Here is a 261170-nt window from a genome sequence, read left to right as displayed (position 1 = left end):
TCAGTAGAACCAAAGTTTTAAGTATTTGTTAAATATAATTTATCAATTTTCCTTTTATGAACATACTTTTGGTATCCAATCTAAGTACTTTTAGTAAAGACCTAGATTTTGCAAATTATTTTATGTTTTTCCCTAAAAGTTATACATTGTTTTACATTTTTAAAATCATTGTTATAAAGCTGAGACTTGGAGAAAGGGTTTGTTTTGTTTTTACTTTTGTTGGTTTCTTTTTGCCGATAGATGTCCAGTTGCTCCAGCAGCCATTTGGGGAAAGATTATCTTTCCTGTTGTCACTGCTTTTGGATCCATGTCAAGAAACAATTAGGCATATTTGTGTGGAACTCTTTCTGGGTTCTGTATTTTGCTACACTGATTTATGTGTTTATCACTCCACCAATACACACGATCTTAATTACTACAGCTATTTATTCACTCTTAAAATGCACATATTCTTCCATTTCATTCTCCTTCCAAAAAATTGCTTTAGCTCTTTCAGTTTTATTGCAGTTCCATTTGAATTTTCAAATACTATTGTCTACAAGAAAAAACCTTTTCCGAAAATTAGATAGGAATTATGTTACATCTGCATATCAAGTCGGAAGAAATGACATCTTTACTATGTTGAATCTTCTAATCTATAAATGTGGTGGGCCTAACCATTTAGTTAGGTCTTTAATATTTTTCATTGATGCTTTGCAAATTTTAGTGTACGAGTCTTGCACATTTAAAAAAATGATTTATACATCTGAGGTTTTTTTGGAGAAATTATAAATGAAAGTGTATTTATAATTTTGGTGTGGATATGTTCATTGCTACAACACAGAATTATAATTTTTGCTTGTTTATCCTATGTTGTAAGACTACACTGAACTTACTTATTACTTCCAGAGTTAATTTTTAATTTTTCTATGTAGATAGATATGTCATTAACAAACAGAAACAACTCTTCCTTTCTGATCTGTTTGTGTTTCCTTGGGCCATCCTCCACTGCTTTCCCAGGCCACACGCAAGGAGCTGCATCAGAAGTGGAGTAGCCAGGACACACACTCTTGCCCATACAGGATGCCAGTCTGCAGGCAGAGGATCAGACAGATGAGCCACATCACTGGCCCCACACATGCAGGGTTTTTTTTAAGACCTATGTTGATTTAAGGAATTTCTCCTCTGTTCTCAATTTAAAGTTTTCCATGAACAGGTATTAAAACTTTTTAAGTGTTTTCCTTTTCTACACCAATTGGCATATTGATGTGCCTTCTTATTCAGCCTTTTAAAATAATATATAACATTATTTGATTTTAAAATTGAACTAGCCTTACAACCTTCAATAAACACCATTTAGTCATGGTGTAAATTTTAATATATGTTTCTGAATTCCATTTGTTAATATATTTTAAGAATTTTTGTATAATGTTCATGAGGAATAATATATAGTTTGCTTTTCTTTTTTTATTATTAAATTTATTCATTAATTACATTGTGTTGTAATTACATAGAATCTGGGATTCTCCCCCCCCCACGCTCCCACCATGGTGGGTTCCTCCACCCCGCTGCATAACCAAGGTTCAAGTTCAGTTGAAATTCCCTCCCTGCAAGTATTTGCCAAGCATAGAGTCCAACATCCCATAGTCCAGACAAGTCCAACTACTTATTGGGAAGACCCCCTCTGGTCTGAGGGCAGAGTCAGCAGAGTATCTTCCCGGTCAAATAAAAGCTATAGTTTGCTTTTCTTTTACTATCTTTGGTTTTGATTTCAAGTTTATACTAGCTCTGAACCCTTCTGAATTGAGTTTTCCCTTCTTTCTGTTTTCTGGAACAGATTATATGAAATTGGTGCAAACATTTTTTTTTTAATTTTGGGGGGGAAATTCTTCTGTGAAAACATCTGGACCTCAAGACTATGTGAACTTAAGAGTTCAATTTCCTTTATACTTAGAGCAATTCAAATTATGTATGGTACACTGTACATAATATATAGCATACATATTATATTGTTATATATAATATAGTATATATACTATATAATATGTGGTATATAGTATTATATAGTATATAAAATATATGTATTTATAAATGGTGCTAGATGGAGCTTATTGACAAATTACTGTTTTATATAATTTGTCAGACTGATATGGATAGAGTTTGTAGTATCACCTCATTTTTTGTTGTTGTTGTCCATTTGGTCTGTAGTGACATTCCCTGCTTCATTCTTGGTATTGGCAATTTTTGCCTTCCATTTGAAGGCTTAATTAGCAGGCCTGTCAGTTTTGCTGATATTTTCAAACACATAGCTTTGACTCATGAAATTTCTATGTACAATTTCATTGGTTTCTGAGTTTTGTTTCCTTCCTGAAGCTTCCTTTGAGTTTGTTTTGCTCTTCTTTCTCTAGTTTCTTCAGACGGGAGTCTGGAATGTTGATCTGAGACTTTCCTTATGTCCTGCTCTGAACAGTTTTACAAATTTCTGTTATTACCATTTCCCACAAATGTTGATGTGTTGTATTCTCTTCTTTACAGTTCAATGATATTTTTTAAATTTCGCAAGGATTATTTTTAAATATGCTATTTTGTTGCTAAGTATTTGGAGATTTTTCTACTTTGTTCTTTTCCAGTTTAATCCATTGTGATTGGAGAGCATGCTGTTTCATTTCCATTCTTGGAGTTTGTTTTATGGATATGGACTTTCTTAAACTAGCCTGTGGATACTTTAAAAAATGCCCATGCAACTATCGCTAGATGCAATATTTAAGATGGTGGACAAGGGAGGACAAAAAGCATGGGTTGAATTACACTATCGATATCAATCAGTAAAATTGAAACTGAGCAAAGTACACAAACAGCATATCCATCCTGCAACGGATAAATTACATGTAAAGAAAGGGATAGAGGTAGAATCTATAGATTTAATACACTTCAATGTAAAAATAAATTTATCCATGTTGTCTAAGGATAGACACATAGGTGATGAAGCCATCTAAATTACATACAGGCACAGAAACAATTGCTACAAAACCAGGGTAGTGGTTACTTTGGCAGTGAGAGAACTGTGATGGGGTACCCAGAAGGGTTTCTGGAATAGCTGGAAACACTTGATTCCTTAGATCATGATTTTATCTTTTATTTGGGTGTCAGTAACATGCAGTGGTAGGCTCCATAAGGAAAAAAAAAAAAACGTCCTGGATTATATACAACTTTCTGATTTACTTATTGCCACCACGAAAAATGTCAAGCTCACCACATGTGAAATTGAGAAGATATTGCCAAAGAAAGGAGAGAAAAACAATTTCATGGTGGAGAAGCCTGACAAAAATGGCCTGGACCAGGTGACCAAGCTCAGCATAAACAGTAATCAGACTGATAGTATTCATCCTAGATATAATGTGATGAAAATGACACCTTTCCTATATAGCCTTTCTCCAAAATACTTATTCATGAATGTTCGACTTAAGATTTTTGGATGTTATGCTGGTAGAAAGCTGACACATTCAGTAGAAACTGTGCTTGGAATGTTGAATGTGGGTCTTTTCCTGGGCTGGTTCTGTGCAGTCCTCTCAGGGGATGCTGGGGAGCATCAGTGAGCACAGCTCCCATGAGTTCCATGGTAAAAAACGGAATCACTGACCTGCTACCGCACTCTGTGCTGCTGAGCTTTGGTGGCTGGTGGACTGAGTGTAGCAAGTGCATCTTCCACTTACAATATTTTCAGTTCACTACGAGTTTGTTGAGACATAACTCTGTAAGTCAAAGAGCATTTACACATATTTTTCTTTAATTTTTCAGTCCTAAATTCTAATAGGGAAAATCCAGATTTAACCCACATTATCAAATTTGTTTTTGGAAAGAGATCCTGAACCCAAACAGCTTGAAAGCCACTGATTGGGGCACAAATATTCTGTGAACTAGGTTACGGTACAACACACTACAGCAAATCTTACATAACAAAATCAAAATAATTCTATTTAGGTTAAGATGAAAAATCTTTCACTCAGAGGGTGATAGCCTAAAAGAGAGACAATGTGGACTGATTTGCCAATGAAAGAGCTAGCAAAATAATGAGACCATTATTACAGATATCTCCTTATGCAGTACCACCGTGTGTGTTTATACCTCTTTCAAAATAAATAAATCTTTCTTAAAAACAGATATTTATTTATCTATTTATTTATTTATTTATTAAAGAGACCGAGAGATACCTTCCATTTTTTGGTTCACCACCAAGATGGTCCCAGGGCTGGACCAGGCTGAAACCTGGAGCTTCATTTAGGTCTCCCGCATGGGTGGAAGGAGCCCAAACACTTATGCCATCTTATGCTTTCCAAGACATTCGCAGGTGTTGGACCAAAAGTCGAGCAGCAGGGACTTGAACCACCACCCACAGGGGATGTCAGAGTATCAAACGGTGGCCCCAATAAATATTTTTTTTCAAAAAAGATTTAACTAGTCAAAATAATATATTGTTAGTATCCTGTTCAAAACAAAGTTCAGTAATATAACCAATGTTTTAAGAAGCTTAAAATATATAGGCTGACATTTTGGGTGGTAAGATGTTATAGTGAATTATTCCTTTTGTTAATAGGGGAGGACCAATTATTTGTATTTAATCTTGCTTCCAAAATTTATGTCTGCTAGAGTTTTAAAGGCCATTATGAAAATTACCAATAATGCTTAAAAACCACAAACCTAAGAAAAGTATTTCCATATTCAGAAGACTCCAACCATGCAGGTATCAGTCATAGAAAACTGGAAGTTTTATGATTTTTAATGTCGTTATTATTTTCTAGCAATCAACCTGAATTTAAATATAAGCCATTTTTCTTTCTTGTTTCTTCACTTAAAATCTGCATGCATCCGGTAAGAAATATATATTTTTAAATTATGCAATATTTTCTTATTTTTTTTAATTTGCTGTCTTTTCAATTTTAAGTTTTTAAAGATCAATGTAATTTTCTACATGAATACATGTAACTACAGTTTACCTATTTCAAAATTTGGAATTTCTGGTATCCTAGATCAGAGTGCTCACTTAAGTCTCTCTTATCTACTTCCCATCCAGATCTCTGCTAATGCACTTGGGAAACAGCAGTTAATGGGCCCAAGTACTTGAGTTTTTTTAACCCAGATGGACAACCAGGATGAAGTTCCTGGCTTCTGGCTTTTACCTGGACCAGCCTGGAATGCTGCGGTCATTTGGGAAGTAAATGCACAGATGGAAGATCTAATCATCTTGCTGTTGCCACAGGTGATGGCTTTACCCACTACATCAAAGCACTGGCAGATTTTTTAAGTCATATATTTCAGGGGTTGGCACCATGGCTCAACAGGCTAATCCTCTAACCTGTGCTACCAGAAGCCCAAATGGGTGCAGGTTCGTGTCCCGACTTCCATTTCCAATCCAGCTCTCTGTCTGCGGCTTAGGAAGGTAGTGGAGGATGATTCCAGTTCTTGGGATTCTGTACATACCTGGGAGACCTGGAAGAGGCTCCTGGCTTCAGATCAGCTCAGCTCTGACCTTTGCAGCTATCTGGGGAGTGTACTATCGGATGGAAGACCTTCTCTATCTCTTCTTCTCTCTGTAAATCTGCCTTTCAAATTAAAATAAATAAATCTATTTTTAAAAAAAGATCTAATCATCTTTCCCTTTCTATATCACTTCCTTTCTATCAAATAAATCAAGTAATCTTTTTTAAAACATTAGGAATTCTGTTTGTTATTTTTTGCATCACTTCAATTCCCAGCCTACCTTGTTGTAGATTTAACGTGTATCATAGCAGGGATGTAGTTAATAAACGCACCATTTCTATTTTAAACTAGAAACATCCTATAATTAATGAAGCTCAGGAGCACTTGGTAACAGTGACATATTTCAAGGTCAGTACTCAAGCAGTGGGGTGGCATTAACCGCACACCCTTCACAAACATAGAGATTAGGTGAGTGTTAGAATTGCTAATTGAATACACTGTGCACCTGCTTCTTCCAACCCCAGGGACCAATAGCCTTTGTCTCTGTGTCTGTGCCAAAATCTGTTTTCATCTTCACAAACCCACAGTTTCAGATATCTAATAGTCCCAGTCACATTCCCATTAATTACTGCAATTTGGCAAGTGTCCCAGAAACAACTTGGGACATTTATTCAAAATTTAAGACTCTAGAAGATACTTCAAGGCAGAATTGGCTTTACCCTGCTCAGCCCTGAGTTTGATTACAGCACACATCAGGCCTGGGACAGAACTGACGAACATGCTGATGCATCTTGCATCCAGGTAGAGAGCATTAATCTGATCTGGGGTCCTATTCTGAGTACAAGAGCTCACCCATACATCCTTTTCCTGGTGTCTTCTTCATCACCACAGAGCAGGTAGAAGAGAAAAGGTCCGGTCTAAGTTTTACACGTTGTAACATTAAGTGATCATTCTTTAAAATTTCTTGAGTCTTAGACTTCAAATCACATTATTTCCTAGACCTCTCAAAATGTCTAAGAGGTACCAGCATCATGACACAGCAGGTTAAATTACAGTTTGCAAAACAGGCATCCCAAATTGGAGCAATTTCCTGAGTCCCAGCTGTTCTGCTTCCAATCCAGTTCCCTGTTAATGAAAAATAGATAAATACCAATTTTCTGCTTAGAAGTAAACAGCATTTGGAGTACTCTAAACAGGAGGTCATAGAGAACTAACAGAAAAATCATGAAGGAACTATACATCAAAAGTTTTGTTAAAGAATATGAGAAAAAATTCATACAAGAGTGTCTTCTCAGTTATAGATTCTATGGAATCCTTAATGCTTTAAATGGATGATGTGCAGAAAGAATTCAGAAACTCAGCAGCCAAAAGCTGTCCAAGAATCTTTCCACTTCCAAAAGACTTGGTAGGATGATCCAACAACCAGGATGAAAAAAAACTTGTGTCATGCAAGATGTCTGGGGATACTCTGGTGTACTGCACGGAACCCTCTCTGGGACTCAAGAATTCTATTCCTACCTAGATCCTACAGTCTTGCTGCCTACAAGTCTCCTGCAATCAGCCTTCTGGAAAACTGGCTTAGCAGAAAGTACTGCCTTGCCCAAACTCACACCTCTGTCAGCAAGTGCAGTCCTCATGCAAAGACTGGTATGTGTAGGTAGACAAATTTCCACTTTCCTTGCCTCAACTCAGGACACTCCTGAAAGGCCAGCCCATCTCCAGCACAATAACTAATAGTAAAAAGAACAATTGTAACACTATACTGTAATAACAGTTATGAGAATATGGTCTCTTTCTCCATATATTTTATTGTGCTGCACTCCACACTTCTTCTAGTGATGTGAGAGATAAAATATCTAAGAGATGAAAAGCAGTTAAATGCATGATGAAGCACTGTACCCAGAACTTTTGCAGTTTCAGATGCTATAGCAAAACCAGCAAGCATTTCTGTTTTTATGAAATCAAACTCAAAATAGATGACCTTATATAACAGATTAAGTGGCAACAGATTTGGTCTACTCATTAGCTCAACTATATGATCAGGGACTCAGAACTGCAGTTTCTTTTTCTCTGCCAACCTCAGAGTACTGACTTTTCGTTGCTTAGCATCACTCCTGGTCCCAGGCTGGCTTGTGGTGATTCAAAAGCTATCTTGTGTGATGACTTCATGCAGAGATTGTAATGTAAGCCTCTCTTTTTGAATCTTTCTTTTAAAAGTCAAGAATATTATAGCTTCTCAGGATCATATTAAGGCAAGAATATTTCTTCATAATTCATAAATATATTCTTACTATAGATCTTAGCAATGTTATCATATGATGAGTTTTTATCCATTGAATTAAGAGCTTTAACATTTCTGCTTAGAGAAAGCACTTTATGTCTTCTCTTTCGGCCTACCTGCATTGCCAACATTATTACGCATGCATTTTCAGGCCATTATTAAGTAAAGTAAGGGATATTTAAACACAAACTCTATGATACCTAGTAGTTACAACTAATAGGTGGGTAGTGGGATAACAAAGCCTGCAAAAAATCAGGGTGGGACCTTGGGAGAGGTGGCACTAGATTTAACTATGGATGGATCTGACTTTATATCATCTAACAATTTTCTTGCTATTGGTCATGTAGGCATTTTATTGCTTTTTTCCCATTTCATACATATTTATAACTCTACAATGGTTGATTAGCCATACTAGTTCTATTGTTCAGTGATTTCTCTAAAGTTTAAATAATTTACCATAGTTTATTTTTATATACTATTATTTCATTCCTATTATAAAGTGAACCTCAAAAATTATCCCCCTGGTATACACATGGCATGGATTGGGGGCAGACCAGGCTGAACCTGTTCACATCACCCGCTGGTGAGTCAGAGCGCCAGAACAGAGTGTGGGTCGAGCCAGGTTCGGTTGTGACACATACTAGTACACAATAAGGAATGCCAAGGTGAGATGAGCCGTACCAGATGTGGTTGCAGCGCCCAAACAGCACATGTGATAATCAGGGGCACGAGGCAAAGCTGACAGGGGAACGTGGGCTCCCCTGCTGGACAACTACTTCCATTGGAAAGCGTGAGTCGGGATGGGGGCAGATCAGAATAGGCAGGGCTGTTACACCTGTGGGCCTCATGTGGGCTAGATAAGGGAAGGGCCATGGTGGGCTGACTGTTCCGACTGCTGCAAGCAAAAACTAGAGTGGGTGAGGGTTGGTTGGGCTAGCCGCAGTACTAGCTGGCAGAGGCTGGCACTTGGAGCTAATTCTGTCAAGTCAAATGCCAGAACTACCTGGAGAGTGCATAATCTGGGAGTGAGTGTGGCCTAGAAGGGAAATAGTGGGCACCTCCTTCGGGGCTACCACTCTCATTGGACAGCACGAACACCAGGACAGGGGCAGGGGTGGCTGTATAGAAGGGCACCTGCCAGTAGGTGTGTGGGCTGGATAGTAGGTTGGTTGGGTTGAGCTGGGCTTCAATGCCCATCGACACGTGCGAGAGCTAAACAGGATGTGGGACAGACTTGACAAGCCTGCGGTGCGTACTGGCAAGCATGGGAACCAGAGTAGGGGGCAGAACTGGTGGGGGTTATGGGGAGTTGCCCCAACCAGGCTGTAGCTCCAACTGGTTTGCGTGAGGACCGAGTATCAAGTGGGCAGGATCGAACTGGACTACAACACCCGTTGGTTCACGAGCAAGACAGGGCTGGAAACAGAACGAACCCAGCAATCCCAACGACCAGCATGAGCATAAGCTGATTGGTGTGACGGACGGTGTCGGACTCTGTACTAGCAAACTCGCACAAGAATCAGGCCTGGGATCATCTCAGATGAAGTTTCTTTGGAGATCCCTCCAACTGAACTGCTGATCTTAGAACCCCAACCATGAAGAGGCTGTCAGCCAGTGGATTCTGAATAGGGTTCATTGCGATTGGAACTGAGAGATTGGCAGCAATCCAGAACTGATGAACAATCAAAACTATGAGCAGGACCCTCAGAGCGCGCCTCCCGTTGGGGATCTGGGATGGGTGGGAGGTTGGGTGGGGCTTTTCCCTTTGTTTTTTTCCCTGACCCCAGATACAGGGTAAAATGATATTGATGTGGAAACAATGGTATTACCCACTTTCACCCTGTAGCCCTTGACACTTTGTTCCCTAATCAACTAAGTAAGATTATTAAAAAATAATTAAAAAAAAAATAAAGTGAACCTCAAAACAAAAGTCCTCCATTCCCCTTTATCTCTTTGGTACCATTATTGTCATGCTTTCTACAAATGTTCTAAATTTCCAAATGCTTTTTTGTGATTTTACTGTTACTACTATTTTACATACTCAATTTTTTGTCATTTTTTTTAACATTGATCACATAGTTGAGGCATGAATGTCCATGTGGGTCTCCGATTAGAGTAAGTGGGAAGGACCTCTAATTGGGCATGGAGGAAGGTGGGTGGGTAGCACACACAATTCAGTCTTTCTTCTTTTTTATTCTCCTGTGTCTAGAGGAGAGGAGGAGAAAAGGGCTGCTCCTTGCTGTCAAACCTCATCAGCAACCAGGAATGGGGTATGGTAATTTGGTGATGCCCTAAAAACCCAGTGTGGTGAAAAGTGTTCCAAGGTTTTTACCTTGAAAGGCTTTCATAGTTCTGAGACACCATTAGCTTCATTATCCAGGGTTAGAAAAAACTCTACCGAAGGGTTATTGGTTGATAGAGTCCATCTTAGTGCATACACAAACCTGGGAACATGCTGCAAACTTGACCAACAGAATTGTCCAAACTGATGTCCTCTCCATCCTCCGATGAGACAACTGATGTCCCCTTTGACCCAGATGAGCTGTCCATCATGTTCCCTGTGTACATATGGTCATGCTATCCATTGCACAGGCATCAGCAGTGGAGGCAGTCCAGTTCTAATATATGGAATCCAAGGTCAGACAAGAAATCCTATGATTTTTCAGAAAGTCCCTCAAGAAACCTTGCCTAGGGTGACCTCAGACTTAACTCTTATGTGTGTGTTAGTCAATGCACGGTTAGATGTGGTCTGTCACCGTCTCAGCCCCATATCTCACATGAACCAGTAGATGATGTGCCCCATCCAAGTCAGCCCCTCACAGACCTTGTCTTCATTCATATCAGCAGGTGTTGTGGCCTAGTCGGGATGATCCCCAGTATCCCCTACCATGCTCAGTCCCTGCCTGAGCTTTTGTATGTGCCTGGCCCACATCCATTTGGTTCTTATGCACACCCAAGGGTATTACAATTTAGCTCAGCCAGACCCACCCCAGACCTGGCTCTCACAGTGGTACAGGCCCCTAGCTCTGATTCCTATGTTCACCAGTGATAAGCATAGCCCAGCAGGTGAGTGTCAGCAGTTTCCCTGCCAGGCATGTGTCCTGCCTCAGATCTTGTGCCTACCAGGAGGTACTGCAGTCCAGCCTTATGTGACTCACACCAAGTCCTGGCACTTGCCAGTGGGTGCTGGAGCGTAACTTGGCTGGCCTGCACCCATTCTGGTTCTGGTACATGCCAGCAGGTACAGCAGCCTATCCTAGCCTAGCCCACTCCCAGCCATGTGAACTGGCAGGTGTGGCAGTCCAACCCAGCTTAGTCTGCATGATGTCTGGGCTCTCACCTGTGCCAGTGTGTGCTATGGACTGACACTGCTTAGGCCACCCCCAGACCCAGCTCACACAAGTGCCAAATTCATAAAATTAGGAAAATATTTTTTAGCTACATATTTACTATTTCTAGTGTCATTTATGACTTCATTTATTACCAAATTTCTTTCTAGTATCATTCTCTTTTTTTGTTTAATGGATTTTTAACATTTTGACAGTGGTCTGCAATCAGCAAATTCTTAACTTTTATTTGTCTGAAAAAGCCTATTTCATCTTCATTCGGAGCAACATTTTGCTAAATAAAGAATAACTAGGAGTTGTTTATTTTTATCTCTTTCAGCAGTTTCATTACCTCCTATTTTTTCTAGTTTTCCTGGTTTGTGATGAGGCTCCAGTGATGGCAGAATCTGAAGGCATCCACTGTGTGACGGCTTCTGACAGTATGCTGACCTTATGATGACATGAAAGCAATATGTATTCAGTTAGAAACCACAGTTCAAATTTTGAATTTGGATCTTTTCCTAGGTAAGTGCTACATGATCCAATTCTCTCGCTCTCGCTCTTGCTCTCGCTCTCTTTCACTGTGTTGCTGAGGTAGACAGTTTTGCAGGTTAGGTCTACTCAATGCATTTTAGCCATGACATCTTTAACTCACAATGGGTTTTTCATGACTGAACTCTGTTGTAAGTTGAGGAACATCTGCATATTCCAGCAACAAACCTCACTGAAGTCTCAGCCAAACATGTGCATTATGAGAGCCCCTGAGTCACTGCACCCAGATTCAAGATCAAGTGGAAACTACGGGATAATAACCATTAGATCTAGACCTCATAACTTTTGGGGTAATTTATTACAGAACAGTCAATATAAAACTCAGAGGGCAAGGCAAAAAATTATCACACGGATAAGATAGTTACATGCAAAGTATCAGAAAGAAAGCATTAGGCTTATCAACACTTAACAATTTTGATGGGTAATTAACTTTCATATGCAATTTTTATCAAAGCTCAGAATGAAGTGTATTATCAGATATGATTATCTAAGATACATCATCTCCCACACTCCCTTTTTTAGGAAGTTACTACAGGATTCATCTAGTCAAAGTAGGAAAATAAACCATATAAGATAAAGGCTTAGAACTCAGGAAAAAATGAATCCACACCATGAGAGATGAGAAAAGGACTTCCAGCATTGAAGCAGATGGAAAAGCCAAGATGGCAGCTATGTCATGGCCTATAGCTATCAACCACTTCGGAGAGAGAAAGCCACAAACAGGTATGCCAGAACAAGAGGTAAATTTCCAAATATTTGGCTATAATGTCAAAAGCAGTTGCCTGGGCCCGGCCCAGTAGCCTAGTGGCTAAAGTCCTCACCTTGCATGAGCCAAAAGCTCATTAGAAACTCCAGACCCCTGGCTTTGTTCAGATCAGCTCAGATCCAGCCGTTGCAGTCTCTTGGGGAGTGAATCAGCAGATGGAATATCTTCCTCTCTGTCTCTCCTCCTCTCTGTATATCTGACTTTCCAAGAAAAATAAATACACTAAAAAAAAAAAAGAAAGAAAAGAGAGTAGTAGCTTCTGAAAAGCAAGAACTAGGTGAGGCAGGCAGACAGTGATCAAGGTGGCTGACATCAAAACATAAGGGAATTCTATCTCAGTCACTATTAGGATTTCCTCACAGGCACCGTTTCTCCAAAAGTAACAGCTTACAAGCCCACTTCAGTTATAAGTCCATGAGAAGATCTAGCTTGATGCAGAATTAGTTCTAAGAATTTAATCACTCTTAAAAAGGTCTCCATCTCTCACCACATAATTGTTTGGCATTTTATTCTGCCTTCCCATCACTCTCAAGCCAGCATTCACCTATATAAAGAAATCATTTCTTTATTGAACTGGCAAATTTCTCCAACTGAGACTCATTGAACCAGGAAAAAGAAGATACGGTGGTTAGCCAGTTTGCAGAGCCTAATAAATGAAAAGAATCCTCTTTAGGCCCTAAAATACATGGAAAAGTTGGTGTCTAAAATAACTGAATTGTGCCAACACTCCCATAGGTCAGAAAGGCCTGGTGAATTATCCAATGATATCCTTCCCCTTATAAGAACAGCATAAGAATTGACTTATGATGATCTTGAGAGTGAAAGGGGCCATGCAGGGTACATTCTGGAAGGGATTGGTACTTAATCATGCAAAGCTTGAGTTTCTGGAATCCCTTCCCCCAACCCAATGAAACGCCTATAGGACTTAAGAGGCATCCCAGCTGAGTACAGGAAGAAGATACACTGGGACAGTCTGAGCCTCCATCTTATTTGTTTCCCTAACCTTTGCCAACAAATTATAGTGCTGAGTGACAAGGACATTTGTCACCTTTGACTGCCTAAGTCCCCGACTTTTTTAACTTGAGAAATTACTTCTTAAATGATCATCCTTTGACTGAAATAGTATATCCAGAGGTCTACCTTTCACAAGGGAAACCAAAGAGTCATGTCCTCTCTCCATTCTGGTAAGGCAAAGTCCAAAAACAAACAAATTTGGCTGTGGGTAGTTCCATTCTAAGCAGAAAAAGAGATGGTGAAGGGACACTTAGCGTGTCTGGCATGCCTCAGTCATCCTTTCTGCCTAAACGGACTCCTGGCTCCTGTTTCCCGCTTCTCCAGATAGCTCTTGGCTTCTCATTCATTTCTTTTTTTTTTTTTTTAAAGATTTTATTATTATTGGAAAGCTGGATATACAGAGAGGAGAGACAGAGAGGAAGATCTTCCATCCGATGTTTCACTCCCCAAGTGAGCTGCAACGGACCGGTACGCGCCAATCCGATGCCGGGACCAGGAACTTCTTCCAGGTCTCCCACGCGGGTGCAGGGTCCCAAAGCTTTGGGCCGTCCTCAACTGCTTTCCCAGGCCACAGGCAGGGAGCTGGATGGGAAGTGGAGCTGCCGGGATTAGAACCGGCGCCCATATGGGATCCCGGGGCTTTCAAGGCGAGGACTTTAGCCGCTAGGCCACGCCGCCGGGCCCTTCTCATTCATTTCTGAGCATGACTTTTTAGGTTCTCCTGAGTCTTGAACCTGCAAGATTTTTTCAATAAACTTTCCTTTGTGTAAGTACACTCAGTTTCTGCCAACCCAAGAATCCTAATGAATATGATTACCCATGGATTACAGTAAACTGAATGAGGCTGTCCTGCTGTGTCAATGTTCTTATTTTATTTTCATAATAAAAAGTTTATCTTAGGGAAGGGCATTTAATCTAGTGACTGAAAAACATCAGTTGAGGGGCCAGCACCATGGCATAGTTTGTTAAACTTCCACCTTTGGTGCTGGCATTGCATAGGAACCTCGGTTTGAATCCCAGCTAATCCACTTCAGATCCAGCTCCCTATTGATGGCTGGAAAAGGCACAGAGGATGACCCAAGTGCCTGGGCTCCTTCATCCAAATGGGAGACCTGAAGACTTGGTTTCAGATCAGCCCTGTTCTGGCCATTGCCTCTCTTTTCTATTTCTCTCTCTGTAATTCTGCCTTTCAAATAAAATAAGCCTCTAATAAAACAGAAAAATCAGTTAACACATCTGCATTCCATACTGGAGTTCTCTGGTTTGTTAGCAGCCTTTCGATCCTGTCTCCAGCTTACTGTTGATGCAGATGCTGGGAAGTAGCAGTGACGACCAAAGTAATTAGGTTCCTGCCACCCATGTGGGAGACTTTAATTGAGTTTCTGGCTCCCAACTTAGCCTGACATAGTCCTGGCCACTGGGGACATTTGAGGGGTGAACTAATGGATAGGAGGCATTTATACATATCAAATAAGTGGAAAAGTTTAAAGAATTATCCTAAATTTTGCCAGGTTTTATAACTTCCTATAGATCAACTTAACACAATCCTCTTTCTATAAATGCAACTGATAATCAACGATTTCTTGTATATACTGCATAGTTTGATATCAAAATATATTGCAAGATTTTTAAGCTAATGGTCTAAACTACTTCCAAACACAACTGCCCATTGAAGTGACAGTATAATGATTGTGGGTAATTTAAACATAAAGAATAGGGTGTTGGGCTTGGCACAGTAACATAGTGGCTAGAGTCCTCACCTTGCATGCACCAGGAGTCCCTATGGGTGCTGGTTCTAATCCTGGCAGCCCCGCTTCCCATCCAACTCCTTGCTTGTGGCCTGGGAAAGCAGTTTAGGATGGCCCAATGCCTTGGGACCCTGTCCCACATGGAGACCCGGAAGAAGCTCCTGGCTTTGAATAGGCACAGCTCTAGCCATTGCAGCCACTTGGGGAGTGAATCAACGGATGGAAGATCTTCCTCTCTGTATATATGATTTTCCAAGAAAAAAAAAACTTTAACAAAAAAAGCAGGATGTAGACTATGCAAAAAACAAACCAAGTAGTAGAAAAGTATGTTATGGTACAGAAAACAGAATTGAACAAGAGACAATACTACTTGGCAGCCTCAAGTCATCAAAATGGTGACTACAGTATTTTTATCTTGTCAATTGGAACCTGACTCTGTTTCCTCTTACACTAGGTGTGTTTCAAAGCAGGAGTCTTGGTTCTACTTCCCCTGGATCAACAATCTTGCCAACATGCTTAGGACTTTTTTTTGTTTGTGGATAACTGATACAAAGTGACTGTTATTTCCTGTGGGGTCACAGTGAGATAAATTACTGTATAGTTCAGTTGCATGTGAGAATCAATACGAGGTAGATATTAGTAGTTATTAGACACTATATAGAAAAAGCTGGTCCTTTGGGGTTATATTTGACTGCAGAAGGGACCACACTGTTCTGTTTTGGAAATTGGTAAATCACAGTTTTTTGCTTTTTTTTTTAAAGAAATATATCAATGAAAGTTGACATATATCTTCGCAAAATAAGCTCCAAAATCAGCCTCAGTTGATTGTCCTGTAAATAGTTAGAATTTACACTATTGTGATCTAATACATACAAAAGCGCTCCTCTCCTGTGAGGAGGCTTCAGAAAGCTCATGGAAAAGGGATTAAAAGATAAATTTATTCAGTTGCAAAAGTTTTGAAGCCCATGCAGATGTAGTAGATGCAGGGAAGTGCCTAGTGTCTGCTGGTGGTCTGGGTTAGGACTCCCACCCGGGTTTTTGATAAAAATTCTACCCAGCTGTCTCAGAAGTTCGAGCTTCTCCCCTAGGACACAGGTGCCTGCTCCCACCCTGTTTCACTACACAGAGACTCCCTGCACACAGAGAAAAATGATCCCCGGAGAGGTTCTGGGTTGTCCTGCTTAACGTGGGTAAATTGCTTCTAAGTGTTTCATAGAAAGAGCATTTGAAGATTCCTGGAAGACCAGGGAACTGAACCACTGTTCCACGTGTGAGCTCACTTCTTTCATCTCTCTGGATACAGATTAATAGCACAAAACAGAGTAGCAAAGTCAGAAACCAGGATCTTTATTTCTACCAAATTGGGCAAAGAACTTCCAAGAGACTTTCAAGGAATGGGAAATTGAGCTCAGCAGAAAAGTTGCAGAATGGGTCTGGACTTTTAACCATTTGTCTTCCTTTTGACCTCAGTTCTTGGTTATCTCTGCTGTATTGGTTTCTGTTTACACTCAACTCCATTCAATGCAAAAGAATCTTGCCTCACATAGGAATCCTAAATTAAATCTTTATCTAGCCTGAGATTCCTTCTCCCTTTATAACTTTAGCATTCATTGAAAGGATTTTATACCTTTTTTTTCCTCCATAGGTTAAATTAACTAGCCATGGCACCATTGATTCTAAATGTGAGGACATTGCTAGCATCCCTCCATCTGTGCTGGACAGCTGGAGTGAATGGTCTGTAAAATCTGCAATGGCCATGCAAAGGATGACACCACATTTTACTTTTCCATTTATGAATCAAGAACTATGATATCCTGAACATATAAACGAAAACCAGTGGAATCACCATGCCAACCAGATTGATTCATGCAATATATTGAAAGATGAGAATCTGACACAACTTGCTTTCATTTATATATATATAAAGCCAAAGCCTCATTGAGATGGTGGGAAGCCCTCCACAAAGTTTTTCACTCCATTTCCTGCCCATATTTGATAACACTCAGACTGACTCCCAACTCCCTCTTCAACAAGAGCTAAAAACCATCTATAATCGGGTTACATCTCTGCCTTGAGAGTTAGTGAAACTGACCTCGTGTGAAGTCCCAGCATGTTGTCTGGTGTCTAGCTTGCAAAGATGCCAACGAGAGATGCCAGGAGCTTTGCTCTAAAGTGCCCTTTAATCTCAGTTGAGATTAAATTGCTTCTTAATCCTACACAGGATTAAGCCTCAAAGTATTAACACTAGAATCCCTAAGCCATTAAGAAGGCACACCCTAGAAATAGAATATTTTTTTATCTAGTAAAGGCATAGTAGCTAGTATTTTAGAATAAAAGAGAAAAAAGATAAAAATAAGCTAGACAGGACCCAGCGTGGTAGCCTAACACCTAAAGTCCTTGCCTTGCACCAGAATCCCATGTGGGCACCGGTTCTAATCCCAGCAGTCCTGCTTCCCATCTACCTCCCTACTTGTGGCCTGGAAAAGCAGTCCAGGACGGCCCAAAGCCTTGAGACCCTGCACCCGTGCGGGAGACCTAGAAGAAGCTCCTGGTTCCTGGCTTTGTATTGGCTTAGCTCTGGCCATTGCAGCCACTTGGGGAGTGAATTGGTGGACAGAAGATCTTCCTTTTTGTCTCTCCTCCTCTCTGTATATCTGACTTTCCAAGAAACATAAATAAATCTTTAAAAAAATAAACTATACAGCAGAAACCCAAGTGATAAAGGAACTGTTGATATGTTAAAACAAAAACTCCTAGTGAAATAAGTGGTACTAATAAGACACATTTTGTATCTGAGGGTAATTCAGGGAGGTTGATAGAAAATGAAATCAAATCGTAAGTTTATTCTAGTACCAAAATTTTGAAATTTATATATAGTTTTTCCCCAGTAATATACATCTTCTATGAATTTCTTAAAGCTCCCCCATTTGTGTGAATTCCACAATTACATCCAAAAAAACTTTTTAAAATTCCATTTTCTATGAATGCTTTGTAGTACTCTTCACAGAGAGGGGAGAAAATACTAGAGATCTGGCACTGGGTTATGGTCATATCAATTTAGAGAATAACTTATAATTATACATTGCAAACACTGGTATTATAAGACAATATTTGTGGGGAAAATGTATGTTAGGAAAGATAAAAATATGGAATATATTTTTAAAACTTTAATACCACTTAAAATTGACTAAGCTAAATTTACTAAATTAAATTCTAATGCAATTCACAAACCTACATAGGTTCTAAGATAATGAAAAACGGAATAGCAAATTACAGAATGGGACTGCCTGTCTAGAACTACTGCATAAGAATCTCAGGCATGTTATAGTGTATGTTGTCATTACAGATAAACCAGAAGATGGTTAAATCAACTCTCATACAGAACTAGGAAAATCAAATTGCTTGATTTTTCCCTTTACTTTCTGTTTCCTCTGGTTTATCTCTTACAACACACTTTGAAAACAGTTTTCTGTCATCCTCTAGGGTTTAAACCTCTTGCCTAAAAAACACTTCTCTAAGTGAACTGCCAGCTAGTTATACTGGTAATCTCACAGAATGGAAAACAAATTAATAATACATGATATATGTAACACAAAGCCTCACAGAATGAGTAATTATGAATGACTCTACAAGAAAATAGTTTGACGACACATCCTTAATTGCAAAGCTTGTATAAAATTAACTGCAAAAAATATTTTCATTTTATGAATTTTGTAAGATAACAAATAACTAATTATATTCACTTATTAATTGTGTCGAGGGAATTTTGAAATATAAGAGATGCAGGAGAAAAATAAAATCAAAACACCATAACGTTGGAACTAAATTAGTAATACCAATAGGAATCCATGCATCTTAAACAAAAAGCAAGCGTGTTTTCCAATTGTGTCAGTTAAAAGGAGGAACAGAGGCTTAAAAGAATGAACTTACTTAATGCTGACACTTACGATTTCTAACGCCACATTTCCAGAGTACATGGGGACAACCGGCTGAACTCCACTCTCCCCCGTGACGCTGGGATAACCTGAAGATACTGAACTGAACAGACCCCATTACTTTCATAGCCTGTATTCAGACATGCTATTTATCAGTGAAAAAATACAGATCCTAGTAAACCCTTCAGATAGAGTTGGAGAGCATTTCTGGCTTACACGATGCCAACACAATGATCCCATCAGTTGTGAATAAATTGGTTCAAGTCCCTCAAGAGGCCAAATTGCAGTGTGACGTATTTTCAAACATCGACAAACAAGTTATCATGTTCAATAACTGCAAAAGTCTCCAACGCTAGTTTGAAAGACATCCTTGCCCTAAGATTCTGTCCAGTTAAACGGTAGTTAAAAGTAAAACTATGGACCAAAAAGAGTAGAAACACAAAATGAAAATAATCAGCACAGATGGCCACAATGAGGCTGTGGGAACCAACACGCAGCCACAGGTAGCCTGCACAGGTTATATCGCTTGCAAACCCCAATTGCACACAGTTGGATCAGCCCTTAATCGTGTTATGTTGACCACAGACAAGCATGAAAGTGGCTCCATGTGCACTGCCTTGGCTTGGAAACAAGTTTACGTCATGTTGCTAAATATAACATTTAAGGTATTCTTTTAAAATAATAGGAAGAGTATAATCCCACCTGGGCAAAATAATTGAGTTTTTAAGTATATGTTTAATTCGAGCTTGACTCAACAGCCTCGATGTTCAAATGTTAAGTAAAGCTAAGTTTTCTTCCGTATCTCAATTTTTCGTTCTAACGGCAGCAAAAGTGAGCCCTGAGCCTCGACCGGTGCTTGTAAACAGCAGCACAGCGCGCCCTCGCCCTCACCGCATTCCTTCACCTTGCAACAGGCAGAACTGGGTCGTAACCGGAGCTCCCTGCAGCAGCCGCACGGCGTGACGGGGCTGTGGCCGGCGCGCGTGCGCACGCGCAGCCGTCGGCGGCGGGGCCCTGCGCGTGGGTGGAGCAGGCCCGGTCAGTGCCGTGGCCTTTGAAACATGTCTTCCCTGAGAACGGTGTGAGGGCCCCTCGGGTGTAAACGGACGGCCGCTGTGGCCCGCGGCAGCGCGGGGCGGCGCGCGGGGATCGGCCCTCGCACTGGGAGCGCGGCGTGCGCCACGTGCTCCCCGGCAGCCCGGGGCCGAGCAGCCGGCCAGCCCGCGGACGCGCGTGGACGTCCACCCACGGGCCGGCGGCCGGAGCAGCAGCCCGCTGGGCTCGGTGGAATCCGGGAGACGTCCAGGGCGGCGGCCGCGCTGCTGCAACCCCGGGAAGGACTCCGCCGCGCTCGGGGCTCCGCCAGCATCGGTGCTGGTGTCTGTGGCCGCACCTCGTGATGAATAAGCTGGTCGGTGCTAGATGTTGGAGCCTCTTCCTAGCCAGGCTGTGGCCCAAGGGCAGAGTGCACTGAAGTCGGTAGGAGCGGAGCCTGAACCTCGGGAGGTGTGCCGAGCTCCTTTACCCTGGCTCTTGGCCAAGTAGTTCCTGCCCTGGCTGATGAGGGTGTAAAGACTAATTTGATATTAGTGTGAACCGTCCACGACTTTAATATTTACACCGATAATGCAACTTGATATTTAAGACTTATTTATTATTATTGGAAAGTCAGATATACAGAGAGGAGGAGAGACAGATCTTCCGTCTGATGATTCACTCCCCAAGTGGCCCCAACGGCCAGAGCTGAGCCCATTCGAAGCCAGGAGCTTCCTCCAGGTCTCCCATGCAGGTTCAGAGTCCCAAGGTCTTGGGCTGTTCTTGACTGCTTTCCCAGGCCACAAGCAGAGAGCTGGATGGGAAACGGGGGCCACCAGGATTAGAACGGCTCCCAAATGGGATCTGGGCAAGTGCAGGGGGAGGACTTCAGCCACTAGGCTATCAAGCCGGCCCGATATTTATTTGCTTCTGTCCCTGAAGCATTTGACATCTCTTGATTCACTCCCTTACATGTCCAGAACCCGGGCTTAGGAGCTTGGAGCTCAAGTTTGGGTCTCCCACCTGAGTGACAGGGACCCCCAGGGGATTGAACCTTTACCTCCTGCCTCCCAAGGTGCACATCAGAAAGCTGCTGTAGTCCAAAACAGAGCCAAGTCTTTCTCATGGGTGTGAATCTACAAACATGATTTTAAAAATTAATTCTGTAAATACTGATTAGCACATTGGGTACTAGAACTAGGTACTAGAAACTCTTCATCTTCACAACTCAGCTGAGGTGGACATGTCTTCCCTCACTTTGCAATTGAGGAGAATGAGCCTGGGCTGGTGAGAAACCCGGGCCAGCCCCCAGAGCCCTTGCTCTTTATTATCATTCTCTACCATTATCCACAGACTGTGGTAACAAGATTAAGATGAGGTTGGTGTTTGCACAGCAGCTGAGATCCCCACGCTCTGTGTCCAGGAGCCTGGGTTGGAGTCCCAGTCTGCACCTGGTTGCTGCCGCCTGCGGGGTTCCTAGCATCCACAGGAAGGACCAAGCTAGAATCAGGCTCCTGCTCCCAGCCTAGCCCATCCAGATTTTGTGGGTATTTGGGAGTGAAGTAGCAGGTGGGAATGCCTTTCTCTCTCTCTCTCCTCTCTCTCTCCCTTTCTCTGTCTCACCCTGTGCCTTCTGCCTGCCTCTTTTTCTACCTTTGAAATAGCTAAAATAGATAAATTAAAAAATATATAAATTTGTATGTTAGGTATTGTGTTACTCGCAGGAGAAAAAAAATTCCATAAAGAACATTAAACTTACTTTCAGGATAATGGCCGTCTATGGTGTAAATATTTTAAAGGAAACAAAGGCTATGGTGAACGAAAACATTCAATAACATTTTCTTAGAATGACGGGTTATGGACCTAATGAACTACGGTTTGTGAATGCACTAAGTACCATATTTTCATTAATACTTTCTTTTTGGTGTAAATTGTAAAATCAACTTTAGAAAATAAAGTTTTTGTGTGATCATGTGAAAAAGATTATATAATAGCAAATCACAACTTTTTGCACTATTCTGATCTCTAGGCATTAAGACACTCCCCTATTGCTTTATGCTGCTACAATTCTCAGTGCAAATTATCTATAATTTAGAGCTCTAGATTATTATTCCCACTGTGTGTTGTCTAATGAGCAAATTTTATAATATGGATCTGTTAGAAAATAGTCTTATCCCCTTGTTTTTCTACACCCCTTGCCTGTGTGTGTGTATGTGTTACAGTGTGTGAATTTCTTCTATTCCTTTTTCTACTTCACTGTAGTTTTTGCTTTTGTTCCTTTTTTTTAAGATTTATTTATTTTTATTTGAAAAACAGATTTTACAAAGAGAGGAGAAAGTCTTCCATTCACCTGTTTACTCCCCCAAATAATTGCAATGGCCACAGCTGAACTGATTGGAAGCTGGGAGCCAGGAGCTTATTCCAGGTCTCCCAGGTGGGTACTGGTTCCAAGTGCTTAAGCAATCCTCTACTGCTTTCCCAGGTCATAAGTAGAAAGCTGGATCAGAAGTGAAGCAGCTGGGATTTGAACTCGTGCCCTCGAGAGATGCTAATGCTACAGGGCAGATTAGCTAGCTGTGCCATGATGCTAGCTCCTCTTTTTAAATTGCCTATTTATATGTTTATTTGACATACAGAGAACCAAGCAGACAGGGACATAGGCAGACAGGCAGAAAGAGATCTTCCATCTCCTAAAGATATACCAGGGCGGTAGTCTGGTGGCTGAAATCCTCACCCTGCCCGCACCAGAATCTCATATGGGTGCCGGTTCGAATCCTGCAGCCCTGCTCCCATCCAGCTCCCTACTTGTAGCCTGGGAAAGCAGTCAAGGATGGCCCAAAGATTTGGGACCCTGCACCCACATGGGAGATCTGGAAGAGGCTCCTGGATTGAAATCGACTCAGCTCTGGCCATTGCGGTCCCTTGGGGAGTGATCTTCCTCTCTGCCTCTCCTCGCTATGTATCTGACTTTCCAATATTTATTTTAAGATAAATAAATCTTAAAAAAAAAAGAAGATATGCCTACATCAGCCTAGCTTGGACTAGTCCTAAATCAGGAGCCTGAAAGACAATCTAAGTCTCCCATGTGAGTAACAGGGATTCAAGGACTTGAGCCATCACTGCTGCCTTCCAAAGTGCACATTAGCAGGAAGCAACACTTAGAGCAGCTGCTAAAACCCAGGCATTTGGGTGTTTGGGGTGCATGTCAACTACTGCACCTTACAGTTGCACATCCTACATTAGGTATCCTTTCAACATCCATGGAAATATCGGTCTTTTTAAAAATATCTGAATACTAACATTTATTGTAAGAATCAGACTGAGTGGCTGGCACCGTGGTTAAGCTTCCACCTGTGGCACCACCATCTCATATGGGCAGTGGTCCAAGTTGCTCCACCTCCAGTCCAGCTTCTTGCTAATGTGCCTAGGAAAGCAGAAGATGGCCCACTCCACTGTATCCATGTGGAAGACCTGAAAGAAGTTCCTGGCTTTGGCTGTCATAGCCATTTGGAGAGTGGACCTGTGGATAGAAGATCCCCTCCTTCCTCTCCTTCACCTGTAACTGTCTTTCAAATAATAAATAAATCTTTTTAAAAATTATTTTATTTTATTGGAAAGGCAGATACACATAGAGGAAGAGAGGCAGAGAGGAAGATCTTCTGTCCGTTGGTACACTCCCCAAGCGACTGCAATGGCTAGAGCTGAGCCAACCCGAAGCCAGGAGCCAGGAGCTTCTTCCAGGTCTCCCACGTGGGTGCAGGGTCCCAAAGCCTTGGGTCATCCTCGACTGCTTTCCCAGGCCACAAGCAGGGAACTGGATGGGAAGTGGAGCTGCCGGGATTAGAACCAGCACCCATATGGGATCCCAGTGTGTGCAAGGTGAGGACTTCCATGTGGGGCCCTAAAAATGTTGAGAAAGAGATAAATCTTCCATCTGTTGTTAACTCTCCAAGTGGCTTTGATGGCTGGAGCTGAAGCGATTGGAAACCGGGGAGCAAAAGCCTCCTTGAGGTCTCCAGCCTGAGTTCAGGGGCCCAGGGATGGAGCCATCTTCTGCTGCTTTCCCAGGTCATAAGCAGGCAGTCAGATTGGAAGTGGAACAGCTGGAACACTAACTGGTGTCCAATTCAGAGTGCTGACATTGCAGGCTGAAGCTTAGCCCAGTACACTAAGGCACTAGACCCCTTTAAAATAATTTGTAAGGGCCCAGCATGATAACGTAGTGGTTAAAGTCCTCGCCTTGAACACACTTCCCATCCAGCACCCTGCTTGTTGCCTGGGAAAGCAGTCAAGGACACCCCAAAGCCTTGGGATCCTGTACCTGCATGGGAGATCCAGAAGAAACTCCTGGCTCTTGGCTTTAAATCAGCTCAGCTCTGGCCATTGTAGCCATTTGCGGAATGAGTCATCAGATGGAAGATTTTCTCTGTCCCTCCTCCTCTCTGTGTATCTGACTTCCTAATTTAAAAAAAAAAAATTAAGGGTGTTTTTTTGCACCATTTCTATGTCTTCAAATCTTTACTCTTGTGCAATTCCTCCATATTTATTATTTAAAACTCTGACCGTGGCTCTGAATCACTGTTTGTTTTTCCTCCCCCAATTCTGCCTCAGTAGTTTTGCTCATTTGCCACCTAGTCCACCATGGCCCTGACAAGTGAGTTTGCCAGGTGAGTCAAGTTGCTGTGGAAAGGAAGCGTGGTCAGAAAGTCAAGGTGATGTTAAGAAGTCATGCCAATCTGTCTTACAAGCTGGATGGAGACGATTCTTTCCCTTGGTGAATGAGGTGTGTGCTTTGACCTCTGTATGATTCTCTTTAAAGCTCCAGTTTTTGTAGCTACATGAGTTTTACATCCAATTATCTTGGAAACAGGTTCAACAATTGTCTGTTTTTTGTTCAACTCTTGCAGCCACTAACTGCTGGAAGTGATTTAGCCCAGCTGGAAAATAACCCTCACAATCATTAAAGCCCACGAAGTGTGAAACAATTACAACCTATTGTTGTGATCTCTTTGGCCCTGGGGAATGTGCATTGGACCAGACAGGGAGGGGGTGGGGCAGCATTTTATGAAAATATCACTGTGTGAGAGAGGTGAGTTCTGGAACAGACCAGTGCTGTTTATCTGAGGATAGCCTACTTTGCGGAGCATTTACAGTGTGGAAGGGAAATTTATCATCTGTAAGGAATTGTTCTGCTTCATGCAGACTTCCCTCCCCCTCCCGCCAATCTGATGAAGACCCTTGCTGAGTGAGAAGCACAGATGTAGCTCATTTGGAGAAAATGAAGGAAGAGGAGAAAAAAAGAGTAGGGTGGGGTGAAAGAGTGGTTATCATGCTTCCAAACTCCTGCACTTTTTGCTGATCATTTTACTCATCTACGTGGCCTGGCCGGGGGTCCCTGGCTGGGAGTGGGTTGCCATGCCCTCACCTCTCATCCTGCGCCGCTGTCTCGCGGGTGAGTTTTCCCCGGAGGTGGACTCACGGCCCTGCAGTAGCCCCTCAGAGCTCCCTGGAAAGGCAGGAAAGCTCTTCCTAGGAGCCACTCCTCCTCGGGCTCCTCGGCTGCCTCGCAGGTTAGCCTGGTACTCCATTGACTGGGAACAGGTGTGCTTGCTTCAGAGGCTGGGAACTGGAGGGTTTGGCTCTGTGTACAAGGCAACTTATCGCGGCGTCCCTGTGGCTATCAAGCAGGTGAAGAGGTGCACTAAGAACCTGCGGGCGTCCCAGCGGAGTTTCTGGGCTGAGCTGAACATCGCAAGGCTGCACCATGACAACATTGTGCGAGTGGTGGCTGCCAGCACGCGCACACCCGCGGGCTCCAACAGCCTAGGGACCATCATCATGGAGTTTGGGGGCAACGTCACTTTGCACCAAGTCATCTATGGGGTTCCCAGCCACACCTCCGAGGAACTTGGAGCACCCCACCGCTGTGCTGGCGAGCAATTGAGTTTGGGCAAGTGTCGGAAGTACTCTCTGGATGTTGTCAACGGCCTGCTTTTCCTTCACTCACAAGGCATTGTACACTTGGACCTGAAGCCCGCAAACATTCTGATCAGCGAGCAGGATGTCTGTAAGATCGGTGACTTCGGGTGCTCAGAGAGGCTGGAAGATCAAAGGTGCCGTCCTGCTTACCACCTGGGGGGCACATACACGCACAGAGCCCCGGAGATCCTGAAGGGAGAGGCCATCACGCCGAAAGCTGACATCTACTCCTTTGCAATTACGCTGTGGCAGATGGCCACCAAGGAGATGCCTTACTCGGGGGAGCGTCAGTACGTCCTGTACGCGGTGGTTGCCTACAACCTCAGGCCATCTCTGTCGGCCGCCGTCTTCAAGGACACTGTGGCTGGACAAAGGCTTGGGGACATCATCGCGAGCTGCTGGAAGGCCAGTGCTATGCAGCGACCCAGTGCAGGTGTCCTCCTGGTGGACCTTAAATCCTTAAGGACAGAGTTTACCTGACTGACTACTCATTTCCAGATAAATTTTTGTCTTTGTATCTGTTTTAAAGAAGTGCACTTGTAGAAGAAAACATTCTTAGCTTGGATCTTTAAAAAATAAAGTTACTGAAAACTTTCATTGTAAATGTGTTTCCTGAAACAAGCAGTAGTAGTTGTTGTTACCTTGCCTCATTCCTTATTATAATTACATGGTTTACTTTCCATAGGGCCAGTGCTTACTTGAACAACTCCATCATCGTATTGCCTGTATTCAGATTTGTTATTGATTAAAAAAAACTTGTCTGAAACAGCATTCAGTTGCAGAAATGCAAAAATTATCTACAAATTCACACAACACTGTGTGTACCACACATATTCAAAGTATAAACATTTAACTTACAAAATCAGTTTACATAACAACTGAGCAAAGTCTTTTAAGACATTGTCTTTTATTTGAAAGGCAGAGTTACAGAGAGGAGAGACACAGAGAGGAAGTTTTCATCCACTGGTTTATTTCCCAAATGGATACAACAGCACAGCAGGCACTGAAATGATCTGAAGCCAGGAGCTGGGAGCCTCCTATGAGTCTCCCAGGTGGAAGCAGGGGCCGAAGGCTTTGGGCCATCCTCTGCTACTCTCCCAGGCTGTAAGCAGGGAGCTGGATGGGAAGTGAAGCAGCCATAACTCCAATTGGTGCTCACATGGGATATTAGTGTCGAAGGCAGAAGTGTAGCTTACTATGTACATTACTGGTCCAAAGCAAAATTTTCTAAAAAGCAATTTCCTCCCTAAAATTTGAGAGAAACGAGAGAAACAAAGCTCCCATCTGTTGATTCACTTCCCAAATGCCGCCTCAAGGAGGCAGAAAGCAGAGAACTCAACCCTGGTCTCCCAGTGGCTTGAGTGGTCTACCTCCCAGGGGTCTGTAGTAGCAGTAAGCCAGAATGGGAGCTTGAGCTGGGAGTCTAACCCAGATACAGTGGATTAGGTATGGGACTCAGGCTTTATTGCTACAATAAATGCCTTGCCCAGTTAGAAGCTGTAAAAATAATACCAATAATAATAATAATTTGATCATAGTCTCCAAGAGAACTTATTTGTGATGACTTTCACATATAAAATCCAGCTATTGAGGTGGAATTATTTTTAAGTAACACATTACATGAGCTGATATTTAGAACTTGTGCATTGCTGTAAGTAGGCAGATTTTGCAGAAAATGCTAAACAAAATTTTTGTTTTCTGGCATTTATACTCAGAATTAAGATAACAAAATTATGATATGTGAGGAAAAAGTCCCAAAGAACAAAGCCAACCATTTAGACAGAGGAGAGCTGACAGACAGAATTAGCTTGTTCATTCTAAACACCAAAAAAAAAAGTGTAGCGCATGTTCATCAGGAACTTTGCTTGGCACATTGAATCTGATCTTTTGCTGATCTAGAGTCTACGGTGCAGTCCTTGCTGGTGACACTGGGCAGCAGCCGCCAGGAGCACAGTTCCTAGTCACCCCCATGGTCACATGGGGAGCAGCCCACACTTCTCACTGTGATAGGTTGTCAGTGGGTTTTTTCCCTTTTCAATATGGATTGTCAATAAAGTACTTGATGAATTTATACCTTATCATAAAATAGGCAATGTGTTAGATGACTTTGATTGTGGGCTAATGTCAGTATTCTGTGCACATTTAAGACAGGCTGGGGCTAAGCTAGGGTATAGGTTAAGTACACAGAATTAAATACGTTTTCAATTTAGTATTTTTTCACTAGCTTATGATAGTTTATCAGCATGCAACCCCACAATAAATCAAGCATTTTTAATTCCTCCTGTTACAGGGCTTCATATTGTGTGATTTAAAACACAACAGATTTCTTTAAAATTACAGCAGACCAACTTTGTCCCTGCAGGCAGGTTAAAATGCGATTCGGCCAATGCTGAATGCCCTGATGATTGTCAGTGAACTACGTGAGAATTCATGCCTTAGTAAATATGTGAAAAACCAGAATAACTCCCAGAATGAACATAGTCACCATTTAGATTCAAGTATCTCCCTTTTTCCTAGAAATCAGAATGATAAGAGGGAATAAATTCTGTAAACTCTATAATCAGTGAACTAGGAGACAGAGAATAGGAATTCCAAAATGCAAGTAGTGACGGCCAGCCTGGTCTAACCTCAGAGAGAAAGCGCCAGAAGCTGTAGCAGAGAGGGTGGGGCAGCATCCGTGATCTCACAGAAAGGCCTGCAAAAATAGAAACTCTGGAGAACAGGAGCCCACTGGGAAGTGCAAAAGTTGGGGAAGAAAGTCCTGAGAACAGGGCTGAGATCAAACAGAGCCAGGCGTCTAAGGATTAGGGGAGAGAGAGAAGACAGAGAAGGTGTTAAGGAGGGTCCAGCCATAGCAGAGCCCAGAAAGGGGCAGCAAAACCCAGCTCGAGAACTTGAGAGGGTCAACTTGGGAGGCAGGGGCAGGGAATACAAGAGAGGCTCAGAAGCCGCCTGAGCCAGGTTTGCTTTGGGGAGAGAGAAAGTTGTGGCTGCGTGGAGAAACCCACAGAAATGCTATGTTTGAAGGAAACAAGCAGATGAAGGAAGTCTTTGAGCTGTAGGAAGACCACCCTGATGGGAGGGAAAATAAGTCCATGGACTGCTTGTCTGTAATAGCTAAGAGTCAAGGGATATTATTCAGGGCTGACAAATCAAATCAGAAGTAAAAGCATATTTGACAGCGCAAAAGTGAATATTAAGGAGGAGAACACTGTTGGCTTACAGTGGGGTTGAGGACGGACGGGAGGGTCAAGTTCTAAGTCAGTGCCATCGCTGCCATCACTGTTCAAGGATGTAGCAGACAGATAGCGTCTGGGATTATGGGGGAAAAAACAGGTATTCAAAACTAAACATAACAGTATAACAGATAAGTAAAATTGAATGGCAAACACATAAAAAAAGAAAAATCCACGTTTATCTGGAAATGTAAAAACTCTTAAGCAACTATGTGTCAGGAGAAAGCTAATCAAAACTAAAATTCTAGAGAGCAGTCATAATGAAAACCTATTGGAACCCATGGGATAAAAACAAAAAAAACTGGTAGCTTTAAGTAATACTCTGACTCTGACTTTTATAAAAGTAATAAAGACGAATAACTGAAGCATGTGGGTCACAGTTGGGGAAAAATGAACAATTGAGAGAATCAGAAAACATGAATTAAAATAGACATAATGAGTTAAAAAGAACAGAATAAATAAATGAATAAATACATAGTTAAATAAAATGTTTTTTTTAAAAAAAACAAACCATTAGATAATTTAAGTCGTGTGCATACAAAATTAGAAAAAAATAATAAAAGAAAATTTCTTTACATTTTAGGGGAAAACTTTGCACAGCTCTGTTTAAGTAGATTTGAATGCTTAGAACATTTAACTTTCAAGGGAACTGCAATGTACCATAAAACTAACCCCAGGAAGATAGAAATTGTAGTATATAGTTTTTATGGAATAGAAAGGGTTGTCTAACTCCTACCCTTTCACCCCATACGCCGTAAGGCTCAAAGTCCAACCGACTCTACCAAACCGGAAAGATCAAGAGTCTTGCTGCTGCTTAAATTATTCCACAGCATGGAAAGAAAACTTCCAAATGAATCCTAAGATTTTGAAATTTGCTTTTAAAAATTGCCTTAAGAAAGAATTTTCTTAAATTCCAAACCTATCTTGTTTAAAATAATCATTTAAAAATTCTAATATTGGCAAACAGAACTTTACATTTTTAGAAAACATGCACAAGATATTTTTGATCATGTGAGTTTTTTCCAAGATGCCAGGACAATTCAACATTGGGAATTCTATTAATTTTGTTTGTCACAGTAATAGACCAAAAAAGAAAGATAATAACATGTGCTAAAAAGACATGAACAAAACCAAAAATATTTAGTCCCAACTTTTAAATAGAGATTCATAAAGGGGAACTGGTGGGTACTTTCTTAACCTGATTTTGAAAGTACAAACATATAACCAGTGTAAATTTCTTAGCTTTCATAAATGTTGCCTATGATTAAAATTAGGTGAAGCTGAGTAAAATAGTGACAGAAACCATGTGAATTATCTTTGAAACTTTTCTATATTCCTAAAAATTATTTCAAAATAATTTTTAAAATTTGTGAAACACCCACATTTCAGCCCAGTAGCCACCATTTAAATAGGAAATCATCATTTTCATTGAGGTTAGCAATGGTATGAGAATGTCCATTACTATCACTGTGAGTTAATATTTTATCGGTCAATAGTATGTTTTAAAAATGTTTTATTATATTCATGTGGAATACAGAGCTCTCCTATTCACTGTCATTTCCCAAATGCACACAACAGCCACGGCTGGGCCAAGCTATGTTAGGATCCAGGAACTCAATGCCGCAGCCGCAGGTGGATAACAGAGTCAAGTACTGGAATGAATCATCCCCTGCTGGCGTCTGAGTGTGCACTGGCAGCGGGCAGACCCAGGACTCAGAGCCAGGTTCTCCGACAGGAGATGTGGGGATTACACACGGTATCTTAACTACTGCTCTAGATACCCGGTCCTGGTCAATGATATTTAAAAAGAGATAAAATCTGATGCTGAGAATTACAGAGAGAGTAAAAATTAACTCTGTTTACAGATTCTATTTCCAGGATATATAGCTGAAAGAGAGAGAGAGAGAGAAATAACAATAGAAAAGCTAAAACAAGAAAATTATGTTAGTAATAAGATATAAAATTGACATACAGAAATCAATAGATTTTGATATGTAAACAAAAGCCAAAAGAACTGATGAGAGAAGATGATCCCTTTTACAAATATCAATAAAAAAATACTGTTTCTCTGATGGAGTTGCAGCTTGAAAAGCTATCAAAGGCAGGATAAGAGATGGTATAGTTAACCAAAATGGTAACTCTGTGTGTGTGTGTGTGTGTGTGTGTGTGTGTGTGTGTATACATATAGGAAGGTTGAACAGCTAAGTAGCTAATTAAGGATAATGAAGTTTACAATGCCATGAAGTTAAATGACATGTTACTAGATATGACAGTCTCCATTACACAGCCACTATACATCCCCTTAAATGAAAAGCCACAAAACAAAATCAACATCAGGGAGAAAAAAGAAATTAACAACACCATGAGGTTAAATAACATGCTACTAAATGACTAACGTGTAGCTGAAGAAATGAAAATCAAGAACTTTCTTGAAGAAAATGATGCCACTGTATGATCTACAAGTCACTGAATGATTTAATCAGAAGAAAGTGTTTTGAAGAGATGAAACTAACAGAAAACAACAAAACCCATGCGATATAGTTTCCGCTGCTTTTTGTTGGTGAAGTGCGTCTCTTCTAGACAATAAATAGATGGGTTTTATTTTTTAATCCAGTCTACTAATCTATGACATTTGATTTAGCTTAAGCCATTTACATTCAGGGTTAATATGTATGGATGATACTTTGGTCCTGTCATTTTAGGAATGGGTTGCTCATTGGTTTAGTCCTCTATTGTCATTTTACTGGGATGTTTTCTTTGTCTTATTGATTTTGTATTATGACTTTTCATTTGAGGGGATGTACAGTAACTATGAAATGGAGACTAACATATCCAGATGTGAGGATGCAATGTCGTATGCATTTCTACTTCCAGACAAAGATGGACTTTACAATGAAACTGGTTACAATATCTTGACAATAGGATGCTGGACTCTCTGCCATTGTCCATGCCCGCAATGATGGACATACGACTGTGTATGAAGAACTATATGTTAGTAATGATATAGAGGAACTAGGTGGAGGGAGGGACAGAGGGAGGGGATGAGGGAAATGCCAGGAGCCTATGGAATGGAATCATAAAATGATAATAATAGTAATAAAATGTAAAAAAAAAAACTACAAAAAAAAAGGATAATGAGAGCCAGGTTATATAAATGTTAGGGAGAGGATAGGACTAGTACAGAAAGGAAGGAGTCTGGAAGAAATGCTAAGTGTTAGACTGAAATTGCATGTATCAGTGTAAACTTAGTTTTTGTTGGGGCAGATGGAAAGCTGGAAGGAGACTAAAGTGGGCACAGGTGGCTGTGCGTGCACGCAATGCCTATGGGTATTTTCTAGCTGTGCTCTTTCATAGACTCCAGGAAGGACTCTCAGGAGTACATGTCAGACCAAATTTTTATTTCTTAATTTTGACTTTTTAGTTGATGGATGCTTAATTATACAAAGCAGAATGGATGCAGAGCTTCTTGGAGAAATGGCTGATTCCAGAAGAGGCAGCATTCAACCTGAGCCTAGAACATCATACGCCTTCAAATAAGGAGATGCACAGGAAAGATAGGGAGATGGAACTCTAGAGATCTTCCAGTTTGAGTACAGAAATAATTTATCATTGTGAATGAATTAGATACAAATAGTCACAATGAATGAAATAGGACTCTATATTAAGAAAAGAAAAGAAAGAGAGAAAGGAAGGAAGGAAGGATGGACAGAAAGAAAAGAGAGAGAGGGACAGAGAAGGGAAGTTCTTTTTTTTTTTTTTTTTAATTGGAAAGACGGATATACAGAGAGGAGGAGAGACAGAGAGGAAGATCTTCTGTCCGATGGTTTACTCCCCAAGCGGCTGCAACAGCTGGAGCTGAGCCAATCTGAAGCCAGGAGCCAGGAGCTTTTCCAGGTCTCCCACACAGGTGCAGAGTCCCAAAGCCTTGGGTCATCCTTGACCGCTTTCCCAGGCCACAAGCAGGAAGTTGGATGGGAAGCAGGGCCTCTGGGATTAGAACCAGCGTCCATAGGGGGTCCCGGCATGTGCGACGACCTTAACCACTATGCTATCGCCCCAGGCCCAGAGAAGGGAAATTCTTACAATAGAATGTCAACTATTTAAAGAAGTGATTGACTCTCCTTATACTGTGCAAGTCCTGCCAATTGCATAAGAGATAACACTATGAAGTTAATGTCACTGGTAATGGGGCAAATTGACTTCATGTGCCTCCAGCTATGACACAAAGAGAAGAACATGTACTCTTTCTGTGGTAATCCTGAAAAATGTACTGCTGGCTGAAACACACTAAAATGCAACAGTAGGGGTCAGCACGATGGCTTGATTGGCTGATCCTGTGCAGCAAGTTCAGCATCCCACAGGGACACCAGTTCAAATCCCAGCTGCTCCACTTCCCATCCAGCTCCCTGCTTGTGGCCTGAGCAAACAGTAGAGGATGGCCCAAAGCCTTGGGGCTTTGCACCTGCGTGCGGGACCCAGAATAAGCTCTTGGCCCCTGTCTTTTGATCAGCTCAGCTGTAACCATTGTGACTATTTGGAAAGTGAAGCAGCAAATGGAAGATCTTTTTCTTTGTTTCTCCTTATCTGTGTAAATCTGCCTTTCCAATAAAAATGAATAAATATTTTCTAAATTTAATAGTAACAACTCATCAAGGCAAATTAAATCCCAGTTTGCATGAGTTTCCCTTTAAAACCCCTTGAATCCACAATCCCACTTCATCTTTTTGTATATGATACTGGTTGCCAATCCCTCAATCAGTCCTGCTCAAGTCAACTGATTCATAATAAACTTGCTTTTAGCTGTGCCAGGGAATTCGTTTCTATCTGACCTCTTTTCTTCTTTCTTCCTTTCCTTCCTTCCTTCCTTCTTTCCTTCCTTCCTTCCTTCCTTTTCTTTCTCTCTCCCCACCTCTTTTCTTTCCTACCTCCCTATTTCCTTCTTTTCCATTTTTCTTCATTCTTTCTTTCCCCCCCCCCCTTTCTTTATTTGAAAGGCAGAGTGACGGGGGTGGAGAGAGTGAGAGAAAGAAAATCTTCCATCTGCTGGTTCACTCTCCAAGTGGCCACGATAGTCAGGTCTGCATCAGGCCAAAGCAGCAGCATTAAACTCCATCAGGGCCTTCCACTTAGGGAGGAGAGAGCCATGCAGTGAAGTCATTATCTGCTGCCTCTAAGGAACGTTAGCCGGGAACTGATCTGAAGTGGAGTGTCCAGAACTCAAACCAGCATTCAGTTAAGGGATCCGGGCATCCCAAGCAGCGCTAACCTACTATGCCACACTCTCGCCCCACTGGCCACTTCCTCAGATTCAAGGTATTTGAAAGAAAAGGACTACAATGTGCTCTCTTTGAATTACATTCCTCTGATAAGCATTCCTAATGTAGCATGCTTTTTCCCAGCGCCCATCACTCTTGTAATTGCCCCTTTACTGCTTGGAAAAATCATTTGTTACTGTTAAGGTTGCACCATAATAAACTTACCTTTTAATTCCCTTTACTCTTGTTAAAGACCCTTTCCTGTGACCGTGAATTAATTTTCTGGAGGCACTAACTGAGAAGAACAAAGAGAATGGGAGAAAATTCTAAGTACAAAATTTTAGAAACTGGCAAGTTCAATATGCTCTGGAAAATTTAGCCCTGAGCCAGTGGTGGGAGATGCTGAGGTACAGCTTGTGTTATGCTACGGAAGGCCCCCAAATCTTAGGGCTGGCAATTTACGTCCACAGGAACTGGCAACCAAACAAATAACATGTAGGCAGCAAAATGGAAGTAGCCCAGGAAAATGACCTGATGTGCTTAATGAAGGTTTCCCTGCAAGACAGCAAAATAACTGAAAGGGATATGTTCATTCTTTTTTAAAAATTTATTTCAAAGCAAAGTTACAGGAAGAGAGGGAGAGCCAGAGAGAAATTTTTCATCTGCTGGTTCACTCCTGAAATGGCCTCAGCTGCCAGGGGTGGACCAGGTTGAAGCTCCACCTAGCCCTCTCGTGTGGTTGCAGGAGCCCAGGGACTTAGGCCATCTGCCACTGCTTTCCCAGGTACAGTAGCAGGGAACTGGATTGGTAGGGAAGCAGCTGGAACTAGAGCCGGTGTGCACATGGGATGCAAGCAGCATGACTTAATCTGTTGTTCCCTAGTGCTGTCCCCTGGGGTTTTCATTCATAAAGATGCATCCGCATGTGCAGAAATGGCCAGCAGCCTTTCAGAACACTGCCCATCAACAGGAACACATGGCCCAGATTATCTGGGTAAAGCATTCGACATGAATGACGAAGAGCAATAAAACATAACTTTTGCCAGAGACAAACCAAAGGAGCTATTGGCTATGTAAAACAAAAAAAAAGGGGGGGGGGGGCTTCTGTTTCTCCCTTAAAAAACTAGAAGATAACAGACAGAATCCTTGGAAATGAGAACTATAATATCAATTAAAAATCCACTGGAAATTGACAGATAAGGAAGGAAGTTTCTCAGAAAGAAGAAAAATGAGAGATTGAAAATCGCAGAGACATCAGAAATCCAGTATCCAAATAACAAAAATCTCAGGAAAAAATTGGGGGCAGCCTAATGGTGTAGCAGGTAAATACCAACATACTGGCACCCCATGTGGGTGTCAGTTCATGTCCTGGTTGCTCCACTTCTGATCCAGCACCCTGCTGATGGCTTGAGAAAGCAGCTAAAAGTGTTGCCCAAGTGTTTAGGCCCCTGCCATCCACGTGGGAGACTCAGATGAAGCTCCTGACTCCTGGCTCCAGTCCAGCTCAGCCTTGGCTGTTGCTGCCATCTGGGGGTGAACCAGTAAATGGAAGCTCTCTCTCTCTCCCTCCCTCCCTGAAATTCCAACTTCCAAATAAATACATGCATATTTACAAAGAAGAAAAGCAGGATAAAATTATCAAAGGACAATTTAGGAAACAAACAAAAAAAAAAACTTTCGTTTTGAAAAGGTGTTTGATTATCCAGATACTGAAAGGAAACAGACCATAAGAAGGCATGCGGCCTTGAAATTTTAGTGTAAGAAACAATGGCAAAGTCCTAAATGCTGCCAGAAATCAAAAATAAAAACATGTCACATTCCAAAAGGTAAAGAGGCTAAAAGACAGTGGAGGTTACTATCTCCAAAATCCTAATGAAAACTGCTTTCCAATCTGGAATATTTCCCTAATTTGTCAAGCTAGCAACTGAATCTACAGGTCGATCACAAATGTTTTTTAGATATGCGAGAACTCCGAGATTTGCCCCTACACAGACCTCTTCAACAAGCTGTTTACTGGACCACCCACCAAAGCAGCAGCACAGACCAAGAGAGAAGCATCTCTGGGACCCAGGAAATAGACACAGCTCCGTAAAGAGAACAAGGGAAACTCCACAGTTGATGGCAAGTGAACTGCGAGCAGGCAGCCGTGCATCAGTGCAGACGAGGGGCAGACCCCAAAATGCAGACATAAAACTCATGAATTCCTACAGTTTGAGGAGAGTCTGAGATTCACTTAATGATGAGCACACAGAAAACAAAGCACAAGAAATGAAAATCTGTATTAACGTTAGAAGAAACAAAAAAATATGAAATAAAATTAAAGCAAATGGTGCAATTGAAAATAGCCTTGTATAGGTGTAGTGATGCAGCATACTATTGTGTGATCTAACCAACATTATAATAATTATGATGAAAGGATAAATGGAAAAGAAAGGTAATTATGTGTATGAGACACAAGTGACAAAGAAACTAAATCCCCATTTTTCCGAAGAGGGAAGTGTATTGTTTAGCCTTTCACTTTTCATTACAACAGCAGAATACCCAAGGCAGGCTAAGTTACAAAGAAAAGAGGTTAACTTGGGCTCACAAACCGGGGGCTGCAAGTCCTAGGGGTCTCAGCTGGTGATGGCTTGCTTTCTGGCAGACCTGAAGCAGCCCGGGGCTCCACGGAATAGGAAAGGGGAGTGAAGTAAGCTCCTGTGTGTCTGTGTGGTCTCACACCTTCTTATACAATCACCGAGATTTAGCCATCAAAGCTTTGCCCTGACGTTAACTGCTTCTGAAGGCCTTTTCTCTAAACACCATAGTTGAATTACACACCCACTTCTCTTAATACCTCACAATGACAATTACATTTCAGCTTAAGGCTTTCAGGGGTACACACAAACTATATTCAAACCATAGCAGAAAACCAATAGACCAATCCTTAAAACATCCAGAAATCATTCACATAGACACACTATTTAAAGATTTTTGAGTACCAAAATCAGCCACAAAAGAGAGTAGACAGTGATTGGGAGGGCCTGGTCTGATAGCCTAGTGGCTAAATCCTTGCCTTGCATCCACTAGGACCCCCTATGGGGACTGGTGAGTATCCTGGCTGCTCCACTTCCCTTCCATCTCCTCGTTTGTGGGCTGGGAAAGCAGTAGAGAATGGTCCAAGTCCTTGGGACCCTGCACCTTCAAGGGAGATCCGGAAGAAGCTCCAGGCTCCTGGCTTCAGATTGACTCAGCTTTGGCTGTTAAAGCCACTTGAGGAGTGAATCAGTGGATGGAAGATCTTCATCTCTGTCTCTCCTTCTCTGTGTAAATCTGACTTCCCAATAAAAAATTAAATAAATACATCTTTTATGAAAAGGAAAGAAAAAGTGATTGGGAGACTCCAAGAGTTGGTGTAGCATCCTTTCTTGCTCAATCATTCCTGCGTAAGCATCTGACTCCGGTGTTCACGTATAGTGATGAAACTTAAAACCAAAGCTAAAACGGAAAAGGAAATGAGTGTATGGGTATACCAAGCAGAAGGTGCATGCTGGGGGCATATTTTAGTCTGCTTTGTCTATGAAATATGAATTTTGAGAAACACAATTATCAAAGAATAAACGCTAATCTTAATTACCCTGGTATATGTGAATCAATGCATTACATGTAATCTGTACCTTCTTACAAACAATTTAGAATAGCATCAGCGCCCTTTAAAAGGGGAAAATGCTGAAGATGAAGCAAGCCACACATTTAGCTAAGGCAAGCAGAAGCAGCTGAGGAGCACTAAAATAAAGTCTGAGGGCTTCCTGCACACTGCTGAAGAGGGCATCGGATTACAAAGGGCCTATGGAATACCAGAGTGCAGCCAGAAGAAATTTAAAGAGAAAGAAGGAGAATGATGAGGGAGTAACAGCAACCAGCGCCAGCAGCATGTCCCCTCCCAGGGGCGTCAGCTTACAGAATTTCCCTGACTTAAGAACTGGAAGTAGATGTTTCCCGCTTGCAGGAATGGTCAATCATTTTAGAGCACATTGTACAGTCACTCTGACCAAACATTTGTCAAACACTGAGTAATCTTCATATTCAATCTTTAAGATGCTTTGATTCTGCCACAAACAACCTGAAGAATTCTTTAAAAAAAAAAAAAAAAGTAAAAAATACCCTGCTTTCTCTGCTGTTTCTCTAAGGTGGTGACTGTGGCAGATCAGAGTTCTCATGAATTATCTGCCATGGAGCATCTTGCCACAGTGCCTAATTCCATGCTATTAAAATTTCAACTAGAATAATCCACCTTTGGCAACAATGGTGTTTTTGTAGAAAGAATCAACTGAATTCATGCAGTTAATGGATTGTGGGAGATCTTGCCCCTAGGTTTCTTACTGTCCATCTTTTGGCCATCTTGGTGCTCCATGGTGCCTCTGCTAAGCTGTAGAACGAGAAAATAATGCATATACATTCCACAATTTACTTTTCTTCTTACAGGATCACTATCTGGCCTTCGCTTTAATCAAACTTGAAAACTATTTCTAGGCTTCAATTATGTGAACTTTCCCCACCCTGCCTGTTTTATGGGAACTTCAAAGACTTCCGTGGGTTTTTATTTGTTTAAAGTTTTTAATAAGGGTCCCAGCATCAAACCTGTTGGAACTCACCATTTTGGGCATGAGCATGGGCAGCAGAAAGCCCTCATTGGGATGTTATCTGTCTAAGGCCTCAACAAGTCCCTAGAGGAAATCAGTCATCCTGAGAAGTTGGGAGTAACAACTGACTGCCAACCCACGGTCCCTCTACTGTCCCAATAGCAACAAAATAAAGGGCAACCGGGAAATAATGGTTCCTCCCTAGGTGTGAAGGAGCTGTTCAAATGGAGAACAAATCTGTCCTAAAGTGAATGTCAGAGCACGGTAGCCTGGGCCACGGTAGGAGCTCAAGGGAAGATCTTTCGAGGCACCATCCAGGACAAATTAGCAATAAAAGGTGAGGGTTGTCTGAAAAGGAAAGTGAAGGAGGCGCCAGGGGGCGCTGCTGGTCAAAGGCTGGGCATCCTCTCCCCGGATTTGTGAAGACACAGTGGAAGGTGTGGACCAGGGACGAGGAGGAGCCGCTTAATGTCTTCCAGCAGAGGGAGCCGCGGAAAGCGGGGAGCGCTCCCGTTCTCCCAATCAGCTTGGGCTGCTGCAGCCAAAGGAAACAGGAGCTGCGTTTAGTGATTCTTCTGTCTGGGAAAATCGAGGAAACCCAAGACTGAATAAAACATGCTTCCTGTTTTCAACGAACGCTTAGCCTACCGCCATTAGTTTTACTAAAACTTTTTTTCAATAAATACTTTACATACCACATACTAAAATCATTTCCAGATGGATTAGAGAGCATATGTAAAACTGAAAGAAAACAGAATTGAGAAGTTGTTATAAATTTGGAGAAGGGACTTCTAAGCATAAAAGCCACAGAAAAACTACAGAGGAGATTGTCAACATGTTAACTGCTGCATGTTAAAATATGTGGTCCAAATGTGATGCTAGGTTAATCTATTTATTAAATAAAGAACACATACAAATAAAAACAGAGGGATGTCATATCCTAATAAGTGTGGAGGGATAAAATAAAATTATGAAAGGTCAATGTACAGTAAAAATGCATTTAGCAGAAAAACAAGAAAATATTATGTCACAAATGCTTTAAGAACTTCAAACTTAAAAAAAAGTGTTAAAGGCACACAAAGTCCAAAAATTTTGGGAAAGCAGGATATTCCACACAAGTTGGTGACAAATGGACCAACCTCAGAACTCTCTGGAAAACAACTTCAGTTTGGCAGTGTCACAAGAACCTCAAGAATGTTTCTTTTCACTGACTTGATAATTATGTTTCTGGAAATCCATCCTATTAAACACTACAAAATAAGAACTTGTTATCAATGAAATATATGTGCAGAAATACTTTGGAAAAAAAATTAAATAGAATAAATGCCCCGGGCCCGGCGGCGTGGCCTAGCGGCTAAAGTCCTCGCCTTGAAAGCCCCAGGATCCCCTATGGGCGCCGGTTCTAATCCCTGCAGCTCCACTTCCCATCCAACTCCCTGCTTGTGGCCTGGGAAAGCAGTTGAGGACGGCCCAATGCATTGGGACACTGCACCGCGTGGGAGACCCGGAAGAGGTTCCAGGTTCCCGACTTCGGATCGGCGCAGCACCGGCCCGTTGTGGCTCACTTGGGGAGTGAATCATTGGACGGAAGATCTTCCTCTCTGTCTCTCCTCCTCTGTGTATATCTGGCTGTAATAAAATGAATAAATCTTAAAAAAAAAAAAAAAAAAAGAATAAATGCCCCAAAATGGTTAAACATATTACAGTATAACCATTGTTTCAAAATGTTGTGAATTTAATGACATGAATTGTCTATATGACAGTGTTAACTTGTTGGGGAAGAGAACAAAATTAAGTAAGAGAGCTAGATACCAGCAACTGGTTAAGCACCTATGTGCAGCACTACCATCTTATGTAGGACGTTAGTTCATGGCTGCCGTGCTTCCAACCCAGCTCCCTATCAACTTGCCTGGGAAAAGCAGCAAAAGATGACCATGTACTTGGGCTCCTGCCACTACAGTGGGACACCCAGGTGAAATTCCAGTCTCTTCACTTCACTCCTGCCTGGCCCCGGTTGGGGAGAGAATGAGTGGATGGACGCCCTCTTTCTCTCTGCCGGTCAAGTAAATTAAACACAAAGCAACTCATGGAAAATGCCTATTATATAAAGTTTTTTATGAATTTCAAATTTTTCACTAAAATAAGATTAGCTCTGTAATTTCTTAAAGTACCTCATAGTTTCATTTGAACTCTGTTTTTAAGTCAATCAAAAAATTTCTAAATATGCAGAAGAAAAAAACTACAAACAAGTTTTGTTTGGGGGACTATGCGTATTTTCATTAAGCTAACAATTTTTTTATTTTCTAATTTCTAGAAGTTCTTCATAGTAAAACTGTTGAAAATAAATGGAAATATTACTTTCATTTATATACATTAATAATGAAAATCAGTAAAGAAGATTAAGAAAATAATGCTATTTATAATAACATTAAATAGATCAAAAAAAATCTCAGGAATAATACCAACCAAGAAGATAGAAGACTTTTACAATGCTACAAACATTACCAAAAAAGTAAATAACACATTTAGATAAAATAGTATCTTATTTTCACGGGTTAGAAGGATTACTGTTAGAAAGATGTCCACATTTAAAATATATATAATATATATATATATATATTGATAGATTCAATACAATGAATCAAAATTCTAATGTCATGTTTTACAGAAAGGGAAAAATTCACCCTAAAATTCCTAAGAAAGTTCAAGCGACTTTGCCTGGCCAACATAACTTTTAAAAAGACTATAGTAAGGAGACTTTCATGTCCTCGTTTCAAAACATTATGAAACTACTGTAATCAAAACAAAATTATGGGGGCTCGGCAGTGTGGCCTAGTGGCTGAGGTCCTTGCCTTGATCCCATATGGCCGCTGGTTCTAATCCCGGCAGCTACACTTCCTCTCTGTCTCTCCTCCTCTCAGTATATCTGACTTTGTAATGAAAATAAAATAAATCTTTATAAAAAAAATTATGCTTACATAAAAGGAAACGAATGGAGTAAAACAGAGAGGCTGGAAATAAACCCTTACAAATATATGATTAAATGATCTTCAACAGAGATACCAAGGTCACTCAATAAAGGAAAAGATAGTCTCTTCAACCAATAGTGTTGGGAAAACTGGATTGAAAATACAGAAGTCAGGACCTTACCCAATTGTCAATATACAAAATGAACTCAAAACTGATTAAAGATCTAACTTAGACTTAGTTACAAGACTCCTAGAAGAAAGAGTAACGGAAGAGCACAACATGGGATTTGGCGATGTTCTTGCAGACAACATCCACAGCAACAGCAGTCAAAGCAAAGATAGACACATGGAACTGCATAAAACTTACTTTTGTGCATGCAAATAACAAACAGAGTGAGAAAGGCAACCTATGGAATAAATATTCTTAAGTCATATCTTTTCCTAATTATTCTTTTCAGGGCCAACATTATGGTGATGCAAATTAAACTGCCATCTGTGGTGGCAGGTTTTTACATGAGCACTGGCTGTCTTTCCAGCTGCTCCACTTTCAAACCAGTTCTCTCTTGGTGCGTGTGGGAAGGCAGCAGAAGGCAGTTCAAGCACTTGGGATCCTGGCACTCATGTGGGAGACCCAGAAGCCAGTTTCAGTCTAGCTCAACCATGGCCCAACCTTGGAGAACCTCCACATGGAAGTTTCTCTTTCTGTCTCTTTCTCTCTCTCCCTCAATAACTGACATTTGAGTAAATAAATAAATCTTTTAAAATCTGTTTTTAATCATCTTTGAAAGGCAGAGAGACAGATATCTGAGGAGGTTACTTTTAGACTACCTAGAGAACTCCTGAAATTCAACAACAATAAAAATTATTACATTGGGGCTAACACAGTGGCTCAACTGGCTAATCCTCAACCTCCAAGAGCCAGGATCCCCTATCAGTGCTGATTTGTGTCCCAGCTGCTCCACTTCCCATCCAGCTCCTTGTTTGTGACCTGGGAAGGGAGTGGAGGATGGCCCAAGGCCTTGGGATCCTGTACCCATGTGAGAGACCTGGAAAAAGCTCCTGGCTTCAGATCAGCTTAGCTGCAACCATTGCAAGCCATTTGCAGAGTACGCCAGCCGATTGAAGATCTTTCTCTCTGTCTCTCCTTATCTCTGTAAATCTGCCTGTCCAATGAAAATAAATCTTTTTTAAAAAATGAATAAATTAGTACATTATAGAATGAGCAATGAATTGACATTTTTCTAAAGAATTATATACAAATAGCCAAACAAACAAAAAATGCTCAACATTGCCAATCATCAGAGTAGTCAGATCAGAGCCACACTAAGATACTACCTAGCCCTCACTGTAATCAACACTGTCATAAACACACTGCAAGCTTTGATGAGGATTTGGAGAAACTGGGAACTTTGCACTGTTGGTGGGAAAGTGAAATGCTTCAGCCAGTATAGAAGATTACAGAATTTCCTTAAAAAAATAGAAGCAGACTTACCCAATTATATCAACTTATTTTCTTTTACTCTAAAAAAATGCTGAGTCTATGTACTTTATAAAGAAAGAGGCTTACTTAGCTCACAGCTTTGGAAGCTGAAAGCTCACGGGCCAGGCCCAGGAAGCTTGGCCTCTAGTAAGAGCCCAAGTAGGAGCCACAGAAGATGAACAGGAAACTCCAGGGAGGGAAGACGACAGACTTGTTCACTTTTCTTTCTCTCTTCCTTCCTTCCTTCCTTCCTTCTTTCCTTCCTTCCTTTTTCTTTCTTCCTTCCTTTCTTACTTTCTTCCTTTCATTATTTTTCATTCTTCCTTCCTTCCTTCCTTCCTTCCTTTCTTTTCTTTCTTCTTTTCTTCCTTCCTTCCTTCTTTTTTTTTAAATTGGAAATAGAGATTAGACTTAAGGAGTGAAGGAGAGATAGGAAGACAGAGCTTCTATCTGTTCATTCAGTCCCCAAATGGTTGCAACAGCCAAAGCTGAACTGATCCGAAGCCAGGAGCTTCTTCCAGATCCCCCATGGGAGCACAGGGTCCCAAGGACTTGGACCACCTTCCACTGCTTTGCCAACCTATAAACAGGAAGCTGGATGGGAAGTGGAGCAGCTGTGCTACAAACTAGCACGTGATCCCAGCACGTGCAAGGCAAGGACTTGGCCCTTGAGTCATTGTACCAGGCCCCCGACTTGCTCTTTTTAAAGCAGCCTAGGCTCCAAAACCTGCTCATGTTCATGAGAGCCAGAATGGATGTGGCCTGACAGGGCTAGGCTGCAGTACCAACTGGCAAATGCCAGGACTGGGTACAAGTTATGTAGGGTTGATCACAGTACCCTCTGGCAGGTGCAAGATCTGGGACTAGGAGCATGCCTGGCAGGGGAACTGTGGGTGCTCCTTGTTAGGTTGCAACTACTGCTGATAAGATCAAGGCTAGGGGCAGGCCAGGTTGGACAAGGCAGCAGCACCTGTTGCAATACATGAGGGCTGGGTTTTGGGGCAGGGCAGAGTGAGCTAAGCCTCAATACCCAGGGGTGTGTACAGAGTAGGATGAGATACAGGCTGGGCCAGGGCAGGCCACAGAAGAGGCTGACAGGCACAAAAACCAGGGCTGGAGATGGGACTGGTGGGACGTTATTAGAGGTCGCCCTGACTAGGCTGAAGCACAGAAAGGAAATACTGTATCAAGTTACTTACATTCATATGCAGAATGTAAAAACCACAAACAACAAAAACTTGAATGCATAGAAGCAGAGAAGACTGGTTCCCTAGGCGAGGAACCAGTTAATTAATTAATTAATTAATTAATTAATTAATTAAAATTAATTTGTATTGCAATCCTTTTACGTCATAATAAACCCCAATAACATCTGGGGCTTGATTATGTCTCAAGCTACTTTCTTTCCCTCTCCTTCATCGCCATGCATCCAAGTCACTGTCTTCTTTCCACCTGTGATAAGTCAACCTTCCTCCCGTCCTGGAGTTGCTGATTCTTCCCATCATTCAGAATTCAACTCCAATGTTTTTTTCTTTTCTTTTTAATATTTATTTATTTACCAGGGCCAGGACAGGCTGTAGCCAGGAGCAGCCCATGTGGGCACAGTTCCATTGTCTTTCCAAGTGTCTTAGCAGGGAGCTGGTGATCCAGAGAGACTCTGTGGACCTTGCTCACAGGTGTCCTGTCCCTTCCTGAGCCTTCCTGTGCCGCCAGCCCCTGACCATGCAGCTTGCTCTGCTGGGGAGCCTGTGTCATTTTCATCATAGAATGTTTTACTGAAATTCTTATTTATTTGCTCCAAACGAGAGTCTGAAATTACAATTATGGGTTTGGCTTTAGAATGATCTTTTAAAAGATTTACTTATTTATTTAATCTATTTTAAGGCAGAGCCACAAAAGTGATAAGAGGGGAAAAAGGAGGGAGAGGAGATGGGGGGAAGGAGAAAAGGAGACCTTCCATACATGCTTCACCCCCCAAATGACTACACTGGCTGGGGCTGGTTCAGGTCAAAGCCTGTAACCTGGGCCTCTATTCAGGCTCCCTGTGTTGGTGACAGGGGTCCAAGAACCGAGGGCCAGTATCTCCTGCTGTCTTTCCACTCAGCAGCAGGCAGCTGGATTAGAAGCAGAGCAGCTGGGATGTAAGACGGCAGGAGAAGGACTCTAATGGGGGTATTGACACAGCTTGGAGGCCATCCCTCGGCAGGAGAAGGACTCTAATGGGGGTATTGACACAGCTTGGAGGCCATCCCTCAGCTTTCTGTGAGTTAGCAGACAAGCAAGCCAGAGCCTCACTGTATACATCATCTGTAGGAGGAAGCGCGGTCCTCACGCTCTTGGCGGATCGGCTGAACTTCAGATGTGCCAAAGAACTCCAAAGGGTGAACTGCTCTTATACCATCAGCGTGTAATTCTGTTTTCACCACAACAGCATGGACAAAGCAATTCAGGACTAGCTGATCACATACTGCCTTGGGTCGTCCCTTTGAGACTGTCAGATGATCATAATAATCTTATTTAATCAGCATAAACATTTTGCAGCTTTATAACACATAAGTTGTGCATGATTGAATATGAAATTACCACCATTTTGTAGCTTTAACCAGTGCATGTTTTGATATCTCTTAGTCTCTGTGAATCAGGAATCCAGGCCTGGGTTTAGGGGGGGTCCTCTGCTTCACGTCTTTCATTGGGAGTACAATTCAGGTGTGGGCCACTTCAGGGGGCTTACCTGAACTCAACTGAGGAGGCACCTGCTTCCACGGTGAAATGATTCGCTTAGAATCATCATTCTTTTCCATTTCTGCTGCTGAGAGCCTCAGTTCCTTGTGGCTTCGCTAGAGGGCGCCCTCCGGGGTCTCACCTTGGACTGCGAACAGGTAGCTTGTTTTTCCAAGCCAGAAAAGTCTGTGAGGCCGACAGAAGACAGACTTCCTACATACCCGAAGCATGGAAGTGTAACTCCAGCACTTTTTCCAGAGTCTGATGTTTGGAAGCCAGTTACATGTTCCTTCGTTGGGAGAGGAGATTCCGTCAGCGAGTGAGTAGCTGGAGTTGGGATCCTGGGGCCGTCCTGTTTACCATACAAACACAGACAGTGGGATCCGAGTGTGCGGAGACAAGATTTCACTCGTTTCATAAAAGAAGGCAAATGGTAGAAGTATTTTCTAGCAACTTAGGTGAATGCTCTACAAGATAAAAAGCACAAGTCGTGGAAAAGTGACCGATGGCCGAGCACAGCCCTGCCTCCCTGCATGATGTCAAAATGACAAAGACGTGGTGGTGAACAGGCACCCAAGCATCAAGGCATCACAGGGCGACCCAAAAATAGGCACAGCTTTTGTGTCAAATATTTTCAAATAAAACAGGTATTAAAAATAGTTACACAAGGACCAGTGGTGTGCTCAGTATGTCAAGCCACTGCCTGAAATAGTGGCACGCCAAATGAATTCCTGTTTGAGTCCTGCCTGCTCCACTTTGATCCATTTCCCAGGTTATGTTCCTGGGGAAGCAGCAGAGGATGGGTTGAAGGCTTGGGTCCCTGCCACCCACATGGGAGACCAGAATGAAATTCCAGGCTCCTGACTTTGGCCTGCCCCAACTCCAGCTACATTGGCCGTTTAGGAGAATGAACCAATGGATGGAAGATTTCTCATTCTCTCTCCCCTTCCCTTTGTAACTCTCCCTTTCACATAAATAAATCTTTTTAAAATAATAATAAAACAGAACAAGCAGGGTTGATGGACTCCGCAGGGGGCATCTGCAAGGGAAGGAGAGGCACCATGAGATGGAGTGTGCCTCAGTGTGTCAGACTGTGTGGAAATGAGAAGCAGGAGAAGGAGCAAGAGGAGCCCGAACCCAGCCTGTGGCCGTTCAGCTCCCGCCCTGAAAGAGAATTCTGTGAACCGTGGCGAGGCACGATTGGAAATTACTTATCTAGCCTACATTCCAGACAAATCATTCTCGGTAAAAAGATCTTACCGTGTCCTTTGTTCTAGCCCCTTGCTCGCTTCAGTGAAGGGACTCTAATCGACTAACAGAATTAACTGGCCTTGACTAGTTAAAGTTTAAAAGCAGCTTTCCATCTTATAATGAACGCCTCCTAGCAACTCAGTGAGAGCAGCTGCAGGGACCCCCTCCGCTCTGCGCTTTGCCTTCCGCAGTTTCCATTACTCGGGTCCGCTACGATATAAAAGGCATAACTGAACCACTCGAAGCAGACGGTCCTCCTCTGTCACACAGGCAGGCCTAACATTAGGTCCCAATGCCAATGCCATTCGCCTCACCTCACATCCTCACAAGAGGACGAGTAGAGCACACGATACTGAGAGACCATACTCACGCTTCCCTTGCCATTGTATTTCATTATTTGTGACTGTTGTCACTGTTTTTACTGTAGTTAATTTAAACCTTGTTTTTAAATAAATTAAGTAGTTTAAAATTTTTTGAGGCCAAAACAGTGGCTCAATAAGCTGGTCCTCTCCTGCCTGTGATGCCAGCATCTCATAAGGGCTTCAGCTCAAGTCCCGGCTGCTCCACTTCCAATCCAGCTCCCTGTTCATGGCCTGGGAAAGCCGCAGAGGAGGCCCAAGCAGTCGGGCTCTGCACCTGTGGGCAGACCTGTAAGAAGCTCCTGGCTCCTGGCTTCACATTGGTGCAGCTCCGGCCCTTACAGCACTTGAGGAATGAACTAACAGGTGGAAGATATCTCTCACTCTGTCTCTTTATCTCATGCTCTTGTCTGTAATTCTTTCTGTAAATCTGCCTTACAAAATTAAAAAAAAAAGTCTTAAAAAAAAAAACAAAAACGTGGTCCCAGTGTAGAAGCCTAGTGGCTCAAGTCCTCGCCTTGCACACATCAGTCAGGATCCCATATGGGCATCGGTTTGTGTCCCAGCTGCTCCGCTTTCCTTCCAGCTCCCTGCTTGTGACCTGCGAGGGCAGCAGAGGATAGCCCAAAGCCTTGGGCCCTGCACCTGCATGGAAGACCTGGAGGAAGCTCCTGGCTCCTGGCTTTAGATCAACTCAACTCCAGCCATTGCAGCCACCTGGGGAGTAAACCAGCGGGTGGAAGATCTTTCTGTCTCTCCCTCTTCTCTGTAGATCTGACTTTCCAATAAATATATCTTTTTTTAAAAGCCTTATTTATGTATGTGTTGTAGAAAAAAATTATTGTTACAATAATTTTTATTAGTATCTGCGAAAATATTAGTATTGCTATTTTAGGCGAGCACTGGAGGTGTTCAAGCTACCCTCATGGATGAGGGGGACTAGATACACTGAACTGCATAAAGCCCTCCTGGGCCGTGCTACAGTGCCAGGATTCTGCATGTCTGAGAGCCCATCCCACTGCTGAGGAGGATGAGTGCTGGCAATGTCCTGGTGCTGAGACTGTGGCTCAGACTGTGGATGCCAGAGTTAGCACGGGATCTGACACTGGCTCTTCCTGAGGCCTTGGGCACACTGCCTAACTTCTACTCCCTCAGAAAGGGAATGTGAATACTAGTACTTACGGGCCGCTAGCGGCTAAAGTCCTTGCCTTGCAGGCACCAGGATCCCATATGGGTGCTAGTTCATGTCCCAGCTGCTCCACTTCCCATCCAGCTCCCTGCTTGTGGCCTGGAAAGCAGTCGAGGATAGCCCAAAGCCTTGGGACCCTGCAGCTGTGTGGGAGACCCAGAAGATACTCCTGGCTCCTGGCTTCAGATCAGATCAGCTCCAGCAGTGTGGCCACTTGAGGAGTAAAGCAGTGGATGGAAGTGCTTTGTCTCTTCTTTTCTCTGTAAATCTGACTTTCCAATAAAAACAAAGCTAAACAAAGCAGTGCTCTGTCCTGGTGCTGACACAGGAATCAAGAGGGTCGGCAGGGATCTGGACGGAGACCACTGCCGACAGCGCCGGCTGCTACCTGCCGTGTGCTGTTTTAACTCCTCACCTGTAATCCGAGGCAGCCACAGGGACCTGCCTCCATATTTTACTCCCAGACCTGCCCAACACAGGCAAACCACAAGAGAAAGCTTTAAATCTCTCTGGCTTTTAAGTTTCAGACTTAAATAATTTCAACATAACCATTTTCACTTAAATCCAAAATTCTGCAAATAAAATTCTATCTTAACACATGTGTATCCACACTCATTTGACAGCTTATTTTTATTAGTTATTTATTAATATACACCTGGGGACCATGCACTAAGTCGTTCTGACTGGTTGGTGTTGATCTACTTTGGGAAGAGCTGGGATGGCACTGTATTACAGCAAATGGTCAGTAGATGGCGGTGCAGGGAGCAATCTCTGCAAGATGACTCCGGAACAGGTTATCAGAAGAGAAGAAAGGCTGAAGACAGATTGGCAACCCATATTCACAAATGGTTTCAGGGAAATTTTTTAAGTTCAAAGGAAATGAATGCATTTTTCACATTGCACTGCTAGAGGAAGTATCTGTTTGTCTACATCTTCCACCTTCCCAGGAGGCAACAGACTTCATAGCAAAGTATTTCACACAGGTTGACTTGATCACATCCTCAAAGGATGAGGATGCTAAGAATTGGTCCAAGGTTGAGATGAAGACTGATCTACAAGAGCGACACTCAACTGGGGGGAGGGTTGGTCTGTAGGGGGTTGGTGAGTCTTGCCAAATACAACATTTGACAGAAACTGGATGCTCCTGTGATTGTAACAACTCAAGGGAGAGTTTGCTACAGCCTCCAAGGGCCGAGACCAGAGATGTCACGAGCGACAATACAAAGGACAGTACCCCAGGACAAAGAAGTTCCCTGGCCCCCAGATACCATCTGCACTTAATCCTCGTGCGCAGGCATACAACTAACTCATGGAGCTGTCTTCAAGAGGGGAAAATTGACAAACTTAATTTAAAAAAATAGAGGACTGTTAATGAAATATGAAGGAAGGCTCTTCAATTCATGATCATGTAACCCTTAAAAGGGATGTTGCAGAACTATGGATCATGTTTATAAATATCACATAGCAAAAATGTACAGAAAGAAAAATTTTAGCCATACTCCATAAATCAGGCTCCTTAACAAAGTGTGCATACATTACGATTCATTTTTTTAAGTTTACATACCTGGGGATGTACATGGTGGTTGTCTGGGAATGATGCAATTATGTATTTTCTTCTCATTTCCTCCTTAGTGCTATTTTGTGGGGTTTTTTTTCTTCAGTGGACACTTTCCTTACATGTGAATTTTGAGAAGTCTGAGGGCCAGGGCAGCTGCTTCTTTTCAAGAGAACCATGCAACAAAATGCTTCAAGCTAAAACTAAGGTTTAAAAGAAAAACCAAACTTTAAAATAGTAACTTATTCCTTAATACATCCCTAAACTTAGTTGACTCTTGCGACGACCTCAAGTTCTAGGGGAGTCCCTCCTATGGGTGAGAGTGTGTATCTCAAGAAAATATCTCCCTCTGGGACGGCATCTTCCTTTTCTTTGTCTAACAGAACTTCTGAAGGTCACATCCTGTGTGACACAGGCCTCCTGGAAAACCAGATTAGAGACACTGGCGCAGAATCAAGTCTCACCGTATCTTCTAACGGTGCCTGGCAGTTGGGCGGCAGATGGTGGACCTTCCCCTTATCCTCAGATTAGCACTCGGCTACAAAGTTTCGCGACAGGCCAGGCAAAAGCACACAGGTCCTTTGTAGGTTTGTCGTCACCTTTGCCAGAGGGTTGGCCAGTTGAGGGCGGAGTGCCCAGCCTTGCGAAGACAAATTCCTGACAGTTCCCTTCTGGTCACATTGTGCCGGTGTTGACTGAATGGTCTTTTGTGCTCACAACAATGTTAGCTTAGTTGACTGGATAGTTTTTCATGCTAGGGTTGAGCTTAAAACCCCCCGACAGCGGTCACTGAGACCGCTGCCCTCTTCCACGTGCAGGGACGGGACAGTCGGCCAAGCTTCTAAGAGTCCGCCTCCCGCCCACTTTTGGGATAGACTCATCCAGCTCGCGAAAGGTGGATAACGTTTCTAAGAACTGGGCACCTGCCCGGGTCCCAAGGCGACACAGACCCGCAGTGGCCTTGACAGTCCGCCCTCTGCCGGGCATGGTCGCCCTCGTTCCTTCGCGTGAGGAAAATTCAGCCAAGTTCAAGCTCCTGAAACGTCTATACGCTGGGAAGACAGGATTTGACACAGCACAAAAGGGCATTTCAGTCTCTGAAATAAATGTGAACTACTGTTAAAAGCAACACGTCCAGTTTATCAAAGGCATTTGTCCAAATTCGGCTTCCTCAGAGACTGAGAAATTTGGGGAGCAACACGTGCACAACCACAGGAGTTGTCTGCAAGTCGTGAAGGCGGACAGATGAACCCGACCAGGAGTTTCTCTGTCACCTCGGCCAGGTAGCCTCGACGAAGCCTCGGACACCCAACCCCGAGGGCATTGACTCCGCCGCCCCGACGGGGGCGCTCGTGCGCACGCACCTTTCCCGCCACCTCCGGGAACGCCCCAGCCCGGCCTCTCCCGGCCGTCTTGAGAGCCCGCCGGGAAGTTCCTCTTCCGGGGTGTGCGGGACCCGGATGTGAGCGTGCTATATAAGCGCCGCCCCGGGCCCGCGTTGTTCTTTCGGGAAGACGCTGTCGCTGCTGCCGGGAGGGCTACGTCGGCCGCTCCGGCTCCTGACTCACCGCTGTTCGCTCTCGCCGAGGAACAAGTCGGTCAGGAAGCCGCGCCGCAGCCATGGTGAGAGCGGCGGCTCGCGGGGACCGTGCCGGGCTGGGGCGGAGGGAGGTGGCGAGGACGAACCGGCGTGGGCGGCGGCATGGCTGCGGCGCGGGGTGGACGAGCCCAGGTGGACAAGGGCATGGCTCCTTAACGGGGTGGATGAGCGCGGGTGGACAGGAGGGGCACGGCTCCCGCACGGGGTGGGCAGGGCACGGCACGGCTGCCGCGTGGGTTGGGAGAGCCCAGGTGGGCAGGGGGCATGGCTCCTTAACGGGGTGGGCGGACGGCACGGGGTGGACAGGGACACGGCTGCCGCACGGGGCGGGCTGCTGCGGGACGCTCGGTGTTGCAGCAGCGGCCGGCGGCCAGGACGAGCCGGGGGTGGGCGGGTAGGCCTAGGGCTGCTGGGGGACGCTAATCGTCAAGGAATGAATGGCGATTCCTGGCATGTGCTCACTGAACCCCGTGCTCCCGCAGGCTTTTAAGGATACCGGCAAGACGCCCGTGGAGCCCGAGGTGGCCATCCATCGCATCAGGATCACGCTGACCAGCCGCAACGTCAAGTCCCTGGAGAAGGGTCAGTGTTTAGTGGGGCGGTGGGTTGGACTTAGACGGGGGCGAGGGAAGGAACCATTTGAATAGGTGTTGACGAAATGGCGGCGTCGCTCCCATGTTATTGTCTTCCGGTAGCAGATTCAGTCCCAGCTAATGGTAAGGCCTGAAACAGCTGGCGATGAGGAAATACCTGTATTGAATGCACGGTGATAACTTCATACGCTATTCTGAGCCGGCAGACGGGAGCAGTGTTAGGCTGTGTGTATAGTGAATGAGCTTATAAAGCTGGTTTTTTTCCCTTGGTAGTGTGTGCTGACTTGATCAGAGGAGCAAAGGAGAAGAATCTGAAAGTGAAAGGACCAGTTCGGATGCCTACCAAGGTAAAATAGACCCCAGGAACACACCTCGTGTTGAGTGCTGGGGTTAAGTACCTGGTATCAGCAGTGAATGCCTACAGGAGCTGTCGGTCACCAGCTGCCGGCCTGGCTCATGGGTTGATGGGAACTGCACCTGTTAAGGCAGGCCCTTTCAGAGGCATATGCCCTGTGTAATTGTTTTAGCAGGTGTCATACAGTAAACATTTGGTCTTTGTTGCAGACTCTGAGAATCACTACCAGAAAAACACCCTGTGGGGAAGGGTCTAAGACCTGGGACCGCTTCCAGATGAGGATCCACAAGCGGCTCATCGACCTGCACAGTCCTTCGGAGATTGTGAAGCAGATCACCTCCATCAGCATTGAGCCGGGAGTGGAGGTGGAGGTCACCATCGCAGATGCCTAAGCCCACCGACTATTTTAATAAATTGATTGCCGGTTGTTATGTTTTGTGGTCTTCATTATTTAGGGTGCCAGTAAGTTAAGGGGTATGGAAGTGCTAAGGGATATGGAGGTGCTATTTGAAATTCATTCTTTTCAGTTGACATAATCGTTGAGTGGATATCCTGTAGTGGGTCATTGTTAATGTGTTCTAGAGGCAGCTGAACAACTTGGTTTTATTTTACCCATTTGGAAACAACTTTTAATACATAAGACCTTAAGGTTGATTCTTAACAGTATGACAATGGTGTTGACTGCATGTTAACAAAAGTCCTGGTATTGCTGTCCATGGAGGATCTGCCTAGCTGGTAGGCAGTTCCCTAGTTCAGTACAAGTCTGGAAAATGGCTGTGTGAATAGTGTCCTTGATGTCTTTAGTTTTGCATGGGACACATTTTGATGAGGTTAAACCTTTGTAATGTAACCAGCCTCTCAACTTCAGTGAAAGCTTGGGCTGTCAATCAAGAATGGCTGGTTTGGTGCTTGTTAAGTCACTCAGTGATGCTGAGGCCCCACATCAGAGACCTGTTCAGCTTCTGAAGCTCCTGGAAGGCAGCAGCAGTGACGCCAGACATTTGGGTCCCTGTGAACTGGAGACCCAGAGAGCTTAAGATCCATGTACTGTATGAGGGGCATACTTAGAGGCCAGACTGAGGTGTTCATCGTGGGTCACAGGGCTACAGCTGGAGCCTAGTGTAAGTCTCCCCTGTGGGTGCAGAGACCCAAGGACTTGGGCCATGTTCTGCTGGATTCTCGGTGCAGGAGTAAGGATCTGAAGTGCAGCAGGAACTGCTGCTGTGTATTCTGAAGTTCTGAGGCCTACATTCCTGTTTCATAGGCTAGTGTCTAGAATTGGCGGGCAGGTTTTCTTACGTCCTAGCGTGTTGAGCGTTCACGGTACAGAGTGCTGCAGGCCTGCCAGGCAGCGGTGAACAGAACTACACGATAGTGCTCCCTGGTGGTCTTGGGAAATGCACGTTGTGAACACCCCCGGAGTACCAAAATGGGTGGCTTTTCAGTGAGTATTTTGAAACACTACAAAGGTGAGATTGTTTTAATTGATAATCAGAACTCTGGAACGTACTTGGCATCCTGAGAGCTGATGTTTTTGCCCTTGAAAACAGCTGCTTGTGACCAAAAAAAAACCAGGAAATCTGCCTCAGGAAAGCAAAGATACTGGAAGAAAAGCTCTATAATATTGAGTTTTAGTTTAATTTTTAATTTTTTAAATTGAAATTTTTATATATATTATTTTAAAATTGAATTTAAGCTACTGCTTAGGGGCACCCCCATCCGATTCTGGAGTGTTGGTTCAAGTCCTCTGCCTTGGAGTTGCGTTGAGGCATTTTGTGAAGTCCCAGCAGTTGGAGACATTTGGGGAGTGAGCCAACAGACAAGCCATTCTGTCTCAGGCAAAACTTGGGATATTGGAAACATGGATAGGTTAAATGGCAATAAACCAATGAGCTTAATTATGAAACACTGTATCATAAAATAATTAGGTTTTTTCATAATGGACATTATTTTACTTTCACTAATAGTATAAATAGACACAAAATCTTTTCAACTTCCTACAACAGGATTGGAGACTCCTTATCTGAGTGGGCAGAACTCGGGTTCTGTTTGAGAAATGTGTCCCAGCAACCACTGAAGAAACAGACACCTCTGACCACTACTGCATCAGGTTTCTGCACCGAGCATCCCTGGAGTGCCTGTGAGTATGCTTTGAGTGAAAACGAGAGGATGTAGAAGTGGAAATCTCTGGCTGTGTGGTCACGTCATTCCAGGCGTAGTACTTGGATATAAACATGTAGTTCACTGACAACTTTGAGCCTCAGTTCTGGGTGTCAAGTGGAGATGCTGATTGTCTCACATGCAGACATGTGAGTTGGGCCCTTGTCTCAGCAAACCAGGATTTGCTAAGGCTGTAGGCGTCTCATCTGGACCTTGCTTCCCATGGGATGTAGTGCGCTAGCTGGCCAGTGGCACTGATCAGGTTAAGCCGTGAGGACACAAAGACACATTTGAATCCCAAAGGGCATGGTTTTTCTAAGTGCATCCTCCTTCAAAGGTTGACCAGGCAAGGTAAACCAGAGAATCTGACAAAGGCAAAGCTTTCTTTTAAAAGTAAGAAGAGCTAAAATGACCCTTTCTTTGTCCTGGGTGTACCTCACTTTCATAGTGAATTAGACTGAGAACTAGAGAATTAAGTTCTGCACATCTTATTAACTGCTATTTATTTACTTTCACCTTACACATTATGCTTATCTTTCTTTTAAAGCAACTCAAAATAGTGTTACTATTCTTCAAAACTTTGAATGTACATAGAAATATATGTAATATGTAGTTATTTTTATCTATATGAAAATCTGTTTCTATAAGTGATTGCTTGGGACACATGTATCCATATCTGAGTGTGTAAGTTTGAATCCTGACTTTTCTGGTCCGACTTCTTGGTAATGCACATCCTGGTAGGTAGTGATTGGATCCTTAACACTGGTGGGAAACTGTCAGGATTCATCAGACGAGAAGATGCTTAATGGAGAAATTGTGTTATTAATCTACACTGTGGCCATCATCCACACTTTCAGGATGATGTACCTTGTTTATCAATATATAATCTTTTATGCCCTGAAAGAACCAGGGTGTTATACAAACCTTTCATTAATCCTTATGTGAAACTAGCAATTCTTGGAATAGTTTTTCTTAATGTTAGCAAAACTGAAAAAATAAGGGAGAAGACATTAACACAGAATCTTGGTATGCTTTGATTTGTTACAGTATTGAGGCCAGGAAACTCTTCTATTATTTGTAACCAGAGGGAAGCACAAAGGAGAGAGAACACTGGGGGATTCAGTCTGCCGCTTGGTGTTCCAAGGTTAGTCACAAATCAAGGTGTTCCTGGCCTGTGAATAGCTCCCTTGTCCACCGATGCACTCAGTGCCTTCAAACTCCATCGAGTTCCCAGCTCTTGACTTTAGTCTAGCCTTGCCTGACTGTTGCAGACATTGGGAAAGTTAACCAATGGTTGGAAAAGGTCTCTCTCTTTCAAGTAAACATTACAAAAGGAATCATTCTAAATGAATTAATTACAAATGAATTGGACTGGGTGCCGATGGGGGGAGGCAGTGACCTGCCGCCATGCTTCTGTGCCAGTGTGTGCTAGCCAGGAAAAGGCAGCCAGGGCCTTGAAGATGCAGGCTTGGGTGAAGGGAAGGCTAGGGTCATAGCACCAGTGGGCATGTGGGGACCAGGGTGCTCGCCTCTAGGCAAGTGGAGGGGATCTGGGGGTTTTCTCATGTGCTTGGTCCTAGACGGGGTAAGGAGAGTGGAGGGGAGAGCCCAGGAGAGCATGTTGCTCTGGTGTGCTGGTGGACCAGGTCTGGAGACTTCAATGAGCCTGGATGTTGGGTGTGTAAAGGGGTAAAGCACTAGGCCAGCATATGTGCCAGGAGCTTGGGACATTGGTGGGTGGCAGAGCACCTGACCGGCACACCACCTACTGGGCTTCCGAAGGCTGGGCTGGGTACAAGGATTGTGGATTGATTGGGAAAAGGAACAAAGGGATATAGGTAAGGGAGGACCATCCTGGGAATATCTTGCAGGTAAGGAATGACTCCTGAGGGACTCCCAACGACAAGGCAACTGTACTTGCAGGCAAGTGAGGGGTCTGAGACCTGGTGGTTTGGAAGAGAGACTGCAAGACTTATTGGTTAGACCAATGTCCCAGCCCACATGGGAGACCTGAACTAGGCTTGTTAGCATGGAACATTTCTGACCACCACACGCCAGCCCACATACGAGCTAGGGCTGGGAGCCTGTCTGGCAGGGTTAGATCCCAGTACCTGACAGTGAGTGTCAGATCAGGAATGAGTCTCATTAGGCTGGGCCATGACACCAGTCAGCACACAAGAGAACCAGGTCTGGGGGTGGATTCTGTGGGACATATGTGGGCCCAACCCTGTGGAATTACAAGTCCTTCTGGTTAGCTTAAAAGTTGGTGGGCCTGGCGAGGTAATCTAGTGGCTAAAGTCCTTGTCTTGCACATGGTGGGATCCCATGCGGGCACCGGTTCTTATCCCAGAAACTCGACTTCTCATCCAGCTCCCTGCTTTTGGCCTGGGAAAGCACTAGAAGCTGGCACAAAGCCTTGGGACTCTGCACCCACATGGGAGACATGAAAGAAGCTCCTGGCTCCTGGCTTTGAATTGGCTCAGCTCTGGCCATTTGCAGATACTTGGGGAGTGAATCAGTGGACAGAAGATCTTCCTCTGTCTTTCCTCCTCTCTGTATATCTGACTTTGTGATAAAAATAAAATAAATCTTAAAAGAGTTGGGATGGTGATAAGCTGAGCTAGGCATGACCATTGCTCACTGATACTCATGGGTATTGTGGCTGGGAACAGGTGGGACAGGTCCAGGCTGCAGCACTTGCGTTGAGCAACCTAAAATAAGATGTGAGGTGGACCAGGCCACAACATCCACCAGCTCATACAAAGGCCAGGATGGATGGAGTAGGCCATGCTAGGTAAGAGCCTAGCACCCACTGGCATTTGTGGGAAACTCCCCTAGTATGTCATAGCTCCCATTGGTGAGCACATGGACCAGACCTGGCAAGCTGGGCAAGGTAGCTCCTTTCGTTGACAAGTGTGTGAGTTGGTTTTGGAAGGGGGCGGACTGGGTGGGGCTGAGCGAACCTTAACCCACTGGCAAGCGCAGAAACCATGATGGAGTGCAGGTCACGCTGGGTTAGGTTGTCACACATACAGGCTTACATGAGCCACAGATGGGAGCCGACTGAGCAGGGCCAGGTAGTAGCACCCACCAGCAAGATCTGGGACTGGGGTCAGCTGGGCCAGGCCAGGCTACAGCTTCCAAAGGCAAAGGTCAAGACAGCTGAGGGGCTAAGCCAAGCTAGGCTGGAGTAACCACTGGCACATGCAAGATCTGTGGCTGGGAGCAGGCCTGGTTGGGGAGCACAAGGAACATCCTGGCTGGGCTGTGTTTCCCACTGGTGATCGTGGGTGCTGTGATCTGGTCTGGACATGGCTGCAGTGTCCCTTGGCATGAGTGTGGACTGGGTCTGGGGTGTGCCAGACTGGACTAGACTCCAGCATCTACTGGTACTCATGAGAACTAGGGTGGTTGTAGGGTGGGCAGAACTAAGTCTCTGTCCCTACTGAGCCGTATGTGAGCTGTGTCTGGGTGTGGACTAGCCTTGGCTGGGCTGTAGCACCCAGCAGTAAGAACTGGAATGGTTGAGGGCCAGTCAGGAAAGACCACTGTTCCAGCTAGGCCAGGAGGTGAACTAAGTAGGACTGGTCCATGGCCCCACTGGTGTGCTCGAAATCTGGCATTGGGAGAGGTTCTGATGGAGGAGCCTGGGGAACTGCTCTATTGGGACACAGTCCCTGCAGATGAGCACAAGAACCATGATGGAAAGTAGCCCAGACCAGGCCAGGTTATGGTACCCACAGGTATACCTTTGGCTCAGGCCTTGGGTCAGCCAGGCTGGACCAGTACATATCACCCACTGGCAAATCTGAGAGCCAGAATAGAGTGTGTGGGTCATGCCAGGTCATGCCGTAATACCAGCCAGTTCACTTAAGGGCAGGGACTGGAGGCTGGGCTGGACTAGGCTACAGCATCCACTGGCAAATGCTGAGGTGAGATGGGCCATGCAGCAGCCAACCAACACATGTGAGATCCAGGGGAGAGCGGGCAAACCCGATAGGGAAACTGGGGGAGCTCCAACCATGCAGAGAATCAAAGGATTGGTGGTCTGACCATGGAGTGCATGTGTCAGAGCTGGGCCTCCTCAGTAGCTAAGACAGAGCAGTGAGTGGACAGCATATCCAGATGCACATGGAGGATATGACAGTCCACTGGGGCTTCCAGAGAATGTCTAATACCATAGCAGAGGAAAGAGGACAGAACCAATTGCTCAACTACCCAGCCAAGCGTTGACAGTGAATATCTGGGCAAACGAAGACTCTAAAGTGGTCTATGTCAGCCAATGAATCTTGGAAGAATTTCCTTATCCTTGGATTGGCGAGATTGACAGCATTCCAAAACTACTAAAACCACTTGAGTATAACCCATGGAGCATCCTGGGATGACATCGGGTGGCCGTTCTCCATCCCTGAGTACTGAGGCAGTTGGGAGGCTAGGTGCGGCTTCTCCCCTGATCTCACCTCTATCTAACCCAGATACAGGAAGATTAAAACGAAAATTTAGAAGCAATAGTCTCACTCACTTTCCCCTGATCCTCAACCCTTCCCACCCTGGTCAACTATGTAAACATTGGCAAAAACAAAATTTTTAAAAATAAGTGAACTCAGAAAAAAAGAAAGATTGTGTTAGGGGCCAGCTCTGTGGCATAGCAGGAACTATGGAACTAGCATCCGATATGGGCATTAGCGGAAGCTCCAATTGCTCCACTTCCAATCCACCTCCCTGCTAGTGCACCTGGGAAGGCCATGGAGGATAGCCCAAGTGATTGAGCCCCTGCACCCACATGGGAGACCTGGAAAAAGTTCCTGGCTCCCAGCTTTGGACTAGCCCAACTCTTGCAATCGAGACTATTTGGGAAGTGTAAATCTACCTTTCCAAGAAGAGTAAATATTTTAAAATCTGATTAATTGACATTTCCATCTTTTTCTTTATAATTTCTTACTGTTTAAAATCTAGTACTTAAAAGAATCTGGTCTGGGAACACCTCAGACAAAGTTTCTTTGGGGATTTCCCCAATCGAAATGCCGGACTCAGAACCCTAACCAAGAGAAGACAGAAGAAGTCAATCAACCGCCTCAGCTATATGTTGGCAGCAAAATACTGGGCAGACAGAGACTATGATAACTATGTCAATCAGTGGATTCTTCAACGACCTCATTGTGCTTGGAGTGGCGAGATTGGCAGTGATTCGTAACTGGTGAACTATCAAAACCACTTGAGCAAGAATCTCAGAGCATGCCCCACATCTGGGACCTGGGGTGGGTGGGAAACTGGGTGGGACTTCTCCCTTAAAACCCCCTTTACCTCAGATACATGAAGGAAACAATATGGAAATAAAAGTCTTACCCACTTTCCTATAGCCCATGAACCTTTTTACCCTAATTAACTATGTAAAGATTGTCAAAAATACAATTAAAAAAAAAAAACATTTAAATTATTTTTTTTTGAAAAAGCATATTTACCGAGGAGAGACAGGAAGATCTTCCATCCCCTGAATTGCCCGCCAAGATGGCCGCAATGGCTGGAACTGAGCCAGTCAGAAGCCAGGAGCCCGGCTGGGCTAAAGTCCTCGCCTTGGACGCGCCAGAATCCCATATGGCTTGATGCCTTTGTTATACCTTCATAAACATGAGAATTTTTCTGTTCTCTCTATTCTATCCCATTTGTCTATAGTTACATGTCATTTTTTGCTAGTATCATATTGCTTCGATTATTGTGGCTTTGTAATATGTCTTGAAATTATACTGTGTGATTGTTCCAGCTCTATTCTTTTTCAGGATTGCTTTGACCATTCTGGGTCCTCTGAGATCCCTATGAACTTCTTCCATTTAACATACACATGCGTATGCACACACATGCCATTACCAATCTGACATGTGTTTTGTTGACTCTGTAGATCAGTTTAGGTGATGCTGACAGAGTAATTTTGTTAAATCTTTCAATCCATTGACTTGGAATATTTTTCCTTTTATTTACATCCTCATTTGTTTCTTTTAGCTATGTTTTACAGTGTTTCAGTATTTAAGTCATTTCTCACCTTAAGTTTATTTCTGAGTACTTGTTTTTGATGCTACTACAACTAGGATTTTTTCCTCTAATGTCCTTTTTACAAAAACATATTCAAAGGGAAGAGACATAGAGTTATTTTCATCTGGTTACCTATTTCCCAAGTGTTTAAATTGTAAAATCTAAGCCAGTCCAAAGCTAGAAGCCAAAACCTGCATCTGGGTCTGCCATGCGGGTGGCAGAGACCCAAATACTTTAGCTGTGCTGTTGCTTTCCCAGGCACATGAACAAGGAACTGGATTGGAAGCAGAGCAGTGGGGACTGAAAACTGGAGCTTCAGTATGGATGCCAACATGGCAATTGGAAGCTCAATGTGCTTCACCAATATGCCACCACTTAGTTCTCAGCTCAAATTGCCTTTTTTTTTTTAGTATGTAAAAATGTACTTAGGGACTGGCACAGTGGTGTAGCCAGTTAATTCTCTGTGTGTAGCAGCAGTATCCCATATGGACATCAGTTCTAGTCCCAGCTCCCTGGTTATGGCTTGGGAAGGAAGTAAAAGATAGCTCAAGTTGTTGGGCCCCTGAACCCACAGGGAGACCTACAGGAAGCTGCTGGCTCCTGGCTTTGGAATGGCTCAGCTCCTGTTATTGCAACCATTTGGGGAGTGAACCAACAGATGGAAGATCTTTCTCTGCCTGTCTCTCTCCTCTGTGTCTCCTCTTCTCTCTCTCTCTGTAAATTTGCTTTTCAAGTGAAAATAAATAAACCTTTGAAGAAAAAATGTACTTAACATTTGTAATAACTTTGAATGCTACAACTTTATCAAACTGGCTTATTGATTCTAACAAACGTTTTCTGATATCTTTCAATTTCTCTTTAAATAATATCTTGTCATCTGTGATCAGAGATCATTTTACTCCATTTTTTCCAATTCAGAATTTTTTCTTTTTTCCCCTTGCGTAATTGCATAGCTAAACTTTAGTTCACCCCATATTATTTATACCTAAAACATAATAATTTCTCTGTCAGTAGTTATTGTACTATTGTTATTGTTTAGGGAATAATAAGAAAAAGGCTATATATATAATTAGTACATACATATGTTTTCTTATAATATTTTTTTTATTTGCATTTATTTTTATTTGCATTTGGTTAAATCCATGGATGTGATCCTTGGGATACATAGTGCCAAGCACACCTTCCTCATTTGTCTAAGTTTGCTGCTCTTAGCTTTCCCTTACTGTGAATACAGAGTGTTGGCAGTGTATGAAATAGCATGCCCCTGATGCTATTTCATCTATACATTCATTTATGTTTCCAGAACTGTCAATCTTTGTTTTTCTGATGAATTTCCATCTTCATTGGCAGCTTCTTGCTGTGATTGTCTGTTTCTATAGACTGTCATACGGGTTTGTCCCTGGGAGATCAGGTGTCAAACACAACTACACCTTTTGCCATCTTTGGCTATCTCCGTGAGAACAGAATGGCAGGCAGATTGTAACCAGCCAGAAGTCTTTGAAAGATGTGACAGAAGTAATCACTGATCATTATGAGCACATTATTTAGTTCGTGATTCTTGGGTTGAAGAGCTTTCACTGTCATTTGTCTGCTAGGCAAATTACGCACAATTAATATGCCATGGTAGTTGACATTTAAAAGTTGTCATTGCAGGACTGGTATTTTATTTATTCTTTTAGCTACTGATGCCCTTCAGTTATCCCTTGTAAAGAACTCTTTCTTTTCAACAGAGTAAAGCTTATCTTTTATTTTTCTTTAAATATGAATCTATTTAATTGTTTGAAAGTCAGAATTAGAAAGAAAAAAAAAACAGAGAAAGATACTGTTTTCATCTGCTGGTCCATTCCTCAAATGGCCATAATGTAGAGGGCTGAGCCAGGATGAAGCCAGGAGCTTCTTCTGGGTTTCCCATGTGGGTGGCAGAGGCCCAAACACTTGGGCCTTCCTCTTCTACCGTTCTCAGGACACCAGCAGGGAGCTGGGTCAGAAACGGAGCAGCTACAACACAAACTGGCGCCCGCATGGGATGCCAGGGTGGCAGGTGATGGCTTAACCTGCTATGCCTCAACTCCAGCCCTGGGGACTGGCGTTACTTATCTCAGCTGTCGTGACTGAAGTTCATGCTCGTCAGACTCTTGAAGACAGAACTTTGACAAGGACCATCTGTTTTACGATAATGTCTTATTCTTCAGAGGACAATTGTCCATTTATTTTGTTTTTTCTCTGTGAAGCTACTTTTCCCCCTGTGTATCTGGGAATCTTGGAATTCTTTTTTGTCCCCAGAATTAGGAATTGAAATTAAAATTTCTCTTACAGTATAACTCATAGAAGCCAACTACTCTTCTGGGGACCCCTCATAGCAGATATCAGGAAATTAGAGAGTAATCAACCTTGCCCTTGAGACTTCGATTACTCCAGGGAGTGTTCAATATGGGTAGAGCTTCCCTTTCCTCTTGGTGAGGGGGCTGCTTCGGAGACAGGCTGACTGGCATTGGCCTTCCGTTAATGCAGTGCTGATTTTAAACTAAACTCCTGTTTTCAGCTTCCTTCAAACTCCTGCCCTTTCCAAGAGCTCCCGTAGTTCTTCTGTGCCCTTCCCCCAACCCTTGCCTCACTATTAGCAGAAGCTACTATACCATGGCCTTGTTCATTCTGTACCTCCTTTGGCCATGTCTCAGAAAGTTGTTACTCTCTCAAGTCTGTTTCTATGCTCTCTCTCTTTTTTAATTGATTTATACCTTGTTTTTTTTTTTTTTTTAAATCCTCTGTAATAATTTCAGTGGGATTTCTGGGCAGAGAGAAAGTGAATATCTTTGCTCTGTCTGCAGTCCTGAACTGAGTTTTAATTGAATTTTTAAAATACTTCGCCTGTCCAGAACGCTCCTCATTGGAAGATAGAGAGCAGAAGAGTGTGTGGAACAGTGGTCTGCGCTTCCGAGCCACATGCCACGTGATAGACCATGTACCCATGTCTGTTTTTTCCCGGCTGACACTGGCATGCCACTAACACTCAGCCTTTTAGTTTTCTCACCTATGCATGAATAATGCCTTCCAGAATTGTTCGGAGTAAAGGACTCAACCTTTTTAATGCATGTAGGCTGGTGTTTGGTGCAGAATAAGAGCTGTGTATTGTGAAAATGAATGAACTTTAAGAAGCAGAACATACCTGAAAATGCAAGCTGCTGAACTGCTTGTCACACCATATTCAGTGGTGCAATGTTCCTTGAAAAAAAATTGTTTAGAAATCGGGCTCGGCGGCGTGGCCTAGCAGCTAAAGTCCTCGCCTTGAACGCCCCGGGATCCCATATGGGCGCCGGTTCTAATCCCGGCAGCTACACTTCCATCTACCTCCCTGCTTGTGGCCTGGGAAAGCAGTTGAGGACGGCCCAATGCATTGGGACCCTGCACCCGCGTGGGAGACCCGGAAGAGGTTCCTGGTTCCCAACTTCGGATCGGCGCAGCACCGGCCCGTTGTGGCTCACTTGGGGAATGAATCATCGGATGGAAGATCTTCCTCTCTGTCTCTCCTCCTCTCTGTATATCTGACTTTCCAATAATAATAAAAAAAAATCTTAAAAAAGATTGTTTAGAAATCAATCCAGGTTTAAGGGTGACTTTTTCTGAAGTTAAATAGGTAGTTAATAAACATGAACTGGTAAGTGCATTGGATGCTTGGATGACTGGATCTCTGGTAGAGACATGGGCATTGCAGCCCACATCGTAACATCCAGCTTCGAGAAGCAAGAGAGACAATCTGGCAAAGCACACACACTCAACCCAATTCCAAACACCTACCTTTTATTTTAATTCACTATTCAAGTCCCATGATTTTTCAGCCAAAGCTTGAGGAAGTAACAACTTCATTTGAAGTCCAACAAAAAGACTACAATAGAATATTTAGCAAAAGATACAGCTCTAACAAAAGTACATTTAAAAAAAAGAGAACTGTTGACATTGCTTTAATATGAACTATTCACCAAATGTTTTATTTTCATTTTTTTAAATACTTATTTATATTAGGGAGTCAGATTTACAGACAGAAGGAGATACAGAGAGCAAGATTTTTCATCTGCTGGTTCACTCCCCAATTGGCCACAATGGCTGGAGCTGAGACAATCCAAAGCCAGGAGCCAGGAGCTTCTTTCATGTCTCCCATGTCGGTGCAGAGTTCCAAGGTTTTTGGCTGTCCTCTGCTGCTTTCCCAGGCCACAAGCAGGGAACTGGATGGGAAGTGGAGCAGCTGGGATATGAGATCCTGGCGGCGTATGCGAGGTGAAGACTTTAGCTATTAGGCTACTGCGACAGGCGCTTGTCAAGTGTTTTAAATTCGTGTCTCTTTCATTCTTTGTTTATACTTAGCACAATGTACATGATGAAGTTGCTGGTGTTTTCATTTCCAAAAGAGTCAATGCTGGGAGCTTGAGTTTTTTTTCATAGACAAGTACCATTAACTTTCTCCTTTTTTTTTTTTTTTTAAGATTTATTCATTTTATTACAGCCAGATATACAGAGAGGAGGAGAGACAGAAAGGAAGATCTTCCATCCGATGTTTCACTCCCCAAGTGAGCCGCAACGGGCTGGTGCGCGCCTATCCGAAGCCGGGAACCTGGAACCTCTTCCGGGTCTCCCACGTGGGTGCAGTGTCCCAATGCACTGGGCCGTCCTCGACTGCTTTCCCAGGCCACAAGCAGGGAGCTGGATGGGAAGTGGAGCTGCCGGGATTAGAACCGGCGCCCATATGGGATCCCGGGGCTTTCAAGGCGAGGACTTTAGCCACTAGGCCACGCCGCCGGGCCCCATTAACTTTCTCCTTAAAGCAAGGGAAAATTCACAGGCACAACAAAAAGTATCTCTTAAAATTGAGGAACAAGTAATGACCCAGTGCTGTTCCAACAGGGAGGCTGGTTGATCATAATTTCAGTTAATTTTTATCACAATATGAGACAATAATGTTAAAAAACACATGCTCCTTAAAGACATTTTCAGAATGTCTTCTTTTGAAATGGTCTCACACTTACACAAAAACTGCAGGAACAGTTCACGGAACATATTTTTCAACCCTTTAGGAAGTAGAAAGGGTCATCAAAAATTTGTGAAAAATATTTATTCTGAAGAAAACATTTATGAATTTCAAAAATTTTTTGCAACCAAGTGAACTCACCTTTTAATTCCACTTTCTGCAAAATCTCTGAAGTCCCTTCCTCTAAGGTGCCAATGTGTTGGAACATCAACCTCAACACTTCAGTGTGTGGTTTCGCACTGCTTAGTGACAAAGTGAATTGTTAGAAAAGTGTCATTAGTTAGTGTTGCCATGTGAATGCCACACACTGAATATATATCAAAATCCACTTGGTGTAGCTCCCTCAGTCACCATGGACTTTTCACGCAATGAAGAGATGCAGTGAACATGGACTCTGCAACCCAGGTTTCACAGCATACTCTTTTACAGTAACTTTTTGTTATGAAAAACGGAGACTATTCCAAAATAACATTAGGAAGACTAGTATAGTGAGTACATGGGCCAGGAACCTACTAATGTCTTATCATCCTCGAGTACTGTGAGCTGTACATGATTGTATGCTCTATAGTTTAATGACAGACAACACCAATAGGTTTGTTTACAATTATATCAGGACAAACACATAGTGACACATTGTACTGTGATGTTGTGATGGCTACTATGTTACCGAGGGGATGGAGTTTTCAGCTGCATTATAATATGACTTGGTTTTGTGCATGTCGCCTGTAATTGGGCTGTTGTCATGCACCACCTGAAGGTCTTTCCTCACAAAAAATGCACTCTGCCTCTCACCCCATTTGCACGCTGCCCAGCCTTGTATTTGTGAGGGGGTGCAGCTGAGTGACAGCACCTCAAAGCAGAGGGCACATGCGACTCCATTTTGGTTTCTTCACCAGGTTTCCAGCATAGCTAACCGAGGCTATCTGCTTCTGTAAGCATGCTTACTAGCTGATTGGCTTAAGTTAAGTTAGCTGATTGACTGAACTTAGCTGATTGGATGCTTTGTACTGCTCACTGCTTAAATCGATTGGATGGTTTGCCATGCACAGAGCTGATTGGCTGATCATTGAGTGCCGATGAGGCCAATCGGGCTGCTCTGCTCTTGCCCTTGTGGTGGTGTGGGACAATCTGCGGGCTGATAAGTAAAGATTCCCGAGCTTTGAAGAGTCTGCTTCTGACTTATTTTGGGGATAAAATCAGCTGGTACCAGTCTTGGCCTCTTCCTACCGTTGCAGAATGCTTGTGTTGACGTAGGATTCCTCTTCCTCCACTCTCACCCTTGTCCCACTGATTATGTCACTGAACCCCCATAACCCTGGTTCTTTCTCACTGATGCACAGCAAATCAATCGCTGACATCACTGTGTGATTCTTTGCAAAGTGGAAAGCAAGGAGCTGGGCAGCTTTGACTTAATTGATTGAGCAGCCGAGGCTCAGGTGTCTTCTCCGTTGAAGTTGGGCTCATGTGCATGGCTCTGGTTGATTTGCAATGTATGCATCTTCCTATAGTCGGTGAACACTACCGAGTCTGTTAGGGAACTACACTGATGGTCCAGCGGGCTCCAGTCTTCTTTGTGCTCCAGGACTGGGTTCTTTTTTTTTTAGTTTTAAAGCAAGATTTATTAGAAAAGATGAGAAAGGAGACTCCCGTCCTAGTGATGGGAGGGGGCTCTGAGATAGAAAGGGCCCTTACCCCTTGCCATAGTGGCAGGAGGAAAAGTGGGAAAAAGATCCCCAGGACTGGGGTTCTTAGAAAAACCCTCAAGACGGGTTGGTGAGGTGGCATACCCGGTTGATCCCCTTCCTGTGGCACCAGCGTCCTTTATGATACCCGTTCAAGTCCTGGCCACTCCACTTGTGATCCAGCTCCCTGCTTATGGTCTGGGAAAGCAGCCAAGGATGGCCTGAAGCCTAGGGTCCCTGCACCCATGTGGAAGGCTTGGAGAGGAAGCTCCTGGCTCTGGATTAGCTCAGCTCTGGTGGCTGTGGCCATTTGATAACTGAATCTGTGGAGAGAAATTGATTATCTGTTGCTCCTCGTCTTTAAATTCTGCCTTTCAAATGAAAATAAACATTAAAAAAGAAAAGAAAGAAAGAAAATCCAGGCCCGGCTTTGTAGCTTAGTAGCTAAAGTCCTGACCTCGCACATACCGCCAGGATCCCATATGGCCACCAGTTTATATCCCAGCTGCTCCACTTCACATCCAGCTCTCTCCGTGTATCCTGGGAAAGCAGTCAATGACAGCCTTGGGAACCTGCGCCCACATGGGGGATCTGGAAGAAGCTTCTGGTTCCTGGCTACAAATTGGCTCAGCTTTGGTGGTTGCAGCCAATTGGGCAGTGAATCAGCAGATGGAAGATCTTCCTCTCTGTCTCCACTCCTCTCTGTATATTGATTTTCCAATAAAAATAAATACATCTTTAAAAAAGAGAAAGAAATAAAACCCATAGAAACCTCCAGGTGAGTCTGAGCACCAAGATGCTTTCTTAGGTGCTGTACATGACCCCATGTGAGTCTGAGCTCTGGGCCTCTCTGGGGCCGGTTGCATTACTCCCTGTGTGTTGTGAGTCCATTTTAGTAAGAGGTTTAGTTGCAATAACAAGGACAAATGTATTTTGAATTAAGAGACTTTGGGAAATTGGGACCTGCTAATACCTAGTCTCTGCATCAGTTCTACTTCGTAGGGCCTGGATTCAGCTGTGGGAGAGGTCTTTGGAGATCACCCAAATTACACTATAACAGTCCCAGAAAAAAGTCCAGTTATTCCCTTCTGGCAAATATACAGCATGGGGTGAGGGCTCATGCCTTGCCTGCAAGGTGTACAGCTGTCAGCATAGCTGCAGGGCTGTTGCACCAGAAAGGTGCAGTGACCAGAACCTTGAGCACTGCAGAGGGCATCAGTGATGCAGGAATAGACAGGCCAGCTCACAAGGCCATTCAATTTCTAAAAGCAAAGCTGAGAGTCCTGGTGCCATCTGACCCATACTTGAGCCCCAACCTGGGGCAGGGGCCTAGAAGAAGGGTGCAGAGGAATACAGAGAGAACGCTCGGCATCTTGACTGTGGTCCAGGTACTAGACGGCAGCATAGTCCCCATCACAGCTCATCGCATAGGATACAATAGCTTAAATTGCCGGTTTGTACAGGAAACAATGTAAGGTGTCCTCACCTTCAAATAGTGCGAGAGCAAACTGACCTGGCTGCCCCAGTCATTCTACGCGTTGCCCTTGGAGCACTTCGCTGATGTCCTGGGATTCAAGGTCCTGAATGTTGAAGAAAGAGCAGCCCATCAGCTGGGGTCGGTTACAACACACTCTCTTCCTCTTTTTCTCTCCTTTAGCAACCAAGGGCACAGTGGATGGGGACAACTCATGATAAACAATAATAAATCTGAATCAAAGTCATCTCTTCTCATTCCTGATTTTCCTGAGATATGAGGAATCACAGCAAAAGCCCCGAACAGGTTCCTGACTGCACCTTCCCGGGCTACTGTCTCCCTGGACTTCAGGACAGCCCTCCTGGCCTGCCTCCCCCCACCAACCCTTGGTTGAGGGCAGTAATAGCTTGGGACCACCCTGCAGGACCCTCATGGTCCTCCCCGCACACCTCATTTTTTTGGAGAATGTTCCTTTAATTTTTCAATGGGTCCCAGAATTCACATACAGCACAAAGCAGCTCTTCATGTTTTCATGAATTCCAAAGAATCACGAGTGGTAATAAACTTTATTGGAGCAAATTTAAATCATTACACAATTTTATTCAATTTTGAAGAGGTTCCAGAGGGAGTATTTTTTTTTCTTTGAAAATTTAATGAAGTGTTGCACCTGTCATTGGTCTGCTTAGGCTGTGGTTGGGAATGCGCTTGCACCTGCATCCAAGCACACCCCAGGTCCTGTCCAGGTACAGATTTCCAGGCCCACCACTCACCCACTCAGGCCCTGAAAGTCATTAGAAACTTTGAAAAAGTTTAAATCTACTCCATTCCTGAGGGGTCTCTTCATCGTTTCAATGATGGATAAGAATTTTTTAAAATCACATTGATAACTTCTATTGTGTATGGGTAACACTCAAGTGGTGAGAGGTTGCATTCAAACGAAATTGCTAGTTTATTCAATTGAGAAAGTGACTTTATTTTAAATCAACTTACAAGTTGATGTATGACAGGGTATAATCATCAACATAATAGATCCTGTTACCGATGTTCTTGTGGAGGGAACCTAAATCCGCCATCACTTTCGACCTTGAAAGTCACTGTCACTCTGCTTCTTGAATTAAAAAAAAAAAAATGATGCTACAATGAATAAGCAGAGTGAGGTCTCCTCCCACCCGTCCTGTATGCCGAGTGTGTAGGATATTGGGGCAAGGGTACATGTTTGCCGTTTCTATTCCAGGCAAACTGCTACATCAATTATTTGCAATTGGAGGGTGCTGGTTATTTCAGCTGTGCTTATTTTTCTTTATGACATAATTTAAAAAATTATTCAGGTTCAAACACTAATATATATTAGTTAATCATTTTATTCTTTCGCTTGGGATATTTAAGATTTTAATGGAATATGTGTTTTTCTCTTTTATTATTCTTAATAAATCTGTAACTCTGAGTAAGAATGTAATACCTTAAGCATGGGCTTTTTAAGAAAGAAAATTTGATGTTAAACATTCTGTTAAAATGAAGTAACAGAGCTAACCTTGCAAAAGCACTTGTGCCATAGCTTGAGAGTTTCTAGAATTTGGAATTGAAATCTACTATTTTATGGTGCTGAATTCATTCAATAACTCTTAAAGTGATTATTTTGTAACTTTCTGTGTTTGTGTTTCTGATGTTTTTCATGCACATTGTTTTTGTTTTTTAAAATAATAATTGTTGTATTTAAAAAAATTCAATTTGAAAGGTGGAGAGTTAGAGAGAGAGAGAGAGAGACTTGCTGGTTCACTCAAAACCTCCATGGTTGGGGCAAACCCAAGTCAGGAGCGGGGAGCTCAGCCTGGGGCCCCCACACAGACGACAGGGACCCAACTGCCTGAGCTGTTTCCCAAGGTGCATGTGAGCAGGAAGCTGGAATCTGAGCAGAGCTGGGACTCCTTCCCACATACTCTGACATGGGATCCACTGTGAGCTAAATGCCCAACCTTAAAACCATTTGTTTTAACATCATTCAAGACCCAACAATGTCTCAGAACTATCAGGACCACTCAAGCAGTACCCTCAGAACATTCTTCCCCACATCAGGGTCTCTCTAGGTTGACATCGAATGATATCTCCACTCCAAGGCACTGATATAGTTTAACAGCGAACAGCAGGGGTCCCCCTAATCCTTCCCCCTGAACCCTGGCATAGGAGGAAGAAAAACGAGAAAGAAGTGAAATATTTGTCCATCATCCTCCATACCTCAACTCTCCTCATTCTTGTTAGAGGCCCACGTGGGCATTAAAACTCTAAAAATGTCAATAATATTAAATCTAAACACATAAACTATAAATAATATAAATATAAAATGAATAATATAAATCTAAACATTAAAATCTAGAAATGTAAATAATATTAAACAAAAACTGTTCACACTTAGTAGCAGGCCTTTTTTTCTCTGCTGATAATGTTGCTTTGTTTCAGTCACAGCAATGTTCTTATTTTAATATTTCTGCTCTGAAGGTATTTTTTGCCACATGTTTTCGTTTGCACTGAATTTTTGAAAGGTTAGAATAGACGTTTTGTAAATACAAATTCTAGGATGAATTTGTAAATGCAAACAGGTAATTTGAATCTTATATTTAGAAATCATTTGAAATCATGAGTGCTCGCTGTGCTTATGTTCCTTTCGTGTTTCTGATTCATTGCTCTATTTGATTCTGAAATAAGAATTAACACTGTGGCAATCTGAAGTCACAAGAACCAGCACTGCATCAATTAAAAGAGAGAACACTAGGTGGCGCTGCTCCCCAGCCGACTGGATCAGAGTTGCCTATCAAGCTTATTTCTGGGATGGGTTCACTGTTCTGGGTTTTCCAAAAATGAGGGGAAAAATTCCAATTTTTGTGCCTAGCAAATTTTTAACTTTATGAATAATCATCTGTGATTAAAAGGAGGCTTTCTTAAGTGAGGTAACTCTTTGGTGCACTCTTTTGGAAGAGCAGATGATGGCTTAGTGACTCCATGGTTTTTACCACTCTCAAGAACTAGCTGACGGGCTTGTCTACTTAGTTTTTGTTGTTAATAGACTTAATTTGATTATAACAAGTTAGAATCAAAGAAGAATTGCAAAAGCACAGAGTTGTACATATAGTTTCGCCTCATTCAAGCATCTCACATTATTTTGTCACAATAAATGAACCAGTATTGGTGATTTATTATTAATAATGCCCAAGGTTTGTATTTTCCTAGTTGTTACCAAAATGTCTTGTTTCTGTCACAAGATCCCACCCAGAACACCATATGAACTGCTGGTGTTAAACAGCTTAACTCATTGTGCCACAGTGCCTAACTCATTGTGGATTTTTTTTTTTGTTTTGAAATATTTATTTTATTTACTTGAAAGACAGTTACAGAGCTGTAGGAAGACAACCCTGGGGCCCACCATGACTCTAGTCAGGGGTCTGCAGATTGCCTGGGGAAAGGGTTTGGGGCATGGGTGGGAGTGAGTGAGGGCCATTGAGGGAGTGCTTGACAGGTGTGAAATGATTTCAGGGGCTAGCATCGACCAAGCCACTACCCTAGCAGGTAAATGAGGGAGCCGAGAGAGTGGCTTGGAAAGGGGACATTGGAGGACTTACCTGGGTCAGGCCAAGGCACCTGTCTATATGGGAGACCTAGGCACGTTAAGCTGCCTGATCTGGCACAGGGAGAGATTCTGATGGAGGAGCCTGGGAAACTCCTCTGTCAGGACACAGTCCCTGCAGGTGAGCACAAGAACCACGATCGGGAGAAACCCAGACCAGGCCAGAGAAAGATACCCAGTGGCAAACATTTGGCATAGGTTGGGGGCACAGCAGGCTGAACTAGTTCACATCACCTGCTGGCGAATCCGAGTTCCAGAATAGAGTGTGGATTGGACCAGGTTTGGTTGCAACACATACCAGTGCACATTATGTAAAGCCAAGGTGAGGTGAGCCATACCAGATGTGGCTGAGCACACAACCAGCACACACGGGAACCAGGGAGGGAGGGGGCAAAGCTGGCAGGGGGAATGTGGGCTCCCTTGCTGGATAACCACTCCCAAGGGAGAGCATGAGTTTGGATGGGGCCAGACCAGACCAGGCAAGGCTACAACACCTGTGAGCCTCATGTGAGCTAGATCAGGGAAAAGCCAGGCTGGGCTGACTGTTCCGACTGGTGCAAGCATAAATTAGAGTGGGTGAGGGTTGTTTGAGCTTTGCTGCAGCATCCGCTGGCAGAGGCTCTATCTGGGGGCTCTATCTGTCAAGTTAAACTCCAGAACCACCTGAGAGTGCATAATCAGGGAGTGGGAGTGGCCTAGTAGGGAATTAGTGGGCACCTCCCACTTGGGTTACCACTCATACTGGAGAGCATGAAAACCAGGACAGGGGCAGGGGTGGCTAGACAGAAAGGCACCTGCCAGTAAGTGTGTGGGCTGGTTGGGTTGAACTAAGCTTCAATGCCCATTGACATGTACGAGAGCTAAATGGGATGTGGGTCAGACTGAACAAGTTTGCTGTACATAGTGGCAAGCATGGGAACCAGGGTAGGGGGAAAGCCTGGTAGGGGTTTTGGGGAGTTGTCCCAACTAGGCTGCAGCTCCCTCTGGCTTGCCTGAGGGCCGAGTATGAAGTGGGCAGAATCGGTCTGGACTGCAACAACCATTGCTTCATGTGGAAGACAGAGCTGGAAACAGAACCAACCCAGCAATTGCAACCACCAGCATATGCATAAGCTGATTGGGGTGACGGACTGTGCTGGACCCTGTACTGGTAAGCACACACAAGAATCAGGTCTGGGATTATCTCAACCGAAGTTTCTTTGGAGATCCCTCCAACTGAACTGCTGACCTTAGAACCCCAACCATGAAGAGACTATGTCAGCTAGTGGATTCTGAGTAAGTTTCATCGTGATTGGAACGGCGGGATTGGCAGCAATTCAGAACTATCAAGACTGCTTGAGCAGGACCCTCGGAGCATGCCCCACATTGGGGACTTGAGATGGGTGGGAGGCTGGGTGGGGTTTCTCTCTTTATTTCTCCCCTGACCCCGGATACAGGGAAAAAAATGTTATTAGTGTGGAAACAATGGTCTTACCCACTTTCCTGTGACCCTTGACCCTTTGTGCCCTAATCAACTATGTAAAATTAAAAAAAAACAATTCATTCCTAATTCCTATCCTGGAGTTCTGGTTTCTTAGAAAATTGAAGTGGTTTTAAGTGACAGCATCAACAACAAAACAGCACAATTCCCTAGAGATAGGGAATAACAGCCAGCAGTAGTTCTGCATCCCCGAATCAATGAAGAAACCATTAAAGAAAATGAAGCATTTGGCCATGGCAGTATCTTTGTTGGGTTCTGAGTCTGTTTCCAATTCCACTCTATTCATTTTATTTCCCAAAAGACTTGGGGTCATGGACTAAATTGTGCACCTGTTCACTTAAGTCTTAACCCTCTGAATATGACTACAAGGTACTTCAAACTGGGATTAAAAGATAAATTTGCAAAAGCTTGAAATCTATGCATTTTGTGTAGACTTAGTGACTGTAGAGGTCTGAGTCTGCTGGGATGTTATTCCTGCTATTAACAATCCTGCAGTTGGTTCCCACATCACAAGACCTTCAACAAACAGTGATCAGCCAAGCTGGAGATATCTACTGGGCAAACCAAAGAAAAGGAAACATCTACTGTCCCTTAAGAAGGAATGGGACATGGGCCTGCTTTGTGGCAGAGCAGAAAAAAGCCACTACCTGCAAAAACAGCATCCACTATGAGTGCCAATTGGTATCCTTGCTGTTCCATTTCCAAAACAGTACAAGATGGCCCTAATGTGTGCACCTCTGCCACCTACGTGGGAGATCCAGAAAATGCTGCTGGCTTTGGCTTGGCCCAGCACTTGCCATTTGGGACTGTCTGGACAGTGAACTAGCACATGAAAGACCTCTTTCTATGTGTCTCTCTCTCTCTCCTTTTCTCTATTCACTTCTCCCTCTCTTGCTTTGCAGTTTCCTCTCAGAGTGTGCATTAGAAAAAAAACCCTGCAATCAGTCCAAAGAGAACTGGATGGAAAATTAAATGGCTTGAGGTGGGCATTGTGATACAGTTGGTTGAACGGCTGCTTGGGACCTGTGCATCTCACATTGGAGTGTAGGTTTGTCTCCCAGTCACTGTGTTTTCAGTCCAGCTTCTGACACTGTGTCCTGCAAGGCAGCAGCTGAAATGTCAAGCACCTGGGCCCTTGCCATGCAGGTGGGAGACCTGAATGGAGCCCCTGGCTTCAGTCAGGCCCAGTCCCAGCCATTGAGGGCATGTGGGAACTGAACCAGTAGGTAGGATCTCTTTTTTTTTTCACTCCTCTCTGTCACTTTACCTTCCAAATCAGTCAATCTACTTAAACAGCTTAAGAATTTTTAAAAAAGAGATTATTTGTTTAAAAAGAAGAAAGAAAAAAACCTAGGCTTACCAAGAAGGTTCTAAAACAATTGTTTTACAGAGCAAGGATTTTCAATTGATTTTATTGCTGTCTCCCATCAGATCAAGGAACACTTGTGTTGTGACTCCTGAAGACTTTCTGTCCTTTTAGGGCTTAAAGTGGTCATTCAAGGCATTGAGTTAAGAGCACCTGCCATCAAGTGTGAAAGTCGGATGGGGCCCCTCCGTGTGTGTGTGTGCTGAATTCCCTGTAATAAAGCAGCACCTCTCCATGCATGGGGAGATTTGTCAAGCTCCCCAGCTGCCCAGCACTGCACGCTGTAACTGCCATGGCTCTCACCCATAGCATGTGGTCAACTGAAACCACCAGATGTTCACCCGCTTACTCTACATCAGACCCTTCCAAGGTGGCATCTGATCAGAGATGCTCTCACCTGTTGTTGTGCCGCTTCAAGGAGAAAGAGAAACAGCTTGCAGGGTTTTTTTTTTTTTTTTTTTTTTTTTTTAGAAATACTTATTTTTATTTGAAAGGCAGATTTTACATAAAGAGGAGAGACAGAGAGAGAAAGCCACTTCCCAAATGGCTGCTATGGTTGGAGCAGAGCCGATCTGAAGCTAGGAGCCAGGAGTCTCTTCCAGTTCTCTCACGAGGGTTCAGTATCCCGAGGACCATCCTCTGCTGCTTTGCTAGACCATAAGCAGGGAGCTTAATGGGAAGTGGAGCAGCCAGGACACAAACCAATGCCTCATGTGTGTTGCCGGCACCACAGGGCAGAGGATCAGCTTGCTGAGCCACCACACCAGATCCAACAATTTGCATCTTTGAACATGGCTACATAGAAAGGGTTTGGAGCACACCCAATGAGTGTGACCCTTTGGAACAGGAAACGCCATTTGATATAGACAACTCTGGCACATTCTTCAAGCCACCATGGCACAAGTTTATAAGCCTTTAACCACATTTGTGAACTCCCAACCTGAGAACCAAAAGATGTTTTAGGAGTCAGTGTTGTGGTACAGCAAGATAAGCAGCAGGTTCAAGTCTTAGCTTCTCCATTCTGATTCAGCTCCATGCTAATGTGCCTGTGCCTGAGAAGTCAATAGAAATGAATCAAGTGCAAGTGCCCCTGCCACTCTCCTGGGAGACCTGCAGGATCCTGGAGCCTGGCTTTGACCTGGTTCCGTCTCAGCCACTGCAGTCATTTGGGGAATGAATTAGTGTATGGAAGATCAATTCCCCCCAACTCCCTACTTTGACTTTTAAATGTATAGATAGATACATCTTTATTTTTAAAAGGATTTATCTATTTTTATTGCAAAGTCAGGTATACAGAGAGGAGGAGAGACAGAGAGGAAGATCTTCCATCTATTGATTCACTCCCCCAAGTGACTGCAACAGCTGGAGCTGAGCAGATTAGAAGTCAAGAGCCAGGAGCCTCCTCTGGGTCTCCCATGTAGATGCAGGATCCCAAAGGTTTGGGCTGTCCTCAACTGCTTTCCTAGGCCACAAGCAGGGAGCTGGATGGGAAGTTGGACCATCTGGATCAGAACTTGTGCCCATATAGGATCCTAGCATTGAAGGCTAGGATTTGAGCTGCGAGGCTACCACGCTGGGCCTAGTGCATATATATATATATATATATATATATATATATATATAATTATATATATTATAGATATATTATATAGTATATTTATATAGTATATATTTTATATATATATAAAAATGCTGTTTGAACTCAATTGGACCCACAGCTGTGGGCAACTTTCTAGGTTGCTGTCTACCTGGGCAAGTGTCACAATGCTGGGAGAAACACAGCCAATATCTGGTAGGCATTCTGGACCTGGTTAATGCCAAATTTGTGTTAACCATACCAGTATGCCAATATAGTTGCCTATCCTTTTTTTAAAGATATATGGAGGGGGCAGTGGGTCCCACTGGATGACGACCCAGGGCCCATGCCGGTGAGGTGGCTGTGGATTGTCCAGGGAAAGGGGTTTGGAGAAATGTGGGAGTGGGGCCACTGAGGAAGTATTTTATACGCATGGAATGACCTCTGGGGCATCCATGAATTGGGTTACTCGCAGGTAAATGAGGGAGTAGAGACAGGGTGATTCAGAGAGGGGAAATTGGAGCGAATGTCTGAATCAGACCGCTGTACCTGTTCATGTGGGAGATCTGGGTTAGGCTAGATGGAACCCACTGGCAAGGGCTGGGACTGGCCCTCCACAGCTGCTGAAGCCTGCGCAGTAGAACACACACAGATGCACATATCAGGAGAAAAAAATTGCAAACACATGTCCCATCCTCCTTCCTCCATATCTCTACCTTCTCCGCCCTAACCAGTGCCCCACATGGGCATCCATCCTTCTCAACTATGTGAACAACATTAAAAATGAAATGAAATAAAATAACCCCTGCCCTCAATTCATCACCAAAACCAACCTGAATCCATTTAGAGATTGTATGCAGCCAACTGGTGTGGCATTTCGCTGCAGAAGTGTTTGTTAATTAATTACAAGTTTCTTCTTTGGTGTTCACTGAGGAAAACCACCCAATATTTATTCATTTCATTGTATTAATCTTCTTTTTAGAGATTTATTTTTTTTATTGGAAAGTCAGATATACAGAGAGGAGGAGAGACAGAGAGGAAGATCTTCCATCCTTTGATTCGCTCCCCAAACAGCCACAACAGCCAGAGCTGCACCAATCTGAAGCCAGGAACCCAGAGCCTCCCCTAGGTCTTTCATGCAAGTACAGGATCCCAAGGCTTTGGGCTATTCTCTACTACTCTCACAGGCCACCTGCCAGGCTTAGAATCTGCACCCACATGGGATCCTGGTGTGTGTAAGGTGAGAACTTTAGCAGCTAGGCTATGGCACCGGGCCCTCATTGTATTAATCTTAACAAAATCTCACACATTTGATGTAAAGGGAAGCAGATAAGGGATTAGGTATCTTTTGCTCAAATCCAGCAAAAAGCTAATAATAAAATACACAAACTGGGTCCGGCAGCGTGGCCTAGAGGCTAGTCCTCGCCTTGAACGCCCCGGGATCCCATATGGGCGCCAGTTCTAATCCCGGCAGCTCTACTTCCCATCCAGCTCCCTGCTTGTGGCCTGGGAAAGCATTCAAGGATGGCCCAAAGCTTTGGGACCCTGCACCCGCGTGGGAGACCTGGAGGAGGTTCCTGGTTCCCAGCTTAGGATCGGCGCAGCACCGGCCGTTGTTGTCATTTGGGGAGTGAATCATCGGATGGAAGATCTTCCTCTCTCTCTCTCTCCTCCTCTTTGTATATCTGACTTTGTAATAAAATAAATAAATCTTTAAAAAAATAAAATACACAAACTGTGTTCTATTCCTATGATACAGCTCCTACTTTGGGGGCTGTAGCTGAGGACACTTGCTTCTATTACTTCTGTGTTACCTTTGCATGCTCGTCAGGTAGCATATTTCTAACATCTTTCCAGCAACCTAGAGCTCTAAGTTGTTAAGATTTCTGCATCATTTCTACTTTGAAGAGAAATGCTCAAATACTGAAAGAAAGAGAGAGAGAGAGAGAGAGAGAAATACTCAAGATCACGCCATGGCTGTCTGGGATCTTTGTGATGTATTTCCACTTGAAGTATTTCATTGAGTCATAAATGCAAAGAAAGTAAAATTGAACAGCTATCCTCTTACATACGTATCAAATTAGAACTTTCTGGAATAAAATTATGCTGGTCTTTGTATATCTTCATGTTACAAAGTGGAACATAAATATCAAAACATTTTATTCTAGTTCTATAAATATTCTCAAACTATGAGCGGAAAGTTGAACTCTTGCATTGTTTTTCAACCACAAAAAAGCTTGGTCAGGAGAGGCTTCCTCTCGCATCTGTGTGGACTCTGGTGGAGTATTTCAAAGGCAGTATCCCCTTGCCTACTCACAACACCCAAGAGTTAGGGAGTATAAAAACGTATTTTGTTGGTCTTATTTCACAGGAATGTGAAGCCAAGCCATTTGGTTCCTCCCATGGTGCCAGATGCACCTGATCTCGCTCAGCTGTGAAATACAGATAGTGTGTCCAGCTCTTCCAGGGTGGGTGTGTGAGTTAGAGATGGTTTGTATAGAATGGGAGCTCTCAGCAAAGGCTGGCATATGTATTCTCATGTATCTATAATCAACATTTCCTTCTGGCAGAAGAGCAAGCCTCACTCAACATGAGTCTATGCAAAAAACTTCATAGAATCAAGATGTAGCAGACAGAGAATGCAGACTCCCCTCCAGAAGCCGCAAACAAAGGCAAGATACGGAAAGGAGGAGATGTGAGTTCACCTGAGATGCACTTGGCAGCAGGAGACACTCATGAACAGGCTACACAACCTGGCAGTTAGAAGAACTGAAGCAATGAGCCAAAGGATGAGCATTTCTTTTATTTCAGTTGAGTGCACCAGAAGTTGTTGTTTCTTACCAGAAAACAGCCTGGACCTGGTTTGTGAGAGTAAGGGGAAGCATAAAGGGGAAGCAGGCAGCACAGTCAGAATTGGAAATGAGTTTATGACTGTAATTTTTCCTGCGTTCTTGATCTACCCACTACGTAAGACGAGAAATAGAGTCCCTTCTTTCATGGCCCTTTCATATATTCTTGGGACAATAGCACCAGTGTCTGTGGCATGGTACAAAGGGGACCTGGAGGAAAGGACCACATGCTTGATTGAAAGGCAGAGGGTAGAAAACAAAAATGAGGACAGATCTGGTAGTTTTCCAAGATGTCTTTTTTGCTATAGAGATGTTTGACATGTTCTCTCCATGTAGTACGTACTAACACACGTGGTTCTGAAACAAGTGTGGACAGGGAGGTGCATGTGCCACTGTGTACCAAGGAGCCAGCTGTGCTGACATTATGTAGTGATAATATTCTATTTATGAATCAAGAATTTGAGAAAATTTCACAAAGTCACACAGGAGAAGTTACGGTTAGTGAGAAGTGAACTAGTTTTTTTCTCTTCTAGGCAACTGAAACCTACACAGCATACACACAATGAGATCTGACTGATGTCTGCATATTCAGCTCCAATCTGAAATGCTCAAAGGATGGAGACAAAATTCACACCACAGGGCAAACCAGGAAGTTGTCTTTTATCCCCTCCATCACCTGGAACTCACCTTCATGTTGACCCCAATTGAAAATCAAGTTAGACGCAAGTCATACAACTGAAATGTTATTAGGCTAGGTGTATTAAAAATCAAAAAATAGAAATATTAGGTATATATACAACAGGTTAAGTAAAATATGACTGATACAGCAATTTCCATTCAAAGCTTACAGTAGAAAAATTGAGTAAACAAAATTTCTTGAACTAATCGCCTTCGTGGCTCATGGGAGCCTCCACAGCCACTTGCTTTCCTTCATCTCCTTTGTTATAAATAGTCTCCTACACATCTCGCACAAGCTAGAAAAGAGCGCTGAATCACAAAAGAGCCTCAAAAGTGGCATTTTTACCTTCCAGAGTATAACTAAAATTAACACCTGATCCTTAAAATAATGTTCAAATCATGTGAAAGCAACAAAGCAAAAATGCTTATGCCTTTGAAGGACTGAGCAGGCTCTGCGGTGCTTCGAATCATAACTGTTCTTCCATATTATGCTGTCATAGGAAACGCTGAGACTGAACAGGCTGGACATCACAGATGCTCCTTGTTCAGGCTGAGCAGGTTCTGTGGCTTTTCTCCTTTTCCGGGGAGGTTTGGCGGGGCCCTGTGCAGCAGGGGCCTCTGCAGCACAGACGTAGGGAAGCAGCTGCGTGCGCAGCTCACATGAGCAGTGTCCACAAAAAGAAATGTTCTCGTCAGATATCAAATGATAAGGAAAAAAGTGATTGGAGAAAGACATTTTCAACAACTGACTTCACTTGAAAAATCTAACTGCTTAGATTAGTAATTTTTTTAAACGAGGAGGGTAAAATATGGAAGAAAATGCAAAGAAAGTTCACGTTACACATCTGGTTATCTTTGCCTTATAAGTAAATGTAGTCCTGTGTTAACGGGGGTTTGTGACCATGGTCTCTGAGCCTTCTGAGTCATACATCCAATTGTACAGTTAGGGCCAACCTGGAAGCATTTGGGGAGAGAGCAGGTGTTGTCTCTCATGAGGCAATATCCAGGTGCCAGTCACGCACAGCAAGATGACCAGGTGAGAGCCATCTGATCCCCCAGTGGGCATCTGTCTCTGAGGTTCTTCCTGAGAGATGAAACCTTGGCTTCCAGGAGCTGGGCCCCATGTAGTAGGTGGCTGGTGCAGCCTGGGATGGCCCCTTCTCGGGAAGTGGGCAGTGGCCCCCATGGGGTGATACATCTCTACGGCTGCTGCTGGTACTGCCCTTCGGTGGCAGTGTAGAAGTCATCCAGCACACTCTGTAAGTAGTCAAATGTGGGTCTCTCCTCCGCCTTTTCTTTCCAGCACATTTTCATGATGTCATAGAGTTCATCTGGGCAGTTCTCCATGCGGGGCATCCGGTAGCCCTGAGACAAGGCACTCATCACGTCAGCATTAGTTCTTCCTGAAGTTGAGAAAACAAAACCATGTCATTAGGAATCTGGCAAGAGGTTCAAGCTCTGTAAGAGGTCATGTTGCTACTCCCAGCCTATGACCCTTGGCTGCAGCACATGTTACTGAGGCTGAAGTGGGTCCCATGCACCCTCCCTAAATTCACAATTTGAAATGCTAGTCCACAGACTCTAAGCATTTAGAGATTGGTGGCCCTGCCAATGGCTCAATGGTTAACCCCTCACCTTGCAAGTACCAGGATCTTCTATGGGCACCAGTTCATATCCTGGCTGCTCCATTTCTCATCCAGCTCCCTGCTTATGGCCTGAGAAAGCAGTAGAGGATGGCCCAAATCCTTGGGATCCTGCATTGGCAAAAGACCCAGAAGATGCTCCTGGCTCCTGGCTTTGGATGGGCTCAGTTCCGGTCATTGTGGCCATTTGGGAATTGTTAGGGGATCTTTCTCTCTGCTCTCCTTCTCTCTGTAAATCTGGTCTGCCTTCCCAATTAAAAAAAAAAATTAAAAGAATTTGGAAATTGCTCTTTAATGATGCAATTAAGTTAAAATGAAACTGGTAGGTGGGTCCAAATTCAATATTACTAGAAAAAGTGACAGGAACACAGGCACACACAGGAAGGCAACAATGCAATGGCACAGGCTGTCAACCTGGGGACAGGCCACCAAGAAACCTGCCCTGTCAACACGCCTGGATGCCAGATGCCAGAACTGTGATGTAGGAAATGTCAGATGATTAAACAATCCCAGCTCTGTTCTTTGGTATGGAAGCCCCCAGAAAATAACACAGAGGCTAAGGAAATTGCTGTAAGTAATTCAACAAATAGGTTTTAACTCAAAGGGGAAACAAGACGGCATTCAATTCAGCAACAGACAAATGGGAAAGTGCTAAGGAGAAGCCATGGCAATTTCTTCTTATTTATTTATTTTAAAAGATACAGTGTGGCAGTGAGAGACTGACAAGGACAGAGAAAGATTTTCCATTCTCTGGTTTACTACCTAAATGACCTAAAAGACTGGGTCAGTTAAAACCAGGGGCCTGGAGCTCCATCTAGGTCTCTAACATGGGTAGCAGAGGCCCGAGCACTTGGGGTCATCTTCCTCTGTTTTCCAAGCCACCTTAGCAGGGAGCACCATTCCAATTCAATCTTAACCTTTATTCTCAGGTTGTTTTGGAGGGTGTGATTTTTTTTTTTTTTAGCATCTTCCTGTACTGTATTTCACACATTTTATCTGATAGGATAGGCTTTTCATTGTTTATTTATCTAAAGTCATCTACCCCACAACCAGTTCCTCACGTGGTTGACAAATAGTTGAAGACTCAGGATTAATTTGGAAAACAAAGGATGCTTTGTATCACCTGGAAGACACTGGCCTAACTTGCGGCGTGTGGGACCCACTGTTTTGTTTTCTTTTCTTTTTAAAGATTTATTCATTTTATTACAGCCAGATATACACAGAGGAGGAGAGACAGAGAGGAAGATCTTCCATCCGATGATTCACTCCCCAAGTGAGCCGCAACGGGCCAATGCGTGCCGATCCGAAGCCGGGAACCTGGAACCTCTTCTGGGTCTCCCACACGGGTGCAGTGTCCCAATGCATTGGGCCGTCCTCAACTGCTCTCTCAGGCCACAAGCAGGGAGGTGGATGGGAAGTGGAGCTGCCGGGATTAGAACCGGCGCCCATATGGGATCCTGGGGCTTTCAAGGCGAGGACTTTAGCCGCTAGGCCACGCTGCCGGGCCCGGGACCCACTGTTTTCTGAGAGCAAGATACTCGCAAGTCAGCCTCCAAGCAAGATGCTTCACACTCCCTGAGCTCTCCTGGTCTCCAGAACCTAGCCAGAGCTGAAGCTCAGAGTGAGTCTGCAACTTTCAGATTCCCAACACTAGCGAGGTGAGGCGAGGTGAGGCGAGGTGAGGCGAGGTGAGGCGAGGCTGCTAAGGTTCCCTTACTCCTCCTGCGCTTTGAAGGGCACTGATGGAAAAGGCTGCAGGATAGCCATGTGTCCCAGAGGAGTGGAGAAACTACCTCGCAGTTTCTGATATTTAAGGAAACATTGAAGGAAGAAACGATTGTTTTAACAATAGATTCCTTCAATATTAAAACCGGATAGGGATGTGCTCGGCTAGCAGTTTTAGCAGCACCCACCCACCCCCATCTGTATGTCTTGCATATTTTGTGGTTAGTCCTTTTGCAGGAATGTGAGGTGTTCTGCAGTGGGTTAGTGTTTCATGCAGAATCTATATGCTACCTGGCAGGGGCAAAAATGCCATTCATCATAACCAACTTCCCCTCTGGAGCTATATATTTTACCAAGTGGTCACTGGAAATATTCTACAAGATTGCTTTAGGGAAAATAACTATTATTGGATTTACAACAGAACCATCTGAACATCTTTTCTTTATCCTGTGTTTGCCAAATTGTGGGTCATCATCATCCATTTGAGATACACAAAGCTTAGGACACCAGCATTATGTCCAAAAAAAAAAAAAAATGCTTATTTGTCATGGAAGGACCTTTGATTTGGAAATGGAAAGACCCATGCAAACTCTACTGCCATCCGTATCTCTTGAGAGTTATTTGTAAGGGTGGTTTTAGAAATATATTCATTTATTTGAAATGCAGAGTGACACATAAGGGAAGGAAAAAAGTCGAGGTAGGAAGAGAGACATTTTCTGATTGCTGGTTCACTTCCCAAATGGCCAATTGTTGGGGTTGGTCTGGTCTGAAGCCAGAAACCCAGAACTCCATGTGGGTCTCCAATGTGAGTGGCAAGACCCCAAGTACTTCAATCATCTTCCATTGCTTTCCAGGAGCATCATCAGGGAACTGGATTGAAAAGAGTAGCCTTGACTCAAACCTGGGGTTAGATAAGGGCTGCTAACATTGCCAGCAGCAGCTTAACCTGATACATCACAACATCAGTATTCTTTCATTATTTTAGTCCTTTTCCTCTAAGAATAGGTCTTTAGCTTAAATGTAGCTTTATTTTTCTTTCTTTGCTTTATTTTTGCAAAGCTGGGCATACAGTCTCTCCACCAGTGTCCATGCTATCTGTAAATCAAGTCCTTGGGTATCTAATAGGACTTCTTGATTCCAGTCATAATAACACTGGAGGCTCTCATGGCAAGTAGCTCTTGTGACTGGGAATCTGCACATTCAGATCTCTAAAAGTACCCACCATCCTCAAGCCTTACAAAGGACACACTGTGGAGTGGACCAGTCCATGGTTTCCCACCCACTCCACTATAGAGAGTGTTTTAAAACTTTGTGCAAAGGGGCTGGCATTATGGTGCCTGCAAGACTAACATTCCATATGAGCTGGTTCAAGCCCTGGCAGCTCCACTTCCCACCCAGCCTCTGGCTAATGAGCCTAGGAAGGCTGCTGAAAATGGTCCAACTCTTTGAGCCCCTGCTGTCCTCATGGGGGACCTGGTTGGAGCTCCTAGCATTGGCCTGGGCCAACTCCAGCTCTTGCAGGCATTTTGAGAGTGAACCAGCAAATGGAATATGTCTCTCTCTGACTGTTTCTCTCTCCCTGTCTCTGCCTTTCAAATAAAATGGCAATAAATAAATAAAAGATGAAAGTTAGAAAAAAATCATTTTATTTTGGTGCAAAAAAATGCTGAAATCCATGCACAGCCTTTTCATAATACACATTTTCCAGGAATGTTTTGAATACCCTTTGCATATATTCAAAAAACTTTCACACCAAAATAAACTTGTTTTACTTACTCTTTTAAAAGATGTATTTAATTTGTTTGAAAGACAGAGTTAGAGAGAGAGGTAAAGAGAGTGCAATCTTTTACCACTGGTTCTTTGTTCAAATGGCTGCAACTATTAAAACTTGACCACGCTGAATCCAGGAGCCTGGATCTTCTTCCAGGTTTCCCACATGGGTGCAGGCTTCCCACATGAGTGCAGGCTTCCCACATGGGTGCAGGCTTCCCACATGAGTGCAGGCTTCCCACATGGGTGCAGGTTTCCCACATGGGTGCAGGCTTCCCACATGGGTGCAGGTTTCCCACATGGGTGCAGGCTTCCCACATGGGTGCAGGTTTCCCACATGGGTGCAGGTTTCCCACATGGGTGCAGGCTTCCCACATGAGTGCAGGTTTCCCACATGGGTGCAGGCTTCCCACATGAGTGCAGGTTTCCCACATGGGTGCAGGTTTCCCACATGGGTGCATGGCCACTTGGGCCATCTTGTGCTGCTTTCCCAGGTGCATTAGCAGGGAGCTGGATCAGAAGCAGAGCAGCTAGGATATGAACTAGAGCCCATATGGTCATGTTGGCATTACAGGTTTTGGCTTAATCTATTATGTCACCATGTTGCCCCTTAAAACCATTTTCCCTGTGAACTGTCCCAAAGTGCTGTTGTGTATTTGTGTGTGGGTGTGATTCTCACCATATTTTCCTGTTTTGTTTGTTTTTATTTGTGTTGAATACTTTTTCAGCAAAGTTATTTGCAAATCCAAGGCATTGAGCACAGAGAATGAAGGGAGGTCTTGGGAGGCATGGGGTGTGGGCTCAGAAACAGTTCTGCCATCAGTGCGGGGCTCAGCTGTCTCTTTTCAGACTCAGAGGTCCAGGCTAACTTTCCTTGTGTTGCACACACACATGATGGTGTCACTGTATGAGGTTATGTGTTTATTCTATCAGGTATGGCACTGTGCACATACTCTGACTACAATAACCCCTCTCTCTGCAGATGTAGGCAAAGACGAAGACACAGACACCGAACATCAGACACCAGGGCTGATCAGAATATTCCTCTTGGGACCTGTGTTGTGGCATAGCAACCTAAGCCTCCATCTGGGATGCCAGCATCCCATATGGTGTTGCTCTGCTCCCAATCCAATTTTCTGTGAATGCACTTGGGAAAGAAGTGGAAGATGGGACAAGTCCTTGGTCCTCTGCCGCCCAGGTAGAGGCCTCGATGGAGTTCCAGGCTCCTGTTTTCAGTCTGGCCCAGCCCCAGCTATTGTGACTATTGAGGGGGTAAATCAGCAAATGGAACATTTCTCTCTTCCTCCTCCCTCCATCACTCTGCCTTTCAAACAAAATAATTACATATTTCTAAAGTATTCTTCCTCTTTCCACAAGCATAAATGCATTAGCTTCATAGGGCAGGGGTGAGTATAAAATGTTGGCACCAAATTTTAGCCTATGGTCTGGATACCTCTTCAAGGCCTCCTACTCCTTGTCCCTAGAGAGAGGGAGTGATGGGGTACCAGAGGCTATATTGTGGCTGCTCGGTCCCAAAGCCTTTCCTGGCTTCTGTCTCACTCAGAACGAGCTGGAGACTTTTATGTGGCCACCAGTGCTCCCACTGAGCCACTGTAGCTGCAGCTCCAAGGTTGTGGCCACGGTTCTTGGCTTCCACTCTACCATCCATTGCACGGAGACTCTATGGAAAGTAAATGGCGATGAACTCCCCATTCATTTATCAAACAGTGGCTGGGCTATGCCATGTTTGCTCCTGCTCCTGCTCCTGCTGGCTGAGTCCCTGACGAGAGGCTTCCCTGAAAGCTCCAGGGCTCCTTCCCTTAGGTCTCTGAGTCCTAGAGCTGGGTGCAGGGTTAAAGCAAGCAGCTCTCTCATCCCCTTACACACTGTGCACAGCACCCTCCGCCCGCATAGACCTAGCCTGTCCCATTTAGAACTCCAGCTGTGGGGGTCAGAAGCAGGTGCCATCATAGCTCTAGTGCCTGAAGAGGACGTGGTACTTCCTCTTGGATAATATTTGAAAGAAGATTCAACATTAAATTTATCTTATGCATATAGATTTTTGCTCAAAGCCAGACTTCGACGAGAAGATGAAGGTGTGGGAAAGATCTCTCTTCTCAGCTGTGTGTCAGACTCTGGAGAAAGTGGGGAGGGGAGGGCACAACCATGCCCTGCCAGTTTCTGGCGTCAGGAATCTAGGATTAGTAAATTACGGTCCCAATGGCATGAGTAAGTCCTAGAGAGGCAGGGCCCGAAGAGGCAGGGGCTTCACAGCACTCATGACAGAAACCAACCAAGATGCCCACGCCCATTTCCTCCTCTGTCAGGTGCAGTGCCGTGGTGGGGCAAAGATCTAAGTATAGTTTACAACAATTTCCACAAAAGACAGTAAAGATGAAGCTCTGGCTTTTGGGTAGTTGGAGATAAACCTTCCTACAACTCTGACTTGTTTTCTCAGTGGAACGGAAAGTAGTAAGCCAATGGTACCTGGGTAGGGGATTTTCCCGTAGGTGACGATTTCATACAGGAGAATTCCAAAGGACCAGACATCAGACTTAATTGTGAAACATCCATAGTTGATTGCTTCTGGAGCCGTCCATTTAATAGGGAACTTAGCACCTGTGGAAGACGACATGAGACTCTGAAAACTGAATATGGATGTGGGACCCTCATACTTTTTAAACTTATTTTGTGTAAGGAACACATACTGTAATACAAAGTGGGAAGGAATGCACAGTACTGTACTAAAAATATTCACTTCTATCCTGTCTCCCTTTGGATTATTCCCCTAGTTAGCAATTTCTTATATATCTATTATAACTAGCCAACCTCAACATCAAAGGACATAATACACAATGTAAAGGAAGTTATTTTTAGCTTGTTCACTTGCTCCCAACCCCAGCCCCTTACATTTATTTTTTGTGTTAAAATTTTCTGAATGAAGCCATTATATGGGTATATGGGATAGAAGCATCTTTTTTTAAAAAGATTTATTTATTTTTATTGGAAAGGCAGATATACAGAGAGGAGGAGAGAAAAAGAGGAAGATCTTCCGTCCGATGGTTCACTCCCCTAGTGAGCGCAACGGCTGGAGCTGAGCCAATCCTAAACCAGGAGCCAGGAACCTCCTCCAGGTCTCCCACGCGGGTGCAGGATCCCAAGGCCTTGGGCCATCCTTGACTGCTTTCCCAGGCTACAAGCAGGGAGGTGGATGGGAAGCAGGGCCGCCGGGATTAGAACCGGTGAACATATGGGATCCTGGCGTGTGTAAGGAGAGGACTTTAACAACTACGCTATTGCGCAGGGCCCAAGCATCTTTTCTTGTGTATGCTTTTGAGAATAAGTGTCTTTAAGCCTGTACCAATAAGAATTTTGGAAGCTACTCCAAACTTGAATGTCTAATTCTTCAATCTGAGAGGAAAAAACAGTATCTCGCTTTTAGGAATGTGGAGAATGGCCTGCTTAGGATGACATGGTGATGCAGACTTCTCCTGCCAGTTGCTGGGCAGGCTGAGTGACTGGGCTGCCAGGTGCGGGTTCTTGAAGAAACCAAGGACTCAGGTAGAATGCTACTCTCAGTTTCTGCAGGAATTTTTTTTTTCTGTTTCTATTTGAGAAAATTTTGTGGAACTTGAACAAAATAGGTGATCTGGGAGTGGATGTGGAGTCTACTGATTAAGATGTTCACCTCCTATTTTGGAGGACCAGGGTTCAAGTCCTCGCCCTGCTCCTGATTCTTGTGTTCTGCCACAGTGCACCCTGGGAGGCAGCAGAAGATGGCTTACACAGTTGGGTTCTTGACACCCATATGAGTTCCTGGTTCCTGACTTCAGTCCAGCTCAACCTAAGCCATGGCAGTTATTTGGAGAGTTTCTTTGCCTCTCAAAAAAGGAGATCTAAATAAGAACAGAAAGGATCAGGAGTGGGCATTGGCACAGCTTGGGATACCTGCAGCCCATATCATGGTACCTGGGATGTGAATCCAGGCTGTGCCCCAGATACTAGCTTCTTCCTGATCTGGGAAGCAGAAAATGATGACTTAGGTACTTGGGTTCCTTTGATTTATGTGGGAGACTTGGACTAAGGTTCTGGCTTTGGCTTTGGCCAGAACTGTTCTTAGCTGATGCAGACACTTGGAGAGTGAACCAACAGATGGAAAATATCGCTCTATGTCTCTTAACTAGTCTGTTTAGCTTAATCCACTTAACTTATTTTATTACTAAAATAATTAAATAAATAAAAATTAGTTTTAAAAAAAAAAGACAAAAAGAAGGGAAAAGAGAAAGCCTTGTGGAAAGGCTGTTCTGTCCTGGGCACTGCCACACATGCCTGCCAGGAGCAGCAGATAGAGCTGTATGGTGGTGGGGAGCTTGGCTGTGGCACCACACAGCTTGGGTCTGAATCCTGGAGTTTGCTGCTTCCCATTTAGTGTGATCCTGGCAAGTCATTTACTGCCTTTGCAAATTGGGCAAGCACTCCAACCTGCTAAACAGGTCGCTGGGAGGGCTTAAGTGGGGTTGATTTAATGTGCTTGGCACGAAAGTCTGTATTATTGTTGTGGTCCAAACGTATGCCAAAAATGATGGACTGTTCTGGAAACTGACCTCTCTACAGTAAGTCACACTTGCTTGTATGATAATTCTTTCTGGGAGGCCGTAGGCTTGTTAAATGGAGCCAGACCCCAGGAATCAATTCCAGCTCATGTACTCTGAAGTCTCATCTCCTCGAGTTGAGTCTTGACTCTACCATTTATTGTGGAGCCCTGGAAAGCTGCTTGAATTTCTGCTTTGCTTATCTGTATGGTGGCAGCAATAACGACACGAGAGTCTGTCCTGGAGGGTGACTGCAAAGAGAAATGTATCGTGCAGGAAAAGCACAAGTGCCTGGCTGTGGTTTGGAAGAGAGTGGGCACTACGGAAAACACACGCTGAGTCACCTCAGCAAGGCTGTGGGAATCCCCAAGTCAGGAGCCCCTGGACGATTCCACCATGGGCAAGGCTGGGGCAGCCCCTGTGTTGCAGGTCATCAGATGGCATGCCATTGGGGGCAATACCCTCACCGCTTCTGGTTTGCAAATATAATATGGAATGGGGGACTGTGGAAAGGGAATGTTTTAACTGCATTATATTGTGTTCTCCGTGTGTGTGATCATGTCCTGAACGCAGCACCTTAGACCACTTGGCCATCCTGACAGACAATGTCCATGCTACATTTTGGAATTAAAAGGCCAGATATAGAACACAGAATTGATGTTACAAATATTTTCTCCCTCACTGAGAAAGTATTTCCTTGAAAAGCTTTCATGATATAATGAAAACAGAATCAAGAATCTTGACCTTGTCCAAATCTATGTTTGTCTTGCTTTGCTTAATTGAAATGCAAATGAAAATTGAAATCCAAATTGGTAAACCTTAGAAAAATGCCAAGAGTTAATCAAGAGGTCATTTCTTTAGAAATATTCATGAGAACATGACCACAAATAGACAATAATGGTGCACATTTGAATGTCATCCCAAATATACACACATGCGATGACTTGGGATTGCTTTTATGAAAAACAGGGAGAATGAAACAGATAGAAAACACCTGAACAGGATGACTGAAACATACCTTCCCTTGCTGTGTACTCGTTATCTTCAATTACTCTGGCAAGGCCAAAATCTGCAATCTTGCACATGAGTGACTCGGAGACCAGGACATTAGCTGCTCGCAGGTCCCTGTGAATGTAGTTCTTCCGTTCGATATAAGCCATTCCTTCCGCAATCTGAAAATTGAAATGGACTCTTTTCATTTGCATTTTAGAACAGGCTAAGTTAAGGGCTAAGCCGATCTTGTCTCCCTAAAATCGGTGCAGATGTTTAAACTCCACTATCTCCATGTTAGGTTAGGTTGATAAATTAAGGGTGGAGATTTGGTTTCTGATGGGTGGGACTGGTAGGAGGGCTTTGCACCATGGTGAAGGTTCAAGTTTTGCTACTTCTCTCTCTGTTTCCTGGTTTACTGTGTGATCATTTCTCCATGCCCAGTATGTCAAGCGCCAGAGACACCAGGTCACCCGATCCTGAACTGTAGCCTCCCAACTCGGAGCTGAAACAACCTTTCGTTTCCCAAGAATCTCCTCCCAGGTGTTTTAGTCAAAGTACTGCAAAGTGAACAAGTACATTAGCCATAAAAGGTCATCAAAGAAAACTGAAACACATGGTAGGTCCAGAGATATTTTCACGTCCCCACTACCTGATGACTTAAGCTTTAAACACAGCAGATAAATGTCAATCACCCTTTGAGTCCTTGGTAAAACAATTGCTCCTTCAAATCTCCAATAAGAATTCCTGTTTTAGGAACATGTCTCAACATTTTTTTAATATTTAAATAATTTCATTTGAAAGGTACATTTTACAGGGAGAGAGAGGTCTTCCAGGTGCTGATTCACTCCCCAAATGGTTGCAACATCTAAAGCTGAGCTGATCCAAAGCCAGGAGCCGGAAGCTTCTTTCCAGATCGCCCACATGGGAGAAAGGGACCAAGGACTTGAGCCATCCTCTGCTGCATTCCCAGGCCATAAGCAGAGAGCTGGATCAGAAATGGATCAGCCATGGCTAGAACTGGTGTCCATTCGGGTGGAGGATTAGCATGCTACACCACCATGCTGGTCCCAACATTTTCTATTATGTGTGGAGAGTCTCTTAAGACTCCATTAATTCTTACACTTCAACATGCAGGTGTCATTATCCCAAATTTTCGAAAGAAAACAGATGTTATGGTCTGAATATTTGTAACTTTCACAAGTTCAGAGGTTGAGATCCTGTTCCCCAAAGTGATGGTGTTGGAAGGTAAGGATTTGGGGAGGGTAGTAGTGTGTTTATGTACCCCCGGCACCATGGAGAGTGCAGTGAGTGAATGCTACCTATGAGCCAGGAAACTGGATGGCACAGAGACTGAATCTTCTGCCACCTTAACCTTGGACTTTGCTGCCTATCGAGCTGTGACAAGTAAATACTTGTTATTGGTGTTAAGCTGCCCACCGGTGGCATTTTGTTACAGCAGCCTGAACGGACTAAGGTGATAGTGTGGAGAAAGTGACATGTTAATGTAAATTGGTTACTGCGGCATCAAGAATCAGGATATCCTTGGTCCTTGGTCAACAGCATCTTCTCTGTGGATTTGATCCCTGTCCAAGGGAACCAGTTCCCCATGTACCTTTCGCCCAGTCCCACAGGCGATCACAAGACTCACTCTGACCACAAATCATCACACCAGGGAAATGTGGAAGATACAAATAGAATAACAGACAATGTGGCATGGCCAAGCCAGGTTTTTAAGGAATACACTGGCAAGCCATGAAGTCACAGAGAAGGAATGGAAGATGATGGGAGTCAGCAAACTAAGTAGCTTTATCTGGTAAGCAGCAAGAGAAGTCTCTAAATAGAATCACTTGACACAGGAATCAATGAGCCTCAGCTTTCACCAGCTCAGCTCTGAACTTCCTCCACTTTCCCTCAGTATAAGCAGCTCCATCCACATTCCAGCCTCTGTTGTTTAGCATGGAATCCGCTCATTATTGGGCCAGCTTTCCTTTCCCTCCAGGACAAGCTGTTGGCTTAAACTTTCCCTGAATTATTCTTTCATCATTTCCCTTTACTTACCTAGACGATCCACTTGTACAAAAACCACCTGCAACTGCTGATCAGAACCCTGTCATATTTTTTTGTTGTTTCATTTACTACTTATTATCATGCTGGCCAGATGATAAGCACTTCAAGGCCAGAGCCCACATTACACCTTTTGTATTCTAACTTGAGTCTATGGAAACTTTTAATCTTGTCATCAAATCTTATCTCACAAACAAAAAGCTGTACAGACAAGGTGCTGCGATTCTGCTAGGACTGAGGTTCATGCTCTTAGCCTGCTGCTGTAGGTGACATTTTTTTGTGGTCACGATGATCTAGCGTATAATAGTGTGTCCTATGTTTCTCTCAAAGTTTACTCAGCTCATTCTTTCACTTCTGACAGGCACCAAGGAATGCTGTCGCTACTCCTTAACAATGATGCCGTGGCCTGGCAGGACGTCCCCTTGGCCCTCTGCACCTGCTCATGACCCACAGCCTCCATTCCTCCAAGCTCTGCTTGGGACACTCACTGCCAGCCCCTGTCATCTGTCAGCTGACCTAGTCACTCTACAGGTCTCAGTAGAGATATCACTTGTCTTCAGAGCCTTGTCCAGTGCCCCCTCTGCTCCAAGTTTTGCCTCCCCAGGCTCCCGCTCTTCCCTATTTACTGCCTGTGATCACTGCACATTCCTGTCTCGCAGCTCTGGGCACAACAGAAAACACTATGACATAGGAGCTTATCTTCATAAGCCATCACAGTGAGAGAGGTGCTGAGTAGAAAGGAGATGGTGACATTAGAACATGGACAGGGCCGATCTGGACTGCATGGCTCCTGGCCTTTGCCCCAATCCTCATGAGTCCTTGGCAATCAGGAAATGTGCAACCCTGATCTGATGCTGGATATCACATAAAGCAATCCTGGTGGGAAATGAACACAGGGTGGCAGCAGTGAGAACTCAGGTGACAATCAAACACCTCGGATTTGTGGCTTGCACTAAGGTATCTGCATTGTAACACAAGCAAATGTGGGGCAGCAGCGGAAACTTCAGGGACCTCAGATACTTCCAGAAAGGTCATTACTAAGCTCAGGGATGGCTCGATATGGGCAGTTCTGGGGAAAGATGGGAGAAAGGAACCTTGGCCACCCTTTCTCTGTGGGTGCCTCAGCTTTAATAAAGAGCCAGGAAACTTGGAGAAGTAGATGGTAACAATCAGGTGGAGCGAATGGGGCACACACTAGTAATAAATAGAATCAAATGTTTGGCCTTTGAGAGACAGAGTAATAGTACCTGGCTGAACAGAACCAGAACGGTCTCTGAGCCAAGAAAAGATGGACGCAGCTAGGGGTCAGTGCCAACCCCACCCCAGACTCCTGGCTATATCCCATGATTCTTCGTTCTTGAACACTTATCTGACATTCCAAGAATTAGATATATTCTGGGCCGGAAACCCCAAGAGCCCAAGTTTGGCTGAGATTCTAATTTGGGCCTAAAATTGCAACTGACACCTGCTTAGTGTCCCCTGCTGGTGGTATGGGTGGCATGGACTGAGCATCCAGACTTGGTGGTGGCAATGGCTCACATCACTCTTGATCTGGGGAGTGGATTTCTGTGATCACCTCATTAAGAAAAGCACCCACTAAGGCATTCATCAGCCTATCCAGGGTCTGCATTATATAGAGCTGGATATATTCCTAGAAGGGATTCTCTGAAATAATAGGCCTGAACGAACCTAGTTTATGACTTTCTTTTCCATCCTGGAGTACTCTAAGGAACTCAAATTCCAAACAATAAGTGTGCCAGGACAGAATGGGAAGCAACTTCCATAGTGCAGGTGAATACAGAATAAATACAAGAACAAAATAAAGACTTTTCAGCTGTGGTTTGCTTTTGAATATGATAAACACCAAAGTTCTCATATAAAATTAGATCATTCTCTCTATTTTTTCCCTAGTCTACATGTATATTTTTGGGTTGATTTCTTCTTAAAAATACCTTAAGTACACACACATTTATGTATCTTGTTATTTCAGTGAGTTATTCTGAAGGATGCATTCAGATGTATGCAAATGAAGACCCTCGCATGTACTTTGGCTAAAGTACTCCAGCTCACTTTCACAACAACAAGCCAGTGACCTCTTTGGCTAGTTGAATCTAGGATCAACTTCTCTTTCATGGAACATCTACTTCCTCTTCTAGGGCCACTTGGCATTCAACACTCCTGGAAGACTGTCAGAGAAACCCATCATACCAAGGTTCTTTTCATCTGGGGGATCCTGGGGTGAAGGCCACTTGCCTCCACTTCCCAGGGTTCCCAGGGTTCCCAGGGCTTGGAAAGACTGACTGACTCACGCTGAAGCGGCACAGAGTCTGATGAAAAAAGGACCTGTATGACTCAGAAAATGGCTTTGCTGCTTTGTACCTGCAGAATGACTGTGATGATGATGGTAGGTAGTCATGCAGGTAAACAGATACAGCAAGCACTCCTCCCACCAGTAACGGAACACTGACACCAGCCAGTTCACACTAGATCGTCCTAATAAGCCTACTAGGTGGATCTCACTCTCATTATACAAATGCCAGTGAGGTTTAGGAAAGTTAAGGAACCTTCTGAAAGGCACAGAGTGAAGGGGAGAGGCAGGATTTGCCCCAGGAGTGCCTGACCTCACGCTCCACACACCCAACACCACACACCAGGACATTGTCTTAGCAGTAGGCTCTGCATTAACAGTCAGCTGGGGCAGCGCCTAGATGCTTCTGGACTCCAACTTTACTAATAAAATACTCCTTTTCAGACAGAGGGAGGATGTTTTTGAGGTTTTCTCCCAGAAAAAGTCATTGTTATTCAGCTCAAATCTCACCCCCACAGAAAGGGCATCACATACTCTTCCCAAGCCAAGTTTAAGAATCCCATCTTATGAAGTTCATGCAAAGTATGCTCTGGGGTCTCCATTGAGGAGCATTTTGCAACCATTTTTGGACTATCACTCCCCTAGAGAAAAAAAGTTACATTCAATTTTAAAATTAAATCTAGTGTATCTTCAAATGCAGAAACCAGAAACAAAGAGAGAGGACTGTAGCAGGTAGGTCTGGGCTTTTGAAAGAGGATGATCTTGGCTCCCACTGATGAAGGATAGTACTGTTTGTATTTGTGCCCTAAGTCAATGTTGAAACTTAACTCAGGAGGTAATTAGGAAATTAGGTCATGAGAGCTCCTCCCTTATAAATGTAATTAGGGCTTTTTTCTTCCTTTTTTTATTAAAAAAATTTTAAACTAAATTTTTAATTTTTTTTTCCTATTGGAAAGGCAGATCAGATTTACAAAGAGAAGGAGAGACAGAAAGATCTTTATTCCCTGGGTCACTCTCCAAAGGGCCACAATGGCCAGAGCTTAGCCAATCTGAAGCTCAGCCTCTTCCACACCTCCCCATGCAGGTGCAGGATCAAAGTCTTTGGACCATCCTCTACTGCTTTCACTGGCCATAAGCAGGGAGCTGGATGGGAAGTGGAGCATCTGGGACATGAACCAGCACCCATATGGGATCCCAGTGTGTGCAAGGTAAAGACTTTTGCCACTAGGCTACCACACCAGGCCCTATTTATTTCTAAAGGCATATTTATTTATTTGAAAGGCATGGTGACAGAGAGAGAGATAGTTCAGTTTCTAGTTACTCTCCAGGTGTCTACAACAGCTGGAGATGGGCTAAACCAGGACCTCCATCCAGGGCTTCTGCATGGGTGGCAGGGGGTCAAGCATTTGGACCATAATGTGCTGCCTCCCAGAGTGCATGTTAGCAGGTTGGAACTGGAAGCAGAACTAGGACTTGGTAGCAGGCACTCCAGGACAGTATTCACACACACCAAGAGGTGGCTGAGCCTGACACACCACAGCATCCATCCCCGGACGAGGGCCTTCGCAAAAGATGCTTCACGTGACTTTTGGCACATTCCTTGCCTGTCTGCCTTCTGCCATGTGAAGACACAAGAAGACCCTCATGAGACACCCACAGCCACTGTCTTGATCCTTCTAGCTTCCAGAACAGCGAGAAATGAATTTTCTCTTGTTTAGAAACCTCCAGACCAGTATTTTGTCAAAGCAGCACAAACAGATCAAACCACGTGGCCTAGAAGATGGCAAATAAAAGGACAGCTTCAAGGCATTTCTGTTCTGTGATTTATAGCGAATTGGGTGCATGATGCTGCACTCTTGGCTGCGATGAGGTGAACACCTGTCACAAAGTTAGACAGTGAACACTCCTTTCATTCAAATAGTTCTCTATGTGGTTAACAGGAGAAAAAAAATAGTATCTGTCATTCCCTTTGGAACTTTGGTTCCTTTGGAGCCACAAGAAAATCCTGTTCCCAGAGTCTTACCACAGGTTAGTGCAAGGGTTTGGAAATGAATTAAATTTCCCTTTGGTGTACTTAACAGTTAAATAAAAGTTTAACTTTTCAAGTATTGGCTAACTCTGACTGCGTATTAAAAATCATGCCAGGAACTTGTACGTGGTATCTCTACTCGGCTCTACTTAACCTGCTAACACTGAAGAAGTCACTAAAAATGTCTCTTGCATTCCGAAGCTGACATATTACTCTGTCTGAGACAGTCTACGTGTGAGGCTACTGGAAACATGAAACACAAAGCATCCTCATTATGTTGAGCGAGAACAATCCTGTAAGAAGATGAAGTCTGCCACTTTGGGATTCCAAGGCAGCTGATTCAGTGTGTGATGTGCGTGTGTCAGATGCTCTTCAGCTCAAAGAGCAGGGCAGCCGGGTGCTGTTTAATTCCTCTTTCCGTGCCTTCAGGGAAAATGTACGATGATGACACTTTTTCCTTTTGTTGTTCCTTTGCTTTTTAAAAATCTCCATTTTAAAAAATGATTTATTGAGCCATGTGATAAGGGAGCCCAGAGCAGTGCATGATGGAGGAAGCTCCCAGGGCGGTGCATGATAACTGAGCCCTGCCCCTGCCCACGACTGGACCAGCAGTGCAGAATCACCCACACTGGCGGCATCACTGTCTTGGTAAGATGGACAGAACGACTGGTGACACAGCAACCAGGAGACTCCACGAGGGGTCTGGTGAAGGGCAGGCTGCTTCTACCCAGGAAATATTCCAGGCACGTGGAAGATATTCATAATGCAGTTTCCTAAAGGGTTGAGGCAGCCTTGTCTTGCTAGGTGCCAGGTAAATAGATTTCTGAGCTTGTAAAGGGAAGAAATCCAGGGAAGTTTTCCTTTATTTCCCTCCTTCCTTCCCTCCATCCCTTTCATGATTTTGTTTACTGTGCATGCAGAGTAACACAGAGAAAGATGGAAAGAGAGAGACACAGAGAGATTTTCTGTCCATTGATTCACTCCCCAAATATCCACGGTGGCTAGGGTTGGCTCAGGCTAAACCCAGGTGACAGGAGGACCCACCGCAGGTAAGAAAAAGGGTTACTTTCTCCAGGTGAAGGCATGCAGCTGCGGGCAAGCTAAATCGGGGACAGATGTCAGTCTCTTCAGCATCTTGGGGGACCACTGTGGACAGATGCTGCTTAAGGGCAGTAAGGCTGCCCGTGTCTCTGGTCCAGGGTATATTGTCTGTAAATAGTCTCCCTCTCTCTTTCTTACACACACACACACACACACTTGTACATGTACATGTTTGTAGTAGACAGGGTGGGGATACAGCGTAAAATCTCCATTCCTATTTACTTCGCAAGTAAGGTTCCCTAAGGGAAGCAGGTCCAAATGCTGCAGCAGATCAGCACTGTGGGAAGCATGAGATTCAGGTATACACATTTCCGTTTCCTCTCCAATAACTATGCTGAAGCAAAAAGCCCAAACAAGGAGTTCTCGTGTAAGCGCTCTTGACTACACACCCCTCCCAGGACCCCTAGCTGCATATCAGCAGCCAACACACTCCCTGAGAAGCATGTTGCTGGAGACCGCCTGGGCTGCTCGCGGCACAGTTAGGCTTGGACAGGAAAAACCCAAGAAGCAAGGCCCTCAGAAATGCCTCACATGGACTTCTTTCTTATGAAATTGCACTCGGGTGGGAAATTTCAATTACATGTACAAAGTCACACACAGCTCAAAGGATGCCCTTTGTGACAAATGTAGTAGGAATAGTCTACCCCAAGTCATTGATCTTTTCTTGCTTTTCTCAAACACCCAAAGAGAAGTCTGTGGAAGACATCACACCTTGGTGTGAGCAGCTCCCAGCAGACAGAGCTCTGCTTGCCGCCCCAGCCTGGGCATAGCAAAGCAGTTAGCACACGGACCCACTGCTATCTGCAGGGCAGCTCAGAACTGCTCTGGACAAATACTGAAGCACAGTGTGGGTTCCCCCGCTCACCAAGTCTCGTTCTAGCACTCCTGTTCATTTTAGTGATTGTTGCTTGTCTGAGTAACTGACCAATCACAGGCCATCTTGCTTAGTGAGTTTTTTTTTTTTTTTTAACTTCTGTGAGAACTCACGTTTGAGTCAGACGACCAGGGGAAAGAAAGGATTATTAAAGGAACCTCACGGAGAGACTGAATGTGATCTCTCAAGCAAAGCTAACATCTACCCTCAGGAAATTCCAGCCTAAATGAGAAATTGGAACTGAGAATGCAACGTGTCATAGAAGCAGCTGGCTGGAAAACATTTATCATCTAGACAGGCAGTGAGAGAAACTGAACAAGAAGGCTGTCCGAAAGCTGCAACGGATGAAGCCTGGCTTGCATGGTGCTGCACCTGTTTCAGTGGGCACTGTCTGCCTGCTTCCCTCCCTAGAGACGCATGTGCCTGTGATGCTTGAGAAGAAAGAGGAAATGAAATAATACTGGGAAGCCTACGAAATAATAATATTCATCAGTTGGAACGGAAAAATGAATAGAGGTTGAGTAAAACCTATAGTCCCTTTGAGGCATCCTTCGAACAGGGTTAATCCCAGGTTAGTCAAAGAGAATGTTTAAAAAACTTTGAAACAGGAGTTAGTCCCAGAGAAACCTGAATGACAAGGGCTGTGAATGACAACAGCAAAGGAGAACCTTAAGAAAATAGGTAGTTGCACAAAGAAAGTTTAAGTAATAACACATCTTCTTTGTACTCTGAAAATGACAGCATTTACCTGCTAGCCCTCAATAATTATTACAGGAGCTCATTCTGTTAACATTCAGGGGTCCTTTGGTGCTGGCATTGTGAACTGCATATCAAGCTTGTATTTGGGATGCTGGCATTCCACATGAGAGCCATTGCTCATTTAGACTGCTCCATTTCTGATACAGCTCCCTGCTAATGCACCTTGGAAGGCAGCAGGAGATAGTCCAAAGACCTGGGCCCCTGCCACCCAAGTGGGAGAGCTGGTGCGGTTCCTAGCTGTTGGATTTGATCTGGGACTGCCCCAACTATTGTGGATATCTGCAGAGCGAACCAGCAGAGACAATATTTTTCCTCACCCCCATCTTATCTGCCTCTTCCTCTCCCATCCACTTTCTTTGCAGATCTGGCTTTCAAATAAATAAATGAATAAATAAAAAACATTAAAAAGTATTTCCCTGATCCCACACAATGAATCCCCTCAAACTTTAATCCATTATTTGTGTGGAGGAAGGAATGGAATGTTGTGAGTTACCTTTTGTGCGTAAAAATGTGTTGGATATTTTACTTTAGTTTTATTTGGTCGCTTTAACATTCTTTCCCAGGCAAAGTGCTAAGTAACCGCAATGTACATACTTGAGTGATGATGATAGCCACCTTGTAACAGCTCTTACTTGCCCGGGTGCTGTTGAAACAGGCCAAAGAAATAGTAGTCAAGGTAAATGACGAAGGTCTTGGAGAGGTTAAGAATTTCCTAGGAAGGTCAGGATTTGAATCCAAGTCCAGCTGGCTCCACCATCTGATTCTTAACCATTCTGCCATAGTGGCTTCTTCCTTTAGACTTTATTTATTATTATTGGCAAGGCAGATTTACAGAGAAGGAGATACAGGGAGAAAAATATTTCATCTGCTGGGTCACTTCCCAAGTGGCTGCAATGGCCAGGGCTGAGCTGATCTGAAGCCAGGAGCCCAGAGCTTCTTCTGGGTTTCCCTCGTGGGTGCAGGGTCCCAGGGCTTTGGGCCACCCTCTACTGCTCTCCCAGGTCACAAGCAGGGAGCTGGATGGGAAGTGGGGCGGCTGGGATATGAACTGCTGAGTGGCTTTTTCCTTTAAACACATAATGTTCACCACACTGGCAGGAAAAAACGGAGGGAAAACAGAAGTAACAAAACTAGGGACTGGCAATGTATCATAAGCCACAGCTTGCGATGCCAGCAGCACACAAGAGTGTGCTGGTTTGAGTTCTAGCTGCCAGGTTTCTGATCCAGCTCCCTGCAATTGTGTCTGGGGAGGTGGTAGAGCAGGCCCCAAATATTTGGATCCCTGTGACCCATGTGAGAGACCATGTAAGAGACCTGCATGGAGCTCCTGGGTCCTGGATTTGGTTTGATTCAGATCTGGCTGTGACAGTAACTTGGGAAGTGTCCCAGCAGATGAAAGATCTTTGTCACTCGCTTTCCAAGTCTATGAACATAATAAATCAATGAAAGAATAATTAAATTAATCAATCAATTAATTAATAAGCAGGGCAGGGGGCACAGCACACCTGGGCAGGACCAAGACAAAGCAGGAAGTGGCTAATGTTCTTACAACACTTCTCCCCAGAAAGCCTCTTGCTCCAATTCAAAACTGCCAAAGGAACTTGGTCATGAGGTCCATGCATAATCAGGGATCAGCATGCAGTAGAGTGATTATCAATAACACCTTGGACGTGGCTATTTGTGACTATGGATCAAAGACTGGTGTGAGTTAATTTGTGGGTATACAAAATGGGGCAAATTTGCTCCAAAGCTCTTTGGGTTGCTACTCTGTGAAATGTGGAAAATTACAGATCAACCTGGCAGAGTGCGGATATGCTTGCAAAGAAGGGTGCAAAAATGTTGACTGCAAGGCAGGAATCGTATTCACAATAATAAACGTGCTATTATTACTAGGAAAACCAACATCAAATGCGGTTCATAACATTGAAACTACGAACAGTGGAGTTGATCTTTTAGACCCCAGAAGGCAATCATACACAGGAGCACAGCACAGCCTCAGGCTGTAGGGGAAGCTCATGGGTCGTTTGTTGCGTGTTCATTTTGCTGCCTCCCTTTTCCTGACTGGCCCCTGTCAACCTCAGGAGACTCTGCATTCTGGATTCATCTTCTACTAATAGCAGGATGGACCTGCCACATGGCGAGCACACAAATGTGTAATGGGGTTGACCTGCCAAAGCCCTGCCCCCACTGCTTCCATCAATCAGCAGCCACCTCCGCACACCCAGACTGGGCAGGGAGTAAATGACACTTCGGGGCTAGAAATCTTTACTTCTAACTGCCATGACCTAAATGACCTCACCCTGGATGTGTGACTAATAAGCCATGCATCATTTTGAAATGACAAGAGGGAAGCAGCAAGGTCTCAGCTTGGTCCAATGAAAGGAAACGAGAAAAGCCATTGGCTTCTGCAAGAGGCAGCAGCATGGCACAAACCCAATCACGACACTGAGATGGGATGCGAACTGACTCAGAATGTTACAAATCAAGAGACAAATCTACCCAAACAACAATTCTGCCCAGAGAAAATGAAGAGGTTTAGACCCATTCAGACTCTGACCTTGGTAAACTGGCTACTGGGATCTAGAGCAAGTGTACAGTGAAATAAGCAGGCATTATTTATATTAGAAAAATTGGAGATATTCAAAATGTTGTCTCTTGCTAAGGGAATGTTAATGGAATCACGATACGGGTCATAGCAGCAGAATACTATATCATGATTGGTATATACATGTTTATGGGGCATCTTCAAAATGAGGAAAAACTCTTCATAATACTCAGGGGCTGTTACTGTAGCTAAGTGAGTAATGCTGCCATCTGCAATGCCAGCATCCCATAGGAACCTCCGTTTGTGTCTTGCCTTTTACACTTCTGATCCAGCTCCCTAGCAATGCACCTGGGAAAGTAGCAAAAGATGGCCCAAGGGGAGAACTGAAAGTAGCTCCTGGCTCCTGACTTTGACCTGACTCAGCCCTGGCCATTGCGGTTATTTGAGGAGGCAATCAGCAGATGGAAGACCTCTTTTTCTTTTCTCCTCTCAAGTAAACTCTGAGTTTCAAATAAATATTCTTTTTTTAACTGTCCACAATGATCAGAACTGAACTGATCTGAAGCCAGGAGTCCGGAGCCTCTTCTGGGTCTCCTACGTGCTTGCAGGGTCTCAAGACTTTGGGCATTCCTTGATTGCTTCCCCAGGCCACAAGTGTGGAAGATGGGAAGTAAAACAGCAGGGACTAGAACTAGCACCCACATGGGATATCAGCACTGCAAGGTGGAGGCCCTAAATCTATTTTTTTAAGGAGTCACATTCATGCATTCCCCCACATAGTTCTGCCTGCCTCCTTCCAGATCTCCCCTGTTCTACGTGTAGTGATCAACAAAACATGGCCCACCCTAGGAAGATTGAAGGGGTGCTTTAAAAAGTGCACAGAGGCGGCAGCGTGGCCTAGCAGCTAAAGTCCTCACCTTGAAAGCCCCGGGATCCCATATGGGCGCCGGTTCTAATCCCGGCAGCTCCACTTCCCATCCAGCTCCCTGCTTGTGGCCTGGGAAAGCAGTCGAGGACGGCCCAATGCATTGGGACCCTGCACCCGTGTGAGAGACCCGGAAGAGGTTCCTGGTCCCGGCTTCGGATTGGCGTGTACCGGCCCATTGCGGCTCACTTGGGGAGTGAATCATCGGATGGAAGATCTTCCTCTCTGTCTCTCCTCCTCTGTATATCCGGTTTTCCAACAATAATAATAAAATCTTTAAAAAAAAAAAAGTGCACAGAGGGCCAGGCGTGCAAGGGGAAGACTTTAACCACAACGCTATTGTGCCAGGCCCAAAACTGTCAGTTGTGATCTTTGCATCCCATAGCGGCACAGGTTCAAGTCCTGGCTTGAACTTCCAATCTGGCTCCCTACTAAAGTACTGCAGAAGGCAGTAGAAGATAGCCCACATGCTTGGGCCTCTGCACCCACATGGGAAACCTGGAAAAAAATCTCGGCTTTTAGTTTCATTCTGACCCAGCCCTCGCCAATGTGGCCATTTGGGGAATGACTTGGCGGACTGAAGGTCTATCTCTCTTTCCCTCTCTTTCAAACAATTAAAAGTTAAATCTTAAAAAATAATTATACTGAATGTGTGAGTTTGAGCCCTGGGTCTGGATCACGACCCCACTTTCTGCTAAAGCAGTCCCCTGAGGTAGTGGTGATGACTCAAGCAATTGGGTTCCTGTCACTCATAAGCAATATCTGTTTTTTTTGTTTTTTTTTTTAAAGATTTATTCAGTTTATTACAAAGTCAGATATACAGAGAGGAGGAGAGACAGAGAGGAAGATCTTCCATCCGATGATTCACTCCCCAAGTGAGCCGCAATGGGCCGGTGCTGCGCCAATCCGATGCCGGGAACCTGGAACCTCTTCCGGGTCTCCCACATGGGTGCAGGGTCCCAATGCATTGGGCTGTCCTCGACTGCTTTCCCAGGCCACAAGTAGGGAGCTGGATGGGAAGTGGAGCTGCCGGGGTTAGAACCGGCGCCCATATGGGATCCCGGCGTTCAAGGCGAGGACTTTATCCGCTAGGCCACGCCGCCGGGCCCAGCAATATCTGTTTTAACATCTTGACTCCTGGCTCTAACCCCTACCAGTGCCCCGTGAATCCAGGCATTTGGGGAGTGAATTAGCATACATAAATTATCTCTCTCAAACAAATTAGTTTAAAAATGTTTTTTAGGTCATAGAAATGTATATTATGAAAAAACTATGTGTAAGTTCAAAGGGTTTTTTTTTTTTTTCTTTTTTTTTTTTGCCAAACAATTAACTTTTTCTTTAATCCCACTTTCCATGGATTTGGAATGAGGAATTTTTTTTTCTACTTTCTAATGGAGGGTGACAAATGTTATCAATCACTAAATAAATACACGACATGTCAGACAGCGAAGCAAAGAAAACACGCACCATGGACTTGTGCATTCTTCCATCTCAAACCAAACACCTTACACAAGGTGAGCTTGGTTTGGCTGAAAAGAACTCCCACTCCAAGCCAGAACTGGAGCTTGGAAAAACAATTCCTGCCTTATTTATCCTGCAACAAACTTGAAGGAAGCTTGCATAAAGTTCTAGCACATTTTCATATAGCTGAAAACATCTTGGCTGCTTTATTTATACTTCAATCCCTTTGAAGTGAGTTTTCAAAATAATGTGTGTTTCTGGGTTTTCCAGCTCTTAAGGACAGACATGGGAGCAAGAGGTGAAGGGGTGAGACCCAGAATGACTGAATCTGCGAAAGCCCATCAAGCGTTTTGCTCACCAGGTAGAATTTATCCATGCCTATCCATGTGGGCAAGCAGTCACTAGGCTGTCCTGACTTGCAGCAGGGAGAGACGGCTGATGGCAGCGATAGGTTTTGGAGGAGGAAGAACAGGAGCTCACCTGGGGCATGCTGAACTCACCTGGTGCACGCCATGTGGGGGCATGAGGATGCAGGGAATTCAAGAGAGCAGTCTGAGTGGGAGACAGAACATTCTAGGTTGTCAGAGTACTGACAGATGCAGCAGGTCAAACACAGCCCTGTGAAATTCACAATCACCTGCATCCACAAAATGTGGCTTGTCTGGAATTAAGTCTTCAAAGATATAAGTAACAAGGGATCTCAAGATCAGATCACATCCCACCTTGAGGATGGGCTCTAAATCCAGCGACTGGTGTCTTTGTAAGAAAAGGGCAGAAAGCGCTTAGAGAAAAAGACACGGAGGACAAGGCCACATGAAAGCAGATGTGGAGACCACATCAATGCTGTCACAAGCCAGGGGACACTGGGGCCCATGTGGAGCTGCAGGAGGCCAGGTAGGATTCCTCCCTGGAGCTTCGTGGCAGTCTAGCCCTGTGATATCTTGACTTCATGCCCTGGCCTCCTGGATGGTGACAGAAAGAACTCCCATTGCTGAAGTGCTCCAACATCCCAGGACAGTAATGCAAAGCTTTCAGTGAAATCACCTTGGAAGTGAGGGTAGAGGAAGAGAAGAATCGAGTTCAAAGGCATTCCAAGGTTTAAATGTTAGGATGATTGGGAGGAAGTGACCAGCATGTGGTACCCAAAAGTTACATGAAGAAACTGGTTTGGGAGGAGGAAGACCAGTTCCTGGTGTCCAGCCACCTGGAAAGAGGCTGGGGAAAACCCGTGGCCATAACACCTTGGAGGTCGCTGGTTCTTTGTCAAGAGGATGCTTGGCAGTAGGAGGAGAATGTGTGATCTGGACAAAATGTGTGAACCTGCAAGCACTTTCAGGTAGTGTAAAGAGAGGCAGTGTTGGCTGGAAGATGATGTTGGGGAAAGGGCAGTTTAATTTAATTCATAGCAGTAATTTCTCTGGGTACATGAATGGAGCAAATGCTAACGCAAGACAGGTTTGGATGTAGTGCCTGAAGCAGGTGGCTGCCCATCAGAAAAAGGGGCAGGCTGTGGAGGCACAGAGCTCTCTGCAAACATCTCCTTTTACTCAGAGAAAGATGAAGCAAGATCATCCATGGAGAGAGATGGGCAAGGAGGAGGGGGAGAATGCAGACAAGGGAGCAGGTGAAGGTGAGAGGGAGAGGTTTGGGGACATGAAGTCTTATTCCCAGGTGGTAGCCTTGGACGAGGCATGCAGAGGGCCAGCTCCTCACATCAGCACTAGTTGTGGTAGATGGGTGAACATAGAGGCAAAACAGTCGAAGAGCTGGTGTGTGTAGAAAACAGTTAGGGAAGGGCAAAGGGCCACACGTGAGTTAGGGAAGCAGTGAAAAGCACAGAGGAGAGAAGGTGTGAAGACTGGGAAGGTTCTGTGGGAAGAGGGCAAGGTGGGGCCCTGGAGGTGGTGATGAAAAGAAGCGAAAACAGCGGAGGGCCTGAGATGAGGGTCTCACACGCAGGGGCTCAGCAGGGACAGGGCACAGTCAGGAGCTCATGGAGCAGAGAGGCCCGAGTTCCCTCAGAATGGTGACAGAGGTATGTGTCAGAGCTGAGTGCTGAGGGCCCATGTGTGGGCATCCCAGGACACTGAGGTGACATCATGGGACACCTGCAGGTGGAGTGCCTGGGGTCAAGGTCATTCTTACTGCCAGCTTCTGGCTAATGTAGTTGCTGTGAGGTAGCATGTGATGACTCAGGTGGCTGGGTCTCTATCACCTCCATGGGAACCTCCGACCGAGCTCCTGACTTCTGATTTCAGTCTGTACCAGGTCTGGGTGTTTCGGGTATTTGGGGAGTGAATAGGCAGATGACATATCATTCTCTGTCTTCTGCCTTTTAAAATAACTAAGCTAAAAATTCATGCAAAACTGAATTGCAAGATTAAATTTATTTTGGTACCAAAACCCCCAACAAAAATACCAAAAAACAAAACTGAGATCCATGTATAGATTTCTAGGCTGTGCATTTTCCATGAACTTTCTGAAGACTCCTATACTCATATAGAATAGGTATCTTAATCACTAGATACGCAAGTAATTAGTTCTGTAATATGTAGCATGCCCTGTATCATTATGTTATCGACAGTGGGATTAGCAATGGAAAATTAGTAAGAGCAGGAAATCCTGACTCCCAGGGGAAGAATCCATCCACCTGCTTGGAAGGTGAATTCCAGCATGGTCCTGGCCAGCAGGTGCACAGAAGTGGCTCTGTTCAGCTTCCCCAGAGGCCTTGAGTGACACTGAGGAGGAAAAACCTGTTTTGGTGAGGTTTCCCCCTCTAAACGAAGCCAAATGCACCCAGAGGCAGCTGGCTCTAGTGTCAAGGACTTCATTTATAATTTCTCCCGCTGTTCTTTCTATCACAAGGAGTGTGAACAAAGCCAATCTTTTTTTTTTTCCTGCAGGCTCAGGTAGTTATATTTGACTTCCTTTTTTCTCTCCTTTGAATTTCAACCATTAAGCAATTTTTTTGGAAAAACAAAAAAGCAACCCCATAAAAGAAGGAAAAGAAATTACTTTATGGCCAACTACAGCTGAACAGTAATTCAGAAAACCTATCCAAGACTGGTTTCTTTGAGTTGTTCGTTCACGGCCAAAGAATTTGACATTTTAAATGGAAGAGAGAGGCTGCTCTCACTTTAGCCAGTCAGTACAGCTAGTCAGTAAAGACTTAATGAGCACCTACTGCATACAAGGTGCTATACTAAGTTCTGGGTTCAAAGACACACAAGGGCTTTTCAAACGATGCAGAACGCAGGATGTGAGACAGAGATGAGAGCCCTGGAAACAAAAATTTACTCCAAACTCTTCTTAAGTTGAGGGTTACTTCTATGACTTCTTAAAGAAATTATTATTATATTATATTTTTTAAAATCCTGTGAGCTACCTAGCTACATACATACATCTCTGATGGCACCTGTTTTAAACGTGGGGAAAGAAAAAACTTTTCTTCTGTAGTAGTCTACAAAACCCTATTGTGTAGAAGACTGATAGCTTAGAAGTATCTGAGTAATTTTATTTCATTTTTTCTTCAAAGAGAAAAAAAAAGTAGGAAGCTATGTTTTAAAAAACACGAAGGATAAGGGCTGCTGGAGCTACTAGCATCGCACAGGAGTGCCAGTTAGAGTCCTGCTGCTCCACTTCCAATCCAGCTCCCTGCCAAGGGGCAGAGGATTACCCAAGTGCTTGGGACCCTGGACTATTGTGGGAGACTGGCCTTAGTGTGGCCTGGTTCTTGACATCTGGGAAGTGAACCAGTAGAAATAAGATTATGTTTGTGTGTGTCACTCTATAATTCTGCCTTCTCAATAAATAATAAAGAAATCCTTAAAAATTAAAAACATGGATCGTATAGTTTGATTCATTGACAAATAGATCAAGTGTTGTTCTGAGGACAGTGCAGAGAGCAGCTGGAGAGGGGCCTGGAGGGAAGAGGAAATAGAGCAGGAAGGAAAAGGGGAAGATGAGGAAGAAGAGTGAGCCAGGTTTAGGAGTGCCTGTGGAGACATGGCAGGATTCAAGGAATCAGGAGGAGGAGGGCAAGGAACCAGGAAGGGAGGCAGGAAAGGCGTTGGGCTTCGGCTAACACGTCACACTGAAATGGGCCCTCCACTTCCTTGTCACAAAATCCAGAATGTTGGTGTTCCCATGTTCTGTGGCTGTCCTGCCTCCTCCTTGAAGGGCACCTTGCTCCTGCCGTCCGCCATCTGTTCAGCCACAGCTCTTTCTCCATGCTCTTGCATAGGAAGGGAACCTGCCCTTTGTATGCCCTCTTGGGGACTTCATCAATCCCTCCTTTCCAATGCATCTCCAGATTGCTCTAGCTCGTATCCCTATGCCAAGCCCCAGTCCCCTACTGAAAGCATGGGACCACCTAGGACACTTCCGCTCGACGCCTTGTGACACCTCAAAAATGCCAATGGTCAGGGGCCACCACCCAGTTCCTGATGCAATCACTGTTTGCCTTGCACATACGCACAGCACTCTCCTTCACTTTCTTCTTCTAACGCCGACAGTGAGGCTTGCAGGCTGTGTTCTGCCTCTCTCCCCCAACTCAGGACTCTAGCATCCCTCCCTTCTCTCTCTCTCTCTCTTTTTTTTTTTTTTTTTTTTTTTGCACACAGTGTCCTGCACAGTCTTCCTCACACAGATTCTAGCACATCCCATTCCTGCACTTCCCAGGTGAGATTTTAGCCCAGCAACCAGCTCCAGTATCCTGGTGTGAGAGCTCACACTTGCCAGGAAGCCACTTGGTTGAGAGGTTTAACTAGCTCCAAACTTGGGTCCTCTCCTGCAGGTTGCAACCTTGCAGATCAAGGTGCTCATTGGTTGGGTGTAGGGGATGCTGGCTAGCATTTAATTCTGGACTGAAACATGTTATAGTAAGTCCTGTTTCAGGCTGAACATGTGAAAGGTAAGCTCTGGGCTGCAAGGCAGATGCTCCGGTCCCAGCTTCAGGTTAAAAAACCATAAAGACAGCAATAACAAAGCAGCAACAACAGCACTCCTCACTCCCCACCCCTCAAATAGCAACAGATGAAATCTCAGCTGAACCAAAACAGAGATCTGGTTCTCCAATAGTCAAAATGGACCAATCACTTTTGTTGCCGTTGCTATGTTTACAATGTTACTTATTTATATTCATTTTAAAGTACTTATTTGTATTCATTTAAAAAGTAATACAAAAAGATGAAGGTAGTCAGAAAAATAGAGGCAGAAAGATCTCCCATCTTTTGAGTTACTCCCCAGGCACCCCACAGCAGCTGGGGCTCAGCCAGGCCAATGCCAGAAGCCGAAAGCCCTCTACAGGTCTCCCACGTGGCAGTGGGTAGCCAAGCACCTGCACCATCACCTGCTGTCTCCCACGGTTCGTCTACTTTGGCAGGAAGCTAGAAGGGGAAACAGAGCTGGGTCTTGAAACTAGGCACGTCTATATGGAATGTGGACATCCCAAGTGGCATCTTGACCACAACATCAAACTCTACCCCAGGACTCAATTTTTAAAGAGGACACCAAAGTGTCTGTGGGAGAGGAGGGAGACAAGAGAGAGTGTGGGGCCGATATGGTAGCCTAACAGGCTAATCCTCCACCTGCTAGCACCAGCACCTCATAAGGGTGCCAATTTGTATCCTGGCTGCTCCACTTCCTCATCCAGCTCACTCCTTATGGCCTGGGAAAGCAGTCAAGGATGATTCAAGTCCTTGGACCCCTGCAACCACATGGGACACCTGGAAGAATCTCCTGGCTCCAGGCTTCAGACTATCCTAGCTCTGGTCATTGCAGCCATTTGGGGAATGAAACAGCGGATGGAAGATCTCTCTTTCTGTCTCTACCCTCTCTTTGTAACCATGATTTTTCAAGTTAAAAAAAATCGTAAAAAGAAAGACAGAAGGAGAGGGTCCTTAAAAAAGAACATTGAACATGAAAGTATAAGATCAACTTACTTACAGCTCAAAAAATTCAAACTCCATGTGTAGTGTTTCATAAACCACATTTTCCTTGAGCTTTCTTCTTTCTTTTTTTAAAAAGGCTTTTTTATTTTTATGAGAAAGGCAGAATTACAAAGAGAAGGAGATAGAGAGAGAGAGAGAGAGAGAGAGAGAGAGAGCTCTTCCATCCACTGGTTAACTCCCCAAATGACAGCAATGGCTGGGGCTGAGCTAATCCGTAACCTTGTGGATCTTCCATGCAGGTGCAGGGGCCCAAGGACTTGGATCATCCTCCACTGCTCTTCAAGGCCATAGACAAGGAACTCAATGGAAAATTGAGCAGCCAAATCATGAACCAGTGCCCTAAAGGGATGCCAGTGCTGTGAGGCAGAGGATTAGCCTGTGCAGCTTTGGTGTTGGCTTTCTCCTTGAACTTACTGAAGCCTGTTGTTTCCGTTTTCTGAGCATTCAGTTCCTGCAGCGGAAGACCCCTTCCTACAGCCACACTCCTTGCTAGGCTAGCAGGCCCAACTGTGTGGATCCTGTGGTCACCATCTCCAAGAAGCCCACCCTGTTACCCTGGCCCAGGGTACAATTCTCCTTCACATACTCTAGAAGTATCCAGCAGCAGTGCCCATCCTCCCAGTCCCTGCTGCTGCTGCACCTGTCCCTGTGTCTTATTTACTTGGTTCTGGAAGCCAGAACATATCTTGCTCCTCTCATCCATGGTCTAGTGCCTCAAAAGCTCAGAACATGGTTTTTGGTGAAAAACAGTGAGCCCTAGCATACAGAAGGGGGTGGGTATGTGGGACAAGAAAGCCAAGTGCAAGCCAAGGTCAGCTGGAATTTACAGCCTGCTATTCCCTTCAAAGTGTTTTAATCTCCATGTTTGATGTGAGCAGCTGGCAATGAACTCTGCTTGCCCATAAGGTACTTCAATTTAATCGTAGCCTGGCAGGTTTCTGGGATGAGGACCTGGAGAGGAAATTATTTTGTGACTTTTGGGAAAGGTGAGTGACAGTTGCCACTCCTGGACAAAATATCAAGATAAGTGGCAGTAGTGGTGCCAAAGTACCACTGCTTGCATTTGCTCAAAGCTTCTCATTAGTGCTAGAATGCTTAAAACAAAGCAAAACAAACAAGAATAAACTTCTGTGTTTTCACAGCCATGCATGATTCCTCTGCTTAAATATGCTAAACACTGGGCCTGGCGCGGTGGCCTAGCAGCTAAATTCCTCACCTTGAACATGCCAGGATCCCATATTGGCACTGGTTCTAATCCCGGTGGCCCCACTTCCCATCCAGCTCCCTGCTTGTGGCCTGGGAAAGCAGTCGAGGACGGCCTAAAGCCTTGGAACCCTGTACTCGCATGGGAGTGCTTGGACGAAGCTCCTGGCTCCTGGCTTCAGATGGGTGCAGCTCCAGCTGTTGCTGTCGCTTGGGCAGTGAATCATTGGACAGAAGATCTTCCTCTCTATCTCTGCTCCTCTCTGTATATCTAACTTTGCAAAAAAAAAAAAAAAAAAGATCTTAAAAAAAAAATATATGTTAAACATCTGTCTCTCACATCCTGAAAAAAAAAAGTTCCCGTTTTACATTATTATAAATGACAATTCCCTATTCTTTCAACATTCTCACAGGAAAATTATGTATGATCCAGTTTTGCAATCCTAACATTGGTTCCTGTTTTATTTGTCGACCCTGTAAGTTTTCATGGCCAAGGTCCAAGTTTCAGATATAACTCAATGTGTAGAGGCTGGTGTTGGAGCACACGAGGTAAAGCTACCACCTGCAATGCTGGCATCCAGTATGGGCACAGGCTCCTGTCCCATGTCCCATGTCTAATCCAGGTCACTGCCACTGTGCCTAGGGAAAGTAACAGAATACAGCCTGTGTCTGGGCCCCTGCTACCCACATGGGAGATCTGCAGGAAGCTCCTGGTTCCCGGCTTAGCTCTGTCCAGCCCTGATGGTTGCAGAAACGTGGAGGGTGAACAAGTGACTGAAAGATCTCCCTTTGTCTCATCTTCCTTCTCTCTGTAACTCTTACAAATAAACAAATCTTTCTCCAAAAACCTCACCCATTATTTTTTTAAAAAGAGACAAATAGAAAAAGGTATGCAATTAATTAGAAAGAATAAATTGGTGTCAATGCTGTATTGTTTCGAAGTAGCTAGAAGAGATTATTTTACATGTTTCTTTTTTTTTAAGATTTATTTTATGTTTATTACAAAGTCAGATATACAGAGAGGAGGAAAGACAGAGAGGAAGATCTTCCGTCCGATGATTCACTCCCCAAGTGAGCACAACGGCTGGTGCTGTGCCGATCCAATGCCGGGAACCAGGAACCTCTTCCAGGTCTCCCACGTGGGTGCAGGGTCCCAAAGCTTTGGGTCATCCTCGACTACTTTCCCAGGCCACAAGCAGGGAGCTGGATGGGAAATGGAGCTGCTGGGATTAGAACTGGCACCCATATGGGATCCCGGGGCGTTCAAGGTGAGGACTTTAGCCACTAGGCCAGGCCGCCGGGCCCTATTTTACATGTTTCTAACTCAAAGAAATGATAACTTTTTGGAGACAGAAGCGCTCATTTTATCATACATTGTACACACATACTGAAATAACACAGCAAGGGTAGAGTAGGTGCTTTGAGTAGCAATTAAGATATTCTGTGGGGGGTTAGTGTCATGGCATAGTAGGTTAAGCCTCTACCTGCAGTGCCAAAATCCCATATGTGTACTGGTTTGAGTCCCAGCTGCTTCACTTCTGATCTAGTTCCCTGCTAATGTGCCTGGGAAAGCAGCAGCAGACTGTCCAAGTGGGTACCTGCACCCACGTGAGAGACCTGGAAGCATCTTTTTATTTCTGAAATGCTTAGCTCCAGCCATTTTAGCCATTTATGGGCATGAGGCGGCAGAAAGAAGATCTTTCTTTCTCTGTTGGCCTTTCAAATAAACATACTTTTTTTTTTAAGATAGTGCTTGGTACACCAATATTCCATATGGGAGTGCCTGGGTTCAAGTTTCAACCCTACTTCCAATTCCAGCTTCCTGCTAACACATAACTTGGGTCTCTGTGTTCTCACGGAGAGACCTGGATCAAGTTCCCTGCTTGCAGTGTCAGCCCGGCCCTGCCCTGGCTGTTCTGGGTGTTTGGGGAGTGAACCAGGGGCAGGAGTTCTGGCTCTGCCTTTCAAACAAATAAAATGAATTAGTTAATTAATTTTAAAAATCAGAACTATCACTCTACCCTCATAAACATGTACAATTATTGTGTACCAAAGAAAATTTTTAAATTAAAAAAGGTAGGGCTGAAAACAGAACCAACCCAGCAATTGCAACCACCAGCTGATCGGGGTGATGGACTGTGCCGGGCCCTGTGCTTGCTAGAACATACAAGAAACTAGTCTGGGAATACCTCAAAGTATCTTTGGAGATCTCCCCAATCGAACTGCTGGACTCAGAACTCTAACCAAGAAAAGACAGAAGACAGAACAGGACAATCATTCATCTCAGCTATATGTTGGCAGCAAATTATGGGGCAAACGGAGACTTTATGATGGACCATATCAATTGGTGGACGACCTCATCGAGCGAAACTGGCAGCGATTCATAACTGCAGAACTATTAACACCACTCGAGCACATATCTCAGAGCATGCCCCACATCCGGGACTTTGGGTGGGCGGGAAACCGGGTGGGGCTTCTCCCTCAATATCCCCCTTTACCTCAGATACGTGATGGAAACAATATGGACATAATAGCATTACCCACTTTCCTATCCCCCTAAACCTTTTTTTTTTCCTTCTTTTTCCTTTAACTGTAATTAACTATGTAAAGATTGTCAACAACAATACAATAAAAAGAAAAAAAATTAAAAATAAAATAAAATAAAATAAATCTTAAAAAAAAAAAAAAGAAAAGCAAAAAAAAAAAAAGGTAGGGCATTTATGTATTCAATATATGGGCATTACATTTATGCTAATTTATTTACAATGTCAGAATATAGTATGTGGGGGGATCCCACATGGGCGCTGGTTCTAATCCTGGCAGCCCTGCTTCCCATCCAGCTCACTGCTTGTGGCCTGGGAAAGTAGTCGAGGATGACCCAAAGCCTTGGGACCCTGCACCCGCGTGGGAGACCCGGAAGAAGCTCCTGGCTTTAGATCAGCTCTGCTTCGGCAGTTGCAGCCACTTGGGGAGTAAACCAGAAGATGGAGTATCTGTCTCTCCTTCTCTCTGTAAATCGGACTTTCCAATAAATTTTTTTATACAAATGTCAGAATCTTTGTTATCTGAAAAGGCTGAAAATCACTGATTATTACTTTTGGGTGCTGATTTACCTGTTCTAGGAGCAAGGAGAGTTTCTGAGTCATGAGATGTTGGAAGTCTAACCCATGCCACGGCAGCCACAAACAAGAAGCAGCTGGGACCCACCCAGGACTCCTCCCAGCAGATGCAGGTGTCTGGCTCTCAGCACCTTCCCACACCTGCTCATGCAGTCACAGCAACCTTTCCCAGGGCCTATGGGAAGAACTGCTCCCCAGTTGTGTCTGGTGGTGGGTACCAGGAGAGCCACAGTCTCCAAGCAACAGAGGCCCGGGTGATGCCCTCACTGCTGATGCCCTTGCCCTCCGGGTGCTGTCCAGCCCAGAGAACGGTTTTATGAACAAATGAATTTCTGCTTTAGTGCCTGGCCTCCCTTCTGCAGCCCCCGTCCTCCAGGAGGTTCTGTATTGGAAAGAAGATGCAGAAGTACAGGGACCTCAATAGAGATGACCAGTGAAAATGCTGGTGTAAAGGGGCTGTGTAAATGTGTGTGTGCACGTGCAGGCGTTATTTCGGGAGCGGAGGTGATCAGCCTAATGGTTAGAGTGCTGGTTAGGATCCTGTCACCTAGCTCAGAATACCTGGGTTCAATTCCTGGCTTTGATTCCTGGTAGTGTAGACTCTGGAAAACAGCAAGCAGGGGCCCAGATGACTGGATCTCTGCTACTCACGTGGGAGACCCAGAGTGAGTTCTTGGCTCTTGGCTTCGGCCTGCCCCAGCTCAAGCTGCTGAAGGCATCTGGGGAGTGGAACTTTCTCTCTCTCCATCCCTCTCTCTTTCTCTCTCCTTTTTAGATAAATAACAGAAGTGAAGAAGTGTTTAAAATGTGATTTAGTGGCAAGCATTATCGCATAGCAAGTTAATCGACTGGCTGTAACACCCCTACAGTCTCAAGTTCTGGCTATCAGTCATTTAGGGAGTTAATTAGTGAATGGAAGATCCCCCCCCCCCCCCGTTTTTAACTTTGCCTTTCAAATAGAAGTAAATAAATCTTTCTGTAAAAAAAAATAAATACCTTTCTCTTAGCCATGAAATTTTTGGACAAAAATCAAAATGAAACTAAAGAAATCATGAACTTTAGAGTGGGTACTCTGGCACAGTGGCTTAAGCTGCTGCTTGAAATGCCCACATGCCAGGACACAGTGCAGATCTGAATTGCAGTTTTTCCACTTCCAATCCATCTTTCTGCATCCTGGGACACACAAGATGATGGCTCAAGTACTCTGACTCCTGGTGCAGTGCTTGGATTCTTGGTTTTGGCCTGGCCTGACCGTGGCTGTTGTGGGCATTTGGGGAGTGAACAGAAAGTAGAAGATCCCTCTCTTATTCTTGCTGTTGCTCTCATTCTATCTTTCAGTTGCTCTGCTATTCGCACAGATAAAATAAATTTTTAAAAAAACATTATTAATTCTGGTAGTAAAATCCTTGAAGGCAGAACAATACATATGGTATGTATGACAGTGGTGACTGTTGAACAATGTTAGTTCGGCCACAGAGTGACAGCAGCACTTCCAGGAAGGAGTCAGTTGCCTGGACCCAAAGGTGCAGACACAAGTCCCAACAACTCTAACCTTAGCTGGTCTTTAAAAAGTTCACGGGGAATGTGTGTCATGAAAAAATTGCATGGATTTCAAAAATGTCTTGGTCTTACAAATCTTTTATTTCTACTTTCCATATACTTTTTCAAGTCCCCTTGTATATCCGTTCAGTAATCCTGGAAAAGTTTAAGTTCACTTCCTCATCTGTACCATTCAAGGATATTGGGTGCAAAATAGATGATGAAGAAGCTGTCTCTTACTGCCGTGAATACAACAACTTTGCTCTTCAATTTTCACTGCAGTGAACAGATAACTGCCCATTTCGTGTGAGCTGAATTTTGCACTTCAGGAGTGTTGCCACCAAACAGCAGAAAAAAAAAATGTGTAAACTCACTGGGTCTGCATGGTGAGGTGATTTATACAGCCTCCATGCTACAACTCTATTTCTTTTTCCGTTCAGTTTTGCTCGTTGACAATTCCATGTCCACTTCTGCTGATGGAAATTCCCACCAATGGCGTCCACTTCTCTTTCCAAGTTTATTTGCTTTTCTTTTACAGGGCAAAGGCTAGAAGGGACTTATGCAAAGTCTCTGCTCTGAATTGCCAACCTTCTTTTGCAAAGGGGTCATTTTCCTATGACACTGCAGAAAGTGCAGAGTTGCTTTATCTAACACAAGACAAAATGCAGTAAGCGAATCTGCTCTCATCAGAACTTCTTAATCTGCACTGAACACAGAGGAAGGAGGATGGGCTGAGGGGATGCCCCTGGAGCGTGGATTGCCCTTCAGTCATGGCTTTCAGAGCTCAGCATTGACAGGAAGTGATGAAATCAGCTCGTACGTGAACAAGAAGGCTGTCATGAGAACCCACCACTTCCTGTCTCGAAGGGAGGGTGGGGTGGGGAAAGCAGAGCATGGGGAAGTGGATGATGGGGAAAGGGAAGAGGAGGCCAGACACAGACCCTGGGAAAAGTCCCCACTCTGCCCCTTGCTCCATTCCCCTGCTCTTCTGAGGCTGGGTTAGGTAGTCTCCTCCAATTCCACTCCCTTTATAGTAATAATAGGAACTTACAAAGATAAATTAAAGGATAGGCATAGAAGTCTTTACTCTTAAAAACTTCAGTGATGCCAAGACAATGTTTTATGGATAAACCATGCAGAAACAAATACAAATACTCAGGTGACCAAAGGAAGCCATGTGCCAGCTACAGCACCCACTCCAATGTGTAATGGGAACCGATCAGACCCTTACTAAGGCTGGATAGGTGGTGACACTCCTGCCAGGATCTCATGTTTCCACACCCCATCCATACCCAGTGAGACAAACAGTCATGACAGCCCTTGAGTCCCTCACTCAACAGTGGCACCAAAGGCACCACGCAGAGGGCCTCCTTTGGGTCAGTGTGATTCAAGTTTATCAGACATGCGCTTTCTCCATTTCCTGATGTGCTATCTTCACAGCATCTAGAGCTGCACCCAACCACACTACCCTTCTTCTTGCTGTAAAACCATGGTCCCCAAACTGTGCTCCTGCAACCTCTGGGCCGCCCCGTAGCTCCTCCGAGGCTGCATAGTTGGAGAACTCTGAAAAAGGGCAGGGCTGCTGGCTCCCTTCCCCATCACCGCTTTGGTTCCACTACAGCAGTCTTGCTTCTCTGTGCTAATCCACACGCTGGTGAAGTTCTGGCCAATGAAGCAATTGCCAGACAGGAGTGACTTTGACATGCCATTCCTGGAACGATGGGGATTGCCTCCCTTCACTGTCTCCGGCATCCACTCACAGGCTTTGAAGTGTTTGTGTCCACACTGGTGCATGTGATTTAAACCCCGACATATACATAAAGGATAAATTGCCATTTCTATTTAACAGGTGGATAAGCCAACCCAAGGAGGCAGCAGACTTGCCCAAAGCAGTACGACCACCGAGTGGCAGAGCTAGGATGTGCACTTCCACCTTCAAATGCTGAGTGCCAACTCTGCCCACAACATTTACCACCCTCCTATCTGCAGGTATATGTTCTAAGACCTCAAGTGGATTCAGAAATCAAAGGTTGCTGAGCCCTTTTCTACTACTTTTTTCTCCTAGCATACTCATATATACCAAGGATCAAGTTCAATTTATAAATTAGTTACAGTAAGAGGATAATAGTAACTAATAATTATAATGCATTGCAATGGAAGTTACTTAAAAGGTGTGGTTTTATTGTGAAATTTTCCATTTAATATTTTAGGACTATGGTCAACTATGAGTACCGGAAACTGTGGGAAGCAAAATCAGAAATAAGGGGAGCATTACGCCTGCTGCAGAGTGTGCGGTCTGCTCCTTTGTACTCATTCATGCCTTATGAACTCCTTACCTAAGAAGGTCTGGGAGAAGAAATGGCAATGAAAGGGATATCATGAAGATCATCTTTCCCTAGAACCTCTATAAATTTCTTGTGCTGCAGCAGGTATTTGGCGTCATGGGAAAGATCTCAGTTAAGACACATATCAGAGTGCCTGAGTTTCATGTCCAATTGTGGCTCCTCAGTTCTTGCTAATGCAGATCCTGGGAGACACCAGGTAATGGTTCAAGCAATTGGGTCCCTGACATTCTCACAGGAGACCTGGATTTTGTTCCTGGCCCTGAGCTTTGGTCTCAATCCAGGCTCAACCACAGCTGGCGTTTGGGGAAAGAACCAGTACTTCAGAGCATGTGTGTTTGCTTTCTCTCTCTCTCTCTTTCTCTCTCTCTCTCAAGAATAAATAATTAAGTCTTTGAAAATAAAATAAAAAGTCTTGTGCTATATATATTAGGCTGCAAAACAAAAAACCATAATCAATACTGACAGGGGGAAAAAGTAAGTAAATTATTGAATGTGATCACAAACACAATGAAGCTATTTGATAGTGAGGGGCTGGTATCTCTCAAATGCATATTTCCTTGACATAACAGGCCCAGTGCTGGATTTCTGGGAAACCTACCTTTCTCTTAATTGCACTTCCAGAAATAATGTGATTCCAAAGTAAACAAATGCACAACTCCTGAGCTATGCTAGCACTATTACCAACAAATTTTCTCAGATTCTTAATGACACACTTGACACAGAAGAGTGAGAAAGAGGAAAGCAGGAAAGGAATACAGTTCCTACTTTCAAGAACAAAGACTTAAACACATCGGTGCATTTGAGTCACAGTTGAAAACATATGCTTTAATTAAAAACCACTGTGCTGCTCCCACACACAGTAAAGTGATCCAGCCACACCGTTTCTATGATTTGTGGAGCAAAGAAAACAAGCACCCAGAGTTTCCTGATCCCAAGGACACCAGCATGCCACCCCACGAAACTCCCATCTCCACAGGAGCATCCCTGGAAGGCCTTTATCTCATAGGCACTGCTGGGCAACACTCAACAGAAAGACGGCTTCTCCCCAGAACAGCCATGCTGCCACAACACGAAGCAGGGGTGTCACTGCCTGTGCCTGCCCTCACGGGGCACGGAATGCCTCACCTGTGCAGAGAAGTCAATGAGCTTCGGAAGTAGCACCTTGCCGCCCTCATCGCTCTTCAGAAAATCCAACAAACTGCCTGTGTATAGAGGAAGGATGCGTTGGTGTTGCCCAAAGACATGAGAAAGCATCCAGACACAATTCAAAGGATCACTGATCTTGGCGTAAGATCTCACAAAATGATTCGCTTTGCAATTTAGCAGGATCAGACAGCCTTTGGCCTGATGGAGGCATGTAATTCAGGTGAGCTAGATGGGCAATGAACATTGATTTTCCCTTGACAGATGTCTGAGAGCAACGTGTGTTACAGTACAAAAGGACTTCAACGAGTTCACAGGAAAGAGGAACGAGAAGTTTATTTTACTGGGCTGGCATGATGGCATAATAGGCTAAGCCTCCATCTGCAGCACTGGCATCCCACATGGGTGCCAGTTCATGTCCTAGCTGCTCCGCTTCTGTACAGCTCTCTGCTTATGGCCTGGGAAAACAGTGGAGGATGGCCTAAGTCTTTGAGACTGCACCCACATGGGAGACCTGGAAGAAGCTCCTGGTTTTTGGTCATCGTGGCCATCTGGAGAGTGAACAAGCATATGCAAGATCTTTATCTCTTCTCTCCTTCTCCCTGTAAATCTGCCTTTCCAGTAAAAATAAATAAATCTAAAAAATTTAAGGGAAAACCATTTGAAAGTTGCTGAGTTTTTACTGAACTGGCAATAGACAAATGAAGAAGGATGGTTATTCAAGTCCCTTATCTACAGGTTACAGCAATAGAATAGAAATTTGCTTAAAATCTCTTATTCAGCCATTCTGCATTTTTTTCTTTAAATATTTTGTTTATTTTTACTGGAAAAACAGATTTACAGAGAGGAGAGACAGAGGGAAAGAGCTTCCATCTGCTGATTCACTCCCCAGGTGACCACAACAATCAGAGCTGAGCTGATCCAAAGTCAGGAGTCAGGAGCTTCTTCCAGGTCTCCCACACAGGAGCAGGGTCCCATCTTCTACTGCTTTCACAGGCCACAAGCAGGGAGCTGGATGGAAAGTGGAGCATCTGGGACATGAACTGGTGCCCATACGGGATCTCAGGATGTGCAAGGCAAGGATTTAGCCATTGAGCCATTGTGCCAGTCCCCATTCTGTGATTTTTACAGAAATTTAACATCTGCAAGTCTTAAAGCCACTTACATTTTGGAGTGACATTCCAAACACTTAGTTTGTGGTACAGAGGGAAATGAACTAGTCCTAGAATTTAAGAACTCATATATAAGTATGTAACAAAAATATTCATTAGTGGGGAGGGCAATTTGGGTTGGCAATGGTTAAGCCATGAGTGAGATGTCCACATCCCATACTGATGCCTGGTTTTCAGGCTTGGCTCTGCTCCCAATTCCAGCTTCTTACTAATGCACACTCTTGGAGGCAGAGGGGATGGCACAAGTAGTTGGGTACTTGAGTTTAGACTCTGGCCTGGCTTAGCCCCAGCTGTTGCAGACACTTGGGGAGCGACTAGTGGATGGCAGTCCGCTCTTTCTATCTCCCTCCATCTCTGTCCCTCCTAAAAACCAAATCAACTAGAACTTCAATTCCTCTTTGACTTCTCTGTTCTTTAATTTGACATGAATTTTTGTGTGTGCAGGGGTGGGTACTGCTACTAGATATGAGGAACTGTTTTGGGGGCTATTAGTATATAAGGCAGATGCAGAGGAATTTGAAATCGTATGTCCATTTCATAACATGGAATTGTCCTGGGGGAGAGGGTTTAGGAAGATGCTTTGCTTTCCCTACTGAGTTTTCCAATGCAAGTAAGTTTTACACTTAGAATTCACTGAGTGTTTTTTTAACAGTTAAACATCGGGCTTTGTGAGATCAAAGCCATTCAAGGGCTCTAGCCACGGCGGGTCACTCACCCTTGGCCATGTACTCAGTGATGATGTAGATGGGCTCCTCCTTTGTGACCACGGCGTAGAGTCTCACGAGCTTGTCATGCTGCAGGGTCTTCATGAGGTTGGCTTCCTCAAGAAATGCTTGCACAGACATGGTGCCTGGCTTCAGGGTCTTCACAGCCACCTTGGTGCTATTATTGTAGTAACCTAGAGAGGAAAAAGACGGCAGGAGATGTTTCACCAGGTAGAAAATTCTTCGAGGTCTCCCATGTGGGTGCTGGGGTGCAAGGATCTGGGCCATCCTCTGCTACCCTCCAAAGCACATTGGCAAGGAGCTGAATTGGAAGTGGAGTACCCAGGACTTGAACTGGTATCCATTTGGGATGCCTGCATCATAGATGGAGGTCCAATCTATTACATGTCAGTACCAGCCCCCAAAACCATGTATATTTTAATATCTACTATATATTTTATATAATATATACTATATATTTTAATATATACAGAATTAGTATTCTAACATAAATATGGTATTAATCTATAATAATTTTAACATACTATTTTAGAGCCAAATAAATAGCTCTCAAAGTTTCTAGAGCACTGGATAGGTGACCCATGCAAAAGAGTTCATGCTGAAGGGACATGAATCTTGGCCCACTACCTATCCCCCCAACTCCTGCCCAGAAGATGCAGCAAGTGCATTGCAACCCCTAATTTCATTTCCCTTGGCATTTCTCATGCTCTTCTGGCCACAGAACATTTGTTCATGTATCTTTTTCTCATACCCTGTGGAAAATCTGAGAAATCCTGACTCCTTAAAATAGTCCCCCCCAAGGTCAAGAGTAATTTTTGAGAACTATCTTAATAAAACATTTATTCCTGATTTTGGGGGGTACAAGCTTGTTCTCAGGAGTCTTGCAAAGTATTTTAATAATGTATTCCCACCTCCCTTCCTCTGTGGGCCCACACTCCACTTGAAAAAAAAACACCACTACTCTCCAGATCGGTTGCTGTTACCTGGTGTGTATCGTATCAGAAAAGCTGAGGCAGAAGCGCGGCTTTCTTTTTAGGAAGGTCCCAATACTCCCTGCATGAGCAACGCAAAGATAGATGGCAGGAAGCATGCTCACAACAGGTGATTTTTCAGCGATGACTGCTTGGAAGTGGGAGGATTTGGCAATGACCTCTACTTGTTCCTCTGTTGTACCTCATCAATGATCATGTGTCTTTCTCTTGTGTTTCTAAACAATTACACGTGAAGACACAATAAACTGTTTTTATTTCCAAATTTCTAAATTAACAAGAAGTACTTGTTTGCAGTTTACAGGCAACATCCAGGGAAATCATTTGGTCTGGCCCTGCCAAGGGAACTGCAGGTGGGTCTTGAAATCCAACAAAGCTGTACCGAGGTAATTTTTAAGTCGATAATTTCACATATCCCACAAATGATGTTTTAAATCTCCAAATGGCTCTAGGCAGAAACAAGGTGTTCCTGCCACTGGCCTTGAGAGACTCAAACTTGTACCAACCCAAAACTGTTTAGTGCGCACTCTTCAGAGGAGCCTGATCCTGGGGACAAATGCAATTCCATCAGTAAAGAGCAGAATAGACTGCTGCAGAAGCTGGATACAAACAACACAGATTCAACAGTAATGAAGACCACTGAGCCTTAGCTACCTCCAAACCATGGATGCATATCACAAACCGAGTTCAAGAGGCAAGATACGAAAGAACTGTTTCTGTACGATGAATTCATACAACGTTCAAGGGCACTGGGTATACTGTTTAGGGTACTTACAGACCAATACACAAACGTAGTAAAACTGTGAAGAAAAGCCAGGAAATTACTGTGAAGGTCAGCACAGCCGTTGTCTCTGGGGTACAGGCAGGTGTGACGGGAGGAGACACGGGTCCTCTGGGTGCTGGCAGGGTTCCACTTGTGTGATCTCAGTGGTGGCCACAAAGGTTTCTCCTGCACTTGTCAGATTTATACCCGGGCTGTGTGCACTTTTCTGTTGGCTTGCTAAATTGCATAGTGATAAAAGTTAAAGGGAAAATATTCCCTTTTTGTCATTATAAAAACAGTGGAAGGCATGGAGACCTTTACATAACAGAAAAGTTTGAGTAAAGGGTAACATGCCAAGGAGAGGGGAAAAATAAGTTACCGGGAAATATCACAGCTGCTGAAGATCTTAAAACACTGATAAGGAGTTGGAGATGAAAAGGACTAACACAGCCATGCCAATCACAGTGCAGGGACAGCAGCAGCTGCTGCTAAGGCACTCTCAGGGCGGAGCCAAGTAGACAATGGGGCAGTTTTCATCCTCACACTAGAGACTTGGCTTGTATTCAGCACACCAGATCAACTTTACCATGGGATCTCCCCTGCCTTCGAGGGTTTAATTAACCTGGACACCAAGAACTGGGTTGTCAGGACAGATGAAAAATGGTTTTTCAAATAATCTCTCCAAGGTAGTGAGGGACCTCTTGTGCAAGGAAACTGCTACAATCAAAGCACACTGGAGTGGCACAGAAGGTTAAGTTGCTGATAGTGAAGCCAATGTTCCATACTAGAGCACTGATTCAAAGCCCTGGCTGCTTGGCTTCCAATGCAGATTACCACAGATCAATGTCTGGGAAGCAGTGAAAAATGGATCAGATAATTGGGCCCCCTGTCATCCATGTGGGAGACTTGGATGAAGTTCCTGGCTTCTGGTTTTATCCTGGCCCTGCTCTGGCAATTGTGGTCATTTATTTAAAACCAATCAATCATCAGTATGGAAAGGAAAGAAAAAAAAAAGCTAGCAAGTTGCAGTGACAACTTGAGACAACTGGTACAGATTTCTAAAAGGTGCCCAAGTCTATTACATAGAGATGGTTTAAAAAAGTAGCCAGGCAGTTCACATTGACTGGTGGTTAATTTTACTACAGTTGACTCAAAGGAAAATTTATCAAGCAGAATTCGATTTAAGTCCAGTTTCCTCTCTTCCCTGAATCTCCTGCTACACCAAGCGGCAAGAGGAAACTCTAGGATTTGCCTCACGGCTGGCTCCTCGGGATGTCACAGTATGCACAGGAAGCGCGGCCAGGGCAGGTGTCAGGAGTGGGCGAGCCAGGAGGAAGCAGCTGGTGGCAAGAATAGCACTTTCTCCTATCCCTCCTCCCAATGAACCGGTCACTTCCTAGTATTTGTTCCCTGTGTTCTAGATCAGAAAAATTCAGAGCACAAAATGTGCCAGGTATGCGGTAATTCCTGGTGCGTAACCAAAACAATAATTTATCTTATGAACAATTAACAACGATATACTTTTAATTTGTTGGGTTCATTTTCTTGTCATTGTTTCTCAACCTTTTGACTAAGATCAAGCAAATGTAATTTTTATATCTGCAAGCAAGAATATCAAGGCTTTTTCTTTCTTTCCTTTTTCCTTTTTTTCTTTTTTTAATTTGAAAGCGACAGTGGAGAGAAAGAGGGAGTGTTCCAGCTGCTGGTTATCTTTCCAAAAAGCTAAAAAAGTCAGAGCTGGGCGAGGCTGAAGTCAGAGGCTGAGAACTCCACGCACATCTCCCCGACACACGGCAGGGGCACAGTTACTCAGGCATTATGCTCTGCTTTCTCAGGCACATTAGCAAGGCACTAGATTCGAAGCAGGGTAGCCAGGACCAGAAGCAGTACACTGCTACACAATGCCAGTGCTGTAGGAGGGAGCTTAGTTTCCTCCACCACAATCCCAGTCCTTGCCAGTCTGCTCTTCACTGGGAAATAAAAATTAAATTCCAGCAGCTCTACCTTGAACGGATCTTGCTGTTCCCCAGCTCTGGGACACGAAGAGTGAGATATCCCTGCAGCAGAGGAGGGGGCATCCTTCAGCCTCTGACTTGGAACCATCGCAGTTCTTTTCGTTTTAGTCTCAGGATTCTTGTGCTAAATCTATTTCAACAAATGCAAGTCATTCTAATAGCTGAGAAGCAGTTCCTTGGCTGACTGACAAACCCATGGACAAGGTGGACCAGAGATCTGACATCAGACTTTTCTAATTTTTTTCCATTTCTCTTTTTCTGCCCCATCTCCTTCCTGCCTGCACCATTTCATTCACTCCTTACAGAGTCCTCACAAGCTGGGTCTGTAAGACTCAAATTTCAGAGATTTTTCAAAACATCTTTAGTGAAGAAAAATGGACTTAAATTTTTAAAAAATAGCTGAAGGTCTTAAATATATATATTTTCTTTTTTAAAAAAATTTTGTGTTTTTTTTTCAATAGAAGGTATAGAAATGACCAGTAGGACATGAAAAGACACTCATTATCACTCACCATTGGGGAAACATAAATTAAAACCATGATGAGATATTACCCCATGTCCACCAGGATGCTTACAGAAAAAAAGACCCAGCAATCAAGTAGCCCCCACTGCCTGCAAACAGGCACTGCCCCTGCCTTCCCAAGCACATCAGCAGGGACTTGAATCAGAAGTAGAACGACTGGGACTCGAACTGGTTCTCCTAGATGGGATGCTGATGTCACAAGCAGTGGCTTAACTCACTGCATCACAATGATGGTCCTAGTTTCTCAAGATCAAAACAGTCTTGGAAACGGAGAGCACAACAGTAGGACTGTACTTAGTTACAACACTGTCGATTTAAAAATATTTACGGTGATAAATCACATTATATGTATTTTACTAAAAAGAATCATTAGTGAATCTGAGTTCTGCATTTTTCCTTTTTAAATTTTATTTATTTATTTATTTATTTATTTATTTTACTTATTTGAAAGGTAGAGTTACAGAAAGAGAATAATAGAAAGATTTTTTGGTTCATTTCCCAAGTGGCTGCAATGACCGGGGCCAAGCCAGAAAAAAGTCAGGAGCCCAGGGCTTCTTCTAGGGCTCTCATGTGGGCGCAGCGGCTGAAGTGGTTGAATCATCTTTTACTACTTTCCCAGGCCATTAACAGAGAGCTGGATCAGAAGTGGAGCAGTAGCCAGGACTTGAACCAGCACATAAATAAGATGCCAGTATTGCAGGGAGAAGTTTAACCTACTACATCACAAGACGGGTTCCCTAAGTGATTCGTTTTCACAAAACTTTGATCTTATCTCAGACAGTGAAAGAGAACTAAACACCCACATATTTTTTCAAAGTCACATTCTGTCTTCTTTTTTTTTATGACACAGTTTGATAGGTATTAGGGTTTTCCCTCACCCTTCCCACCCAACCCCAATTGTTCTCCTCTCCAGTTTTTCAATAGATGTCTTTTGAGGAGCCTCAGAACGTATTCTGTCTTCTAAACCCCAGATTCTCCCAGGCATTTTCTGGGTATATAACAGATACACATTCTCTACAGCCCAAGTGCAGGTGGGGCCAGTGAAGCCCACGAAGCAGGACAGGTGAGAATGGAAACGGGGATTTTGAGAGGTTTATCAGTCCCAGAAGGGGCCAACAGGCTTGAGCTCCCGAGTCACAATTTCACCACGGGAATGAGCCTTGGAGATCATGGGGCTCTATGCAGGTCTCCGCTGGGGGCAACCTGCTTCCCACCCTCTGGCTGCTAGTTCTTGCAACAGTATCTTGAAGGTGGGTGAGCAGGTGGTTGCCTTGGCACATCACCACCACAGAACTGGTCAAGAGCTTACCCCTCCATTCACTAGTGATCCTAAGAAAACCTTACAGAAATATAAAAGGAAGCCAGAGCAGAGACATAGCAGGCTTATCTTCTGCCTGCTAGCCCTGACTTCCCATCTGGGGTGTCTGTTCATGTCCTAGCTGCTCCAATTTTGATCCAATTCTCTCCTCATGGCCTACAAAAGCAACAGAGGATGGCCCAAGTCCTTGGGCCCATTTACCCATGTGAGAGAACAGGAAGAAGCTCCCGGCTACCAGTTTTGGATCAGCTCAGCTCATCTCAGCTCTGGCCATTGTAGCCATTTGGGAAGTGAATCAGTGGATGGGAGACTTCTTTCTCTCTTTATTTTTTAGTAAAATCTGCTGTTCAAATAAAAATAAACAGATCTTTTAAAAAAAATAAAATGCAACAGGACCATCAAAATCTCTTCCCCCTCAAAAGGATAACTTCCCTAATCAGCAGCATGGCCTAAGTAATTTCCTGTTTCACTATTATTATGCCCCTAGGCTTTGGTCAGGATAGAAGCACAACATGAAGTCAGCCCTGTCCTCACCAGCCGCCCTGGAAGAGATACTGCGAACCCTGCTGATGGCAGCATTTTTGAAGCCATGCAACAATGTCACTGAGACACAAAGCACATGTCACAGATGATTCACTCCTATGGTTGGACTGAGTCTGCTGATACTGCACAGCTGACCTTGGGGAGGTTAAAAGATTTCAAGCCATCACTTTTCACGTAAGTAAGAACATCCTGGTTAAGCACCCCAATGTTTCACAACACAGGGCAATTCCTTTACAGGCAGACATCCATAAGAAGGTCTCATTGGACTATTTATGGTTCAGTTGCATGGTTAATATGGGGGAAACATCATCCAAAAATAGCTTCCAGTGACTACAGTCAAACACAGACAAATGCAAATAATAGGAAAATTAGAGCACACAGGACTGAAGTGTGGGAAACACTTCAGGTACATAGTCTCACTCTTCCTTTCAACAACCAATGAGACAGCTGATTGCTCATTTCAGTGATGTGGGAACTGAGGCTGGAGAAGTCAAATGCACTTGCAGACAACCAAGGGTTCTGAAGAAGCCAGAGCAGAGCCTGACACCATGGTGTAAAGCCAATGTCTGCAACACTGGAATCCCATATAAGCACCTGTTGGAGCTCTGGCTGCTCCACTTTTGATCCTCCCTGATGAGTACTTGGGGAAAAAACAGTGGAAGACAGGCCATGTACTTAAGCCCCTGCTACTCACATGGGAAACCTGGAAGAAGCTCCTGGCACCTGGATTTAGTCTTTCCCAGCCCCAGCTGGGAAAAGTGGCCATCTGGGGGAGTGAATTAGCAGATGGCAGATCTCTCTTTCTCTCTCTCTAATGCTTCCAAATAAATAAATATATATATTTAAATAAATAAATATATATATATAAAGCAGCAGCAGCAGCCAGAGCTGCCCGGCTCTCACTGTTTTGAATGAAATTGGCCAGGCTGCTTATCAGATTTTCAGCATTCTCATCTATCAAATGATAAGAAGAATGCCAACGTGAAAGGCACATGAGAAAATCCATGAAAATGCAGGCAGGGCAGAGTTGTAAAGCTGGTGCACTCTCTGGTCTCCTCGTCCCCTCCTCTTCCTGCCCCTCTACACCCACCGCTTCCTCCCACTCGGGGCATGGTAAAGCAAAGAACACTCGACTGGACACAAAAATCTAAAGCATGAGCCCTCCAGCAAAGAGACAGGGTCTGAAAGGGAAGGCCAGGGAGAGAAGGGAGAAGTCTGTGGTCTGTGTAGCAAGCTGACCTGGTTAGGGAGGGTACAGGCACAGGAAGTACTGCAGTTTTCTGCAGAAGCTATGGATTCTAAAGAGGAAGAGAATTCTTGACCAGTAGTTCATGCCAAAGCCATCTGGGGAAAGCTTTCTTCATACTGTCTTCAATAATTTCCCTACAGATTCTTTATTAATGATGAAAGTGTGCAAAATAGAGGAGTCTGGTGATTCCCTTTAAAAATCAAACATCTGCAGGAATGGAACCAACTGCTATCGAGTGACTCTCAAGGGGTGTACAGAGAGCAAAGAATCATGGAGTTCCTTAGATAACCCAGTCAATGGCACAACCTGAGCGACATCACAGGAAACTTTGGAAAAATCCCAGTAGTGGGACAGGTCACGAAACATATGACTGTTGCAGATCAAAGGTGACTGAGATGTGCCATGCATGTGATCAGGCAGGGGAAAAAACCACAAGGACATCATTGGGGCAATTGGATGAAATTCAAATATGACCTCTGTTCGAGTTAATGGTGTGTGCCAGTTCCTCAGAATGATGGCTCTTGCATGGTGTAAGATAATGACCTTGCTCTTGGAGATACACAAACATTCAGCAGCTAAGAGTTACACTGCAGGAGTTCTGTCACTTCTGCAACAAGTATGTGTAGATACAAAGGATGAAGCCAATAGAATAAAATATCAGCAAATGGTCAGTCTGGGTGAAGCCTGACCATTTGCTAATTTTCCTGCCCTACTCTATGGGTTTGAAAATCATAAATATTAAGAAACTAATGTAAATATATTGAGGGGGAATAATAAAGCAGTGTTATTCGCAACAGCCAAAATGTAGAAGCAACCAGACTATCCATTAGCCATACCGTGGAATAATACTCAGACATAAAAAGGATGGGTTTTTGATATATTCCATAATGTAGATGAGCCTTGAAAACTTAATGCTTGCTGAAACAAGCCAAATGCAAACAAAGCAAATATTGAATGATTCCACTTTCATGAGCTAGTTAGAGAAGCCATTCAAGAGGCAGAAATGAAAATGGCAGTTATCAAAGAGCTGTTGGATAATGGTATGGCATCTTTCTTTGTCTTTCTATCTATCCTTCTTTCTCGTTCTCTTTTTTCTTTTGTTTTTTTTTTTTTTTTTAAGAGCAAAGACAGAAACAAAGCTTCCCTTCTGCTGGTTCACTCTTCTGAAGCACTCCATGGCTGCGTTTAAGTCAGGCCAAAGCTAGATGCTGGGAGCTCAATCCAGATCTCCCACATGGCTGACCAGAAACTCAGTATCTTGAGCCGTCACTGCTGCCTTCTAGAGTGTGCGTTAGCAGGAAGCTGGAGTCAAGAGCCATTGCTGATCATTAAACCCAGACGCACCAACACAGGACAAGGCCTCAGCTGGGGTTCGTAACTGCTAGCCTAAGTGCCCACCAGTAGTGTTTCATGCTCACGTATGTGCTAACAGGAAAGGAAATTGAATCCCATATAGACACCACAGTCGGGTTTTGAAATACGCCATGCAAAAGGACAATGTGAGACCACATAACTGCAAAGCTCTTGAATTTGAAAAGTATGTTCGTAATGACTGGTGGGGTGGTCAGAATCAGTTATACACTGGACCAGTATGTGCCTCGTGACTTCACCTGCTAGGATAAAAGTGGGCCTGACCCCAGCTGGACATACCCAGTTCCTGCTCAGAAAAATCCAGCTGCCCCTTGCATTAAGAAATCACATTCATGTCCAAGGATGCAGAGCTGACACTAACAAAGTGGCCATCAGACGTGAGTGACTTCACACGCTTTCCCCACAGGAACTGCACTTTCCATTAGAGTCATAAAGAGAATGTGATGCTTGAACATTTTTTTGTTTTCATATTGCTTTCATAAGGCAACTCAGATTCACTGCACAACTTTGGACATAAAGGATCCCTTGAGGAAGGCCAGAGAGATCATTTGGGTGCACTCTCTGCTAGTCCGCCAAGTAGCTTTGGAAACTTTCTTGGCAATTCTCAATTTGTTAGAAGTGTGGGGTTTCCAACTGAGCCAGTGGGTCCCAAACCTAGGTGCACCTTTCCCTGAAACAAAAGCAAATTTCCACTTAAAATGTGTGCCCAGAGATTTGGACGCTGAGCAAATCATGATTGAGAAAACTCTTGGGCTAAACTCCCATTGCTCTGTTCCTTGAAAACATTAAGAGAACTGCTATGTTACAAGAAACAGTGAAGTCAAAACAAAAAGACTTTGCAGGTCAGTCGCCCCCAATGGGCAGATGAAGCAAACGAGGTGAGGTCCCTGAGACACTGGCCTCTGTTGCGGATACTGACCCCAGAGTCATGCACTCACCCATCCAGACCTCCCCGAATTGTCCGGCGCCGAGCCTTTTCACCAGCTTGATGGACTCCCGTGGGATCTCCCAGGCATCTTTATCCCAAGGCTTTTGTGGTTTGGGACTAATGCACGCCTTCTCCAACCTTCTGCATAAGCCATCTGACTGCTCTGAATCGAAAAGGAAAATGACAGTTATGAAATGCAGAGCCTTGGTTTTTAGTAGCCTTCCGTCCAGAGAAGTTAAACTCTTAATCCTAGGATGTCCAACTTAGCAGTCTAAGAATCTAAAACACTGATGGGATTGTGTGCTTTGCACAAACAGGACTTTGGAAAATACAATTTGAAACATGGGTTGACACACTTAATAAAATATGTCTTCCACAGCACTACACTGCACTGCATGATCTCAACACAAATGCCAGATAGATAAATGAATAGGGATGATAGAGGGAGAGGAATTGCGTAAAACTGGAGGCATGCTGCCTCCACATACTGGAACCTAAACTGTACATTCCTTTAAAGCAGGTGTTGAAAAGAAGTGGTGACAACAGGTGGTGCACCTGACTTCACTCACTAAGGAGCAAACCTAAAGGTCATGAGTACAGGCTTGGCAGCACTGGAATGTAACAGCAGAGATCAAGAACACTGATCAACCACTAAGAGTTATTTTAGCCGTGGGGGGAGTGCTATTACTTCTGTTTTCCTTTATCAAGAGTGTGTGTTACTTTTGTGCACACATAATACCACTGTACACAAAGACACAGATTTGCAAATTTGCACTCCTAGTCCAGATATTTGGGCACAGTAAAATTATATATATGTATGTGTGTTCTTACACATGTGTATATAACTTCTCTTGCTAAGTGTGGAACATTGCATGACAAACAGCATGGATGATATAGGAAGTGCTGGAATAATTACTCACAAATGTCAACTCTTCCTTTTAATGACAAAATGGTTTGACTTGAAAAAAATTTTTTTAAAATTTAGGATAGCACAAAGCTGTATCCCTGCTTCCATTCTGTCTATTAGCTTTAGTGAATTACATGGGCTACTCAACACCTTATTATATTGTGTCCTAAGCCAGTGCCCTTGAAGTAAGCTGCATTGAACTGCGGTATTTGGTATGTCAAATGTATTAAAAGCACTTTCAATTTGTGATAGTTTCACAATGGGCTGACTAGGACACAACCCCATGGAAAGTGGAGAACTATTTGCATATATAATTACAGATTATTGAGGAACAACTGAACAAAGGACCAGACAATTTTATCCAAAAGATAACAATACACAAAACATTAAACGTGCTGTCTTCTCCAGCTTTTCGCATTTACTTACTCTGGTAATGTTTGATCATGTCACTAATGCAGGGGAAGGTGATTCGTGGGGAGATGTAATAGCCCCCGTTGTCCAGACTTCTAATCTTGTAGTGCTTGATCACATCGCCATTCACAGGGTCATAGTCCCTGACAGACAAGGAGAAGCTTCCTACGGGGAAAATGAACAAGTACGGTGTGTGGACATTTCACAAATGAGATCACCCTTACACACAGTTAAGTCATAAAATTTGTGGCAAATTGCACATGTGGCAGATGGAACTGAAAGATGGACTACTTGGGTGAAAAAAATTTTAAAACCCATGCAGTTATATTTCAATGAATTTTTTGAAGATTCTTGGTATATATGGATTTTAAAAACTTTTGTATCCAAACAAACTTATCTTTTGATTCCACTTTCCATGTACTCTCTTATAACAATGTATTACATATTTTGCTGTAATATATACAAAGTATAAATTATGCTTATATATAACACACATTTCTAACAGTTCTATAAAAATTCTACTTGCCAAATGAGGCTAGCATTTTATTTACTGAGCAGTTGACCAAGTTGCTGTGTCCTTCTTAATAATGATTTTGTTTATCTTTTAATGTTTTATGATTTCCACCTAATCAAAAAGCAGAGAGACAAGCCTTTCATTTTTCTGATTCACTTTGCAAATGCCCACAGCAGCCACAGCTGAGCTAAGCCGAAGCCAGGAGCCTGGGACTTTGTCTGGAGCTCCCCTGCACGGCAGGGATTTAAGAACTTGGGCCTTCACCTGTACCCTCCAAGGTGCATTAGCAGGACACTTGATCTGAAGTAGAATGGGAACTCTGATCCAGGGCGTGGGCATTACAGGCAGCTGTGTAACCTGCTACACCACAAGGTCTGGCTCGCCCCCACCCCTTTCAATAATTATTTAGTTGACTTGAGAAATTACTTTGATTTTTTTTTTCTTTTAAAATTGCAGGATTTATTCTGACAATAATACAAAAAGCTCAGCAAAAATATGGCATAAGAATTGGCCATAATTCAATTATGCATGTTTTCTATATTACGTAGAGTGGAAAGACTGATCATTTGACCTGTACGTTAGTGATCAAATTATAAAACATTCACAAACAGGGCTGGCATCGTGGTGTAGCAAGCTGATTCTTCATTCGCACTGCCAGTATCCCATATGGATGTCAGTTGGTGTCCTGGCTACTCTACTTCCAATCCAGCTTTCTGCTTGTTGCTTGGGAAAGCAGCAGGGGATGACTCAAGTCCTGAGGGTCCTGTACCCACAGGAAAGACCTGAAGAAGCTCCTGGCTCCCAGTTGTGAATCAGCTCAGCTCTGGCCTGTTGTGTCCATCTGGGAAGCAAACCAGTGGATGAAAGACTTCTCTATAGCTCCTCTCTCTGTAAATCTTTCAAATAAAAATAAATAAATTTTTTGGAAAACATTCACAATCAGAATATATTATATCCTTCTGGGCTTTCTTCAGTAGTTCTAAGTAGCATCTGCAAATAGTTTTCCACATAGTGTCTTCCAAGTGACCTTCAACCTCTTCCTACCTTTCAGCGTTTCACTTTCTCTGATAAGGAAAGCTCCGGCGCTATTCCCTGGTGCCAGAAGTTGCCGCTCTGCATCTTTCCTGGTTATATCTTTGAAAAACCACCTGCAGAGACATTTTCATAGTACACGGGGTAGCATGAGTCACAGAAGGAGTGAGATGAAGAACAGCAACAAGAAATCCAAACAGGGAACACCACCAAGCAACAGAATAACATGCAAGCACTCACTCTTCTGTCTCCAAGGTGTTGACTTTGGCTACATAGTTGCTGGGGATGAAGCCTTCCCTCTTTGTGGAAAGTGACTTAGCTTTCCACCATTCTCCATGCCTACAAGAGAAACGCACATCGATTGTATTTATCGCCAAGAATTAAAACAGCAATTTTCTTGAGGTGTTTGCTGAAGGTGGGTGAGCAATATCCCTGGAACCCCAATCCTGGAGAACAATTTACATCTCTTGATGAAATAAAAATATTTGGAGACTAGAGCAAAGGAAAACAGCTTGAGGATACAAATGTGGGTCATTGTGCTCTGTGCTATAGAAAAAAGTGCCACAACCAGTTTGGGAAAAAAAAAAAGGCTTGACTTTATAAAGAAGGGCAGGGCACACTAAGTCTTGAGTTCACAGACCGCTAGTGCTAGAGCTTAAGGTTGAAGTCTGAGGGCAATGGCTTACAGGTGGACAAAAGTTCAAGACCAAGATTGAGGCCTGTGGGTAAGCATCCACATGCGCAGTGGTCCAAGGCCACAGAACTAACGTGTACTTGGGTCACCTTGTTGCCTCCTGATCATCAAGCATTGGCTGATTAATGTGAATATAGGGCATGACTATCAATATTTGTACCACCCAAATCCTGTAATTTGATTTCCCAATAAGAGGCTGAGGCAGAGAGTTTTCTGGGTTGACCTCCCTCTCTTAGAGAAAGGGGGCTTTCCTCTGCCACCCACTTTTATCATCTTCATCTTGTGTCTGTCTCATTTCTTATTTTCTCAACTGCATGTTACTTTCCTCTCCGAACCTATTCATGCTGCATGGGTCATGGTAATAAGGACTGGTAAAATTGCTCTCCTCTTGCAGAAGCAAAGCATTTGTACTTTCTCCCGCAGAGCTAATTTCCATTCAGAAATGGCCGCGAAGGGAACAATAGGTCATAGTGAGACACGATAAAGACAAGCTCCCTCCGACTTGACATGGATCCACCTCCAGCTCCAAACCACTACAAGGCAAAGAGCATCCAAATCCTTTGGCCAAAAGACCCCCTGCTGAGCTCAGCAGGTAGCCTAGTGGCTAACGTCCTCGCCTTGCATGTGCTGGGATCCCACCTGGGTGCTGGTTCCTGTCCCAGCTACCCCATTTCCCATTCAGTTCCCTGCTTGTGGCCTGGGAAAGCAGTAGAGGATGGCCCAAAGCCTTGGGACCCTGCACCCATGTGGGAGACCTGGAAGAAGCTCCTGGTTCCTAACTTTGGATCGGCATTGTGGACACTTGGGGAGTGAACCAGTGGCCAGAAGATCGTTCTCTCTGTTTCCCCTCCTTTCTATATCTGACTTTCCACAACAAATAAATATATTAAAGCAACAACAACAACAATGAAAAACCCTGTTTCCTTCATAAGGATTTCCCTGACCTATGGTCTTTTGCAGAATAGCCCAGTTTACTCTTCCTGGGGTGGTGGTAGCAATACCACCATTTTGAATGTGTTGTGTACAAAACAAAACTAAAACCCAAACACAACAGTGCCTGGGCAGAACACCAAGGCAGGTCCAAAGTGAAGTGTCCCTGTAATCAGGGGACCAAGTCAGCACTCTGAGTCAGTGCAGATCAAAGTGCTAGGTGCCAAAGAGAAAACCCCACAGTCTCCTCTTCCAGTAAAAACCACTGCCCTGCTCCTGTCATTGAGCCAGTGGGCTGAACCTCTTCTTGCCATGCTATCTTCCCCGCACTTAAGCAGATGCTTCCGATAAACCTTGAAGGAGTTGAACATGGATCTCTTGCCACTTGGTATTACAAGAAAAGCAAAGAACCTAAAGTTCCTATCAATAACTCATGTGCTATTAACCCCTTTGTTAATAAAACATACAGATGGACACCATGAGACAAAAGAAAACCATGAAACATCCCATGATGGCAGGGAAGCCCCATCATTATGCTCCAAGCATCAACGAGACAGCAGGTCAGGACAGGAGGAGGCTGGGCCAGCACTGGAAAGTGCAGGTAAGAGAGAGAGAAAGGACTGGGTCCCTGTGAATCTCAGCTGCATCCTTTGAAAGCAGACAGGATCCTCGTCTGTGAGAGATGAAAGGCATCTGAAACCAACACCAAGTACTTCCTATTCTAAACCCATGCTATATCAGCAGGCCATGCCATGCAAAATTAGTACAAAAGAAAACTTTCAGTAGAAAAGTAGAAAATTTAAACTAGCTGGAATTTAAACTAGCTGCTTTTTAAAGTGTTAATCTATTAATTTTATTTATTTGAAAAGCAGAAACAGAGGCACAGACCGAAGTCTTCCCTCCACAACAGCCAAAGCTATGCAGGGTCAAAGCCAAGCATTGGGAATTCAGTATGGGCTTCCCTTGAAGGTGCCAGAGACCTAACTTCCTGAACCATCCTCACCCACTACCTCCTGTAGTGTGAATTATCAAGAAGCTGGTATAAAGAGTGGAGCCAGGACTCAAACTCAGGCGCTCTAATATGGAATGCAGGTGTCCCAAGCTGTGTCCTAGCCACTGTGGCAAGTGCCAGTCTAGAGTTCCTTCTTCTTAGTATTGCCCTGTACCTGTGTGATCCAACAGGGGTCACGTGTCTTGAGTCAGCACAGAAGGTGGAACAAATGACCACATTCAAGCGTCTTAACAGGGGAGCTGCCCTTGAAGGGGCTGGGAACATGGGGTTAGGTCAGGCCACAAGCACCAAGTCAGAGATAGGTAGGAGGGACAGGGAGCCAGTGTTCGCTTTCACATTGGGGTCAATGTAGTTAACAATAATGCCGTATATCAGAACAGTAAGAAGAGACCATCTTTAAATGAACTCAGAACCTAACTTTTTTTAAAAATATTATTGAAAGGCAGCTACAGAGAGGAGAGATGAGGGAGACTAGGAGAGACTAGTTTACTGCCCAAATGGCCTCAATAGCCAGGGCTGGGACATACTATAGCCATGGGCCAGGATCCTCCTCTTGTCTCATATGTAGGTACAGAAGCCCAAGCACTTAAGACATCTTCTGCTGCTTGTCAGGTGTATTAGCAGGGAGTTGGACCAGAAATGGAGCATCTGGGACTTGAACCGGCACTCATATGAGACGCTGGGAACACAGTTGGCAGCTTTACCCACTATGCCACAACATCATCCTCCAAACCCAAACTTCTTAAGGTATAAGGCAAAACAACAACAACAACAACAACAAACAAACAAACAAAAAACCATTGCCTCCTCAAAGATAAAGCTTAAAGGCTCTCAGCTAGATTCCTCAGGGAGATGCCTTGGCCCTACGCCCTCCAATGCAGAAGCCACTCTGCACTGGGGGCTGGGAGGCCACCTGTCCTCAAGCAGGCGGTATGGCTGTCACTCTGCCACTGCAAGCAAAATGAGGCACAGGCAACAGGCCCCAGTGGCCTGAGGGAAGAAGCATCACACAGCATTGGGAGCACTTACTCCTCTACCACTTTCATCTTCTCTCCTTTCTTGAAAGACAAGTCGTCCGGATGGATGCCATCGTAGGGATATAAGGCTACCACAATGTCCCCTTGCTCCTCTGGATCTAAAAAGCAAGAACACAAGGGAAGATCTTGGAGGACTCAGCAGCAGAAACATGTTCACACACTCTCTCAACAGGCACAAAGAATGAACAGAAGTACTAAAGGGAAGGGCAAATGGATTAAGGACCTGGAGCTCACTAACTGGTGACACAGTTTACATGGTCTGTACACTGAGACCTGCTAGACATGGTATCTTATCACAAATCATAGGAAATCACAACTGTGATTCCTTCTAATTTCGTGTTTAGGAAATGAGATACTTGTGTTCACAGGAGCATTACTCACAAGTATCCAAAGATGGAAGCAGCCCAGGGTCCACGGGTGGGTGAATGGAGAACAATGGGCTGTGTGTGTGTGTGTGTGTGTGTGTACAATGGCATCTCATTCAGCCTTAAAAAAGAATGAAAATTTGATACATACTATATACTAGACGAATCTTAGGGACATCACACCAAGTGAAATGAGGCAGAGAAAGATAAATATTGTATGATTCCATTTATACAAGGCTACCTATAGTAGTCAAGTTCACAGAGACAGTGTAGATGTAGATGGTGGCCAGGGCTGGGCATGGGCATAGAAGGTCAGTGTTCAACGGCTACATAGTTCTTGTTTGGGCAGATGAGAAGGTTCTACAGATGGAGGGTGGTAATGGTTACACAACATTGAGAATGCATTTCCTGCCCCACTGAGCAGCTCAAACACGGTTAAGATGGTAAATTTTATGTTATTTGTATGTTCCTACAACAAAAATGTATGTACAAAACTCAAGGAAACCACTGTAAGAGGTTTTTACAATCAAGAAAAAAAAAAAACAGCGTTGCTATGAAAACATACCTTTAGTTTGAAACCTCTGTCCTGGTAAAAGCTGAGATTCTGAAACCTACGAGAGAATATTGGTTAGAAAAAAAAAAGAACGTGGGTTTAGGTTTTCTTGCACATGCATGCTGTGAATTTTTTTTTTTTTAGCAGTAGCAAATGAGGTTTAGATTTGCTGATTTCTGAAGCAGGAAAAGGGAGAGCTGAGAGAGAAAATTGTGCGGTGCTTGGTCTCTCCTGAGAGAGTGGCTACCTCTGTCGGCAGCAACAGTGCTCAGGTTGGCAGCTGCTAAGTGCCCGCCTGAGCTTCATTCTTCCTTCTGTTTGATAACCGAACTCTAGATGTGGGTGGCGATGGGCCCAGCTCAGGGACTGCACTTCTCAGGTTCCTGTCCTCAGTGCAGGAGGGAGATTGTGTAAGGCTGTGGCAAAGCCTCTCCCTTTTCCTTTCCATCGTCCTTATTTCTGATGAGAATTACTTGAAGGTGAATCCCAGCTGCCATGGGGACTGAACACGAGGAACAACAGAGAGGGAAGCTTTACATGGCCCGTGCCTTGGTGACCTTGCACAAGGGTCACACCACCCCAGGACTGGGAGTTGTCTGAATACAAATGGCCAGGACTTCGGTCACCAATGATTAAGAGCAAGTCTCAACAGGCTTTCCTGGGCTGCCCTTGACTCTGCCAAGTGCACAGACAGCACCCACTTATCGCTGGAGGTGGGAGTTACTGGCAGGAGCTTGCTGGCACAGAAATCCACCTGCACTCTGTTTAGTTCAAATTCCTCTTTCTTGCAGTGTCACAGTGAGGCTCATCTGAGGAAGGTACTTTCACAGGGCTCCACCACAAACCATGGAACATTTCTGTTCCTCATGGATGAAAGCGAGTTCATTGATCATTTGTACTGAAATCACAGTTTAAATTTCTGATCAAAGTTAATTATCTCCAATTCGTCAGGGATGGGGATAGGGGATAATTACTATACTGTGGGATCTGACAATTCATTCCATACCATTCTTCAATACTCCAGGAAATTTTATACTGATCTTGTAATCAGTTAAATGTGCATAATTAGGATGCATAATCTATTTTAAGCGATTTAGAGAAAATCATTAGCAGAAGTTGAATAATTTTGAAAGCAACAAACTCAATTTCTAATATCTAAGTCCCTTAATTTATAAACATCACAGCAGCCTCTATACAACCGACGAGAACACATCTGGGTGACTCCATACCACCGCTCCAGTTTGGCCCCTTACATAGGCTTTTGCTTGTGTGCCACTGAATGTGCATCATGTTCCCCTCACTGTCTCATCAGGCTCCCTGTCAGCAATCCATGACTCCTGTTTAAAGCCTGTTGGCTGGGCCCGAGCGTGTTATTTGTAGCCGTGGAATGATGTCAAACTGGCAGGCACGTGGATCAAGGACATCTGTGACTACAGAAGGCATAAACTAAGATACAGTACCGATGAGGGAACTGAAGGAATCTAGGTGTGTTCACTATTTTTGCTAACTTCATTTCTAATCATTTTGAACAAGAGAAAAAAATGATGTGTCTGTTTGTACTACATTTTGCTTTTCTGAATAAAGGATGTCTTGGTGGATCAGTTAAACACTAACAACAACAAAAAACACTTGGGTTTTAAAGAATATGTAAATGATACAAAGGATATCAGGAAAAAAATCCCATTTATGAGAACTTTGAAACTATAAGAAAACTGTCTGACTCCATTTCCTCTCATTTTAATTTCTATTAATCACAGTTATATGATGCATAGCTTTGCATTTGTGACACATTTGCTTTACATTCTATGCGTTCGAACACGGCAAGGTAGTCTAGTGGCTAGGGTCTTTGCTTTGCATGTGTTAGGATCCCATATGGATGTGGATCCCTGTCCCGGCTGCTCCACTTCCCATCCAGCTTCCTGTTTGTGACCTGGCAAAGCAGTCAAGAATGGCCCAAAACCTTGGGACCCTGCACCCATGTGGGAGACCAGGATGAGGCTCCTGGCACCTTGCTTTGGACTGGCTCAGCTCCGGCCATTGCAGCCACTTGGGGAATGAACCAGTGGACAGAAGATCTTTCTCTCTGTCTCTCATTCTCTCTGTAAATCTGATTTTCGAATAAGAATAAATACATCTTAAAAAATTCTTTGCATTCATTGTCACTGAATTATTAGTTACTGATATTCTTACACACTTTGAGTATATACATCATACTGTGCATCTACCCAGAATCATATGACAGCTTAATAGCGTGATACACTGATGTTCATCTCCTTCCGAGAAGACTAACTCAGTGATGACACGTGACTTTGACATGTGACCCTAATGTGGGATTAATATGTCCTACCTGCAAGGTAATGAGGAAAGGCTAGGGGGAGGGCAGGCAGAAGGATCTGATTACAGAATACACTTGTAAAATGATAAGACATTTTAAAGCATGTCAGACTAAAACTACATAAGTCTTTAACTTACAAGGTTTTTTTTATGTGTTTGAAAGGCACAGTGGAAGAATGAGAGGTCTTCCATACGATGTTTCACTGTCCAAATAGCCACAGATGCCAGGGCCAGGCCAAACCAGCAGCCTGGAACTCCATCTGGGTCTCCCAGATGAGTAACCAGGACCTAAGTACTCAGACCATGACTGACTGTCTTCCCAGGCACCTAAGTTGGCAGTTGGATAAAAATCTGAGCCCCTTGGACTCCAACAAGCATTCTAATACGAGATGCTGGCCTTGCAAGTGCTGCTTTCATGTGTTACACCAGAAAGACAGTGCTTGGGGGTTCTTCATGAAGGCGCTTCAGCTATCCTGAAATAAGCTTTTTCTAGCTTGAAAATTGCAGCATTCCATGAGACTAGGCTATAGGAGGATATGTATTTGTATGTATGTATGTATGCATATATATTGTGTGTATGCATATACACGTGTATGCGTATTGTGAGAAAACATTTGTAAAGAATGTATGATCTAAAATTAAGTGGATTTAAAATTACAATTATCTAAAGCACTGCTACTCCTATCTATAACATGTGGTATTAGTGCCAAGAATTTCTCAAATTGTGCTGAATAAGGTTGCTAGTGCAAGGACTCAGGCTTGGCCTGGCGGTGAAGATGCCACAATCCGGACTGGAGTGCCTGAGTTGATGCACGTCTACCTCCTGATTCCAGTCTCCTGCTAATATGTATCCTGGAATGCAGTGGTGATGCTCAGTAGTTGGGTCCCTGTCACCCACATGGGGGACCTGGATTCAATTCTACACTGTTGCTTTGGCCCCTGTTTGGAGTCCATTGTTAGTGGCTGGGGAAATGAACCCACAGATATGCATGTTCATATTCTCCTTCTCTATGTGTCCCTCCTTCTTTCTATGCCTCTATCTCTCTGTCTATCAAATGAAAATTCTAGTGAAAATATTTGTGAAGGTTAAGGGGCAAAATTAGATACTTTAATCTGTTAGTTCACTGTGATAAATCATGACAGCTTAAATATATCAACTATCTTGAAGTAAGCGAAGAAATGACAAGACACGATAAAGGATGTTTTGCCAAAGACGAATTAACAGCTATTTCAGCTTCTAATTAAACCTTGCATTTCCTCTTGCTTCCAGGCAACCAGGCAGGCTATTCTCAATAGGTAGCCTAAGTTACGCAAGCCTATATCTGTGTAAATGCAGTGCAGGGTCTTTGCACTGGTAATATAAAAGGTGGATTATCTCCACATGTGAGAATCACAAAAGGTCTGCTTATTACAGTAAATAGCCTGGTTATCCTCAGAATGTTTGCACGATCTTCAAAGGATGACATTGCAAAGCATATCAGAAATTATTTGAGGTCCAAGGAATCAACATAAATTTTTGCATGTATATATTTCAGACTGGTGCACACCATGCAGCCATGCTTTGATTCTGCTGTGGGAATTCTCCCCTGAGACTAATCTACTTACTGGCCTTGGCTGTTTATTGGACGTTGGATCTCTCACATAAATAGTTCGGTCAGTATTACGTACTGGTTGAGTCTTCAAATCTACTCCATCGTCATTCAGATTGTCTTTCCTTTTTGATTTTATACATCCCATATTTCCTGTTGGATATAAAAGCAATGACATTGTTTTACCATTCCAGAACAGGCCTCAGACCACACACTCTCTCCATCAAAAAAGAGTGACCGAATATACTTTGTTCTTCATTGTATACAGATTGGTAAATGCCAATATAGAGACTGCTCAGAATCAGGTTTGCTTGGCTACTCATTCATGCCTTCATTCATCCCTTTGTTCATTTAACAAGTGTTTATTGAGAAACTACTCAGCGTCAGCTAGACAGAAACCCTCTCTAACCAGTTTGTAGTGCTGGTGAGGATCTGTGAATTCAAATCACGGTACAATGCAGCAAGTCACTGGCAGAGGTTGCACCGGACCTCAGAAAGGCCATATAACTCAGGCAAGAGGAACAGTAAGTGTTCAGGGAGAGCTTCCTGATGGAAAGGAATAACCATGTGATCAAATCCTCTAGGCTGCTCAGTAAGACACCAGGAGAAGTGGCAGAACTGGAGGCAAATGGGACATTCCTTAGCCCTGACGGTGGGCCAGAATGGGAAGGTACAGTCACCAAGGTGAGAGGGGGCTTGTGTTCATGGGGGCAGCCCCACCAGTGCATCCTAATATGCTTCTAATATTTGAGCGCTTTCACTCCATCACTAAATCAATAATAGCAGACTGAGCAAAGCATGACACAAAACACTTTGGGGTCTAAGAAGATGATTTGGAAAGTTTGAATTAGGTGTGGCTTTTGCCTTACCTTGTAGCCTCAGAGTCCAATCTGAACATGAAAAACAAAACTAAATCTACTGTGTTCTCCATTTCCTTTTGTGGATCCGACAAGGACAGTGGTTCTCACAGAATGCATTCTTTGGATTCACTCCAGGAAATTCTGGGGTCCAGTGGGGGCACCATGCTCCCAACATGATCTGTGTAATTTGGAAGTGCCGTCAGATTTGGGGATCACTGCCTAGCCTCAGCATTTGAAAGTTTGGTGGAGAGAATTAGGCAATACCTCAGGGGAAGAATGGCTGGAGGAAACCTCCCTTCTCTTCACTCTGCCCAGACACCACATCATCCACTTAGCATTTCATTCGTTGAGCTCTGAGGCTGCTAAAGGGCAGCCACACCCCTTTCTGAAACTCCCAAGCTGCAGTTCCCAAAATAAAGGGGAAGCAAGTACTTCTTTGATTCAAAATAGCACTTTTTTTTTAAACACGCTAAAAGTTCTGAAAGGGAGACAGTTGGTAAAGTTGGCCTGGAAATCAGCATGTGAGTTCTTTTTCTTTGCAGCCTTCTCCCTTACTTCCAAAGCTACATCCAGTAGATCCATCCAGAAAGTGCAGTGCTGAGCATGAGGAAACAGGGTCATAGGGAAGTTGTGGTGGTAGAACCATTCTCCACTACACCACCTCCGCCCCCAGCCCCTGCTGCACACAAACTCAGGCAGTTCCCCAGGTAGTCTGACCTATCAACAAACCCTGTGACCCAGGAACCATCTTCGGGAACTCCAGAAGGAATACATCCTTGTGTGAGCTTCAGCGGAAGGACCCTCTGGAGGGACATGGCTCTGCCCACTCCACTGGGACCAGTAAGCACACTCAGCATCCCAACCTCAGCATTTCTTGGGTAGTAGGGTTGGGGTCGCTCCTCCTGGGAAGGAAGCTGACTGGGGCAGCTTCCCCTCTGCTTCAGGGCTGAAAGCAGACACTCCTTAGAGAAGGCACTCAAAATTGTTCATTGAAAGAATGAGTGGAGCCACGCTGCCCAGACTTCGTCTTCAGGGTCCTTCTCACTAAAGACATGCAGGGGGAAAGGGCAGGAAGTGAAGCCCACCTCAGTCTGTTGTTTTGAAGAGACAGAGGGTGGTGGAACTAACAGGATAGCTTCGCAGTGGAATAGCACCAGTGGAGACCATCAGCTGGGCCGCTGTTCTTGCCGTGAGTACATAGCCCCCCAGCTAGTCTGATCTGCCAGCAAATCTTGTGACCCAGAAACCATCTGCATTTTGCCTCAAACCCATGGCAAGAAAAGAATGATTAGGGCTCGGCAGCGTGGCCTAGTGGCTAAGGTCCTCGCCTTGATCCCACATGGCCGCTGGTTCTAATCCCGGCAGCTCCACTTCCTCTCTATCTCTCCTCCTCTCAGTACATCTGACTTTGTAATAGAAATAAAATAAATCTTAAAAAAAAAAAGAAATCAATCACACATAAATTCCAGGACACAATGTGTGTGTGTGCTGACTAAATAAAAGCATTAAAAAAAAAAAAAAGAAAAGAATGATTAATAACTGCACCATTGGCCCCTCTTATCTGCAGGTAACACCCAGTGCAGGAATATCACAAGCCTTCTTAATCAATAATCAAGTCTGTAAACTATTTCCAGGCATCCTTTTGATTCTGAAAGTGACCTACAACCACACGGAAATCTGCCTTGCTTAAACCTGAGTCAGTGCACATCCCCACCCTGGCAGAAAAGGATCAAATCTAACAGAAGTCTTCCCACACAGCCAATTCAGACTGCTTCATGGTTTGAAGGCTCATTTTGACTTGCTGTCCAAATTGTGACTTTGATTCTTCAGCTACACTGTGTTGCACTGGATGCATGAAGCACAGGGGAGCAAGGAACAAGAGGCTGAGATGAAGTTGTGGTGTGCTGCTAGCCTGGATACTAGAACAACAGAGAGGAAGGGGAAGAAGCACAGCTATGAGAAGGGGCTGAAGAGTGGGGGAACCTTGACTAGTTCCTGGAGCAGGGAGGGCTGTGTGACTGGGATAATCCCACAAAGTGTTAAGGTGCTGTGGTGAGGTTCTCTGACTGTGAGATGGGAAACTCCCTTAGGAAAAGCATGTGGAGGCAAGTAGATAAGCAGACACGTTCATGTGTCTGCAATTTCCTGTATTTCAGCCAAAATGAGAAAGAAAAAAAAAAAGAGGAAGCACAAGTGTGTCAAAATATTTAAAAATTAGTGAATCAAGGGGGCCGGAATTGTAGGGCAGTGGAGGAAGCTACTACTTGGGCTAGCATCTGCAGTTGGATCCCTGGGTGAAGTCTCAGCTGCTCCAGTTCTGACCCAGCTTCCTACTGAAGTGCATGGGAAAGCAGTGGACGATGGTCCATGTGCTCAGGGGCGATGCTGTCTTGTTGGAAGACCTAGCTGGGACTCTTGGCACCTGTCTTTAGCAATGGTCCAGCTCCAAGGCCACTGCAACTGTTTAGGGAATGAACCAGTAGGTGGAAAATCCTCCCTGTCACTGTCTTCTAAGTAAATAAATAAATATTCTCTTAAAAAATGGAATAAAAATTAGTGAATTTTGGAGAGGGTATATTCTTTCATCTTTTCTATAGATTTGGGATTTTCTAAGTAAGAAGATGAAGGGGAGACCCTAAGAGGAGTCGCTGAACAATCTACAAAAAACACTTCTCAAAGTATTAGCAGCTCCAGTGGTGCCCTCGCCTGTGCTCAGGAAGACAGGGAATGGGATCAGACCAACGCCTGTGGAGCTTGCTTTCTCGGCCAGCCAAGCACTGTGGCCTTTACTTCAGCAGGAAGTCATGGAGTATTTGCCAGTGGGATTTGCCAGGGAGGTATCTAGCATGATAGTGAACTCTGTAGGAAACATTCAGAGAAGAGTGTTTTCATCTCAGAAGAAGAAATCTATGCCCCTGTCCTCACAGGGATCCAACACAAGAGATGAACAGACTGTCAGCTGTGTTCTTAAGAGGAGACAGGATGAAAACAAAAGGCAGGTGGGAAGGTGGGCATTTGCTGCAGCGGATCCCGTTGCTTGGGATGTCCGTATCCTATACCAGAGTGCCCAGGTTTAAGCCTCGGCTTTGCTCCCAATCCCACTTCCTGCTAATGTGCACCGGGGGAGCCAGCAGGTGATGCTGAAGTCCTCAGGTTTCTGCCACACACGCGAAGACCCAGATGGAGTTCCTAGCTCTTGGCTTTGGTCTGACCCAACGCCAGCTGCTGCAGGTAGCTGGGGGCGGGGCGGGGAGGAGAACCAGAGGACTGAAGATCTCTATTTATGATTTTTTTCTGCCTTTCAAAAAATAAATAAATAAAGATAAATGCATAAGAATTTAAAATGTTACCATGTCAGCAGACTGCTACCTATGTACATTTTATCTTTTGGCTTTCCTTCCTGCCATCACTGTGGATAGCTGAGAACCAAATTTGTGCATTCTAATGAAAGCGCCACTCATCTGAGGGAATTAGCATGACCTTGTGGTTCAGATATGCTGGTCTTCAGACACACTCCAGTTAGAATCCTCCACGAGCACTTTCTTGGGATTTGGGGATGTGCAACCCAAACTCTAAACGGGGTTTGTGACTCCTTATGCTGTGCTAAGGTTTCAGGGAAGTAGAAATACAGCCACTCTTGGCAAAACTGAAAAAGTTCCAAAGGCTATGTGCTACACTTTACAACGAGTGACCTCTTCACATTTTCAAATTAAGTGTTGATAACGTGCTGAGGATCTCATTTAATCTTCCGCAATATTCTATAACCAAAATATTACCACCCTTGCTTTACTGAACAGTAAACTGAGGTTCAGAATGGTGGAGTTGGATTCACACATCTACTACTTTAATCTAAAGGTCTGAATTGGAAGATAGTCTAGGTACCCTGTCTCATGAGCAGCCCAGCTTCCAATCCCACTCTTCAGGGTTCTCCTCTGGCACGCTGTGTCAAGATGTCTCTGGCTCAACAGGTTCCCTGTTCCTGTCCCCACCTTAAAAGAAACATGAGTCCAAGCACTGGTCTGGTGAAGACAGGACAACTTATCCTGGTTTCTGAGGACTGCACTCCCAGCCCGATTGATGTTTTTCTGTTCCTCAAAGTGAGCACAAGGTCACTCCAGTATGCAGTGGCTGTTGAGGATCTAAGCACAGTGCCCACAGGCCTCACTTCCCATCTCTCAGCAACAGGCACCTACTGCTTTACCAGGCCACATGCAGGGAGCTGGAAGGGAAGTGGAGCAGCAGGGACAGGAACCAGGCTCTATGTGGGATCCCAGGGCATGCAAGGTGAGGATTTAAGCACTAAGCTGTTGTGCTGGATCCTCTAATCAATTTCTGAAGACCTTCCCAAACCCAGGGCCAAGAATCCTAGGAGCTTTTCCCCAGGCCTCAAGGTAGTAAATAACCATGGTAACAGTACTTTTAATTCTGCAACAGATTTCAATCAAGACTGTCTTGACTCCTTCTAATGTTATCGAATTCATACAATCATCTGATATGTGTGAGGTGGGTTTTCTTATTCACTAGGTGGCCAACGGCCAGAATGTGGCTGAACAGTTTGGCTGTATGGGTATGGTGGGAAGTGCTGTGGCCGGAACACTTTTCCTCCCCGCCTTGTTTGGGTCAGGCTGCCCTCACAGAACTTTCTGAGTCAGGGATGGTCATTTCTCTTTGTGAGAGTGCTGAATGGCAGACCTGAGCTCACAGTTAGCTGCTTTGCAGTGCCAGACAGGAGGACAAAGACTCTCCTGTTATGAGACATCTTGAGAGTTGACTGTGACTGCCAGGTGGTTTTTTCACTCTGTACTTGACAATCCCAGGGAGTTGTTACACTCAGAGGTTCAACATCAAATGTGCACTCCGAGACTGAGCAGAAAGAGAACAAAAGTCAGCAAACATTCCCTGTCAAGCTTTTATGATTAACTTAGTGATTATTCTTTGGATCAAGTAGTGCAACTTTATAGAATTAATGAAAAGATTGTGTGCTCTACTCACAGAAGAAAAAAAAGCCTCATACAGAAATAAAGCTAGGTGTACAGTCTGTATGTACTCTTATCACTTGCCCATACATGGTTAGTTTTTTTTTTAATTGTTAATTTTGAGGTTTTGAATTTTATGGCACAATTCCATAGAGTCTGTGATTCCCATTGCCCTCCCCCAAATTCCCACCCCCCAGATGAGTTTTCCCATGTTGTTACAATAGTACAGTCCTTCATAAGGAGTCATGATTCCATCAGTCTGTTATTTAAGTGTGCCCTGACATTGTTGGTACAGACAATGTTAGACAGTCCAGCATCCCATTGTCTACACATGTCCAACAGCATTACTGAGAGTTCATTTTTTATTTGGAAGCAGGGATACATATTGCATTATATCCCCACATCTGGATATGATAGTCTCTATTACTCCATCACTATATATTGCCTCAAAAGAGAAGCCACAAAAAAGGTCAACAATCGGTATGAATTAGAACAGCAACAACAACAAAATTACAGCACCATATACATGGTTATTTTGAAACTCACTTTATCAATTTATTAAGATTACTAAATGAAGAGATAGTTTGTAATTGCCTGCTGCTTTCTCGAAAGGATAGGAAAGGTCCACTACAAAAGAGTTAATAACAGGGTTAATTAAATTGAAACAGATTACCAGAGCCAAGGAAAAGAGGAGACTGTAGATGTGGCGATAATGATGGGAACAGATCCTGAGTCATTGAACTGAATGTCTGTCCTGGGTTTGCTTCCAGGAAGGGCCAAAGGACAACGTGAATCACAGTAGGAGAGAAGAAACAGCCCTGGCCCTGACGGGAAAGTGTGTCCCTATCAGGAAGACTAAGTTTGCTTGAAATGAACTTCATATATAAAACACTGTTGATAACACAACTAGCAATGCTTCCAATACTACTTTTTTTAAAACATTAGATACTTAAAAAATTACTATTTGTTATTGTTTTATCATACAGTTTCATAGGCTGTATGGGATTTCCTGTCCCCCTCCCCAAACTCCTTCCCCCTTTATTGATTTCCTCTCTAGTATTACAATGGGTGGTCCTTCATTAACAGTCATAAGTCCATCATTCTGCTATTGAAATGTTTCCTGTCAGAGAATCCAGCTTCCCACTGTCGGGATATTTTCAACTCTTTCACTGGGAGTCCATCTTTGGTCTAGATACAGAGAGATATACTGCACCATGTCTCCACATCAAACAGTAGATACTTTTAGTTAAAAGTAAGCAATCGGATATCTATTCCAAAAACTTAACTAGATATGATCAGAAAAGATATTAACAGCCAGGCAATGCTTGGCTCATGAAAGAACATCTGTAAACACCTCCAGCAAACACAAGCTGGTGATTTCTCTTTCCAAAATCTTTTTTTCATTGGAAGATATATGTATATTTATGCATCAGGATGGCTCATAATTATTTAAGGGCTTTAGGATATTAAAAGGACGACTCAAAATAGCCAATATTTGGAATTTGTAGAAGTGTCCACAGATGAATGGATAAGGAAAACGTCCAAGGGGGATATACGTACAGAAGGAATGAATCCTGTCATTTGCAGCAACATGGACAGAACTGGGGATCACTATGTGAAGTGAAACAAGCCAGGCACAGAAAGATCACATGTTCTCACCTAGATAAGAATGCTTGAAAAGTTAATCTTAGAGAAAAAGCAAGTAACGTAGGGGGCCAGTCTTGTGCTATAGCAAATTAGGCCATTAGCAACATCTGTATCAGGGTGCTGGCCTAGTCCTGGTTACTCTATTTGCAACCAGCTTCCTGCTTGGAAAAGCAGCAGATGCCCCAAGCACTTGGGTCTTTGCTAGTCCTATGAGATATCTGAATCAGTCGCAGGCTCCCATCTTCAGCTTGGCAGAGTCTAACCTCTGTGGCCACTTGGAGAATGAATGAGTGGATGGAAGATCCCTCTATTTCCCCCCTTCCTTCATTCTCTCTACCACTCTGGTTTTTAAACAGAGAAATCTTTAAAAAGAAAAGAATTAAATGACAGAATTGTCCAGAAATAAAGAAGTGTGGTAAACTGAAGGGATCAATAAGAGATAATGGGTATCAAAATAAAACTAAATAAAAGAAATGTGTTTGATAGCACAGTAAGGTGAGTACAGTCTACACCAATGTATGATGTAATGCAAAATAACCAGAAGAGTCTGAAGGTGCCCAACCCACAGCAATGATAACTGCTTGATGAGACAGAAATGCTAATTCCCTGAATTGATGTTGACACGTTGTATCCATGTATAGAAACATCAGACCATATTATCAGATGCATAATTATTTGTATCACTTAGAATGTCTTGAAACAATAAAGATGATGAATGATTTTAAAAAAAAAAACTAAAAGGCAGACTTCGAGGTAACAGACTATGGTTCCCATTTATTTACAACTTTACTGTACTGGCAAGGTCTGGAACAATGCATACCTGCTGCACAAACAACACCCGTGCACTTGCAATTCTGTTCTGGGCATCTGCTCTTCAGTTATGTTCACTGCATAAGGGCACAAGGATGTTCACTTCAGTTCTATTTAAATTACAAAGAGAAACAACTAAGGGGTGCATGATAGCAGACAGTTTATTAAATCAGGGTAAATGAACACATAGTACATTTATGTGCACATTTTTGCCTAGCAATAATTGGGAATTAAGAAAAATCATTGACACAGTAGAATATTATTATTCAATCACAAAAAAAGAGCATGAAGTCCTGACATTTGTAGTAAATAGATGGAAATGGAGATCATTACCTGAAGTAAAATAAGTCAGGCACAGAAGGACAAACATGCGTATTTTCTCTCATGTGGATGTTTAAAAAATAGTTGATCTGAGCTGAAAGGGTTGCGAGGGCAGAGAGGTGGCCGGAGGGAGACTGAATGATGCAGAAATAGCAGTGCTGGTGTTCCACAACACCGTGAGGTGACTATAGTTCACCACAGCGTGTTATCCAACGTGCAGAAGAAAAGTCTAAAAGGAGACCTACCACTCTGCTGGCTAGGTTCTTAAGTACAGTTGAAGAGTACAAAATTTCTATAGGAATTTCCTGAAAACTCCTAAGGAAGATGCTAGAGTGCACAAAATACTTTGGATTAAGACTGTGCAATTGGATTGCTGAATGAGAATCCCGCATAGGGCAATTACGGTGTGGTCTTGGGGAAGTCACTTGTCATCTCTGTACCTGAGATTTCTTCTAGAAAAAGTGGAATTGATGTCTCCTTATTAGGCAATGACGAGATTAAATCAGTTATCTGTAGTGTGCCTAGAAAAGTAATTAAAACAGCATGAAATAGGGCCTTGTGGGATGACTGAACTGGCTAATATCCCCAACACCTTACAAGTACCAACATCCCCCTATGGGTGACAGTTTGTATCCTGACTGCTGCACTTCCCATCCAACTCCTGCTTGTGGCCTGGGAATACAGTACAGGATGGTCCAAAGTCTTGGGAACCTGCACCTGTGTGGAAAACCCAGAACTACCTGGCTACTGGCTTCAGATTGACTCAGCTCCAGCTGTTGCAGCCATTTGAGGAGTGAACTATGGATGATAGATTTTTTTTCTCTGTCTCTCCTTCTGTCTGTAAATCTTTCGAATAAAAAGTAATAAATACTCTTTAAAAAAATAACACACAATAAGAGCTATACATGTGTCTATCAAACACACAAATAAATGTATGTCACCAAGTAGCCACTTTTTTCTCTGAGACTGGAGGAGAAATAGTCCCACGATAAGTAGCCTCAGGACAACCTCTCAAAACCCCTTGCACCAAAGAGGGGACCAGTGAGGCACAGCTCCTGTCTCAGGGTCAGGTCCACACCCAGGCCTCCTGCATCTGCTGACTGGACCTCTTCTCCCCCATCCCTCCCGCCCCTGATCCCTCCCTTCTTCCTTGTACAAGATGCCTGCTTCATCGCATCACTCGGTATTATAAACATACGCATCGCTCCATAATTCAGATGGAGTTAGATGGTAGGGGGAGGGGCGAAATTACAATGAAAGACATCCTTGGGTTTGATCATAACATATATTTTGGATAATATTTTGTCTTTTAATCACTCCAGCCACTGGGCTCTTGAGTCTGGCCTGAGCAGTCTTGACCATAGCCATTTGGGGAGTGAACCATTGGACAGAAAGCTTTTCTCTGTGTCTCTCCTTCTTTCTCTGTATCTCTGCCTTTCAAATAAATAATAAATCTTATTTTTAAAAAAAAATAATCCTAAAAGTGCCCTGGCCGTCAGAAAGAGGTGTAATGCAATACAGTTGACTTCTTCTTTGGTAACTATTATTTACATTTTTATATTTGTTTCAAACCTGGATTTTAATTGGTGCTATAAGAAAATTTAAAATGCCCATAGAAAAATTGATTTAAAAAGTAAATTTGAGATGACATTTGGCCTCATGGTTAGAATATTAGCATCCTAGTTTGAATTCCACAGAATTCTCGGGTACAAGTTCAGCTTGGTTTCCCACTGCAACTTCTAATTTGTCTCCTGGGAGGCAGTGGGTGATGGCTGAAGCAGCTGGGTTCCACCCCTCAACATGCAAGACTTGGATTACATGTCCACTTCCTGGGCATTTGGGGAGCACTCCAGCGGATGGGAACACTGTCTTTCTCTGACTCTCAAATAAATGAAACTTACTTTGATGCAAAATGAATCTTCTTTTCATAATATGCATTTCCACGAACTTTTAAAAAAGATTTATTTTATTTATTTGAAAGTCAGGCTGACACAGAGAGAGGGAGAGACAATGAGAGAGAGCAATTTGCCTTCCACTGGTTCACTCCTAAAATGGCTGTAGTGTCTGGGCTAGCCTGGTCTGAAGCCAGAAGTCAGGAACTTTAATCCAGGTCTTTAATCCAGGCAACCACCTGTTCTTTTCCAAGCACATCAGCAAGGAGCTGGACAGAAGTGGAGCAGTTGAAGCTCAAACTATTGCTCTGGTATGGGATGGTGGTATCATAGATGGTCTACCCCACTGCACCACGCTTGGGAGCCTCACTAACATTTTGATGGTCCAGCCCTGGCTGTTACAGGCATTTGGGAAATGAACCAGTGGATAAAGCTCTACCTCTGTCTCTCTCTGTCTTTCAAATAAGATAAAATTTAACTTTAAAAAATGGCATAAAAAGGTATGGAAGGAATCTTTAATTCCATTTTTCACAAACTTTTTAAAGCATTCTCCTATGTTTCCTCAGTGGAAACTACTCTATTACTGTTATGGAACATAAGCAGGGCAGAGCCACGGGAAGATAAGGGGCTATGGAATTACCTATGACGTCAATGTGCTCGAGGAACATGGAAAGCTAACCAGATAGAAAGCTGTCCCAAAACAGCAATGAATCAAAATCACAGAATCACAATACAGCACAATAAACCGTTTTAATCATTGCATTCACTAGAGTAGAGCAGAAAGTAATTGCAAGACAACGCTATGGAAAGAATAAACACCTGCAAACTGGATGCTGGGAGTAGGGAAATTCTAAGAGCAATTTAGCCTGGCCTGAAAAAAGCAGTAGAGAGGAGAATGCAAGCACGCGGTGAAGCAGGAACAAGGAAGCCTGGCCCAGCTCCAGCCCCGGCAGGGTGACGGGTGCCAACACAACTACTCTCTTCTCAGGAAGCCAGTCTTCCCATTGTAAAGTCAAGTCACTGGGCTTGGCACGGGAGGATAAACAGTCCAATTGTTAGTTAATACAGCAACACACAGTAAAGTCTTTGGGATGCATACATTTCTAAGCCCAACATTTGTACTTCTAGGAATACATTATTTCTAAGAAAATAAATAGGGAATATGAAAGCTCTGTGTAAAAGGATGCTTCTTTGAAAATCATTGGAAATAACATACAGAAATTCACTTGTTTGCCAAATACTAAGTCACTGCTCGAATAAATGCAGATCAGCTTCCAAAATTCATTTCACTTAGGAACGGCATTGTGGCAAAGCAGGCTCATGCTGCATACCTGAGTGCTGGTTTTAGCCTTCACTACGCCCCTTCCACTCCTGCTCCCTGTTAATGTGCAAGGAAAGGCAATAGATGACGGCCCTGCCACCCACGTGGAGACCAGGATGGAGCTCGGGACTCCTGACTTCAGCCTGGCTTAGCCTAACATGTGACCATTTGAGAGGAAAAACAGAGGCTGTTAAGATCTCTCTCTTTCTGGAAGCAACTCCCCCACTGTCACTCTGCCTTTGAAACAAATAAATAAATCTTTAAAAAATTAATTACACCAAGAGCCAATTCTCTGAAGGCTTTCAATATATAAGATGACCAATTCACCAAAATGTTCATCTTTTAACAATTCGTGAGGTTCCTATTATTTGCTTATTAGATGAGTTGGTTCTAGCTTAACACTGTTATTGCTAAGATTAACATTGTTGACATAGTAACATTAATGTTGATGTTACTAGCTTACTACTGACAATAATTTGTATTGATTGGAGCTACTATAAAAGCTGAAATGCATAGCAATTCTTATCCTACATAATTGTTTTTAAAGCTTTTGGAAATTAGTATAAAGCCTTTTAGGGAAGATTTTGTTTCTAAGAGTTAAGGAGTATCAAGTTTTCTTAGGACTACATTAACAATAATTAGTAACTTAAGTGCAGTGCGAGATATGGATGTTTCTATGATTTCTTCATTTATTTCTTCATTTACTCACTCTTACATTTTTAGGGTTTTAAACAAATTTTTAAAAGGTCTTCCACCTCCGTGTCATTTCTTTATTAGATTTAAAGTTCAAGTCTTCTGGCTGTTTTTGGAGTCCTCCACATCCTCCTCACTTCCTCTCTACAACTCATAATGGTTCTATCTTTTTGTGTCAAATGCTTTTTCAAACACATCCTAGCTTCTCTTTCTTAGAGACTAAGTTCAAGGTTATCGTGCATCAGGAGTACCACGATCACTTCGAATTTCATTTATAAGTGTCCAAATTTAAATTTATACCTCAATTCAAATTTGACTTTTTGAAGTGCAGGAACATCAGTGTTGGCAAGCCATTGGTATAACTGGTAGAAGAATAAAAACAAATATATTTCTTTTTTAAGTAGAAATGATATCGAAGTAATGAAAAGATATAACTCTCCTGACAAATTGTATTACCTGATAATAAATAAGCTTTCAGGAAATTGGCTTTTGGAAAATGATCTAGAATCTGACATCAACAAAAAGAGTACTGTATAGCAATTGAAGCAGCGTACATATATATGAGGGGTCCTTAGAAAATTCCTGGAAAATGCAAATTATGAAAAAACTGCATGTATTTCAAAACTGTGCTAAAATGAACATCTTTCATTTCAGTCTCTCCATTGACTTTGTGAAGTACTCTTGCATTTACTGATAGAGTAAAAAGATATTCAGGATTTACCTCAGTGAAAAAAGGGTGAAAACAGTTCATAAATTTTAATACCAGTTGGGGGGGAAGGAAAAAGTATAACTGAATAGGATAAACCCTAGGAGTAACATGAAATTTCACAATATTCATCAAAAATTTATGGGACTACATAAATTCTGATTTGCCTTTCTAAACTTTTGGATTTTACACAAACACACATACACACACACAGTTTGAAGACAAAAGTTCTAAAAATGTTTTTCCTTTTTTATTATTATATTTTTGACAATCTTTACACAGTTAGGGTAAAAAGGTTCAAGGGCTACAGGAAAGTGGGTAAACTCATCATTTCCATATTGTTTCCTTCATGTTAAAAGGGGGGTATTCAGGGTGAAGTCCCACCCAATCTCCCACCCTCCCCAGGTCCCGGATGTAGGGCATGCTCCGAGGTTCTTGCTCAAGCAGTTTTTTTTTTTTTTAATTAATTACATTGCATTATGTGACAGTTTCATAGGCTCTGGGATTCCCCCAAACCCTCCCCATGCCCTTCCCCCATGGTGGATTCTTCCACTTTGTTGCAGTATTACAGCTCAAATTCAATCAAGATTCTTTCTTTGCAAACATATACCAAGCATCTTATTGTCCAGATAAATTGAACAGTTTCTTGGGGAGACCATCTCTGACCTGAAGGTAGAGCTGGCAGAATATCACCCCAATCAATTAAGAGCCCCAACATAACATCAACAACAATTTACAACATTATGGAATTGACATGGTTTTGAGTAACCAATATGTTAAAAAATGCAAGTTCTTAACCATATCCTGTGATTAGCTCATTGATATTTCAATTTTAGTTTATATACAGAACTGGCTGTTATACCCCTTAAACTGGCTATAGGGTACTACGATTCAGCTGTCTCGTGTCTATTTTCATTATAGTATTTAGCAGTTTATAGTGTTGAACAATAATTTTGCTGAACTTGGCAGATTTTAGGATAATCTAAACTAGCTTATAACTCTAACAAGACATTTGTCAACAATTAAGTGGTTTTGATAGTTCACCAGTTATGAATCGCTGCCAATCTTGCCACTCCAAGTACTATGAGGTTTTTGAAGAATCCACTGGTTGACACAGTCCATCACAGACTCTTCATTTACCCCATATTTCGCTGCCAACATATAGCTGAGATGGCCGATCAACCTGCTCTGTCCTCTGTCCTGTCCTGGCCTGGCCGGGGTTCCGAGTCCAACATTTCGACTGGGGAGATCTCCAAAGAAACTTTGAGGTGTTCTCAAACCAGATTCTTGTATGTACTAGCAAGTACAGGGCCCGGCACAGTCCATCACCCCCATCAGCTGGTGGTTGCAATTGCTGGGTTGGTTCTGCTTTCACCCCCGACTTCCGCTAGAATCAATGGGTGTTGCAGTCCAGCCTGGTTCTGCCCAGCACATACTTGGCCCTTGCATAAACCAGTGTGAGCTGCAGCCTAGTTGGAGCGAACCACAATAACCCCCACCAGGCACGCCCCCTACCCTGGTTAGCCAGTATGTGTAGTAGTAGTCCAGTCTGTCTCACACCCCATTCGGCTCTCATACATGTCAATGGGTATTAAAGCTTTGTTCCCTCTAACCAGCTCCACTATGCAGCCCACACAGATGCTGTTGGGTGTCTGTCTAGCCACCCCAGCCCCTTGTCCTAGTTTTCATGCCCTCCTGTGGAAGTGGTAACCCAAGAGGGAGGAGCCCACTATTTCCATCCTAGGCCTTTCCCACTCCCAAATTGTGCACTCTCCAGGTAGTTCTGTGGTTTGACTTGACAGAATTAGACCCCAGTGTCAGCTTCTGCGAGCTGATGCTGTGGCTAAGCCCAAACAATCCTCACCCACTCTAATTTATGCTTGCACCAGTAGGAATAATCAGCCCAGCCTGGCTTTTCCCTGATCTAGTCCACATGAGGTGCACAGGTGTTGTAGCCCTGCTTAGTCTGGTCTGCCCCCATCCCAGCTCGCGCTCTCCAGTGGGAGTAGCTGTCCAGCGAGGGAACCCCTCCCCATATTCCCCCTGCTTGCCCACTCCATTCCTGGTTCTCACTAAAAATGTTTTTCATTTTACAAATTATATATACAAAATCTATCTTACATATACAGTGTAATATACACAAGAATACACATGTATATGCAAGTTGTGTGTATAACTACATCATATTAAATATAGGTTGACATTATATAAAAATCTGTAGAAAATGAAATTAATAGGTAAAGCAGATATATTTTGGTATAGAGAATTTTGAAATCTAAATATATATTTGTCATAATACATTTTTCATAAACTTTGAAGCACCCTGATATAATACTACAATTTATAAATCATATAACAATGTAATTTAAACAAGTTACACATGTTACATGAAAATAAAATTTTTTGAGTTCTTAAGAAATCGTTTGTTTTCTTTTACTTGAAAGGTGCAGAGACATAGTGAGATCTTCCAACTACTGATTTTTCTCCCCAAATGCCTGCAACAGCCAGGTCTGGGACAGGCCGAGGTCACAAGCCAGGAACTCAATCTGGGGCTTCCACGTGGACAGCAGAGGTACAAGTACTTGAATCATTAACTCCTGCCTCCCAGAATGCACATTAACAGAAAGCTGGACTCGAACAAGAGGAGCTAGGACTGGACAAGGCACTTGAATATGGGAAGCAGGTGTCCCAAGTGCACTTAATTGCTGTGCTTGTCCTTGGAAAACTTCTGTCTTTTAAATGAGAGAATCTGAATTCATGTCCTAATGTCCTTTGAATGCTGCCAGTCTGTAGGACAAAAAAGTCTGAAAAAGCAGTGGGAGGAAATGAAACACCAATCATGAAAATTTTATCAGACATAAAGACAACTTTTGGGCATGCAGAGATGAATCTGAGTGTGCCTGGAGGGATGCCAGGAGCTCAACTGGCTGCCTCAGGAGGGGACAAGGGAGTCTAACACAGAACACACAGTCTATGCAAAGACCAAAGGACTGATATGAACAGAGGGGCAGAGAAGCAGAGGCGTGGCTAGACTGCAGTAAGTAAGAGGTGTAATTGGGGGTAGGCCAGTCCTTGGGGCTCACGTGACAGCTGCAGCAGCCAGCAAGCACATCACAGCCCTGGACACCGGCACCCACCATCAAAACGCAGGGGGAAGCTTCCACCACACGGCTCATCTCTATTTGCATAACTCTTGGTTGAGCAATTTCACACAAGGAAGACAAGAACAGATTACTGAAACAAGTGGGGTTTTTGGTTTTGTTTCTCTTAACAATAAAAGGGAACACCATGAAAACAAGATGAGCTCATGGAAACTTATGTATGGTAGGCAATAGGCCAGATGGAAGCTTCAAGGGGGAAATTAAAAGCAGCATCTGAATTGGGTGTGCACAACCAACCAAAGGACTTACTAAACAGCAACTGGGTTTTCAGAGTCATGTTTTCACAATCAACAATCCAGCCACCCAAGTTCAGAAACAGAATAAACTGTGTACTTGTGTCTCACTTTAAGAGTTAAGACAGTTATGTGAAAGCACATCCCATAACAGAAACTAGAATGATATCAGGAAAAAGTGAAAAAAGCTCAAGACTGTAAAACAAGCTGTGTGTTTCTGCCATGAGTTTCTGCACAATTATTCCTACAGCTGGTCAATCTGCAAATATCCAGCTTACCCAGAGGCTAAAGTAAAGACAAGTCCATAGCTCCATAAGAATAAACTTGTTTTACTACAATAAGAGATCTCAACATGAACCCATCAACATCTCAAGCCAGAAACTTACAGTTTGTAGGAGACTGTCCTTTGCATTGTAGGGTATTTAGCATTCATCGTAACCTCTACTCACTAAATGCCAATAAATTGCTACCTCCACAAAAAGTTGGGACACCAGAAATGTCTCCTCTAACATTGCTGAATGTTGTTGATGAAAGTTGTTTACCAGGAAATCCGACACTCTAATTGCTGGTAATAATCCCAAGCATTGATTTTTTTTCCTTTAATTGATTAGAGCACCACTAAACATTTTCTTACTTATCACTGAAAGATAGGCTTAATATCCCATTATAAAATGTGAGGGGCACAATAGGAAATTTTATCTTTTTTAAATTACATTTGATTGTATAACACAGTTTAATAGGATCTGGGATTTCCCCAATCCCTCCCCCATGGTGGATTTTTCCACCTAATTGCAGTATTACAGTTCAAATTCAATCCTCATTCTTTCATTGCAAGCATATACTTTGCATAGTGTCCAGCATCTTATTGTCCAGATAAGTTCAACAGTTTCTTGGGCAGACCATCTCTGCTCTGAAGGCAGAGCTGGCAGAATATCATCCCGACCAATTAAAAGCCACAACATAACATCAACTACTGTTTACAACCTCATGGAGTTAAATGACATAGTATTGAGTGACCAATATGTTAGAAAATGCAAGTTCTTAATCACATCTTGTGATTACTTCACTGACATTTCAATTTTAGTTTATACACAACTGGCTGCTATATCTGCCGCTCTGCTTGTACGCGCACACATACACACACACACACATCCAGATATATAGACACACAAGGACATATACACAGAGTTGAAACAGACTGTTGAAATAGATCGCGAAATTTAAGAAAATAACCACCCTGATATGTACTTACATATAGTTTAGCTTCACAAGATAAATATAGTAAAATTATATGCTATATAATCTTTTTAAGCCAACAAAATCAGATTAGTGAACAATGGATTTTTTTAATTGAAAGAAAATAAAACTCATAAAATACAGACAGCTGAAATTGAATGAAATGGAACTAGAACAACTTTTGCAAAATTCTTACCTCTTTTATAAGAATTCATTCAAAAACGGGTTACAAGCTTCCATGGAAGATGGAAAACTGTAAGACTCCTAGAAGATCTGATAAAACCTAGTAGACCTTGGGTTTGTTGATGGCTTTTTAAATATAGCACCAGAAGACATATTCATAAGAAAGAAAACTGTAAGTTGACTTAATTCAAATTAGAAACCTTCATTTTGTGTTGCATTAAGAAAATGAAAAAATAAAGCAGACAGGAAGAGAATCTTTGCCTAACGACTAATAAACAACTGTTTTTAAAAATACACAAAGAACTTTTTAAAGACAGTAGTAGGAAAAAAAAACTAATTTGAAAAATGAGTAAATGATCTAAACTGAAACTTTACCAAAGAAGATGGCAAAGAAGCACATGAAAAGATGCCCCAGAGCACAGGTCACCAAGGAATTACAAATGAATATGGCCATGAGATCCCATCACACATCCACACGAATGACAAAATGGAAAACACTGACAACATTGAATGTTGATGAAGAGGCGGGGCCACAGGAACTCTCTTTAACTGCTGGGAAAAAAGTTAAAAAGTGAGACTAAATGGTCCTGATCCCATACAATCCAATGATAGTGTGCCTTGAGACTTACCCAAACGAGTTGAACATCTGTGTTCACACAAACTCTACACATACAATATTTATAGCAGCTCTACAACCAAAATGTCCTTTGGTAGGTGAATGGATAAATGAACTGTGAGATACCCAAACAATGGAACATCATTTAACGCTAAAAAGACATGACAGAGCCTTAAATACATACTAATAAGTGAAAGAAGTCAATTTGAAAAAGCCCAAACCATGATTCTAAATAGAGGATGTTCTAGAAAAGGCAAAACTGTAGAAACATGGAAATAAATGAGTGGTTGCCAAGGGTGCCAAGGAGGAAGGGATGAACAGATAGAACATAGGGAATATTTAGGCTAGTGAAATTCTTGTGTGTGATGCTGATAGTGGACACGCCTCCATTACCACATGGCTGTCAACACCTGGAGAATGCACAGCACAGAAAGGGAACCTTAATGAAAGCTAATGTATGGCAGCCACCATTGTAGAACAGGGGATTAAGCCACCACCTGCAACACTAGCATTCAAGAACCAGTGCTCCACTTCTGAGCCAGCTTCCTGCTAATGCACCAGAAAAGCAGTGAAAAATGGTCCAAGTGCTTGGACCCCTGCCACCATGTGGGAGGCATGGATGGATTTCCAGGCTCTGCACTGATCATTTGTAGCCTCTGAGGAATGAACCAGTGGATGGAAGATCTCTTTCTCCCTGTTTCTCCCTCTCTGTAACTTCCTTTCAATTGCCAGATGTAATAGCAACTGAGAAACAGGTAAAGGGAGGGACATGATCAATTAAACTCTATGGAACTCTCTACTTTCTGGTCAATGTAACTGTAACTTGATAACTGCTCTAAAGATACAGACTATTAACTTATTTCAGTATATTATGCCAAAATAGGCACCTATCCACACATTTCTTAGTCAGAATTTCAGAAGCTGCATCCTGGGGCTGGTATAGTCACTAAGCAAGTTAAGTTACCCTTTACACTGCTAACATCTCATAGCTGAGTGCTGGTTCAAACCTCTGATGCACTTGCTTTCAAACTAGCTTCCTACTTGGGCACTTGGGAAGGCAGTACTTTGGGATGGCCCAAGTACTTGGGCCTCTGCCACTGACATGAGAGACCCAGAAGGAGACTGTAACTCTTACTTTCAGCCTGGCCTACCACAGCTGTTGAAACTATTTGGAAAGTGGACACAGAGTTGGAAGACTTCTCCTGTCTCTCGTTCCATCACTCTGCCTTTCAAATGAAAGAATGAATGAATGAACTATTTTTAAGAGGAAAATGAAGCCTCAATTTTTAAAAATCTGTTACCTTAAAATATTTCAATCAGGAAAAATTGTACATATCCACACAATATGTCTCTAAACACCCAATAGTCTTTACCATTATCAAGGCAGGTTGTTATCTACTGTCCTTTAATCATTGTAATTTAAAATACTGGTGCAGTGGCATAATAGGCTGATCCTTTACCTGCGGTGCCAGTATGACCTATAGTTGCTGGCTTGTGTCATAGTTGCTACACTTCTGATCCAGCTTGCTGCTCATGGCTTGGTTTCCCAACAGAGAATGGCCCAAGTCCTGAACTCATGTGGGACATCCAGAAGAAGCTCCTGGTTTCAGATTAGCTCAGCTCTGGCCATTGAAGTGTTTGGAGAATAAACCAGTAGATAGATGATCTCTTATATATATGTAAATCTGACCTCCAAAAAGAAATACAACAGAATTTCATTTCATCTTCTTGGTTTAATTTTGAAACTTCTATGAGAATAGCTTGGAAAATACCTGGCAAGATCCAGAAAATCTATTAATGTTTAGTAAGTCATTATTCCTGACAGTATTTCTGGATGGTCATTTCTGGTAAATGATACGTGCAATCATATTGATAAAAATTGCAAGGCAAAGTTCATGTGATAATATAGCTCTGAATTTACATATACAGCACTTGTCTGCATAATAGCCAGGCCTTTATCAGCAGTTAATCCTGCAGAACCACCCCTTTCCATTGATAGTTCGACAACTCAATTAAGTAAAATAAAGATAGACACCAATTTCACAAACTGTGTGGTTCCACTCAATGTAATTGGGTTATTGGGAGCTGGTATAGTAGGTTAAACCTCTACCTATAGTATCATCATCCCATATAGGTACCCATTTGAGCCCTAGCGGTTCCACTAATGATCCAGCTTCCTGCCAATTGCCTGGGAAAGCAGTGGAGGATGGCCCAGGACCTTGCGTCCCTGCACCCATAAGCTCCTGGCTCTTTTAATTGACCCAGCTTAGGCTGCTGTAGCCTTCTGGGGAGTGGGCCAGCAGATAGAAGATCTCTGTGTCTTCTTTTCTTCCTCTTTGTAAGTACTTTTCAAATAAAAAATAAATAGACCATTAAAAAAAGTGGCTGCATCTGATGAGACAACCTGGCAGGAAGAGGAGCTTGCTTATGTATTTTAAGGCTTTGGGGTTATTTGGGGTGTTTAAATCCTGGGTAGGGTGGGCACTTGTTCCAGTGGTTATGATGCTGGTTAAGACACTCACATCCCATATGGGTTCCATTCTCCAGCTCTGGCCTGTCAATTCAGATCCTTGAAGGTGGGGTTAACTTCTCAAAGCAGCTGGGGTCTTGTAAGCAACACTTGAATGCCTGCCTTCAACTATGGGCCTGGGCTTTTGAGAACCTCTGGGGAGTGAACCACAAGCAAGAGTGTTCTCTCACTTTCTCTAACTCCCACCCCCATCTGTATCTTTCTGTCTCTCTGCCTCTCAAATAACTAATTTTAATAATAATATTAATAGGCTATGTGCAAGTAATACTCTTGAAAGTAGTAAGAATTTTTAAAGGATGATTGAAAGAACTATGTAACTAAATGAAAAATATCTATAGCAGCACAATCAGTAAATGCAAAAACATGGAAGCAACCGAAATGCCCATCAGCAGAAGACTGGATAAGAAAGCTATGGTTCATCTACTCCATGGAATACTGCTCAGCTATTAAAAAAACAAAATGCAGTTCTTTGTGGCCAAATGGGCCAAACTGGAAACCATAATGCTAAGGGAAATGAGCCAATCCCAAAACATTAAATACCACATGTTTGCCTTAATTTAAGATGAAATGATGTCAATATGAAAAATAGTACCTGTAAAATACAATATTATCTCAACCTCAAACAGCCTATACCATATGCAATCAGATATTGTGAAATAACCAAAGAACCAACAATCAATGTGAGTCAGACTGTTTATGATCTACATCAAAGAACTGTAAAACTTAATATAGTTTTTTTTAAAAAAAAGATTTTATTACTATTGGAAAGCCAGATATACAGAGAGGAGGAGAGACAGAGAGGAAGATCTTCCATCCGATGTTTCACTCCCCAAGTGAGCACAATGGCTGGTGCGTGCCGATCCGATGCCGGGAACCAGGAACCCCTTCCGGGTCTCCCGCACGGGTGCAGGGTCCCAAAGCATTGGGCCGTCCTCGACTGCTTTCCCAGGCCACAAGCAGGGAGCTAGATGGGAAGTGGAGCTGCCGGGATTAGAACCAGCGCCCATATGGGATCCCGGGGCTTTCAAGGCGAGGACTTAAGCCGCTAGGCCAAACTTAATATACTTTTAATACCGTATGTTATTCCATAACGGAGCGGGAGAGCAGAGAAATCTTCCATCTCCCTAAAATGTGTGAGATAGACGTGAAATACAACCTACCAGGATCATAACTGGTAACTCATAGACAGCAGACTTGAATCAGAATTAGACAATAGTTAAACTATAAAGACATAGGGGGATTCAAGAGCGATCCTGACAACCTCTTAACAGGAGGTCATATGCACAGAGCAGGGGGGGGACCCCAGAGTGGAGCAGGGGGACAGGAGGAGGCTTGTATCCCAACCCTGAAGACTCACGGATCCTCACCAAGGTCTATCAGTAGGAGCACCAAGGACTACATCCCAACTACCAAGGAGACCACAGAGAATTGGAGTGCCCTCAGAGGCCAAGAACTCTGAGGTCATCCACTCCCGCTTGGATCCACCACATGGGATAAAAGAAGTCCAAATCCTCCCTCACAGGATCCAAGAGCATCAGAACAACAGCCAAGAGCCCTGCAGTCCGCAGAAACAGAAGCACAGTAAACTTCCTTGGGGACTAGGGAGGGGAGCTCTCTCTGGTCCTTGCTTGGTTCTAACTTGGGGTCCCCACACTCTCTTGCAATGACCATCAGGATCGCTCCAGAAACCCCTCAAAACAAACAAATAACCAAGCAAACAAACAAAACTCTAGAATAGATAGAGAACAACAAGGGAAGTCTAGAATCAGACAGGAAGTGGTCAGCGTGGACTCACTTATATCTTACTAGGTGAGACACAAAGATTAGTTACTCCTCACTAGGGCATTGAAGATTTCTCTGCACACCCGTCCATAAAACTGTTCTGTACCTAAACTGTTGACATATGTCTTGTCAGAGTTATAAGCCAGTCTAGACTACCCGAAAAAAAAAAAAAAGCCAAGTTCACCAAAATTACACTTCAACGCTATAAAAAGCTAAATACTACACTGACAATAGACACGAGACAACTGAATAGTAATCTATAGCCATTTTAAGGTGTATAGAACCCGGTTGTAAATAAACTAACATCAAAATGTCAATGAAGAAGTCACAGGATGTGGTAAAGAACTTGCATTTTTTTTTAAAACATATTGGTTACTCAATACTATGTCAATTACTTCCATAACGTTATAAATTGTTGCTGATGTTATGTTGGGGCTTTTGATTGACCAGGATGATACTCTGCCGGCTCTACCTTTAGACCAGAGATGGTCTCCCGAAGAAGCCTTTGAACTTATCTGGACAATAAGATACTGGACTCCATGCTTGGTATATGCTTGCAATGAAAGAATCTCAACTGAACTTGAACTGTGGCAATGCAACAAGGTGGAGGAACCCACTATGGGGGAAGGTTTGGAGAGGGGTGGGGGGAATCCCAGTACCTATAAAACTGTGTCACATAATGCAATGTAATAAAAAGAAAGAAAGGAAAAAAAATCTACAATGTAACTTTTGCAAAAAACAAGATTAAAAGTCTCACATATATGATGATTACACAATTGAGAAGTATGTAAGGACTACTAAAATCTAATTATAGGGGTCAGTGTAGTGGCATAGCAAATGAATCCTCCACCTGCTAATGCTGGTGTTCTATATGATCACCGGTTCATATCCCAGCTGCTCTGCTTCTGACCCAGCTCCCTATCTGTGGCATGGGAAAGTGTCAGAGCATGGCTCAAATTCATGGGACTCTCCAGCCACATAAGAGACCTGGAAGAAGCTCCTGGCTCCTGGCTTTGGACTGGCCTATCTCTGATCATTGTAGTCCTCTGGGGAGTGTAGCATCAGATGGAAGACTTCTTTCTCTGTCTCTCCCCCTCTATCTGTTGTAACTCTGTCTTTCAAATAAATAAATGTGTATATTTATTTATATATTTGTTTGATTTATATATATTTATTTATGTAAATAAAATTATGTCTATTCAAATAAATGGGCATATTTAGATATAAATTTGATTTACATATATAAATATATATGTGTATAAATTTGATTTATATAAATAAATAAATAAATAAATAAATAAGACTATATAAATAAATATATATAGTCAACCTTCCACACCCATAGATTTGTATCTGAGGAGGCAACCACTCAAAGCTCAAAAATATTTTGAATAAAAATACATCAGTAGTAAACATGTATAGATTTTTTGCCAGTGGATAGAAGGTCTGTGTGAGCATGTGTCTGTGTCCCACTTCTGTGAATTTGACTTTCAAGTACAACAAATAAATCTAAAAAATGAAAATGGAAAGTAAGGATGGGTGTTTGGCATAATAGTTAAGGCGCTAATGGAGACACCCGCATTCCACCTACGAATGCCTTGGGTTGGACTTCCAGTGCTGCTTCCCATTCTAGCTTCCTGCTAGTGCTCACTCTGGAAGACAGCAGGCGAACACTTCCTGACATGGACATGGGAGATCAAGACTGAGATCAGGGAGACTCCGCACTTCAACTGAGCCCAGCCCCAGCTGCTGCAGGCACCGGGAACTGAGGCAGAACATGAGAGATCTCTCTGTCTCTCTATATGTATCTTTCAAACAGATTATTTTAAGTAAGAAAATTAAAAGTGAAACCCAATGTGTCAATTATTTATCCCAGACATCCCCAAGAACTAGGAGGTAAGTGACTCCTATAGGTAATGTTTTCCATTAATGCCTAGATGAATAGGGTTTATTAACAGCATACATGCCTGTGGGATTGTAACGCAGTGTGAATGTGTTCAAAGACAATAAAGGCACAGAAAGCTCTCATCCCTCACAGCTGGCCCATGTAAGAGCTTGCAGCAACACATGTTGGTTAAAAACCAAGCAATAATTTAAACTGGGGTAAAAGATTTTAAACAGAAAAGTAGCCAAGATGGAGGGAGAGTTGAAAATCCATCTGGATCTCTGATATGGGTAGAAGAGGACCACAAGCTTGGGCCATCTTTTACTGCTTTTTCCAAGCACATTAGTAGCAAGCTGTAACAGATGGGAATCAAATTGGTCCTCCAATATGGGATGCCGAAACCACAGCTTGACTCACTGTGACACAATGGCGAACCCCCTGACATCAGTGCTCCCCCACCCTTTGCTACACTCATCCTCATGAATAATATTTTCATCATATCACTTTAGATTAAGAATCCTCAAAGATTGTCTTTATCTATTCAAGTACAGTGACATACAGAGAACATACTGTAAGATTGTGATGTCCTTTTCTCTGAACACTTCCCACCCAGTTCTTATCCTCTGTTTCTCTATAGCCTTAATATAATTTACTTATTTTTCTTTCTTATTATTTTTCATGATATAGGGATTCCCTCCTCTATTTTCCCTTCCTCCCTATTTTCCCCCCACACACTATTTTCCCACATATTATTACAATAGTATAGTCCTTCAGCACAGTCACAAGCCCATCATTTTGCTATTTCAGTGTATTATGGCATTGTAGATGTAAGTAATGCAGAAAATCTAGTATCCTATTGTCAAGGTATATCTAATAGCACCCGCATCCCAGCTCTCCAAATGAGATACAGCAGTTGTGTGTCTTTGTGTGCACTGATCTTGGTGGCAGCTCTGGCTGCGTTCACAGAGGCTTTTCAAAAGCACTGTTTCCAGCTACAGGACACACACCTCAGACGTGATGACCAATAGGACACTGGAGCCCCAATGGGTGGACCAGCTGGACACAGGCTCTTACCACAGAAGGCAGCTGTCCCAGAGTCTCACATACCTATGGAATACCTGTCTGAAGAGCAGGGATCACCACTGAAGAAAGAAGAATAAGCATTGGCATGAATGAATAGAGGGATGAACTGATGGACAGAGGGAGGGATAGAGGGGTGCATGTGCAGATGGATATTGTTTGATGGAAAAATGGGTGGAGAGATAGATGGGCAGATGGATAAACAGAGGGAAGAATGGATGGATATATGAATGAATGAATGGAGCAATGAACTGATGGACAGAGGGAGGGTGGATGGATGGATGGGTGGATGGGTGGATGGATGGATGGACAGACTTTAGCACAGCGGTGCTAAAGAAGGAAGCTAATGTCTCTAGAACCAAGCTTCAGAGTCCATCTACCTGACAACTTTCTCAAGAATACCAAATGAAAATAAACTGGTTTCTGGTAAGGAAGAGAGTATTCAGTGGGATAAGCACTCAATCAGCGTTAGCTACTATTATTAGTTATTATGCCATTACCTCTTCTACTGCGCTGACACCACTGCCATTGCCAGTTAGATAAAAATCTCAAATATTTAGTCTGCCACTCATAGTCCCTCTCTAGTCATCCCCCCATCCACCTCACCACCCCATATGTTTTAGCCCTAATACTTTTGTCACAGTCAGACATGTTTGTTAATTGACACAGTAGATCACTAGGCCTTGGCATCTTGACTCTCGTGTCAAGTTTTTAGTATATGTGCTGCCGTAGCGAGCACCTCTCATGTGCTTTTCACACTTAGGGTAGTTCTATCAACCCTCCACTAACTCCAACATGGCGCTGCCTGCTCTCCTGCAGCCCCCATGCCTGTCTCCCTCTGATTTCACCTCTCTGTGAAACTTAATCACAAGCCCCGGAGCTGTTTTACAGGATGATTTTACATCCGCGTGGAATCTTTTTAAAGACTGATTTATTTTCATTGCAAAGGCAGATTTCCAGAGAGAAGGAGAGACAGACAGAAAGATCTTGCATCCATTGGCTCACTCCCCAAATGGCCGCAACTGCCAACCTAAGCCAATCCAAAGTTAGCTGGGAGCCTCCTCTGGGTCTCTTATGTGGGTGCAGAGTTGCAAGGCCCTGGGTCATCCTCCACTACTTTCCTAGGCCACAACAGGGAGATAGACAAGAAGTGAAGCAGCTGGGACACAAACTGGCTACGATATAGGATCCTAGAGCATGCAACGGGAGGATTAGCTAGTTGAGCCAATGTGCCAGGTCCTGTCAGGACTCTTACACTGTGTATGAAGGCACATACAGCTCTTTCCTCAGCTAGAATCCTGAAGACAGATTTTGTCTATCACACACCATTCTGCAGACCACCAGCCACTGCTACCAAAATATACATAAACTGAAGATCCCGTTACATAGAGCACCATTTGCAGATGAAAGTGAAGGAAATCCCATGCTTTGTATTTTGTGGTTAACAGCAAGTCTGTAAGTAGAACTCATTATTTTTAGTTGCCACAGTCTGTTCCACGTTCCTAACAGACGGTTGATAGGTGTTAGTTCCCAATTTGTTCCCACTTAAGATGTACAAATGTACTTAGAAAAAACAAAACAAAGAAGCAAACAAACAAAAACACACCTCATGGAGCGTTTATGAGGTGTTAATCCAGCAATTAAGATGCGGGTCAAGATGCCCGTATCTCACTTCGGGTACAGCCTGGGTTTGATTACCAGCTTCAGCTCTTTATTTTAGCTTGCTACTAATACAGACTTTGGAAGATAGCTGTGATGGCGAAAAGAACTGGGCTCCCGCCTCCCACATGGAAGACTGAGATTTTGTCGTAGCCCCTGGCTTTGGTCCTAACCCAGCGCCCGCTATTACAGGAATTTGAGTAGTGAGCCAATGAGTGAGACTTCTTTTTCCATCTTTCCTCTCTGCCTCTCAAAACAAATATCAAAATCTTATTTTTTGTTTATTTAATTTTTTTAAAACGTTTTAAAAGCAGAATTATATAGAGAGAAGGAGAGACAGAAAGAGAAGGGGGATAGAGAGCAAGAGAGAGAATCTTCTACTAGCTTATTACCCAAATGTTTGCAATAGCTGGAGCTGGGCCAACCTGATTCCGGGAGACTTCCTGGTTCTCCCATATGATTGCAGGGTCCTAAAGACTTGGGTCATCCTCCACTGCCTTCCTTGGTCATAAGCAAGAAGTTAGATTGTAAATGGAGCTGTTGGAGCTCAAACCAGTGACCTTGTAGGTTGGTGGTGCTGCAGGCAGAGTCTTAGCCTACTGCACCACAATGCCAGGCCTCCAAAATCTTATTTTATGGAAACAGTTATGGAAACTGAATTAAAGGATTGATTCATCAATAGGCTGCTGAACTCACTGCCATTGTCCATACCTTCAATGTCAAGATACACTTAAAGAGCAGAATGACAGAGTCATGATTGCGTAGGAAAGACTGTACTTTTGTAATCACAATGGGGAAATCAGTGCGGGGGGCAGGGAAGGGAACTTGGGAAGGGAGTAAGGGGAAACCCAGAGCCTATGGAATTGTATCATAAAATAATAATAAAAAGGATTGATTCATGTTGATGCAAACAACTTTGAAATTCATCCATAGTTTTCCTAAAATACATTTCCTATGAATTTTTGAAGACCACTCTTATGTGCAAATTTTTTTGCACCAAAATATTGATTTTTAATTCCATTTCCTACACACTTCTCAAAGTCCCCTCACCCACAAGACACCTACCCAGTTACCAAGTCAGCAACAGAGCACCTTTTGTGGAATTAAAGTAAACCCAGAGCTTTGGGCTGTATTTTGTGGTCGTCAGCACATTATTTTTACTATTCAAAATCAATTTTGTTTACAGCAGACGATCAATAACTCTTAATTACCAAAATTGTTTCGCTTTGGACATATCTGGACTATGTAAATGAGCAAACAAACAAAAATACTGCCGCAACTGACTGAACATCTATGATCAGTAAAAGAATTGGGACTTAATCTGTCACTTTAAAAAAAAAGATGCTTTTCCTGAAGAAACGTAGTGGAGGATTTCGGAATGGGGAGATTGGGTACAAGCCAACTCTCCACATTAGCAGCCATGTAAACATCAGCCAGTTACTTAACTTTAACTTCCTCATACATAAAATGTAGACAATACTCCTTCCTCAAGGGTTACTGGGAGGATGAAATGAAATAGCAGATGTTAAATGCTTTACCCAGAGCAAGTAAACAACATGCTACCTCCCACATCCCCACCCTGAAACAAGGAAAAGCCAGATTAGAGGGACATTAACGGAGAAGAAAAGAATCACGTGAGCTTTTGCACAAACAAAATTGCCGGATAAAATATGCTTAGGAAGCTTTAGGAGTCTTAGTACTGTTAGCAAATGAAGTGCTACTGTTCTGCAGTGCCGCTAGGACCCTGATGCACCTGCCATCTGCACTTCGAGTCTAGCCCTCTCATCATTTTCCCTGTCATTAGTTACGTGTTCCCAGTGACTGATCTCTCTTCGACTCTCCATGGCCTCCCCACATTGTTTTTCTGTCCCCAACACAACGGCCAGGAAAAGGAGTTCCATATTTGTAGATTTTCTTCCTTCTCACTGGACTTTGACTTTTGTCTCCAAGAACTTTCACACTAGGTAAGCGAAGAAATGAAGAATTCAACCTTTCAGGCTCAAGGCATATTGGAAGTTGAGACAAAGAAGGTAAGAGCGGGGACACACATCAGACACAGCCATGCAGGCGCCCCATTTTCCCAGGTGAATAGAGAGGGCCCGGGGCCGCCTCTCAGTCTTTTTGTAAACCTTCAATTCCAGCCAGTATGTGAAGATCCACAGTTCTGCCTCCAAGGCACCCTGCGGCCCATCGGATGCCTCTGCAGCCAGCCTCATGCTGGGCAGGACAGGCCTTGGCCTCAGTATGGAAAGAGCAGGGTTTTAAAGCAGCCCCAGAAGGGGGAAATGACTTGTTCCCACGAGCCTGAGTTTTTCTTTGAGTGAGTGTGTTTTCTCTTTCTGAAACCAGGAAGCTACATTTGCCTAATGGTTAAGCCCAAAAGGATTACAGATTCTTTCTTTAGGTCCTAGCTGTGGCCTGTGGTCCCTCCCCCTGCCTTCCTCTCAGTATGAAACTCAGTCCATTTCCACATCACCAAACAGAGGGGAGGATGGCCAGCCTGCTTTCCTTGCCCGCTGTTTTCACAGTAGCACTATATTTCCAGATCTTGTCTGTTACACATTGCTCATTTTTTCACTTGAACTCCCAAAGTGTCAACACGTCTGAAAAGTCAAAATTTCATTTTCCCCTCCTCTGCCTCTTCTCTCTCTCTTCTTTTAAATCAATTGTTAGTTTTGCACTCTGACACGCCTACATTATTAAGCTTTCCTCTAATTAGCCCTGAAGGCACAGCCAGCTCTGCCTTTCTCGCCTATTGCTTCCGTTAGAATGTTCACCCTTAGGAAAGCAACCCCAACTTTGAGCAGCAACGTCCTGCTGAGAGTGACTGGTTGGCATCATTTGTCTGGAGTTCACCCCCCTGGTTCTCGCCTCCATCGCAGGTGGAGAATCCATGCCGGGGGGCCTGTGCACAGCCATTCATAGGTGCCCTGAGCCAGGAATGGGTAAGAATCCCCAGCACAGTCAGCTGGCCTGATGGTTTTGTTTGCCAAAGAACAGTGTGGACAAAGGCTGAGTTTGACCTTGAGAGGTACTGAGCCTTTTGGCATTAGCTGATTCCTTTTGGATATGAAGAGGCTGCTGACCACCACCAAGATCTCAGGAAAGATCAAGAGATGACAGCCTGGGAACCTAGCAAGTGCTCAGGCTGGGGGTGCTTTCTAATCAACATCACAAAAGTCTTAGGGTTCTTTAACAATCCTTCCTACATCTGTCCTTTTAAACTCATTTAAAACTGCACTGGCTGTAACAGCATGTTCTGTATTTGCTTTCCACAGCAGAAGGCAATGATTTTCACCTTGGCTGCACAGTAGAACAACATGTGAACTTGTAAGGCAGCTAGACCTGCTCTAGCTTCAACCCCAGGATTATTAAATCACGATTTCTGCTAGTTAGCTTACAGAAGAACAAATAAATACAAACTTTTCGTGTTGAGAGATGCAACAAAGACAAGAGAAACAAGACAGCAGGAGAGGAAGCAGGGAGTCTCAGACTGTCTGGCTTTCGCTGCGCCTCTGTGCAGGGAAGCAGTCTTATGCACTTTCCCGTTTGGATCAGAGACAGAGCGGTGAGTACTCTCAGCTGAGGTCTCTGTCCAGCCCACACCACCCTGGTTCCTTCCCATGGCTGCTTGTTGGGTCAGTTCTTCCTTCAACTTTGTGCAACATCTCAACTTCCTTCCAATAAACTCCCCACTTCTGCAGAGACAAACACCAGGAGGTTTCCTTAGTTACCCAAAGAGCTTTATTAACACAGTGTGTCAGCTAAGCAAGGTTTCAAGAGATCCTCAGAAAGTTCATGGAAAACAGTGTGAAAAAAAAACTATACAACAATTTCAAAACATGTTTTATGCCACTTTAAATACATTTTCCATGAAGCTTTTCAAGCACCCTTATGTTTGCCAAATCTGGACCCTTTCAGTCAGGAGACTTGAGGGATCTACTGCGGTCCCCAGCACTGAGTGCCCCACTCACACCCCTGCACTTTCTCTGCGGTTGCAGTTTCTCCCCAGTGGTCACACATATGGGTCAGGCAAAACAGCCATCCTTCAGTCTCAAGTTCTGGGGAGTTGTGTGAAGCAGACACTGGAAGATCCTCAGGAGACACCATGAGCAGGTGCTGGGTTCATCAGACGTCCTTTTTATGGAGGCACCAGTGCGTGAACATTCAGGGAACTCTCCTTTCCTTCCTGGTAGTCCCAGTCACAGCTCATTAGCATACCCTTTCCTCCCTGACCCTCAAGATGGAAGATGGCGCACTCTCTCTCTGTCTCAATCTCTCCTAGCTTCTGCCTTCCAAGTAATAAAAAATAAAATACAATTTACGAAAGAACTGTTAAGGAGTAATTTTAAAATAATAATAATTTTCCATGAACCTCAATCATCAATACAAATGAACAGAGATCTGGGGTTTCAGTTTTCATTCTGATGGGACACACATGGCCTTCATTGGCTTGGGAGCACCATGCCCATTCCCACACACTTCTAGAAGGCAGCCAGAGAGAGGTCAGCCTGCTCTCTCCTTCCTCACATGGGGTAAGGGAAGAGGCATTGCACAAGGCAAAACACGACGAGGGATTTATCTCTTCCTTCACATCTGGCCATCAGGGATCATAATCAAAGACAGGATGCTCATCCAGAACAATTGTGCTCACGTCACAATCTTCATGGCCTCTGGAGAGGTAAACACGCATCCTCCTTGCTGTTGTGGTCCACATCAGCACTCGCCCTCCCTGACTGCACTGCTCCTGGAAACAAGGCTTCATCCTTTACAGTCACCCAAAGTCATCTGACAAAGTTCAGAAACCAATGATGTAGCCTGCTTTTAAGTTAGAGAATGGGACTGGTGAAGAATGTATGATGGGAAACGTAACCTCATCAGCTCTGACTGAATTCCAGCAAAGGTACGTTAATACTGAACATACCCACGGTTTCTCTTCAATTTTCTACCCTCACAAAACAAAATGTGTCTTTAAAGCCAATAAAACAGTACTTTTTTTTTAATCCATTGATCAATTCAGTATGATTTTTTTTCTGAAGAATTAGCTTACAAATGAGAATAATCTAGGAGATAATTTATTATAAGGGTGAATTATCAGACTGATATACTCTATATTTACTGAACCTAAGAGACCAGTGTTACTATAGCATTATTTTATGGACCAGTTTTAATAAAGAAAAATAATGGTTAGTCTTTACAATATTGAAGTGTCATTGGCTCTGAGTTCAAAGACATTAGGATATAAAAATAGTCACATCTTAGAGACTATGATGTACAGTAAGAAAGTGCTTACTGAGCATTCATTCTTTTACTTGAGAGATCATCATCTCTATCTAGAAATACCTTCAGATAGAAAAGAGAGATATTCTGTGCACCAGTTCACTCCTAGAGTAATCACTTCCTGGATAGCAACAGCAGGGAGCAAGGCAGGCCAAAAGCCATCAGCTAGGAACTCCACCTTGGTCTAGGGATTCAAGTACACCAGGTTGTGTATTAACAGGAAGCTGGATTGAGTGCGGAGCAGGAATTCAAAACCAGACACTCCAGTGTGGATGCCCCAAACAGGGCGTAACTCCTACTATGAATTCTCCCCCTGGAAGTGGGTTCTTGAGTGAGTACCACATGACCTTGAACATGTATGATATGATAAGCATCAAGAAAAACACAGCAGGCCACAGATTAAGCTGCCCAGTGGAAATGAAGATCATATCCACTGCCACCCACTCCAACAAGTAAATGGCAGACACTAACAGGGAGGGGCCATCCCAGTGGGTGAGTCGAGCTGTTGGCAAAGAGCAACAGGATCACAGGAGTGAAAATGGATGAAGGCCAACAGGAATAAGGAGGAGAAATTATGGAATACACTTGATGTACGTTGAAGAAGGCAACAGATGGTACAGACATCCCTGAGGGAAATATTACAAGTGCTCTCGCAGTGCCTTTCTGGAGACTGTGCCTGCTACGGTCCCATGATATGAGCAACACACAACTCCAGCCACCAAGGTCTTTGGCTCTCCAATATGCCTCTGTAGGTTGGTTCTGAATGCACAGAAGTAGCTATTTTCCAAAATTTCAGACTTAATAAACTATATCAAACAAATTGTGGTTAACATGATTCATCCTGACAGCAAAGGTTTGACGATATGTGGAATTTCAGCATGTGTGCTCACAAAACATGAGGCTAGGAACCTAAACGACAGGCTACAAAAGGCAGGCAGCATAATGAATGCAAGCTAGGGCAGCTGCAGCACAGTAAGATGGAGACTGCGATAAGAAGACTGATTTTCAAAAGGAAGAACAGATCAAAGATGAAGCTTCAGAGTACAGTCACAGTTGCTGATCCATGGTTAATAAGATAATTATCCTAAAACGTTAGCTTTGTCATCTAATTAATGAAACCATTTGTACTCTCCTAGTCTACATAGAATAATTGAATTATCCTAATTCGATGTAGGTGAGACCTTAGGCACATTAAACAGATGACTTTATAAAATATCATCCATTTGAATGACAGAGGGATGGACAGAAAGGACTCTGATCCTTTGGTTCACTCCCTAAATGCCTACAATGGTCAGGGCTCGGCCAGGGGCAGAGGCGGGAATGCACATGGGAGTCAAGGACCCCAACACTTTGAGCCATCCCCACTGTCTCCTAAGAACTGCATTAGAAAACAACTAGAGGGGCCCGGCAGCGTGACCTAGCGGCTAAAAGTCCTCCCCTTGAAAGCCCCGGGATCCCATATGGGCGCCGGTGCTGATCCAGGCAGCTCCACTTCCCATCCAGCTCCCTGCTTGTGGCCTGGGAAAGCAGTTGAGGACGGCCCAATGCATTGGGACCCTGCACCCGCGTGGGAGACCCGGAAGAGGTTCCTGGTCCCGGCATCGGATTGGCGCGTACCAGCCCGTTGCGGCTCACTTGGGGAGTGAAACATCGGACGGAAGATCTTCCTCTCTGTCTCTCCTCCTCTGAGATATCTGGCTGTAATAAAATGAATAAATCTTAAAAAAAAAAAAAAAAAGAAAACAACTAGAGTTCGAAACCAGAGCTGGAATCAAACCTAGGTACTTAAAGTGGTACACAAGTTTCCTAAGCACTAAGCTATATACCCTCTCCCAAAAGCTGACTTCAAGTGTAGTGCATCCTGCAGCCCATTAGAAACAAACACATTAGCACCATCCATCTTTTCTACACTTCTTTGAAACCTGCCTCCAAGGTAACAAAAAAAAAAAAAAAAAAAAAAACAGGAGCAGAGGGAGTTTAGAGTATAAAAATTTCCTTTGCCTTTCTTATTGCTCATCTGAATGTATGAGCATTTGCTCACATCTGGAAGCTGACAGTAAGGTTGACAGACAAGGATACGAGGAGCACAATCAAGCCGCTGTCTAGATTTCCACCCAAATCCTGGAAATGAGGGCATCAGAGGAAGGTCCCCGCACAGGGACCCAGATTGGCAGCTGATCTAGCCAGATCCATAGCAGAGAGCTTCTCTGAGCGCTGGAGGAACAATTCTTATATTAGCAAGCGAAAATATTCTCTTTTTTCTTTTCTCACTTGATATAGTTCCATCTGAAAGTATGGGAATCATCTCAGCATGTTTTGGAGCAAATTCACACAATCTGTATTAGGAGCAGCAGTCTGGGTTCCTCCGTACACACCAAGGATGCCCCCATGCCTTTCCAATTCAGTGCTGGAGTCCCCATCCACTTCCCCATCCTGTGGACTTACTGCAGGACCTGCCATATTTTACCATAGCGATGCTGAAAATCCTCTGACCCAGCCTAACAAATGCACATCCCTCGGTGATCTGTTTATCCTCCCAAAAACAACTCCCAGCTCATCTTTCCCATTTCCTGGCTGCTTGTGGATCAGACAACAGAGCCTAGCATCAACCTGGCTTCCTAAACTGCTCCTCTTATTCCAACAGACCCTGTACACCAGCCACTTGGAGGACTGCACAGCCCAAAGCATTCAAATCGCCTCTTAACCCTGCCACCTGCTAGCTTTCTGAATACCCCATAAACATCATTCTTTTTCTTTCAGATGACCCAGTTTACTTGGGACATGCTCTGTAAAAACTATCCTAACTCTTCCCTCAACCCCAGCAAAATAACATACCTCTTCTAGCTTCTCGTGGATTTCAGGCAGAGCACTTATTTTGTACTTTATTCCTTTTACTATCTTCAGTGCTCAGCACATGTCATATCCATGAGAAGAACTCAGTATATCTTACTAAATTATTTCATTGATAAAATAATGCAGGTGAAAGGATTCCTCCTCTTGCTCCTCTAGCTGCTGAAAAACATCTCGTTTTCTGCTACCTTTAATATATTTGATATTCAATCATCACGGTTTCCATCCTTTTGCTTACATCAGTGCTTCCCACATTTGCCAGTTCCCAAAAGTGACTTGAGGAAAAATATTGATTCTTGGGTGCTGCGCTTGGTAGAACCCTGAGTTAGACTCTATGTGTCTGAGTGGTAGATATTTGCATGCACAGCAAATACGGGTAATTCTTACATGGACTTAATTTAAGTTACGCTCTGTCTCCCAGTAAAATGTGAATCCGTTTATTCTGACAGGGACTCTCTGAATATTCATAACATCACTTGCAGGCCATACAAAAGCATCAGATTAAAAAGTAACTGGTTATAGGTATACTGAATTTTGAGTCCTGCGTGCAGTTGCCTTGGCAGAGCCTGGTCAAATGACATCACAGGCCTCAAACTGCTTGCAGGCACCAGATGTTCTCCACCCCTGCAAGGAAAGAAAGTAGTGTAGTCAGATTTGTTTTCTATTCATATCTCAAGGGAAATTATTTAGCAAAATTCTTTGTAAAAAGAGCCTGATGGAGGGACTGGCATGGGTATAGCATGTAAAGCCATGACCTGCAATACCAGCATGGCGTGTGAGCATGGTTTTAGGTCCCTGCCACTCCGCTTCCAATCCAGCTGCCTACTAATGCACCTGCAGAAGCATCAAAGTTTGGCCTGCATGCTTAGGCACCTGCTATCCATGTGGGAGATCTGAATGAAACTCCTCTCTCCTAGTTTTGGCTTGGAGATGGCCTGGGTGTCAGAGTTGGCTTCCCACAAGCACAAGTCTAACGCCTCAGCTGTAGGTTACTTGAACCTCCGTGTCTACCACTATTTTTCACTTGCTTTATTTACAGTTGTAAAATTTAGATACAGTGTTCTGGACACAGATGTCTGGAAACCTAAAAGTCCTTCTTGATTCCTCCTACTCATTTCCCAAAGATTTCGTTGTCTCCTATTCCTGAAAACTGCTGGGCTTTCTTTAAAAAAAAAAAAAAAAAGATGGACACTTTAGTTTCAACTCTCATGAGCTGTTGAGACAGAATGCCTGCGGTGGTCATGCAGGCCTTTCTGTCGTTGAGATTGACAATTGCAAGACAGGGCAGTCATCTCCATATTGGGTGCTAGCCCATAGACTGATTCCAGCAAGAAGAAAGAAAAAGAACAAATCCAATATGCTGAACATAAGCAGGTCATTCCAAGAATGCCAATGCCAAATGATCCTGACTCCAGGACTCGAAATTCTCACAGTGTGTTTAACTTCTCACAGATGCAAAATACAGGCACATTTTTTTTCTTAAAGAAACCCTGGAAACACAACGAGCCAAGCAGTACCATCAGGATCATATGGCACTCAGTACATGTCCAGAAAAGAGGCTGAGCAGCACCACCTCTGCCCTCAGAGTGCTGCATGCTCTGGAAAGAATGAGAGAAACCTGCCAATCAGCATGAACACTGAGTCGCAGCAGGTGCAGCGTCAGAGGTGTGCTGGACATGCCGTCCAGCCACGGCCAAAAACAGATGGTCTGAGTGTCAGAGCTGGCCTCCCACAAGTACAAGCCTAACGCCTCAGTTGTAGGTTAATTGAACCTCCTTGTCTACCATTATTTTTAGCTTGCTTTATTTACAGTTGTAAAATTTAGAAACAGTGTTCTGGACACGGATGGCAGTGATCGTTACAGAACTGTGTGGGTGTACTTGATATCAAGAATATTTTTAAATGCTAACATGGCAAGCTTAAAATTGGTTAAATATGGCAAACTGAAAATGGTGAATGTGGAAAGTTCTATACTGTATGAATTCTACAATCGAAAATTGAAGCATTGTGTTTACCTTCATTAAAAAATTTATACAGAGTAGTTCTTACCTATGGGATGTTAATTTCCAAAGACACTCAGTGGAGCCTGAGACCACAGATAATACCAAGCCCTACATGGATTGCTTTGTCCTATACAGACACACCATTGATGGTGTTTACTTTATAAACTGGGCACAATAAGGCAGTAACAATAGTAGTCAATAAAACAAAAACAATCTGGGGCCCGGCAGCGTGGCCTAGCGGCTAAAATCCTCGCCTTGAAAGCCCCAGGATCCCATATGGGCGCCGGTTCTAATCCCAGCAGCTCCACTTCCCATCCAGCTCCCTGCTTGTGGCCTGGGAAAGCAGTTGAGGACGGCCCAAAGCTTTGGGACCCTGCACCCATGTTGGAGACCCAGAAGAGGTTCCTGGTCCCGGCACTGGATTGGCGCATACCGGCCCGTTGCGACTCACTTGGGGAGTGAAACATCGGACGGAAGATCTTCCTCTCTGTCTCTCCTCCTCTCTGTATATCTGACTTTGTAATAAAAAAAATAAATCTTTAAAAAAAACCAAAAACAATCATAGCAATATACTGTAATAACATTGAACATTTACCAACTGCTTATTTCTGGAATTCTCTAATATTTTCAGAATGCAATTGGCCTTACATAACTGAAACTAATGAAAGCAGTGGATAATTGGGACCATCTACAGCACAGTGCAGAACCAAGCCCTCAGCTCCCCTCTGGGATCAGGGCTGATGGATGCAGCCACCCACAAACCAGCTCACAAAACAAGACACAGGCACTCCTGTTGCTTCACAGTCCCCTTGTCACTCTCTGGCCATGACCACCGTTCTTGAACTTCACACAAATGAAAACAATACAATAGAAATTCTCTTCTGTCACTTATTTTGCTGAACTCCGGAGATTCAACCAGTATCAGTCTCTCTCTTCCTGCCTCCCCCTCTTGGGTTTAGGAATAGCTCATTTTATGCATCTATCACATTCCACTGAACCACTCTTGTGACAATGGACATTGGAAATGTTCCCAGGGTATCTTTTTACAAATTATATTTTCATATTTCTATCATAAATATGTAGGAGTGCTGGCTGAATTCTATAAGGAACTGCTGAAGGGTTTCCCGTGCTGGCTGGACCAGTTTCTACTCCCTTCTCCTGGGATCCTTGGCAGCATTTCAGGTCATTCTCTTTTGTAAGGGGCATGGCAAGCTTTCAAGATGCAGAAGGAGGAAAATAGTTCTGGAGGAGGACAGGGTTATCCATTTCTTCCGCATCCAGCCACAGGACTTTCACGCCCACCCTCCCAGCTGTACTTACTCCATTGAGCTTCACTGCTTTTTAAACTAAGCACTTTCACATACTGTTTCACAAGTGGTCGTCCTTCCATTCTCATACAAATGCTAACAGATGGTGAACATGCACTTGAGAAAAGGGGATTTTTGTCAGAGTTCACAGGTGGCCTTTCCCTCCTGGCCCTCTGACTCAAGGTACCCCATTTCTGAGCATACCCAAAGGTCTGTGCATGCAAGGAAAACACAAATACCCAAACCGCTGACCAAGGAGTTCTGCCACACTTCCTGGCTGCTACTGTGCACTCCAGTCTCATCCACAGGCTGCCCTGAAGGAGTCCAGAACAATAGGCGACTCCTGGAGTGATGATGCTGTGCTCTCCGGGGAAGGGAAAGCGGGCCTCCAGCATGTGGGGGTACTACAGCCTCAACGGGAACTTTCACAGTGAGAAAAGTTCCATGTTCTCCATCACAGCCCACACAACGCAGTTGTGGTGAGTGGGACTATCCAACATGTTACATGTTTCTGATTCATCCCAGATGCATGCAAGCAACCATCCTTCGGACACCCTTAGTGTCACCTTTCCCCAAGGTAACTAACTTTGAGGTAGCTTTTTTAGCTATCGTTTCTTCAACATCTGCCATGCAGGTGGTAGCAGACTCAGACTTCAGCTACAAGTTGACTTTATCGTCTGATGTTACTTTCGATTTACCTGATTATTCTGCTATGGGGTGCAGCCAGTGATAGCCAGCACCCATTGACAGTGGGCAAATGAAATTTGGCTGTGTTCTCTACCCTCTGTCCTGAAGGTGGATCCCAACAACAATGGAATGTTAATTCCATCCTCAACCACCCCCCCACATCCCAAATTAGCCAGGATACTACAAGTCCAATTAGTCTAGGTGTTTTAGCTTACAAATCCATTTCCTATTCCTGCCCATCCCAACGAGCAATGATCAACTCCTTAGCCCACAACACTTAGGTATTCGTTCCTGTCCACCTGTGACTCACCTATCAACTGAGAGGGGACGGTATTGCATTGTTGTGTAATCACTCCCCACATAAGCCCCTTTAAAAGGCCTGTGAAACAGGGGCTTGCTCTCTTTCTGGCCAGGTGCTTCCATTACTCTGGCACCTCGACTCTTGGCTGACCCAGGGCAGGTAACCCCCTGAGCATGGTCCCTGTGTACTGCTTAAATGGGACAATGGATATCATAAGGTTGTTTCTGGTTTGTGTGCTGTCAGGAGTTCCAGGAGAGGTGAGGCCTAGCAGTAATAGAAATGTGGGCAGAGAAGCCAGGGAAAGGTGAATGTCTGCAGCTTTGTGTGTCCAGGTTATTCATTGTATGTCTCTTAGAATAGCTTATATTGTTGGGGAAGCTGGAACATAAGCCTTCAGCTTAATGGATGGAATTAAGGATAATGACCATTTGTTCCTTCTGGGATTGTGATTGGTTGGACTGTGATTGGTCAGATTGCTGTATGAACTTGTGATTTGTTATTGTGCTCTATTGTCACCAAGCTTGATTAATAAAGACTCCTTCATAAACCTTAGACATGTCTGGTGTGATCTCGCTCGCACCCTGCAACAATTCAGGTAAACTTATACATGGGACAGTTTTCTGAAAAAGCTGGAGGTGATGTTTGCAGAACAGCATGAATGTACACAGTGAAACAAAACCCTATACTTAAAAATGGTTTCAATGGGTAAATTCTTTGGCATGTATATTTTATAACAATAAAAATAATCAAGGGCGCAGCATGGTAGCCTAGTGGCTAAAGTCCTTGTCTTGCATGTTCCATGATCCCATATAGATACCAGTTCTAATCCTGGTGGCCTACTTGCCATCCAACTCCCTGCTTGTTGTCTGGGAAGGAAGTCGAGGATGGCCCAGAGCCTTGGGACCCTGCACCTGTGAGGGAGACCCAAAAGAGACTCCGGGCTCCTGGCTTCAGATCGGCACAGCTCTGGCCATTGCAGCCATTTGCTGAGTGAATCAATGGACGGAAGATCTTCCTCTCTGTCTCTGCTCCTTTCTGTATATCTAACTTTCCAATAAAAATTTAAAAATCATTTTAAAATAATCAAAATAGATTTTTCCACAAAAATAAAAATTGCATATATGACAAAAGGTCTGTACAGATCTTAACTACTCTACGAAATCTTGTTGTTGTTTGACAGAGGAAGAGAGACAGAGGCATAAAGAAACTCCAACTGCTGGTCCACTCTGCAGAGATAGAATCTGGGCTGGGAAGAAGCCAGAAGCTGGGAACTCTCCAAATGTCCCACATGGGGTGCAGGAAACAAATGACTTGAGCTACCACTGCTGTCTCCCTATGTATGCATTAACAGGAAGCTGGAGGTGGGAGCTAGGTCAAACCCACACACTCCAATATAGGACATGAACATCTTAACTCTGAGGTCAAATTCTTGCCGCAAGATATCTATTTAAAGCATACAAAGGAAAAAATGATCTAGTGGGAACAGTGAAAAATCATTAAGTCATCAGTATCAGGGCTGAGAAAAGAAAGTAGGAAAAGATGTGATATACTTTTTAAAGAGGACAATGGACTGAACTACTAAGAATGTTTCTGACTACCAATCTTTCAGGAAATAAACAGATTAGAAGTCTTCTGCTGGGGGCGGTACTATGGCATAGCAAGTTAAGCTGCTACATGCAGCACTGGCATCTCATTCAGGCATCAATTCAAGTCCTGGCTGCTACACTTTCCAACCCAATCCCCTTTTATTTTTTTTTTAAGATTTATTTAATTTTATTGCAAAGTCAGATATACTTAACCAGTATATTGTAATATTAGTGCAATCTCTAACAACCTGTATCCAATGCAATAAGATAATGAGATATAATCTATAAACCAACAATTAATGTCAGAATACTTAAGATCTACATCGAAAAACTGTAAAACCTACTATACCCTCAATACGCTATGTTAATCCGTAATGGGGGGGGAGTGCAGGGAAGTCTTTCAGGACCATAAAAAGAGTGAGGAAAAAGTACAATATAGCCTATCAAGATCAAATCTGGTAATTCATAGACAACAGACTCAAAGCGGCACTAAACAATAGTAAAACTACTATACCAATGCATGAGGGGGGAATTGGGTGCGATCCTGACAACCTCTTAACAGGAGGTCATGTGCATGGAGCAGGGGGGCACTCCAGAGTGGAGCAGGTGGTAAGGAGGAAGCTTGGATCCCAACCATGAAGACTCCCAGACCTTCACCACAAACTATTAATACGAGCAACAAGGACTATATCCCAACTGCCAAGGAGGCCACAGGGAATTGGATGCCCTCGGAGGCCGAGTACTCTGAGGTCACCCACCCCAAACCGGAGCTTCTGCAGGGGATGGAAGAAGTCCAAACACTACCGTGCAGAAACCAACCTCATCGGAAAGACAACCAGAAGCCCTGAGCGGTCCGCAGAAACAGAAGAACAATAAATGTCCTTCGGGACCAGGGAGGAGAGCTTTCTCTGGTCCGAGCCTGGCTCCACCTCTGGACCCCCGCCCTCCCTCGCAATGACCATCGGGATCGCTCCAAAAACCCCTCATAGCAAACAAACAATCATACAAACTAAAAAAACCTAAAATAAATAGACAAACAACAAAAAGTAGAGCTTGGAATCTGACAGGAAAGAGCTGGCGTGGATTGGCTCATGCCTCGCTGGGTGGGACACAAAGATTAGTCACTCCTCAGCATGGTGCTGAGGATTTCCCTGCACATCCCCCCACAAAAAAATGTTCTGCACCTTAATTGTAAACAAATGTCTTGTTAGAGTTACAAGCCAGTCTAGATTATCCTAAAATCTGCCAAGATCAGCAAAATTATACTTCAACACAACAAATGGCTAAATACGAAAATGAAATAGACACGAGACAGCTGAATGGTACCTTATAGCCATTTTAAGGTATATAGCAGCCGGTTCTGTATATAAACCAAAATTGAAATGTCAATGAGCTAATCATAGGTTGTGGTTAAGAACTTGCTTTTTTTTTTTTTTTTAACATACTGGTTACTCAAAACCATGTCAATTCCATAATGTTGCAAATTGCTGTTGATGTTATACTGGGACTCTTAATTGACTGGGATGATATTCTACCAGCTCTAACTTCGGACCAGAAATGGTCTCCCCAAGAAACTGTTCAACCCATCTGGACAATAAGTAGCTGGACTCTATGCTTGGTATACGTTTTCAAGGAAAGAATCTTGATTGAATTTGAACTGTAATACTGCATCAAGGTGGAGGAATCCATCAGGGGGGAGGGGCGTGGGGAGGGGTGGGGGGATTCCCAGAGCCTATGAAACTGTCACATAATGCAAAATAATTAATAAAAAAAATTAAAAAAAAAAGTCAGATATACTTAGAGGAGCAGAGAAAGAGAGGAAGACCTTCCATCCGATGCTTCACTCCACAAGTGTCCACAACAGCTGACCAGTATGAAGCCAGGATCCAGGAACTTCCTCCAGGTCTCCCACACGGTTGCAGAGTCCCAAGGCTTTGGGCCGTCCTTGACTGCTTTCCCTGACCACAAGCAGGGAGCTGGATGGGAAGCAGGGTCGCTGGGATTAGAACCACAACCATATGGGATACCAGTGTATTCAAGGTAAGAAATTTAGCTGCTAGTCGACCGTGCTGGGCCACTCCAATCCCCTTTTAATGTGTCTAGGAAAACAGAAGAAGATGGCCCAAGCACTTGGGCGCTTGCACCCACACAGGAGATCTGAAAGAAGCTTCTGGCTCCTGGCTTCAGACTGGCCCAGCTCAGGTCATTGCAGCCATATGAGGATTCCTTCACAAATAAAAGAAAGAAGGGAGAGAGGGAGGAAGGAAAGAAGGAAGGAAGGAAGAAAATTGGAGAGGATAGAAGAAGATAAGAAAGGATGGAAAGGGAGGGAAAGAGAGCGGAAGGAAAAAGAGAAGAGGGGAGGAGAGGGTAACATCCAAGAAGGAACTCCATTCTTTCGTGTGCTCTGCTGTGGACACAACATCAATGTAAGTGCAGGTAAGCACAGATGATTCAGTGATGACCCATTCTGGGAACTCAACATCCTTTCTCCACCAGAATCCTTCCTGTGTCTGTCAGTCATTACCCCACTAGTCCTAGTCAGAGTCTGAATGCCATTTGGAGCTTAGGTTCACTCACCTGTTCACCTCTGGCAAGTGTAACCTACACTAACTCAGCAAATGCCAGGAGCCTTCCCTGCTGTGCTGTGCTTTTCGGCTCCACTAGGAAAAGGTTCAAGCAACCTGTTGAGGATGAAGCTGTGGTTCCACGGTTCACGGTTCTTACAGGTCCTGCACCAGGCTCACACTGTGAGTTGGAAGGTTTATTTAATTATATGCCCCATGTCCCTTCTGAATAGACAATACTCTGTAGTTCTGCTCACAGCCCAACAGAAACAAGAGCACTCAGCTCCACTGCCTGGGGTGAAGCTTGAGCTCCTCGATTTGCAGTGATGAAGTATAGAACATCAACTGTCTCTTTCAGGCCACAGATGCACCACAAACAAATTCTGTGCTTGACACTAAGGCCTATCTTTGAGAGCGAACAGTTCAATTGAACAGTTGCATTAGGTCTATGTGAAACACTTCCACTTATACCTACTTCATGGAGATGAAACTATTAGGGTTTTACATAGAAGACTCGATGATGAATGGAAATAAAGAAATCTGAATACATTTTCCTTTCTAAAAGACATTTACTATTTTTATTTATGTGAAAGTCACAGTGCAGAGATTGCAAGAAAGGGAAAGCAGGACAGAGGGCAGCAGAAGGTGGTGCAGGAGTCGGGGAGAGTTGTGTCCAAGGTCAAAATCAGGAGCCAAGACTTCTGGGTGAGTGGCAGTGGCCCAACTACTCCAGCCATCACTTGCTGCTTCCCAGAGTGCACAGCAGCAGGAAGTGAGGCAAGGATTTCAGCAGGCACTCCAGAAGGGAATCTGAATGTTCTGTACTCTGTTCAGGGAGCCATCATTCACAGATAGAAATAGCCAGCTGAGGAAACGAATACCACACAGGAGACATCCAGCAAGGCAGAGCCCTAGGGCTGAGCAAGAGTCCTGGCTGTCTAGCTGATGCCACTTCCCAGGCACTGTGGATGCGTTGTCTCCAGTGTCACAGATACTCAACGGAGAATGAGTCTCACATAACCTTCCTTTCACTGTTAATCAAAACCCTGTTATTTCAAAGCCCAGGGCTCTGTAGCAGCATTTTAAGTAGAGAGGTAAGAGAATATATGGCTCTGTCCTAGCTGTTCCTGGAGTTTGGGGAGTAAGCCAATAGATGGAAGATTATTTCTTGATCTTTTTCTTGGGTTCTCTTTTACTATACATCTATTGGTCTCCCTATTTCTATGTCTCTCAAAGAAATTAAGATTTTTAAAGGAGATTTTAATAGTGAAAAGTAAGTTTTCACTGCATCATTTTTATTAGTCTCAGAAAAGACTACAACATTTCAGTCACTGAAGAAAGTCAATTTGATAAGCAAAGTCAAGGACATTGCCTTCTGCATATTACAGTCATGAGATTTTGGGGAAAAAAACTTTTCAGGGGCCAATATTGTGGCATAGAAAATAAAGCCTCCACCTGCAATGTCAGTATCCAATTTGGGCACTGGTTCGTACATCCCAGCTGCTACACCTCTGACCCAGCTCACTGCTAATGGCCTAGGAAAAGCAGCAGAGGTTGGCCCAGTTGTTTGGCCATGTTATGTAGGAGCTCCTGATTTTGGCCTGGTCCAGCCCTAGGGCCAATGCAGCCAGGTGAGGGGTGAACCAGCAGATGGAAGATTTCTTCCTCTGTTTCCCCTGCCTCTCTCTGTAACGCTGACATTCAAACAAACAAACAAATAAATTTTTGAAAAGACTTCCAAAGTTAAATAGAACACATCAGTTTGGAAATCAGGCTGACGTGGGTGCCACTCAGCAGCTAAATGAACGAATTACTGGTGATAGCTGAACTTCATCAATAATGAGGATATCAAGAATACCCCTTGAGAAGAACTTCTCCCTACCAGAGGACACACAATGAAAAAGGTATTTTTTAATTATATTTTTTATAAAATGTAATTATTGGATGATAATGCAAGTCATTACTGCACTGGCAACATCAGAAAACCTTTTCAACTAAGCAGCCAACTTGCCTTCCCTTCTGGGCCCAAATGGATCATTTCTCAGCTCCTTTTTCTTGCTGCTCCGAATAGATAGTCTTTTATCTGAAGGAAACCTGAGTTCAGATCGGATGATGTGGCTCACCACCTGCTGGTGTTCAGGAAGGAACCACGCACAGCGCGGGGACCAGGCATCCTCAGACAGGGCAGTGTGGGTAGATTTATCTGAGGGAGATGCTGTGTGGGTGCGTGATCTAAGACTGTGAGCTGCTTCAGCTTCCCGCACAGAAAGCTTATCAGCCCCATGTGGGTTGTCCATTGTTGCTGTTAGCAACATACTTCGCTTTTTTAAAAGATTTTTATTATTATTGGAAAGCCTGATATACAGAGAGGAGGAGAGACAGAGAGGAAGATCTTCCGTCGGATGGTTCACTCCCCAAGTGAGCCGCAACGGGCCGGTGCGCGCCAATCCGATGCCCGGAACCAGGAACCTCTTCCGGGTCTCCCATGCGGGTGCAGGGTCCCAATGCACTGGGCCGTCCTGGACTGCTTTCCCAGGCCACAAGCAGGGAGCTGGATGGGAAGTGGAGCAGCCGGGATTAGAACCGGCGCCCATATGGGATCCCGGGGCTTTCAAGGCGAGGACTTTAGCTGCCAGACCACACCGCCGGGCCCTGCTTTTGCATTTTGACCAATGTTTCAAAATACAGTGCTGGCTCAGGTCCAGGCCAGCACCAAGGTCCTGATGACCTCAGCCTCTGCAAAATTCTTTTTACAAGTTAAAAATAAAAGGGGGGGTTGGTTTGCAAATGACCTTTCAGTAATTTTAATAAACTGCCATCAAAATAGCTTCTTAAATAGTTCTAAGACTTAAAAACAATGACCTTAGCAAAAAGAAACGCAAATATTAAATGTTTATCAAGCCTCTGTTATGTTTGGAGTATATCCACACAACCATAGTGAAACTTCGAAATGACCTTCTGTTATTAATCACCAATAACAGATGGACACGTGGAAACAAGAACATACACGGGGGCTGCCTTTGTGACACAGGGCTAAGCTGATGCCTGTACTGGTGGTGTCCCATGTGACAACTGGTTTGACTCCTAACTGCTCCACTTCTGATCCAGCTCCCTGCTAAAATCCTGAGAAAACAGAACACGGCTCAAGTGCTTGGGACCTGGAACCCGTGTGAGAGATCAAGATACAATTCCTGGCTTCTTATGTTGACCTGGATCAGTTCAGTAACAATCATTGCGGCTATTTTGGGAATGAACTAGTAGATGGAACTTTCTTCCTCTGTCTCTCTCTCTCCACCTACTTTCTTTTGCACTATTCATTTTAAATAAATCAATCTTAAAACAACAACAATAACTGAAGAGCGCAGAAAGGTGGATTGTACAACAGTTTAAAACAGAATAGGAGCTAAGTGACAGTGTGTGTCATTCAGCACAGCATTTCAGACCCTACTTGAGGCACCTACATGTTACTTTGAAGTGCCTGAGTTCAAGTTCAAGTTCAGCCTCCTGACTAATGTACTCCTGGGAGGCAGTGATGACAGCCCAAGTACTCAGATCTCTGCCAACCACATGAGAGAAGTGGATTGAATTCCCAGCTCCCAGTTTAGGTCTGGTCCAGCCCTAACTTTGGGGACATTTGGAGTGTGAACCAGCAAGTGGCAGATCATGCTTTGCCTTTTAGATAGAAAGAACCAGGGAGAAGAGGGGAGGGGAGATTAAACAACTTGCCCCAAATTAAAAACCTGTAGGCGTGAAAATGGGAGCACAGCATGCACAAGGTCCTGTGCCTGGCTCCTACACGACCTTGCTTCTCACAGAGTGGCTAAGAAGCATGCCTCAATGGATCACCATCTCCTGTGGTCCATCTGAAAGCCCTGATCACACAGCTCTCCAGTTGGAGGAGCCATGGCTTGCAGGGACCACTCTCCGATGTAAACTGCCAGCCCCAGCAGGCAGCAGGAAGCGGAGCAGCACACTACAGCAGAACACAATGCCCACAGGGTTACCCCTGATTTCTGCGCCCGACACGACAGCCCAGGGGCTAAATCTTCACTTTGCACGTATTGATATGGGCAGTAGCTCTTATCTGGGCTGCTCCACTTCCCAGCCAGCTCCCTACTTGTAGCCTGGGAAAGCGGTCAAGGATGGCCCAAAGTCTTGAAACTCTGTACCCACGTGGGAGACCTGGAAGAAGCTCCTAGCTCCTAGCTTCAGATTGGCTCTGCTCTGGCCGTTTCTGCCACTTGGGGAGTGAACCAGCAGTCAGAAGATCTTTGTCCTTTTCTCTATAAATCTTCCTTCCCAAGAAAAATAAATAAATCTTAAAAAAGAATAAGAAGAAGAAAGAGGAAGAAAGAAAGAGAGAGAGAGAGAGAGAGAGAGAGAGAGAGAGAGAAAGAAAGAAAGAAAGAAAGAAAGAAAGAAAGAAAGAAAGAAAGAAAGAAAGAAAAAGAAAGAAAGAAAGAAAAAACAGCTCTCAGAGCCCCATCCCAAGTGGCATTCAATCCAGACAACAACTCTGCCGTTTGCCATCCTGGAGGACTCCAACGGACAGGACCAAGAAAGGCACAGAAAAAACTGCTTCACTTGCACATGCTTCCTGGTAAAAAGTGTAATAAGGTTTTTTACCCCTAGCTGTGTTTAGCTTTACATAAATCGTATTGTAAATTGGATCATGCAACACTGAAATTCTTGAATTTCACCTTGAAAGTTAAATAAAACTGAAAACTGTCTGAGAAATGTTAGAAGCTTTGCGCCAAATACTAAAAACAGTTGCCTGAAATCTATTATAGAGACAGAAAGCAAATTAATGGTTGACTCAGCAAGCAGGAGGTGGGGGTTGGGAGACACGGGTAGTGACAGCTGATAGGTAGAGCCTTTATTTTTGGAGCAACAAAAGTTGTTCTTAAGTTGATCATGGTGACAGTTGCATAGTTCTGAATACACTAAGTACTAATGAGTTTTATGTTTTAAATGAATAAATGATATGGTATATAAATCTTAATTCAACAAAATCATTGCTCTAAAACTTAGAGAAACACAATGTAATTCTATTTACATAACATTATAGGGATAATAAAAGCTAAAACAACAAACAATATCAATGGTTACTGGGGTTGTGGGTGAGAGTAACACAAGCATTTCTTTTGTGGCTGGCACAACAGTTATGCATTATTGTGATGATGACTTACTGAAACTATATATATTAAATTCACAGAACAGTAAAGCAAAACTTTGAACATCAGTTTAAACAAAACGAAACAAAACAGGAATCAGCACTGTGGCAGAGCCATCTAAACCATTGCCTGCAACAGTGGCATTCCATATGAGCATTGGTTCAAGTTCTAATGCAGCTCCCTGCTAATGAGCCTGGGAAGACAGCAGAAGATGGCCCAAGTCCTTGGATCCCCACCACCCACATGAGGCATTCAGATGCAGTTCCTGTCTTCTGGCTTGGGTCTGGCTCAGCCCAAGATGTTGCAGACATTCGGGCTGAACCAATGGATGCAGTATCTCTTTGTGTGTGTCATTCTCTCTCACTGTCTATGACTTTCACTCTCTCTATCACTCAAATAAGTCTTCTTAAAAAAAAAAAAAAAGCTGTTTTGAAGCTAGCATTGTAGTAAAGTGGGTAAAGCTGCTGCCAGTATACCAGCATCTTATATGGGTGCCAGTTCAAGTCCTTGCTACTCTACTTCCAGTCCAGCTCACTGTTAATTTTCCTGAGAAAGCAGTAGAAGATGGCGCAAGTGTTTGGATCCCTGACCCATGTAGGAAATACAAGAAGCTCCTGGCTCCTTGCTTCCATCTGACCCAGACCTGGCCGTTGCAGCCATTTGAGGTGTGGACCAGCAGACGAAAGATTTCTTTCTCTCTGTGTCTCCTTCCCTCTGTTACTGTCTTTCAAATAAATGAAATAAATCTTATTTAAAAAATTGTTTCTTGGGGCCAGTGCCATGGTGTAGCAAGCTAATCCTCCATCTGTGACACTGGCAATCCTATTTGAGTGTGGTTCAAGTCTCAGCTGCTCCACTTTCAATCTAGATCTCTACTAATGTGCCTAGGAAAGCAATGGAAGATGGTTCAAGTGCTTGGGCCCCTGTACCCATGCGGACAACCTAGAAAAATCTCCTGGGTCCGGGCTGATGATCGGTCCAGCTCTGGCCACTGTGGCCATTTGAGGAGTTGAATCACCAGATAAAAGATCTCTTTTTTTATGCTTATCTCTGTAACTCTTCCTTCCAACTGAAAAAATAAATAAAAGTTGCTTCCTAAAATCAAGTCTAAATCTATTTTAATGTTTCTAACTTTCTTCAGAAGATAAGTTTATTATTAATCTTTAAAAGCTATTCTAATGGCTTAAAGTGCTACACTGCTTTACTAAAAATTTTGAGGTATTTCATAACATGTATAAAGTAGTAAGTTTTCCACTAAAGTGGGAGGAAGACAATATGAAAGAAGTAAATTTGAATAGTGAGAAGAGGGGGCTACCAGGCAAATGCTACTAGGCCTTTGGACTCATGCAAACTCAAGTCCCTGGGGTCTCCTTTGAGATAAGCAGCATGAGGAGCCATGGGAATGAAAACGTTCATGCCTGCTCCTCTTGGTGTGTCAGGAGAAATCAACCCCAGATCAGTAAGTGGCCAAACAGGAGACCTCTGAGAGCACTGAACCTGCCTGGAGCAGCTCTCTGGGCAGGAGCCTGGTTCTCCATTCACTTAATGAGATTGTAGCATTTCTTTGCAAGCTAAACAGATGGGAGGCCTGAGGTTGCACCTCTACCAAATGAGACATGATTTTTACTACATTTAAATTAATATAGCTTTTTTTAACAGGATGCTTGAGGACTATTACCAAGCAACAAAGAATTTTTCTCTGCCTTTACCATAGCATTTTAAGAAACTGACTTTGCATCTGATGTGTGCAGCAAATCTGTTTCCCCTCCCCACCCCCAGCTGCAATGATGGGTAAATGAGTTCCAATCTTGACAGGCCAGGGTCAGGCATGATAAACTCAGAGCGATGAGAGGTACCCTCTGAAATCAAAAAAGGGGTGTTGTAGTTCAATGCAAAAGAGCAGCCCAAAGTGTGCTGTGAGACAGATTCAGCAAAGAGCTCTCAAATACCTGAACTCATTTAATCCTCACAAAAATAGCCAAGACATCAGACAAGCAGTTCATTAGTACCATTTGATGTGTTACAGAAAAGGAGGCCTGAAAGTTTAAGAAACACCATCTAATGTCCAGACAAGCACCGAACAAAGCAGGCACGACTCTTGATTTGTCGCCGTAACATCCCTCCCCAACACGCCACAGGGTGTCTCCTGGACTGCGGCACTGTCACTGATCCATGACCTACATTCCTCACCACAAAATAGCAGCCAGTCAGGTGATTTCCCCATCTTTCCTCCTTCTGCTTCCAACCGAGCAGCTCACTTCTCCACTGGGAATTTGCTCTGCCCTGATCAGGCTCCTTAGTCCAACACTTCCCTCCATTCTTGGATTCATTCCAATCCTCTATTGATCCTGAGGTTCCGAAAGAACTCACAGTGAAGATGCAAACTGGCCACCATCAGAAACCCTGGCTGGGAGAATTCAATGGTAGATCATCAAACTCAGGCTCAGATCTCCTCCTGAGGTGTGGATACTACTGGCTGGTCTTGACCCAAGCCACATCTGTGACTTTAGGACTCCAATATCAGTGTACTTTGCATATTTTGTGTTAAAACAGAAATGTGCATTCTTCCTTATACATGTAAAAGATGTTTTAAGGAGCTGAGTACTATGAAACAGTGGGGTGGGCCACTGCTTTTGGTGCTATCATCCCATATCAGAGCTCTAGTTTGAGTCCTGGCTACTGTGCTTTCTATTTAGCTCCCTGATAATGCACCAGGGAAGGCAGCGCAAAGATGGATGCTCCACGTGCCTGGACCCTGGCACCCAGGCGGGAGACTCAGAAATAGTCTCAAGACCTTGGCTTCATCCTGGACCAGCCCCCAGCCATTGTGGTCATTTCAGGAGTGAACAAGACGGAAGACCTTTCTCTTTGTGAATACAATCTTCCCTCACTTATCTGCAGGAGGTTGGTCCTAAGGTCCCTAAGAGACAGCAGAATTCTCAGATGCTCAAATCCCTCCTGCGACATGGTGTGGCATAGGATCTACACAACCCTCCTGTATACACTTAAAAATGGCAGTGATCTGCATTTTACTGTATTGTTTCAGGAATTATAACAAGAAGGAAAAATCTTGTGCATATTCAACACAAAATCCATTTTCTGTTAAATATTTCCAATCCAAGGTTGACTGAAGCCAAGATTACTAAGGGCTGATTGTGTAGAGTAGGCAGTTCTGCTACTGAGAACTAACGGGTGTGACTACACATCACATGCATGTGCATTCATGAGTAGGTAAACATCCAAGAGATGTTTTATGAATTATGGATAAAAAAGCATTACTTCATAGATTGACGAGTTCCTTGGGCCAAATTATCCCCCAGTCTTCTGTCTCTCACTCTCACTCCTTCTCTCCCTGTAACAAATATTAGAACTCTGAGAAGCACAAGTGGAAGCTGGTAATCAATGCACTAGGTTCCCTGACATTAGAAAAACGAGCTCCGTTTAATTACAAGTAGTACAGCTGGATCCCTAAAACCATCCAGGACAGAGAAATGCCTATGTGCACTGGCACGGTGCCCTGGAACAGGATGTTTGAGCCCATGCAGCTGAGTAGAAACCACTCTTAAGCCACCCACACATTTGGACTTAAGAATTTACTTAGCTTTGTAGACATGGAAAGAGGAACAAGTTATACGTGATTCTGTCAACTACACTGTTAATTAATGGATGAATAAAAGGTATTTAAATAAGACTCAGGTCAAAGTCATACATGAGAATTCTAGCAACTGAATAGCTAGGGACAAGAGTGAAGAGAAAAAAAATTATTACCTATGCAATGGTCCACAAATGAACAATCCCAGTGATATTTCTGTCAACAGGGCCCCACAAGGTGACCTCTACCACTTGTGCTAAAATGACCTGGAGCAAGCAATAACATTTTGATACTACGTGCAAAAGAAAGTGACTACCCATTGTGTCACATAATACAATGTAATTAATGAATTAAAAATAGTAAATAAAAAAATTTTTAAAAAAATTAAAAAAAAAAAAAGAAAGAAAGTGACTACCCATTGAGGAGCGTGTGGAAGACACACCAGCAGAATCTCTTCCTTCTGTCAGTTTCTAGGACTCGAACAGTGACAAGCATCAAGGAAGACAGGGGACATCAACAGGTCAATGGCTGGCCATTGACACCAGAAGGCAACAGGTCACCTAGGAATGTGCAATTCACAGCAGCACCTCAGTTAAAGTTGTATCATGCTTGCAGAACAACACAATATCCAAGGGACATTCACCAAAGCAGTGGGACATTTTTTTTCTATCTGACCCTTCAGAATCACCTATTTATAACAGAATCTAAAGAAAATTTAGTCAATCCCTCCATTAATGATAGCCTTCAATTACTGAACACTTCAAAAAACATGAAATATCATAGTCATACATATGTAGATAGTCACAAAATTTACCTTAAGATTGAATTTGAAACAATTCACAAAACCAATATGGCCCCCAAAAAGAAAAATCAGTTCTGCAGGCTGGCATTGCAGTTCAGGTCAAGTCACTGCATGCAAGACCAGCATCCTATAGAACAGCCCTTCATGTCCCAGCTGCTCTACTTCTGATCCAGCTCCCTACCAAAGCACCTGAGATCCAGCAGGGAATGGCTCAAGTATTTGGACCTCTGCCACAAATGTAGAGATATGGACAGAATTCTGGACTCCTGGTCTCAGCTTGAGTCAGTCCTGGCCATTGCACCCACTGCAGCGTGAACCAGCAGATGGAGGGTATATGAGTGTGTGTGTGTTTCTTTATTTCTCCCTCTCTCTCTGTAACTCTGCCTTTCAAATACATAAAAGCAAAATCTCTCAAAAAATCAGTTCCTATGATGTTATATTGATTATATTTATTATAAACTCTTAACAATTTTCAGAAACTGTGGAAATGAGTTTTACAAAAAAATTATGTAAGGACTCCAATATTTTATGCTAAAATAAACATTTCTTTATCATATTAAATAATAAACTTATTTTATCATTCTATTTTTCCACAAATGTTCTGAAGTTTCCTATGTAAAAAAATCGTGGAGCTGGTGTCATGGCATAGTGGATTAAGCCACCATATTGAATGCTAGCATCCCACAGAGGCAATGGATCCAGTTCTGACCTAGTTCCTTGCTAGAAGCCTGGGAAAAGCAGCAAAAGATGGTTCAAATGCCACCCATCTGGGTGACCTAGAAGAGGCTCCCGGCTTTGATTTGGCCCAGCCCCAGCTGTTGTGGCCATCTGGGGGAGTGAAGCAGCAGATGGAAGGCCTCTCCTTCGCTTCAACTCTCTGAAATAAATAAATCTTTGGGGAAAAAAAAATCTCAGTGCAGACATTCAACCTTAACGTTGTGATGCCCACTCCCTCCATCAGAGAGTCTGGGTTTGACGGTCACATTTGGCTCCTGCCTCTGGTTTCCTGCTGATATGGTTCCTTACGTGACCACCTGGGAGATCTGGACTGAGCTCCTAACTACTGACTTTAGAACAAGCAGATGGGAGCTTGTTAGCCTCTCTGCATTTCTGCCACTCAAAAAAAAAATTTGTGGATGCAAGGATTGTGCCTACTACCAAGCTTATTTGCCACTCTCCAGGTTGCAAAGTCCCCCATCATTTAAAGATGCAGCCTAGGTCAAGGAATTCCTCAGGTTTTCATGTGTTTCAAGTTTTCGGTCCTATCACATCTTACACTGCTCTGACGATTTTCCACAGTGAATATCTTATCTCTGCACATCCTGGCTTCAGCACCTTCTCATTATCTACAAGAGCCCTTTCTTGCTGCTTGCAGAGCAGTTGGTACATCAAGGAGAGCTGTGCTCCCACTCAGCACCTTGGGAAGCAGAGGCCACCCTTCTGGCCCTGGACGGCTTAGGACTCAGTGCCATTCCAGGGACCTTACAGGCAGATCAATCTGGCTCGCCAAACACCTAAGCCCCATCACATGATGGGCTAACTGGATGGCCTATGACTCACTGTGTGCTCCACTGTGAGCCTCCTTGGGGCTGGGACGATGTATAAACATACCCAGTCTCTGTTGCCGATAAGAAAGGAACTACATGCCTACCCTCTAAGGTGGCAGTGCATACCCTAGCAGTAAGAACAGCTCCCTTTGTTACCCACCTACTGTGGGAAACAACGCTCGGGATGACTCATGAGCTCTGTTGACTGTCAGCACTAGGTCGAGATGTGGTGCTACCAGCATTTCATAGAGGAAGAAACAGTAAGAATAAGTAACTGGCCCAAGTCACAAGTGGTGAAGCCCAGATGGGAATGTAGAAGTCCATTTTCTTCCCATTTATACCACTTCCCCTCACGCCAAAAAGGCACCTTGAACACAACCAACTTTCTATAAGATTATGGAGGCGGTTGCTTGCCACTGACCAAATATTACCATGCCCAGTTACAGCTGTGCTTATAAATTTTATATATATTTACTTGAAGGTGGGAAAGACAGAGGGAGAAATAGAATGAGAGCACTTCTACCTACTGGTTAACTCCCACAGGCCTGCAATTGCTGGTCTGGAGCCGACTCAGGAACTAGCTCTCCCATGTAGGCAGCAGGATCCCAATTAATTGAGGCATCACTGCTGCCTCTATGGTATGCATTAGCACAAAGCCAAAGTGAGGAGTCAGAGCTGAGAATCAAATCCGAGCACTCAGAGTGAGGACACAGGCATCTCAGCCAGGACAAATGCCCACCCTGGTGATGGTTTTAAGATAATTGCTCATATATTCTAAAAATAATACCAACACTAAAATATTATTTTTCAATGATTTCATTCTTTTAAATCAAATAGGAAATACTGATATTTGCACAGAAACTTTGACTGCTACTCCCATTTGCTCATGTCCTCTACAATGTTATCATCCATCACTGGGAACAGTTAGGTGAGTATCTGAGGGGAGCAACATCATTGAGGACAGGTGTCGAGGGTTTACTTGCAGTGACCATTACAGGGGAAAGCCATCTGTTATCATGAAAAACAGCAACAAAATGTTATTTCTTGGCACCTAATTAATCTCTGGGGAGGTCTTTCTGTGCCCCTGCCACCACTGTTAATCATGTACCTACTCAAAACAGTAAATGAATGCTACATCATCAGTGTCTTATAAGATCAAAAAGTCTAGGTAAAAAGTTGCCTGTGATGGTTTCTCACTAAAAGGTTTCTGTTTCCATTTCATTTGGACAATAAAATCCATCATTTATTATTATTATAGCTAGTGCCCTTCCTGCCTACCTGTCAGGTTTATCATAGCCCCCTGTAGTGAGTTCTGGCGACACAGAGATCCTTGTTGCACAGAGATCCTTATTTTTATTGGAAAGGCTGATCAGATTTATGGAGCAAAGAAGAGTCAGAGAGAAAGATCTTCCATTCACTGGTTCACTCTCCAAATGGTTTCAATAGCTAGGACTGAGCGAATCCAAAGCCAGGAGGGTCCTGAGGCTTTGGGCCATCTTCCACTGCATTCCCAAGCCATAAAGTAAGGTGCTGGATGGGAAGTGAATCAACCAGGATACAAACCAGTGCTCATATAATATCCCAGCCCTTGCAAGGTGAAGATTAGCCATTGAGCCACTGTGCTGGATCCAACATATGCTGATTTGTAGCCCAGCTCCTCACTCTGTGTCTGTCTCCCAGGAGGCAATCCAGAAAGCTTTGGTAAATTAAATACTGTCAGTTCTGTGTCCACAGGCACATTATTACCCTGTCTGCTTTTGTTTGTTTTTTGTTTCACAGTGGTGTCCTAGGAAGGATATTCAAGAATTTCATTAAAATGTGGATCAACTGGGGAGTGGGACTGTGGCACATGAGTGAAGCTGCTGCCTGCAGCATTGGTATCTTGCCTGGGCGACAGTTTGAGTTCTGAATGTTCCACTTCCGGTGCAGATCCCTGCTAATGCAACTTGGAAAGCAGGCTCCCATACCACAGTGCCTTAGTTTAGGTCCTGGCTCTGTCTTTATGTCTAACTTCCTGCAATTTTGACCCTTCAAGTGATAGCTCAAGCATTTGATCCCCTGTCATATATGTGAGAGACCCAGATTAAGCCCCTGACTCCCTGTTTTTGCCTGATCTAGCCTGGGTTGTTGAGGATACTTGGGGAGTGAGCCACCAGATGGACAAGCTCTCATTTTGTCACTGCCTTTTAAATACACACACACACACACACACAAAGTACACTCCTATTTGTTTATATAGGCTGTGGCCAAGTAACTTTTAACAGCTACTGTTTCATACCAAGATTCAAGAGGCTACAGCTTAAGTAGTTTTAAAAAGTAGCTCTGAACAACTGAATTTGGAGTAAGAAATGGCAATATTGCCTAAACATTAGATTTTTTAAAAATACACATAGCATTTCACAGGTTTCCAAGATGAGTAATTTTAAAATGTGCATCTTTCTGCTGAAGAAAGGTCAGACAGCACGGTAGTTCTTCCCCAGAGAAGGCGTTGCACTGATGAGTATGGATTCACCTCCTTCCTCCCACTCTCTCAACTCTCCCTCCTCCCCCCCGAACAATCCAAGGATGGGCAGACCAGAAGACAGAAGAAACAGCTCTGAGAGCAAAGGAACTCAGGCCAACCAGGAAGGTGGGGCGGCAGGCAAATGACCCGGAGAAGTATCACTTCCTTGCCTGCCTCTTCCCTCAGCCTCCACCCTGGGGCCTCCAGCTACAGTTCTGCTGTCCCCTACACAGCTTCCCTGTGGAAAGCAGAAGTGGTCCTCACTCTCCCAGAGGGCCTCTCTGAGACTTGCTTCTTCATTCCCCTCACCCTCATGGAGGTCAACATTTACAGGAAGAGTGGAGCCACCCAGAAGTGCCAACCCCCAAGAACATGTCATTACTCTTGGGTGGAGGTACAAGAAATCAGTGTTGTCCCCAACCTCCCTGGTATTCTCTCCCATCCTCATGGTTTTCCACCAGTTTTTTTGTTTGTTTGTTTGTTTGTTTTTACCAAGATGGAGGGGAGGGCACTAGGTTCACTTCGGGGTCAATAATGAGCAGTGAGAGAAGTGGAGATACTAACAGAAGGATGAGGGTGTAGGTAGTTAGTGTGATATTTGACTTTGTCTGAAGCATGAACTGTAAAAAGGAAGTGAAACAAATTAAAAAATGCTCTGAGCTACACATCTGAAGGCTTCTTCCCAATGTTTTGAAGCTCAACACATAGAACCTGGGCTATGAACAAGCAACTAAAACGGAGCCTGTCCATTGTTCCCACTTGGAGCAAAGAGTTCCTGTCTCTTCCTATTCATGGTCAACACATGCCATATCAGCCTCTGGCTTAAAGATGGCTTTGAAAATAAACATTGTAGCATAGCAGGTAAAGTCACCAACTGTGATGCCAGCATCCCACATGGACACTGGTTCGTGTCCTGGCTGCTTCACTTCCCATCCGGCTCCCTGCTTGTGGCATGGGAAAGCAGTAGAGGATGGCCCAATAACTTGGATTCCTGAACCCACTTGGGAGACACTGAAGAAGCTCTTGGCACCTGATTTCAGACCATCACAGCAACAGCCATTGTAGCCATTTGGGGAGTAAACTAGTAGATGCAAGATTTTTTTTTCTCTCTCTGTAAAAGTCTGCCTTTCAAATAAATACATAATTTTTTTTTAATAGAGATGGCTTTGTAAAATGGGGAGAGAAAGAGCTTTAGACAGGAGGTACAGGAGAGGATGAGAAATACAAGAGGGCTAATAAAGCACAGTGAAGAAAATGGCATGTTGAGAAAATCCTACATCAACGTAGACCACTTTCAAGAAATAGCTTTGCAGCAAATAAGGAATGTTGACAATTTATTTTAGTAATATCTCAAGCAATTAAATTTGCTATTCAGCCCTTAAGCCAAAGTTATAATTCCTTCCTTGGCAGATTTCCATAACATTGTCTAGGCTTGGATGTCTCTCCCAAATGAGAACTTACAAACTTATAAGACATTTTAGAAATGGTGACACAGTGAACTCAAAATTTTCGCAACTTAAGTACCAGGAAACTAGGTAGCTACAAGAACTCTTTCAGTATTTATGAGTGAAGAAAAAAAAACCAACTTCCTCTTCCATGTGCTTCTCTTCATTACTAACGTTCAAGAACATGAGAAAATGCATGCCCAGCATCGGAAAACTGGCAACAGATGCTGCCTTGCACACTGCTGGTGAACAGAAACAGGACATGGGCTTCACATGGAGCCTATGTCCTCAGCCCCCTTACTTTCTGTTTTTACCTTTTAGATGGTCTCATTGCTTTAACAACCACACAGAGGGATAGGGTTCCTGGCTGCAGGGAGTCCTTTAGCTTAACCTTCCTTGGGAACTTCTGTATTAACCCATAAGCGTCCAATAGGCCCCAAGGCTGCCATGAAGCTCCTTGAACAGCAGCCAGTGCTGGTGTCACCACAGCAGTTAAGGCAGATCAACCCCTAGATCCACTCCCCCAGCAGGAAGGCATGACTACAGATACAGAAACTCATTTCCAGGCAGCCCTGATTAAAAAGGCATCTGTTTCCACATCCCGGACAGCAGCCACTTGGTTCATAAAACTACCAAGCAACAAAAAGAAGTTCACCTCTCTATTTTTAAAATACATGTTTACCCATTTAAAAAATAGCTCATTTTCTTTCACGTAATTAAGTACTTACTACAGGTAGAAAATGTCAAAGACATCACAGCTATGTCTATTGTTCCACTTAGCTTGTGGCCTCAGACAAACCCCTGATACCTGTACTTTTGTACTTTCTCCTACCTATCCTGTAGGAGCCAGGAAGCTTCTAGGGCCCTAAACAAGCAAATGGTCATGATTGCCTATGAAAGATGAGAAGCCATCTCCACATCCAGTGGCTCTTTGACTAATGTCCTTAGTCAATGATTGTCGGGTCCTTTCAATGTTAATAACCTATGCAGCACAGAGACCTTCAGTAGCAGCAAGTTACAAACAGGACCCCTGCTTTGGGCAAAAACACATTGTATTCTTACTTGTAACACACATATGGATTTGCATATTGTCATACTTAATTTTGTTACATTACAACTCTATATATTTCTATCTATGAACTGGAATCTCAGACATTTTGGTCATTTGCTTCTGAATACAAATGCCAGTGGCATAAAAAGTCTTTCACAGTTTTTGATTCACAAATAATTGATCCTGGACCATCTTCCTGCTAAAACAAAGTTACTGAAGGCAGGGATGAAGATATTGCAAAGTCTTCACACACTCTTGCAACCAGCAGCAGTGAACCCAAGACAAAGAGATGGGGCTAGCTTCCTTTGCAAGAAGCAGACAGCTCCATGGCAAGTCCTCTTTTCCCAGGAGAGAGCAGCAAAGAAGACAGTCCTGGGTGGAGGTTTCCGTGTAGGGCACTAGTGCTAAGTAGTTTTGTGGCTAACAGAGCGCCTCAAATCTCTGCCTTGGAAACCAAGACAGAAAATACACGCTGGCATCAATTGCCCAGGGACCATTTTGTGTCACCTCTCTGTCCTTAGCTGTGCACAGGGCTCATAGTAGGCCTTCATGCCTCCTTCCACTGACTGTGTGCTAGGCATCAGGACTATGGTTTTGTACATACTAAGCTGTTTTCCCAGTGTCCATGGTGGTGGAGAACGCCGTGTCCATGTAGACATACTGTAATCTAAGTCTATTGCAACTATGAAGGCAATGTTGGCTGCCTGGGTGGCCCCCTCGACTTATTCCAAAGTCCAACTCTAGCAAATGACAGGAAAAACCACAATTTAGATGTATTCTCTCCTATTTTCTTCCCCTACATTTCCTCCCCTTAGGTCCTCTCATTCAGATCCCTCATTTACATGCAAAGAGCGGCATCACCAAAGCGCTTGTGATCCAGCTATATTTCTCAGAGCCGCACAAACCTTACCTCTAGAGAAACGAAGGAATGACTGCACCACACACTTTGCCTGCAGACCTTAACCTCAGCTCAGGAAGCACTTGGGAGACTCCTGGTCTCTGAGCTCCCATTCCCGGAGCAGGGTTAGTGGGGCTTGGACACAGCTGCCAGGGGCCGAAACAGCTGCTCAAGTGCCAAACATCTCCCCTGGCTGCTCCTGAGGACAACTCAGAGAGCTGAACCTGCTCTAGGCCAGCCAGCTCCTCCTGTATCTATTAAGCAGTTTTGTCAGGAAGGGCAGATGGCTCAGGCCTGCCATCTTTGCTTTACAATCACCATCCGGCAAAGATTAGGGAATTCATTTCCATCAACAACAGTTAACCACCATGTATGAAGTTCATCGAATGTACAAGGTAGACAGGCTCTCCCCAAGATGAGAAAATTCAAAAAGAAAATTTCGACCATGCAGCACTTCCTAAAACAGCTGAGGCCTGGATTCCAAAGCAAACCTTTGAGGCCCAGGAGATTGAGCAGGGGAGGCAGGGGAAGAGGTAGGATTGGGGTCATTAACACACACACACTCACACGGAGACACAGGATCACAGGCTGGCTACAAGATGTAGAATCACAAATGCATGCATGGCAGGCGTCTGAGAAGGCCCCAACTGGCCTAGATAAGGCAGGAAAAGTGGGAACTGACGCTCTCACCCTTCCCCCAAAGGCCAAGGAAAGGCAACCCCTGAATTCTTAAAATAACTCCGGTTTCCTCTCGATCTGCCGAGGCACCAGAAGAGTCTGCAGCCAAGAGGCGCCCGCGCAGCGGGAGGCTGGGCTGTCACCTTCGCTGGGGCCCCTCGACGTCACGTCGCTGCTTGGGCCACCAAGAAGCGCAGCTGTTCGCCAGCCTGGGAGAGGGTCTGTGCCGAACCCCTTCCCTTGCCTGTGGGAACTGAGGACTGAGTGGAGAGACCAGATTGCGCAATGTTAGGAATTTCCTCAAGCCAGCTGCGCCTGGACCAAGGCTTCCCCGCAACGCTAGGGAACCAGCTACAGAACGCCAGCGCCCGCGCCTCCCACTGCGCCCCCGCGCTCCTCCACTGCGACACCTGAGGATCCTCCCACCCCCGTGCGCCTTCGCTTCGCGGGTCACCCACGGGCTGATGTCATTTGGTGCCTTCACCGGCCGCTGATGCGGCCAGGAAGCGGCGCGCGGGACCGCTGAGGCGGCCTGCGCCCTGGCCCCTCTGCCGAACGGAGCCGGCGTTGGGGACTCCCGGCAGTGGCACAGCCGCAGGCCTCGGCCCGGCACCCGAGCCCACCCCTGGGGCCAGCGCCCGGGACTCACCCGCTCGCGGTGAAAGTTTCGGGACGGTGGCGGTGGAGCTCCACGGTGATTTAGTTCATAGGAGTCGGCGCAACTGAGTGGCCCCGGTGCCCCTCGTGAGGAAGGACAGCGGACCCAGCAGGCAGGACGTGTGGCTAGGGTCTGCGCGCGTGGGGTCCGCGGCGCCAGGGCAGAGAACGACCGGCGACGCGGCCGGCGCGGTGGGAGAGGAACTGGCTGTCGCCGGGCTCGGCCGTGAGGTCCCAGCTACTTCCTGGTGCTGGGATTTGCATACTGCGCCCAGAGGGCGGGGGAAGTGACCGTTTGGTCCCAGCGCAAGGTTTGGGTGTTTGCTCCGGTTGTCACTGGGACTTTACAGCCAAAGAAACCTACCGACCCTACCTATGGCTCCAGGTTGGGGAGCAGGTTGGGTTCCCACATCCTTGGGTAGAGAGGGATGAGAGACCGGTCTCCAGAGAACCCCAACAGGCCTTGGTGTCTGGACACATGGAGGAAACCTCTTCTTTCTCTCCCATATACTCTCCAAGTAGGAAGCTGGGTGCTCCTGGTAGGCTTTGTCCTCTGATCCCTCCCAACATTCCAAACTAGAAGGTGAGAAATGCTGTCCTTGATGCCATGGGTCTCCCTGTGCCCTTAATCTGCAAAGGCACACTGGAGTTCAAGGGATTGGATGCCTGTCTCCCATGACATCCTTCTGTAGAAACCTTTGGCCTATTAACTTGGAATGCACTGATGGTGGCTGTTATTATTTCATTTCTCTCTCTCTCTGTCTCGCTGTCTCTCCCTCTACATGCCCACAGGCAGCACAGTGCATGGCACATAACAGGTGCCTAACAGTGTTTGCTCATAGACTAACCACATGTTCAAGTTCTTGTTCTGACTCAGTAAATGCCACTTAGACATCTAAGTCATGAGGGACTCCCACTTGTTCAAAGCCAGCGCTCGGATCCCTGAGCACTATCCAGTCAAGTTTACCAGGTCACTGGTTATGGGACACTGTAGGAGATTCAGTCTTTGTATTAACATTAGATGCTTAGATAGGGGCCTGCTGGCACCAGACATACTCTTACGCGCTTGCTTTTTTTCATTACCAGTTTTCTTAAGTGGCTGCTCCAGCTATGTTCCAACAGGTCAAGGCAGCCATACTGTAACACAATCAGATACACTAGTCATTGTTACTAATAAAAGAGTACTAAGGTTTGCAAACCACAGTCACATGCTAAATGAGGACAGTTAAGTCAACCACAGACTAGGCCTATCAGGGTCATGCTGTAAGATTATAATGGAGCTGAAAAATTCTTATCACATAATGCTCTCTTTAACTATAGGAATGCCACAATGCAAAGCCTTATGTATGTGTTTCCTTTGCTCAACCTTCATACAACAAGCAGTGTACTTTTGGCTGTCCGTTTAGTGTTATCTTTTGCGCACTTTTTGCTTTATGTTGGTGATTCTGTTATTTAAAACCACTTCCCAAAACAGTTCTGTCTAGTGATCCTCAGCCCAAGAGGATATAAGGTGCCTTCTGGAGAAAATGAAAATGTTAGAGAAGCCTCCCTCAAGCATGAGTTATTCTTTGGTTGTCTGTGGATTCAATGTCAATAATACACTGAATAAAGTGTTGTTGGACAGAAGTATATGAAAAGAAGTATCAATGTTGATCAGTTGAAGAAAATGTTGTAGCCAAAGATTCATAGGAACTAACCGTGTATTTGCCTCATTAGCTAACACATGATTCTGTGTTAGCTAATGAATCCAATGTTCACAGTAGCTGCAGAGACTATAATTATTATGAATAATGAGAATCATACGTCTATAAGGACACCACCATCCATTGACAGGAAAATCAGCTGTGTGCCTTTGAGGAAATCCTCCTTCAACCCAGCTCATCATCATCTGATCATGGAGCTTTCTACCAAGATTGGTCATCTGGTCTGCAGTCCATCCTGCTGTCATGGTGTGGACTCTCCTGGAAGCCACATTTCAGGCATTCAAGACTCCTCAACCCAACTCAGGGACTGCCACAGCTTGTTTGCCCAAGGCTCCAATGAGGTTTTCAGCAGATTAAACACCAGGATTGTTCATCTGACTGGCCAACATAGCCATAGATTGAAGACTCAAGTAACAACTACTACTGGGTACTGAAGCTCAATACTGGTGACAAATGGGAATCTCCTGTACAGCTGAAATGTTCCCGTTACTAGGTTATACCTGGATGCATTGAATTGTGGGGTGAGAGAGGAATCCAATTTCAAGAGCCCCATATGGGGGGTTCCAGGGTGCAGTCACGACTGGGAACCACTAGCAAAGAACCTAGGGCATTGCTAACCAAATGGACTTCAGAATATTCCCAGTGCTCGTAACAACAACAACAACAACAAAGCATCTAGGACTCATGAATGAAAAGCAAAATCATTTAAAGTAGAGAAATCCTAAAATGTTGGAAATGTATCTTAAGCATTTTGCTTGACCTTCAGTCCCAGGTCCATTCACTCGCTGCCAGTCTTTCCTGGAAGGCCAAGATGTGCTCCTCTGCATTCTGTGCTATCATGCTTTCCTAAGCACATGCAGGCTGCCTCCTTGCTGGTTTCCAGTGACAACTTTGCTGAAGCAGAGGAAATGCCTGCAAATCCATCTTTTTTCATTTGCAGTTGCTCATCCACACTTCATTCAGGAGATTAACTTACATTTATCATGCTACCTTTCCCTCTTTTCAAACATTCAACTTAGTTTTACATAGAAGTGCCTTTTCCACTCACGTTTACTTTCTGTTATTTAAGTTGTATATTTGCAACCCAGGCAGAATTGGCATTAAAACAATGGGCTTTTGGACAGGGTCTAGTAGGAAATCTTAGAACAGCTCATGGTTGGGCCCAGTGCTGTTGAATAGTGGGTGAAGCCACCATCTGTAATGTTAGCATCCCTTATGAGTATCAGTTTGAGTCCTGGCTGTTCTACTTCCTACCCAGCTCCTTGCTAAATGAGCTGTGGAAAAGCAATGTAGCATGACCCAATTGCTTCACCCCCCTGTGAATCAATGGCTCAAAAATGTGTGTGTGTGTGTGTCTCCCTTTGCAACTCTGACTTTCAAATAATAAAAAAAAAAACAAATCTTAAAACCGAAAAGTCCAACAGTTCATGGAGGATGAACATTTGGTTGGATTGGCTTACATAGCAAAGTGATTGCATTGAGTTCTGGCTTAACCCTGTCCTACTGTAGGCATTTGGGACATAAACCAGCAGAGAGGCGCTTTCTTTCTCTCTTCACATAGACAAGGAAATTTGTGAAAGAGTATGCATGGATTTCAAAGATTTTTGCATCAAGATAAACTTATCTTTTAAGTTACAGTTGTATTTATTTATTTGAAAGGCAGAATAACAGAGACAGAAAGAGATCTTCCATACACTGGTTCGCTCTCCTGGTGCCTACATTGGCCAAGGCTAGCTTAAACTGCAACCAGAGCCATTGACTCCATCATGATCTCCTGTAAGTACATAGCCATCATCTACTGCTTTCCCTGGCTTATCAGCACGGAGCTGGATGGGAAAGAGAAGCTGGAACTTAAACAGGCCCTCATGCGTGAGATGCTATTGGTACAAGTGGCAACTTTCCTCCCTGTGCCACAATGTTAATGTCATAAACTTATCTTTTAATCTGATTTTTTCAAAACAGTCTGAAACAGCTGTCTACATGTTCCAAAGAGCGGAAGGTTGGAGGGATGAAGAAGTGGTGTGGGAAGGGAAACAGGAATGTTGCCTCATCTGTGTGCTGAGAAGGATTTCTAAGCTTTTCTCCCACAACTGCCACAGGCCAAGAGCTGGGCAAGTCATTTGACGTCAAAGGCTTCTGGGGCCCGGCGGCGTGGCCTAGCGGCTTAAGTCCTCGCCTTGAAAGCCCTGGGATCCCATATGGGCGCCGGTTCTAATCCCGGCAGCTCCACTTCCCATCCAGCTCCCTGCTTGTGGCCTGGGAAAGCAGTCGAGGATGGCCCAAAGCTTTGGGACACTGCACCCATGTGGGAGATCTGGAAGAGGTTCCTGGTTCCCGGCTTCGGATTGGCGCGTACCGACCCGTTGCGGCTCACTTGGGGAGTGAAACATCGGATGGAAGATCTTCCTGTCTGTCTCTCCTCCTCTCTGTATATCCGGCTTTCCAATAACAATAAAATCTTTAAAAAAAAAAAAAAAGCCTTCTGGTCAGTTCTTTATGGAGGAAAAAACACAGAAGGGTTAAGTGTCTTGCCCAAATTCATTTTGCTGAGGCAAACAGGTGGGATCTGTACCCTGTTCTGTCTGACATCAAGAAAGTCTGGTTTTCTCAGCCTGAAATGTCACAGACATTGCACAGTGTTCCCTAAGTCAAATAGGTCAAAATCTAGTCCAAGCCCTTCTCAATTCCTTTATCCTATAAAGGAAGAAGCAAGCTGCCTAAATAATAAAGTACTAAAGTTGAGCCATACAGTCATGTTGATAATGCCAATGACATAATTAGGTATGGAATCTTATCAAATCCACAGCAAAAAAAAATCTGTCATACAATGACACACAACATTGTGAGACATAGTCATTAGATCAAACCAATAAACTAGAAATTCTCTTATAATCAGATTAGGGGCTTGGGGGTCTGCTGGGGAATGTCCAGAAGGTGAAAAAGAGAATCATTTTGACTAAACTTCTGTCTCTCTGGGAGGCCCCAGTGCCATGTTTCCCTCCAGCCCTCTCTCCCTTCTGATTGCTAAGCAGGGATGCCTACCTCCTCAAATCAAGCTGACCTCACCCTGGATCGAGTTCTAAAATTAGGACTGCCAAACCTGTTTCCTAGGTGTCCTTAGGGGTTTTTTTAGTTTTTTATTCTTCAGATTTACAAGAAAGTTCCAAAAATAGCTCAAAAACTCACCATGTTTCCTTTGGTGTTACATTCTCCAACTGTTAACATTTAACCACATATTTGTGCTTACCAGCGCACTCTCTCTGTTTCTCTCTCTCCTTCTTTCCTTCTCTCTGTCGTTTGCAGGATTACAAGAAAACCATCTTTAGTGGTGTTTTCTGAAAGCAGAGCCATTCTCTTATCAGGAAACTAACATTGATACAATACTATTAGTTAATATACAAACCATATTTAAACATTGGAAACTCTACTAATAATACACTTAATAGCAAATATACTTTCTACAATAGTAATATACTTCATAGTAAAGTAAAATTCCAGGTTATCCTTTGCATTTAACCTTCATGCTTCTTTAGCCTCATTTTAATTTAAAATAATGTTTCACCTTTCTTTGTGCTTCATAATATTAAACACACAGACATGCACACACACACACACACGAGCAGTGATGCCAGAACTCTCTTAGTGTGGGGATTTTCATGATGAGATTCGGGTGCCTCGGTGTTAAGAAGATACGGTAGGTCGATCTGTCCCATTAGTGGTAAGGTTAGCTCTGATCACATGATTTTGGCTATGTCTGTCTGGTTTCTCCACTCAACAGTCACTGTTTTTCCTTTTAAAATGAATCAGAATTTTGAAAAAGGGACTTTAATGTTGTAAGTTCTTTGTCCTTCCGTAAACTCTTACCTACAAGTCCTCATGCCTGTGACGATTCTGGCAGGACTGAATTCTTACTGCAGTGGTTGTCAAGGGGTATCCTATGACTGTTGAATGAACATTATTTTCTGGAATTGGTGTGTATCAGCCAAAGAAGGTAGAGTGATTTAGAAAGCTAAGTGTCAAGAAACAAGTAAGGAACCACCAAAATCACTTAATTTTCAAAGTATTTTCACAAGGCGATTTGCTTAGTGTACATTCTCAGTGACTTCCAGCCTTGAGAGAGGAGTACTGGAATGAAGGGGGAGAGGCATGGGGTCATGGATGCCCTGGACATCAGAAAGCAAGGTGAATTTTGAGGGAGGTAAATGGGTTTGTTCCAGGTGTTGGAGCAGGGGCAGGTGCTGAGTCGTAGTAGCAGGGAGCTTCACAAAGAGACCTTGCTCCCCCATTACAACCTTGGCCTGTTCCTGGTGTCTGTGCTGCTTCTGCAGCTATCGAGCCCGGAAGCTGACAGTGTTACTTCATTCATCTCCACTGGTCACTGTTGGTGTTCATAACAGCTTCCACATCTGTCAAAAAGCAGAAGCTGTCACCCTCAGCCCACAACTGACTGAGGCAATCCTGTGAAGGCAGATGGGTCCAGTGACAGAGATGTGGTGTGGCTCTGTGAACACTCAGCGACAGGGCTCCCAAGCTGTCTATCACTCTTAGGGACCCTTTGTGTAGCGACCAATGCCATCGCCTCTCAGTCCTCCATCAGCCCTGTGATCCCTTGTTCCCATTTAACCAGTGCCAGGCACAAGAGTGGGTGCTCTATTCAATTCCACAAAACTGTCGTAGTAGCAGCTGTTGGTGAAGACATAACCAAACAGGGATGTTTGTGTGACGTTAATAATGACATATAAGGGGAATTAAGAGCGGTGCTGACAACTGTTGCGGGCAGCTGAGCTGGCAACGTGGGCACTGCGAAGGTCCGGGGGTCAAGCACCGACACACGACACAGGGAGACCAGCGATGGTGGGAGAAGTCTCTCCAAGCCTCTCTTTATTACCCCTTATATACTCTCTACCCCAAGCCCATTAAAACAGAACAATAGGGCGCCAATGAGTCTGATTAGACAGGTGCTATAGCTGCAGGCCCAATTCCTGAGTGCTCAGCTCAATGAGTGTTAATTAACTCCTTAGCCCACTACAGGCAACCCCCCCTTTTTTTTTATTATTTTGCATTATGTGACAGTTTCATAGGCTCTGGGAATCCCCCTCTCCCTCCCCTCCCCCCTGGTGGATTCCTCCACCTTGATGCAGTATTACAGTTCAAATTCAACCAAGATTCTTTCCTTGCAAACATATACCAAGCATAGAGTCCAGCTACTTATTGTCCAGATGGGTTGAGCAGTTTCTTGGGGAGACCATTTCTGGTCCGAAGTTAGAGCTGGTATAATATCATCCCAATCAATTAAGAGTCCCAATATAACATCAACATCAACATCTGAAAAAGTTGAAATCCCAAATAATTGAATGGAGAAACAAGTTGTATTTTGTCTGGGGCTATAACTAATCCTGCTTTTTCTAACTCTTGCTGTAACTTACACAAACAGGATTGCAACACCTGAGTAGATAGAGCTTCCAGTAAAATATCATCCATATAATGAATAATCATCACAGAGGGAAAGCTGGTGCGCACTGGTTTTAAGGCGGCAGCCACATACATTTGACACATAGTAGGACTATTAGCCATTCCCTGGGACAAATACTTCCATTGGTACCGTCAAATGGTTCCTGCAAATTAACAGAGGGCACACTGAAAGCAAAATGAGGCGAATCCTCTGGATGAAGGGGAATGGAAAAAAAACAATCCTTTAAATCAATCACAACAATGTTAAAGTCTTTTGGAATGGCAGAAGGCAGTGGTAATCCTGGCTGCTGTGATCCCATTATCTCCACTGTAGCATTCACTGCTCTGAGATCCTGTAAAAGTCTCCACTTCCCTGATTTCTTTTTAGTCACGAAAATAGGTGTATTCCATGGTGACGTGGAACGGACAATATGTCCAGCAGCTAGCTGTTCTTGAACTATTTCCTTAACGGTGGCTATTTTTTTCTGTAGAAAGGGGCCATTGGTCAATCCAAACGGGTTGAGAATTTTTCCATGTAATCTTCTGTGGAGTAACCTCAGCCGCCATCACAATGGCCCCTAGGGAAAATGCCCTAGCCCTTTCTTATCCTTCTTATGCTCCACAGAGATTGGTTGAGTAAATTCCTTGCAGCTTTCTCCCTATATCTTTCCCAGGAATGTAGCCGTACCTCTCCATCTGCTGCATAGCTAATTCCTGACCAGATACTAATACTGCCCCCATCTGTTGCAAAACATCCCTCCCCCATAGATTAACTGGCAGGCCTGGTACTACATAGGGAGTAACATGGCCCCCATTTCCTTCCTTATCCCTCCAGGCTAGTGGTCTGGAGCTAACTAGGGGGCTTTGGGTCATCCCCAATCCTTGCAGAGTGGTCATGGTGGGTGTAACAGGCCAACCTGGGGGCCAATATTTCTGTGAAATAAGAGTGGTGTCGGCACCAATGTCTAGAAGCCCAGTAAATTTCTTTCCTTCTATACTCAACTCCAAAGTAGGGTGGCCTGCCATATCAGCGACCCAATTTGGCACAATCTCTACAGGTGGAGGATCCTCGACAAACTCACTTCCATCCTTTTCCTCCTCATCCTCCTCAGAAGAGGACCGCGAATCTTCTTCACACACTTTCTCCAGACTTTGTCTGGTCTGGGGTTCCTTCTTTTTTATCCTGGTTTGCAGCTCTCTCCTCCCTCTAACGGACAATTTTTTACGGCGGGGTTGCACCACTGCTTGACAGGATGACAAAGCAATATTTAGCAAGCGCCAGAGAAAAAAGGTGACTACAATGAGCGCAAACCATGGGAATACGTTGCAGACAGTTTCAAAGAAACTCTGCGAGGCCTTAAGCTTAGTGTCGGTGCCTTGTGACTGGAGCAGATCTCGGATTCCCTTAATTACCTGCATTTTAGAGAGTTCTTGCCCCATGATAAATTTTACTTATGCCCCTGCAAAAATTTTTAAATCTGCCTCTAGCTTTCTGGGGTCCCTCAGATTGTCCCTCATGCCCCAAGACGGGGAGAAGGTCTGGGGATGAAATTATTTATGCCCCTCCAGAGCTAAATCCTAAATCTGCCTCCGGATTTCCGGGGTCCCTCAGATTGTCCCTCATGCCCTAGCACAGGGAGAGGGTCTGGGGATTAAATCAGTTACGCCCATGCAAAATTCCTAAATTCTAAACTTACCTTCGTAGGTCCAGGGGTCCCTCAGATGTCCTTTGCGCTGTGCCCCACGTTAGGCACCATTTGTCATGGCCAGCTGAGCCAGCAACGTGGGCACACACCGACACAGGGAGACCGGCGATGGTGGGAGAAGTCTCTCCAAGCCTCTCTTTATTACCCCTTATATACTCTCTACCCCAAGCCCATTAAAACAGAACAATAGGGCGCCAATGAGTCTGATTAGACCAGGTGCTATAGCCACAGGCCCAATTCCTGAGTACTCAGCTCAATGAGTGTTAATTAACTCCTTATCCCACTACAGGCAACCTCTTAACAGGAGGTCATATGCACAGAGCAGGGGGGACCCCAGAGTGGAGCAAGGGGACAGGAGGAGGCTTGTAACCCAACCCTGAAGACTCCCGGATCCTCACCAAGGACTATCATCAATACGAGCACCAAGGACTACATCCCAACTGCCAAGGAGACCACAAGGAGTTGGAGTGCCTTCGAAGGCCAAGAACTCTGAGGTCATCTACTCCTGCTTGGATCCACCACATGGGATAAAAGAAGTCCAAATCCTCCCTCACAGGTCCCAGTGAACGTCCCTTCCCACCTTGTTGCTGGTGGAGTTCCTGCTGTTGGTGCAATTTAGATTGCCACTTGCTGAATGCTGCTGGGGTATTGGTCACTGCAACACCACATTGTTGTGTCCCCTGCTTTCCCATGTCTGTCAGTCTCCAGGTACTCCTCTGCTATTGTTCTGACCTTGCCTGTTTCCTGGAATGTGCTGTTTCTGCTTCATATTGGCTAATGTTTCTCTGTATGTTTAAACCTTTCCTTATACTATTCCACAGTCTTGATTCTCTCCAACTGTAGATTCTAATTATGTATGAGGAAGGGCATGTATAGTTTACTATGAACCTCATGCCTTCTCTGACTAGGACAGGTCAAAGCAACAAACCATGTGTGAGAAGGTCTCTTGCCTTCATTACAGCAGTTTTCCTCTGCCACCAGAAACATCTTGAAGATGTAGGACTTGTTGCAGGTCATTCAGTATAATCTCAACCATTCTTTCTTAAAGATGGAGCTCATTCCAGGATAGGTTTACTGTTTTTCTCTGACTCTGGGTGTGACTTTTTGTTGATCTAAACAGCTGAGGTATGTCTGTTCCTGGGAAGTCCTGTTTGCTTTGACGGTATTGTTAAACTCTGAGAGCACCACCCTCCTAACAAATACAACTCTTCTATAATATATACTATCTGTCTCTTAGGGAGTCTTCATGTCTGAGTGTAAGGAAGATTCATATGTAGAAGAGGATAAACGTTGCATTCATAACCTTAGAATCTGCCTTACTAACCAGCAAAATTGCTTTCATTAATCTAACATAATCCTGAACTTGAATCACTCATTTACATGGCCCAAAACTGTCAGAACAGCTTGTTTCTTTTTCTGTAATGAGCAGTCATACTATACTTTGCTTGATTTCAGTCTTCCAGCAAGTGATGACAGCTAGCTTGTGTAAATGCCATGAAGGCAGTCAAGTGACCCAACTGTCCTGTTTGAAAAATAAAGGGGAGATGGCCTAGTGTAGGGAAAGGAGTAGGTTGACAAATACTTTGGATGCTGAAGGTTTTGGCGGTATTTTGTGCGCTGTGGGATGCACTGCTGACAGGCACCTTCTATTCTCCCATGCTGCCCCCTTCCCATGGCCAAGTCTGAAGTTAAGGACCAGTTCAAATGCTTCCTCATCAAAGATAACTTTTCCAGATATCTCACTTCCCCTTTCCTGAAAACCATACGGACTATTCCTCTGTACCTTGTTGGTCTTTGTCACCTTATAAATATACTCTGATCTTGTGCATCTATATGGGGTTCCTGAATCACACAGGGGTTCTTGGAGAAGGCCTTAGGGCTGTTTCTTTGTTGACTGTCAGCCTGAGTACTCAGTACAATATATGGATCAGAAGGTGCTACAGTGACTTTGCTCAGTACAGAGTGAATATAATGTAAGAGGTTACTGTTGCTTTTGGATTACTACTGTTACAAAGGCAACACTTGGCTTCAGCATTGGGGAAAGAGCAGATAATGATAATTGAATCCTCAATCTGCTGGGCAAGTCACTGACATATCATATTCAATAGTCTTTACCTAAGGCTTCATTCTCCATGATTTTAGTCACTTGCAGTCAACCATGTCCTGAAATATATTCATTTGTGAATTTTTCTTTGCTTATTTGATTTATCTGAGACAGAGGGGCAGACAGTAATCTCCCATCCACTGGTTTACTCTCCAAATATCCAAAAGAGCTAGGGTCGGGCAAGGCTGAAACCATGAGCCTGGACCTCTTTTGAGGTCTCCGTATGGTTGGCAGGAACCCAACTACTTGATGCATAACCTGCTGATGTTCGGACAATGCCATAACAGGAATCCCGAAGCTGGAGAAGAGTCAAGACCTAAACCCAGGCCTTCTAATATGGGACATGCACATTCAAGGCAACATGTTTACCACTATACCAAATTTCCTTTTCTTTCTTTCTTTCTCTTTCTTTCTTTCTTTCTTTCTTTCTTTCTTTCCTTCTTTCCTTCTTTCCTTCTTTCTTTCTTTCTTCCTTCCTTCCTTCCTTCCTTCCTTCCTTCCTTCCTTCCTTCCTTCCTTCCTTCCTTTCTTGATTTATTTATTAATATCGGAAAGGCAGATTTACAGAGAAAAGGAGAGATGGAGAAAAAGAACTTTCATCTGCTGGCTTGCCCCCCAGGTGGCCTCAATAACCAGAGTTGAACCGATGCAAAGTCAGGAGGCAGGAGCTTCTTCCAAGTCTCCCATGTGGGTGCAGGGTCTCAAAGCTTTGTGCCATCTGCTACTGCTTTCCTAAGCCACAAGCAGGGTGCTGGTTGGAAAGTGGAACAGCCAGGACATGAATTGGTGCCCATATGAGATCCCAGTGCATGCCAGGTTATGATTTAGCCACTGCTTTAAATTCCATTCTGAGTACCATAATGAAATCTTGGGCCACCCCACCCTGTCCTGCCCCACATGTGAATTACCCTTATGACTACTGTGTCCACACTATAGACATATGTTCTTGGCAGCTCAGAGGGAAAGGGCATTTTCACCTAAGATTTTACAGCATACTGGCATAATGATTCTGTTTCATTCTGCTATTATTGTTAACCTCTTTCTGTGCCAACCTCATGGTACAGTGGGTTAATTTGCCACTTGCAACGTCAGTATTCATATCAGAATACTGGTTTAAGTTTCAGCTGCTACAGTTCCAACCTTTCTCCTGCTAATGTACACGGGAAGGCAGCAGATAATTACCCAAGTACTTGGGCCCTTGATGCCTATGTGAAAGCCCCAGATGGAGTTCTTAGATCCTGAGGCTTTGTCCTGGCCCAGTTCCATCTAACCATTGCAGTCATTTGGGATGTAAACTGGCAGATGAAAGTTCTGTGTGGGCTGTGTGTGTGTGTGTGTGTGTGTGTTTCCCCCCTCTTTCTCTGAACCTCTGCTTTTAACACAAATTTTTTTAGAAGGAAGAAAATTTTGCAAGATCACACAGGTTACTTATGGCAAGGTAGCAATAGTATCAGGATTTGAGTTTTATGTTTAGCTAAGCAAATGAGTAATCATCTCACTGTGGTACATTGCTTCTCTCCATCTCTTTCCAGCACAAAAATTCCTATGTAGCTTTCATAGCAACCATCCCACAGCATGTTTAACCTGCTATAACTATGATCACGTAGGTAGGTACCAGAGAATACATGCTCTGGGCTGTCTTTAATTCATAAAAAGAAGTATTCCAGCTCATCCCTAATATTTGTAGGTCTATTTGAGAGAGGACAAATGGAGTTCCTCATCATGTGTCTTGTCCGTATAAACCAAGTAGCAAATAATTAAATATGGCTTATCCTTTGCCCGGGCATTAATCAAGGTCCTCCACACAGTCAGAATCAATAAAGAAAAGCTCCATCTCCCGAGAAAGAGAGAAGAGACAGACAGATAGACACGGAGCTTGAGGAACTGACTCGTGCGTGTGTGTCATGGGGGCTGGCATGGCTGAAATCTGCAGGGCAGGCAGAAGACTGGACATCCAGGAGGGAGTTGATGCTGTAGCTCAAGTCCAAAAACAACCTATTAGCAGGATGCTCTCTTCCTTATAGAACATCAATCTTTTTTTTTCTTAATGTTTGCAATTGACTTCAAAACGCCCACTCATATGATGAAAGTTATCTACTTAGAATCTACTGAATTAAATGCTAATCTCAAATATATATATATATATATATATACACTTTAGGGTTTATAATACTTGAAATATAGTCTGGAAATGATCGTGGGTGGGTTTTAGGAGAGGGAGAATCTACCGACTCACCTTTAGAGCAGGAGGGCATGGGGGCAGAGCACGAAATCAGGCCGGGATTCTTCCCTGCTGGGCTCCAAGCAGCAGAACAGTTACATAGTGTTGACCATTTGTACTGGCATAAGGGCTTGAGAATCAGGCCTCAGTGACATGTTTTAGGGACTCAGCTGCTTTGGCACGTGGCAGACACCTGCAGTGTCACTTTATTGGTCAAAAATGGCTGAATATCTGCAACATGGCTTCCCATAATTCCAAATATTGTACTTATGCTAACAGTCTTTATTGGGCACACTTTTATGGGGCAATCTTTCACTAAGCTCCCTGAGAAATAAAACAAAAATGAAAACAAAATACTGTTAAAATTGAAGACCGTAGAAGAAATGGGATTACTATGTATAACCTCCACAGAAGCTTAATGAATGAAAAAATAACCAGAACAATGAAGACTGGATTAAGTGTACTGAACTTTCTTCTTCTTCTTTGTCTTCTTCTTATTATTGTTATTTTTATTAACTTCTCCCCGTTACTGACTCTGGTTTTGGTGAGTTCTACAGAGTGCCTGGGATCATGCAGATGGATTTTCATGAAGTGGTTGGAATGCTTGGTCTGGGAAGCGAAACAAGAATAAAGTGATAGCTGTGATTATACTTGGGCAGCAGACACATTATGGTACTTCACTAATTACTTTAGAACTCATCATTTCATTAATATTGACAAGAAATCTTCAAAGCAGAGATGCTAGATGTGATTTCCACTATGATTTTTCATCAAAGTCACTAACATGTTTTATGTGATATATGTGTAGTTCAAGGTACATTTCATATGCTACAACATTTCATCCACAAAGTAATGATTGCGCCAATTCCGATTCTCATTTTACAGATGAATTCAGAGACTTTCTCAAGGTCCACCCAATGACTTTGAAGGGAGTTGCAATCCACATTTCCTGCACCAGATGCAGGGTGTTATCCATTGAACTCCATGTTCTCATTCAACTGTGACCAAAACTCAGTCATCTGATCTCTGCCTCCAGTGGAGGGGACCTTTGCCCACATCCCCAGCTCATGTGGAAGGCATAACCTAAGAGGATACTGATCTTGTTTAAGTTGCCTAGATCACTTTTATATTCCAATTTCTAGCAAGCCCAGTTACATAGAGCTAAATAGTGAATATCTGTTAGATTAAAGAATCGCCCACTATATTAAAATGTATTCTTATATGGGCCAGGATTGTAGCACCTGGCCAGTTAAGCTGACATCTGCAATGCCAGTATCTGCTATCAAACCGTGAGTTTGAGTCCCAGTTGCTCTGCTTCCGATACACCAGGAAAAGCAACAGAAGATGTCCCAAATTCCCATAGAAGAAACCCACCTGGGAACCCCATAGAGGAGTTCTAGCTCTGGATTCAGCTTGACCCAGCCCTGGCTGTTACAACTATTTGGAAGATTTCTCTGTGTGTGTTTCTTTTTCTCCCTCTGAATCTGTCACTCTGCCTTTCAAATGAATAAATGAGTAGATGCCTTTTAAAATTTTATGCTCTCATTAATCAGTGCAGCCTGAGTTCTCCAAGATGTCACCTGGCAGTAAAAGTTTCTTTTCTTTGGGAAAAAGAATATTGTGAAGAAATTGTAAGATGTTAATGCCAGCCATGGCTCTACATTTCACTAGCACTGAAACCTTGGCTTATTCATTTTTTTAAATTTATATGTTTACTTTTTTATTTCAGCAGGAAAGAGAGGGAGAGACCTACCTTCCACTAGTTCACTCCCCAAAGACACAGGCACTAGGAATTCAATCCAGGCCTCTCATCTAGGAGAATGGGACTGAGCTATCATCCAAGTTTGTTCATAACAAGGAAGCTGGAGTTGGAAGGGAGCCAGGACTTGAGCTCAAGCACTTGACCTAGACATTCCAAGCAGCCCATAACTGTTGTACCAAATGCCCACCCCAATTCGTTCATTTTTTTAAAAAGAGAATTGGGTGCAATGGCAACCGTAGTAACTTGCAGGTCTCAGATTCTATGCTTTTTGCAGTGAGATTACTATGAGAATGGTGGCTGTTAATCCCAAACTTTGTGCCTAAGAAAACAATTCACTCTGATCTGGAGTAACAGGTAAGGCAGGATTTTGGCTTAGATCGACTCAGGAGCAGCTATTTTACTTTACTAAGTAAAGACATTCAAAGGGCACCTGTACATAATAGTCATGGTAAGAAGATCATCAACATCAAGCAGTTGTACTTCTACCAGCCGGTCCAGCTAGAAGCCTTCTCCTAAATGAAAAGAAGGAAAACCATAGGGCAATGGCACATGGACACCTGCCCACGTCACATTCCTTTAAGTAAAGATATGCTGTGAGCTTCTGAACCTTCAGGTATAGAATTCTGTGCTGTTGAAGTACACATCCAAGGAAGGCTCACTGCTTATTCAGTAGAAATAGTTCTGAGATGATTTTTTTTCCCATTTTTATTCCTTTGACAATATCCAACGTTTTAACTCTCACAAATTGGTCAAGAGATATTAACTCAGCAAGCAACTTAGAATTAATCTGATAATCCATTTTTAGATTTTTATGTGAAAGGCAGTGTGACAGAGAGAGTGAAAGAGCGAGAGTGAAAGCGAGAAACAGAGAGAGTTATCTTCCATCCACTGATTCACTGTCCTCTCAAAACACCCATTAGAGCAGCAGCCTCCTGGGCCAGGGCAAAGCCAGGAGCCTGAGACTCCATCTGGATCTCCTGTGTGGGTGGCAAGAAGTCCTTGAGCCAGCTGCATCTTTCTCCCGGGGTGTACCTTGGCCGGAACATGGACTCAGGAACAGAGGAGGGACTTCAATGCAGACACTCTGTTAGGAGATGTGGGCATCTCAGAAGGCACCTTTTTATTTATTTATTTATTTATTTATTTATTTATTTTTAAGATTATTTTTATTGGAAAGGCAGATGTACAGAGTGGAGAGACAGAGAGGAAGATCTTCCCTCCGATGGTTCATTTCCCAAGTGGCCACAACGGTTGGAGCTGAGCCAATCCGAAGCCAGGAGCCTCTTCCGGGTCTCCCACGCAGGTGCAGGGTCCCAGGGTTTTGGGCCATCCTCGACGTCCTCAACTGCTTTCCCAGGCCACAAGCAGGGAGCTGGATGGGAAGTGGAGTTACCGGGATTAGAGCCCGTGTCCGTCTGGGATCCTGAGGCGTTAAAGGTGAGGACTTTAACCGCTACGCTTTTGTGCACGGCCCACGCCTTTCTATTTTTTAAACAAAGATTTATTTATTTATTTGAAAGGCAGAGTTACACACAGAAAAAAAAGGCGAGAAAGAGCGAGATTTCATCTGTTCATTCATACTACCCATATGGCCACAATGGTTGGGATTGAGATAGGCCAAACCCAGGAGATAGACACTTCATCTAGGTCTTCCATATGGATAGTAAGTACTCACGTACCTGTGCCACATTCCATTGTTTTCCCAGACACATTAGCAAAGGACGTGGTTTGGAAACGGAGCAGCTGGGATACAGACTAGTGCCCCTAGGAATGCCAGCATCACAGGCAGTGACTAAATCCACTGCACTAAATTGCTGGTTCTTCAAGAGGCATTTTAAACACCATGCCAAATTTCTGCCCCCAAATTCAAATCTTAGAGAACTTACTAAATTGTTGACGAAGCGTTAATTCCATAAGCATATACAGTATTTATATACCCATGAATCACTTAACAACAGGGATAGGTTCTGAAAAATTCACTAGGCTAGTTTAGTCATTATGCAAACATAAAATGTACTTGAAAAAACAAAGGCAATAGAACCTACTACATGCCTAGGCTATAAAATATACATAGTACATGTATTCTAGATTAGTGGATTACTCCTAGGGCCTTGGTGAATAAAACAACAGAAGAATAAATGATGGAGCTATTATTATGGAGCAGCTGGTAAAGCCTCTGCCTACCACTCCAACATTCCATATTGGAAAGCTGGATCAAGACCTAGCAAGTCCACTTTTAATCCAGCTTCCTATGAAGGCATCTGGGAAGGCAGTGGAAGATAGTCCAAGCACTTGCGTCTCTACCATCAGCATGCAAGACCCAGGTGGCGTTCTGCGCTCATGGCTTGGGCCAGGAGTAATCATGCCATTGTAATCATTTGGAAAGGGAATCAGCAGCTGAACAGATCTCTTTCTCTTTCTGTTCCTTCCCTTCTATCTCTGTCACTCTGCTTTTCAAATATAAGATAAACCTTAAAGAGAGAGAGAGAGAGAATATGATGAAATTAAGAAACCTGGTAAACACAAAATCTATGAGGCTGCTGCTGGTCCTAAATGGCATTCTGCTATAGTGTCAACTTTCTTAAAAGATACAAGCTGAAGGTTTATATTTTGAAGTAACAGCAGAGGTGGACATAGATCCTAGTAGTGAGATGCTGATTAAGATGTCTGGAGCCCACATCATAAAGCCTGATTTGATTTCTAGCTTTAACTCCTGATTCCAGCTTCATATTCATGCAGACCCTGGGAGGCAGTGGTATTCACTCAAATCATCAGGTTCTTGTCATCCATACCAGACATCCTGGTTCCTAACTTCAGCGCTGATCAGCCTGACAATTAGAGGCATTTGTGGGGGTGGGAGAGGTGGGGGGGAGTGAACCAGTGGGTGGGATGTCTCTCACTCTAATTTTGTCTCTTTGTCCCTGAAATTAATAAATGCTAGCTTTTTCAAATCAAAATAGGTAGAGGCATTTTAGCAGTGAGTTAAGCTCCTGTATGAGATGCCTGCATCCTGTAACACAGTGCCAGTTCAAGTCCCAACTTTTGATTAGTTTTTTGCTGACCCAGTGCTGGGAAGAAGCAGAGCATGATTCAGGTGCTTGGGTCATTCCACCCAGGAGGGAGATCTGCGTAGAATTCACAGCTCTTGGCTTGGGCCTCGGGCCTCACCGAGTCCTGGTTGCTGTAAGCATTTGAGGAGCAAACCAGAAAAGACATCTCTTTCTTCCTCTCTCTCTTGCTCTGCCTTTCAAGTAGATGGAAATAAACTTTTTTTTTCAAAGTGAACGGTGCAGTGAGTAAATTGCATCACCTTTAAAGTATTGAAATACTATTAAAAGCAGAGTGCATAAATATATAAATAAACAAACAAATAACATAGTTCATAAATATTATTATCAAGTATCCTGCTCTGGATGTGGTTATATGTGGTACTCACTCAGCACAATGAGTTTGTTTCTTCAGGCTCCTCACAAGCTTGTCATATGTGACAATACGGCGATGCAATGGCTGTGACATTACAAGGTGATAGGAACTTGTCAGCTGCATTATAATTATGTGGCAAATGACTGTCCATGCATATGTGTATGTTGTACATATGGCTGTGTTGTATATATATGGCCAATATTATGACAGATATGTGGTGTATTCCTGGAAGCGGCAACCGCCACAGGATTCAGGCTGCTTTTGCACAGCCCAGGTATTAAGGCTAAGACCATCCTTGGCAAAACTCACCTGTCAGAAAGCATGAGATAGGGCCCAGTGCAATGGCTCAGTAGCCAAATCCTTGCCTTGAATGTGCTGAGATCCCACATGGGCATCGGTTCATGTCCCGGCTGCTCCACTTCCCATTCAGCTCCCTGTTTGTGGTCTGGGAAAGCAGTATGGGACCATTCTGTTGGGAGATCCAGGAGAAGCTCCAGGCTCCTGGCTTTGGATTGGCTCAGCTCTGGCCATTGTGGCCACTTGCAGAGTGAAGCTGCAGACAGATTTTTCTCTCAATCTATCCTTTTCTCTGTAAATTTTACTTTCTAATAAAAATAATAAATAAATCTTTAAAAATAGATTGGAGCACCAGTTTCTTCTCTGCACTCCAGCCAGGTCTGGCAAGCATAGATGTACCTGCCTAACAGGTGTCTATTGCTCAGAGGTGCGAAGTGAGGTCTGCGGGCTCTGGGCTTAGATCCTCAACAGCCACCGCACACTGCAGTGGCCTTTTGCACTTGAGAACATTTGCTAATACAAAACACTATAACTTGTTAACACTTACACTAATGGTGTTTGTCATTTTTAATAGCTAAGGAAATCATTGATATCTAAAGAAACACAAATTTCATTCTTTAAGTAAAATCTAGGTAATAGATTATTTATTAAGTTGCTAATTGTTTTTTTCTTATGCCTATCAGTTGACTATTACTTTGTTTTTCAAATTCTCAACTCTTATACAATGATCAAAATAGCTAATGATTCATCATTCTACTAGCAAGAAATAAAATTGTTGAGAAAGGAGATTTTCATTCTACATAAAACATCATGTCACCAAAACAACATTATATGTCCTTTTAAATAAGTGTCTATTTCACCATTAAAAGCAAAAAATAATAGACAAAACCAAACACATGTGGAGAGTGAAAAAAAAAAGAAGCAAATAGAATGAAATTAACTCAGTAGAAAGTAGATTTGCGCCTTAAGAGGGTTCTCTTTGTCAGGGAAGTTATCAGAAATATGGTTGGTAGATTTCCCATATTGCTTTTTTCTCAAATTATTATTTTATTTACTTTATCTGAAATAGCTTATTTTTAAAAATTTATGTGATAGTCAATGACTCAATTCATCAGCAAATAAAGATAAATAAAAAATAAAGTGATCATAGAACGGCAGGAAAATAGGCAAGGCCCACAAGTAATAATCAAGGCATTATATAAATAATATAAATAACATAAAAATGATTTTGTGACTATTTTAAAATTTGCTTTATGTGTACAAAATGGCAACTATAATTATAACAAGTTTAAAAATTTGGCTAAAATATAGTTGTCTTTGCATTTCATGCAGAGCCAGGAAAAGAAAAAATTAGAAGCACTGGAAAAACTGCACAGTGACTACAGGATGTCCTGTTACATTTATCTGGCTCCACAGACCCATGACTCACCAGTGAACTTGACACATCGGAAATAATTTTATTGTGCTTTTCTCCTCCTAAATATTAGGCACATAGATTTGAGGATAATAACTTTAATTTGTCCTAATGTAAAGGTATTACTACAATTCTTTACTAAGTGTTAGAAACAAGTAAAGGATCATAACACAGAAAATAAAAGGAAACTCTAAAAGCTGTGTAAAATGGAATTAAAAGATAGTTATTTTGATGCAAGAAATCTTGAAAGCAGATTCAATTTTCCGAAACACAGAATTCAGTAAATTTTTTGGAAGATCCAGAGTATAAAAAGCCTCACTTAAGATAAATCTTGGCCAAGAACTCTAGCAGGTTCTAATAGTTCCCTCTTGCTACGTTGATGGCAATAAATAGTATGAGGAAGATGCCTTTTGATCACATTTCTGTTTTACTATTGTTTTTGCAAAGCTGAGAGAGTATTTGCTTAGCTTAAAAAAAAAAATCTTCAGCCGTCAAAGCCATGCACAAGTGATGTATTGTGAAAACTCACCCAAAATCCAAGAACCATCAACAAAAAAGAGAGCAGTTTTAGATAAAAAGAGATGATGATAATTCTTACTGGGAGGAAGGGAAACTAATTCGGTGCACTCAACTCCATAATGTTCTAAAAAGGAAAACAGAATAAAGACCACGTGGAGGACTCTTCTTCCCCTTTTCTTATTTGCAAGTTATACTTTTTCTTCAGGGAATGTAAGACGTCTGCTCTCAATAACATTTCTTCAAAGGATCTTTCTCTTTTCAAGGCACATAATTATCAAATCACACTACTTAAAAAAGGCAAATTGGGAGCAGTGACATACACCCAGCTTCTGACACTGCTTCTAACCCAGCTTCCTGCTAATATATACCCTGGGAGGCAACAAGTGATGGCTCAAGTGTGTGGGTCCCTACCACGCACATGCAGGATCTGAATTGGGTTCTGGGCTCCAGATTTCAGCGTGGCCATCCCTGACTGTTACAGGCTCTGGGGAATGACCCTGGTGAAAGGGAGATTGTGCCTTCTGCTTCTACATTTTTGCCTTTCAAGTAAAGTGAAAATAAAAGCAACAAATGATTTTCTAAAAATATTTAAAGAATGAAGAAAGAATATTTCCTCATTCCTGCCATGAAACTGTTAAGCAACAAATTTTGGTGTTAGTTTTCTTTCTTTCTTTCTCTCTTTCTTTCTTTCGTTCTTTCTTTCGTTCGTTCGTTCTTTTTCTTTCTCTCTCTCTCTCTTCCTTCCTTCCTTCCTTCCTTTATTTGTTTTTAAAAGACAGAGTTATCTGGACAATAAGATGCTGGACTCTATGCTTGGTATATGTTTCCAACGGAAGAATCTTGACTTAATTTGAATTGTAATACTACAAGGTGGAGGAATCCACCACGAGGGTAGGGCACGGGGAGGGGTTGGGGGAATCCCAGAGCCTATGAAAATGTGTCACATAATGCAACATAAAAAAAAAAAAAAGAGACAAAGTTACACAGAAACAGAGAAATCTCCCATCCACTAGTTCATGTTCCAAATGGCCTCAACAGCTATAGTTCAGAGAATCAGAAGCCAGGAGTAAGGAGCCACTTCAGGGTCTCCCACATGGGTGCAGGGGTCCAAGCATTTGGGCCACCCTTTCCTGCTTTCCCAGGTCACAGGGAGGGAGAAAGACCAGCGGTGAAGCAGCCAGGATGGGATCAGGCACCACAGACAGAGGCTTAACCAGCTAGCCATGTTGCTGACTGCTCTTCTACCTTTTTTTTCCTTTTTATTCTTATTTAGTTATTAGCAGATTCAATACAGTTTACAAATAGAGTTCTAAAAATATTATGATATATATTCTCCTCCTTCCACCTTCTTTATTTTGCCCTTTCTTTCTTCTTTTTAAGTTTTTAATATCTACAATATAGAGCCCAGTGGTGTGGCCTAGGAGCTAAAGTCCTCGCCTTGAATGCAGCAGGATCCCATATGTGTGCCAGTTCTAATCCCGGCAGCTCCACTTCCCATCCAGCTCCCTGCTTGTGACCTGGGAAAGCAGTTGAGGATGGTCCAATGCTTTGGGATCCTGCACCAGCGTGGGAGACTTGGAGGAAGTTCCTGGCTCCTGGCTCCTGGCTCTGGATTGGCACATCAACAGCTGTTGTGGCTGCTTGGGGAGTGAATCATCGGACGGAAGATCTTCCTCTCTATCTCTTCCTCTCTGTATATCTGACTTTGTAACAAAAATAAATACATCTTTTTAAAAAATCTACATTATAGTAAAATGAGGCTTAATGCTTTAGCAAATAAGAATTTTAGAAATTCATTTTTGTCTTTATTTCAATCCAAGGACCCTAATAAACTCTCATTTCTGCCTCTGGATGTCACAGATTATAAATGAATCACACTGCTTCTTACCAAGATTTAAAATCAGGAGTTACAAACAAATCAGATAAAGCACAATGGGGAACAGATTCAGAAATATACAAAACGGGGTCAGAGCAGTGGTATAGTAGGCTAAGTGTCTGCATGTGACACTAGTATCCCGTATAGTCACTGATTTCAATTCTGGCTGCTCCACTTTCAATCCTGCTCCATGTTTATTATGTGGGAAAGCAGCAGAGGATGACCCAAAACCCTGGTACCCTGCATCCATGTAGGAGACCTGGAAGAAGCTCCTGGCTCCTGGCTTAGGATTGGTACAGCTATTGTCTTTGCAGCTATTAGAGGAAATGAATCAGTGAATGAAGATCTCTCTATCTCTCTCATTCTGTAACTCTACCTTTCAAATAAAAATGTAAAAATAAATCTTCAAAAAATATATCAAAAATCTTAAGCTTGGGTTTAAAAGCAGTGAGATGAAAGCAGCACACATAGGTGCATCCTCCAGTAGATAATAGAATCTACAGTGAATTGTCATCTGTGGGTTCAAGGGCTGCCATTGCGTAGGCCAATGTGAAGACTTCCTCTTGTTTTCCAGGTTTCTATAAGCCGATTCCCTTTAAGACCTTAGCACAATGAAGTTCTTTATGTTTCTTCAATAGACGTACACTTTTTTTCCTTTCCATTTTTCCCTAAACAAAATAGTACAATGATTCCTATAGCACTTATATTGTATTAAGTATAAGTAAGCTAGAAATGGTTTAAATTCCATGGTAGGATGTAGGTAGATTATATGCAAATGTTGCATCATTTCATAGAAGGGACTTGAGCATCCTGGGATTTTCATATCCTCAGAGCTCCTAAAACCAACTGCTTATAAATACAGAGAGGCCTCTGTATGTGTGAAGGAAATGCATGGTTCTATTGTTCCTAATGGGCTGAGGGGAGTGAGTATGATGGTAGGGGTTAGACGTGTGGGGTAAAAGGAAGATGGATACCCTGACTGTTATTGTCAAGGGGTTGCCATCTGGGGGACGTCAGGGACCGATTACGCCTCAGCCAGGGACTGATATTAAGGAAGATATGGACTCAACTTGCTACTCAGCATAACTGGGAAAATGATTAAACTCAGTAAATCCTGGATATCTAATTTTTAAACAATTTTGTTTGTGTTTATTTTATTTGGGACAGGTGGGGGGAAGGGAGAGAGAGAGAGAAAGAAAGAAAGAGAGAAAGAGAGAAATCTTTTATCCACTGATTTATGACTCAAATTCCTGCAGCAGCCAGAGCTGAAGCATACCAAAGCCAAGATTCCAGAACTCAGTGCAGGTGTCCAACATGGATCACAGGAACTCACGTACTTGTGCCATCATCTGTTGTGACCTGGGTGTACGTTAGTAGGAAGCTGGATTGTAACCAGAGCAGCCAGGACTGAACCTAGGTGATCTGATATAAGTAAATAAGTAGTAGTGACTTATTTACTGCACCACATGCCCACCCTGAATGTCTGATTTTTAAAATGAGAGAAGTTAAATCTCACATGTAATGGACTTGGCATAGGTTGGCTTACGGCAAGTTCTCAAAGGAGAAGAAGAGATAGAAGAAGAGGAAGAAAATACAGACTTGCATGGACTGCTCCATTGATCAGAGAATGAGGAAGTATTCTGTTTTTGACATTCCTAATCAGTTCTACTACAAGTAATAAGGAGTTCAAGTATGAAAAGACTTCAAACTGCATTAATAAGATAGCTCATATACAAGGAGTTTCAAAGCAGGGTGAAATACAGTCCCTTTCACTCATGTGGGGATGGTGCTTGCTGGCCATTTCAACACTCTAGCCAGCTGCTTTCTCCTGTGATGGCAGGTGAGATGAAGCAGAGATTACAAATACTGCTCTTAGATGGGAGGTTGTATTTGGAGGCTGGATGTCAATCTAGTGTGAAAATGTAACATCAAGAGAAAATGTTGGCCTGGGTGGTCTGTCACATCAGCGACAGATTACAGGATGATGGGTCTGAAGGAAATGGCTGCAGTCTATTACAGTTTGAATGAGTCTCCCAAAAGTTTATATGTTGATAACTCAATCCCAAAATTCATGCTGATCAAGGTTAGATAGAGTTATATAACTATGGAATTAGTGTCATTTTAGAAGAGGAATCACAGGGATGGCATTGTGGCATAGCGTCTTAAGCCACTACTTGTGTCACTGGCATGAGTTTGGGTCTTGGTTGCTCCACGTCTGGTCCAGCTCCCCGATTATGTGTCTGGGAAAGCAGTGGAGAATGACATAAGTATTTGGACGTCCGCATCCACATGGAAGACCTGGAAGAAGCTCTTAGCTCCTGGCTTCAACCTAGTCCAGTCCCAGTAGTTGTGGCCATGGGGAATGAACCAGAGGATGGAAGACCTTCTTTGTCTCTCTCCAGTCTCTTCTCTGTAATTCTGACTTGAAAACAAATAAATAAATCTTAAAGATAAGAAGAAGAGGGCCAGGAGCGATAGCGTAATGGTTAAGGTCCTCTCCTGGAACGCGCCAGGATCCCATATGGGTTCCGGTCCTAATCTCGGCACTTCCACTTCCTATCCATCTCCCTGCTTGTGGCCTGGGAAAGCAGTTGAGGATGGCCCAAAGCCTTGGGACTCTGCACCTGCATGGGAGACCTGGAGGAGGTTCCTAGCTCCTGACTTCAGATCAGCACAGCACTGGCCCTTGCGCTCACTTGGGGAGTGAATCATCAGATGGAAGATCTTCCTCTCTGTCTCTCCTCTCTGTATGTCTGCCTTTCCAATAAAATAAATAAATCTTAAAAAAAAAAAGATAAGAAAAAGAGAAAGACCTGAGAAGAAAATACTTCTGCTCTTCTGTTGCTATGTAATAGCTCCAAAACTTTATGTAAAGCAAGAAGGTCCCACCTTCTTAGTCCTGAACTTCGCCGCATGCAGAACTGTGAGAATTCCATGTTTGTTTATCAACTCCTCAGTCTCAGGTATACTACTGTAGCAACACAAAACTGACTAAGGCATAGTTCCTCAGATTAGGACTTGGCTCCCCCAGACTCATGCAGACACTTAAACTCCAAATTCTAAGTAAACAGTTACTGTTTTTTTTTTTTATTAATATTTAGCATTATGTGACAGTTTCATAGGCTTTGGGAATCCCCCTCCCCCCTCTCCCCTCCCCCCTGGTGGATTCCTCCACCTTGATGCAGCATTACAGTTCAAATTCAATCAAGATTCTTTCCTTGCAAACATATATTAAGCATGGAGTCCAGCTACTTATTGTCCAGATGGGTTGAACAGTTTCTTGGGGAGACCATTTCTGGTCCGAAGTCAGAGCTGGTATAATATCATCACAGTCAATTAAGACTCCCAGTATAAACAGTTACTGTTTTAATGCTAATGATTGATGGGTTAGGAATGAAAACTTGACCTAATTATGACAGCTGGGAGGTGGGACCAATGAGAAGTATTTAAACACTAGGGACATGCACTTAGAAGATGGTTCTTTAAAGAGGACTGGCTGTTTGGGCCAAGTTTGGTCTAGCATCTCCTACTCCCTTTGTGGTGGTTCCTCAGCATCCCTCTCTCACTGCCAGCTTTTACAAAACACCACACTCTCTTTTTCCATGGCCACTTCTCCTGTTTTTCTCTTGGACAGAGTATTAGAAAAGTTTCCGGGGCCAGCATTGTGGCTCAAGTGGTTAATCCTCCACCTGCGAGTGCCAGAATTCCATAAGAGCACTGGTTCTACTCCAAGTTGCTCCATTGCCCACCCTGCTCTATGCTTGTGGTCTGGGAAAGTAGCAAAGAATGGCACAAGTCCTTAGGCCCTTGTGCCCATTTGGAAGACCTGCAAGAAGCTAATACCGAAAGCTAACATAGAGGACATACTCTCCACCCTCTCTCAAACATTGCACCACAAAAAGGATAAAAGGAAAATCAAAGAAGACCAGGAAACATGTATTTAGTAACCATAAATCAAATTTTTAATTTATTGTAAAATGAAATTTTCCTCTAAAAATAGCTTTGATTGATTTTGAGGTTGCTGGTAAATTTCAGCCTAATGAGCACTAGTTTGGAAAAAGAGAGACAGAGAGAGAGAGAGAGAGAGAGAGAGAGAGAGAGCGAGAGCTGGAGCTAGTTGAAGAAAAACTGTGCTTTTTGGTCTAATCCAACTTAAACATTAAGAAAAAATGTAAAGCCATTTGAAAGTAAGACAGTAGATAGATGTCTCTCTCTTTTTTAATTGGAAATTCAGATTTACAGAGAGGAAGATCTGTCTGCTGATTCACTCCCCAAGTAGTCACAATAGTTGAAGCTGTGCCAATCCAAAGCCAGGGGCCAGGAGCCTCTTCCGGGTCTCCCACGCAGGTGCAGGGTCCCAAGGCTTTGGGCCGTCCTCAACTGCTTTCCCAGGTCACAAGCAGGGAGCTGGATGGGAAGTGGGACAGCCAGGACACGAAACCAGTGTCCATATGGGATCCTGGCATGTACAAGACGAGGACTTTAGCCACTAGGCTATCATGCCAGGCACAATAAATCTCTGTATCTGTCCCTAATCATCCATCTTTCTGTTGTTCTGTCTTTTAAATAAACATATAGATCTGCCTTGAAAATAGAAAGCTTGATGAGTAATAGGGTATTTCTCTCTTTTTACTGAAAGGTCAGATTTACAGAGAGGAGACACAGAAAGCCTTTTTGTTGGCTGGTTCACTCCCCAAGTGGCCACAACAGGCAGTGCTGAGCCAATTCGAAGCCAGGAGCTTCTTTTTGGTCTCCCATGCTGGTTTAGGATCCCAAAGCTTTGGGCCATCCTCTAGTGCTTTCCCAGGCTTCATGCAGATAGATGAAAGGGAAGTGGAGCAGGTGGAATGTGCACAGGTGCCCATTTGGAATCCTGGGCACATTCAACGTGTGGATTTTAGCCACTAAGGCTACCATTCCAAGTCCAGAATATCTCTATAGTTTCTTATTATAAAGTAGGTATTAATTATAAAGCAGAAGAATATGCATGCAGTGGGTAAGCCTGGCACATATTAATTTCATCAATAGATGAAAGTAATGAGACAACTTGGACTTACCAGGGTTGCTGGCACACCTAGAAGGAGGCGGTGTGAGATTCTACCAGAGGCAGAGCCTCAGCGTAATCATGAGAAGAAAGACCAGGCCCCAATTGAGGGCTTTCTGCAAAATAACTGCCCTGCAATTGTCCCACGGCCACGGTCATGAACCTCAAGGAAAGACCCAGGGACTGTTGTAACCACAACGACCAACAGAGATCTTGGCTCAGCATAGTGTCTGATTCTGATCTGAAACCTTTTCCTCTAAGGAACAAGGTGCTGGCACGCCAGCAGACAGAGTCTAGGGATCCCTGCACAGGTATGAGTGGGCCCTAGGTAGACAGGCAAGGCCCCAGGCTGGCACAGCACAGCACTAGAGGACTGGGCTTAGGGATCTGCACACTCACGGATGTGGGGGCTGTGGATTGCCCAGGGAAGCAGATCTGGATATGTATGGGAGGAAGAACTGCTGACGGAGAAGGCGATGGGTGAGGAGTGACTTCTGGGAGACTTCCATCAACCAGGGGGTGTGCTGAGACCTGGTGATGTGGAGGCAGGAAACCAGAGGACCTTTGAGGGCCAAACAAATGCACCTGCTCACATGGGACACCTGAGCTGGGCTGGTTGATATCAACCCAACCCACTGGTGCACATGAAAGCCATAACTGAGGGTCCTGCCTGGCAGGGCTCAACCACAGGGCCCTGACACTCAACAAAGAGTGTTAGAGCACAGTGTGGACCATGTTAGGTACAATACTAACCAGCTCACCAGAGAACTGGGCCTGAGAGCATACTCTGTGGGGGAGATTGTGGAGTTCCTCCTATGGGACCACCATACCAGCTGGCTTGCTTGAGAGCTGTGGGTGGTGATGGGCCAAGCTAGGTGTGACCATGGAACTCACCAGCACTCATGAATATTAAGGTTTGGAACAAACCAGGCTGGTCCAGGATGTAGCACTCACAGGGTCACTCCAGAATTGAGTGTGCAGCAGGCCAGGCCACAATGTTCACCAGCACATACAAAGCAACTGGGGGCAGATTGTGCCAGGTAAGGACCTAGCATCTGTTGGCATGCATGAGATCTGGGTCTACAAGCATGTCTGGTGGGGGACCTTGGGAAATTCTGGTGGGTTGTCACTCCTGCCAGTGAACATATGAGGCAGAACTGAGTGTTGATCAGGCCAGGCAGGGCTGCATCATTTGTCAGGTATATGAATTGGCTCTGGGGGAGCGGCAGATCAGATAGGACCAGGCCAAACCATAGCACACTGGCATGTGTAGAATCCAGGATGGACTGTGAGCCATGCTGAGCTAGGCTAAGCTATCACACCTACTGATTTGCATAAAACATACGGATGGGGGCAGGCTAGGCAGAGCTAAACTGCAGTACCTACCAGCAAGGGGCTGCATCATTTGATGGCAAAGGCCGACCTGAGTGATAAATTATGCTGGACTGGGTCAGTGCAACCAGTGGCATATACAAGATCTGTGATTAGGAGTAAACCTGGTTGAGGAGCTAGGGAAAAGACCCTGCTGGGCTGTAGTTCCCACTGCTGAGCACAAGAGCCAGAATTGGGACAGCAAACTGGGCTGGACATGACTTCTGTATTCCTTGGCATGAATGTGGACTAGGTCTGGGGTGTCCCAGATTGGGCTAGGCTCCAGCACCCACTGGTGTTCACAATAGCCAGAGTAGGTATAGGATTGGCTGAGTTAGCTCTTCACCCACTGAAGTATGCAAGAGCTGAGTCTGGGGGTTGGCCAGGCAGGGCTGGGCTGTAGTAACCAACAGTAAGAGCCAGAATGGGTGTGGTCTGGTCAGGCAAGTCTGCTGTACCTGCTGGGACAGGAGGTGGACTAAGGTTGGGCCAAGTACTTACTGGGAGGTGATCTGATAGAGGAACTTGGGGAACTCCTCTGTCACCACACAGTCCCTGCAGGTAAGTATAAGAACCAAGGCTAGGAGCAGTCCAGACCAAGCCTGGTTACAGTATCCACTGGCATATATGTGGGTCAGGTCTGGTGGTGGGCCAGGCTGGGCAAGTTCATGCACCTACCAGCAGATGTGAGAACCATGAAAATCTATAGGCAAGGCCAGGTTGGGAGGTTGGGCCACAATACCAGCTAGTTCACATAAAGACTGGGACTTGGGGTTAGATGGGCTGGACTAGCCCATAGCACCCGCCAGCGTCAGCTGGAACTGATGGCAGGCTGGGCTGAGCCAGACTGCAGCACCTTCTAGTGAATGTTGAGGTGAGGCAAGCCATGCCACTCAGGGTCACAGCTCTCCCCAGCACATATACGACCCAGGGATAGGGGGGCAAGCCTAATAGGGGGCCTGCAGCAGCTCCCCTGCTGGGCCACTGTTCTAGCTGATGAGTGTGATATCTGGGACCAGGGGTTGACCAGGCTAGGCAGGATTACAAAGTCTATTGGCCTGGATGTGAACTGTATTAAGGGGAGAGCCAGGCTGGGCTAAGTGACCGTGTCCACTGGTATGTGCATGAACCAGAATAAGTGCAGGCTGGTTGAGTTTTGCCACATTATTGGCTAGCAGGTACTGGGACTGGACTCAAGTTCTATCATGTTAAACAGCAGACCACCTGGAAAGTTCAAGATACAGGGCTGGGAATAGGCTTAGTAGGAAAACTGTGGGCATGCCTATGATGGGCTGCAGCTCCTACTAGTGAGCATCAGAGCCAGTGCTGGAGGAAGGTCTGGCTGGGCAGGCAGTGGCATCTGCCAGCATGATTGTGGGGTCAGTTGGGTTGAGCTAGGCTTCAACATGCATTGATGTGTATGAGAACTGAAAGGGACATGGGACAAATTGGACCAGTCTGATGCACATGTTGGCAAGCACAGGAACCAAGGCTGGGTGCAGGCCTAGTGGGAATTATTAGGGGTCACATTCGCAGGAAACCAGTGCTAGGAGCAGACCTTGTTGTTAATGGGAGTCTTTCAATCTAGGCTGCAGTTCCTGTTGGTATGCCAGAGGGTCAAGTATATGGTGGGCAGGCTTAGGCTGGGCCATAGCACCCATTGGTTTGCACAAGAGATGGGGCTGCAGACAGAGCTGACCCAACAACTGCACCCACAGTGTGTGTGTGTGTGTGTGTGTGTGTGTGTAAGCTGATGTGGGTGGTGGATTGAATCAGACCTTGCACTGACGGGTGCACAAGAGTCTGCTCAGAAGTCACCTCCAGTGAGGTTTCTTTTGGAGTCCCCAGTTGGACCACAGAACTCAGAACTCCAACCATGGAGAAAATCACAGGATGTGTAGTCTGACCACGGAGTGCATGTGTCAGAACTGGGTATCCATGGTTGCTGACACCTCTACAATTGACGGTATGCCCAGATGCTCATGCAGTACATGACAACCAGTTTATTGAGGCCTGCAGAGGACATCTAGTACCATGGAAGGCAGAAAAAAATTGAATAACTCTCCCAGTTGAGCTTTGATAGCAAATACCTGGATGAGTGGAGACTCTAAGGTAGACTATGTCAGCAAATCAACTTTGGAAGTATTTCCTCAACCTTGGAGCAATGAAATCAACAGCATCTCAGAACTATCAAAACCACCTGAATAGTCTCCTTGGGACATGCTCCACATTGGGGACCATGGGATGATACTGGGTGGCCACCCCCCATTTCCAGGTACTGATGTGGCTGAACTCCTGGATACGGCCCTCTCCCTTTCCCTCCCTACTTTCCCCAGATACAGGAAGAAAAAAGGAGACTGGAGGCAGTTGTCTCATCTGCTTTTCCCCATTTTTTGACCCTCCCCACCCTAATCGGTAGTCTATGTAGGCATACATTCCTTTCAACTGTGTAAACATCAAAACCAAAATGAATTTAGTATTAATAAATAAATAAAAATTATGAAAGCAAACAAACAAACAAACAAACAAAACCAGGTGGAGACAGATATAAAACCCAGAAGGACTATGAAAAGCAAGTGGAAAGAATACCTCAACGTTAATTTATCTGTGTTTAGAGTGTTTTGGGGGTCATATAGAAAGTGTATGCAAAGCATTGGCGGTGCTGGTGTTTGTTTATTTTATTTTTTAGACTTATATTGTTTGAGAGATGGACACAGTTAGATCCCATCCTCTGGTTCACTCCCCCAAATGCCAGCAGTATTCAAGAGGTTGAAGCTGGGAACCAGGAACTCAGTGCAGATCTTCCATATGAGTGACAGCTACTCAATTACTTGAATATTGCAGTGGTGTCCTGTGGGAGATTGCCCCCTGGATCTCTGCCTGCTTGGCATATGTAGGAGATCATAAGGATGTGGTATATTGTGTCCCCAGGGAAACCCTTTGGCAATGGTCTTGGCACACTGAAGCTTCAATCTGACCTGATCACTGGTCATATAGGCAAGAGCTGTCGGCTTCATCCCGGTTTCTCTTCTCTGTCCATAGACAAGCTATGCTGGGGCTTACTTGACAAGCACCTGACAAGTCAGGTGACATCTCAGGTTACTTGCCAGCCCACATGCTTTATGTGATGCACAGCCTACCTGCCAGCCACTGGTGGTGACCATGACTTGTGGCATATCTGCCAGGCATGCATGTTTACGTGACCTGCTACTTGACTGGATGGATGGTCAGAGAGATAGACGTGCCTTCCAGCCAATTACAAGGCCCTTGTTGGCTGGGAGACCTGTTGGGAGACACCCTTATGCCTTTCCCCTTTCTTAGTCTATGTAAGTGTTATGCTTGCTTTGCAATAAATAGATATGCTTGACCACACTGTCTGCGGTGCTTCTTGCTGCTGAGAAATGCCATTGCCTCACCTCCTTGGAGGTCATGGGGGCCTGCTGGTCAGGAACCTCTGCAAGATCCTAGTATGCACATTAGCAGGATGCTGAAGTCAAGAGTTGGACATGGGTACCAAACTGAGCTACTGCAATGTGGAATGAGCTTATGTGCCTTATCCTTGGCATCTGAACTACTTAGAAGTAGTGTTTTAACAGTTTTTTTTCTTTTTTGTCTTTATTTGAAATGGCAAAGGCCAATAGATCAGGACACCATCAATAGGAGTTATTACAGCTTGCAAGAAGAGAGGGACATACCACGGACAAGGGTAAGGACAGTAAAGGAAGAATGCCTAGGGAGGCAGAATGAAAAAGAGGAATGTGGGTGTTTATTATTATTATTTTTTAATTTCCAAAGGAAGAATGGCTCCAAATAAAGAGGTTTAAGGTGGGCTGGCTTGCATTTCAGTAGCCTTAGGGACATAAGGGCTATCCCTGGTCATCTGGGGCCTGGGCTAGGGTAATTAGGACAAGGAGCATGATTGTTAGGAAGTGGGCTCTAGATGGATTTTCCTATGACAGATGAGTTCCCCAAAAAGTTACTGCTGTCTCTAGGACCTGGCAATTCCTCAGAGGGGCAGGCCCTTGGGTCTGTGGACCTCAGGTATCTCAGAATACGAAAACCAAAGGATGAGGTTAGCAACTTAACACGAACAGATGGAGAGAGGAAGTCTTGTTACAGCACCCATAGCTTTTCTGTAAGTATAGCCTTTTCTGAAATTTAAAAAAAAAAAAAAAAAAGAAGACGAAACCAAGGAGATAAGAGTGAGAATGGTTTAGAGTTCCCCACCTTCCCTGCTACACTAAATTTTGGAAAGTAAGAAGAAAGTCTTGTTCAATGTGCAACGCCCCAAGGGTCCAGAACACTCTAGTACATGGCAAGTGCGAAATCAGGGTTGAGCAATACTGTATAAGTGCGGAAAAGAAAAGGTCTTGTTATTTCCCTTCGTGTGGTTTCCTTGGTGTTTTGAATCAGTTTCTGTTTTCTCTGGGGGGAGAGTGGGCAGGCAGTGTCATACCTTGCACTTTTTGCCCACATCAAAGCTTACAACTGTCCTGAGATTCTCTGGCAAGTATAAGCCATCGATGTAAAATCAAAACATCTGAATACTACTTCTCCCTCCTTCTGCTCTGTGGCATCCACACAGATCATAAATATACAAAACAAAACAAACCGCAAAAGCAGGGTTAGTCATACAGGTACAAATTTCAGCCTTTTGTTGATTTCTGGACAGGTGGCCATAGGGAGTTGGCCACTTTCAAGTGGGAGTTACAATCTGACAAAAATTTTACATTAGGACTTTTGGGGAAAACTGATTGTGACATTCACATGGGATGGAGTAGAACTTCTATACAGGTTATAGAACAGAATTACAGTAGAGGTAAGATGCTGTCTTCGCTAGCTCTTTAATGCTCCGAAGAAATAACTTAAGACAGGCTACTTATGAAGGAAGGCGTTTTGTCTCGGGTTACACTTTGGGAGATTCACAGTCTAAGACTGGGAAGCCCCATTGGCTGAGGTTGGTAATGATGTGTGTGAAAGATCTGAAAACGTAGCATTTTTCAAGCCTCTGGATAACTAAACACCACTTGCTGTGTGCTATGAACCTCAGTCAGTCATCCCCCGGCCGTCTCTGCATATCTGACCATGAATGCAGAGACCACTGCTTGAAAAACTGCTTTGGAAAAAGCTACAGCCCTCTGGTGACTGAAAGCAGACAGTGAGGCAATGTGTTCCTAAGACAGACTGGCCATCAGAGGGTTGGCAATCAGGCTTCTCTCACCCACTGCAGCCACCTTCAGGGTATCCTAGCGTCCCAATCCCCAGAGCAGTAAAAAGGCTTTCCCCAGGGCCCGGCAGCGTGGCACAGTGGTTAAGGTCCTTGCCTTGCACGCGCCGGGACCCCATATGGGCTCTGGCTCTAACCCCGGCAGCCCTGCTTCCCATCCAGCTCCCTGCTTGTGGCCTGGGAAAGCAGTCGAGGACCGCCCAAAGCCTTGGGACCCTGCACCTGTGTGGGAGACCCGGAAGAGGCTCCTGGCTTTGGATTGGCTCAACTCTGGCCATTGCAGCGGCTTGGGGAGTGAATCATTGGACAGAAGATCTTTCTCTCGGTCTCTCCTCTCTGTATATCTGCCTTTGCAATAAAAATAAAAAAATAAATCTTAAAAAAAAAAAAGGCTTTCCCTGCTGTTGTCAGCTGGGGCATTGGATGACTTTGTTAAGACAGCCATTTGGGTGTGGTTAGGCCTAATTTGTGGTGCTCTCCACATGTGACCCGCTGGAGCCTTTCCCAGGGCCAGAACAATGGCTTGCTCAGGGCTACATTCCGGAAGTAAGACTTGGGGTCATCAGGAGCCATCTGCATTTGGGTGTTGCTGCCTGTTTCCTCCCACTGCTGTAGTCAGGGACTGCCTTGCAGGGCACGGTACTGTCATCAGACAGTGTACAGCTAGCTTCCTACAGCTTTTCAGATGACTATTCAACTGCCATCAGTCTGTAGTTCTCTTTATACCAAGTCCAAGCAAGAATGAAATGTTTAAACACTTTTTTTTCTGCTCATCACGTTTGGGGAACAGATTATAAGGGACTGCGGGATGGTCAGTATCATTGGACATGTTCTATGGGCTTTGTGACTGCTCTCCCTATCTCCCACACTACCCTATCCCCTGACCCAAAATTTAGGAAATGTCTTGTCCCATGGGTACATCACGCTAAAAAGGTTATTCTCTATAGACGTCCAAAGAATATAAATTTTCCATCTCTAAAACTCTAAATTTTGAGAGCAGACCCAAGACCCTGGTATCTGGAGATCAGTATGGCTTTTCCCATCTCTATGACTTGGACAGGCTGCAGACTCTTTCTGTTCAAGACTGTGATTCCCACACATAGATACGGAGCAGGCACAGGCTGCAGAGCTGGGGGGGTACTCCCTACCGCTAAGCATTGAACACCATCCTGGCTGTTCCATTTGTTTTGGAAAAGATCTGAGATGGATAAGTGATAGGAAAGATAGCATTTTCATTATAGGGTTTTGGGGCTCTTTGAATGGTGAGATTGATCTGTATTCTCCAGTATATACACAGCATTGTATCTGAAGAGCCAGATTTCACTGGTCTATCTGGTTGGCTGCAGATGAAGTGACTGTGGGCCTGCTGAGCAGGATTGAATGTGAGGGCTGTGGAAGGGGAGGATGCAGAGAAATTCTGTCTCTGTGATTCAAGGAAGTAGACAACAGGGCTGGTGTTGTGCCATGGCATCCTTAACAAGTGCTAAGTGCTGGCTTGAGTGCCGATGCAAGGTCTTTCTACCCCACTTCTGATAGAGCTCCTTGCTAATGCTCCTGAGAAAGTAGCAGAAGATGGTCCGATTGCTTGGGCTCCTGCTTCCCTCTTGGAGATCTGGATGGAGCTCCAAGCTCCAGCTCTGCCTGTTGTGGCCATTTGGGGGGAGTGAACCAGTAAGTGAAAGATCTCTGCCTTTTTTTTTTTCTTTTTCTCTCTGTATGTCTATCTTCCAAGTGAATAAATACACCTTTTAAAAACGAGGAAGTAGTCAAGCCCCCCTGGAGAACACACCTGCCAAGCAAGAATTAAGTTCATTATTTAAGCAGCAACAGCCAAAAGAAACACCACACCAGCCCCACATGTCATTTTTAATGTTCAAATAGCTGTGCTGAAGAAAAGTAAAAAGAAGCAGGTGAAATTAACGTATATGCTTTTGCCAAACATCCAGAATGTTGTCATTAAATATGAAGTATTTATTACAATAACATAATTCCATTATTATTATTATTATATTTTATGGGGTGGACTTTGGCACAGTGTTTGAACATCTGAGACACCGACATACCATGTGGGAGTGTCTGGGTTCAATACTTGGCTCTGCCCCAATTCCAATTTCCTGCTGATAATCACACCCTGGGAGGCAGCAGGTGAAGGGTCCAGTAGTTGGCTTCCTGCCATGCACAGTGCAGTCCCAGACTAACGCCCCAACCCCTGAATATTTGGAGATTGAACCAGAGGATAGGAGGCCTCTGTCTTTGTGTCTGTTTGCCTTTCAAACAAACATAAATACATGTGAATTTTTTTAAATCCTGAGCCTTCAACATCAGGTATGGGTTTTCTCCTCAGCCTCATCTCCGATGTTCTAGCACACACGTGGCTACTACTGGCTTTCAGGATAATGGAAAAGCTGAGGTAGAGACCTTGGGTGTCCCCCAGCACCTCTAACTGCCAACTCCCAAGGCCTACCTCCTCAGCTTCTTCTGGAAGTTCAGGGTGTGTCCTGTCCCCAACAGTTTAAGAAACCTGACTTTTTCAGACTATAGTTGTAGTTATATCTTAAAGACTGCAGTCTTGTTTGGTTGCTTTCTTACAAATGCCAACTGCTAGGCTCTGGTAAGTAAATCATGCCACTCATTTGTGTGGGCTCCTCCTGGATACTTACAACCACGTTGTGAAGAGAAACCTACAGGTGGCTGAGGAGGGAGTCCCAGAGAGACCCACCGACTCAGGGTCTTGTTAGCTCACAATTCTGGTTTCCATTGTTTTCTGAGTCAAGTGGATAAACCAGGGAGGCAGTGTCCTTCTAGGAGCTCAAAGTGGGCCCAGAAATAGAGAAAAAAGGAGAGGAAGGGGAATGTAATAAATGGGGTGAGAAGAACAGAAGGAAGATTCACACAGGCCCCTCTGTGAGGCTAAGCTAGAGAAGTCCCTTTCAGAACTGTGACTCACTGGGCACAAGTAACTCAGAGGTGCAAAATCCCGGAAACGATTGGGCAGAGCACATTAATATTTAAAGCAGAACAAAACCGGGGCCCAGCATGGTAGCCTAGCGGTCAAGTCCTCACCTTACTTGTGCCAGGACTCCATATAGGTGCCGGGAAGCCCCAGTTCCCATCCAGCTCCCTGCTTGTGGCCTGGAAAAGCAGTCAAGGATGGCCCAAAGCCTTGGAACCCTGCACCTGTGTGGGAGACCTGGAGGAAGCTCCTGGCTCCTGCCTTTGAATCAGCTCAGCTCCAGCCATTGTGGACACTTGTGGAGTGAAGCGTCGGATGGAAGATCTTCCTCTCTGTCTCTCCTCCTCTCTGAACATGAGACTTTCCAATAAAAGTAAATAAAATCTCGAAGAAGGAGAAGAGGAAGAAAACCAAACCAATATACTGGGAGCTTTCCTGGATCTGTCAGTGTGAGTGGATCAGGGGTGGTCTAGGATTAACACAACCAGCAATCAAAGAAATTGATGAGTGTAATTACACCCATTAATTGGTTTGGGCACAGCTTTTGACGCCTTCGTGGTAATCAAGATAGTGTCATAAGACATTTAATACGTAAAAATAAAAGGTAATCCTTTTGAGGAAGAAAATCCTTTTAGCCAAACCGCCCTTGATGCAGAGCAGACACTGAGAGTAAACAGTCATTCCAAGGCGCCCTGGGGAGCAGGCGTTGGGATGGGCACACTTTTCAGGAAAACAGCAATTGCGAACTTAGAGCAACCTGCTTCAGAAGTGGGGGCGCGGAAAGGCGAGCCGTGACCTGCTGCTTGTCTTCAACTGGGGCGGCAGACGGGTGGGGCCCGAAGCTCTCCAGCGAAACCATTGCGCTCCGCCAGCCCGCAGGGACCCTGCCTGCTCCAGGTGCGGAGGCTTTTTTCCTGCTGTGCTACTGAGCTCGCCTGAATTCATGTTCTGGCAGAACAGCAGGTCCTTGTTCAGCAACTCACAATAGGAGACATTAGGGACGACTGGGACACCGTGACATGACGCTTTGCTGGGAATTCTTTCTGAAATCCTGCTAGGGTCTGAGATCTGGGAGGAGGCGAAAGGCAGCAGGAAGGAGGTGTCTCGGAGGCAGTTAAAGCCACTATCTCTCCACTCCCTCTCCCTCCAGCCCTGCCTGGGGATTCCTGGTGATTAGGTCTGATTAAGACTTGCTACAAGGGAATTTCCCTTTCACTCAAATGCGTTGTTGCCTGTTTTCAGAGGCATGAGCAGCAGAAAAACGGTTTATAGGATTTGGGTTCTTGTGCACAAGTGTGTGTCCTCTCTCAGACTATAAGTGTCACTAGGAGCCTGTGGACTCCGATCCCTGAGGCCATTTTTCTGATCCCACCCCCCCTTTGATTTCCTGTTCAGAGGACTTCAATTCACTCGGCACCTTCCACTGAGATCGCTTCTCTTGGAGGTACAGTGCTGGACTTTGGTAACACAGAGAGGACTGCTAGTTCTCCATTCTTCCGGAAGGTTCTGGGATTTACAGTGCTAAGTGGGAATATTCTGTAAAGATACAGTGAGGTTGGTGGGCTGCCACATTGTAGATACAGCTAGACATGTTTGAAATATGTATTTTTTGGTCAATAGTTTAGGAAATTATGGATAGAATGGAAATTACAGAATAGAAAGTGAAACCTTCAGCTAGACATTGAAGAACACTTTGGGGCTTTTCAAAGAAAGATTTATTTATTTATTTGAAAGACAGAATGACAGAAGGAAATCTTCCATCACTGGTTGATTCCCCAAACGGCACCAACAACTCAGGCTTGGCCAGACTGAAACCGGGAGCCAGGAACTCTATCTGGGTCTTCTATGTGTGTGGCAGGGGTCCGCTCACCAGGGCTATTCTGTGCTGTCATCACACGTATATTAGCAGGGAGCAGGATTGAAACAGAGCATCCGGGACTACAAAAAGGGATATCAATGTCACAAGCAGCAGCTTAATTAGCTAAGCTGCAAAGCCAGTCCAGGATCTTATTTCTAAGAAATCTGCTAGGGCTGGCATTGTGGCACAGCAAGTTAGGCTGCTCCTATATTGGAGCACCAGTTTGAGTTTGTGGCTCCACTTGATTCAGCTCTCTGCTATCATAAGTAAGCAGGCAGCAGAAAATGACCCAAGTACTTGCACTCCTGCCACCTCTATGGGTAACCCACATGGAGTTCCTGGCTCCTGGCTTCAGCCCAGCCTTGGCTGAGACATCTGAGGAGTGATCTAGCCAATGAGAGATTGTTTGCTCTCTCCCTCTCTCGCTGTGTTACTATGCTTTTCAAATGAACCAAGCAAAAATTTTAAAAAGAAACCACCCAGGGATGAGGGCTGGAGGGTTTCTTCGGCTTAGCAGTTTAAGGCACACTGGAGTGCCTGGGTTGGATTCCCAGCTCCGGTTCCTGGTCCCAGTGTCCTGCTAATGCAAGCACATGGAGCCAACAGATGATGATCCAAGTCACTGGGCTCTTGCCAACAAGCAGCATGTCTGGATTGAGTTCCTGGTTCCCATATTTGGTCTGGTCTATACCCAGCTATTGTAGGCGTTTAGAAAGAAAACCAGTGGATGAGAACTCTCTCCTTGTCTGTCTTAGTATCTCTTTGCCCCTCAAAAATATCAATATCTCAGTATTTCTTTGCCCCTCAAAAAATAAATATGTAAATAAAAGAAACAAGTAAGTTACTTAATGTAAGATCTTATAGATGAGAACTTGAAATCTAAAAAGCAATTTAAGGATAACCCAAACAGCCCCATCCTAATTAGGGGCGGCACTCCACTAGAGAAGGGCCATGCATTTGAGAACTTATTTATTTCAAAGGCAGAGTAACAGGAACAGGTAGAGAGACAGAAAGATCTTCAATCTGGAATAGCCAGGCCTGAGCCAGCATCCTGGAACTCCATCTCTCACATAGGGGGTAGGGGTCCAAGCATTTGGGTCATCTTCCTTTGTTTTCACAGGTGCATTAGCAGGGAGCTGGATTGAGAGTGGAGCAGCCAAGACTACAATTGGCACTCCTTAAAAAAAAGATTAATTTTATTTTTATTGGAAAGTCAGATACAGAGAGAGGAGGAGAGACAAAGAGGAAGACCATCCGTCTGATGACTTACTCCTTCAGTGGCTGCAACAGCTGGAGCTGAGTCGGAGCCAGGAGTCAGAAGCTTCTTTCCAGGTCTCCCACACGGGTGCAGAGTCCCAAGGCTTTGGGCTGTCCTTGACTTCTTTTCCAGGCCACAAGCAGGGAGCAGAGCTGGATGGGAAATGGTTCCACTGGGATTAGAACTGATATCCATATGGGATCCTGGTACATGCAAGGTATGGACTTTAGCTGTTAGGCAACTACACTGGGCCCTCAAATTGGCATTCTTATGGGATACCAGTGTCACAGGTGTAGCTTAACTTGTTGTGCCACAATGCTGGCCCCTTTGGCGTTCTGGAAGCCAGAAAGTTACCCTCTTCCAAGTTACCTGGATGCCAGGCTTCCTGGTGCTTGCAAGTACAGCTTGGTGACTTTCATGTTCCATCACCCCTGTGTGGGGGAGGGTGGCACTACGTCTTCTCTGGGCCTTGACTTGGGTGGGGCTTCCATGGTTTCATTCCTGTTAATTAATGTACCCAAGTAGCAAACTATTGGAAAAACGTCCCCATTCCTTCAGCAAGTACATCTTTCCTTGCTCCTTTTGTTCAGTACCTGTCATCCAACCTGGTCTCACAGTCCGTGAAGAGACTAAGGAGATACAAAGAAAGGCTGAGCCCACTGGGGAGTGCTGGGCCAGCCTGTGTCCCTCTCCTCTGCAGAGCCATGAAAGAATACTTTCTTCTCAGGAGAGGCTCTGATCAGCTCCACAGAGGCGTGGCCAGCTGTTCACCAGCTGCTCACTGAGCAGGAAGCCAGGGAATAGAGAAGTGAGAACGTAACTGTGTATACATCCACCCTGAGTATGGCCAGAAAGCCACAGTGGAAAGCGAAAAACTACACTGAGAAACCCTGTGAAAGCCTGCAATCAGTGACAGGATGATCACCCACATTGCATTTCCTTACCTGAACATGGACACACACACACACACTCACATACACACAGAGTCACTTCTTTTCCTAGTCCAAGGTTCTGAGTCTAACCAAAAGTCTAGCATATTAAGGAAAGTAGACTGAGTCAGACAAGTCCTCTTCAGCTTGCTTTTTCAACAGAGCCAGACCAGCTCAGGGAATGTGACTTAATGGGGACAGCTTTTGATCATGCAGCGAAGCCAGCCAGGTCCTGGTTCTCGGCTCCCTAAGCCTGTGTGATTGACCAGTGATAAGACAGCTCCCAGCTCGGTTTCCTTCTCTGTTCAACATGTGTCATCTCCCTGGTCCCAGGCTGAGCCGGGGGCCACGCCAGGCTGCTGTGAAGTGACTGAGATGGGGTCCACAGAAATCACTTGGCTAGCAGCACTGTCTGAATCTTTTACTAAATACCAACTGAAAGAGCGCTCACACTCAAGTGTTGGTGTCTGCCCATTCTAACTTTCCCTTCTCATCTCACTTCCTCTTTTTCATAGAATCAAGTCACACATTTGAAATTAAATTGCATCAGTAAACATCTAGTGAATTGTGTGTTGGGCACTAAGCTAAACAAATGAAGGGTGAAATGCCCTCAAGAACCTTTCCATGTAGTTGGGAGTTGGAGAAGTGCATGGATATTTGAACATTTTTCCATGGTACCCCAGGAAATTATGAAAGAACACTGGCAAAGGCCTCACACAGATCCAAAGCTGCTCATCCTTCATTTATTCTTTTTCATGCTAGATTGTCTGTAAATTAGTGCTTTTTCAAGAACGTGTTTCTTTCTGGTTAAGTAAGTCTAGAGTTCTTGGTTACTTTTATGTATCAAAGATTCAAACCAAGTAAGGAAGCTCAGTGATTTGAGTGCGGCACTTCTCTTGTGAAAAGGCACACATTCATTTTAACTTACCTGCTTCCCCTCTCTCCCATCTTTAGATCTTTGGAATCGGGAGTCTACAGGATTTGAGGACTTTGGACCAAGTGGGTCATGGTTACAGGGGCACAGACAACAAATGCCAAGCCAAGAGGCTGGAGTAGGGCAAGGCAACCAGGCATGGAACCTCTGCAGATGTGGCTCTCTTTTTTTAAAAAAGGCAGAGAAAGAGAGAGAGAGATCCTCTTTCCTCTTCAGACGGCTACAACTGCTGAAGCTGGGAGCCAGGAGGCACGAGCTTCTTTGGGGTCTTCCATGTGGATGCAGAGGCCCAAGGAACTGGTCCATCCTCCCTCCACTGCTTTCCCAGTTTATAGGCAGGGAGCTGGATCAAAAGTGAAGCAGCTGGGACTCACACAAGTCTAGGAGGAGGCTTAGCCTGATACACCATGGTGCTAACCCTTAATGCTTTTTGTTTGTTTACTTCTTAGTTTTGAACAACAGAGAAAAGCAATGACAGAAATCTAGACATTTTTAATCTACAGGTTCATTCTCCGAATGCCTACAACAGCCAGGACTTGGCAATTCCCAGGTCAGTTGCCTGGAAGTGATTCCAGATCTGCCATGGGAGTCACCAGGGATCCAGTACTTAAAGCACTACTGCTGCCTCCGAGGGTGAGCTTTATTAGGAATCAGGGATGGACACCTGAGCTGGCACTCAGATCTGCGATGTAATTTAACCTCTACGTCAAGTGCCTGCCCTGCACTGAAATTCATCCTGTGCTGTAGCCTGCCTGAGATTCTGTATACAATAGTCCACTGGTATCTGTAGGAGTTGGTTCAAAGTGTCCTTCCCTAGAATATCAAAAATCCAAGGATGCTTGAGTCCTTTATAGAATGACAAAGTGTTTGTATATAACTGTGTACCTCCATGACATCTCCAGATTACTGGTAATATCTGATGCCATGCAACTGCCAGGAAGGTTAGTTTTTAGGGAATAATGACAAGAAAATGTGTGTGGTACAGATACATTTTTTCCAAAGATTTTCTAGCCCCAGTTGGTTGTATCTATGAATATAGAACCTGTGGATACGTAGAGCCACTGTGTAAGGAAAAGTTCTCCAGGGCCTGAGCTCTTGGGGCTAACAATAGCCTTGGTGTACTCAGTGCGAAATTGGTGTGGCTGTTGCACACTCTGTCTTGTATGATCATGAATACACACAATTTTCAGCTACTGGTTTCTTTTGTACAGGGGTGCAAAGCAGAAGGATTGCATGGCAACACCAAAGGCCAACAGCACTCCGGAGCCCAGACTGGTTCAGGACACATCTGAGAATCTATGGATCCACAGAGAAAACCATTGAGCTAACAGAATATGATCCAGGACAACCTTAGATAGCCTTTCACAGGTCTCTTACAATCAAGCCAGTGTTGAGGCCTGCCTTGCCACCAGAGCAAAAAAGAGAATTCAGAGACTATTCGAACAACTTCTACTGAAATCCTGAGTGATTTAGCTCATACTTTCCATTTTAGTTCTTTTTCCCCCAAGAAATTTATTTATTTGCTTTTATTGGAAAGGCAGAACCACATGTGTGTGGAGGGAGAAGTAGAAAGGAATCTTTCTACTGGTTCTTTCCGTAGGAGTCAGAACTAGGCAGGTCCCAAGCCAGGATCCAGGAGCTTCTTCAAAGTGGCTATAGGGATCCACAGTGTCGGGACATTCCCTGCTGTCTTCTAGTCCATTAGCAAGGAGCTGGATTGGAAATGGAACCACTAAGGCTCAAACAAGCTCATGTAAGATGCTGACACTACAGGCAAAGGCCCCCTTTCCTTTCATTTCCTCAGGTTCCATTTAACTTTAATGCTTGCCCTAGTTGTTCTCTGCTATGACAACAAGATACCCAAAACTAGATACTTTATAAGGAATAGGAGGTTGTTTTGGTTCATGGTTCTGGAGACTGGAATGTACAAGCCATGGTGACTTTAGGCTATTGTACCTCATGGAGAAGAGGCACATGCATGTGAGACAGTGAGGGGAGGTGACAAGTTCACTTTATAGCCAACTGTCATGAGAACTAATCCTTGACTTGAGAACTAAGGCGGTCTCTTAAGGAAGAGAGTGGTGCCTCCAGGACCCAATTCCCTTCCAAAGGTTCCACTTCTCAACACCCCACCTTGGCTATTACATCTCTGCCAGAGTTTTGAGAAGGAAAAACCACACTCAGATCATATGATGCCTATTTGAGAGCTTTTGTTTCTTTTCTTTGACTATTTCAGAGACAGTCATGGGATGGAACACACATTTCTTGGTTTACAGAACAATTTTTTTTTCTCACAATGTTTCTTTCTGCTTAAAGTTCAATCCCAATGATTTACAGATTGAAAGCTGAAATCAAATTCTGACTTACAGCACTACGGAAAAATTCAGAGTTTCTCATATGAAAATAGAAGAATTACTGGAGTGGGAATTTACCAACCGATAGTCAAGTTTTGCCTTTGCATACAAAAGCGGTCAGAAATGAGTGGACTGTGTTCTAGTAAAACTTTATTTATAGACACTAAAATTTGAATTTCATTTAGTTTTGATGCCATATTTTTTCGGAAGACTGAGTGACAGAGAACTCTTGCATCCACAGGTTCATTCCCCAGAAAGTCACAGTGGTTGAAGCTAGGAGCCAAGAAGTTGGTCTTGGTCTCCCAGGTGTGAGGTAGGAACTCAATTATCTGGGCCATCCTCTGCTGCAGTCCCACACATATTAGCAGGGAGCTGGATTGGAAGCGGAATAGGCAAGACTTCAACAAGCATCCAGTATGAGACAGTAGCATCACAACCAGGAGCTTAATGTGCTGGATCGCAACATTTGACTGTGAAGTTTTTATAAATATAGACATCACTCCTAACCTGCAGCCTACCACAAAAAGTGGTGAGCCAGATCTTGGCCCACAGACCATGGTTTGCTCACTCTTGAGATGGAAGTGAGAACTTTTAAATATTCACCATCACCCTCTGGTTAGTGGCAAAAAGCAAAACAAAACAAGACAACAACAACAAACCACCAAAACCCTGAGGGACAGTTGCTTGGTGGCAGATAAGGTAAAACTTCCAGGGCTGTGAAATTTCTCATGTTAAGTATTTTTGGAGACTGGCTATGGCCAAGGTAAATCTGGAGTTGGTGTGTCCCCTAGCTGCACTGGCTGCTTGTTGCATGTTGGTTTTCAGTAAGAGCCAAGACATGTTTTGAATGAGAAAACACCTGCTTACAATGCTAACCAGACTCAGAAGCACAAAGCATAGCAAATGAAGTCTTTCCTTCCAAGTGGTCTTTTCCGGTAGTGAAACTAAAAAAGTAGCAGTACATACTTATAAATCTGTTTTTACATTTCCGCTTGAGGATATGACACAGTGACCACACCTGGGAATATTGCCACCCTGGTTCTGTACAATGGAAACCTATAGGCTTCCCAGAAAGGGGGAGAACTAGTGAGGCAGCCAGGGACAAGGTGGCATTGTGATGTAACGGGTAAAACTGCCTCCCCAAGCAGTGACATCCCAAATAGGCACTGATTTGAGACCCAGCTGCTCCACTTCCAATCCAGCTCGCTGAAAATGACCTGAGAAAGCAGTGGAAGACGGCCTGGGTATTTGGACCCCTGTTCTCTATGGGAGACCCAGGAGAAGCTCCTGGCTCCTGGCTCCAGCCTGGCCCAGGTGTCAACTCGGAGATAAAAGAGATCCTCTGTCTTTATAACTCTAACTTTCAAAATAAATAAATACATCTCTAAAAAAGGAAAAATTCAATGTTCTTGTTAAGCTAGATGTGAATGATGTGGTAATCCAGGCAGACACAAGAGCCTCCATACTTAGTCACTGTGTTGGTTATTCACTGCTGTATTACCAGTTATCCCAAGCTTAACAGGATACACACTCATACACATATTAGCTCAGTTTCTGGGTCAGAAATCTATGTGTGCTTAATTGACTACCTTTGATTCAAAGTCTCTTATGAGACTGCAGTTGAGCTGTTGGCTGGAGTGGAAGGCTCCACTGTAGAGGCTTTCAAGCTTACTCATCATTTGTTGGCAGTCCTGCTTCTTGCCCCAAAGGCCTCTTCCCATGACAGGGGCTGCTCCTAGGATGAGCAATATGACAAAAAGAAAGAGGGTATCTGAACAGAAACTGTGGGCTTTTTAAACCCAATCTCAAACGTGAAGTATATTTGTTAGAAGAGATTCAATAAATCCAGGCCACTGTAAGGGGAAGAGGATTTATTCAAAGTTGCACATACTGGTAAACAGAATTAGTGGTAGGCTGTCTTCGAGGGTGATCAATAATTAATACTTAAACTTTAAGTTAAAGTCATCATTTATTCATGTAAGGTCATCATCAGTAAAGATTTTAGAAGATGTTTTGCAAATGATGAACATCAAAGAGAAATAATTATGAAGTACCTATAGCTTTTAAAGGATAATATTTGTTTTTATTTACTTGAAAGACAAAGTTACACACAAAGAGAAAAACAGGGAGAGAAAATTTCATCCATTAGTTGATTCATTCTCCAAATGGCCACAATGGCCAGGACTGGGCCAGGTTAAAGCCAGAAGCTTCTCTCGGGTCTCCCATGTGGGTTCGGGGGCCCAAGCAGATAGATTGTGATCTACAGCTTTCTCAGGCACAACAGTAGGAAGCTGAATCAGAAGTGGAGCAGCTTGGACTCTAATTAGTGCCTATATAGCATTACAGAGGGCTACTTTACTCTTCTATATCTTACAGTGTTCTTTGGAAGTGCTGATTAATATCACATATCTCACATATCTGCTCCTGCTCTTTATAGCACCTTATTCACTTTTTTTCTGTCATAGTTGGTCCTTATCTGTGGTTTTACTTTCTGTGGTTTTTATTACCTACAGTCATTTAAGATCCGAGAACATCAAATGAGAAATTCTGTGCAGTGTTATGTAAGCTTGCATGTAATACTCTGTCCTGTCTGGAACATGAATCATTTCATCCAATGTGGCCACATGGTACGCATTAGCCATCTCTTACTTAGTAGCTGTCTTGGCTATCAGTTCTACTGTCATGGTTTTGCAGTGATGTATTCAACAAATCCTCATTTTACTAATAGTGACCCCCAAACCTAACAGTAGTGATGCCTGCAATTCAAATATGCCAAAGAAAAGCTATAAGGTGCTTCCTTTAAGTAAAAAGATAAAAGTTCTTGATCTAAGAACAAAAGTAGTAGGAGGAGGTTGCTACGATCTAAATTAATATATTGTTCATCTCTTAACATGCCTAATGTATAAATGAATCACAGGGATGTATGTCTAGGAACAAGCCTCCAGGGTATAAAGGTTTTACTCTCACCTGTGGTTTTAGGCAGCCACTGTGTCTTGGAATGCTTCCTTCACAGGTAGAGCTGGGAGCGGGGAATGGTGAGGAGGCATGGGAGACAGTCAGTACTCTTTGCTGATTTTTTTCATAATGTAGCACAAATTCTCTGGGCACATAGTATTCCACTTGCTGAATCCATCTAGTTCAATGTGACTAGAAACTATTTCTGGCTGGACAGTCCTGACACCAAATAGTGTGTCACTAGCAATCTAATAAAAATAAAAAAGTTAAAAATGCTTTGTGTGAAATTGAATCCATGCAATGGGTACAGAAAGAATAAACTGACCTAGTGGGCTGGGGATGCAAACGGCAGAACAGGAATTGCACTTTTCCACCCACTCCTGACTCTCCTTGACTCTTCAGCGTCATCCCTGCCCCCACCCCCATTTTCTGTAACACGCTGAGAGAAGAAGAGAGAGTCAGTGAGACCTTCCATCTGTGGGCTCATCTCCCAAATGCCCACGACAGGCAGTGCTGGGACAGGTCAATGTTAACAACTAAATCCACATTTTCCGTGTGACCTTAGGGTCCCAAATGCTTATATCATTTTATTTGCTGTCTTCTAGGGCATACATTAGCACAGCTGGTGCTGGAACCCAGGCACAGCAATGTTGGATATGGCATCCCAAGCAACATCTAAACTCTTATACCAAACACTTGTCTCCAGTGTCATTCATTTTGAGACTGAACAAGAATGGAGGAAGACAATATGGATGCAGTGGCTACATCAAAGCTGAACAGAGAGGAATCACAAACTGCTCAACCATGAGACCGTAGCCAGACTGAGGAAAGGGTCCTAGAGTACCCTACATTGTGCTAAAGAATATACCATAAAGACTATTCTGAACTATAAACATTTTTAACAAAACCATTAGCAGTCACAATGCATAATGACCGTGGAACACTTCAACTAGTAGACATAATTTATTTAGCCATTCTTCTTCATAACTACTTGGGTTATTTTTAAATTTCCTTGGGACAGATCATGAGCCAAGATTAATGAGAAAAAAAGGACTAAATCCAGACTGGTCTGAGAACTGAAGACCAAGAGCCCACGATGAATCATGTCGGTGCCCAGAGGCAAAGGGAGATGGCCAGGGGGACAGTGAGTATAATCACACACCTTTATGAAGAGCTTAGAGGAACAAGGCAGTAGTCAGATACCAGGGATACCAGACAAGAAGCTCTGTGGTGGCAATGATCCTTGTGATGAGGCTACAGGTTTCGACAGGAGGCGAGTTTTATAGGACTCTCAGCCACTTCACATTCCACTGCTTTGTTTGTTCAAAAGACTGGAATGAGAGTGTGGCTACTGGATTGTCTGCAATACACTAGCATTGACTGCCCATATTCTTTAAACTCCTAATTCATGGTATCTAAACATTTTCATTGGTAATAATAATCTTCAAAGCTTTGTAATGCCTGACACATCTGTGTATAAATGATTATTAGGATGAAGAGATACATGTCTTTTTTTAAATTTTTCACTAATTTAAAGATCTATTTTAGTTACTTGAAAAGCAGTTACAGAGCGAGAAAGAGGAGAGCTAGAGAGAGATCTTCCATTTACTGGTTCACTTCCCAAAAGTCACAGCAGCCAGTGTTGAGTCAAGCTCAAGTTAGGAGCCAGGAGCTTCATCCAGGTCCTATGTGGCTGCAAGAGCCCAAGGACTTGGGGCAACTTGCGCTGTCTTCCCAGGTGCATTAGCAGGGAGTTGGATTGGAAGTAAATCAGCCAGAACTCAAACCAGTGAACATCTGGTATGCTGATGTTGCTGACAGCTATGTGATAACACTATCCCCTTTCCTTTTCTTTCCTCTCCTTTCTTTTTTCTAAAAACAAATTAATCAATTAATTTTCAGGGTGGGAAGGATCTAGGTTTAGGGAAAAGTAGGTGTGAATGTCGGGTTCATGAACACTGAGCAGGTGGGGGGTGGGTGGGAGGAAGAACTGGCTGGGTTGGAGTCACCTGGTCTGGGTCCTGGGGCCTGCCTGGAGGTGGGTGCCAGGTCCTTGAGCCCCAGGGGTGGGGGATGCGATGGGGCTCAGGTCGCCTGGCCCTGGTCCTTGGACCTGCCTGTGAGTGACCAAAGCAGGGCAGTGGATGTAGATCTTGATGCACATGGAGAAGAAGGGAGTTCATTTGGAACCGTTGCAGAGGAAGAACAGAGCAAACTGGACAACTATCCCAGCAAATGATAACAGCAAACATCGGGGTGAATGGAGACTTGAGGTCGACTATGTCAGCCAATAGACATTGGGAGGGTTACCTTACCCTTGGATTGGCGAAATCAATAGCATTTCAGAATTATTCAAACCACTTGGTCAGAATCCTCAGAACATGCACTACAGCGGGACCCTGGGTTGATATTGGGTTGTGGTTCCCCACCCGTGGGTACTGGGACATTTGGGGGGCTGGGTGTGGCTCTCCCCTTTCTCTCTCCCCTTGCCCCAGAGACAAGAAATAGAAAAGAGGAGAGAAACAATGATTTCATCCACTTTTCCCTAACCCTCAATTGTTCCCACTCTGGTCAACCATGCAATCACCATCAATAATAATAATAATAATAATAATAATAATAATAATAATAAATCTTTAAAAAAACCTGGCTGGAACAACTATAACAATACACTTCTTGTTTTTACTTTTGAAATATTAAAAATATGCAGCTGATTTCATGGCAAATTTACATGCATGAGAAAATTGTTTCACTTGTTATCACATTGGGAAATCTAATAAATCAAAGACACAGTATTAGCACATTTAAAATGGTAATATTGGGTGGATATTTGCTGGAGCGATTACATGCCTGGGTTGGCATGCTTAGGTTCACACTTGGGCTTTCCTTCCCATCCCAGTTTCCTACTAATGTGCACCCTGGGATGCGTTAGGCAATGTCTCAAGTATGTGGGTCCCTGTCAAGCACATGACAGACTCAGACTGAATTCTGGGATCCTGACACAACCTTGGATGCTGTGGGCATTTGAACAGTGAACTAGAAGATAAGTATATTAAAATAATGTTCACCAGACATCAGGAAGTACTTTATTACCCTAGACCCAAAAACTACCTAGAAAATAACATTAGGAAAGAAACTCTTGATTATCACAACCTATAACATTTTAAGACAATAATATTTTGTGTAAGAAAATCAAATAGCCAAAACTTTAACAGAAAATTTAACTCGTAGCTCTCATGAAAGGTGATACGAACAAAACTTTTAGTATATACATTTACTGTGCTAAATACAAGTAAGAGAATTTTTAACATTTTGAAAGTCACAACTTAAGTTAGGGCCTCCTAAACATTAAAATAGACATCAGTGTTGTGGCACAGTGAATTAAGCTGCGGCCTGCAATGCTGGCATCACATAGGAGTGCTGGCTCCAGAACTGGCTACTCCACTTTCAGTTCAGCTCCCTGTAAGTACAGCTGAGAAAGCAGCAGAAAATGGTCCTTGCCACCCAAGTAAGAGACCCATCCTGGCTCCTAGCTTCAGCCTGGCTGTTGCAGCCTTTTGGGGAGTGAGCCAGTAGATGAAAGATCTCTCTCTCTCTCCACTCTCTCTTTAACATTTTCCTTCAAATAACATTTTTAAGGTCATTTATTTGAAAGGCAGAGAGGGGAGGGAGTCAGAGAAAGAGCTCAAATGCCCACAGTGGTCAGCATTGAGCCAGGCTGAAGCTAGACACCTGAACTCAATACAGGTCTCTAAGGCAGGTGGCAGGGAGGCAGCTATCCAAGCCATCACCTACTGCCTCCAGTGTGTGCACTGCAGGAAGCCCGATTCAGAAGTGGACTTGGGTGTGAACCCATGGGCTCCAATATAGGATGTGGGTGTCCCCAGTAACCATTCCGCCAAATGTTCAGCCTGGTTTCTTATATTCTTGCCAGACTGCAGTAGACTAATCTGTAACAGGTAAAATGCAAACCCATTAATTTTACTTTCTGGATTCAGGTTTTGTGGTTCCCTCTTGCCTAAAAATGCAATCTTAACTTCATTACCCTTTTATATTGACTCATAAAGGACTCAAAGTCTCAACATGTAAAACTGTTCTTTTTCTTTTTAAGAAATCTCCATCTGCATTATTTACGTGGGAGACCTTAACAGTCACCCGGGGGCATGCATACTTACCTGAAACATGGTATAAGTTTAATATATACCCTGGAGATAAATGACTCAGTGAGAAAACAGCAAAGTTTCTCATTAATAATTGTTTATATTGATTGCAGGTTGAAACAATAGTGTTTGGGATAGCATTAAATATATAATTAAAATAAATTGCACTTTGGGGCCCGGCGGCATGGCCTAGCGGCTAAAAGTCCTTGCCTTGAAAGCGCCCCGGGATGCCATATGGGTGCCAGTTCTAATCCCGGCAGTTCCACTTCCCATCCAGCTCCCTGCTTGTGGCCTGGGAAAGCAGTCGAGGACGGCCCAAAGCTTTGGGACACTGCACCCGCGTGGGAGACCCGGAAGAGGCTCCTGGTTCCCGGCTTCGGATCAGCGCGCATCGGCCCGCTGCGGCTCACGTGGGGAGTGAATCATCAGATGGAAGATCTTCCTCTCTGTCTCTCCTGCTCTCTGTATATCCGGCTTTCCAATAATAATAAAATCCTTAAAATAAATAAATAAATAAATTGCACTTGTTTAGTTTCATTTTTCAAATTGTCAACTGCCAGAAAATGTAAAGTTGCATTTGTGGCTGATGTCATATTCCTTCTGGCAGGTGCTGATTAGATTGTACTCGCTAGCCATTTTTTTAAAAAATTATTTCCAATAGGCACCTCATTTAATTATAGAATGCTTCCCCCAGTCAAATCTTCAGAATTAGCCCACTTTCTCTTGCATAAAAAGTATCAAGGAATCGCAGGTGGGCTGCAACAGTACAGTCTGGCACATGAGGCGGATTCCGACATGCCTTGCCCACCTGAGCTTGGGCCTCCCGAGGCTTCCTCAAGTCTGCCCTCTGTCAGGCAGCACCATGGGGCTCCTCACGGGCTGTGGATAGGGACTCCCCTACTTTTGCTGCTCTGGCCTGATTCTATTTCTTTTTTTAACTGGCATATACAAATGAAGCATATATATTTATAGGGTACCATGTGATGTTTTGATACATGCATACATTGAGCAATATTCAAATCTGGGCAAGTGCTTCTATTGTATGCCACTGTGTCATTCTACTGTACAGTGGAACACCAGATTTTTTTTTTTCAACTGAAATATAACATCATAACTCACTGGCCTAATTCTGTTGGGTTACAGAAACCTCGTGGGGGAAAAGGCTCTTTTCTGGGACTTAGTGGACCAGTAAGATGTTCATGGATAGAATTCGGACATTTGTGAATGTAGACGAGAAATTATCAAGCACAAAGCAAGTTTCAGTGTCAATAATAGAAATGTAAATATTTTCTATGTAATTTCTATGTAACACTTTGGCTGTTTTTTTTGAAACGTGTGTATGTGTGACTACTTTGAAACTGTACTAGCTAGTAGACTCTGCAGATCTGCCATGCACTGTGTTCATTTAAGAAAGCACGTTTAGGGCCCGGCGCGGTAGCCTACTGGCTAAAGTTCTCGCCTTACACATGCCAGGATCCCATAGGGTGCTGGTTCTAATCCCAGTGGGTCTGCTTCCCATCCAGCTTCCTGCTTGTGGCCTGGGAAAGCAGTCGAGAATGGCCCAAAGCCTTGAGACCCTACACCTGCATGGGAGACTCGGAAGAAGCTCCTGGCTCCTGGCTTTGCATTGGTTGAGCTTTTGCCGTAGCGGCCACTTGAGGAGTGAACAGTGAACAGATCTTTCTCTTTCCTCCTCTCTGCATACCTGCCTTTCCAATAAAAATAAAAATGAAAATAAAAATAAAGCAGCACAGTGGTGCAGCCCATAAAGCCACTAGCCATAATCTAGCATCCCACACGAGAACTGCAAAGGCAGTTCCACTTATAATTCACCTCCCTGCTAATGCACCTGGGAAAGCAGTGCAGGATGGTCCAAGTGTGGGACACCCAGATGGAGCTTCAGGCTCCTGGCTTCCAACTTGGCCCAGCCTTGGCCGCTGCAGCCATGGTAACCACAGACTTAGCCCATGCCTTCAAAGCATATTTCTGAAAAAGGACCTTGGGCTTCTCAAAGCTCCAAAGTCTAAAAGGCTCTCATTGCATTGAACTGGCAGTCAGTACTCTGGGGCTTGGCAGAGGAGAGCTTTCAGCAACATCTTGCTGACTTCAACGTGAATGATGCCCGACTATCCTTGAGCTTCTTTAGCCTTTGTGCCTTATAAATGGTGCTTCCTATCTTGGAACGTGTTTCAATTTTTTTTTTTCACCTGGGAAATCTGTACTGTATTTAAATGTCTCCTGCGATAACATGTCAGCTTGTACAAAGGGTGGCATCTTCCTGGCACATAGCTATGGCCCACTTCCTAGCTCTTCCAGGGTCTTGGGCATCTTTATCGCCCACCAACCTCTTTCCATGTCCCCAAGTTGACATGTGTTCTTTGTAGCTAGTCAGTGGAAGTCTGCTTTTTTACATTAGTGCGCCACTGTGCAGAGATAGGGACTTTTCACTTCTGATCATTACTGTGTCTGGGCCCTCTGCTCATGCATATCGTATTAGTTATAAAAACACTGGCTTTACCTTCTGAGAAAGTGTGAGTAGATACGTATTTCTTCCTGATCCCCCCATGGGTGGAGGGGCCCAAGTACTTGTGCGGGCCTCTACTGCTTTCCTCAGGCAATTAGCAGGAAGCTGGAAGGGAAGTGGAACAGCCAGGACTCAAATGAGCACCCATACAGAATGTCAGCACTGCAGGCTGAGGCTGAACCAACTCACAATGGCATCAGCCCCAACATATTTATTATTTATTTGAAAGGCAGTTGCAAGGAGAGGAGAGACAGACATAGTTAAGGAAAGAGAATTTCTCACCTGCTTGTTCACTCTCCTATTGACTGCAATGGCTAGGTCTGGGCCAGGCCAATGCCA

At 43.9% G+C, this 261170-nt stretch overlaps 3 protein-coding genes and 1 non-coding gene across 7 annotated transcripts; 3 read left to right on the top strand and 1 right to left on the bottom strand.

The window, feature by feature from the left end:
- Positions 1 to 25529: 25529 nt before the first annotated feature.
- Positions 25530 to 26686, top strand: MOS (MOS proto-oncogene, serine/threonine kinase). Its single transcript, XM_004580784.2, has one exon. The coding sequence runs from the start codon at positions 25530 to 25532 to the stop codon at positions 26571 to 26573; it is 1044 nt and encodes a 347-aa protein (XP_004580841.2). The 3' UTR covers positions 26574 to 26686.
- A 25522-nt stretch (positions 26687 to 52208) lies between these two features.
- Positions 52209 to 53709, top strand: RPS20 (ribosomal protein S20). The gene is made up of 4 exons (XM_058668645.1): positions 52209 to 52353; positions 52813 to 52912; positions 53197 to 53270; positions 53488 to 53709. Exons 1-4 carry the CDS (start codon positions 52351 to 52353, stop codon positions 53668 to 53670), a joined length of 360 nt encoding a protein of 119 aa, XP_058524628.1. The 5' UTR covers positions 52209 to 52350; the 3' UTR covers positions 53671 to 53709.
- LOC118757566 (small nucleolar RNA U54) lies at positions 53064 to 53128 on the top strand. The gene has a single exon (XR_004995271.2). It is a non-coding gene; the product is annotated as a small nucleolar RNA U54 (small nucleolar RNA).
- A 27557-nt stretch (positions 53710 to 81266) lies between the features above and the next one.
- On the bottom strand, positions 81267 to 207034 carry LYN (LYN proto-oncogene, Src family tyrosine kinase). Of its 4 annotated transcripts, none has more exons than XM_004580587.3 (13): positions 206781 to 207034; positions 144286 to 144422; positions 140359 to 140404; positions 139421 to 139526; positions 135996 to 136094; positions 135768 to 135871; positions 134225 to 134374; positions 132902 to 133054; positions 123183 to 123365; positions 121278 to 121354; positions 91955 to 92108; positions 88832 to 88963; positions 81267 to 82609 (listed from the first exon to the last, which is right to left on the bottom strand). In XM_004580587.3, exons 2-13 carry the CDS (start codon positions 144415 to 144417, stop codon positions 82407 to 82409), a joined length of 1539 nt encoding a protein of 512 aa, XP_004580644.1. In that variant the 5' UTR covers positions 144418 to 144422; positions 206781 to 207034; the 3' UTR covers positions 81267 to 82406. The 4 variants fall into 4 exon arrangements, with proteins under 4 accessions (XP_004580644.1, XP_058524619.1, XP_058524618.1 ...); XM_058668636.1 differs by having other exon boundaries at positions 144349 to 144422; positions 206781 to 207033; XM_058668635.1 differs by lacking the exon at positions 206781 to 207034 and having other exon boundaries at positions 144286 to 145133.
- Positions 207035 to 261170: the final 54136 nt, after the last annotated feature.

The sequence above is a fragment of the Ochotona princeps genome, chromosome 9 (genome assembly GCF_030435755.1).
Source record: "Ochotona princeps isolate mOchPri1 chromosome 9, mOchPri1.hap1, whole genome shotgun sequence".
Lineage (NCBI taxonomy): Eukaryota > Metazoa > Chordata > Mammalia > Lagomorpha > Ochotonidae > Ochotona > Ochotona princeps.
Note: the sequence above shows the minus strand (reverse complement) of the source record. Positions and strands in the feature narration are given on the sequence as shown.

Excerpts from the sequence above, each read along its gene's own strand:
- MOS (XM_004580784.2), top strand. The coding sequence starts at position 25,530 with ATGCCCTCACCTCTCATCCTGCGCCGCTGTCTCGCGGGTGAGTTTTCC.
- RPS20 (XM_058668645.1), top strand. Across the intron at positions 52,913-53,196 it reads CGTCAAGTCCCTGGAGAAGG|TGTGTGCTGACTTGATCAGA; the intron begins GTCAGTGTTTAG and ends TTCCCTTGGTAG. Across the intron at positions 53,271-53,487 it reads CAGTTCGGATGCCTACCAAG|ACTCTGAGAATCACTACCAG; the intron begins GTAAAATAGACC and ends TCTTTGTTGCAG.
- LYN (XM_058668635.1), bottom strand. The coding sequence starts at position 144,447 with ATGTCATTGCTTTTATATCCAACAGGAAATATGGGATGTATAAAATCA. Across the intron at positions 134,375-135,767 it reads AGAAAGTGAAACGCTGAAAG|GAAGCTTCTCCTTGTCTGTC; the intron begins GTAGGAAGAGGT and ends TTTTCCCCGTAG. Across the intron at positions 121,355-123,182 it reads CACTGAGTACATGGCCAAGG|GCAGTTTGTTGGATTTTCTG; the intron begins GTGAGTGACCCG and ends CTCTATACACAG.